Genomic DNA, 288358 nt, shown 5'->3' with positions numbered 1-288358 from the left:
TGTGCTCATCACAGAGGAGAGCTGTTCTTGGACACTGGGGAGGTCAGTAAACTCAGACACTGATAGAGCGTAACTAGGGTCATATGATATCTTCCTCAGCTGTCCACTGTCAGAGTTCCTTGTTCCAATACCAAGCACAATGATGCCCTGCTGTTTGAGAGCAGAGGCTGGGGTGTCTACATTGTCAAAAGACCTTCCACCATTTAGCAGGATCAACATCTGTGGAACACCCTGCAGGCGCCTACTCCCGGAGGAGTTTGTAAAGACATATTCTCTGACGTATTGGAGGGCAGCCCCGGTGTTGAGGGGTCTGCCTCCTTTGTGTCTCAACCCTCTAACCGAATCAACAATATCCTCTTTTGTGCTGTATGTTTTCAAGTAGAAATGGACCTCTGCATCTTTGCTGTACTGTACTACAGAGACACGGTCTCTGTTCTCTCCCACATTGAGTTTCTCCACCACCCTCTCAACAAAATCACGCATGGCAGGGAAGCCATTCCTTGTGCTATCAGAGCCATCCAGAAGGAACACAATGTCCTTTTTGGCAGTGTCAACTGAGAAAAGACAGGAAGACAAAATATGAAAACATTTACAATAATATGTGCATGGAATAGTTCTCAAGATGTGGACTATCTTTTTGAAAGCACCTAGCAATGACTACTTTAATTTTAAAATGTGAAAAGAAAACCGGCACCCTCTCTATTTAAAAGTGCAATGTAGGTCAAATAAGTCAGGTAGGCTTCAGGCCAACAAGAGGACATGCTTGTTAACATACCAAGTACAGTTGGGGTTTGTGGGGTGACGTCTATAACCACAGCCTCCACCGAGGACTGAAGTTGCTGTTGGATACTGGGAAGGTCATTGAAATCAGACACAGATAGAACAAAATTGGGACCGTGGGATATCTTTTCCAGTTCTCTGCTATCAGAGCTCCTGGTTCCAATCGCGAAGGTCAAGACACCCAGCTGTTTGAGATCAGAGGCTGGTGCATCAACACTGTCAAAAGACTTTCCGCCACTTAGCAATAACAGGATCTGTGGAACTCCTTCTAGGTGCCTGCTTCCAGCAGAGGCTGTAAAGACATTATCCCTCAAGTACTGGAGAGCTGCTCCAGTGTTGAGGGGTCTTCCACCTTTGTGTTTCAAACCTCTGACTGTGTCAAGGATTTCTCCTTTTGTCGTGTATGTGTTCAGATAGAAATTGACAGCTGGATCTCTGCTGTACTGCACCACTGAGACACGGTCTTTGTTGTCGTCCACACTGAGTTTCTCTACTACTCTTTGGACAAAGTCTCGCATGGCTGGGAATCCACTTCTTGTACTATCAGTTCCATCCAACAAGAACACAACATCTCTTCCTGGTTGTTGTCTCTCCACTAGGGAACATAGAATTTGAGAGATGTTTAGGTTTGTTGTCAAGAGTCATATGATGAAAACGAACCGAAGTTTTAACAGCAATTCTGATGGCGCAACTGTTTTTTTCAAAGCTGAATTTAGTGATATACACTTGAATACAGTTCAAATTGCATCCTACCATGATTTTGGAATGTAAGTAAGTCACTTTCTTACCAGTTTCTGTTGGTGTTACCGGCGTAGCTCTCACTAGCACTGTGCTCATCACAGAGGAGAGCTGTTCTTGGACACTGGGGAGGTCAGTAAACTCAGACACTGATAGAGCGTAACTAGGGTCATATGATATCTTCCTCAGCTCTCCACTGTCAGAGTTCCTTGTTCCAATACCAAGCACAATGATGCCCTGCTGTTTGAGAGCAGAGGCTGGGGTGTCTACATTGTCAAAAGACCTTCCACCATTTAGCAGGATCAACATCTGTGGAACACCCTGCAGGCGCCTACTCCCGGAGGAGTTTGTAAAGACATATTCTCTGACGTATTGGAGGGCAGCCCCGGTGTTGAGGGGTCTGCCTCCTTTGTGTCTCAACCCTCTAACCGAATCAACAATATCCTCTTTTGTGCTGTATGTTTTCAAGTAGAAATGGACCTCTGCATCTTTGCTGTACTGTACTACAGAGACACGGTCTCTGTTCTCTCCCACATTGAGTTTCTCCACCACCCTCTCAACAAAATCACGCATGGCAGGGAAGCCATTCCTTGTGCTATCAGAGCCATCCAGAAGGAACACAATGTCCTTTTTGGCAGTGTCAACTGAGAAAAGACAGGAAGACAAAATATTAAAACCTTTGCAATAATATGTGCATGGAATAGTTCTCAAGATGTGGACTATCTTTTTGAAAGCACCTAGCAATGATTACTTTAATTTTAAATAGTGAAAAGAAAACTGGCACCCTCTCTATTTAAAAGTACAATGTAGGTCAAATAAGTCAGGTAGGCTTCAGGCCAACAAGAGGACATGCTTGTTAACATACCAAGTACAGTTGGGGTTTGTGGGGTGACGTCTATAACCACAGCCTCCACCTGAGGACTGAAGTTGCTGTTGGATACTGGGAAGGTCATTGAAATCAGACACAGATAGAACAAAATTGGGACCGTGGGATATCTTTTCCAGTTCTCTGCTATCAGAGCTCCTGGTTCCAATCGCGAAGGTCAAGACACCCAGCTGTTTGAGATCAGAGGCTGGTGCATCAACACTGTCAAAAGACTTTCCGCCACTTAGCAATAACAGGATCTGTGGAACTCCTTCTAGGCTGCCTGCTTCCAGCAGAGGCTGTAAAGACATTATCCCTCAAGTACTGGAGAGCTGCTCCAGTGTTGAGGGGTCTTCCACCTTTGTGTTTCAAACCTCTGACTGTGTCAAGGATTTCTCCTTTTGTCGTGTATGTGTTCAGATAGAAATTGACAGCTGGATCTCTGCTGTACTGCACCACTGAGACACGGTCTTTGTTGTCGTCCACACTGAGTTTCTCTACTACTCTTTGGACAAAGTCTCGCATGGCTGGGAATCCACTTCTTGTACTATCAGTTCCATCCAACAAGAACACAACATCTCTTCCTGGTTGTTGTCTCTCCACTAGGGAACATAGAATTTGAGAGATGTTTAGGTTTGTTGTCAAGAGTCATATGATGAAAACGAACCGAAGTTTTAACAGCAATTCTGATGGCGCAACTGTTTTTTTCAAAGCTGAATTTAGTGATATACACTTGAATACAGTTCAAATTGCATCCTACCATGATTTTGGAATGTAAGTAAGTCACTTTCTTACCAGTTTCTGTTGGTGTTACCGGCGTAGCTCTAACTAGCACTGTGCTCATCACAGAGGAGAGCTGTTCTTGGACACTGGGGAGGTCAGTAAACTCAGACACTGATAGAGCGTAACTAGGGTCATATGATATCTTCCTCAGCTCTCCACTGTCAGAGTTCCTTGTTCCAATACCAAGCACAATGATGCCCTGCTGTTTGAGAGCAGAGGCTGGGGTGTCTACATTGTCAAAAGACCTTCCACCATTTAGCAGGATCAACATCTGTGGAACACCCTGCAGGCGCCTACTCCCGGAGGAGTTTGTAAAGACATATTCTCTGACGTATTGGAGGGCAGCCCCGGTGTTGAGGGGTCTGCCTCCTTTGTGTCTCAACCCTCTAACCGAATCGAACAATATCCTCTTTTGTGCTGTATGTTGTCAAGTAGAAATGGACCTCTGCATCTTTGCTGTACTGTACTACAGAGACACGGTCTCTGTTCTCTCCCACATTGAGTTTCTCCACCACCCTCTCAACAAAATCACGCATGGCAGGGAAGCCATTCCTTGTGCTATCAGAGCCATCCAGAAGGAACACAATGTCCTTTTTGGCAGTGTCAACTGAGAAAAGACAGGAAGACAAAATATTAAAACCTTTGCAATAATATGTGCATGGAATAGTTCTCAAGATGTGGACTATCTTTTTGAAAGCACCTAGCAATGATTACTTTAATTTTAAATAGTGAAAAGAAAACTGGCACCCTCTCTATTTAAAAGTACAATGTAGGTCAAATAAGTCAGGTAGGCTTCAGGCCAACAAGAGGACATGCTTGTTAACATACCAAGTACAGTTGGGGTTTGTGGGGTGACGTCTATAACCACAGCCTCCACCGAGGACTGAAGTTGCTGTTGGATACTGGGAAGGTCATTGAAATCAGACACAGATAGAACAAAATTGGGACCGTGGGATATCTTTTCCAGTTCTCTGCTATCAGAGCTCCTGGTTCCAATCGCGAAGGTCAAGACACCCAGCTGTTTGAGATCAGAGGCTGGTGCATCAACACTGTCAAAAGACTTTCCGCCACTTAGCAATAACAGGATCTGTGGAACTCCTTCTAGGCGCCTGCTTCCAGCAGAGGCTGTAAAGACATTATCCCTCAAGTACTGGAGAGCTGCTCCAGTGTTGAGGGGTCTTCCACCTTTGTGTTTCAAACCTCTGACTGTGTCAAGGATTTCTCCTTTTGTCGTGTATGTGTTCAGATAGAAATTGACAGCTGGATCTCTGCTGTACTGCACCACTGAGACACGGTCTTTGTTGTCGTCCACACTGAGTTTCTCTACTACTCTTTGGACAAAGTCTCGCATGGCTGGGAATCCACTTCTTGTACTATCAGTTCCATCCAACAAGAACACAACATCTCTTCCTGGTTGTTGTCTCTCCACTAGGGAACATATAATTTGAGAGATGTTTAGGTTTGTTGTCAAGAGTCATATGATGAAAACGAACCAAAGTTTTAACAGCAATTCTGATGGCGCAACTGTTTTTTTCAAAGCTGAATTTAGTGATATACACTTGAATACAGTTCAAATTGCATCCTACCATGATTTTGGAATGTAAGTAAGTCACTTTCTTACCAGTTTCTGTTGGTGTTACCGGCGTAGCTCTAACTAGCACTGTGCTCATCACAGAGGAGAGCTGTTCTTGGACACTGGGGAGGTCAGTAAACTCAGACACTGATAGAGCGTAACTAGGGTCATATGATATCTTCCTCAGCTCTCCACTGTCAGAGTTCCTTGTTCCAATACCAAGCACAATGATGCCCTGCTGTTTGAGAGCAGAGGCTGGGGTGTCTACATTGTCAAAAGACCTTCCACCATTTAGCAGGATCAACATCTGTGGAACACCCTGCAGGCGCCTACTCCCGGAGGAGTTTGTAAAGACATATTCTCTGACGTATTGGAGGGCAGCCCCGGTGTTGAGGGGTCTGCCTCCTTTGTGTCTCAACCCTCTAACCGAATCGACAATATCCTCTTTTGTGCTGTATGTTTTCAAGTAGAAATGGACCTCTGCATCTTTGCTGTACTGTACTACAGAGACACGGTCTCTGTTCTCTCCCACATTGAGTTTCTCCACCACCCTCTCAACAAAATCACGCATGGCAGGGAAGCCATTCCTTGTGCTATCAGAGCCATCCAGAAGGAACACAATGTCCTTTTTGGCAGTGTCAACTGAGAAAAGACAGGAAGACAAAATATTAAAACCTTTGCAATAATATGTGCATGGAATAGTTCTCAAGATGTGGACTATCTTTTTGAAAGCACCTCGCAATGATTACTTTAATTTTAAATAGTGAAAAGAAAACTGGCACCCTCTCTATTTAAAAGTACAAAGTAGGTCAAATAAGTCAGGTAGGCTTCAGGCCAACAAGAGGACATGCTTGTTAACATACCAAGTACAGTTGGGGTTTGTGGGGTGACGTCTATAACCACAGCCTCCACCGAGGACTGAAGTTGCTGTTGGATACTGGGAAGGTCATTGAAATCAGACACAGATAGAACAAAATTGGGACCGTGGGATATCTTTTCCAGTTCTCTGCTATCAGAGCTCCTGGTTCCAATCGCGAAGGTCAAGACACCCAGCTGTTTGAGATCAGAGGCTGGTGCATCAACACTGTCAAAAGACTTTCCGCCACTTAGCAATAACAGGATCTGTGGAACTCCTTCTAGGCGCCTGCTTCCAGCAGAGGCTGTAAAGACATTATCCCTCAAGTACTGGAGAGCTGCTCCAGTGTTGAGGGGTCTTCCACCTTTGTGTTTCAAACCTCTGACTGTGTCAAGGATTTCTCCTTTTGTCGTGTATGTGTTCAGATAGAAATTGACAGCTGGATCTCTGCTGTACTGCACCACTGAGACACGGTCTTTGTTGTCGTCCACACTGAGTTTCTCTACTACTCTTTGGACAAAGTCTTGCATGGCTGGGAATCCACTTCTTGTACTATCAGTTCCATCCAACAAGAACACAACATCTCTTCCTGGTTGTTGTCTCTCCACTAGGGAACATATAATTTGAGAGATGTTTAGGTTTGTTGTCAAGAGTCATATGATGAAAACGAACCAAAGTTTTAACAGCAATTCTGATGGCGCAACTGTTTTTTTCAAAGCTGAATTTAGTGATATACACTTGAATACAGTTCAAATTGCATCCTACCATGATTTTGGAATGTAAGTAAGTCACTTTCTTACCAGTTTCTGTTGGTGTTACCGGCGTAGCTCTCACTAGCACTGTGCTCATCACAGAGGAGAGCTGTTCTTGGACACTGGGGAGGTCAGTAAACTCAGACACTGATAGAGCGTAACTAGGGTCATATGATATCTTCCTCAGCTCTCCACTGTCAGAGTTCCTTGTTCCAATACCAAGCACAATGATGCCCTGCTGTTTGAGAGCAGAGGCTGGGGTGTCTACATTGTCAAAAGACCTTCCACCATTTAGCAGGATCAACATCTGTGGAACACCCTGCAGGCGCCTACTCCCGGAGGAGTTTGTAAAGACATATTCTCTGACGTATTGGAGGGCAGCCCCGGTGTTGAGGGGTCTGCCTCCTTTGTGTCTCAACCCTCTAACCGAATCAACAATATCCTCTTTTGTGCTGTATGTTTTCAAGTAGAAATGGACCTCTGCATCTTTGCTGTACTGTACTACAGAGACACGGTCTCTGTTCTCTCCCACATTGAGTTTCTCCACCACCCTCTCAACAAAATCACGCATGGCAGGGAAGCCATTCCTTGTGCTATCAGAGCCATCCAGAAGGAACACAATGTCCTTTTTGGCAGTGTCAACTGAGAAAAGACAGGAAGACAAAATATTAAAACCTTTGCAATAATATGTGCATGGAATAGTTCTCAAGATGTGGACTATCTTTTTGAAAGCACCTCGCAATGATTACTTTAATTTTAAATAGTGAAAAGAAAACCGGCACCCTCTCTATTTAAAAGTACAAAGTAGGTCAAATAAGTCAGGTAGGCTTCAGGCCAACAAGAGGACATGCTTGTTAACATACCAAGTACAGTTGGGGTTTGTGGGGTGACGTCTATAACCACAGCCTCCACTGAGGACTGAAGTTGCTGTTGGATACTGGGAAGGTCATTGAAATCAGACACAGATAGAACAAAATTGGGACCGTGGGATATCTTTTCCAGTTCTCTGCTATCAGAGCTCCTGGTTCCAATTGCGAAGGTCAAGACACCCAGCTGTTTGAGATCAGAGGCTGGTGCATCAACACTGTCAAAAGACTTTCCGCCACTTAGCAATAACAGGATCTGTGGAACTCCTTCTAGGCGCCTGCTTCCAGCAGAGGCTGTAAAGACATTATCCCTCAAGTACTGGAGAGCTGCTCCAGTGTTGAGGGGTCTTCCACCTTTGTGTTTCAAACCTCTGACTGTGTCAAGGATTTCTCCTTTTGTCGTGTATGTGTTCAGATAGAAATTGACAGCTGGATCGCTGCTGTACTGCACCACTGAGACACGGTCTTTGTTGTCGTCCACACTGAGTTTCTCTACTACTCTTTGGACAAAGTCTTGCATGGCTGGGAATCCACTTCTTGTACTATCAGTTCCATCCAACAAGAACACAACATCTCTTCCTGGTTGTTGTCTCTCCACTAGGGAACATATAATTTGAGAGATGTTTAGGTTTGTTGTCAAGAGTCATATGATGAAAACGAACCAAAGTTTTAACAGCAATTCTGATGGCGCAACTGTTTTTTTCAAAGCTGAATTTAGTGATATACACTTGAATACAGTTCAAATTGCATCCTACCATGATTTTGGAATGTAAGTAAGTCACTTTCTTACCAGTTTCTGTTGGTGTTACCGGCGTAGCTCTCACTAGCACTGTGCTCATCACAGAGGAGAGCTGTTCTTGGACACTGGGGAGGTCAGTAAACTCAGACACTGATAGAGCGTAACTAGGGTCATATGATATCTTCCTCAGCTCTCCACTGTCAGAGTTCCTTGTTCCAATACCAAGCACAATGATGCCCTGCTGTTTGAGAGCAGAGGCTGGGGTGTCTACATTGTCAAAAGACCTTCCACCATTTAGCAGGATCAACATCTGTGGAACACCCTGCAGGCGCCTACTCCCGGAGGAGTTTGTAAAGACATATTCTCTGACGTATTGGAGGGCAGCCCCGGTGTTGAGGGGTCTGCCTCCTTTGTGTCTCAACCCTCTAACCGAATCGACAATATCCTCTTTTGTGCTGTATGTTTTCAAGTAGAAATGGACCTCTGCATCTTTGCTGTACTGTACTACAGAGACACGGTCTCTGTTCTCTCCCACATTGAGTTTCTCCACCACCCTCTCAACAAAATCACGCATGGCAGGGAAGCCATTCCTTGTGCTATCAGAGCCATCCAGAAGGAACACAATGTCCTTTTTGGCAGTGTCAACTGAGAAAAGACAGGAAGACAAAATATTAAAACCTTTGCAATAATATGTGCATGGAATAGTTCTCAAGATGTGGACTATCTTTTTGAAAGCACCTAGCAATGATTACTTTAATTTTAAATAGTGAAAAGAAAACTGGCACCCTCTCTATTTAAAAGTACAATGTAGGTCAAATAAGTCAGGTAGGCTTCAGGCCAACAAGAGGACATGCTTGTTAAACATACCAAGTACAGTTGGGGTTTGTGGGGTGACGTCTATAACCACAGCCTCCACTGAGGACTGAAGTTGCTGTTGGATACTGGGAAGGTCATTGAAATCAGACACAGATAGAACAAAATTGGGACCGTGGGATATCTTTTCCAGTTCTCTGCTATCAGAGCTCCTGGTTCCAATCGCGAAGGTCAAGACACCCAGCTGTTTGAGATCAGAGGCTGGTGCATCAACACTGTCAAAAGACTTTCCGCCACTTAGCAATAACAGGATCTGTGGAACTCCTTCTAGGTGCCTGCTTCCATGCAGAGGCTGTAAAGACATTATCCCTCAAGTACTGGAGAGCTGCTCCAGTGTTGAGGGGTCTTCCACCTTTGTGTTTCAAACCTCTGACTGTGTCAAGGATTTCTCCTTTTGTCGTGTATGTGTTCAGATAGAAATTGACAGCTGGATCGCTGCTGTACTGCACCACTGAGACACGGTCTTTGTTGTCGTCCACACTGAGTTTCTCTACTACTCTTTGGACAAAGTCTTGCATGGCTGGGAATCCACTTCTTGTACTATCAGTTCCATCCAACAAGAACACAACATCTCTTCCTGGTTGTTGTCTCTCCACTAGGGAACATATAATTTGAGAGATGTTTAGGTTTGTTGTCAAGAGTCATATGATGAAAACGAACCAAAGTTTTAACAGCAATTCTGATGGCGCAACTGTTTTTTTCAAAGCTGAATTTAGTGATATACACTTGAATACAGTTCAAATTGCATCCTACCATGATTTTGGAATGTAAGTAAGTCACTTTCTTACCAGTTTCTGTTGGTGTTACCGGCGTAGCTCTCACTAGCACTGTGCTCATCACAGAGGAGAGCTGTTCTTGGACACTGGGGAGGTCAGTAAACTCAGACACTGATAGAGCGTAACTAGGGTCATATGATATCTTCCTCAGCTCTCCACTGTCAGAGTTCCTTGTTCCAATACCAAGCACAATGATGCCCTGCTGTTTGAGAGCAGAGGCTGGGGTGTCTACATTGTCAAAAGACCTTCCACCATTTAGCAGGATCAACATCTGTGGAACACCCTGCAGGCGCCTACTCCCGGAGGAGTTTGTAAAGACATATTCTCTGACGTATTGGAGGGCAGCCCCGGTGTTGAGGGGTCTGCCTCCTTTGTGTCTCAACCCTCTAACCGAATCGACAATATCCTCTTTTGTGCTGTATGTTTTCAAGTAGAAATGGACCTCTGCATCTTTGCTGTACTGTACTACAGAGACACGGTCTCTGTTCTCTCCCACATTGAGTTTCTCCACCACCCTCTCAACAAAATCACGCATGGCAGGGAAGCCATTCCTTGTGCTATCAGAGCCATCCAGAAGGAACACAATGTCCTTTTTGGCAGTGTCAACTGAGAAAAGACAGGAAGACAAAATATTAAAACCTTTGCAATAATATGTGCATGGAATAGTTCTCAAGATGTGGACTATCTTTTTGAAAGCACCTAGCAATGATTACTTTAATTTTAAATAGTGAAAAGAAAACTGGCACCCTCTCTATTTAAAAGTACAATGTAGGTCAAATAAGTCAGGTAGGCTTCAGGCCAACAAGAGGACATGCTTGTAAACATACCAAGTACAGTTGGGGTTTGTGGGGTGACGTCTATAACCACAGCCTCCACCGAGGACTGAAGTTGCTGTTGGATACTGGGAAGGTCATTGAAATCAGACACAGATAGAACAAAATTGGGACCGTGGGATATCTTTTCCAGTTCTCTGCTATCAGAGCTCCTGGTTCCAATCGCGAAGGTCAAGACACCCAGCTGTTTGAGATCAGAGGCTGGTGCATCAACACTGTCAAAAGACTTTCCGCCACTTAGCAATAACAGGATCTGTGGAACTCCTTCTAGGTGCCTGCTTCCTGCAGAGGCTGTAAAGACATTATCCCTCAAGTACTGGAGAGCTGCTCCAGTGTTGAGGGGTCTTCCACCTTTGTGTTTCAAACCTCTGACTGTGTCAAGGATTTCTCCTTTTGTCGTGTATGTGTTCAGATAGAAATTGACAGCTGGATCTCTGCTGTACTGCACCACTGAGACACGGTCTTTGTTGTCGTCCACACTGAGTTTCTCTACTACTCTTTGGACAAAGTCTTGCATGGCTGGGAATCCACTTCTTGTACTATCAGTTCCATCCAACAAGAACACAACATCTCTTCCTGGTTGTTGTCTCTCCACTAGGGAACATAGAATTTGAGAGATGTTTAGGTTTGTTGTCAAGAGTCATATGATGAAAACGAACCAAAGTTTTAACAGCAATTCTGATGGCGCAACTGTTTTTTTCAAAGCTGAATTTAGTGATATACACTTGAATACAGTTCAAATTGCATCCTACCATGATTTTGGAATGTAAGTAAGTCACTTTCTTACCAGTTTCTGTTGGTGTTACCGGCGTAGCTCTCACTAGCACTGTGCTCATCACAGAGGAGAGCTGTTCTTGGACACTGGGGAGGTCAGTAAACTCAGACACTGATAGAGCGTAACTAGGGTCATATGATATCTTCCTCAGCTCTCCACTGTCAGAGTTCCTTGTTCCAATACCAAGCACAATGATGCCCTGCTGTTTGAGAGCAGAGGCTGGGGTGTCTACATTGTCAAAAGACCTTCCACCATTTAGCAGGATCAACATCTGTGGAACACCCTGCAGGCGCCTACTCCCGGAGGAGTTTGTAAAGACATATTCTCTGACGTATTGGAGGGCAGCCCCGGTGTTGAGGGGTCTGCCTCCTTTGTGTCTCAACCCTCTAACCGAATCGACAATATCCTCTTTTGTGCTGTATGTTTTCAAGTAGAAATGGACCTCTGCATCTTTGCTGTACTGTACTACAGAGACACGGTCTCTGTTCTCTCCCACATTGAGTTTCTCCACCACCCTCTCAACAAAATCACGCATGGCAGGGAAGCCATTCCTTGTGCTATTAGAGCCATCTAGAAGGAACACAATGTCCTTTTTGGCAGTGTCAACTGAGAAAAGACAGGAAGACAAAATATTAAAACCTTTGCAATAATATGTGCATGGAATAGTTCTCAAGATGTGGACTATCTTTTTGAAAGCACCTCGCAATGATTACTTTAATTTTAAATAGTGAAAAGAAAACTGGCACCCTCTCTATTTAAAAGTACAATGTAGGTCAAATAAGTCAGGTAGGCTTCAGGCCAACAAGAGGACATGCTTGTTAACATACCAAGTACAGTTGGGGTTTGTGGGGTGACGTCTATAACCACAGCCTCCACTGAGGACTGAAGTTGCTGTTGGATACTGGGAAGGTCATTGAAATCAGACACAGATAGAACAAAATTGGGACCGTGGGATATCTTTTCCAGTTCTCTGCTATCAGAGCTCCTGGTTCCAATCGCGAAGGTCAAGACACCCAGCTGTTTGAGATCAGAGGCTGGTGCATCAACACTGTCAAAAGACTTTCCGCCACTTAGCAATAACAGGATCTGTGGAACTCCTTCTAGGCGCCTGCTTCCAGCAGAGGCTGTAAAGACATTATCCCTCAAGTACTGGAGAGCTGCTCCAGTGTTGAGGGGTCTTCCACCTTTGTGTTTCAAACCTCTGACTGTGTCAAGGATTTCTCCTTTTGTCGTGTATGTGTTCAGATAGAAATTGACAGCTGGATCTCTGCTGTACTGCACCACTGAGACACGGTCTTTGTTGTCGTCCACACTGAGTTTCTCTACTACTCTTTGGACAAAGTCTTGCATGGCTGGGAATCCACTTCTTGTACTATCAGTTCCATCCAACAAGAACACAACATCTCTTCCTGGTTGTTGTCTCTCCACTAGGGAACATAGAATTTGAGAGATGTTTAGGTTTGTTGTCAAGAGTCATATGATGAAAACGAACCAAAGTTTTAACAGCAATTCTGATGGCGCAACTGTTTTTTTCAAAGCTGAATTTAGTGATATACACTTGAATACAGTTCAAATTGCATCCTACCATGATTTTGGAATGTAAGTAAGTCACTTTCTTACCAGTTTCTGTTGGTGTTACCGGCGTAGCTCTCACTAGCACTGTGCTCATCACAGAGGAGAGCTGTTCTTGGACACTGGGGAGGTCAGTAAACTCAGACACTGATAGAGCGTAACTAGGGTCATATGATATCTTCCTCAGCTCTCCACTGTCAGAGTTCCTTGTTCCAATACCAAGCACAATGATGCCCTGCTGTTTGAGAGCAGAGGCTGGGGTGTCTACATTGTCAAAAGACCTTCCACCATTTAGCAGGATCAACATCTGTGGAACACCCTGCAGGCGCCTACTCCCGGAGGAGTTTGTAAAGACATATTCTCTGACGTATTGGAGGGCAGCCCCGGTGTTGAGGGGTCTGCCTCCTTTGTGTCTCAACCCTCTAACCGAATCAACAATATCCTCTTTTGTGCTGTATGTTTTCAAGTAGAAATGGACCTCTGCATCTTTGCTGTACTGTACTACAGAGACACGGTCTCTGTTCTCTCCCACATTGAGTTTCTCCACCACCCTCTCAACAAAATCACGCATGGCAGGGAAGCCATTCCTTGTGCTATCAGAGCCATCCAGAAGGAACACAATGTCCTTTTTGGCAGTGTCAACTGAGAAAAGACAGGAAGACAAAATATTAAAACCTTTGCAATAATATGTGCATGGAATAGTTCTGAAGATGTGGACTATCTTTTTGAAAGCACCTCGCAATGATTACTTTAATTTTAAATAGTGAAAAGAAAACTGGCACCCTCTCTATTTAAAAGTACAATGTAGGTCAAATAAGTCAGGTAGGCTTCAGGCCAACAAGAGGACATGCTTGTTAACATACCAAGTACAGTTGGGGTTTGTGGGGTGACGTCTATAACCACAGCCTCCACTGAGGACTGAAGTTGCTGTTGGATACTGGGAAGGTCATTGAAATCAGACACAGATAGAACAAAATTGGGACCGTGGGATATCTTTTCCAGTTCTCTGCTATCAGAGCTCCTGGTTCCAATCGCGAAGGTCAAGACACCCAGCTGTTTGAGATCAGAGGCTGGTGCATCAACACTGTCAAAAGACTTTCCGCCACTTAGCAATAACAGGATCTGTGGAACTCCTTCTAGGCGCCTGCTTCCAGCAGAGGCTGTAAAGACATTATCCCTCAAGTACTGGAGAGCTGCTCCAGTGTTGAGGGGTCTTCCACCTTTGTGTTTCAAACCTCTGACTGTGTCAAGGATTTCTCCTTTTGTCGTGTATGTGTTCAGATAGAAATTGACAGCTGGATCTCTGCTGTACTGCACCACTGAGACACGGTCTTTGTTGTCGTCCACACTGAGTTTCTCTACTACTCTTTGGACAAAGTCTTGCATGGCTGGGAATCCACTTCTTGTACTATCAGTTCCATCCAACAAGAACACAACATCTCTTCCTGGTTGTTGTCTCTCCACTAGGGAACATAGAATTTGAGAGATGTTTAGGTTTGTTGTCAAGAGTCATATGATGAAAACGAACCAAAGTTTTAACAGCAATTCTGATGGCGCAACTGTTTTTTTCAAAGCTGAATTTAGTGATATACACTTGAATACAGTTCAAATTGCATCCTACCATGATTTTGGAATGTAAGTAAGTCACTTTCTTACCAGTTTCTGTTGGTGTTACCGGCGTAGCTCTCACTAGCACTGTGCTCATCACAGAGGAGAGCTGTTCTTGGACACTGGGGAGGTCAGTAAACTCAGACACTGATAGAGCGTAACTAGGGTCATATGATATCTTCCTCAGCTCTCCACTGTCAGAGTTCCTTGTTCCAATACCAAGCACAATGATGCCCTGCTGTTTGAGAGCAGAGGCTGGGGTGTCTACATTGTCAAAAGACCTTCCACCATTTAGCAGGATCAACATCTGTGGAACACCCTGCAGGCGCCTACTCCCGGAGGAGTTTGTAAAGACATATTCTCTGACGTATTGGAGGGCAGCCCCGGTGTTGAGGGGTCTGCCTCCTTTGTGTCTCAACCCTCTAACCGAATCAACAATATCCTCTTTTGTGCTGTATGTTTTCAAGTAGAAATGGACCTCTGCATCTTTGCTGTACTGTACTACAGAGACACGGTCTCTGTTCTCTCCCACATTGAGTTTCTCCACCACCCTCTCAACAAAATCACGCATGGCAGGGAAGCCATTCCTTGTGCTATCAGAGCCATCCAGAAGGAACACAATGTCCTTTTTGGCAGTGTCAACTGAGAAAAGACAGGAAGACAAAATATTAAAACCTTTGCAATAATATGTGCATGGAATAGTTCTGAAGATGTGGACTATCTTTTTGAAAGCACCTCGCAATGATTACTTTAATTTTAAATAGTGAAAAGAAAACTGGCACCCTCTCTATTTAAAAGTACAATGTAGGTCAAATAAGTCAGGTAGGCTTCAGGCCAACAAGAGGACATGCTTGTTAACATACCAAGTACAGTTGGGGTTTGTGGGGTGACGTCTATAACCACAGCCTCCACCGAGGACTGAAGTTGCTGTTGGATACTGGGAAGGTCATTGAAATCAGACACAGATAGAACAAAATTGGGACCGTGGGATATCTTTTCCAGTTCTCTGCTATCAGAGCTCCTGGTTCCAATCGCGAAGGTCAAGACACCCAGCTGTTTGAGATCAGAGGCTGGTGCATCAACACTGTCAAAAGACTTTCCGCCACTTAGCAATAACAGGATCTGTGGAACTCCTTCTAGGCGCCTGCTTCCAGCAGAGGCTGTAAAGACATTATCCCTCAAGTACTGGAGAGCTGCTCCAGTGTTGAGGGGTCTTCCACCTTTGTGTTTCAAACCTCTGACTGTGTCAAGGATTTCTCCTTTTGTCGTGTATGTGTTCAGATAGAAATTGACAGCTGGATCTCTGCTGTACTGCACCACTGAGACACGGTCTTTGTTGTTGTCCACACTGAGTTTCTCTACTACTCTTTGGACAAAGTCTCGCATGGCTGGGAATCCACTTCTTGTACTATCAGTTCCATCCAACAAGAACACAACATCTCTTCCTGGTTGTTGTCTCTCCACTAGGGAACATAGAATTTGAGAGATGTTTAGGTTTGTTGTCAAGAGTCATATGATGAAAGCTAACCTCAATTTTTACAGCCTTTCTTGATTTAAATTGTTCTTCAATAAAGGGTATCAATGCAATTATTCTTACCAATGACTTCAGTTTTTGGAACTTCACTTCTCAATTTTTCTTCCATAATTGTACCAACAACTTGCTCTTGTATATTTGTAAGTTCAGCTTCATCAGAAACAGAAAAAGTGTAACTTGAAGCATGAGATAGTTTCTCCATTTCTTTAGGGTCAGCGTATTTTGTTCCAATGGTTAATATTGTGACATTGCTTTCTTTTAGAGAAGCAGAAGGCAAATCCACACTGTCATTTGATGGCCCACCACTTAAAACAACAAGAGTTTGTGGCACATGTGCAGTGTATCTGCTACCTGAGGCAGTTGTGAATACATTTTCTTTGACATATGTGAGAGCTGCACCCATTTTCAGAGGTCTTCCACCTTTGTGTGAGAGCCTTCTGACAGCTGTCAGGACAGCTTCCTTCTTCATAAAGGAATTTAAAAAGAAATTGGGTCGTGCCACATTGCTGAATTGAATAACAGCAACTCTGTGTTCATTTGGTCCGATGTTTAACCTTTCTATTACTTTGTACAGGAAATCTTGAATTGCTGAAAATCCATTCCTGGTGTTATCAGATCCATCCAAAAGAAAAACTATGTCTCTTCCATTTTCAATATGTTTGTCTGTTAACAAAAGTAGAGTTGAATTATGTTAATCACAATCATTATATATGTATCACCAACGGAAGATTTGTTTGAATACATTTTCAAATAATCTAAATTCTTACCTGCTTTAGTTTCATCCTCAGCCCCCATTTGAGTGAGATGACTCATTAAACTTTGTTGAATACGAGGGAGATTTACAAAGTCAGGGACTGAGTAGGCATAATTTGGGTCAGAGGAAATTACTTGCATCTCAGCGGAATTTGTCATTCTTGATCCAATTGAAAATGTGACAACCCCTTCAGCCTTCAGCTTACTTGCAGGGCCTCGTGGAGAATCTCTAGACCTTCCACTAGCCAATATGACGAGTATCTGCTTGGTACCTTCCTGATGCTGACCTCCAGCATTTGAAATAAAGACGTTATCCTTCACAAACTGCAATGCTGCTCCAATATACTGAGGTCTTCCACCTTTTGGTTTTAAACTTGCAACATGCTTAAGAACATCTTCTTTTGTTTTGTAGGTATTTAAATTGAAATTGAGTTCAGCATTGTTGCTATACTGCACAACAGCTACTTTATCTTTTCCTTGGTTCAGGTCTAAGCCGTCAACAATCTTTGCAACAAATTCACGTAAAGCAGGGAATCGACTCCTGACATCATCAGATCCATCAATGAGAAAGACAATATTTCTCCTTATACTGGTGCTTGAACCTAGAAAAGTCCAGAGTCATATAAGTCGGTTAACAAAAGAAATCTGAAAACTGTGGATGAAAGTAAAATACATGCAGTATACAGGGTTTGAATTGTTGTACATTATAAAGATAGTGTTCCATGTATCTATTAATTAAAGATAAAGTAAAGTCAAATCAATGTCACTCACCTACACCAGGGCTGTCAGTGTCTTTATGAGATGCAATGTCTGACAGCAACTGTTCTCTCACAAGAGGAAAGTCAGAAATGCCCTTGATTAAATACTTCGCTTTAGGGCTGTGTGCTATTTGCTCCATCTCCAGTCCTTCTGCATCAATCATGCCAACACTGAAAATTACAATTCCAGTCTTTCTCATTCTTTCCACTGGACCTAAGACATCATCTTCTGACTTTCTCCCACTTAAGAGAATCAGTATCTGTGGAACTCCCTGCTGGGCTCTGCTCCCAGATGAAGCACTGAACACATTGTTCTTCACGTAATCAAGGGCCAGACCAGTATTCACACTGAACCCTCCTTTTAGTTTGACATTGCTCAAATGACCGATGACATCGTCTTTAAGTGAGTGCGTGTTCAAGAAAAACTCAGAAGTGGGCTCTGTGCTGTACTGAATCAGAGCCACTTGCACCTTGCTTGGCCCAATTTCTGTTTGCTTAACAAACTCTCTGACAAAATCAAAAATGTGTCTTTCACTTGCTCGCATTTCATCTGATCCATCAAGAAGAAAAACAACATCGGCACTCAGCAGCTTTAATTCTGAAATTGTGGAAGTGTCTGAAATCGATAAAAACAAACATTTTACAAAACCAACATCTTTACCTTAGACGGAAAATTTTTTAGTATACCCATGGTATACAATCATACAACTTGTATGTCCATCTAGCACAGTGGTTCCCAACCTGGGGGGCTATTGCAGGGGGGGCGCGTGGAGCTTGGGAAGAAGTTGTAAACAAACATTGTTTGCTTGTAAAATCAATAACATTGACACATTTTTAATACAACCGGCAGTTAAAAGAAAAGTTGACGAGCCCACGACGAGCCTTTCAGCTATAATGCCCAAATCAACAAAGTATGATGAGGCATACATATCCCTTGACATCTAACGTGTTCGGTGCGGAGATATCTCTCTCTCTCTCTCTCTCTTTCCAACATAGCGTTCAAAAGTGACAATGAGAGATGTGGTCAATGCTCGTTTGCCATAAGTATTTTCGCGGAAACACGAGCAATCTGTCCAGCTGGCCAAAAGGCATCATATTCATACGGAGAAATGCACCGTTTTCAACTTCCTTAACTCTGAGTTCTGTTGCCCCAATTACGTGTAAGGAGGGAGAAGTACTCAGATCAAGTACTTAAGTAAAAGTAGTATACTGCAGGGTAGCTTGTGAATTTACTCCAGGTGTAACTAAAGTCTGATTTAAGACTTGATTATATTTCACATCATTCATCCAGATCTGTAAAGTAACTAGAGGTATTAAATACATGCAGTAAAAGTACATAATTTATCTCTGGACTGTAGTGGAGCAGAATTACAAAGAAGCAAAAGTGGAAATACTTAAGTACCTCAATATAAGTACAGTACTTGAGTAAATCTACTTACTACCACCACTGCAGGTATTTTATGTGTGCTAGCAGCCCATCACCCACACTATACATAACATTAATCAATGTGAATTCTGTTTCTAATTTGTTTGGTTTTTCCCATGAAAAATAACCTATAAAAATACTGTTAAAGAACCGGATCGATAAAACGTATTTGTAATTGTTTCAATCAGGCCTCATTATTTCACAGTGGCACAGGATCATCTGCCAATACAAGCACTTTTGTTCATGTTCAATCCATAATAAAATATAAAATTAGAGTTGGATCTTTTTGTCTTGTTATTATTAGCAGAGAAAATGTAATGTTTGTACAACTATATACAAATAATTCTACCAATCTCTGTGTGAACCGGATTAGGGGGGGCTCGGAAATATTTCCAATTACACAAGATGGGCCTGACTGAAAAAGGTGGGGAACCACTGATCTAGCAGATCTTCATGTACAAATTATGACTATTGCTCTAAATCTTACCAATTGCAGTTGGCATTTCTGTTGTTTCTTGAACACCCCTCAATGTGGCTTCTACAGATGGAGGTATGCTTTGCAGATTGTTAAAGTTTGTGACATGAAAATAATGTGCTGGAGTGAAAGAGATGGTTTGCATTTCCAATGTATCAGCATTCTTTGTTCCAATAGTAAAAGTATTTATGCCATTTTCTTTGAGTGATTGTGCTGGTCCTCTGACATCATCCCCTGACCTCCCACCACTAAAAACATACAAATATTGAGGGATTGATTCTGCACTTCTGCCTCCAACTGAGTCAGCAAAGACATTGTCTTTGACAAACTCAAGTGCTTTGCCAATGTTAAGAGGTCTGCCCAACTTATGTCTTATTGTTCTTATGGAATTGAGCACATCGTTCTTGGTTGAATAGGAATTCAGGTAGAAATTGGCTGTGGCATCACGGCTGAATTGAACAATAGCCACTTGGTCTCTGTTCTCATCAAGATTTAAACTTTCAACCATTTTTTCAACAAAGCCTCGTATCTTTTCAAAGCTGTTTCGTGAGTCATGTGATCCATCAATAAGAAATACTACATCTTTTTTCTCTGAATCTGCAACAAAGACAAAAGACTTAGAAACAAATATGAAGTTAACAGGTAATTTAAAACGCTTCAGTGAATATGTCAGTTATAGCAATAATCTCTAATCTATTTTAGCGCATTGCCTTATTCTTTTTGCTAAAAGGTTGTAGCCAAAAGATTTAAACATCACATCTTACCAAAACCTTTTGGGGAAGCGGTTTGCTCTGGACGTTGAGAAGCATCTCTTAACAATGACAACACATCCTGCTTAGCTGTCGGAAGTTCCTCATAATCAGTAATAGAGACTGCATAATTGGGTTCATGAGAAATGGTTTGCAGCTGTAGGGTGTCAGCGTCAGTTGTTCCAATGGCAATTGTAATGACACCGGTGTCTTTCAGCATTCGGACCGGGGTCCTTATGTCATCTTCAGATCTTCCACCACTTAGTAGTATAAGTATCTGTGGAACTCCCTCAAGGAGTCTACTTCCTAATTCAGGAGTAAATACATGGTCCTTTACATACTGGAGAGCTGCTCCAATGTTGTGAGGATAACCTCCTTTGTGACTGAGGCCTCTTACTGCATCAAGAACATCATCCTGTGTTGAGTAACGTCTCAAGTCAAAATCAATCTCTGCCACGTTACTGTACTGGAGCACAGCCACACGATCTCTGTTTGCATCAATATTCAGGTCCGCCACTATTCTCTGCACAAAATCTTTGATATCTGGGAATCTTCGCTGAGAATCATCAGAACCATCAAGCAAAAAAACAACATCTCTTCTGTTGGGATCTGTAATCATACAGGCAGTAAAACAAATGTTTGATGATGAAATGTGTGATGAAAAATGTTAAGTTCCTGCAAGTATTAAGTTACCCCATGACTTAAGTTCTATGCCAATCTGAAGTTGTGCACAAGGTTAAAGCATAAAGTCATAACAGTCATTTTTTCTTACCATATAATGTGTGTTTGACAGCAGGGGTTTCATTGTTCATGATTTCAGAAAATATTTGCTGTTCAATGCCTGACAGATTACTGGAGTCTGCTGCAAAGAAAGCATGACTGGCTTCCTGTGAAATAGACTGTATCTCAAGGGCATCTGCATTCTTTATTCCAACCACATATACCATCGCACCGAATCCTCTCAAGTTTTTTACAGCATTTCTGACATCATCACTGGATCGTCCGCCAGTTAAAAGAACCAAAATCTGAGGGACACCCTGTTGGTTCCTACTTCCAGAAGAGGCAGTGAAAACATTATCCTTGATGTACTGAAGGGCTGCACCAGAATTTAGGGGTCTGCCTCCTTTATGCCTCAGAATGCGCACGTTGTCAGCAACATCCTTCTGTGTTTTGTGTGTGTTCAGAAAGAAATCAACAGAGGGTTCTCTGCTGTACTGCACCACTGAAACACGATCTTTGTTTTCATCCACATTGAATTTGTCCACCATTCTCTCAACAAAGCCAGTCATTGCCTTAAAGTCATTTTGCATTTCGTCTGAACAATCCAGTAAAAATACAATATCGTGTTGAATGGACTCAGTTGGATCTGTAGAAACTTTAACAGACAGAAGGATGGTGCTCAATTAGTTAAAAATGTATTATCATAGATAGATAGATAGATAGATAGATAGATAGATAGATAGATAGATAGATAGATAGATAGATAGATAGATAGATAGATAGATAGATAGATAGATAGATGATAAGCCTTACCTAATGCATTTTGTGGTTTTAGCCGTGACTGCTGTCGAGGCACTCTTTTCACAAATGCGGCAAGTTGTTGATGGATGCTCCCAATATCATCAAACCCGAGCACAGAGAAGGCATAGGAAGGGTTATGTGCAATCATTTGGAGCTCGATTATGTCTGAAGTTCTTGTTCCTACACAGAATGGAACAACTTTGTCCTGTTTTAGAGCCGCAGCAGAAATTGCAACATCATCTTGAGATCTTCCCCCACTCAACAAAATCAATATTTGAGGGACACCGTCCTGATGCCGACTTCCAGAAGAATCAGCAAAAGCATTTTTCCTCACGTAGTCGAGAGCCGCCCCAGTGTTAAGGGGTCTGCCTCCTTTGTGGTTCAACTGCTGGACTGCAGCAAGGACATTTTGTTTTTCATTGTAGGTGTTCAAACTGAAATGTGTCTGTGGATCCCTGCTATACTGGACCACAGACACACGGTCTTTGTTTTCACCAACACTGAGTGTTTCTACCACTTTTTGGACAAAGCTTTTCATAGCTGGGAAGCCATTCCTTGTGTCATCTGACCCATCAATTAGAAACACTATGTCTCTTTGAGGGGACTCTAATTCAACTAGAAAAAGAAATTGGAAAACCTTGTTTAACAATTAAACATGTACTGCACAAGCTCAAATATATTATGGTGCAATAATTACACATTAGATAGTTGGAGAGGTCATAACAGCTGGTATTTACTATGATAAGCAAGGTGTTAGATCTAATAAAAATGTATAGAAATGGTAGATGAAGAATGTATTCAGATACTTGAAACTAACTACAAGATAAGAAGAATCATATTCCTCTTTCAGAAATGAAAGAAGTAAAAGTTTAAAAGAAAGATTTAAATATTCTCTAGCTCTAAATTAGTTGGTCAATGATGTGATATCATTGGCTCAAGGTAGAGCTTAAGAATAGAAAGAAAGGAGATGTTCTGATTGGCTGTCAAGAAAAGACTTGAAGGGAAAAAGGACGAGAGCCAATCAAGAAACAGTACTTCAAGGAAGTTGACTCGCCAGTGAAATCCAGTGAAAGATCTTTGAGAAACATGAAACTGATCAGCTGACATTCTTCAGAAGGTGATGCAGTTTCATTGCAATTCAAACTATGGAAAATAAAGTGCACTAAACCAGCGGAAGGTCGCTTCAACTCTCAAATGCAAATATGGGACACGTCTTACCTATAACAGTGGGGGGCTCAATTTGTATTTCAGCCTTGACAAATGCAGAAATCTCCGGCTGAATAGACAAAAGTTCACCAAAGACAGGAAGGTTGAAAAGAAATCTGGAGGAGAAGGCAATTCTTTGAAGCTCCTCCAGCTTAGTGTTTTTCATTCCAATGGCGAAAGATAGAACACCGATTTGTTTTAGGTCTAATGCCGCTTGTGAGACATCGTCATTGGACTTGCCACCGGTCAGTAAAAATAGAATCTGAGGGACTCCCTCCAGGCGTCTGCTCCCAGATGAAGGTGTAAATACATGGTCTCGCACAAACTGTAGAGCATTTCCAGTGTTCCGAGGTCTTCCTCCTTTATGCCGGAGACTTCTGACAGCGTGGATTATTGCTTTTTTTGATCTGTGAGTTTTAAGGTTGAAGTAAACTGTGTTGTCATTACTATACTGTACGACCGACACCCGAATCTTATCTTCAGCAATTTCCAGGTCTTGCATCATTCTTCTGATGAACTCACGAATAGCTGGCAGGCCATTTCTGGACTCATCTGACCCATCAAGGAGAAACACTAAGTCCCTCTTATTGCTGCCTGTGTTAACAAGGTGATACATGGATAGAAAGAAAAAGGATTCATCGATTGACGATCAAGATTTTCTAAGCCTCAAGTAGATTCATCAGCAAGAAAGAAGCTCAGAGGAATACACTGAGCCCAGAAAGAAAGAAGAGCCACTGCTCTGAAAGTCTTATTTCAAGCTGCAAAGAACCATCTTTTTATCAGAAAGATGTATGATAGAATTTGCCAGTAACATTTATGTCAACTTTTTGAAAGACATTTGAAAGAGTTTCACATTCTGGAAAAGCCTGTGAAAGTTGCTTTTTCATAAAATGTCAGAAACTTGTCAGAAATGTGCCAAAACATTTGTAGTCGTTCATCATCTTTAAATGAGTAATTTGACTAAGAATTTAATTTAAATATTAATGATAGATATTAAGGAGTATTAGAGAGAGTAAATCATTTTATTCTGAAGACAAAGAACATATCGTACTCCAAATGTAGGCATGTAATTAAACATGGAATTCTTACCTAATAAATCAGAGATTCCAGTCATGGTTTCCCCAGTCTCTTTGGTTATGTTCAGTATAGCAACAAGTTGTGATTGTGCTGAGGGCAACTCAGAGAAATCCGTGACTTTGTATGTGAAACCAGGTTTGTAGGCAATCATTTCCAACTCAGAAAGATTTGCATCTCCCACTCCAACCCCCACTGACACAATGTCATGCTCTTTAAGGGCAGACGCTGAGCTTCTCACATTATCACTGGATGGTTTTGTAATTAGAACAATCAAAATCTGGGGCACTCCTTCTAGTCTTCTACTGCCCGTGGAAGAAGTGAAGACACTGTGCCTCACAAACTGGAGAGCTCCCCCTATATTCAGGCGTCTCCCACCCTTGTGTCTTAACTTATCTATAGCATTTAGCATGTCATTCTTTGTCTTGTGAGAATTCAGATAAAAGTTGACATCAGGGTTAGCAGCGAACTGAACCACAGACACTCTGTCATGGCTCTCACTGACAGAGAGGCTCTCCACTATGCTCTTAACAAAGAGCTTTATCTCTGGGAATCCATTTCTTGTGTTATCAGAGCCATCCAGTAGGAACACAATATCTCTTTTTGCAGCATTGCTTTGCACTAAGACACAACAAATAATATTTAGTTATCCTGATAAAACATCAGTGGAAGATACATTTTTCATACAGAAGATGTTGCATACAGAAGAACTCAGAAAAACATTTAGCTTACCTTGCTGTAGAACCAGGGTCAGCTGTTCCCTTGGAAGGCTCACGTAGTTGTTGAGCTTTTGTGGTACAGTGCTAAGCTCACTGAATTCCCTCAAATTGAAGGCAAAGGAAGGGTTGTGCGAAATGGCCGCAATCTGCCTCGGGTCTGCATCTCTGACACCAACACCAAATGGTACGACCCCGTCTGTTTTCAGCGCTCCTGCAGGATCCTTCACATTGTCCCTAGATCTGCCTCCAGTCAAAACGATGAGAAACTGAGGGACATTTTGTAAGGAACGGCTACCATGCCTTTCAGACAAGATGGTATCCTTCATGAATCTAAGGGCAGTTCCTGTGTTTAAGGCTCGTCCACCAATCAGAGTCATTCCATTGACAGCTCTCATTACCTCATCTTTGGTTTGATACGTGTTAAGGTAGAAAGTTGGTGTTGGCCTCTCACTGTGTTGAACTACTGACACTCGCACTTTGTCAATCCCGATGTCAAGTGGTTCAATGACTTTAATGATAAAATCCCTGATGTATTCAAAATCTCCACGAACACTTTCTGTGCCATCAATGAGAAAGGCAACATCCCTTTCCCCTCCAGCAGCTGAGGGAAGAAACAAATCAGTCAACTTTTTATGTATGTCACATTTAATCATTAATATCAACAGAAAGATTAAAAACTCACCAGGTTCATCAGGGAATACGGATGTCACTGTATCTGTATCACCAACCACTGTTATCAACTTTGACATGATTACTTCAGCTAGAGCTGGTAAACTAGAGAAGCTTGCTTCATGGTAAGCCAAATCTGGAACAAAGGCAACATTCCTCATTAGCGCTTCATCTGCTTGCCCAGAGCTGACTGTGAAGGTCAAAACACCAGCCAAAGCCAATTTATCGGCTACAGATTTGACCTGATCCTGGGCTGGACCACCGGTGATCAGAACCAACACCTGCTGGACTCCCTGCCTCCTGCGTGAGCCAGTTGATACCCTGAACATGTTTTCAAGGGCATAATCCATAGCAGCTCCTGTATTCAGAACTGAGCCTCCGGAGAGTCTGAGTTGAGAGATTTTATCCACAACATCTTGCCTGTTGCTGTGACTGTTCAGATAAAATTCAGTTTTCGGACGGTCAGCAAACTGCAGGAGACCAATCTGGACTCTTTCAGGACCTACATCCAGCTGGTTGACCACGTTGATAATGAAGTCTCTCATGAAAGGAAAGTTACTGCTGCCAATGTAGGTTGAGCCATCCACAAGGAAGACAATGTCTCTGACCACTTTTTGAGTGTGCACTGTTGTTATCTCCACCACTAAGAAAAAGCACAAAAACAAAACAAATTATCCTCTTTGTGATACCACTTACATATACTTTCAGGCTTTTGAAGATGTAAAACAATTAGTGAAACACTAATAATTAAGACCAGTACCAAAATGTAGATTACAAAGCAATCCGTAACACTTTTATATTTTCATTCTGCTTATTGTTTGCCTAAGTACACAAGGCTAACCGTACTCCACAGACCATACGTTTTCCCCCTAAACTATGTTTTACCAAAAGGTGTTTGCTCTCGCCCATCCATTCCTCTATCTTTCGCCCAACCAATATTCTGCTCACACACAGTATGCGGTCACTTGTGATTTATATTCAGTATCTCAATCAATCGTGTACAAGGTCAACAACTATTTTAACAATTTTTATATTTTCAAAACGCATTTGCTTTAAAATCATTTGAAAGTTGAGGAGTGATGGTGGCATTTTAGGCAACTGAATGCTTCCATAACAAGATCAGTATCAAATGAAGTACTAAAAAAAGGTATCAAACTAAGTCATCTGTATTGCTTACACAGGTACAGTTATCTTTTTTTTTTAAAACAATACTTATTTCTTTATGTACTCAAGTTGATTCTCTGCTGAAGTTGATTTATGTGTAAGTATTAACTTGTTTTGATCATGTAAAACATGGTGCAAGTCATCACTTAGTTACATTAACATTATTTACTCAAATTATGTTCAGCATTTCAACTTTCAACACATTTTGTGCAATTCTCAGAGCTATTAATGGTCAGAATCCATTCTTTGTGAATATGCCCATCAAAGTGGTGCACTCATGGAAGGATTTTAAGCTTCATTACATCTGAAGCCAAAATAATTGCGTTAAAAAAATCCTGTTTCCTCCTTGTTCTCTTCAAAACATGGCCTTAAAATTGCTTACATTTAATTAATTTCTCATGTTTCATGGAACAATTTTTTTTCCAAAAGACTTACTTTTTTTAGATTTTCTGATCGCGGCTGAATTTGTTGTCAACATAACATTCTAAAATGTCCCATATGTATTGTCACACAACCAAAGGCAAGTAAGATTTCAATGGACTACTTTTATCATGCAGCGCACTTTAACGTTCAAAGCATCTGCGTTCATTGTGTCCACTTACAGTATCTATTCAAGGTTATACTTTAATATGTCAATTGTTATATTTCAAATGGACTTATTTTGTTCATTTAATTATTATTAAAAACGTACCTGGCTCAGTGGGTTGTTCAGTCACCACCACCCCAGCTAGAGTGGAGAGCGCATTAATTATGGCCTTTGGGTTGCGAATCAATTGCCGGAAGTCCCTCATATAGAATGCAACGCTGTCAGCAAAGGCTATCTGCCGCAGCTCCGGCTCCTCAGCCGTTTTGGAGCCTGCAGCTAGAGTCAACACGCCCAGTCTCTGCAGGGCCAAAGCTGGTGCTTCCACACTGTCACTGGACTTTTTACTGGTCATCAGCAGTAAAACCTGGGGTATCCCCTGGTTAATACGACTGCCCTTCTCAGGCCGCAGCATATTTGTCCGCACAAAGTCCAAGGCTGCTCCAATGTTAACGGTCTGTCCAGGTCTTGGTTTGATAGAGCTCAAAGCCGCAGTTAATTCCTCCCTGGATCCATAGGAGTTGAGATCCATCTCAAGTCGAGGGGCATTGCCGAACTGGGCCACGCCCACTTGAACTTGGTCTGGACCAATCGGCATGATTTCCACAAACCGCTTGATGAATTCACGCACAGAATTGATGATCGTTGCACCCATTGTACTATCGATTAGGAAAATGATGTCTCTTTTTCCAACTGTCACAACTGAAAAGAAAAGAAAATATATTAATAAGAGAATACTGGTTCATTTCCAACATGTTATAAATAATACATATTTTAGGTCTGAAGTATAATAAAAGCCTAACAAGTACAGTCTGTTAACTAACATTGAGAAGAAGAAAAAAAGCTGTGTATTTTCATAAATATGAATTAAGATTTGAAATCAAAATCAAACAAGAGCGTTTTTTTATTTGATGTTTTGACCACTGCCGATGGACAAGATGTGTTTTATAGAAAGCATAAATCAAGCTTAGAATACAAAAGGTGGTTTTAAGTCTTATTATGGATTAATTAATACAATTAAATTAAAACATACATATATATTGGTGATAGCCGATTTTGATGTCTTTGTCGTTTAGACTGTCCACACAATTTTACAAAGCCTAATATACATGGGACATTTACTTGAACGTGTTTTTTCTCACTATTGTCATATTGCTGGAAATGTCTCTTTGTTATTGTAAATCAACAACAACGGTATTAAGCAGGAAGCATTTTGCACACATCATTATTTACTTAATGAATCCCTTTTTATTGCAGAAACGTATAACTTCAAACTGTTTAAGCTCTATCGAATAATATTTGTTTAGGCTAGTGTAAGGTCAAAACCTATTCTTAAAGTCCATCCAGCTTTATTTTTTAAACATTGTCTTGGTTCTCTTTACAATTGGTTAAATTAACTTTGTGGATCTAGACATTTGCTGTAGCTTAGTGACATTTTGAAGACAGAAATTTAGATAAGCTTCAATGTATTACTTTTAATGTGTTTTTACCATCTATGTATATCTTACCTTGCACTTTGTATTACATTTATTGTGAACTCGACAGGGTTTTTTGTATTATGTACCCTTCCAAAACCCCAATGCCTCGCCAACATTTACAGAGAAGTTACATACCTTCTGTGAACTCATTCTGAACTATAATGGTGCGCTGGACCACCCCGTTAATGTACGGGAGCAGCTGGTCACCCATGCTGGCCACTGCTCTGAAATCAGGAGCTGACAGGACAAAACTGTTATCTGTAGCAACTGTTTCCAGATCAGCAGAAGCCGTGTCCCCAACCGAAGCGCCGAATGTGATAACACCGGCCCTCTTAAGGGCCCGGTCCCCGGCACCAGTATCATCTGTGGATGGCCCAGCACTGATAACGATCAACATCTGGGGCACACTCTCGTCTGCCCTGCCCCCAGCTGATTGGCTCAAAAGGCTCTCGGCCACTTCCTCCAGGGCGGCCCCCAAGTTAGACTCATCACCCCCTGAGTAGGCAAGGCCCTTCACCGCTTCCACGACTGATGACTTGCTGTCATAACTATTTAGATAGAACTTTATATCTGGGTTGACGCTGTACAGGACCAAAGCAACCCGAATAGTGTCCCTGCCCACATCGAGGCGCTCAATGATTCTCAAAGCCAAATCACGCACATAGGGGAAGTTTGCTGCTCCAACGTTCTCTGATCCATCAATTAAGAGTATTAGGTCAGCTGAATCTTGTGCTTTAAGGAGAGAGAGAGAACACAAAACAAAATGGAACTTGTGAAGGTGTTAACATGGTGAGACAGGGACAAAGAATCCAACAAAAGAAGTGTTGCTAGCATTTGTCAAGTAACATTTAGAGTGAACAAATCAATCAAACATTGCAAAAACATCATACTGCATGTAGGCTGAACCAAGGAGACCCCCCCCCCCCTTACTTTGTCATTATCAAACCAGTGGTATAGGATGAATTTATTTAATTCTTCACATTCTGTATGTGGCTAAAAACTTCTTTTTTTTAATATATATCATATATATAGCTGATTTGCTATATATAGCAAATCAGCAGCAATTACAGTTTAAGAGACATCTGATTTTCTTGAATAAAGTACAACTAAATGGTCCGTTGCTAGTGAAGCTCAAATTGTCAAAAAACACATATGATAAACTCATCACCAATATCGTTTGACCGTTACTCAATTTAATCCCCAGTACTTGTTATAAGCAGTTTTAGGTTGGGAGGTTTTAATTTAAAGTTCTGGTGGTTTTATTCTGTACCCAGGTCATGATTCCTGACTTCTGGAAAAGAAGCTTTGCTGCTCAGTCTTTTATTGGCACTTTGAGCAATGGCCAAATGCCATCTAGTTCCATTATTTTAGAGAAAAGTCTTTCATATGGCTGATAACTCCAACACTGGGCAACTAAAAAAAATCTAGATTGAGAAATAAAAAAATATGTAATTTTGACGTGTAGGATTGTTAAGTTAATGATTAAATGTAACTTTTATGATCATTTTTGATTATAAAAAATTGCAAAGGGACAAGAACCAAAACATCTATAAATGGTCAGACATTTTTTGGAAGTCAGAACAAAATAAATTAAGAATCGAAGGGTAGTATTACAACCTCATGTCTAAAGGAGGAGGATATTTTGTGTGATGTGTCCCTTCTATTATCTCCATTGTGTTCAGCCATCCCATGCAGACTCTTGTTATGGACCTCAGATAAAGTGACCAGTCATGACCCTGTGGCATATCCTTGGTGCCTACAAGTTTACAGTACTTGAGAATATTGTACATGATTTAATTTAAATGAGTATACATTTGTATATAAGAGATGTTTTCAATTGATTTTATTAGGAATCATGTATGATTGTCAGTATGGTTATTTATTGTTACATATTGCGTATAATTTCTACCTAACACATATTCTCAAAGTACTTCTGCAGGTCAAGGATGAGTCCGAGCAGGTTCATCTCTGTTTAAAATACACAACATGAACATATCTTACACAGATAGTCATTGTGACTGATAAAAACAAACATAAGGCAGGACACATAAGCAGTGGTGCATGGTTAGCTATTGTTAAAAGCTCATTGGTTGATTTTGAGATGTGATGTCATCCTGGAGTCAATTTTCTTCAACGGTTTTTCTGGGCAGCAAAAGGTCTGAGGTGTCAGTATTTAAATTTAACAATTTTATTTCCTACTCTTTGTATTGTGTCCCTTACCCCAAAACTGTGTTGAGGGACAAAACAAAAAGGCTTTATCTTAAAAAAGGTGTTTGATGCCAACACATAACATATAACATATAACATAAATATATACCAGGTTTTAAAGCACCTGGAAAGATTTTTCTCTTTGCTTACATGTATATATATATTTCTCAATCCATGCTCATTATGTCTTTGCACAGGCATATGTATGAATCAGTTTACACTCCAATTGAAGATGCTGTAGGAATATCAATCACATGCGGTTCTTATTGTGATTCTTAAAGCATTAGGGACATATTAAGTGTGGTAAGACAAAACAAGTGTTGTTAATTCCGCAGTCGGATGGTGAAAGGTTATTGTGGTTAAACATATTGATTGTGTTAATAATCAAATCCAGTCACGGTCACATATGCAGCAGCTTCGTCCTGCACATGTAGACATATTAGTAATGGTAGTGACACTGGTCCCATTTCATTACCTGTACCTCCTCCAGCCAAGGGGTCCTCGTTTGCCACAGGACCCCCCCCCCCCCCCGAGCGTGTCACTGCGTCACAAAGCCCTACTACTAAATCTTGAATTATATTTCGTAAAGTCATAAAAGTGTCTACACTGAATACATGAGTGTTGTGGGGCTGGCTCCTCATCTCCCTGAGCTCCGAGTCAACCGCATCCTGAACTCCAACCGCCAACACCTCCACGCCGGCCAGCCGCAGCACCTGGGCCGGCTGTGCTACGTAATCCTAGGACAGGCCGTCTGTCAACACCACCACCACCTGGGCAGCACCATTGGCTGCGCGGCTGCCAGAAGCGCTGGTCAACTGTGTGCGGATCAGATAATCCGGTCCGGGTGCCCTCCCCACGGTACGGCATGGCCTTGACGTGTGCCAGGACTTCCCGTATTGTTTGGTAGCTGTTGAGCTGGAACTCAGTCTGAGGCTTATTACTGTACGTCACCAGGGCAAATTTAAACCTGTCCCCTCCAACCTGGTGCACTGATTGTATCAAGCTGTACACAAATTGTCTGACATGCCCAAAGTTCTCTTCTCCAATACTCCAAGAGGAATCCACTAGAAAGTACAAATCGGCTTCCAACCCTTGTCCACAATCTTCAGGAGTATGTTTGGAGGACAAAAGTGAAGACCAGTGAAAAGATGCTTGGTGTGTGGTACCAACATATTGTTTTGGTGCTTAACACTTTCTAAATCTGACAGCATCATTCTGCTTTGTTTATCAAAGGCATCTAACTGGAATTCTAACACCCATGATGCCTCTAAATGTTGTACAATATTGAGAAACACATTTTGAATTCAGATTTATTTAATTCTAACAATGATCAATATTTAGAAAACAACGCTCATTAGAAAAGTGTTGTCAACAACATTCATGGGTTTTTCTGAAGCAATTCATTTCGGAATATATGAACTGGTGCAGATTATTTATTTTTAGATGAGCAAACATGACAATAACCAAGCAGGCAGATGATCTGACTGCGGCTGAGATGATTTACATGGACTTACCTTCCTGAGCCTCAAGGTTGGGGAGGAGTCCTGCAAACAGGACGCCCAGGAGGACACAGAGCGGGACCACCTGATGCCCCCTCATCTTCTAGCACCTAAACAGCAAAGGGGACGCCTGGGAAATCAGAAGCAAACATGATATGAATCTTAAACAATAGCCACAAAAACGTCCCACTTTAAATGAGTCTGCTTTTGTAAATTATTATTATAATATTATTTTCACTGCTTTTTTTCAGCCCACGTTTATTAAGCATTATGAACTCAAACTGCTTTTAGCACTGTATGATTAGTTAGAAGCAATCATACTTATTCAGAATGCTTTAAAACAAAAGATTACTTTTTTTAATTACTTCAGTGTTATAGTGTCATACTTATTTCTGGCTAACCGACATTTTCGTTGCAAGCACATGTCTATAATGCTTTATGAAAAAAGACTACTTATAATGCTTTGTAATAGTATGCTGCATATCTTAAATGATTATAAAGCGTTTTGTGGCGTTGTGAAATTGTATATTGTGTTACAACTATGGGAATGATAGTACACTTTGATCCTCAGTGAGTGACAAGTAATTATGAAGCATTAGGATATCTGACCTTTTTTTTCAAATGCTTTATGATGTGTTGATTTTATTTATGTAGCAATATCGGTATTAATTAGTGCTTATAACTATAACTGTACAGGGCTGTAAGCATATTACAACGCATATTTATCCATAGGTTTGTTTAAAACGAATCCGTCATAAAAACTAAGCTTCCCTTTCATACTTTCACATACTTCTGGAGTGGTTTGGTGTCACGGCTTTGGGATAGGGGTATGCTACTAAAAAAGTTGTGCTTTTTGATACACTGCTTCTCGAAAAATAACACACAACATTAAGTAACATTTTTGGCCTGGAGTGCAACATCTAATCTTGACACACCACACATCTCCTGTCGGTATTTGCAAGACTATGAGATCTCCTCATCTTATTACAGTATGCTAGTGTTACCATGTCCTTATTGAGTCACTCTGTGATAAGCTTTTTTCACTTTAACAGGCAAGCATGTCCATCCTACAAAAGTTTGAAAACATGGTATAAAGTGCGCTTTTTGGTTATGGTTTGTAAGTGAGGGAGCTGAAGCATGTGATGGCGTATCAGAAAGCTGTGGTGATAAAAAAAACACCTGTTAAAGCTACCAGCCAATGTGCTTTAGTTATTAACTTTGCTTGGCAAAGACTTGATTTTCCAACTCACAAAATAAACTGTTTTTAAGAGGGGTGTTGGACTGGAAAGTCCAGTTTTACAGCCGGGGTGTGTGTTTGCTTTTCACTCAGATTTTCCCTCATTGTGATGTTAAGCATTGTCACAGGAAATGAAGGGAAGGTCCCAAATGGATCGCCATTGAGAAAGTATGCATACCTGTGCATGTGTGTGACGTTGAGAGGAGATAGAGAAATGTTTCAGTTTTTTGTACATAATTATTTAGCCATGAATATTTCAAACATCTAATCTATCTCTTACCCAAATAGGATTCATTTTTATGTAACCGTCAATTTCAAGTTGCAAACAAAAAAGACCTCATCAGACATCTGCTTTAAAAAAACAAACACACACACACACACACACACACACACACACACACACACACACACACACACACACACACACACACACACACACACTCATAATTTCCTAGTTATAAAATCCGATCTCCCAAAGATAGATATGGTGATTCACATTTTGACACTATGTACTTAAAGACTCTGACTTTCTGAACTTTCCCCAAGTTAACACGATCACTCTAACCCTAACCCTAATCAATACCCTTGCCACAAACAGCCATTTTAGAAGTAAGGATATACTTCCTCCATCACTAGGTCAAAACCTCATGCTGGTCCTCACAAAGATAGAAAGCCAAGAGGACACAGACACACATACACACCTATTACATTTCCCACCACCCTGAGGTGATAATGTGTGTCGCGGCACAAGAGCAGCCAGAGAAATTACATTTTAATTACACTGAAGTAAACTTAAAACTGCAAAACGCTGATCTCAGAATACCAAAAGCCACTTAAATGAACCCAAACACAAAGTGAGTGGTTGACTCACCCCTTCTCTCTGACATTTGGAAAGATTTACTCCCAAGCATGTTAAGAATTAGATATAACATAAAATGGGGGAGGGGGGTTAGGGTTAGGGAGGTAAGCAGCCCAGAGGAGCCTCTCTAAAGCCTCTTAAAGCCTCTACACACCAAACTGACACCAAAGAACACCAAAGAACACCAAAGAACACGTCCCGACGGAACCGTGTCGCCCTACTCAGATTGGTGTACTGCACCGTTGTGCACCTTCGTGTCTTTTCGGCCGTGCCGACACCTTCCGCCGCCGATTCGACATGTTGAATCAGGGGCAGTCGGCCAAAGAAATCACTCTGATTGGCTGTTCAGCTAGCGAATCAGTGCATGAGAAGCGAAACGGAAGTGAGGGACCCAAACAAATTATTAAGAAGGCAAATCTGAGATTTCATTTAACTCCAGCTCTCGACACAGGTTCGGAAAGCCCCATGAGCTTCTCGCTGTAGAGTGAAAATGGAACGCACACGCTATTTGTTGTTTGTTTATATCACGCAGTCTGTTCTTCTTCTCTCGGTGTATCACGCAGTCTGTCTTCTGGTTGTTGCCTCTTTTGAATGACGAATACACACTACCCGCCGCCTGCTGGTAAGGAGAGTTATTGCCACTCACGCATGCGCAGTTCGTACGTGCTTCTTGGCCGTCGGCTGAAGTCTTTGCGGTGTGTTCCAGTGCGACACATGGCCAAGACGCAGGAGACGTGAGGCGACGTTCCGTCGGGATGTGTTCTTTGGTGTTCTTTGGTGTCAGTTTGGTGTGTAGAGGTTTTAACAGGTAGTGTGCCTGCTGGAGGTCACACAGTGGAGCCTCAGCACTAATGAGTGCACAGTAAAAGAAGGGGAATTTAGGTAGTTTACTATACCTCTACTTTATTGGCATTAAAACAGTGCATGTATTATGAAAGAAGATGGTATCATGGCGGCTCAACTGTGACAACACGGGGGGAAATGCCCTCTAGTGGAAATTGCAGGTACACACATGTTTTCTTCTATCTTGAATCATGAGCTTATTTCATGGAATATGACTAAACCACAAAGCTAAAGCAATGTTGAAAGGATACCCATGTATTTGTGTGAGAGAAAACTGGGGAGAGGAAAGTAGGATTCTTGTTCTTATTTCAATTATATCCCTCATAATTTGTGCTTTCTCTGATGAAACCCAGCAATAATTTAAAAAGAAATATGCTGTCTATGGTGAGTTTTAACCTCTTATGACAAGCTGTAGGCAGACAACACACATATGGTCAAGAATGCTCAAGGGTACCCCCCCACCCAGATTTATCCTGCAGGTCCAGGGATCTGGAACACTGTTTTCCTAAACTGTAAGTTTCCTCCAACATTGCCCCAGAGAATACCAGGAGAAACGTTGCCAGTAATATAAACACAACAAAATGAAGTCTGGCACAAAGTTAGCTACTGCACATTTGGCTAATCACTGCAGCAATTTAAAATATAAACTAAGAGAGAGGAAATTCTGACGAGCAATACAAATACATAAGGCCAAATAACACAAGACCAAGGCTGCACAGGTTTTAGAAGGAAAAAAAGATCATGCTAAACTGATAATTCTTACTTTGCCTTGTGTCTGATTCTTTATCTGGGCCAACAATACATACCAATATCACTAACTCTCAGTTGTGAAAATGTCCCTGTCTCCTGTGGATTATGTATCTTGCCAAATACACACTTCAATCCAATTTAAATTAAAATACTTTTTGCTGTGGAGTCAAAGAGACCCTTTCACGGGGTTAAGATCAGCAAGGCTTGATTCCAAGCAATCCACAGCAGTAATGAATTATAAACACATGGCTGTCATATTTAATGCAACAAAGCAGACGTTGAGTTTGTTGGAGTCGCTGTGTTTACACTTGCTGCGTCTGCTGCTTATGCACGCAGCACTTTGCAGATGCCAAATAAACTCCAAACTGGGAGGAACCAAACAGTAACATGCATGCTCACTTTATGCCTGAGAAGATTGTGAGGATTCCACATAAGACAAACATGTTAAGTGCTTGGAGAATATTGTAGTGTAAAAAAAGCTGCAGAGATATCCCTTCAGTCCCCCATTGCGGTCACTATCCAGACAGAAGACCTAAAAAAGTTCCTTTATTTCAAGGAAATGTAAGCTCTCTTGGACACTGCAGCAGATGTTTGTGTTCTCCACTCATGGTCATGTGATTTCAGGTCACTCAAAAGCCACTGCAGAGAGTGCCAGGCCTGGCCAGAGTGTCAACACCAAGGCTTCCCCTCAGCGCCGCAGAGGAAAACACAGCAGCACAGAGGAGTCCTGTTCTCTCTGATACCAGCAGCCAACACAATGACAGCATGGAACTTACACATAATGTGACACAATCATTTATTATTACCATTTGGGACTCTAAAGTTCTTATGGCAAAATGTTACCGAACAGCAATATTATGGCATCCTTTTTTATCTTCACCAACTCCTGAACATCTGTCTCTTTAGCTGTGTCAGCTGTTTGTGATTTATCAGACGTCTTCACCAGTGTTGGAAGAAGTACTCAGATCTTTTACAAATGCTATGGTCTTAAAATACTCCACTAAGCAAACGTTGTGATTTTAAAACTCTACTTCAGTATAAGTAAAAAAAAAAGATGTCATCAAAATATACTTAAAGTACAAAAAGTTAAACTACTCATTCTACACAATGACCCGTTTCAGAATAATATAAAGTACTGAAGTATTATCACATACATGTACTTCAGGTATGAACAATGAAAATACTCGTTATGCAGAAAGTGTCTTTTCACAGTATTATATTATCATGGTTATTATATCATTCTGTTTTGGTAAGAGCCTTTCAGTGTAGTAGTTTAAGATAATGTACATACTGTGTAGGTCAGTAGTACAGTATGGCATTATATCATATCAGCATACAGTATATGTGTTATTATGTGTACAAAGTAACTAGTAACTGTGAGTATTCAAATAAATGTAGTAGAATAAATAGTACGAAATACACACCGCTGAAATGTAGTGGAGTAGAAGAATAATGTAGCGGTAAATGGAAATAGTTAATTATTCCATTGTTAATAAACAACATGTGTGAACAAACTCACACGTTGTACAAAAAAACACTAAAGTAATTTCATCTGAAAGGCAGAGTGAGGTAGATTATCCAAACAAATAAATGGATAGACTCATACAAAAACAATCCCTCTCACCAGAAGTGTGTACTTGGATTACTAATGTTGCTGTGTTGGAGACGTTTCTAGGCCACAACCTCTATAAAAACATGGTCACCAGGTGCCAGACCGTAAGCAAGCATCCAAGAGGAAGCTACAAAAATGTGCAAAATAGGGCCTAAGCACCAAATGTGGACAACACTCATTCCAAGATGAGAGGAAATCTGAGGTTATCTTTCCTCGCTGAGGGGTAGGGGCCTACTTTGTATGTTGTTATGCACCGATTCCGAACTGCCATCCTTACAAACTTTAATCCATATCTTTGAAATTATTAGGTAAGGTTTTTGTTTGTAAAAGAATGAAACTGACAGTAGTAACAAGTACTGTACCAGTCTTTTCTAAATGTGTGCCTTTTTATGCTGAGTCATCATTGAATCTTTTTGTGTAATCCAGTCACTCAAAGTGACATGTGTTTAAGTAGTGAGCAGTGAACGTTATACAGTAAGGACATCATACTGCTCTGTATACATAACACAACATCTTCAGTGGTTTTATTTACAGTTACAGCTGTCAGTTTGCAAGACAGACTCTGCGTGAGCACAGCAGTGTGCAGCTGGACCTCACACACTCATTTATAGCAAAGACCACACATACATACAGTACACACAAACACACACACACTCATAAACATGCGTATACATAAACACACTCACACTAGCTCACAGTGTGGCGCGGCACAACATTCCATCAGCATCCAGGACAGATACCAGTGTCATTATGTGTGTGTTTCACCAGTTACAGCGAGCAGACCTGCTAGGATAGGAAATGAGGCGTGGCTCAGTCACCTAACATGTCCATGTGCACAATGTGGTGCTGCCATTGGCTTAAATGACCAGTGTGTAGCATTCAGGTGTACACATTTGCAGAAATATAAAATGGGTTTTGTCAGTGTCTATTTGTATTCTGTTTATACTAATTACCCCTTGTTTTCTATTTGGTTTAGCTAAGCCACTTTAAATGTCCCCTTTTGCATGATTATGGGAGGTTAGTTTGTTCATTTATTTTCTATTGTGATATTATTTATGAATGATGTTACAAATCAAGCTTACGCATGCAAATGACTGTAATGCACAGTTTACATCAAGCAATTGGAATTTGTTTCATAAAAGCCTAATGTGAAATCACACATTACGCTCTGCTCAGTAATACTGTCTGATTGGCTCAACTTCAGCAGCTACTTTATTACAGACTGAAATCTTGTACATATCAATTATAATGTCAACAACTGCTATATAGGCCATTATGTATAAATCAATTCCAAATACATGTTTTTATTATGCATGACATCTCTTTGCAAACTTTAACAAATGTTAAGTCGAGAAATCATTGAAGTAAGTCACATGGGGATCAAACCTTAGGCTGGGGGGGCCTGCACACCCAATCCGCGCTTCAACTGACCGATGTGACGTGACATGTGTGGCACAGATGAGAGGAGGATCAATGACTAAGTTAAAGAGGGGGGGGGGGGCTGTGGGCAGTCCCACACAGCTGGAGTGCATTAGTCCGTCTGACACCTAGCAGATGTGTGTTCTAGCCCCAGGGCCAAGATACTGTAATCCTGCAGGCCCAGTTCAAGGATTTAATGTCCTGCTCTTGAACTCATTTCCAAAACCTATTCCCTATAATACACGTTAGCCAACTTGGGTCATATCACCTTCACCAATCAACACTCTAAAATGACAAAATGCATCACAGTGTGAATGGTAACTCATCCCGTATATCTCTTGCAATTATAGGCGGTTGTTTCCTAAATAAAGAACATTGAAGCAGTATTTACTGAGATAAGACCTTTCTGAAAAAGGTTCCAACCTTCCAGACATCTGCCTGCATTCTGGAGAAAAAACACAGCTGAAGAGAGTGCAGTAGTCATGAAACACACTAATGCTGATTTATATATTTCTATCCAAAAATCCTTCTTAAGAATCCTCCCGGTGCAGCTCTGCCAATAATATATCAGATACTAGCTTCCAACTGCCGCATTGTCGTAACACTGATAGTAAATTATGTGAAAATATTTCAAACAAATCAAACGACTTCTGGAGCGCACACAAGTTTCCAAGTTTGGATTATGAACCATTACCAAGATCCTCTCTGTCTCACAGCAACGGGCCACATGCAAACACAAAACTGTGTGAAGGTGGGAGCTCATGAGAGTTAATCCCAATGTCATTTCATTATACTGTGACCTGGAAGCGTCAAATCCCACATGCACACAATGCAGTGAATCCACAGCTGAACTCCGCTGAGCCTGCTTGGACAGTGATGTAGGGGAAGATTGATGGCTCCACCTGGTTGGTTTAACAGTGCAGCCCACCACCAACCCCGCCCCACCCATTCTGTCCAATGGAAGAAACATTCCTCATGGTTCTCCTGGTTCTTCTGGCCCGTATTGTGGAAAACAGTCTCTTCACACTTTTCCACCGCTGCACTGGTTTCAGCGAGGGTGTGGTTTTAGGCTACAGCTGCAGTGGAAACATGTAACAATCCAACGGCTCCTCTTTACAGCTCACATGTGGATGTGGACATCTTTAACATTTTCAAGAGATTCCCTAATAAGACTTAATGAAAGGACCAAACGATAATTTCATAATAATGAGAAAGTGCTCAAATGTAAAGATAATTAATTAAATGTCTCTTCACATAAAATACAGCTTTTTTGTCAGCTGTCTGTTGCATTACGCCATGCTTCCAAGCACAAATCTGCATTCTACAATAGAAAGCGCATCATACATTGACACTACTCATATCTCTAAAACTGATCTGGGATCACAGTCAGGACTTTAGATGTAGCACATTAAAGATTTAAACTACTTTTTTTTAACCTTTTTTAGTAGATTAGGCTTTCCTCAACCCAAGACCTTCAGAAGAAGAGAACGATGTCCAGATTTCTGAAGAGAAAAAGAGTATACGCTCTGCTCTGCTCACATGCGTCACATCACATTGCGGAAGTCTCCTGCTTCCCCCCTAATTGTGGCTCACCTCTTGCCCTTGCAGCACCCTCACCACTAAAGTATAGGGTTCAGAAATGCTGCTAAACGCACGCTGTCTGATATTTATGACCTATAAGCCAAAGATTCAGTGCATGACACCAACTATGAGCTACATGTTATGACTAGAAACTTTGCTGTGGTCAATAAACTATTTCTATTCAACAAAGAGTGCAAACAAGGTCAATCCTTACAGAAATAAAGCAAGCATGCATTTCTGAAAAGGAAAGCCGGAACCTTGTTCTGCAAAAGGAATGATCTTGCAAATCACATATTTAAAACTTACCCTGAGCTGAAGCTGTACTCCACTGTATTTGTTTTTGAAGAAAAATGAAAATCAGTTATATAAAATGACTGCAAGCTGGACTTTTGGTCATTATCCTCCTGGAGAATTCCCCTTTGCTGGCTTTTCCAGCAGCTCCCAGAGGAAGGTGGCTGAGCAAAGCTGTGATAAGGTCACTGATAAGAGATGAGCAGAGAGAGGGTCCTGAGTGAAGGGAGGAAATGTCAGAGACAGAAAGAGACAGACACTCTCCCGGCTGCAAACCAGAGGAACTGTGCTGCTGAGATCAAGGCTGGGATGGGACAAACTTTCAAACTTTTGGAGTTCTGCCACCTCTTTCTTCCTCCTCCCACTTAAAGAGAAAAAAGAAAAAGAGGAAGGAGGGAAGAGGAGAGGGTGAGCGGGAGGGAGAAAGAAGTAAATGAAAACCAGACACATAGCCCTGTTTGGTCTGGATGTGAGCACTGGGTAGGATGATGTCACTAATCTGTAGCAGGATTTTCTTCTTACCTTTCCCTACATTCTGCATGTATCCCCCTCTGCGTCTTTGGGGTCCTTTTTCGAACATTCCAGCTATTTGGATGTACATTGCTAAAAAAAAGACGTTAAGTAAAACAGTATGGTGTCAAACATGATGGAAAGATATCTCACCAAATCAAAGAAATGTACACACACACATCTCACAAAGGAATGTGTAAGGCAGTGTCCTGGCTAAGGTTGAACATGTGAATGCATTAGAGGAAGAGTGATGACAAAGTGCAATGAATGTAGTTTTTTGTAGTGTGACAAATCCACACGTTACAGATTTCCTTTTCTGTTTTTAGATGTATCTCATAAGCATAGGAGTTTATGAGAGTGTAGCATCCAAACTGCATGCTATACATGAACCTTGTTTGAAAGATGTAGAGTGTTCAAGCTAGGGAAAATGACCACAGGAAGGATACTTTGAAACTACAGCATTCATTCTCAAATGTGGTGCTGATGTGTTGTCAGAGCAGCTCAGTATGCAAAATAAGACATCATATATACAAGGGACTTGTTAAAGATGGTCCTCGCAGTGATGAACCTAGTAGTGAGCACCTATGAGTACTTTGCTGAATCCTGCAGACCCCTCAGCTCAAAGGAGCGTTTTAGACCCTTAAAGCACATTGATTTGAGAATGGCTTTAAAGTCTGTAAATCTTGTGTTTCTGTTCATTCTAAGAACAGCAGCAGGCAGCTGTTTCCACAGAGAAATCCTCTGGCAAACCAACCTGTTCTCATCCTGACTCGTCATGCATGGTGTCACCTTTTGAGGCTCTGAGTAGCTCTCTGTGTTAAACTCTGATGCTCTACCACACCCACAGTTTTTGACATTTGCAGAACTTTTTTTAATTCAAAAATAACCCAACACTTATGGTCCCCATGATCTAAGATGTTATATGACCCACACAACCACCTGGACCTCCTCCATGGACCCACTGTAGACCACCTGCTGGCACCAAACGGCAGACAGACACAGCAAGTAGCTCTTTAACACAAAAGAGCACTTAACAGCTCATTTATCTCAGGAATCCAAACCAGAGTTCAAAGGAAAGTGAATACATATGAGAACAATGCCATGTTGGCTTTCTCTGTTTTATATGTAAATAGGAAATTGATTCATGTTAACATCTTGAAATGTCTTTATGATCATATTTTAAAGGTCTCCTATTATACTGTTTTTTATCAATATATTATAGGTCTCAGATATATACAAAACATGTCTCTGAAGTGATTGGCTGAAACACCAAACAGATCATTGCAGCATCCCATAATCCCCTGTTTCAAAAAGTGCTGATTCTCTGTCTGTTACTTTAGATGAAAATAAGGAGCCACTCCCCACGCCCCTCTGAGAGAGATTTGGTTAAAAAGAACACAATGGTGCTCTAGTACCTCATTCACACCAACCAACCAGCGGAGCAGCCTCTTAGCTCCGGAATCCGGTTCGTTTCAAGCACCAAAAAATTGTCCGGCTAGAGCAAAAGCACCGCATACGCCACGCTTACATCGAGGCGGGGGCAGGGGCGGGATCAACTCCTGAACAACAACAAAAAGCCTGCGTTTTATCCAGTTTGTACACAACGATGGAGAAACTTAACAAGCAGCAGTGGTCCACTGAAGAGACCAGCTACCTACTGGGAATCTGGTCTTCCGAAGACGTACAGAGGAAGCTGGAGCACGGTTACGTCATGACGCAAACGATGACGCAATGACGCAGCACCAGTTGGACTCTGGGCGGTGTGAAAAGAGCCGGAGCTAAACCGAAGAACCGGTTCTGAACCTGAAAAGCTCTAGCACGGAGCTTGAACCGGAGTTGCGTTGGTGTGAATGAGGTATAGGAGGAGATTCAGGTGATAAGGTGTGGGGGGGGGGGGGGGTCCCTTGGTTGGTGATTGGCTAATGGTTACACAAGCCAAAGAATCGCCATGACATCATAAAGTGGCCAAAATCTGATCAGCTCATTTTCAGACAGGTTTTTATATAAATGGATCAGGACAAAAAGAGAGAGAATCTTTGTTCCTGAAACTTTCAGAATGTCTTTACACAGAGGGGACATAAGTTGATGTAGAAGAGACATGAAGAAGTGGATTTTGCATAATAGGTGACCTTTAAAAGACTGTGATGTGAGGGGTTGCTGCAGTTTCCTTCTACTCAACAAAACCTTTTAGCATCTTTGAGCTTGTTTCCGGTCCCTCTGGGGTGCCAGCACCAAACTGCAAGCAGACGAAGTTAGCAACTGGCTGGTGAACATAGTAATAGCCAAAAGAAGAATAAAAACGTTGCCGTTTGAACTGTACCTGTTTAGGTGTACAGAGAAACAATCCTAATCCGATGCTTATGTGGCACTGTGTGTCGTCAAAAAGCAATAAAGTACAAAATGTATTTATAGTATGGAATGCTTTATAATGAATAAAGTGAACGACACAATGTCAAGCGGAAGGAACAATCAGCAGCACTCTGCTGCTCAGGTTCAGGCCAAAGAAAGGGAGGACTGCAGCAGCATTTTTCTGTCAGTGAGCTAAAACAGACTTGGTTCCCAGAGGTCAGTATGCTGTAAAATATACTCCCTCATATCTGTGTGAATACAAGTTTAAATGTAAGCTTTAACAGCAGTTGATTATCAGGCTGTGTAACTTATGTTACCCCACAGAACCATCTCTGCATGAATACTGTATTCCTTAAATGCTTGAAGGGGGCTCCAGAATGCACCACATGGAAGTGTTTAAAACACTGGCCAACTGCATTCATGTTCCTTCGTCTGTAGGTTATTACTCACACCAACCAATATTTCCTGCAAAGCATTGCACTGTTGTGGCGGTGCTAGGCAACCACTGTTGTTATAGTCATTGAGTTGCAAACTGTTATATGTTCTGAGAGAACACGTGGGCCGCAGCTAGATTGAGGTCCATTTCACGAAATGACTGAAAAGCTTCTTTGATGATAATTGGTGACTAAAGTTGTCCTTTTTTAGTGATGATTGGGGAACAATTCTAACAGAATATTAATCTATGTTCATGATCAAAGCAGGAAGTGTGCAGATGAACTAGATCCAAATATTCCCTCATCATGCAGGAAACATGTCGTACAAATATTCCCTTGTGGTTGAGCACTAACCCAACACAGAGGTTTCAAAATCAAAACCTTTCACACAGTGTGACACAAACCAAAAATGATATTATTGATGATCTCAATGTCTCGATGTCTCGCTAACAGCTTTTAACAATTAGCCTGAGATGTGAAGGAGAGGTAGAGCTGACATCTGCACTACAGACATCCTTTGATGCTGCCACCAAGGTGACTTCATGTGGGAGGAAACCAGTCAGACTGTTTCCTGTGACGCTCTGCCCGGACTCGTGTTTCTTTCATTAATAACAGTCAGCTTTCATTACACACACAGGTATGCCCAACCCAGACAACAACAACAAATGTGTGATAGCTAAGGTGGTCCACAGGGAAAAACATATTAGTTTCACAAAAACGCCTCTCACATAGTCACATTATTTTCCTGTTCATTTTTCATGGCCAGTGTCCATGTCACGTGATCGTCAACATTCCCTGCGTTAAAACAAAAAACACTGGATTTATTTTAGTTGATGATCTGGCATTTTGGGATAGTTTCTCCATTATAAGGCTTTTTGTTTACATTTCTGGCGAGAAATGTAAACACCTTACCTTCAGAATCTACGTTCAGTGGATGTGTAGGATCTATGGTTTGATAGATATTACGAGATAATTTCAGGTCTCCCCAGGAATACAATCCCCTCCAAAACTACTGGCCAATTGCTTTATTTTTGCTGTACACTGAAAACAATTAGGTTTGACATCAAAAGATGAATATGAGACAAAAGGTCAGTATTTCAGCTTTTAATTCCAGGTATTTACATCTAGATGTAAATGTGTTTACATTGACTGTATGTGTTAATCTGTGAGAGAAGAATATCACTCAACTTTTGATAATTTAAAGATACAAAAATTGACATTTTCTTCAAACTTCAGATGATGTTTTGGGTATAGCTGCAGCATCACACGGTTCCTATAGTAGAGGAAACTATGAATAGCACAGTAAATGTGTCCTGAAGCTCTATAAAACTGTGAATACAAACCTTGTTTATTGTATTCTTTAATAAGAGCATGACACTACCCTCCGTATAACTGGAGTATTCAATCTGGTCTCTGGAAGTGGCTTTCCTTGCCTGTGAAGACGTTACCATTAGGAACAAACTGTTCACTGGTTTGATGAAAATGCACATGTTGATTCCACTAACACACGTGTTTCCATCGCAGCATCGGCAAATAAATGGGTGGAGATTGGTCTTACGTCAGTCCACCCACGTGATGAGGAAAGTATTAATACTCACAGTAACGGTAGATGGTAAACAGAAGGAGGTGCAAACAGGGTGAATAACACTGAGCACTTTTACCTTGTTAAAGCCTTCAAGCTTCAGCCATACACAAGCCTGTCTCTCAATAGAAATCGATTGTGCACCTGAGGATTGCTGCAACAAGTCCTCCAACTCATACGACCAAATAGGTTGATTGTTCAAGCGCTTATTACGACCTATAAATCACGTTTTAACGTTTTCGACCTCTAGTGCTCCCGTTGAATGCAAACGCTACGGAGGGTCGTATATTCACAAATAACCCTCTCTGTAAAATCCTAAATTGTAGGATAGTTTGGCCATTAAAATGCTTTTTGATTAGATTTCTAGCGATAAATGTATATTGTACTTTTAGAATCCACGTCCAGTTGATAGATATTACAAAGATGATTTGAGGTCTCGCCAGGAGAACGTGTATATGCGGCAGCATCCATGTAAAGTTAGCGTCAACTATGTAAATTGTGTGAAAACATGAATAAACCCGTTCGAGTCCAGTTTTGGATAGTCTGCCGTGGTTACATTCCTTTTCAAAGAGCTGTTTGACGCTCGGCGTAACCTTGTTGCACTGCCACTCCAACATCATTTGACAGCGAGGGGAATACTTCCGGTTTTATTATGAACACTTCGAGACCGGAAATACTGTTTTCACCCCGTGAGGGTTGACGCCAACTTTACATGGACGCTGCGGAAGTATACTACACGTTCTCCTGGCGAGACCTCAAATCATCTTCGTAATATCTATCAAACTATAGATCCTATACATCCACTGGACTAAAAGTACAATATACACTTCTCGCTAGAAATCTAATCAAAAAGCATTTTAATGGCCAAACTATTCCACAATTTAGGATTTTGCAGAGGGTTATTTGTGAATAAACGACCCTCCGGAGCGTTTGCAATCAACGGGAGCATGTTGTTTCTTACACGACCACTAGAGGTGCTACACTTTAAAACGTGACTATGGGTCGTAATAAGCTGCTGAACAATCGACCGGTCGTTTTTTGTAGGAGGACAGGCTGGATTAATGATATTTGACCATAAAACACAAAGTGTGAGGCGCGCCTCCCCGGGGGGCACCAGAGAGCTTCAAGGGAGGCGCAGCGTGAGAAAAAAATAACGAGGAACAGTAAAATCTAGCTAGTTAACTTCAGCTAACTTTATGCGAGCGGCAACATGGATCGATTTTTTGTGAAATTACCTAAAGTGAGAGAGGAGACAGCGTCTGGCAGAAAACGTGTGTCACTTGCACACTTTTGGCTGTCTGTGGAGACCGAGTTCCCCCACCTCGCCAAAAAGGCTGTAAAAGTGCTCATTCCCTTCACCTCCACCCAGGGGAGGACTGGCCCTCTGTAGAATCTGGAGAATCACAGAACGGCCGGTCGTCAAGGGCCGTTAACGGCCGGCTCGGTTCGCTGACGGCCGGCACCGCCCTTAATTTGTTATGTTTTTAAACGAAGTTGCCCCCCCCCCCCCCAGTTGTCAATTCACTATAATTGGGAGGGGGGGGCGCGGCTGTTATTATGTTCTCTGAGGGGAGGCTCACCTTCCCACACTTTGAAAACCAACCTGGTCTCACCAGAATGCGTGACTCCACCACGACTCCTTAACACCGCAGTGCGTGGTGGAGTCACGAACTTTGCTACATTTACGTAACGGCACCACGCAAACAACCCCAATGTAAAGTGAATGAGGCTCCTTTGTCGTGGTGCACACACGCATTTCTACAACGTCCAACATTGAGCTTTTATTCTATAAAACGTTTTTAAAATCTACTTTATAGCTTGTAGTAACTCACGGGAGGCTTCTTTTATTTTATTTGTATTCATAATAATTTTTATTTTTCGTCAGAATGTATTATGGTGCATTAGTTACCAATGTTTGTTCTCAAAAAACAGTGCATTGTGTGTAATACAACTGTGATTTTTATTAAATGAGTTAGTTTTTAAGGAAGGCCAGAGCTTCAGCTGTGTCAAATAGATTGTTCCCTTTAGTTAACGTTATTTAAAAGATAATTATATTCCTATTTGATCATGTCCCCTTTATTGTATTACGGACGCAGAGAGCAATGTGAGCGTCCATTCCCATTGGATAACGGAGGATTTTACACCCGGAAGTAAGTATTCCCCTTACTGTCGATTGATTTTACAGTGATATCTGCACTACTCATCAACTCAAAAACACCAGATTATCCTTGTTAATTACACAACATTGATTGGTTTAAATTGTGGACAATGCTTTTGTATTTTCCTCTTTCGATTCGGAGAAACAAATATTTGTTCTGAGTTTTTGGATGGCAGAAGACACTACACTACCCAGAATCCTCAGCTATGGGACTACACCCTGTGCTTAGAACGTGTCCTAGAACGTTCTCTACTAATAGTTAATTAAAAACTGTATATAATGGCTATTTTGCACATCCCTTTCAAGATTTCAAGATTTTCTAAGGTTTATTGACATATAGTTATAGTATATATATATAGTTATGCAATGAATGAAAAACTTGGGTCACAGGTTCCTCAACAGTGCATTACAAGACATCTATCAATATCTGTGTACCTCCACCATTAAACATATTCTGCACATTTCTTATACTATCTACATACATCTTATAAGAGTATAATTAATATGTATAATATCAGTTAAAATAAGTGCTTCAACATAGTTAACATTGCAGGAAAGTTGATTGTCAAGTTCCAAAACAAACCATGCAATATATTAGACGTTAAGTACTTTGTCAGGCTTAATATCTGTAGATACCCCCAAAGCTTTTTTCTTATTTAAAAGAAGACCTTAACCTAAAGTATTCTTTAATGTTTAAATAAAGCCTTATTAGTTTGTCTGTTTTGCACATCCTCCTATCAGGCACTAAACTGTTTTATGGTAGAGATCACTTACAGTATCTTCTTGATATTTTCTATTCTATATTATTTATATCATTGACCTTCCACTTTCCCACTATATTAAGAGTATGTACTCTTAATATTTAAATGTTTTCATCAAATATAACACATTCAAAATGCTTTACAAAAATGAAAGACATTAAGAAAAAGGCATTTTAAAACAGTCATTAAAAAGCAACACAATCTACCTGCATTGCAATTACTCTAAACGTGTAATAACGTGCTTTAACCAGTAGGAGGTGCGGGTTAAAAAGCTGTCAAGTTTCAGTGTTAACAAAATAAAATATACTGCTGTTTCTGGTTTAGTTTACGACAGATATATTCTGTTATTGTTTTGATATTTGTAACACAAAAGCGATGTAAAAAACCCACAGCAACACAGAAAAGATGGTCTTAACATGACCCAGCGGTCTAGTAGTTAATAAAAAACAATAATATCAAAACAAATTATTACTACTAACTTTATTGTGAAATTAAAACAGAACGGTAAAAGAATAGTTTCCGGTCTATTCTGAGGCCCGATCTTTGTAGATAAATAAAGAACTATGACAGATGTGTAATATTTAATGCAGCCAAACCATTCATTACAATGCATTCATGTGATGACTTTCAAAGAGTAAAGCAAGCACTGCTGAATAAAGTATGATTTTATCTTTTACGAAACGTTTTTTTCCATATGGAATGCAGTTGGAGGTCAACCAATCACAGAGCTTGAGGCAAAGCGGAACAATAGCTGAGGATTCTGGGTAGTGTAGTGCCTTCTGCCATCCTAAACTCTGAACAAATATTTGTTTCTCCGAATCGAAGGGGAAAATTACAAAAGCATTGCACACAATTTAAACCAATCAATGTTGTGTAATTAACAAGGATAATCTGGTGTTTTTGAGTTGATGAGTAGTGCTGATATCACTGTAAAATCAATCGACAGTAAGGAGAATACTTACTTCCGGGTGTAAAATCCTCCGTTATCCAATGGGAATGGACGCTCAGCTCTTTGGGTCCGTAATACAATAAAGGGGACATGATCAAATAGGAATATAATTATCTTTTAAATAACGTTAACTAAAGGGAACAATCTATTTGACACAGCTGAAGCTCTGGCCTTCCTTAAACACTAACTAATTTAATAAAAATCACAGTTGTATTACACACAATGCACTGTTTTTTGAGAACAAACATTGGTAACTAATGCACCATAATACATTCTGACGAAAAATAAAAATTATTATGAATACAAATAAAATAAAAGAAGCCTCCCGTGAGTTACTACAAGCTATAAAGTAGATTTTAAAAACGTTTTATAGAATAAAAGCTCACTGCGGGACGTTGTAGAAATGCGTGTGTGCACCACGACAAAGGAGCCTCATTCACTTTACATTGGGGTTGTTTGCGTGGTGCCGTTACGTAAATGTAGCAGAGAGCGTGACTCCACCACGCACTGCGGTGTTAAGGAGTCGTGGTGGAGTCACGCATTCTGGTGAGACCAGGTTGGTTTTCAAAGTGTGGGAAGGTGAGCCTCCCCTCAGAGAACATAATAACAGCCGCGCCCCCCCTCCCAATTATAGTGAATTGACAACTGGGGGGGGCAACTTCGTTTAAAAACATAACAAATTAAGGGCGGTGCCGGCCGTCAGCGAACCAAGCCGGCCGTTAACGGCCCTTGACGACCGGCCGTTCTGTGATTCTCCAGATTCTACAGAGGGCCAGTCCTCCCCTGGGTGGAGGTGAAGGGAATGAGCACTTTTACAGCCTTTTTGGCGAGGTGGGGGAACTCGGTCTCCACAGACAGCCAAAAGTGGTGAGACCAGGTTGTTGAAAACCCCTGATCTAGAGGATGCGCGCCCCTTGGCTACCAGAGAAATCCAGACTATAACAGTCCTTCTTTCTTGCCTTCAACTGCTGGATCCAGGAAGAACACCAGATTCTGCAGCTGGGGAATCAGCTTTCTCAGTAAATATAGCACACGCTGAGGAATGTACTGCTTCAATAGACCATATTTATCATCATAACTCAATTGAAACCAAGGCAGTCAAATGTTTTAAACAGAGTTCAGGGTTGAAGGTCAGATGCCAAATATTCAGATTTAGACAGGCCTTGTTCAAAAGTACACCAGAGGCCTGCAGAGACTTTAAATCAAAGCCTGGTGAGGTGATGTGCTTTTATTTCAAGCAGGAACATGTACTGTCCAGTGGTGGAAGAAGTACTCAGATTTGTTACTTAAGTAAAAGTAGCAATACTTAATTTTAAAAGTACAAGTAGAAGTCCTGCATTCCAAATCTTACCAAAAGTAAAAGTGCTCATAATTAGGGCTGTCAAAGGAACTAATTTAGTTAAGGTTCAAGGTTCAAGGTTCTTTATTGTCAATCTGACATAGCTACAGAGTAATTATGTAGTTGAAAATCTTATGTCACAGGCTTCTCCAACAATGCAACATAATAACATAATAACAATAAGAGCAAGAGCAATACAAAAAGAAAAATAGTTATAAAAATAAAGTGATGATGTGGAATAGTGCAGTACGAGTCTATATACAAGTTATTGGAATGATATATATATATATATATATTAGGTATTAGATACATACTACTGAGTAGCAGATGAATGTTTGAAGTTGTTTCAACAGTTCAATTTTTTAACAGTCTCACTGCCCGCGGGAAGCAACTGTCTCCGAATCTTCTTGTCCTTGCCAGGATGCTGCGGTAACGTCTGCCAGACGGCAACAGAAAGAACAGTTTGTGGCTGGGGTGATGGGGGTCTTTGATAATCCGTAGTGATTTCTTCCTGAGCCGCTGGGAGTAAAGGTCCTCCATGGATGGCAGCTCCGTCCTGGTGATGTGCTGTGCAGTTTTCACCACCCTCTGTAAAGCCTTACGATCGAGGTCGGTGCAGCTGCCGTACCAGGCCGTCATGCCAAATGTTATATTCATAACTACAAAAGGTTAATTCTATATAAAAGTGCAGATAAACAAAACAATATAATTAGTAAATGTTAAGGTTAATAAACTGATGCTAAATTGTAAATAAAAAACAACGATTGGATTTCTATTGCCCCCTTATTCGAAGCTTTACTGATGTGTCACAATAATCTAATGAAATATGTTCATTTGGAAACAGATATTAATCAGCATTTCATGTAGTTATATTTAAGGTGTGTGATTGACAGCCCTAATATTGATGTGTGTATTATGCCCTGGTACGTACTTTCAATTTTAGTCTTGTGAAAGACCTTTCAGTGTAGAATTACGGTGATTAATATTTGTATAAATAACATCCATAAACACTGAGGGGAAATGATTGCCCCACAAACAACAAGAAGCCCGGCCTCCTCGCCCTGCTGAGTAAACTGAGAGCCATTACTCAGCATTTACCCTGAACCATTGAGGCCCATAATGTGGCCTCTTATTCCAGTCAGGTCTCAGCAGAATTATCTTTAGATAAGTTCCATATTTAGACTGATGCCTCGGCCTGTATATGTCCAGATGGGATGGATACATCCCACTGCAGGAAATAAACAGTAGCCTGGGGTTAGGATATGGCCACCTGTTGGAAGCACACAAAAGTAACTCAAAGTACCACCCTCTCTGCTGGCTTACAGTGCATATTTGAAGTCACCTCTAAGACACTAGAAATCACATGATATTTTGAAAACCTTTATTGTACATTATGTGCAGTAATTCTACAGTCAATTGTAGGAGGGTAAAACAACAGAAACGGTAAATATTATCATGAGTCATTGGGTGGTACTGAGTCAAAGTCATTCAGAAAGTGGAAAGTACAGGACATGTGCCAGTCAGCATTTCACCATTTGAGTGAATATGAAAACCACAGAAAAGATTCAAGCATGTTCCTTCATTTTATGGAACACAACAGAGCAGTTATAATGATCCAGTGATTAGAAGCACTGGACTATAGGGGGGGTGGGGGGAGACTTGGAGCTGCAGTGGCTGATGCTATTCATGGGGGACAGTACCAGTGATAAATAGTAACAAAGTACATTTACTCAAGTACTGCACTTCAATACAATTCTGAGGAACTTGTACATAACCTGAGTATTCTCAGTTTATGCTACTTTACATTTCTACTCCACTACATTTGACAAATTTTTATTCACTACATTTATTTGACAGCTTTTGTTAATATTTATTTTTTAGGTTTAGATTATTAGCTAATATATACATCTTAATACCAAAATCATAATCCATTATTAAATAAACTTTGAAATATATTTATAGGTTAAGATATCCAGCAGCAGTATATAAAGTTATTCTAATTAGCTCCACATTTTAGTAACACAGTACCTTAATATACAGTATACAGTATACGATTCTGAAATGGGCCATTACGCATATTAGTTGTTTTTGTTATTTTGTTCTGCAACATTTGTACAAGAAACAATTCACTACAGGAGCTACAATTCTCAGACCAGATTGGGGGGGTTAGGGTGGGGAGCCATACTCGACCCCCCTGAGAGGAAACAGAAACTTATCTCTTGTTTTATAATAGTTTCCTCTGTTCCTGTGTGCTCATGTTTTGCTCCTCTTGTCTAAACCAATTGGATTTTAAGATAGCTAAGACAACAACATTTTTGTCAAGTGAGCTCATTTTGGCCAGACTGGGTCTTGGCTTTAGGGTTGAAAATAGAATTATGATAAAACTTTGTTACTTATTTAGGTCAACAGTAGCACTTTCATTACAATATCAAAACTCTGAATTTGATTTGATACAAAGAGTTAATATGTATTTTGTTCAAACTAAATCTACCAAGTTTCCAGTCTTGTGCTAAGCTAAGCTAACCAGCTACAGTACTCTCATTAGATTCAGAGTCACTGTTAATGCACATTCGGGGAAAAAGCAATTCAGTTATTTCCCGAAATGTCCAACCATTCCTTCAGGGACAGACAGTTATGGTCCTCACAAGTATAGTGTACAGTAGTGTCTGTTTGTAAATGTTTATGTGTGTTTTTACATTCTCATGACTGTTTTGGTCCAACCCAGTCTCACGGCATTTCGTGTTATAGTCACGAAATTAATTTAATCTATTGATTCGTGTCACACAGTACAATTTGAAAAGCAATGTATTTCTATTGGTAGTATGTTTCGTGCCTGCACCACGTCTTTTTGTCCAGTCGGGTCTTGGCAGACCGGAAGCTGTGTGGTTCATAAAAACATTTTCTTACTCAATATCTTACCCTAAGCCTAACCCTTTTATTTTAAATAGTATAATGTCGGAGTTTTTTTGCCGTCCACGAGGAAAAGAAATGGCTCAGAGCCTCAGAATACTGAAATCTGTATTTTTTGTCATCTCTTTTTCCTTCTAATTTGTTATTATTTGGTGCAGGCACGAAACATACTACCAATAGAATTGCTTCTAAAATTGTTCTGTGTCAGAATACTGAAATCTGTACTTTTTTAAATCTCTTTTTCCTTCTAATTTGTTATTATTTACATTGCTTTTAAAATCGTTCTGTGTGACACGAAAAAATGGGGAAATCGTGTTGGTGAACACGAATCAATAGATTAATTTCATGACTATAACACGAAATGCCGTGAGACTGTGTTGTTTGGTCAGTTTATCTCTGTGTGTTGCTAAGGGACAGAAACAAGGCCAAAAAGTATTTTTACAGGCTGTTTCCTCTGCTGGGATGGCCCCAGACCCTTAAATCTGCCAAAAGACTTGACATTCTGTTAAAGTTACTCTTCAAACTGTGCATGTGTTCAATCTCAAGTCATATGAAGCCTGTGTTTTATCTACATTATTATATTTGTAGTTCTTTAGATCAACAGAGAGGCTTTGGCTGGTCTTTTGTTTCTGTTTTGTCATCTTCAAAGCTCAGCGTTTCAACATGTGAGGTTATAATCATCACTATGACAGGCAGAGGGTAGATCTTTATTTAGATATTCAGTGCAGTGGGAGGCTCTAACCTCTGTTTTTTTAGCTTTCAAGTATTTCATTTGGCCATGTTGTTTTGTTTATGAAACAAACAATGGCAACCATAACTCGAAAAACATGAATCTGTTTGGATTGAAGTTAATAATGTACTCTTTCAAAAACCTGTAAAATCACTTCTTCAGTTTCAGACATGCAGACAGTGAAGGAACGCACACTGAAAATATGTTTCAGAGAATCAAAAACATTTGAGTATGATTAACAAAGACTAATGATTGGGGTCAGTGAGAACTTTTTTTTGTCAAGAAACACTGAATAGGAAGCAGATAGGCCTTACTGCTGGCCAAGAGGGAAAAAAGCAAGTGAGCAATGCTTCAGGCCCATAAGGAGTTATAAAAGGGAAATGTGTTGCACACATGAGGAGCACAGCTGTGGAGCATCCCAGACTGATCCCATGTCCTTTCATTCCTCTACCCAACTCTTATCGGGATTAAATAGATATTTTAAAATGACACCAAAGCAGTCCAGATGATCCTCAGTGGTGGACAGAACGTGGTCTTTCAGTTCCTGACCCTTATACATCTGGCCAGTGGCATTTATGCACACACTCCCAGTCAAGTTCTACTAATTTACAGCGAAAGACTCAACTGTGTTTATTCAAACAAGGTTTTTATAAAGTGAAATAATAAAATGAAAATGAAAATAATCTGAACCCTGACCCCAAACACACTAAGACCATGAATAAAACAGAAACATCAAAGCAATGAAAAGGAGTTTTTAATGCAGTATTTTGTATATTGTTTGCTTTTTATGCTGAAATCTAAAACATAGTGTATGGAATTTAGCTGATGTTTTTAAAACGGGATTATCAAGTGTTTAGTATGTCTTCAGTATGAAGTAAATGTTGATGAAATAGCAATAGAAGAATCACTTTCCACGTTTTAAGAATTTCCATATGAGCTTGGCCTTCAATTGAACAAAAAATGCAATGACTTGACCCAAATGTGGCAGAAAAAAATGGCCTCATTACCCGAGAGCCATGTGTTAGATATATCTAACCGTGTGTTAGATATTTTTGGGACAAACTCCTATCTAATAAAATATATATTTCATATTAATACATATGATATTAGAATGTGCTTTTTATGTTATCTTCTGCCACTGCTAGGTCACAGCAGGCAGATTGTGACGTCAGTCTTAATCTTTAGGCCTTTCTGTTGTTAGATAGTTTAGATATGTTTGGACTACAGACAGATATGTTGATGGCCAGCCTAAGAGTCAGTTACATAAACTGAGCCAGAGAGAGTACTGCGGAATGTACAAACGAATACAGCATGAACATCTCTGTGTTCTGTTTTGTAATGAAAGTCGAATCCTATCCTAATCTTTAAATCTGTCAGGGTTGAGTAAGCAGGCAGGACCCAAATGCAGATTTCCAAGTATATTCCTTTAATCCAAGGTACGAAGTTGAACACAGAACACTACCCTGTGACACACAGTCAAATACAAACAATGAACCAACAATGACAGACAGAAAAACCAGAACTAAAATACACACAAGACCAATCACACAAACAAGACACAGGTGAGGAGGGAGGAGAAAACACAGGGGCACCAGGTGAACACAATCGGGCAATCAGGCAGGAGGGAACACAGACACAGGAAGAACACAGAGACAGGAAGCAACAGGCAAGACAGGGGTGAACACCTTTCAAAACAAAACAGGAAACCAAAGACAGAAAAAGACAAGACAAAACACAACACAGACAGATCGTGACAAAAACTCTTATTTAAAGTTTTGTAACAATGCATAATGTTCAACAGAACACAAAGTGTAGCCATTATCTAACTGAACTAAAATAGTTACATTTTATGTGTCTCTTGTACAGGCTTTTCTGGATGAGAGGATTACTAATGCCTTAGATTCTGAAAATTCAAGCCAGCCAAATGTGAAGGAACAAGCCATCTCTGTCCAAATGGCATTACTCTGTTATTTCTCTGTAAAGGGCTTTCACAAGACTCCATAGGATTTTTTTTAAAAGAAAGACAGCTCACTTGCACACACATTGCCATAACCATTTTGGGTTTGGAAAGCCATTCTGGAATATTCCTCTCTTAGTTTTCTCATGGCAAACCTCAGGCCACTTCTCTGTTCTTACAGGAAAACGATGTAGTAACTGACCACACCTTCTTCCCACACCACCCACTCAATCTCACTGGGAGGTAAGCTCAAACATAAGATCTGCTCTGGAAACAAGAAAACATCGCTATAGTTTATGTTCTAAAGTTACTGTTAACAAAAGTTTTCATTTCGGGAAAATGAAACGAGGGGTTACGTATGGTAACCCTTGTTATATAAGCACAGGCGGAGCCCTCTACTGGACTCTATGGGTACTAGCCCTTGATCATATCATACAAGCATTCATCCACTGAGACTTCTATAAACGTAGCCGGCCCCGGGGCGGGCCTACCTGAATGCGCGCGCATCTCACCGTATAAAAGGAGGCCTCGCCTCCTGACTGTCATCCTACACTTCTCTTCAGCGAGCGGCATAGGACCGACAGGGCCCCGAGTAGAGGGCTCCGCCTGTGCTTATATAATAAGGGTTACCATACATAGCCCCTCGTTATATCTCTCACCCCGATGTATACATGCGCTGTCGTCCAACAACACCGTTCCACCCCACTGCCCCTGACCGGCTTTCTGGTTAGCAGCAGCTGCGCCACACTCTCCTTTACCTCGGTTGTGACCGTGGAGAAGTCTGGGCCGCGGCTGACAGAGCACACTCCGACGCGCTTACCTCGCGAAAAGTGTGCTCGGAAAACAGTGCTGAGGGCTCCCCCCCCCCCCGCCCATAGGCAGACGGAGAGAGTCCCCAGCCCTGTATGGGCTCACTGTGCACCACCTCTCCCGAGTCCCTAAGGAGCATGGGGAGAGCGCAAGTGCCCCATGTCCCCCACACTCAGACACTGACCCCATGCAGAGTGTGTGTGGACTATAGTGTGGAGTGTGGCTCTCCCCTCCTGCCCCTAGGCAGGCGAGGAGAGCCCTCCAGCCCCGTATGGGCCCAGTGCACACTACGACCCCCGGGACCCCCAAGGGGCCCGGATAAAACCTAAGCGCATTACGTCCGGGGAGGGGGTCAGATGCCCACTGACCCACAGCCCCCCCCTCCTCACCAGTCCTGTGTTGCCCCAGCAAGCACAGACGATGAGAAAGAGCCAGACATGTCCAAGAGATAAAACTTTATGAAGGGGCCTGGCGTGGACCAAGACGCCGCCGTGCATATGTCCTCCACACTCACGCCGTTGAATAAGGCTGTTGACACAGCCACAGCTCGTGTAGAGTGTGCACGGACCCCCGCGGGGCAGGCTCTCCCCGTCTGTCCGTAGGCATGTGCAATGCACTCGCAGAGCCATCCTGCCAGGCGTTTCTTGGACAGAGCTTTCCCGGCCACCCCGCCCCCGAAGCACACAAACAGCTGTTCAGTGCGTCTAAAGGCAGCCGTGAGCTCCACATAACATGCTAGCGCACGCACCGGGCAAAGAAGGTGCAGTTTAGCTTCCCTGGCCCCACTATGGGGTGGAAGACTAAAGCCCCCTAACTGAATAGCCCTCAATCTGAACGCACTCCTTAGGCTCTTGGGTACAAAGGAGTTTAGTTTAGTTTATTTATTTATAGTGTTGTGGACAGTCCCCATCGATGAACTGTCACAAAAACAGTAAATGGAGCAGCTTTAGCCGACATGGCTAATTTCCAGCTGTTGTCCCCGGCCAGATGGTAATAGACAACTTTAAAATCACAATATATCAACAGCATTAGTTATAAAAAAAGATTACATTTAAAAAAAAGGATGAAAGACAAGTAGATACAGGTGAAAGGATAAGAGAGGATAAAAGAGAACAATAAACAACACACGTTACTACATACAGTACATGTCACATAGAGCACATCACAATCACATAACAGAAACGAGGGGCAACATCCATGATCACAACATGTAACACTCAACACAGACTAGTGTGTGCAGGTGTAGTTCTCAGTGAACCATGTTTTTAAGTGAGCTGTGAAGGTGGTATGTGTATGTATGTCTTTGATTTGAGTGGGTAGAGAGTTCCAGTTTTGTATTGCTGTGACCGAGAATGATGACTGACCAAAGTACTCTTCCTGAATGGGACTGATAGGTCGCCACGTGTGGAGCTTCTAGTGGTCAGTCTGGTGTTGTTACGTTGAGTAACCAATGAGTTAAGAGGTGGAGGGGCTGTTTTGTGCAGGATTTTGTACACCAGAACGATGTTCCTATACTTTATTAAATCTTCCCAACTCAGGATGTTATGCTTGTTGAGGATGGTACAGTGATGGGAGCGGTTAGGTTTCTGGTCCAGTACTTTGAGGGCTTGTTTGTACAGGGTTGCTAGTGGCTTCAGTGTGGAGCTGTTAGTTTGCCCCCAGCTTGTGAGACAGTATGTTAGATGTGACATGATCATGGCATTCATGTATAACTTGGCAGAATTCAATGTCATTGTGTTTCTTATGTATTTAAAATTTGCTAGGCTAAACTTTAATTCTTTGGGTCACTTTTTTGACTTGTGTTTTGAATGTTAAATTATAGTCAATAATGATTCCAAGGTACTTAAAGGTAGGGTAGGTAAGTTTGAGAAACCGGCTTGAGATCGCTAGAATTTGAAAATACACAACCGGAGAAAATCTCCCACTTCCTTATAGAGCCCCTCCTCCAACACACACGAACGTGCACATGACCAATGAGGGCACGAGATAAGTTTGTGCACAGATGGAAGGCTGACAGGCAGGTAGGCCATCCAGTTATTTTAGCTGGGCCGGCTAAAATGATTGGTCGTGCTTTTTACAGTATTACGGCTTCCACAGATGACATTTTTTTATGGAATTTTTGTCAAAGCACTTAAGATATTCATTGCTATCGGGATATTAAGAGCATTCCATGGAATATAACAAAAAGTGTATCTCGAGCCGGTTTCTCAAACTTACCTACCCTACCTTTAACCTGAGGCACAATATTAATATGTTCACCTGAGATGCTTATATTTGACACAATGTTGCATTTTCTTTTTGTGAAAAACATTCCTACCGTTTTGTTTACATTAAGCTGAAGACAGGAGCGGTGTAGCCCGCTAGTGATCAGCACTAAAGCTGAGGTCAGTTCATCAGCAGCCTTTTGCTTTGTATTGGCATGCACATATATCACAGTGTCATCGGCATATAGCTGTGTTTCCACATCAGGACAGACAGATGGCAGGTCAATAATATATAGGGTAAAACGAAGTGGACCAAGTATTGAACCTTGTGGTACTCCGGTGCAGTTAAAAGCCGACAGTTTGGACAGAAGGACCTTATGATTGACTGTATCAAAATATTTGCGTAGATTCAGGAATACTGCACCAACAACACCTCCTTTGTCAACCATTGCTTTGACCTTTTCTATAAAAAAGCAGTTGGCTGTTTCGGTTAAATAATTTGCCCTGAAGCCAAACTGCATGGGATGAAGTTGAAATGGACTGTTGTTTAAGAAGGAGACAAGCTGTTCCAACACCCACTTCTCAGCCACCTTGGATACTACAGGTAAGATGCTAATTGGGCAGTAGTTGTTGATGTTCAGAGGGTCACCTGACTTAAAAATGGGGGTTACAATTGCAGTCTTCCATGCACTTGGGAATGTCCCATGTAATACAGATGAATTGATGATTTGGGTAAGAGGGCAGACTAGGTAATCTTGCAGTGATTTAAGCATTGCAGAATCCATAGTGTATGTGTCCTTAGCTGACGAAGTTTTAAGAGAATTAGTAATTGCTTTGGTTTTTAAATCCGATATGGGTTGAATGCAAAAGGACATCTTACTTTCGTCGACTTTGATAATATGTTCTGCTCTCAAGGGAAAGTTCTGTGCAATCTCATCTACAGAGTTGATAACATATTTATTAAAAGCTATGGCAAGTTGTTCTGGGTCTTGCACTAGGTTACCATTCTCTTTTAGTTCTAGCTGCTTTTTTGGCCTGTGCTTGAGGGGTTCGGCCTGAGTTTCGCCCCGCTCTGGTCACCCCGGATCAACAAGCAACTTGGGTGCACCGATAGAGCGGTTAACTTGGACACTCTCTTGGCTGACGTTAAGGCAAGTAGCAATGCTGTCTTCCACGACAGTGCTTTCAGGGAGGAGAGCTCCAGAGGCTCAAATGGTTCTGTGACCAGAGCCTCGAGCACCAACGGCAGGTCCCACTGCGGGGCGGAGGCGCGCACTACTGGGCGCAGCCTCCTGACCCCCTGCAAAAACGACAACATCAGTGGCTGACTAAAGGCTGACCTGCCGCCTGCCCATCCTGTTCTGGATGCGTCCGTGAACACTGTGATATAGGAGGTCACCCGTCCCAGTGGAGACCCCCTCCGGAGGTGATCCGGGGACCCCAGAACCAGAGGTTGCCCTCCGGTGAGTAAGGGTTTGAAGTGCTGTAGGACCAGTACTACTGCGCGTAGCTTTAGAAGGTTGATGTGTCGAGTTTCTGTCAGAGGCCAGCCACCACCTATAGCTCTCTCTAGGCAGGTCCCCCTCCCATCCTGTCACGGATGCATCTGTGAACACCGTGACGTAGGAGGTCACCCGCCCCAGTGGAGTTCCCCTCCGCAGATGTTTTGGGGACCCCCAGTATCGGAGGTTGCCCTCCACTGAGGGGGGGGGGGGATGGTCACCAGATGTTGTGCCTCTTGGGATCTAAACGAAGGCTGGCAAACCACCTCTGCAGGCGACGCATATTTACGGCGGTACCACGAGGTGAGCAGCCACCATGAGACCCAGAGTCTGCATGATGGTCAAAGCTGTCACCGTTGCCCCCCGTCGCAGTCTGCAAACTCCTTGAAGCAGGGATGCCTGTCTGCTCTCTGACAGGGTGACCCGTAGTCTCCCTGCATTGAGCAAAATCCCCAGATACTCCACCTGCTGGTGAGGTATGGGACTGCTCTTCTTCCAATTGACCGCAAATCCCAACTTGGTTAGGTGTAGGATCAATTGGGCTGTGTGGAACATTGCCCATTCCCTGGACCTGGCCATGACAATGAGGTCGCCCGGCTGCACCGGTTCCAGTAATTGTTTTATGGTTAACATATGGAACTTTTTGCAGGCAATGTGCTGATTCCGGATGCGAAGATCCAGAATGGGTCTGAATTCTCCTGTCTTCTTGGAAACCAGGAAGTACATGGAGTAGAGCCCCTTTTCTCTGTCCTGAGAGTGCACAACAGACACAGCCTGTTTTTGCAACAGGGCCTGAATCTCTGATGAAAGGAAACCTATCTCCTCCTGGGATGATAGATTTGCCTCTCTTATGCCCGTGAATGGAGGAGGGACGCTGCAAAACTGGAGTGAGTAACCCAGTTTCAGTGTCCTGTCCATCCACTCTGTCAGTACACAGCTGAGCTTCCATTCCCCATAAAACTGTGTTAGGGGACATACAAGCAGCTGTGGAGCCGCAGCTAAGAAGCTGTGGTACTCTCTGGTGGCCCACTCCGCCGCCAAACCTTCCATAAAAGGAAGTTTGGCCCATGGGGGGCTGACACAGAAAGGGCCGATTTTCTACTGAGGTCCTTGAACGCACCGTGGCACGCTCTCGCGCCCGCCTTCACACAGACAGTGAAATGCATTAATCGGAGCTATTACACTAGACGAGGTGTGTTTTCTGACAACAACACGCCGGCCCTAATGTCCAGCGGGGCAGAGGTTCTCCGCCCAGCCTGCTGCCTGTGGGCTGCCAGGCTCTCTCATCAAGGGGGGGCACGCCGGGACACGCTGCGTCCGTGTGGCCCTGGACCCCCACCATACCAGCCACTGGAGCCTTCGCCTTCAGTGGGTATCGTCACGACGCCTCCACACACTGCCAGATATCTGGCAACGGGGGCGAAGCGAAGGCTGGCTGAGCCGGGCGGACCGGGCCGTAGAACCCCTGGCGGGGGCGGCTCACCGGTTTCGGCGGCAGTGGTGGGGGGAGCAGTAGCCCTACACGCTCCGCCGCCATGGTCATCACCAGGGGGAAGTCCTGGCGGACAGACCTGGGCGGTGGACTTCCATGGACGCCGGACCCGGAAGTGCCCGCCAACGAGAAGTCCTCATCAGTCCTCCTCGGCAAACAGAGCCATCCGGCCCGCTGGAATGGCGAACGTGAATGGCGAACGTGAATGGCGAACGTGAATGGCACCGCCTCGGCCATATCCTGGTCCCCCAAATACTCGAAGCAGAGGTGGTGGGGATCGGCACCCGCTATTAAGCCAGGGCACGAAGGACAGGCCCGGGTCTCTAGAAGTGGCGACTCCATGAAGGTATGATAACTTCTTTCTTCTTCTTTCAAACGTTTTACTTTTCTCTGTCAGATGTTGTCCTGCTCGCTGAAGAGAAAAGGATGACAGTCAGGAGGTGTAGCTGCCTTATATGCGCGTGCATTCAGGTAGGCTCGCCCTGATTGGCCGGCTACGTTTATACAACTTCAGTGTGTGAACCCTCGCGTATCATTGATGAGAGTAGTACCCATAGAGTCCAGTAGAGGGCGGAGCCTGTGTGAGATAGAACACCGCTGTCATCATCAGACTGGCAGGGGCTGTTACTTGCTCTGCTCAACCTCCCGCCGTCCAAATGTACTCAGTAGCGCCCCCTGCTGCTCTGGAGCATGTGTGTGTATGTGTACATTTGTGAGAAAATCCTCAACACACCCACGGAGGAATATTACTGCCAAAAGTCACGTGATTTACCTAAGCTGAATTTGTCTGAAACATGACTTATTCGAAAAATGTAATGTGTTTGTTTGATAGATACCAAACCACATTGTGTTTGTTAGTGAATCATAAAGCATTTGTAAAACTTGTTTAGTTTGTTCGTGAAGCTTGTTTTAACCACAGACCTTATTTCAGGTATCTAACCAAAAACATGTCCAAAACATTGTGACTTTAAGGCGAAGGAACCGGAAGCGGTAAAATGCTGACTAATTTTGAAGGACTCATTCCTGCACAACTCGATTCTGCAAAAAAAGTTGCTCTCGCTTCTTTGGCTCCCTCTTGTTCCCACAAAGAGAGGCACTGAATGTCTTTCCAGCACGTAACTGCTGCTATAGCCTGCTTCTGGTGTATCACATCTCCCTGCTGCCCTGCCAAGTGCAGCCGCACAGCCCCCACCCAATCACCACCCCCACCCCCCCCGCCTCCAGAGCTTCTCTGACTCACCAATCTGACTGAACAATGCCCACCATTGAACTCTCAATGGTTGTCTTTAATTGACAGCTGGAATCTATTAATGCTTTAGCCAGTAGCCATGGCTACTCCACAATAAATTACATACATACATCTTCTTTAATTTTCAGCCGGATTTAAGACAGAAACATGGTGGGCTCTGTCTCACAGTGTTGGCTTTCCTGAAAGAGCCCTTCAGAGTGGCACGTGTTTCGGCTGACTCACCATACCATCGCCTTTTCCACCTCTGGTCTATGAGTGTTATTTACCTCCTTGAGGAGTAATAATTTCCATGATTGGGATGAGTTGGCTTGCTTTACATCTGGGAGTCATTTTAGCTGGTCGGGCTTACAGTTTTCTTCTCTTATCTGTCTTAATGTAGAGGAGCTGACATTGTTTCTCATTTCTGAGGGGTTGAGTAGGGGGTGTGCTGACATTTTAGAAATGGATAGTCTTAAACATCTGAAGCTTTAGACTCCTTTAACATGCATGTGATTGTGTGCCCATTTTGTTATTTTTTAAACTATAATCAAATTGGAAGTAATATGGATAGTGAACCAGCTGTTTGCAACTGGACAAAGTTTGCAGCCAAACATGACGCATTTCAAAACTCTTTCCAAAAGGTATCTTCTGTACCAGGGGTAATACTAAAAAGCCTTAACTATATGTAGAGTGTACTGTGTGGCCGTTGGCATGCAGCCAAGTGTCTGACAGAGTGCAATAATGTTTAAGCCTATGGATGTTCTGCTCCACGGGGTCACTTGGGGGAGAAGTTATTACGTAATGGCAAGGGCATGACGAAAGTTACAACATGGGAGTAAAACAAACACAACTTTGAAAGGGAGTATTTCTATGTTCCATACATGTGTCTTTACACTCAGTGCTGTGCATACCAAAGAACAGCAAATTCATGAAAGTTGTTTGCTGCAGGTACAGTAAATTATTAACTAAATGGTTGTCCAATTGGAAATTAATGTAGCTGCTCAAAGGTATCTTAAAGGTCCCATGTCATGGCCATTTCCACTGATCATAATTCCATTGTTGAGGTATACTAAAATAGATTTATAGTGTGCAATTTTCCAAACTCACATTGGTTTCACATAAAGCATCTCTGTAAAGTATGTGTATTCACCGGTATTCACTCTCTGTCCTAAACGGCTGGTTGGAGCTCTTGCCCCCCCCCTCCCTGTGAGCCCAGTGTGCTCCGATTGGTCAGCTCGGCCACTCTGTTCTGATTAGTCAACCACCAGAGAGGCTCCGCCCATGTCTAACAGTGCTTTTTTCGGCTTGCATCAGTCTTATAATGGCGTCGGTACAGCCGTATATTTTATACGCTAACTAACCGAACTGTACCTACAACTGTTGAGTAAGTTATTTTTACCTGTAATGAACTACTACTGTTTGATGAGAAATCAAATCATGGTTTGCTATATATGAATGATGTGTTATAGGAGCAGCAAATAATTCAGGGAAGAAAGGATACTAAGTATTTCCATCAAACTTTATTTTTAGAAATGTACAAAATGAACATGTGTAAATATACATATATACACTGTATATCATCCATTCCTCCCCTTATAGGCGTTTTCGGCATCTTGCCTATTGCAGCTTTGCAAGCTGCTGCCGGGGCTTTTTAGGACGAGGCATCAGAGTGGTCATCCCGTGTGTGTGTTGTCTGCCCAATACGCCAGGAGTTTCCTGATCTGGCTGAACAAAATCAAATGCAAATCACAAAATATTAGAGAAACTTAGTTGTTTTAGATTCGTTAGTAGTAGTTGAGGTAGGAGTGTGTATCTATCTAATCTATCTATCTAATCAACACAGTTAGCTTGCCAGCTAATATGCTAACCTACGTTTGCTAGTTGTTCAGTGTAATATGCCAATCTACTATGAACAACAGCTAGTCTAGGCTAGCAAGAACATGTTTACAATTGCAATCTTATACGGGTAGTCTGCTACGTTCGGTCATTCATTGTAGCTGGCATGAAAACAATGTTTTCCCTAGCATGTCTAGCTGTAGGTAGCCTTCTTGTTTAGCTATGTAGCATACACGCTATGAACGATAGCTCGGTAGCATACACGCCAGGAACGCCAACTATAATGTACTGACCGTACGGTAAATCACCCGGAGTATACTGTCTATGAGTATTTCGTGTGTGATTGCAGACATTCTCCAGCTATGAGATACATGTAAGGCCATCTGCTAACATTGGAGTTGATATATGGAAACGCTAGCAACTTAGTTAGCCCAGTTAGCACTGCTCGCACACACACACTGCTGGAGGAGTAGACAGGCTTGGCGATACAGCTAGAACAAGCGAAACTCATCCTGAGCACACACAAACACTCACAGCTGAAGTAAAAACAATAAGTGTGGCTTGATATTGAGTAAGAAAAAGGTTTATAACGCTATGAGCATGGGTCTGCGGAGAGCATTTCAACGTAATAGTCCGAAAAACGTTTACCCATTTAAACAGTCGTGGTAGATACCTTGTTTGTTTTAAACATCATAAATACACAAACAACAATGAATACTTACAGGTTGTGTACCCGAATCTCCCGCTGGTCCAAACAAAGTAGGAACAGCATCATTCTTCAGTGCCCTACGCTGTACATATCCGGCATGAATGCTGAAAGGTTTTGGGAAGCTTTGTTACGTGAAAGGCTGGCAGAGGGTGCGGCCATAGCTCTGGGCGTGGCTACTGGGTATCGCTACGTAGTGATAACCAGGAAGTAAACAATGGAAAATGAGAAATCTCCAATGAGGCGTTTTGGGGAGGTATTTTCTGTGTTAGAGTTTTACTCGCTACAGGGTGTATTTTGAGGGTTTTTGACTCTGCAGACCTTTCACATGCATAAAAACCTTCATAACACAAAAGGGGACAGGTAATAACCGGAAAAGCATGACATGGGAACTTTAAGAATACTTTTCATTAGTTAATACCATACCCTAGACCGGATAAAACCAACTTTTCCCTCAAAGTATGCTTATACTTTGAGGGAAAAGTTGGTTTTATCCGGCATTTATTACAGTACAACGCTATCTTTGATTAAGCCAGTGGTTCCCAAACCTTTTCAGTCAGGCCCCCATTGGGTAATTGGAAATAGTTTCGAGCCCCCCTAACCGGCCTCCCACCTAGATTGGTAGGACTATTTGTACGTCATTGTACAATCATTACATTTTCTCTGCTATACAAGACAAAGATCCAACCATTATTTTATATTTCATTATGGATTGAAAACTAACAAAAGTGCTTGTATTGGCAAATGATCCTTTGCCACTGAAATAAGTAGGCCTACTTCCTTGAGTAGTAGATTTTTTATTTCATTTTTTTATGAAAATATATGAATCAACATTAGCTACTGTTTGTACCACAGGTTGCAAATAATCACATCACTATTCAATTCCTATTTCACACATAGCCTACCTATCAATGACTTGGGTGTGCTTGCTTTCGCTTGCAGATCTTCTCAAACCGGGGCTGTTTTTTTGTTTTCATAATATCTGCTGCTAAGGTTTTGAGACAGAGGACACAGTGTTCGCTCCTCCCCACCGACCACGTTAGATGTGAAGCCCCACAGTTTGAAAAGTGCCTTTTTGTAAGCAAAAGTGGTGGGGAATTATTTTGCAGATAAAAAAAAAACATTATTGCATTAAGCACTCCCTGCAAACAATACATACATATATACTGTACATGCTTACAATACTGTTTTTGACAACTAGTTCAGTGACTATGCTACGCTGCTACAAAGCTATTCTCTATTCAATTATTACTAATATTAAATCGCAGCTCCAAACTGCAGCACTTGGGTTTCCAGAAGTACACCCAGAAAGTGAGAACAGTCCTCCAGATTGTACATGTTCCCTTGTGCAACTTCTCAAAGTGTACAATTCTTTGTGCACGCTTTTTTCAGAACATTTTTAACAAATTATCCTAATGCAAAGTGGTGGGGACAAAATTAGCCATTTCCAAAAGTGGTGGTGACATGTCTCCAGCGTCCAGTATAAATCTATGCGCTGGGTTTAGCACTTGGTTTAATAATCCTGACTATCTCAGTAAGAATCAACACCCTAATTTACAAAGTTAAACCGTTACAGCATCATTCAGATCATTGTTTTGGGTATCAGAGTGAGGAGACCAAGATATTTTACTAAAAAGGGGGCTTCCCTGAAATTAAAAATGTTTACTTCATTAATGTTTATCTGTATCTGGCTGTTAGCCGTATGAAGACTCATTGCTCAGAGGTTGTTCTGGAGTCTTTCTGGCCAGGACAGAAAAGCAGAATACTTTAAGCCTAACAATAAATACTATGTTAAAGTTTACTTTGTAGTACTTAAGTAGGGGTTCCTCAAAAATATGTCTAAACTAAACGAGAAATAACATGTTTTGCACTTGCCCCCCGCACGCCCCTATTGTTAAATTAAATATAATTGTACAGTAATTTGTCAGCAAATTGAAATTGTTTTCTTTTCCAATGCTGCTATAGTTTAAGTTTGGTTAACTTTAGGAATGAAAAATATAAATTGTGTTATAGAACAATGGTGGTTATGGTAAGAAACAATAAGCTGTGGATTTCCATCTGAAAGTCAAGTTTTCTCTCCAGATGCACATCATAATTCCTGCAGCTGCTAGAGGGCTCTGCCATTTGAACAGAAACGTGTTCTGATTGGCCATGTGCTGATATGACTGATGCCTCAGAGCATTTAGACTTTAGAGTCTAAAGAGGATTTCCCTTTCCTTTGTCCACCAGTGTATTTCTCTTTTACACAGTAACTAAAGCAAAAACTCAAGAAAGACTAAAAGAGTGACGGTTTTCGTTTTTCCTCTATTTTGGGAACATGTGGCACGCTGTAACAGACTCATGTGTGCTGCAGCTCCAAAGCTGTCTTTACAATAAGCCTTTGTAATTTGGTCCAAACTGCTCTAAATCGGAAAAAAATGCATTAATGGCCAGCAGTGCCCAGCTGGATGTGTGAAAGGAAAAAACTCTAAGATTTTTTAATAGGGGATTCCCATAAAACCGTTGGCTCTATAATCCCATTGTACCACAAAGAAGCTTTGAACATACTGTCATACTGGTATCTCTGTAGTACGCGTATGATGTAAATTAAAAAAAATATCAGTGACCACAACACTACCACCAATTAATGAAAAAACATATTGGAAACAGTTTTATGACGAACCAAAACCTTTTCCAGCACTCAATATAAAAAGAACAGTGGAAAGGTATTTACTGTATGGAAAAGCTTTGCAAGATGGTTTGGCTCTCTTTGGTTTTTGGAGCCCGGGGGAATGTGACCATTTCCTGCTGTAATGGCTTCATCACAGCCCTGCAGTGGAAATAGGCATTCTTCCTGCTTTCAGATGAATACTTGGGAGGAGGGCCGAACAGCAACGATAGGACGATAAGCTATAAGAGATAATCATCAGAACTATATCAAAAGAATGTTTGACACAAAAGGAAAATCATGCTAGAGAAGAAGATTCCAAAACCACTAAATGGCCTCTTGTCAAGAGAAGATTTTATAACATAATTGAGACTGAGATTGTTTTACTTAAGGGGCTACGGCCACTATCGGTGCCGTGTGTTTGTTCTGATCAACCAGCTTGGTTTCCTGTACTGAAGACTCCCTATGGAGTTCCCAAAGAGTCACAGCGGGAATGTGTACGTCCTTGCATTCCTGCCCAATAACCTTAACCTCTTAAGCCCTGGGCCTATTTTTCAGGCCTCAGGCTGGAAAATGACATGCCCAGAATGAATGACTATATTTTCACAACTAAAAGGGGTAAATTAATAATCTTGTTATCAAAGCAATGATACACCTGTGAGTTGGCTGTAGAAGTGTCAGAATCAATATAGATGTTGCTGTGTCAGAGTAAATTCAGATGGAACATAGTAAAAAAATGTAAATTCTAATCTCCGCCTAAAAAAACACATTATGTATAGTGAAAATTAAATATTTTTTGGAAAATTCACCATGACCTCTATACCTTTTTTCACCACAAAGCGTAATGGTGCGCCAGCTGCCAGTCAGACCTATGCATTACGCATGGCCGTATCTCTGGAACCCATTGGTCAAATTGGGTGATTGACACCTTTTTAACCGTTAGAGCAAATGTAATCGAGGGGCTGTTCATAAATCCATGTAAACATTACCATTGGTCAGTTAAAATGACTCAGACACAGCATGCCCTAAAGCAGACGCCCCGACCTGCTCAACAATATACGCCGTTTATTACCAATAAATGTAATGATGGATTATCAGTAATCATTTCAAAGTGACACAGAGACATTGGATTAACCTTCAGCAGCATTCTTATGCCCTTGAACACAACTTTTGATCACAAAACAGCAAAGGTAAGACATATTTATATGTAAAGTGAAGTTGTTTGTTGCTCTTTCCTGGCTGCTAGTTCAGTGAGTTCTTTTCTTCTTCCATATGATATGTCGTTTGTGCAGATAGCATGAAGTAGAACAATCGATATCGCCACTTATGTGCGCTAGCACCGTTAGCATGTTTTCGTTAAGTGCTGATTTAGACGCTTGGTGTTGGAATTGTGTTTTGTTTAGGTAAAAATGGTTATTATCGTCTGTTAGCTGAGTTTCTTCCCGTTAAGTGGGTATGCCACATTAATAGGTTGTTAAATGTTAACAAGCCCTGGGATGCTGTTTCTTATAAGATGCTGCGTCTGCTCCCGGTACCGAGGCAACACACTCTCACTCCCTAAACGTCCAGGAGCGACGCTTGGTCAGGGTCCCGTGGCGTGCAGTTGGGACGCGCCGAGGCTCCTTGAGCTTCATAAACGGACGCAAAGAGCTTTCAACTGATTGCAATGTATTCCCATCGGCGGCGGTATTTGACGCTCATGGAAGCACCGCATCCGTTTATGTCGGCGGCTGTTTAAAGGCAATGTGAGCGTCCATTCCCATTGGATAACGGACGATTTTACACCCGGAAGTAATTATTCTCCTTACTGTCGATTGATTTTACAGTGATATCTGCACTACTCATCAACTCAAAAACACCAGATTATCCTTGTTAATTACACAACATTGATTGGTTTAAATTGTGTGCAATGCTTTTGTATTTTTCCCCTTCGATTCGGAGAAACAAATATTTTTTCGGAGTTTAAGATGGCAGAAGACACTACACTACCCAGAATCCTCAGCTATCGTTTAGGACTACACCATGTGCTTTGTTTGACAAACCCTGTGATTAGTTCTCAAGCTCTGTGATTGGTTGACCTCCAACTGCATTCCATATGAAAAAAAAACGTTTCGTAAAAGATAAAATCATACTTTATTCAGCAGTGCTTGCTTTACTCTTTGAAAGTCATCACATGAATGCATTGTAATAAATGGTTCGGCTGCATTAAATATTGCACATCTGTCGTAGTTCTTTATTTATCTACAGAGATCGGGCCTCAGAATAGACCGGAAACTATTCTTTTACCATTCTGTTTTAATTTCACAATAAAGTTAGTAGTAATATTTTGTTTTGATATTATTGTTTTTTATTAACCTCTTAAGCCCTGAGCCTGTTTTTCAGGTCTCAGGCTCGAAAATGACTTTCCCAGAACAAATGACCATAGCTTCCCTTCTAAAAGGGTTAAATTAATAATCTTTATTCTCAAAGTAATGATAAACCTGTGAGTTGGAAAAGTCAGAATCAATATAGATGTTTTTTATTTTAAAGAAAATTCAGATTTTACATAGTAAAAAACTGTAAATTATAGTGTCCGTCCAAAAATTATTTTTTACTTATAGTGAAAACTACCCTTTGATGATGGGTTAGTAGACTAAAAGCTTTAGGAATCCAAAGTACAACATATAATAAGTACCCTGTATCAAGATTGATGCAAAACAAGTGAAATTTGACCTTTTTAGAGAGATTTAGCACAAAAAAAAACACTTCTGGGGTCATTTGGGTGGATTTGACCTATCTCTGGCCGCCCTTGGTCGATTTTGATGAATGAAATATCTTTATAACCGCTAGAGCCAATGGAATCGAGGGAAAGTTCTATACACACCAAAACGTTAACAAATAAGGAGTGAGAGTGACGCGTGACCAAAACCGGAAGCTGCATACACTCTGGTGGCTACCATTAGCAGCTAACTTTTCTGCTCCGATTTTTACATGAAAATTGAATTATGGATTATAAATAATTTTTTCAAAGGCACAGGTACATTATTAACCTATGGATCAACAGTTGTAGCATTTTATTTTTTCGTTTTAATGCCATTGAACACGTCTTTTGATCTAATTGACAGCTACGGTGAGACGATCTGCCGTAAAGGCTCCGTAAAGGTACGTGTTGTGATGTCTGTGTTTGCATCCCCTGTCGCAAGTTCTATACCTAAATAATCTGTGGAGTCTCAGCTTTAATCGGATATATTGTATGTGCAGCTACGATAAGTAATAAGGGTATCTTTATCTTGAATTGTGTGCCAAAGTCAGTTTGCATTTTTTCGCTCAGGGGTCATTTAGACGCTTCTTATGAGACTTGTGTTTTGGTAAAAATGGTTCATATTTTCAGTTAGCTGAGATTCTTCCCGTTAATCTGGTGCTACACATTAATAGTTTCATAAATGTTAAGAAGCCCTGAGACATTGTCTCGAAAAAAAAACGGTGGGAGGGGTCCAATGGGGGGACTGTCGTCCTTAAGAGGTTAACTACTAGACCGCTGGGTCATGTTAAGACCATCTTTTCTGTGTTGCTGTGGGTTTTTTCCATCGCTTTTGTGTTCCAAATAACAAAACAATAACAAAATATATCTGTCGTAAACTAAACCGGAAACAGCAGTATATTTTATTTTGTCAACACTGTAAACTTGACAGCTTTTTAACCCAAACCACCTACTGGTTAAAGCACGTTATTACACGTTTAGAGTAATTGCAATGCAGGTAGATTGTGTTGCTTTTTAATGACTGTTTAAAATGCCTTTTTCTTAATGTCTTTCATTTTTGTAAAGCTCTTTTGAATGTGTTATATTTTATGAAAACATTTAAATATTAAGAGTATATACAAAATAGGAGGAAAGTAGAAGGTCAATGATAGAAATATAGAATAGAAAAATATCAAGAAGATACTGTAAATGGTATCTAGAATAAAACAGTTTAGTGCCGGATGTACAAAGATATTAATAGGAGGATGTGCAAAACAGACAAACTAATTAGGCTTTATTTAAACATTAAATAATACTTTAGGTTAAGGTCTTCTTTTAAATACATGTAAGCAAAAAGCTTTGGGGGTATCTATATTAAGCCTGACAAAGTACTTAAAAGTGGGGTAGGTACGTTTGAGAAACCGGCTCGAGATACACTTTTTGTTATATTCCATGGAATGCTCTTAACATCCCGATAGCAATGAATATCTTAACCTGTTAAGCACCAAGCCTGTTTTTCATGTTTCAGGCTCGAAAATGACATGCCCAAAACAAATGACTACAACTTAACTTCTAAAAGGGTTATATGAATAATTTCTTTTATCAAAGCAAGGTTACATCTGTGAGTTGGATGTAGAAGTGTCAGAATCAATATAGATGTTTTTTATTTTAAAGAAAATTCAGATTTTACATCGTAAAAAACTGTAAATTATAGTGTCCGTCCAAATATTATCTTTTACTTATAGTGAAAACTACCCTTGGATGATGGGTTAGTAGACTAAAAGCTTTAGGAATCCAAAGTACAACATATAATAAGTACCCTGTATCAAGATTGATGCAAAACAAGTGACATTTGACCTTTTTAGAGAGGTTTAGCCAAAACCACTCCACCTCTGAGGTGATTTGGGTGAAAATGTTTTTTTTTCCATATCTCTGGCCCCCCTTGGTCGATTTTGATGGTTTACACCTCTTTCTGACCGTTAGAGCCAATAGAATCGAAGGGGGAGTCCCCCACACACACACGTTGTGAAGAGAAGAGGTGGGGGCTTCGCGCATGTAATTTTGCACCAGAGTGGACCGATCTCTCGCTCTGACATTTGGAAAACGAAAAAGCAGTTTTATTGCTTATGGATTATCAGAAATAATTTCAAAGAGGGCACAGACACATTGGATTAACCTATGGATTAACTGCAGCATCGTTTTTTTATCGTTTTAATGCCATTGAAGACCAGTTTTGACCAAGGTAAGCCATGTTAGCGTTTCTAGCTACCTAGCTCCACATGCTCTTATAGCGTCGCAAATGTTTATCACTGAGTGTTGAGGTTTTTTACACAGATTCTGTGTCTCCAGGAGATGTTAATCGATGGGTTGGCTGTGCATCTAGAATAAGTAATAAGGGAGTTATGAGTGAGTTTAGCTGCAGTTTTAGGTTACATTTATTCGCACGTGGCTAATTCAGAGGCTGAGTGTTAGCATTGTGGGTTTCTTTGGAAAAAAAAATTAAAAAGATCAGTTAGCTGAGTTTCTTCCCGTTACATGGATATAAAACATTCATAGTTTATTAAATATTAAGATTCCTTAGACGTTGTTTCCTTCAAATGACGCGTTTATCCGCCCGGTACCGTGGGGGCGGTGCGTAACAGGTTAAGTGCTTTGACAAAAAATCCATAAAAAAATGTCATCTGTGGAAGCCGTAATACTGTAAAAAGCACAACCAATCATTTTAGCCGGCCCGGCTAAAATAACTGGATGGCCTACCTGCCTGTCAGCCTTCCATCTGTGCACAAACTTATCTCGTGCCCTCATTGGTCATGTGCGCGTTCGTGTGTGTTGGAGGAGGGGCTCTGTAAGGAAGTGGCAGATTTTCTCCGGTTGTGTATTTTCAAATTCTAGCGCACTCGAACTGGTTTCTCCAAAATTACCTACCCCACCTTTAACGTTTAATATATTGCATGGTTTGTTTTGGGACTTGACAATCAACTTTCCTGCAATGTTAACTATGTTGAAGCACTTATTTTAACTGATATTATACATATTTATTATACTCTTATAAGATGTATGTAGATAGAATAAGAAATGTGCAGAATATGACAGTTTAATGGTGGAGGTACACACATATTGATAGATCTCTTGTTGAGGAACCTATGACCCAAGTTTGTCATCATTGCATAACTACACCGTAGTTGTGTATATGATATTTCAATAAACCTTTGAAAATCTTGAAAGGGATGTGCAAAATAGCCATTATATACAGTTTTTGATGAACAATTAGAGAATAACGAGTAATGAATATGCTTTATAGGGATCTGCAGATACTTTTTTTGTCTTTTCAAGCACCCACTACCAAATATCTCGCCTGATTGTTTGCACTTGACAATCACCTTCACTGAATTTTACTCAGGTGTAACTAAAGTCTGATTTAAGGGTTGTTTATATTTCACATCATTAATCAGAATCTGTAAAGTAACTAAAATAAATGTATTAAAAATACCAGGTTAACCTTAAAGAAAGCCCTCAGGATTATAAAAGACCCCCATCACCCCAGCCACAAACTGTTCTGTCTGGCAGGCGGTACCGCAGCATCCGGACTAAAACCACCAGACTCAGGGACAGCTTCATCCCACAGGCCATAAGACTATTAAACACCTGAACTTTGAAACAACATCCATAACTCCAGGGAGACGCCTGGACAACAACAGCGATAGCTAAATGGGTGGCTACAGCTTAACATTGTGGAGGACGAGGGGCTGCGTTAGATAATTCGGATCGCATCACAACGCATTATTTTGACCCACAGTGGGAACTTCAGTCTCATGTTTTGACTGTTATGAAGACAGAGGAGTGGCATTTCACCGACAACTGTAAACAGGCTTGTCTGTTTGAGCAACTGGCTCAGTGCAAAGAAGTACACAGGGTTGGGAGAGAGTGTAAGAGAGAGAGAGAGGTTCCAGGTTGTTGTATTGAAAATATTCAGGAGAATATTTGTCATTGTTCAGATTGTAGTGATCACTGATTCATACACTGGGGTTACATAATTCAATCCGGGAACTACAGGTTGGGGGTATTGTTTCCGCCCGGACATATATGTTGACGGTACCTCCGGGGTACCTACTGTGTGTCCTCCTCTTTCACTTTCTCTTCTGTTCTCGTGCTGCGACACGACAGCATGTACATTTCTGCTGCTCAGTAAAGTACAGATTTGCACCTTCGATGCACCGCTTCCGACTCCCTTCTCTCGGCACTACATTGGTGACCCTGACATAAGTCTCGCGAAGGATCCGAGACTGACTCGAACACGGCAAGAAGCGCAGCTTCTCTCGAAATGCCGGAGATTCTTGGAGACGTCCGTGGCTGCCTCGTGCGCTCGGACTGAGGCTCGGTGCGCCCCACGGAATGGCTGGGAACGTCGCTCACCATTCCCGCTTCGTCTCGGCACTGCAGGGCAGCAAGCCTTCCTGCTACGAGGAGACGATGCGCGACCTGCTAGGTATGGAGGAACCCGACTTCTACCTCGTGGGGCTGTTTCTTCGGGACATGCGGCTGCATGTCCAGGCTGCGCTAGCTAACACGGCTAGTGTTGAGCCCCACGCTTTGGCCGAAGAAGCTTGCCGGTTCTTCCTGGCCGCCCGGCGATTTACCCCAATGGTGCTTGCCACTGCAAGCTGCAGCACCTTCCCTGGTGGGGGCACGCCGCCTAGCAGAGGCTCCGGGGCCGACGACGACGACAGCGACTACCGGCCGTCGAGAGCGGCTAGCCTCAACTGCTAACGACAGCTAGCCACGACAGCTAGCCACGACAGCTAACGGCTAGCTGCTACCAGCGGCTAGCGACGACTGCTAGCAACGGCTGACGATGTCTAGCAGCTACCGGCGGCTATCGACATCCGACTGTTTTTTTTTTGTTTTTGTTTTTTGTGGTGCCGGAGAGGAGGTTCGATCATGTCTGGTCGGCCTCGCGTGGATCCTCTCGCTATTTCGCCCACCTGTTTTTGTTCGTGGACGGGACGACCATTTTTGAGCTTTTTCTGGTGTCTGAGAGGAGGTTCGACCATGTCTGGTCGGCCTCGTGTGGACCCTCTCGCTGTTTTCACCACCTCGACGGCGGCTTCGGACGTCACACAGTGGCGCGCTTCTGGACCCCGTCTCGCCTCTTCCCTCGCCTCGGCGGTTCCGGACGTCGCCCATGCCTTCATCGGCCCGTGGGTGGCGCGCTTCGGGACCCTGCCTGGCCTCGCCTCTTCCCTCGCCTCGGCGGTTCCGGACGTCGCCCATGCCTTCATCGGCCCGTGGGTGGTGCGCTTCGGGGCCCTGCCTGGCCTCACCTCTAACCGCGGCTTTCTGCGGCCCCCTGACGACGGCCCGTTCCGGCCCGCCGCCCGCCCTCCGGTGGGGATGCCCTCGCCTTCGTTGGGGCCCCTACCCTCTCCTGCGGCCCCCTTCCGACGGCCCGTTCCATGGCCCGCCCTCCTCGGCCCCTGTGGTGCTTCCTCCCGACGCGAGGATTGTGTCCATGGTTGAATTCTGGGGGGGCTTGTGTAGTGATCACTGATTCATACACTGGGGTTACATAATTCAATCCGGGAACTACAGGTTGGGGGTATTGTTTCCGCCCGGACATATATGTTGACGGTACCTCCGGGGTACCTACTGTGTGTCCTCCTCTTTCACTTTCTCTTCTGTTCTCGTGCTGCGACACGACAGCATGTACATTTCTGCTGCTCAGTAAAGTACAGATTTGCACCTTCGATGCACCGCTTCCGACTCCCTTCTCTCGGCACTACAAGATGATAATAAACAAACATTTGCATAAAGCATATTTGTCCACTCATATGTTGATAAGAGTATTAAAAACTTGAAGAATATTCCTCTAAGGTACATTTAGAACAGATACAAAATGTGCGATTAATTTGCGATTAATCGCGATTAACTATTTTAATCGACTGACAGTCCTAGTCTTTTATACATAAATATGTGTCCCCGGTGTGTCAGTAGTACGGGGCCCCCTAGGGGACATGGAGAAGGAAAAACAATTGATTCATCTTTGACTTTAGACAGGGTTTTGCACACACACGGTGTGTGCAAAACCTTGTTGTAACAGGCATAAGCAGAAACGCTTGTTACATCAGGTGTGTGACACACCTGATGTAACAAACAAGGATGTTGTAGTGATCACTTATTAATACATAATTCACTCATGGAACTACAGGTTGGGGGTATTGTTCCGCATGGACACTTATGCTTACTGTACCTCCGGGGTATATACTGTGTCCTCCTTCCTTTCTCTTTCTCTTCTCTACTCGGACTGCAAGCCAGCAACATGTGCTTTCCTGCTCCTCAATAAAGTTAGCTTTTGCACCTTCGATGCATCGCCTCCGACTCCTATCTCTCTGCACTATACTGGTGACCCTGACATAAGTCTCGCAGAAGTTTCCGAGACTGGACCGAACATGGCTAGAGAGGCCGCTTTTCGCAAACTGCCGGAGATTTTTTTTGGAGACCTCCGTGGCTGCCACGTGCACACAGACTGAGGCTCGGTGCGCCCCTACGGAATGGCTGAGGACGTCGCTCGCCATTCCCGCATCGTTTCGGCACTGGGAGACAGCAAACCTTCCGGCCACATGGAAACGATACACGACCTGCTAGGTACGGAAGAATCCGACTTCTTTTTCATGGAACTGTTTCTTCGGGACATGCGGCTGCTTGTCCAGGCTGCGCTAGCTAACACGGCTAGTGTTGAGCCCCGCGCTTTAGCCGAAGAAGCTGACTGGTTCTTCCTGGCCGCCCGGCAATTTACCCCTGGGGTGCTGGCCTACACGCAGCGGCACCTTCCCTGGTGGGGGCACGCCGCCTAGCAGAGGCTCCGGGGCCGACGACATCGACTAACGACTACCGGCTTACAGCTAGCGGCCGTCGACACCGGCTAACAGCTAGCAGCTACCGACGGCTAACAGCTAACAGCTAACCACGACAGCTAACAGCTAGCAGCTACAGACGGCTAACAACGACAGCTAACGGCTAACAACGACACCTAACGGCTAACAACGGCTAACAGCTAACGACGACTGACAACTAACGGCTAGCAGCTAACGTGCGACTGCTTCCATGTGTTAACATCTGACTGTTAAAAAAATGTTGGTGGTGCCGGAGAGGAGGTTCGACCAAGCCTGGTTGACCTCGTGTGGATCCTCTCACAATTTCACCTACCTGTTTTTGTTAGTGGACAAGACGACCCTTTTGAGCTTTTTCCGGTGCCTGAGAAGAGGTTCGACCAGCCGGTTGACCTCGTGTGGACACTCTCGCTTTTTACCACCTCGACGGCGGTTCCGGACGTCGCCCACGTTTTCATCGGCGCCTGGGTGGCGCACTTCTGGACCCCGTCTCGCCTCGACAGTTTCGGACGTCGCCCATGCTTTCATCGGCCCATGGGTGGCGCGCTCCGGGACCCTGTCTGACTTCTTCCCTCGCCTCAGCAGCGGCTTCGGACGTCGCCCTCGCTTTCATCGGCGCCTGGGTGGCGCACTACTGGACCCTGCCTGGCCTCTCCTCTGTCCGTGGCTCCTTCCTCCCGGGGAGACTGCTCCTGCCTCCTGGGGATGCTGCTCCTTCCTCCCGAGGATTTCGTGCCTGCCGCCGCTGCGCGTTGCCTGCGGCCGGGCTGCGCTCCTCCCTGCTGGGGACCACCGGGATATTCATGCCGGTCCCCACGTCGCGGCTCAGCGATCCAGCTTTCTACGGCTGGCGGATGTGTTCTTCGTTCGCCTCAACGCCTACCGAGGCCCCCCTGCGGCCCCCTTACGACGGCCCGTTCCATGGCCCGGCCCTCACCTGCAACCCCACCCTCCTCGGCCCCTGTGGTGCTTCCTCCCGGACGCGAGGATTGTGCCATGTTTGAATTCTGGGGGGGCTTGTGTAGTGATCACTTATTAATACATAATTCACTCATGGAACTACAGGTTGGGGGTATTGTTTCGCACGGACACTTATGCTTACTGTACCTCCGGGGTATATACTGTGTCCTCCTTCCTTTCTCTTTCTCTTCTCTACTCGGTCTGCAAGCCAGCAACATGTGCTTTCCTGCTCCTCAATAAAGTTACCTTTTGCACCTTCGATGCACCGCCTCCGACTCCTATCTCTCGGCACTACAATGTGACGAATACCATGCATAGAAAGGAGAAAAGATAAAGGTTATCTGTCGTTTCTTTATTTGTATATCCCAAAATAACTCTTGAGATATGTCACAAAATAACTACCAAAAACACATCACATCATTTTAATTCTTAAGGAAGTTGAGTTTATTTACATTGACAGTACACCTTAACATTGATATATGTATATTTGCACTGAGATCAAACATACTAACCTGAATATCATGTTCGCTCCAGGATGTTAATGCACACTAGATGTTTGCACTGGGTGCTGTCCAAGATAAAAGGGGAGGAATTGAATCCACACACACACTGCAAGATAATGGCAGGAACTGACTGTGCTACAGCCAAATCTCTGTTATAGGTTTACCTCCCAATGGAATTCAAACTGTGAAGTACTAGGAGCTGATCAAGACGTCTTTGTAAGGTGCACCTTCAAATTAGATGTTCTATGTGTGAACCTTATGTACAAAAAGATAACAAATAATTGAAAGACAAGTTTCAAAAGATGTCAAAGGTTACTTCAGTAAGCAGGACCCTGCCCAGAGTACCAACCCATCCTTTATTGTGGCTGAATAAAATAACTACTGTACAGATTCACACACCAGAATTTAAAGAGTCCTCTCCTGCTGATGTTCAGGTGTATATCAGTATGTAGTGTCTCTACTTTAAAGAGTCCTCTCCTGCTGATGTTCAGGTGTATATCAGTATGTAGTGACTCTACTTTAAAGAGTCCTCTCCTGCTGATGTTCAGGTGTATATCAGTATGTAGTGTCTCTACTTTAAAGAGTCCTCTCCTGCTGATGTTCAGGTGTATATCAGTATGTAGTGTCTCTACTTTAAAGAGTCCTCTCCTGCTGATGTTCAGGTGTATATCAGTATGTAGTGACTCTACTTTAAAGAGTCCTCTCCTGCTGATGTTCAGGTGTATATCAGTATGTAGTGTCTCTACTTTAAAGAGTCCTCTCCTGCTGATGTTCAGGTGTATATCAGTATTTAGTGTCTCTACTTTAAAGAGTCCTCTCCTGCTGATGTTCAGGTGTATATCAGTATGTAGTTTCTCTACTTTAAAGAGTCCTCTCCTGCTGATGTTCAGGTGTATATCAGTATGTAGTGTCTCTACTTTAAAGAGTCCTCTCCTGCTGATGTTCAGGTGTATATCAGTATGTAGTGTCTCTACTTTAAAGAGTCCTCTCCTGCTGATGTTCAGGTGTATATCAGTATGTAGTGTCTCTACTGGGACATGTCTCCATGCTTTAATGTTCAAAAAGCTTTTTATTGTTCTCATACTGCCTGTGCTGCAGCACCTCTTTTCACCCTCTGTCTGAAACCAGAGCCCAGTCTGCTCTGATTGGTTAGCTGGCCAGCTCTGTTGTGATTAGAGATGTCCTGCCCCTTAGCCTATCACGTACAATGTGTTGGAGCGTTAGCCAATAGAAGCGCAAGTGTTACATAGTGATGTCACTATGTTCCAGAAGTACACAATGGAGTCCAATGGAGGCGTTTTAGGCGAGGGGGGGGGGGGGATTTCAGCCTTAGCAGACCAGTTATATTCATATAAGCCTATAGAACACACTACAGGAGAGGGAAAACCTCAAAAAGCATAGTAGGGCCTCCTAGATTAACACAAACGTAAAAGCAAAAAAAAAAACGGGGTGACTCATCCCTTCCAAAGACTGTTTTCATATTTATATAATCCACAGACATATGCCTGGCCTGGTGGAGCAAACAAGGACATTGAACTGCTGGACAGGTCACATGGCTTAAATCAACTTTTTTTTAGAGGGGAGGATATGGGATAACATCCTTTTGTTTATGAGAGGAGATAATTCAATGAACAAAGACAATTCAGTCATTTTGATGTCCACTTTCATTTTGATTCTTTCAAAGTTGCCCTAATCACATTCTGAGAGTATCTTTCTGTCACAATGGATTGGAAGTTTTCTTTGTGTAGACTCTGCACTCACATCACATTAAAGGAACTGTAATGGCTCAGCACATAGAAATAATCGCAACTTTGTTCTACAAGTTGTAATGTGTATCTATGGAACCTGATCCCTCTCTGAGAAATATGTTGACCCACCCAATGTGCAAATAACATTCTTAAAACTATATTATCCCACGTAGTACCCTTAAACCAACACTGCATTGATTATTAACAGAGATAGACATGCATTCCTATGCTGCTGCTTTAACATTACACATTAAAAGCTTTGCAATTGTTTTGCCCTACAAGAAATTAAAGTTGATATGAAGACTTTAGATTGTTACAATGTGATGCCTCAAAACTCTTCTATAACAAGATCCATGACATGTGACTGAGGACTAAAGCCCAATTGGCCTCCACATAACCTCATGACCACTGCACTCTTTAATACAGAGGACATGCCCGAAAGAATTGCATCCAAAGCAATTGATTTAGTATTTTTTTGTTTTTTCCAACATAATTCCATATTCAACACAATGTATTTAATACCACTCTCAATGAGCCCGGACCTTTGCAGTGAGTGGAGGAAGGCGGAGAGGAGGCTTGTGTCCCAGCCTTTCTCCCTCCTGGTTAACTAGACATGTGATTAGCATTGCTGTCTGCTACTTAGTTTGCCCTCCAGCCAGTGTGCTCTGCCTTCGGAGGAAAATACTGCCTGCAGCTACTCTCACAACACCAAGGTAAGACATATTTACACACATTGATCTCCCAATGTTGTTAGGTGAAAAACAATTGTATTATTGCCTACATGTGGTTGTTTCTCTGAGACATTTCAATTTACTTATTTTCTGCTTTTTGTTTCATTTTTTGGATTTCTACTTTGTTAACTGTCAATGTGCAACAATGTTCTCATTACATTATGTGACCAAACTATGTCTGAAAGTGGTCTGGTGTAAAATTAGAAAGACAAATAATGCATCGTTTTTGAAGAAAAGGCAAAAAAGGCCAAAAAGAAATGTTGTCAGTCTATCTGCAAAACTGCACATGGGAGCATGTAAGGTGGTCAGGACTAGAAGAAAAGTGTTTAGTCATCTATACTGTTCTTTTTTTAAACTATATAGTAAACCACATAGTAAACTGTGGCAGGTTTGTGTGTCTACACACCTGTTTAAAAGCCTAACCTTCCTTTTGCAAACAAAAGGAATTATTTCCTATGCGGACGTGTTATATATGTGTGCATCAAAATGTAATTTCATACACCATACTTCAGTAAACAGGCTATACACTTAGGATTTTTACACGCTGAGGAATAAAGACTAAAATAATGACATAGAAAATATTATATTATATATTATATATATAAGTGTTGTGTTGGGGGAGCATTATGAAAACATAGACAAAGATACCAAGTTGCTCACACCCGCTAAGCAAATACATGTCGAGCTTTCTGTATGCCTTGGGTATTCAAATATAAGGATTGAACGGTGGGAAAGTAGTAAGTACTATTTTATAAAGCTGGATGAGCACAATGTCCTTCTTGCAGTGTACCATTTAGATGTGAATGTTTCTCTGTTAAACTTGCATGCTTGTTTTTACCATTAGTGCCCAATTGCATAAGCAGAAATCTGATTATGCAATCACTCGTCCACTCCAGTATTTTAAGGCCTGTTGTAAACAAGACAATGCCTTTCCTGAGCATTCCATTGCTGATTATTGATTATGAAAAAGAGTGTTTAGCTGCCATTTGTGTATGAGGAGCATACATTGTGAAGCGGGACCATGTGAAATGATTTGGGCCTGCTCCAGTTAGCACAGACTGGATTAAAGTCCCTCAGCAGTGTGATGGTTGAACTGGGCCGAACCTTCCCAGATCCCAGGACTCATCTCGACCAACGCTCATAACAGATCCATGATCAAAACGGTTATTCTGGTCTGTTTTGTTTTGAGAAAACAGCAGCCTCAAAGACTCACAGCAGTTAATTGGAAAAAGTAAAATTAATTAATTGGATGTTTACTGACAGCTTGAGAATGACCTGCAAACACATAAGCTATTTTATACATAAAATAGTGTAATGTCTCGCACAGTGTTGTAGAGAGCAGGCCCAGCTGTGTCAGGTACTGTTAGCATAGCAAAACTGTAGACAGGGACATATTTACTGTTAACATTTGATAAGGTGTTGCTAAACCTTCTCTCTGCAATGTTAAACAGTTCAAAGGTAAAAAATGACAGCTAAGAAAGATAATTCCTCCTCTCTTGATCAGTGCAACAAATATATATTTCCAAACCCTTGTCACACAGAACCATGAACATTAGACGACTATCGCTGACCTACGAGTGATGATTGGTGTCAGTCTAATGATGCAACGATGCAAAAAAGGCAAAAAACTACATTTTTGGTGACCTATTTTTACAGTTTGTAGTGTTTTCACTATAAAAAAATCCTCATAAAAAATGAGGATTCATGCAAACTCATGTTCATGTTGCTTTCTCCTCACTTAACACTTTTACATTGTTCACATTTCCAAACAGCTTATTGCATTTCTATTATTGCCCACATGTAGCCCAGCACAGGCTGCCAGCTCCCAGGCTCAGCCTCACCATCATGCCTGGCACCACAGCAGGCAAGAAGCTGGATCTCTCCAAGCTCACAGACCAGGAGGCCAGACATGTTTGGGAAGTCGTCCAGCGAGATTTCGACTTGAGGAAGAAGGAGGAGGACAGACTGGGGTATGTTCTGAAATCACAGATATCTGCTCTCAACAAACCCACAGAGGGCATCCTGTGTGGTGTCTGCTGGCTTCAGGGCGCGCTCATGTGTCCCTTCACTTTTTGAGGGTCAGGCTGCATTGATCAAACTGATTTATTTTGGGATCGGAATTTATGAAACATAGTTAGTAACTTTTATAATGTTCAAAACTGTCTATACATTTAGATCTGTATATTGTTGTCCATTACTTGTATTTAATATATCCATAATATCCAGTGAAGACAAATAACAATAGATTATGTCGATTTAGAGACTTTATTTAGAGACAATAGATGTATACGGTCAGGTTTTTATTTTCCCTTCCAAATGTTAGCATCCTAGCATCCAAATTGGCAAGGGTTTGACATTGTTGTTGTTGATCATTTCATTTTGGAAGTTCAACCCTAACTTTGTAACATGTCTACAACTGCATCAATATTGCAAAATACAGACATCAAGACCCTTAAGGACAACAAATTCCATATTTTGACTGCCATTACAGCATAAACGTGTGCATTGTGTGTTTTATATTATATCAGACTTTCAGTCTACAGCCTGGGAACATTTTATTTGTTTCTATATTACACCAGATTATGCCGTGTTTTCTCAAGTTTGCCCTTTGGAGCAGATACATTCTATAAGGGGAATGTGCATGACAACACTTTAAAGTGATGTCATGCACGTGCAACTGTGACCAGAAATATGGGATGGGTACTATTAGCAACAGATCATAAGAGACCAAGGCTGCAGCAGAAAAACCCTGAATATATTGAATTGAAGTGATTTGATGAAATCAGCTTTTGAACTTTTAAAATACATTTACTGTAAAACAAGAAGAAAGTATAGTTGAAAAGGTATATTTCACAATATTTAAAAGCCCAACTGAATTGAAACACTATCCAGAAATGACCTACTTTAGTCTATTCCTGAAGGCTGGCATAACTTGGTTAAACTGAATGTCTCCAACAGATGATTCAGTCATTTGCTCCTGACTCACTGAGCTACTGACCAAATGTCTCCTCGGCTGTATTGGCAGATGGTTGGTTTAGATATCAGGCCATGGGAGGAAGAGCTCTAGAGGGGACTTCCTCCTATTGGGCGTGGGATGACCTCTGCACAGCAGCAGCAGCAGCTCTATAAGATATTAGGAATAGCAAGGATGTTCCACAAAATGAAGAATATTTGCAGTGGCACATTGTTAAAGAAACATTGTCACCATAGAAAGTGTTGAAGGGCCCATTGGTTTGTGGTCTTCAGTTTTGAAACCATATATTTGGCATTTTGACTGTTGCAATCTTGATTTTATAGAACCAACAGTGGCTCGAGGGCTCGGTGGAGAAACCGATGGCTGCTCAAGACTTTATCAAGGGGACCAAAATGTTAGAATGAACTTTCTTGAAATGAAAATACCTGTGTAAGATTTAAAATGCTAACACAAAAACACTTACCACACCCAAAGACTGACAAGACAGTGGTCTCGACCCGCCAGTCATTAGGTAGCCCTGGCCTATAGCATACCATGCTAACTGTCTGTGACTGTGGCTGTGAGGTAGAGTGGTCTTCTTACAAAAGGAAGGTTGTCAATGTGTTCTTGGGCAATAAACGTATGAATGTTAGTCTCCCTGAGTAGGTGAAAGAGCACCTTGTTAATTTTTAATTAACTGAAAATTACACTTAAACAAGGTTCAAAAGATATACATCAAACAGACCAGAACTCTCCCTTGTGTAAAACTCAAAGATCCAATAAACACCAACAGAAAACAAGATCTGAAATACATAGACTAATCACGAGAACAAGACACAGCTGGGGAGGGAAGGCAAAACACAAAGGCACCAGGTGAACACAATCAGGTGATCAAACAGGAGGGGAAACAGAGACAGGAAGTAAAAAAAAGTAGGGCTGTCAAGTTAACGCGTTAATAACGCGTTAACGCAATTAACGCCACAAATTATTTTAACGCGATTAACGCATGTGTATTTTTTGTCCTCGGCCGCCCCATAGTTTCAGAGCGCATAGAGTTTAAAATACCATCTACAAGCTGATGCTGACAGCCCCGCTCCTGCCGCCCGCTTGTGGCAGACCACACTTCCACGCTCACCGGCAGGCCCGGACTGGCCTTCGGGAGGACCGGGAGGGTGTGTGTATGTGTGGAGCGCGAGGCACACCTTACATGTTGTTGTTGTTAGCATCTGGTGCTAGCTAGCTGCGCTAACGGATATAAGGAGCTGTTTCAATGAAAACAGAGGAGCGACATTTCGCCGACAACTGCGCCGAGCACTTGACTTTAGACAGTGGGACATTGTACGAAAAGTCAGCACACTCAGCACAGATAGTGTGCGCAACATGATTGCAGCGTCCAGGCAGCTCCCGTTCGAGCATATATGCCTTGAGCTGCACATAGCTCCAACGATCCATCACAGTACACACACACACACACACACACACACACACACACACACACACACACACACACACACACACACACACACACACACACACACACATAATATTTAATACGCGAATATTTGTAATGTTCAGAGGTTGTTGTGTTTAATATTCATGAGAATATTTGTCATTGTTCAAATGATAATAAACAAACATATAAAGCATATTTGTCCACTCATATGTTGATAAGAGTATTAAAAACTTGAAAAATATCCCTCTAAGGTACATTTAGAACAGATAAAAAATGTGCGATTAATTTGCGATTAATCGCGATTAACTATGGACAATCATGCGATTAATCGCGATTAAATATTTTAATCGACTGACAGCCCTAAAAAAAAGACATAACACTTTAAAAATAAAACGATAGTTACATATGTCACTACGGTTCTATGAATCCTGGATGACCGCCAGAGGCAGTGCTTAGCACTGGATATCTTCTGTCTCGCGCATGCGCAGGTCGAATATTTATATCAACAAATTCACGTGTGACCTCGTATGACCCCGGAAGGCATAAGTTCCGGTGTTGTCAACGAGTTCAGTCCTATGGAATCTTCTTGCGGGAACACGAGATTCCAAGTCATCCAGGATTCATAGAACCGTAGTTACATACGTAACTATCGTTCTATTTCATCCTTACTGACCACCAGAGGCAGTGCTTAGTACTGGATGACTTATATCAACAAAGTCACGAGGAAGTCTGAGTACTTACCCAATAGGGATGGCCTAGGTGGACTCTGCAGGAGGATCACACCCAACGGGTGAGGGGCGGCAACATTCACTCTGTATGCCTGGGCAATGATGTCCACGATCCAGTGGGACAAGCGCTGCTTTGAGAGTGCACAGCCCCTTCTAGGACCACCGTAACACAGAAAGAGCTGTTCAGACTGACGTATGCCTGCGGTAGTCTGGACATAAGCTCTAAGGGCCCAGACAGGGATAAGAGTATTGACCTCTCTTCCCCCTCTCCTCATGGGGGGTCAAACCGAGCCAGGTGGATAGGCCGATTAAAATGAGAGCGTGCCAGCACCTTAGGGAGGAACGCTGTATTCGGCCATAAGGTGACACCTGAGCCATCTGAGTTCCACCTCAGACACAAGCTGTTCACGGACAAGGCCTGAAGCTCGCTTACTCGCTTTGCTGAGGTGATGGCAAGAAGGAAAGCAGTCTTGGCTGAGAGCCACCTCAGTTCTGCCTGTGACAAGGGTTCAAAGGGAGGCGAGCATAGGGCATCCAACACCAAGGGCATGTCCCATGTAGGAGCCCTTGGGACGTTCTGGGGGCGAAGCCTCAGAGCTCCCCTTAAGAAGACGGATACCAGCCTATGGCTCCCCACTGTGTTGTTGTCAACCCTTGCATGTTGAGCTGATATGTGCAACTTGGGGTCTAAGTGGAGGCCGTTCAGCTATCTCTGCAGGGGGCGCAGTGACAACAAGCCCAAGGGATGCAGCTGTCAGCTTGCCTAAGAGGCGGAGAAAAAAATGTATGGAAGGGACCTGCCCATTCGGAAGAGGGGAAGAAGCTGGAGGATGTCGTCCAGGTGCTGAGCAGATGAAGGTTAGGCTCTGAGAGGGGTTCAGACAACTCTTCTCCATGTTCACCTTGAGGCCTATCCGGGCGACATGAGAGAGAAGTTGAGCCGTGTCCTGGGTCGACTGCAACCGGGATGGTGCACAAATCAACCAGTCGTCTAAGTATGGCAGAATCTTCATACCCTGAGACTGCAAGGGTGAGAGGGCTGCCGCGACACACCTGGTGAACACCCTTGGGGAGAGGGAGAGTCCAAATGGGAGCACCCTGAACTGGAAATGCCGGCCTCTGAAGGCAAAGCGAATAAACTGCCTGTGATGAGGCACAATAGGCACATGAAAATAAGCATCCTTCAAGTCGACGGACGTGAACCATTCCCCCCTGGCAACGGTACGAAGAACGTCCGCTGTGCTCAGCATATGGAAAGGTAAAATCTTTAGGAACTTGTTGAGTCCCCTCAGATCGAGGATTGGGCGAAGTCCACCGCCTTTCTTCCTTACCAGGAAGTAGGTCGAGTAGAAGGCCTCGGGAGGCAGCGCGGAACCTCTAGGCCTACCGGGGGGGGGGGGGGGGGCATGTCTCTGCGAAGAGCTGAGAACTGTTAACTGGTCTGACTAGCTTGGACAGTCCGTTCGAGCTGAACCGAACAGCTCCCCCGGCTCCACTGGGACAGCACGGAGAGTCCTCCTACATGCCTCTGACAAGGGTGACTGTGCCTGCCAAACCTGGCGACGAGTCTGGACGAGAGTGGACATCAGGCGCCCAAGCTCTCTAGACATCAGAGCGAACGCTTGTAATGAGGCGTCACTGAGGCTGGTAGAGGAAGCGCTGAGAGCATCCTGCTGCAGGGAAGCTGAGAGGGCGAGCATGAGGTGAGAGAGGGAATTGCCTATACGGCCCATGCTCGCCACTGTATCATAAGCCTTAGTGAGCAGGTCATCAGTGACGCGACATTGGGGTCGAGGGCACCTGGCCTCCGACCTCAGAGCTTCGTCAGGGGAAACTATGAGGGAAGCAATGGTAGGCTCAACAGCCGGCATGTGGTCAAGGCCAACTCTTGCCGCATCCTGCATGGCTGCCAGGGCTCGGCCATCGGACGTAAGACGGGAAAGAGCCTTAGTGTCCCTCCAGCACGCATGTAACTCCCTCAGATACTCACCAGAGGGAGGAACAGTAAAGATGGCGGGTGCCAGAGTGCGCCTGAAGAACGCACTGGAAGGCGCTGTTTTTGGCTGCCGTACATCCAGCTGCAGGCGAGCCAGTGCCATGCGAATGATGAACACCCATGGAGCCGTCATCTGCCCCCTCCGAGGATCCACGAGCTGAGGGACAGGAGCCAGGCCCAGAAGCATGGGATGGGCCCTCCTCGTCATACTCATTAAAATGAGTGGCTGAAGCTGCCATCAAGAACACATCGTCATCTGGAACCAACGCCTAGGATGGGTAGGTTGGGCTGGAGTCGACTGTGCAGGGGGAAGGCCACTCTCAGCCAGTAGTTCTACCTCGGCCAGTCTAGCAGCTCTTACCGCACGAGGCATGATGGTTCACTTCATGCACGGGTCCTCCGAAAGGCCCTCAGATGCACGAGGCCAAGACAAGAGGGGCAAAGGTCATGGCCTTCCTCTGGTTGAAGAGGAGCCATACAGGTGTTACAGCCGTTAAACATAGCGACAGCACCAATGAAAACTCCACACTAATTGCTGCTGGCAGCTTAAGTCAGTCTGAGCGAGAGCACTCAGCTGACTGTAAATAACCAGGCCAGGAAACAATATATGCAGTGAGAGGGGGGTGAGGGCACTCCATTCACCAGCACAATAGTAGTTAGCGTTAGCGTTAGCGTGAGCGTGAGCGCTCTGCTAACTGAGGTAAGAAAAATGAAGTCAGTTTAACGGTATATATGCCGTGAGAGGAGAGCGGGGACACTCTCTCCACTAGCGCCGTAGCGAGTTAGCCTGAGCGAGAGCACTCTGCTAACTGGAGGATGGAACGGGTAATGAACCAATTGTGTGCCGTGAGAGGGGAGCGAGGACACTCTCTTCACTAGCGCCGTAACGAGTTAGCTTTGAGCGAGAGTACTCAGCTAACTGGAGGATGGAACAGGTAAGGAACCAAATGTGTGCAGTGAGAGGGGAGCGAAGACGCTCTCTTCACTAGCGCAGTAACAAGTTAGCTTGAGCGAGAGCACTCGGCTAACTTGGGGATGGAACAATTATCTAAGCTTGAGAATAGATAGCACAATCAGAAAGAAATGGCAGCGATCTCACCGAGTGACGTGCAGGAGCGTCCGCTCTTTACCGGTCCGGAGCTCCTGGGAGTCCGAGCGGCGAACACCGCGGTCCCCTCCCTTGGGAGTGGGACAGCTCGTCGCAGCCTTTAGAGGGCGAGCGTTTTAGCCCGCAGCTCCGATCGAGGCGATCACAAGGCTACAGGTAGCGATGAGCTAGAATAATCGAATTTTCAATAGGCTAGCTTGGCTTCTACTCATAAATTAGTAACCTGTGCAGCGAGAAGATGAAAAAGGACTGAACTCGTTGACAACACCGGAACTTATGCCTTCCGGGGTCATACGAGGTCACACGTGACTTTGTTGGTATAAATATTCGACCTGTGCATGCGCAAGACAGAAGATATCCAGTGCTAAGCACTGCCTCTGGCGATCAGTAAGGATTAAATAGAACAGGAAAGACAAACAGATGGTGACACTCAGTCTCTCTGTGAATGTCTGTGAATGGGTGGCTTGTATATGCAGAGTGCTTTGAGGGGGGGTAAAGACTGGAAAAAGCACTACACAAATGCAGTCCAGTCAGGGGCGGATCTAGCCACATATTCATGGGGTGGCAAGAGGGTGGCAGGAGATTTTGAGGGGTGGCATCCCCTGGCAGAAGTATATGCTGATTTAATCGCAGTCATATCAATCAATGTTAACTTGGAAAGCCACAATATTAATATTTTAATTCAATAACATAGGTGACATTATTGTGGCACATCAGTAAAGCCTTACATATAAATATATAAGGTGGCAGACATAATGTAATGAATTTTAACTGAACAATAACTGAATGAGTTTGTTTCACTCTTAGACCAGCAGGGGTACCAAATATATGCAGACTGTGCAATAAGTACATTAATTAACTGTCATCGATGTTTGTCTGAATGAATATGATACTATTAACAATCATATTATTCCTATCAGCTGTCAATCACTGTTATGATTCACATATTCATTTATTATTGAATAAACTATATTTTTTCTCAAGATGCTTGCTCATCCTCCTTCAAATTTGAAAGACAAGTAATTACTATCATGTATCAAAATTCAAAAGATCCAAAGGAACAGTTCAGCGCCCCACAACTTTACTGCAAACAGTTACAACCTTGACTTTACATCAGAAAGAACAAACATTAAAGAAGTGACAAACTGCATCAGTTAGGGTTAAAAAACGTGTATTCAGCTAAAACATATACATCGCTTCAGTTATTATCCAGTGGAAAGTCCTTACCTACTGGCCTAGTTAAATCAAAGTGGTTACTTTTTTTTGGCTGGGCAGTGTAGTTTTACACACCGTCTTATTTGACTTTCTCAGGACTTAAAACAGACCCCCACAAAGAAAGAAAATGTTATACACACGTAAGGTCATCATCTTAACAGTTTATTATGCTCATCGAGTCATCCGTGAGCAGAGCATCAAGTTGGCATGTCTATTACAGCTGAATGCAGCAATTACCATGTTGTTCAGCACAAACTTATTAAGATCAACAGCTTTAGTGCGTTTTGATTCAATGCTGAGTACAGCCAAACTTGACAGTCTCTTCTCTGTCATTGTAGACCGCAAATACCTCATTCCTTCCGTCTACTTGGATCTGAATGGTTCTCGTTATGCGCCGTCCCGTTCAAATGAAATCGCCGCCAATCATATTATTTCCAAGCTCGCGCCAGGGCCGGGGGAGGGGTTACAAGACTCGCGTCTTGTGCTGCATTCACTTGCACTCGGACATTAGAGATTTTCTCTCATAAATGTCCGATGAGCCACAACTTTTATTTCAAAACAAAGCTGCCAACTGGGGTGGCAGCTGGGGTGGCAAGGCTATTTTTTAGGGTGGCAGCTGCCACCCCGGTTGATCCGCCCCTGAGTCCAGTGGACATTTATACAATTGGAATTATTTTTCCATTGGCTTCACTTTTCAGGCCCAGAGATTGACACATGGCATATCTTCATTCTGTCCACAGAAGTAACTAGCTAACTAAGATGGTGACCCAACCTAACTTGCAGTTTAATACATTGTCTTCTTTTAAGCAACCCATATTCCCATCCCACCCAACTGGAGGTGTGAAAAAAGAAAGTTACACAAAAAACAAACAAATATGGACATCCAAACATGGACACAAACATGGATCACTCATAAGACATTTTTTCCTACGGTAGCTTTCTGAAACTATTGATTTCATGCTTATACAGTATTATCATCTCCAGGGGGGGGGAAATGTTTAAGATTAGACTTAACCTCTTAAGCCCTGAGCCTGTTTTTCAGGTTTCAGGCTCGAAAATGCCACTAACACAACAAAGACTAGATCTTCACTTCTAAAAGGGGTAAATTAATAATTAATCATTCTCAAAGCAAGGTTACATCTGTGAGTTGGCTGTAGAAGTGTCAGAATCAATATAGATGTTTTTATTTTAAAGTAAATTCATATGGAACATAGTAAAAACATGTAAATTCTAATCTCCGCCTAAAAAAAACATTACTTATAGTGAAAACCACCCTTGAATGATGGGTTAGTAGACTAAAAGCTTTAGAAATCCAAACTATAACATATAATAAGTACCCTGTATCAAGATTGATGCAAAACAAGTGAAATTTGACCTTTTTAGAGAGGTTTAGAAAAATAAAGTCCAGGCGGACTCACCTCTGGGTAATTTGGGAACCATCAGTTCCATTTGACCTTTTTCACTGTAAACATCATTTTATTACTTTGAATTATCACTATAGGTATTCATTCCATCCAAATACAACTGTTGTAAAAAAACAACAAGTCCCTTCTTCAGAGGTCCCTCTGTGCACAGAGGGACCTCTGAAGAAGGGACTTCACGCAGTGCCAAGGTGTCTTCACCCTCTTTTTGCCAGCATCATGGCAGTTCCTGCAGTACTTCCTGATACGGACATCTTTCCCATAAAACATGGGCCCGCATGTGAGTGGTGGGGGGGGTGGTGGAGGTGCAGAGCCTTCAGCATATTCCAACATTTCTGCAGCAAGCTGCTCCCTGAAAGTCTTCTGTGTGTGTGGCTTTGTCCTGCTGGGGTCACTCTTCATCTTGTACAGCTCCTTGTGGAGAAGGAAGCTGTTCACAACTGCAATGTCCATAAAATGGTAAAAAAAAGTCTTGTACCATTTCATCGTTTTGTGGAGAACGCTGTAGTACCCGATCAAAGCGTCAGACACATCCACGCCGCCCATGCTTTGGTTAGTCCAACACAGCGTCAGGAACGGGAACAGTCTTTGTCTGCCACACACCAGCCTGGAAGTTATATGGCCATTTCTTCCTCCAGTAGTCCGATCGGTTGTGAACGGTGACGAGGCCTGAGAAAATTATAATAAGTTGAGGAATGTGAGGGTGAGGCAGGTGTGGGCTGGGTGAAAGTAGACAATGCTGAAGCCATTTCATCCTCATCTCCATCACTATGAAAACAAATGTGGAAAAACAAAGAGATTAGATTAATTCCTGTAATTCCTGTTTCCTTGGCAGTAAAATGCCATTTTGAGTGTGTGAATGCAATACATTTAGTGACTATAGATGAACACTGGCCTATACTTTTAGTAGTGTACATTACATTACATTACATTTAGCAGACGCTTTTATTTACTATATGAATAATCGTACACCAAATAACTAAGTAATAGATAAAAACAGAGAGATTACATACCTTTCCCGTGGTGGAATTTCATCATCAGTCACAACGCTCCGGGTTCCGTTCTGGCTGCAGGAGATCCTCGTCGTCTGACTCAGAATCAACGGGTAACATATCTGCATCGCTGACAACATTAGTCACAATTTCTATTGCCTGTAAAGTAGTAAGCATCTCTTTCCTGCAAGCCATTATTTGACAAAAGTCAAAGTATAGAAAAAGTCCTAAACGCCAATCTTGTAATCTGCTCCGTTATCTGATGTCCGCTCTGTGCGCTCTGGGTCCTGCTGCAATTCCTGTTGTTTACGTACTAAACACGGCGTAGAGTCTACTGCGTAATGGGTCTGCTGCTGGCATTCATACTCTATACTTTACGCAGGACCATATAGAACCCATTGGTCGATTTGAGTGATTTACACCTTTTTCTTAACCATTAGATCCAATAGAATCCGATGGGCAGTTCCCAAATCCACGTAAACATTTTCATTGCGGATGTAATAGAGAAGCAAACGAAGCATATCTGAAAGTACAAGCCTTGACTGCAAAACTTTATACCCAGTTTATTGCCATAAATATGATGATGGATTATCAGTAAAAAATTCTACGTGACACGTGGATTAACCTTGAGCGGCGTTTTTATTCCGTTGAACACAACTTTTGATCACAAATCAAAAAAGGTAAGATATCATTATTGTAATATTTTTGAAACCGGATGTTGTTTACTTTCTCTTTTCTGGCTGAAAGCTCCGCAAATTCAACACACTCTCACTCCCTAAACGTCCAGGAGTGACGCTTGGTCAGGGTCCCGAGGCGTCCAGTTGTGACGCTCCTAGGCTCCTTCAGCTTCATAAAGGGACGCAAATAGCTTTCAACTGATTGCTATGTATTCCCATCTGCGGCGGGATTTGACGCTCATGGAAGCACGGCATTCGTTTGTGTCGGCGGCATTTAAAGGCAATGTGAGCGTCCATTCCCATTGGATAACGGAGAATTGTACACCCGGAAGTAAGTATTCCCCTTACTGTCGATTGATTTGACAGTGATATCTCCACTACTCATCAACTCAAAAACACCAGATTATCCTTGTTAATTAAACGACATTGATTGGTTTAAATTGTGTGCAATGCTTTTGTGTTTTTCCCCTTCGATTCGGAGAAACAAATCCTACCCTACCCAGAATCCCCAGCTATCGTTTAGGACTACACCATGTGCTCTGTTTGACAAACCCCGTGATTAGTTCTCAAGCTCTGTGATTGGTTGACCTCCAACTGCATTCCATATGGAAAAAAACGTTTCGTAAAAGATAAAATCATACTTTATTCAGCAGTGCTTGCTTTACTCTTTGAAAGTCATCACATGAATGCATTGTAATGAATGGTTTGGCTGCATTAAATATTACACATCTGTCGTAGTTCTTTATTTATCTACAGAGATCGGGCCTCAGAATAGACCGGAAACTATTCTTTTACCGTTCGGTTTTAATTTCACAATAAAGTTAGTAGTAATAATTTGTTTTGATATTATTGTTTTGTATTAACTACTAGACCGCTGGGTCATGTTAAGACCATCTTTTCTGTGTTGCTGTGGGTTTTTTACATCGCTTTTGTGTTACAAATATCAAAACAATAATTAAATATATCCGTCGTAAACTAAACCAGAAACAGCAGTATATTTTATTTTGTTAACACTGTAAACTTGACAGCTTTTTAACCCGCACCTCCTGCTGGTTAAAGCACGTTATTACACGTTTAGAGTAATTGCAATGCAGGAAGATTGTGTTGCTTTTTAATGACTGTTTTAAAATGCCTTTTTCTTAATGTATTTCATTTTTGTAAAGCACTTTTGAATGTGTTATATTTTATGAAAACATTTAAATATTAAGAGTATATACCAAATAGGAGGAAAGTCGAAGGTCAATGATAGAAATATAGAATAGAAAATATCAAGAAGATACTGTAAATGGTATCTAGAATAAAACAGTTTAGTGCCGGATGTACAAAGATATTAATAGGAGGATGTGCAAAACAGACAAACTAATTAGGCTTTATTTAAACATTAAAGTATCTTTATTAAGCCTGACAAAGTACTTAACGTTTAATATATTGCATGGTTTGTTTTGGGACTTGACAATCAACTTTCCTGCAAAGCTAACTATGTTGAAGCACTTATTTTAACCGATATTATACATATTTATTATACTCTTATAAGATGTATGTAGATAGTATAAGAAATGTGCAGAATATGACAGTTTAATGGTGGAGGTATACACATATTGATAGATCTCTTGTTGATGAACCTATGACCCAAGTTTGTCATCATTGCATAACTACACCGTAGTTGTGTATATGATATTTCAATAAACCTTTGAAAATCTTGAAATCTTGAAAGGGATGTGCAAAATAGCCATTATATACAATTTTTGATGAACAATTAGAGAATAACGAGTAATGAATATGCTTTATAGGGATCTGCAGATAAATATTTAGCCTTTTCAAGCACCCACTACCAAATATCTCCTGATTGTTGGCACTTGACAATCACCTTCACTGAATTTTACTCAGGTGTAACTAAAGTCTGATTTAAGGGTTGTTTATATTTCACATCATTAATCCAAATCTGTAAAGTAATTAAAATAAATGTAGTGGAGTAAAAATACCAGGTTAACCTTAAAGAAAGCCCTCAGGGTTATAAAAGACCCCCATCACCCCAGCCACAAACTGTTCTGTCTGCTGCCGTCTGGCAGGCGGTACCGCAGCATCCGGACTAAAACCACCAGACTCAGGGACAGCTTCATCCCACAGGCCATAAGACTATTAAACACCTGAACTTTGAAACAACATCCATAACATTCATCTGGCTGCTACTTAGAAATTATTTATCTGATATATCATATTCCAATCACTTGTATATAGACTCTTATTGCACTATTTCACTTTTTACTATTTTACTATTTTTCTTTTTGTATTTACTTGCACTATTTTTTCTGTGTATCTGTTTTTTTGTGTTGCACTGTTGGAGGAGCCTGTGACCTAAGGGGGGGGGGGGGGGGGGGTAGGACACGTTCGAGTCTTGATTTGGATAGTGTGCCGTCGATGGGTTTCATTCCATTTCAAAGTGCTGTTTGACGCGGTGTAAACTTTGCGCACTGCCACTCCAACATCCAATCACAGAGCTTGAGAACTAATCACGGGGTTTGTCAAACAGAGCACATGGTGTAGTCCTAAACGATAGCTGGGGATTCTGGGTAGTGTAGTGTCTTCTGCCATCCTAAACTCAGAAAAAAATGTTGTTTCTCCGAATCGAAGGGGAAAAATACGAAAGCATTGTACACAATTTAAACCAATCAATGTTGTGTAATTAACAAGGATAATCTGGTGTTTTTGAGTTGATGAGTAGTGCAGATATCACTGTCAAATCAATTGACAGTAAGGGGAATACTTACTTCCGGGTGTAAAATCCTCCGTTATCCAATGGGAATGGACGTTCACATTGCCTTTAAACAGCCGCCGACACAAACGATTGCCGTGCTTCCATGAGCGTCAAATCCAGCCGCAGATGGGAATACATTGCAATCAGTTGAAAGCTATTTGCGTCCCTTTATGAAGCTGAAGGAGCCTAGGAGCGCCCCAACTGCACGCCTCGGGACCCTGACCAAGCGTCGCTCCTGGACGTTTATGGAGTGAGAGTGTGTTGGCAAATTCGGGGTCGTACAGTGATGACACTACATGTATCGAATCTGTGGAGTCTCAGCTTTAATCGGATACGAGTGAGTGCTGTGCAAAAGTCCGTTAGCATTAGTTAGCATTTTTTCGCAAAATGCTAATTCAAATGCTTGGTATTACTCTTGTGTTTCTTTTAGCTAAAAATGGTTCATATCTTCAGTTAGCTGAGATTATTTCCGTTAATCTGGTGCTACACATTAATAGTTTCATAAATGTTAAGAAGCCCTGAGACATTGTCTAAAAAAAAACAGTGGGAGGGGTCCAAACCTCGTCTTAAATGTTCCAGACTGAGACTCTTTCTGAATTAATTCAAAAGATTTGTAGAACCTTATTCTTCTATTCTCTATTTAACAGGGCTTGAGTGCATGCAGGTGTCTTATAAAAGAGACCTTTTAATAGTTGTCTGGTATCCTGCCTGCAGTTCCCAAAGAGTCAGACTTTGGTTTTAAAGACCAGCTTTTATCCATCAATGTGCATTTTCATGCATGAAGTTTATTCTTTAAGATTCCCTACCCCAGAGGGAGGTTTTTTCCACATGGTGCCATGCAGGATTGTGCTTGTTTGTGAGCTCCCTTCACAAATAAAACACGTTCCTTCTTCAATCTCCTCCACTTAAGTTGCTCTCCCTGCCAGAGTTCTCCCTCAGCTATTTGTTTTTCATTCAAATGAGCAGTTGTTTGCTGCTGAAGCAACTTTTTTTCATTCATGGCCTCTGCAATCTTTAAATACATACAGATCTTCATGTGGTTTACATATAAAACTGTCACGTCTAAATCTCGTAAAACCAAATATGTTGGATTAAAGAATAAAGTTGTTTATGTTGGCGACGATTTTGTCTTTGTTTTGCTATAACCAGTCCACCAAAATAACAGGCATTGCATCACAGAAGTGTAGTACTAGATCATTGTGTGTTTGGTTTTTTTAAATCGTTGGAATTCAAAGATTTGGTTTATGTTAGAATTAAAATTGTTATTCATATTATAATATACTAATTAACTGAAATCTGCATTAGAAAGGGTCTGTCTTGGTATTTGTCATCCCCTGGATTATCTCCAAAAAATGTCATATCTTTATAATATAAAAAATGTCATACAACTATAACATATTTTTTTATAGCTTATTTCCACTGACCCCAATTGGCCTTAGCTTCCTGTGGAGAGATAGACAAATAACTTGTTTTCAATTTCTAAAACTAAATTAAGTTTAGCTGATACAGTAGTAGAACTGAATAATGTTTGCTTGACTGGATAAGGATAGGTCACAGTCATTATGAGGATAAATAGGTGTGTGTGTGTGTGTGTGTGTGTGTGTGTGTGTGTGTGTGTGTGTGTGTGTGTGTGTGTGTGTGTGTGTGTGTGTGTGTGTGTGTGTGTGTGTGTGTGTGTGTGTGTGTGTGTGTGTGTGTGTGTGTGTGTGTGTGTGTGTGTGTGTGTGTGTGTGTGTGTGTGTGTGTGTGTGTGTGTGTGTGTGTGTGTGTGTGTGTGTGTGTGTGTGTGTGTGTGTGTGTGTGTGTGTGTGTGTGTGTGTGTGTGTGTGTGTGTGTGTGTGTGTGTGTGTGTGTGTGTGTGTGTGTGTGTGTGTGTGTGTGTGTGTGTGTGTGTGTGTGTGTGTGTGTGTGTGTGTGTGTGTGTAAAATGACAGTTCCAGGTTAAGAGATCTGTTCATCTGAATAGAGAGCATTGATCTGTGTGGACTGACAGAGAGGATCACCATGTATGGAAACATTCAGCAGCTGCTCTGCTCTTCCAAGGTGTCTGTGTTTAAGTCTGGCTGCCGCTCCCGGATTCCTCTGCAGTAACTGTTTTTAATCAAATACTGAGGAAAAATAAGGATTTGGAGAACGTACTCAAGTGCGTAACGTGTAAAAACTGCTTTAAAAAAGGAATATAGTTACCTGTACTAATTATCAAGTAAAGCTTTTTTATGACCTTATTTTCAGAATAAAAACATTACAATAAAAAGAAAACAAAAGATCTTTCTTTAATGTTTTATTCCAGAATTATTTACATTAATGTTTTTTCTAGGGTGTTGTGGGTGAGTGTGAAATGAGTAGCATGACTTTATGCATGTGCACAGTTTGCACTTACAGTATAAGAAGTAGATGCATCGTTTCAAAGTTCTCAGTCTGGCATTTTGGCCGTCGCTATCTTGGCTAGCTAGCCAGTTTGGTTAGCAAGTTGCATCAATAAATCATGCTTGTTCTGATGTTAATTGGATTGCTCATTTTAGCGACTTCTCTTAGACTTCTATACAATCTTTTTGTTACTATTAGAATGAATGCAGGTTTAGGCACTTCCACCCTGCCTCAGACCCAGGGATTCCCACCGGTGCATGCTTGTGTGTCCTCATGTGGTGCATTAGAAATAACATTCACAGTAATTCTGAGAAAATATCATGTGCGGTGAGTATTATTTGTGCATTTTTCGTTTTCCAGCAGCAGTTGAGGTAGTAGCCAAAGCTAGAGCAACAGACCCATTGTCTTACACCTGTAACGAGCGGTTATCTTCATAGGTGCCACAAAAGTGAACAAGGAGATTGTAACTTTTCCATTAAACTAATATCCCTCAGGTGGCCATAAATACTACAAATACAAAGTGCTTTACAAAAATAAAAGACATTAAGAGCATTAAGAAACATATTATAAAATGATATCTAGAAACACTCATTTAAAAGCAAAAATAAAACATTTGCGGAGGGAGCCTCATCTGAAGCGCAAATGCGGCGCACCTACAGTGTAAGCATGCCACAGTGTTGCCGCTGCGAGGCTCCACTAGCACCCCCCCTGTGGCTAAATGTAAAATAAGATGGACCTTTATTAATCCCCGTGGGGAAATTCAGTAGTTCAAACAGCAACAGGGTAAGGGTGAAAAACAAGATAGCACAGATTCACACAGATTAATACAATCAAAAATAAGATCAAAGATAAAAATAATAATAATGTACTTGAAATTCTCCAGAGCTTTTACCCATTTTTGGGTCAAAAAGCCAAAAAGAACTCTGCAGCTAATCACATCAACTACTATAGAGTGCTGACACCACACCTCTGGTCTCTGATGTTGACCATGCTGGCCATGTTTCAGTGGCTGGAAGACTTACAGCACACATGTTATTGAGTCACTGTCCTGTGTAGACCTGGGGGTTTTAATGTTTCAGAGCAAGGCAGATTTGACAGATTTGACTTTTTAATCACATCGCTAATGGCCAGCAGATGGGGGTTATTGGATTCTCACAAAGTATACAATTCATCCTGTTGATCTGGACTATAATTTAAAAAGCATGGCCTAAAAAAATATTTAATAAACAATAAGCATCATCTCATCCTCACTGGGTGTTTTGCCAAACTCCACCCACGCTGTGTCACATTTGGCTTTTGTTATCTGAGTTTTCCTCTCCACTACCGTCAGCATCTTTCAGCACTGAGTCAGGCTGTTACTTTTCCAACCATCAGCAACAATGCTCCAAACTTTGCTAAAGAGAATGGTCTGACATTGAGCAATAGATCAAAACTCTCCTGTGAAGAGGTGCCAAGCCACTGAGAACAGGAAATATGATTTGGTTTGGAGTTATTGAGTAGAAGTCACAGGTTCTGTTAGCTGAAGATGAAGTATTTTTGTATCCATTGAGCACATTTTACTTAATATTAAAAGACATATTGAGGTTAGGATTTAAATAAAGAAAAACATGCAATTTCTCTGCTAACTCAGAGTGTGGCTACCAGAAAAAGTACTGATTTATATGGAGGTAGAAAAATGAAAGGCTAGGAAACGTTTTTTTGTTTTTTTGATATAATAACTTAATGTTCATGAACTAAGTAAAACTGTGACTGCAGACTGCGTGGGGCCTCACCTCGCGGAAGGGGCCTCATCTTGCGGAGGGTTCTTCACTTTGCGGAGGGAGCCTCATCTGAAGCGCAAATGCGGCGCACCTACAGTGTAAGCGTGCCACAGTTTCCCCACTGCGAGGCTCCACTAGCACCCCCCCCCCTGTGGCTAAATACACAGGCTACATTTAGAAATATATGCAGTCTGTAGGTAACAAGTAATTTATAGGAACAAACACATTTTTTCTGATCGAATGACGCAGGGAACAATAAACCAACCATTAGTGCACTCGTATATCCACTCAGACGCTCAATTTACCACGTCAACAAGGACAAATATTTAAGACAAGATACAAGGAAACAAACATTTAACAAACATCACGATCAACAGACATACGAAGACTCCTTCCAATTTGATAAGATACAGTATTATGAATGTTACAGCAATAAGTATCTAATATATCTTGATCATTTGTTCTCACATGTAACCGTAGAACTCCTTGTTCCTGGAGAAGCACCAGTTTGTAGACTTTTCCTTTGTGACAAGGCTGATAATAATGTTAACACAAAGCTGCCAAAATGAATATGTCCATGCTACCAAGCATAACATCAACTAATCAGAATTGTCGGCCAGCATTCTGACTCACCACATCTCTGTTTGATGGATTGGTTTATGGTTTGTTGAGCTGTAAACCTTTAAGGTGAGTAATGCGTTGGACATTTAGCTTTAAAATGTCCTCGGCTCAACAGTTGTTTGTTGAACATTTTGTGAAATGTGCTTTTTGGCTTTTGTTTCTGTGGGAATGATGAGTTGTGTAGGATATGGTATGGTTAGCTTAGCATAAATACTGGAATCAGGTAGAAACAGCCTGGCTTCATCCAATGTTACATCCACCAGCAACTCTGCTGCTTTTTTATGTACCAATATATAAACAGAAACATAAAAATGACCATTTAAGATGTTAGGAGGAGAAACGTATCAGAACAGTTTATCCATCTGCTCAGTATTTCTGCTGGTTGCCATATAAAGTGAGCCAATGCTCTGGTTTTGGTCTTTGAGCAGACTTGATACCACATTTGTCTGCATTTATTTATGAACAGTGTGCAAACCCTGTTTCAAGCCAGGCTCAATGTAGAACACAATTTTCCAATAAAGTGTCCTGTCCCAAGATGTACATTCAAAAAGTGCTTATTACTGCAGCAATATTAACTGTGATAGAAGATACCAATAGGCAGTAGAGCTCCAGTAATCAACCCTCCTTCAATGTCTAATACCACCCTTGGTCAAAAGCTATTGCACACAGTGCAGTGTTTGTTTAACTTGCCTAGCATACCAGATGGCCATATTGACACAAGGAAGCCATGGTATTGCAAAAAGTCCTATTATGTTGCTTGACAACACTGCTGCTGGAACAAAAATGTTCCCAATTTGGGATAAATAAAGTATCTATCTATCTATCTATCTATCTATCTATCTATACATACATACATACATACATACATACATACATACATACAGAACCATCTTCTGTGATGCTGTATGGACCCATACAGTAAAAAGTGGTTTTCACTTTCTTGTGGAGTTCTGTTTATTAACTACAATAATTGATCATGGACTCAAGGATACATTCAACAATGTTTCATCAAGAAACACACTCATCTCTTTCTTTGTATGTAGTCAACTGCTGTTTTTTTGTTTGTTACTTAGAGACCTAAAGACAAAGATTGAAAAAGAGGACACCAAGAGAAAGTTGTTGGGGAACCAGAGCAGTCTGAGTGAGTCTCACTGTATTCGCTGTCTGGAGCCCTTCAAGTTCCTGGTGAACAGCAGGCGTCAGTGTCTGGACTGCCAGCTGCACGTCTGCAAGTCCTGCAGCCTGTACAACAAGAAGGAGCACGGCTGGGTGTGTGACCCCTGCCGCATGGCCAGGTAGGAGAGGACAAACAACTAATTAAGCCAGTAGTTAGTATAAAAGGAAATTTGAGGAGTGCAGATCTGGATTCAGTACGTATGGGTGCTAATTTCATGATCTACTGTTCCACTGTGTACTAATAAAGTAATGGGGCCAATGATGGATGAAAGTGGAGCAAATGAGTTATCAGATTATAACGTTTTTATATTTGAAAAAGTTGTATCAACTGATACTAATGTTACACTAAATAATGTAAATAATGAAACGGTAACTGCTCTCATCTATAGCATGGGCCTTGTTCCACTGTATTTATTCACAACAAAACTATTTGGTAATTTATTTGCATAAACTGAACCCTAGTGTTATGCTTCAAAGTGGACACATACTTTGTTTGTTGTGCTTGGCAGCTCAACTAAGGTCTAAATATGTGTTAGAATGCAGTAACAATGCTGCAGCATGTATATACAGTATATAGTGTATACATACACGTTTTTTGGAAACATGATTCAATTCAACCATACCGCTGCAGCTCCATATGTTACTGTATCCTATAGTTTGCTCAGATGTGGCTGAGCTCTGCCAATGTCTGGTAAATATCATGCTATGCATCTCAGACTTAGACCAGCACTCACCATAGCAGCCAATAATGTCTTACATTTGACAAAAGAGACATATCCAGTCCCTGTGTGGGACATGTGTTTTCCCAGGTATTTTCAGTTGTATTTGTGACTGATCTGTGTTTAAGTCTTTAGTTCCTATTTCCTTTACCAGGGTCCTCAAGATCGGTACTTTGGAGTGGTACCACGAAAATGTGCGTGCCCGCTTCAAGCGCTTTGGCAGTGCAAAGGTGATGAGATCACTCTTCAAGAGGTTGAGCGGGGACCACAGTGGCTCTCAGAATGACTTAGAAGGTGAGTTTTTAGTATCAAGATGCCGTTGTCTGTGGTTTTCTGTACAGAAAATAACCGTGAAGTTGTGTTACTAAATTGGTTTCCAGGATTCTCCCAACCTAATGCGTGTGAGAAATGATTGAAATGCTTGTGTCTGGAATGCTTTAATCCTTGATCCATTTGTGCAAATCAGTATGTGGTACAAGTCCACGTGTTACACTTAATAAATGATGTCAGTGTGGCCCTTAAGCAAAGAGATTAACCCCCAGCTGATGAAGCTCAGCAGTCAAAAACTGGAGTTTGTCAGGGCAGCTGCCAAGTAGGAATGTCTATATAAATGAGAAGCGGGGCAAATCAAAGGTTACAAATGTGGTACAATGTCAGACCTAAGGTCAAGGTGACTTTAAAGGGGCAACCTTAACACATTCCCATCAGCTTCACTCATTTCTTTACGAGCCCTGTGGAGGTGCTGCAGGTCAGAAGTTGAGCTGCAGAGCATTGCTGGAAGTAGGCTCCAGCTTACCATAAGAAATCCCCCATAAATGAAAGGCTTCAAGGAGATTCAACAGCTGCATACTGCACCTCAACTGCATAGAGAATGTATAATAACCTGTTGAATTGCACATTGGCAAATCGTCGGCATAACAAGTGCATCACATGTTTGTGTCAGTTTACAAGCTAAAGACATGGACCTGTTAATGCATTTATTTTTTCGGAAATGCAGCATATTTTCCCAGTGGGCAACAGAATGCAGATTTGTCAAGTAAATGCGAGCAGCAAAGACTTCATTAGAATGAATGTTATAGCTTCTGCAGTCACTTGGGGCAAGGGGAGATTCTCATCTCACCTCATCATCATATAATATAACATTTTCATATTTTTGAAGGCCCTCAAGTTGCGCTCCACACATTTCGTGAATTTACTCCAGGTGGAACTAAAGTCATCCAAGATGGCAGCACGTCTCGTTCTGTGTCCGTATGTCTGTATGACTTGTGTGATTACTTCTAAGTTGTCTGGCGGACACTTTCAATTTTTCAACTGCTACATATCAAATCCTAATCGTAAATGTAGTATTGTGACTTACCGGCGGAAATACCGGCTACTTGGACTATTGGAGCCTGTTCAACTCGGCAACCGGACTACACATCGTTGATCTTGATGGGTCCAATTATTTTTCTCATCCTAAAGGGAAGTTCCTATCTTTTTGAATTGTGCACTGAACTGTATCTGACTGTTTTACGATCCCTACTGATCCAGTTTTTTTATTTTTAAACCAGCGATGCATCGGGTCGGGCTTCCTGTTTACATGTGACGTCACAACACGCATCGTCCCCAGCTGATCGGGTGGTTGAACATTTCCGGAACAGATTTATATGGGATTGACCCTGATTTCGTTCTGCACTAACTTGTCTTGTGGCGTGGAGCTCAAGAGTCTGCTGTTTTGGTTGGGTTCTCCACGTTTCGCGGGATTTTAATTGTGTCCCTGCTTTTGGCTGTTCTATCCCTTTCAATTTGGAGCAGCACTGGGGGAAGTCCCCACGGGACCGAAATATCCCGTCCATCACTCTCAACCCCGGTTTACCCAGGCCGGGGAACGTGCTCCTCTTGCAGTCCGCTGGGCACGATGTTGAGCCCCTTCCCTCTGATCCTCTCTCCCGCATCTGTCAAGTGCGGATCTGTGGACTTGGCCCGTCTGATTAGCCTCATGGCTCTACTAGACAACTTTATTATTTCTTCAAGCCATCTTCATGATTTTGTGTTAGGTTTAAACACTAAGAGAGAGCCGTCAAAAAGTCCACCTAGGCCTGTCTATAGGTGTCTAATTGTACTATTATTATTGTTGATTTCAGGAAATGTGCAACCTAACCCTGGACCAGATTCTTGAGTTAATTGTAACACCCCTGCAGATTTTAAATCTAGGTCTGGTCTTGGTCTCATTCATTTGAATGTGCGCAGTTTGATTGCTAAAATGGATATGATTCGTATTTGGGCACATTCAACCGATGCTGATATAATAGTGATATCTGAAACTTGGCTAACCAAATCAATTTCAAGCAAGGATATTTGCATTGACGGCTATAATAGGCGTCAATAGGACTGATCGACCTAAAAAGGGTGGAGGTGTTGCAGTCTATGTTAAATCGAAGTTTCATGTACAAATTATTCTCTCTACATCACTGACAAAACAATTTGAACTTTTGGCTCTTGACTTGGAAGTATCAAAAGCGCTCCATATTACTGTTGTTGGTTGCTACAGACCACCTTCAGCTGTCAGCGACGCTTTACTATCTTTAATGCAGCTTTTGTCCAGTCTTAACTATACTGAAATTGTCATTGTGGGTGACCTTAACTGGAACTGGCTGCTACCAGCATCTGATGATGTTAAAACATACTGCAATTCCTTAAATCTCTTTCAGATTGTTGGCAGTCCCACTAGACCCAATCTGAAATCTCCTGAAAAATCCTCCTTAATTGATCTAATCCTTACAAATGCTTCTCATAAATACACCCCTGCTTCTGCATTTGCAAATGACATCAGTGACCACTGTGTCATTGCCACGGTACGGAATACAAAAGTCCCTAAGACTAAAACCCTACACGAGCGCAATGTAGCATGGTCAAAAGCCAGGAGTACAGGTCTTGGACACTTCAGACAACCTAAATAATCCCCTTAAATTCTGGAAAACTATTAAATCATTAGGCTCTTTGTCAGCTCCAGAATACTTTTAACATTGTACAATCCAACATGAGTGATTTGAAACTTGTTTTAAATGCTGCCAAAACAAAGCTAATGATGTTCTCGAAAGCAAAACCCAAGGTCTTGAGCCTTCCTCCTATCACCACCTTGCAGGGGTCGGAGATTGAATCTGTGTTGCAGTATAAGTATCTTGGAATTATAATTGACAATTCGCTTTCTTTTAAACCACAGATTGTGGAACTCTTGAAAAAATTAAGAATAAAATTAGGTTGTTTTTTTAGAAACAAGTCCTGTTTTTCCTATGAGGCCAAAAAGAGACTAGTGTCTGCAACCTTTCTGTCTGGATTATGGAGATGTGGTTTATATGAATGCATCTTCTCAGTGCCTTCACTCGCTGGATACCGTCTACCACAGTGCACTGAGATTCATCACAAACCTCAAAACCTTGACGCACCACTGCAATCTATACACTTGTATTGGATGGTCTTCCCTGACCACGCGTAGACTGAAACATTGGCACATCCTATAAGGCTATTCTTGGTGCTTATCTAAGGATATACATAAACAGAAAATGCACAGGATCTTATCGGCTTCGCTCCAAGAACTTTTTCCTTTTAACTGTACCAAAGGTCCGTACTGAACTGGGGAAAAGGGCGTTCAGTTACGCTGCCCCTCAAGCTTGGAACCTGCTTCAAACTGAGCTGAAACTCAGAGAGCTGGTCTCATTAAACACACTCAAAGCAACTTTAACTGACCTTGAAGCAGGCCGCTGTGTCTGTAAATGCTTTGGCTAAACTTGGTGTATGACTGTGTTGTGATTGTGTGTTTTTTTTTTTTTAATTGTCTGTAACCATTCTTGGGCCAGGACTCTCTTGAGAAAGAGATTTTTAATCTCAATGAGACCTATCCTGGTTAAATAAAGGTAAAATAAAAATAAATAAAATAAAATCTCTAACGGGGATCCTTTCAGCTGTTCTGGTCGCTCACGTTTTCCTCTCCAAGAAACTTACTGTTGGTCTATTTCTTACATTTGTCCACCATCTGTCTATGAGAGCCAGTCATTTCCTTTCTCTGTCTCAGATAGTAAGCCGGAGGCTGCCAAATCTGTCACAGGCTTTAATCTCTCCCATCTTTTCTCTTTTTCCGGCTCTGGCTCTTCACAGCTTTGCCGAGTGTCACAGTCTTAGTTCCTGACAGAAGACCTCCAATGTCCTTAACTGACCAGTGTGTTGGGACATTAACAATGCAGCTGTACCTCTTCACACATTATTTCCTGAGATTTTAATGTGGTGAAAAGTCCTGTTTATGTTTGCTGCTTGTGTTTAAAGTCTGATGCAGTGACGGCATGAGGCTTTTTCAAAACCTTTCCGGCACTTATTCTCTCTTTTTTAAGTTGCTCACGTAGCATTGCCAATATCCTTTGGCCAAACCCAGAGCATATAAAACAAATGCTCTTGAAGCACACTTTATCAGCTTTACGAATGATTGTGCACAGCAGGGCTTCATGTGAGATCAGAGCATCAGGAGATCAATGAATTCTGAAGAGACAGGGCTCCTGGTAATGCTTTCGCTGAGTCACCCTGGAGGATTTTTGGACGGGGTATAAAAAATATAAAGTTGGTTTGCTGGCTTAGCCCAGAGGGCCTTGTGATCATCCAGTCACATGTGTCTCAATCTGCGCCTGGAATTGGAGGATTCAGTTGAGCAGAACGACGAGAATCAGACAGAAAGAGAGACAGTCTTCATGTAGAAACAGCGCACAGTGAGCACAGATGCATTGTGTTGTTGTTAGATACAGCTGAGAACATGTCAACAGATGCATCATGTTAAAAACCATCAGCCACTCATCACATGCAGACCTTCATGTGATCGCTTGGATTCAATTTCCCATGCATGACTGTACTCTCACTCACATTCTCTGGCTGTTCTGCTGTGGTCCGCCGGGCCCCACAGCTCGCATGGTGTCATTCTGTGTACAGTAGCTTTGTGCATGGGGAGATACAACACTGTTGCTAACAGCAGAGTCTTTGTTCACATGTGTTGCATAAAGGAGTTCAACTCGATTAGCCAGCTAACCTCAGCTCCTCTGATCATGGTGCTACATCTGCTTCTGCTTCTAATTATAGTTTTATGTGGAAAATAAGGACTACCTGAATTACTCCAATTCGCTGAGCTGTTTAGCATAGTTACTGAATTGCAAAATTGCAAACCTAACCTCATTCATTTTCATTTCAAAGTGTAAATAACACTAAATAGGTCATCCTTGTTTCATATTTTCTGTTTTTCAGACCCTCATGGATATGATACACAGAGCATACCTGAGGTCCACAGTAAGTAGACTGAACTAAATAACTATATTATCTTCTGACTTGATGTTTTAAAGTTTGGTGCTTTATGTGCCAAAGAAAACATACATTGGTCATTTTCTAAAATACTTTTCTTCTACTATAAAAATAAATAATGTCAACACTATTGTAAGCATTGGGGTGAGAGTTCATGTGTTTTGAGCATGCGCAGGCTGTCCTGAAGTTGTGGAGAGTGAAAGTGAAAAAGTAATAAACGGAGGCGCTGTTTGTGACGCTCCACAAGTACAAAGTTCCTGAGTTTTTGTGATACAGAATTATCTTTGAAGCCCTAACACCTCGGACGCTACACTATCACTGTTTGGATACAAATCTCCGTACACAGGAAAAACACAACTGAAGTGTATTTGTGACGCCTCGCACTGTGATGTTAAAAACAAAACAAAATACGTTTTTTACGTCAACACTGAAAATTGAGCTTCTGAAAAATCTCAACGTGAGTTTTACAAAAGCTCAGTTTGCAGTAACCTTAAACGCTGTTTGGCAGTGGAGAAAAAGGCCAAAAACATGTAGAAAGAGTTAGATTTTTTAATTCCTGTGCACATACTATCAAAGCAGTGCTTTGAGCTAACTGCTAACATCAACATGCTAACTTCCTCTCAATGGCAATGCTAAAATGCGGATGAAGCACTGCGGGTTAACCCTGTTCACAATCTTACTTTAGTGTGTTAGCATGCTAGCATTGGAAAATTAGCACTTTACAAGTCTTTTATTCATTTTACAGTTATAATGTTATGAAGTTTAAACATTGACTATGCTAGAGAAAAAAGTCAGACAATCGTCTGAATTATCGCGACTCTTCTTTTGAAAACTGTCACATTTTTCTAGAAGTACTACATCAAATTGTTTGATAGATATCTGTTGACCTAAATAATTGACAGACGGACCGGCTGAATTTTCCATCCCTGTTGCTAGCATTGCTTAAAATGCTATTAAAACATGTGTAACAACTATTTACCCCAATACCTGTGCACAGGACTGAGACTCTTGAGCTCATATGTAGCAAATCACAGTCAACATATTTTAAATCACAGTCCTGCTGTGTGCTATTCACATCATATGCAACGGTTCTCAGACATTTTGCAATCATTTTCAGTGAGTCTGGGTGGTCTAGACTGGATTAGCAACCAGGCACGTGGCACTATATGCATCATGGGTTTGTTGTAATCTGGCAATATCCAAAATGTTAAGGTTCCCCTTAATTTTTACCATTTGCTGTCATGGTGAGGGGCCCTTTATCAATAAATATGTGTTCCATCAAATTGCAACAAACAGGATTCAAAGACCACACATTTGATTCCCTCAGGGCCTTTGAGGCTTAGTCCAGCCAAGTGTGTGGTCTTCTTCAGATCCATTCAGGACTCACATGTGTTCAATACCTATGCTGCTGCATGGTTTAGTAAATAATATATATATGTTTTGCAATTGAGACTAATAAAGACAGGTTGAACGATTGATACATTGCTACTGTCAGTTGTGGGATGTAACTGAATACATTTACTCAAGTACTGTATGTAATGGCGCGTTTCCACTACAGCGCGCAGCCCGGTTTAAGAGGGCTGTGACGTCAGCGGCCCGTTTGTGGTTGCGTTTCCACTTGGCCTAGTACCGGCCGGCTGGTCCTAATTCTCAGTTTTTCTGGCCTCATAAAATCGTGGGGCCAGGGCCAGAGGCAACCGGGCTGTGTTTGTGACGTCAACGCTCTCGGCTGCTGATTGGTCGGAGAGAATCGTCACAATCTGCGCGCGAGATAATCCATTTTTACAAACAGCATTTTTGTTAACGGAGGAGCTACAACAATGGCAAAGAAAAGCACACCATGGTCGGTCGAGGAAGTGACGACGTCCATTATATTGCAGATGATAAGGTCCAGCGGGTGCTCGACGGGACAACTCGCAATATCAAAGTCTTTCAGGAGGTCTCTACACAGACACTGGACTCTCCAACGGCGTTACTGGAGTCTGCATGGTACGTTTTTGCTAACGCTGTGTTATTTGCTTGAAAGCTTTGTGTCCCTGCTTTGTGTCCCTATCTGTTTTAAAGCTCACTTCTAACAAATAAGTCTATTTTATCCTTACATTTATGTTCGACAACCCCGATGGAGCCCCGAAGGCTAGCTAGGCAGATAGCATTAGCGAGAGCTATTGTTTGCTAACACCATATGTGCCATTGTTTACGTTCAGTTTGTCTTTTCTATAGTTGTTGTTGCTATTTATAGTATTGTGCTGCAGTAGTTTGTGGAATTTACAAGTCATGTTTCTGTTCTAGATGATTACATTGGGACTAGCGAGGAGGAACAGTTCCGAACAACGTCCTCTGCATCAACAGCACAAACCGAGGAGGAGAGGATCTGGCCCTGCAGGAACGGCAACTGGCCCAGCAGAATCAATGCCATGTCTTATCTTATTGCTTGTTGATAAATAATTGCACCCACCAGCGATCGCACAGAAAGATGGCATCATCTAGGCGTCCCTCTGCAGTCAGAAATATCATAAACACCATCGTCCACAAAGCACTGTACAGGGGTTTATGGATTTAAGAGAATACTTATCACAGTGAAACCTTTATCATCTGTTGCAATTAAAGCAAATAAGAGAATAAATACTTGGTTAAATAATACATTTTAACTCTTTAGCAGGACAACTCTGCATACTGTTTGAAATTGAGTTTGCTAGCTTGAGGTCCTCCTCTAAAACATAACATTACATAATGGTATTAAGAATACATGATAAATACATGTAGAAAAATTACTCAATTGTAATACCCTCGTTGTGCTAGACTCAAACACATTGCTTATATATTTCAAAGAGAAGAGAACAAAAGAAAACACCTATACAAAGAGAGCGGTGCACAGCGCTTAATATTTACTTGCACTATATTTCTGTTGATCTGGGTTATTGTGTTGCACTGTTGGAGGAGCCTGTGACCTAAGATGTTCATTGTCATAACTACACTAGCTATGTTCGTATGACAAAATAAAAAACCTTGAACCTTGAGGCTGTGTCTTTCAGACAAACCATCATAATCATATTATTTTATGCTGTGGATACTTTAGCCTCCATCCATGTTAACAATTTTTTACACTTACATTTATGAATATAGTTCTGTTGTGTTTTACACTTTTGTATTTATGTTTATAGTTTGCTTTGATATTTGCTTAATTTATTAGATTATTATTATGGGGGCAGTACTGGTGCTTGAAATTCAAATATTTACTAAATAGTCAATTCTGATAACATTTTTTTGGTTTAAATAATTTGACAAACACATGTATGTGAAAAAGAAAAGATGTATTTATGTTCAATACAATACAATGAATATTTAGGTATTACACGTAGGTTTTCCTCAGGCATCCTGAAGTTCTCCACCCACTGAGTGTGTGAAAGATGGAACAATCACATTCCACCACTCGGTAGCTCGGTCGGTAACTTCTGAAATACACAAACAAAAGCATACATATTTTAATACGTAAAAGTGGTAGCTACAATTAATTAAATACTTGAAATACTTTGGTCGTATAGGGAGAGTGAGCCTAAACACATTGCTAGTTAGCGAACGTTAGCTTACCAAGTAGCATTGTAGTTAGTAGTGATTCGAGTCGTCCTGTAGTCTCTGCGGCGTAGGAGGACTGCCCGAACTCTCGCGTCAGCTTCTTCTATACCTCGTCTTGCTATACGTCGCCTCTTTCGAAACAACTCTTGTCTATTTCTTGTGATAATAAACCACACAGCAAAAAACAAGCAAACGATCGCTTTCACATCTCCATTGTTGTGTCGCATTGAAGATGACGTCACGGCAGTTTTAAGCAGCGTCGCTCCGCCTACACTGTTACTATAGATACTGACCCGGTTCCTAAACTGTAATGGAAACGCGCCACAAAGTGAGCTGGTCCTAACGAGGCCGGGCGCGGCCAAAGGAGGCCGAGCGGGGCCGAGCGAGGCTGTGTAGTGGAAACGCGGCATTAGTGAAATGGAGGTACTTTTACTCCAGTACATGTTGTAGGAAAATGTTGTACTTTATACTCCACTACATTTATTTTACATATTTGTTCCTAGTTACCTTGGCAATTCAGGTTACTAATACAAAATATGAATCAACATACCTTATATATTATTATAGGTTAAGCTACCCAGTAGTTTAAAAAGCAGTTCAAATCAACCCCACTTTGACCAATTGCATCCGAAGTGATGAACACATTGATAATTGAAATATATTTAAAAACATTATTAAAACATATCTGGTGCTTAAAATGGGCCATTCTGCTTGATGAGTACTGTTTTACTTTAACTTAAAGGGGACCTATCATGCAAAATGCACTTTTGTACATCTTTTATACATTAATATGTGTCCCCGGTGTGTCAGGGAACTCACCAAGTATCAGAAAACACAACCCTCTCTCTTTTCCTCCATACCCAAATCTCTAAAAACGGGGCTGCAACGGAGCTGATACAGATTTGAAATTGTTCTGACGTCAGAAACAGGGAGCTCCGCCTATATGGGCAACTCTCCACCTATCAGGGGAATGGGGGGTTGGGCCACGGCCACGGCCACGGCCATTGCCGCTCGAAAGCGCTGGAGACGCTGTAGTACATATGCCAGGCCTGTAAGTGGCGCTGTAGTCTGACACAAAAGCAGGGAAGAAGACTTCTCACAGAATCAGCCCTTGCAAAAACAGGACTGGAATAGAGCAAATAGAGCGAAATGAGGCATGGCTAAAATGCATGATCTGTTTGGTATTTTGAAAAAAAAACTTCACAGACATGTTTTATATAGGTATGGCCCTACAATATATTATTCAAATATAGCATGATAGGTCCACTTTAAGTACAATTTCGAAAGCAGGACTTTAACTTGTAACTGAGTACTTAACACTGCAATAGTGCTGCTTTAACTGTAAATAATTACTTACTTCTTCCACCTCTGACTACTGTAGTCTGGGAACATTCAGGGCTCGCCTGGATTGTGTTCACATTGACATATCGAGAGAGAGAGAGAGAGCAGAGCCGGGGAAGCTTTAGTCAGAGGGAGTTGACAAGGTTTCAAACAAGGGTGTTAACTGGGCATCTACCAATCAGAGGGTCGGTGGTTCCACCCAGCTGCTCCTAGTGCAGACAGTATTGAGGTGTGTGTGAGTCACTTTGGATAAAAGAGCCAGCTAAATGGCATGACATGTAATACAGTGATTCATGTTGGAAATGATAGAGAAGTCGTGCTGTAAGTGTAGGCCCACTGAGGCTGAGCTAATGTGACATGTTGTTCTGTGTGTGCTTTCAACTGTATCTGTGGAGCTCCCTTTGCTCCTTCTTCTGCTCCTCTCTGCAGTTTATGTTGTTGGCCAGTCTCTCCTTCCTCTCTTTCTGGAACTGGAACGTAGAAATGCAACTCTCTCATAAAGAGGGACTGAAAACACACCACGTTGCTTTTCAGTCCTTGTGCTGTAATTGTTCTACCAGATGGAAATAACATAGCATTTGAGTTGCTGCAGTATGTTGCACAACAATCTACATTAGTTGTACCTACTCTACTTTACTCTAGAGTTCTATTGAAGGAAGTGTAAATCTGTACTTAGGATGGTGAACTCACTCTGCATTGTGTGACTCTATGTTTGCTAAGAAATGCATGCGCACAGAGAAACGCCACATGATTCTCTTTAGAAAGCTCACTTTGTTGTGCAGTATATTTGTTCAACTCTGTTAAAGCTTACGGTGTTTTTTCTTTATCAGCAGATGGATATGAGGAGCACAGTATGGACGCTCCAGAATCACCGCGCTACAAGGAGGTACGCCAACTCTTTCTTATTATTCAGAGAGTATGTGCTTTAATATTTACTGCTTAACCTTTCTATGAGAATAAACTTAAAGGTGGGGTAGGTAAGTTTGAGAAACCGGCTTGAGATACACTTTTTGTTATATTCCATGGAATGCTCTTAACATCCCGATAGCAATGAATATCTGAAGTGCTTTGACAAAAAATCCATTAAAAAATATCATCTGTGGAAGCCGTAGTACTGTAAAAAGCACGACCAATCATTTAAGCCGGCCCGGCTAAAATAACTGGATGGCCTACCTGCCTGTCAGCCTTCCATCTGTGCACAAACTTATCTCGTGCCCTCATTGGTCATGTGCGCGTTCGTGTGTGTTGGAGGAGGGGCTCTATAAGGAAGTGGCAGATTTTTTCCGGTTGTGTATTTTCAAATTCTAGCGCACTCGAGCTGGTTTCTCCAAAATTACCTACCCCACCTTTAATAAACAGGCAACTTGCAGCTTTTTTGATGGGTTCCCACATTTGAGTGAGTTTGTGGCCAGCAGTAAGCTGGCAATGATATGCATCATTTAACAAGAAGCAGAAATCAATGTGTCCTCAGAAAGCTGAACATTACAGCTCTTCTGTTTTTCTCTGCAAATTGATATTGAGACAAAATAGAGCCTAACTCACAAGATAGGGGCTCTATTCTCCGCTCCTCACACCAATGCTGGAATCCTAGCCACTTTGGCCTGTAACAGGCTGTGGTGGATCCAGCTCTAGCTGCCTGGATAGACTGAACAACGCTGTCAGACAATCCACCCTGTCTCAGCCTGTCCCTCTCAGGAGCCAAGACTGGAGAGGACGGCCCAGAGTGGGTAATGCCCCGATTGCACTTGTCTCTTGAGAGATCGCCCCCCAGAACTGGGGGATTGCCCAGGGCAGCGATGGAAAGGCGTATAGCAGCTTCCTTGGCCATGGCTCGTGTGCAAACGCGTCCACCCCCAAGGGCGGGTCGTCGCTCAGGGCCATGGAGAACCACAGGGCACAGTGGCTGTTGCGCCGGCTGGCGAACAGATCCACTTCCGCTCTCCCGAACTGGGCCCAGATCTGCTTCACCACCTCCGGGTGAAGCGTCCATTTGCCTGGCAGGGGGCCGCCCCTCGACATGAGGTCGGCCCCCCTGTTCTCCAGTCCCGGGATATGGAGGGCTCTCAGAGATACTACTGTTTAACATTTTGGGTTACTTAATGTTACTTCATGTTAAGGCTAATAAAAATGACAAGGCTAAGGCTGTAATGCTAACTAACGTGCTTGCTACTAGCTACTGTAGGTAGCTAACTTGATCCAGCCACTCCTGGTCCTTTCATCAGACGGGAAGCGAAAGAACGAGCAAGACCCATTGCTGGTATGATAACAACCTGGTACTAAGCACACAGGCATCTTGTTAAAGTTATCTTATTTTAGCTATCTCTATTTTAGTGGAAGAAAACAATTGTGACATCAGTTATGAGTGACATCACTTACGCGACTCTGGGATTTGTAGTCTTTCTAGTTGCGTATTTTTCATAGTCTTATATTTCAACAGCTTTACGACAAACTGTGACTTTTTTGACATGGAAATGATTTTTTAAGATTGACAAACATCATATGTGTAATTCATGGCACAATTCAAACGGGCTCGAAAGATAAGTTTTCTCTCTCCATTGACTTCAATACATAATTTTTCCGAAATAAGGTCCCATGGACCGGAAGTAGATGGGCGTGACTTCGCCACTCTATATAAATCTCAGTAGGTGAATGCTTGCATAGAGGGTAGTACCTATAGAGTCCAGTAGAGGGCGGAGCCTGTGAGAGTTATAACTGAGATTATTGTTTTTGGAGCAAAGAAGGACCGATTAAAAGTAATCGCAGAGCTTCAGTCGGCAGACTACAAAAGAACTAATAAAGCTAGAAATCTGGGTGTAGTGATGGACTCAGACCTGAATTTTAACAGTCACATTACAACAATTATTAAGTCTACATACTATCACCTGAAGAACATATCTAGGATTAAAAAACTAATGTCACAACAGGATTTAGAAAAACTTGTCCATGCTTTTATCTTCAGTAGACTCGACTACTGTAATAGTGTATTCACAGGGCTCACAAAAAAATCTATCAGAAAGCTGCAGCTGATTCAGAACGCTGCTGCTCGAGTCCTCACTAACACTAAAAGAGTGGATCACATCAGTCCGGTTCTGAAATCTTTACACTGGCTTCCAGTCGGCCAAAGAATTGATTTTAAAGTACTATTGCTAGTTTTTAAATCACTAAATGGTTTAGGACCAAAGTATATTAACGATCTCCTACATAATTATGAACCATCAAGGTGTCTCAGGTCTTCTGGAACGGGTCTGCTCTCGGTTCCAAGAGTAAGAACAAAACATGGAAAAGCAGCGTTTAGCTATTATGCCTCGACAATCTGGAACAAACTGCCCGAATCATGCACGTCCGCAGAAACTCTTTTCAAATCGAGACTGAAAACATATATTTTTGCCGCTGCTTTTAATTGAGCAGTTCATATTCGCACTGCAGTATGCCATTTAAACATGTATTGTATACATGTTGTGTTTATTTGTATTATCTTTGCTTTTAAATGCCTGTTGTAAAATGCCATTATATAATGTGTTTTACTTGCCTTGCCTTGCCTTGCCTTGCCTTGCCTTGCCTTGCCTTGCCTTGACAGAGTTAACTAAGGTTAGGCACGGTCCAACCGGCACTGGCAGTGATGCATTATGGGTAAATACCAGGCTGTCATACGTAATCCTTACTTAAAAGAGCTGGGGCCGAGTAAAGAGAGCCTGTAGAGCATAATGAGATGGTAAACAGGGGCACTGGGTCCACTGGAATTGGTCATAAAAGTGAGACTTGCATTGTTTAGACCACAGGCTCTGGGTAATGAGAGAGCTAAACTTTGTTTATTTCCAATCACTGCAGCGGCTGCTCGGTACAGAAAACTGGCTCCTGGGCTCTGCTGGGTCCACAGAGCTTTGCCTGTGTTTCCAGTGTGACTACTGGTTCTGTTTATATCTAATATGATTGGACTTTTGATGGATGTTCAAAAAAGAGGCTTCCTGCATCTCTCGTTTGGTTTTCACTTAGACATAGTGCCCTCTACTGGTCCAAATATGCACTGGCTTCTGTAACCCTTCACTCAAGCTCGTTCCTGACAATTGCACCCACAATGCACTGCAGGGTGGTAGTAGGAGTCTGCAGGGTGCTGAGGATTATTCAGTAGAGAGGATCCTCTATCTACAGCACAGGGTTGAACATGTATGGGTCTTAAATAAGTTTCTGTCCTTCCAGGTTACAGAGCCCGTTTGTCCCTCACATGCAACAACATCAGTAACAGCAAAGCATCTGTTTTTTCTCAGCAACCCACTTACAACACTAACTGCTGTTCTGAAAAACTCAATAACAATCTGTCTGCTGGACCAAAAAAAAATCACTTTATATTATTCATCCAGAATGTTCGAATAGGCTTTGACACTAACAATAAATACAGAACAACAGTATGTTTTGTAAATGGTCCTACAGGTTGTTATCTCCAAATAACAGTATGATGGTTACATGTGCTTCATTTGGGTATTCTCAATCGATTTGCGTGGTGATTTCTGAATCCTTCCTCTCCTCTCTGGGCTCAGCACCTGTTCTCTTCTTTCTCTCCTCTGTACTCTCTACTCTATGCTGGTGATGGTGTTTCCCTGTCTGCTCTCCACAGATGAAAAAGGTTAAAAGGCGTCTTACTGTCGATCCTTTTGATTTTGAACTGGGCCTTGACTGCTTCATCGAGTCCAGAGGACGGCCACTTCAGGTAGCAGCTGCAGAACGTCTGTCAGCCAGACCACCAGCTCTATTGTCTGTTTCTGCTTAGCTTGTTTCTGTTTTTCTTCTTTGCCAAACAGTTTCTGGCAATATTACATTAGCGCTAAGCCATGTCATTATTCATTCTCGTATTTGGCTACAATACACTCATTGTGTATCCATATGTGCATACGTGTGTTTGTGCACAGACACTAAGACATCTTGTCAGCTCATTAACACAACGTTCAACAACATTTAAGCACATTTCAAGAGACTCAAGTGGCATGAAACCAAGTCACGGTGTCATCACTTAAAGATGAAATAGACTCTTCAATCTTCAGTTTTCATTCCTAAAAGAAATCTGATTAACTCTGAAGCAGTTTTTGGCCTTGACCAACATAAAGCCCACCACCACACTACAGCTGGCAAACTAGGTCAGACACCCTGAGTTATTTAACAAAAGAGTAAAGATAGATTTAGTCATTACATTTATCAATACGTGTATTTTACATAAATTAATGTTTTACCACAACTTGAACCAGCTTTACTCATTATTATGGTAGCCCATTGTACTTTCTAATCTTGTCAACATTATTTCTATTATAAATAAATAAATACAAAAAATGTTATTAGTATAAATAATAATATGTGCCACTTTTAATGATTTTACTGTACAGTAAGATAGGTCCACCTCCTAATTAATTTTTTTATATAATAAGGTATTTTTTGTATCTCAAATGTATTAATGTAGCTTGAAATTAATTTGAAGCAACAAGTCATTTAGTGATTTATTGATTGATATTATACCTTGCTCTTACTTTATCCAATCACCTATGTGACAACCGCAAAGCCTTCACACACCTCCTCCCTGATGCTAAGCTTTTAGCTAAACCTGACCAGCATCATCATCTCCACTGTGCTTCATCAGCACTCACCACTCTCCATCCTCTTCCTCAGGCCCCAGTCTCCCAGGATCTGATGGATGGGGGGGGGAGGGAGTCCATGCTTGCTGAGGCGGACATGGCGTCTGTTTTTCACCAGATTTTGGATGAGAAGCGCAAAGGTCTGGACCTGAGGATGGCTCCACAGCAAGGTAAAGAGAGGAGAAACACTTTCAACGATCATTAGTGCAGCATTTATACAGAGGAAGAGAAGTCACATCATGAACAGGTCACATGCACTATGATTCCTTTAGGCCTATAGGGTTTTTCTACACTATAAGAAATGCATTTTCAAAATGTATTTTGTAATCAACATAATGTCATGATCCGTCTTTGTGTTTCCTGTTTTACTTTGAAAACGTTTCCTTCCCCTGGGTTATGTCTGTTTTAACTTCCTGGCTTTTGGTTTCCCCGCCTTTTGTGATTGTTTGCCCCGCCCTCAGTCTTTCCACCTGTGTCCAATCACGTGCTGCCCTGCTGTCTTTACCTGCCCACTGTCTTGTCAGATGTGTCCTGTCTGTTTGCCTGTCTGTCTCTGTGTGTCTCTGTCAGTGTTTCTGATGCGGTCTCTCTGCATTTATGTGTCCATTGCTGATTTATTTTGTTACTCTTGTACCTTGTGCCATTCCGGTTTGTCTTCTTTCTTTTTCTTGATACAGTCTATGTTGTCCCCTCTTTGTTTGTGTGTTTTACAGTTTTTGTGATTAGCTTTAGTTAATTAAAGCTTGATTTGTTTTGTTTTTTATACCTGTCTGTTTCTATGTTTTAGTCTAATCTCCCTCCAAATGTGTTTTCTTCTTCAGCAGTTTGACTAACTTTGACCAAAATTGGCCGTTATTTATGTAGCTGCGGTAATAAATGAGTTCTACGCATGATATATGAATCAAGGGAACTGAATACAGCGTTCAGGCAGGGCCCATGTTCATTCCTCTGAAAGTTGCTCAGTGGCACATCTGAGTGTTGAGTGTTGCCTCAATGCCGGCATACTTCCTGAGGGCTGGGTTCTCCCAATGGTCAAGGTGACTGAACAGAATGGCTATTTGTTTTTCTATTTGTATTGTGTGACATTGATATAATACTCTAATTAAACCGTGAGATTGACAGAAATGTGGAACAGTTTTGAACTCCTGACCTCATATTTTCTCCAGATGACCTTGGGTACCCGGAGAGCCAAACTATTCCCTCTCGCTCCATGTCCCAGCTCAGCTACTCCTCGTGTGGCAGTGGCAGTGCATGGGGCCCTCAGGGCAGCTATCTGCCCGGCCCTGAAGACTCCGAGGAGGACGACCAGCTCTACCCCCTCTACCAGTCCCATCTGGGCCCCTGCAGCCACACCTCCCAGGAGAGCCTGAACACACCAAACGCCCCACCACAGGTTTTTAATATGATCCATATGAAATACTCATTAATACAGATTTAGCCCTCGTAAAAAAATGTATCATAAAACCGGTTGCCTGTTAATGATGCATTCAGCTCGTAAATCATGACACATTTTTCTCACCCACATAATAAGACATTAACTTGTAGCTTTATTATTTGGACAGAATGTCAAAACAAATGTTGTGGTATCGCCCACCACTATTCTGCACGTATTAACACAAACAGTACAAAATAATATATTTTTGGAATTCGGATTCGGAAAAGATTGGGTCATGTTTGGTGTGGGCTGAGTAAAGGAGTAAAGGTTGGGGAGTGGGTCAACTGCATGGTATGAACGACCCACACAGGAAATAATGTGGTCCGGGCTCAAGGTTGGGGCACTTCTTTAGTCTCTGAGTCTACATTACCCCCCAGGAAAATGTATCCAGTATATTTTAGATGTGTGGCCACCGTGCTATGCGTTGAGCAACGGTGCTATCTCTAACCCTAATCCTGCTGAAAGAATATAGAGAAGAATAGGGTCGGGGGGGGGGGGGGATTGTGAGAACTGAGACAAGCTCCAGAGAAAATGTTGGACACGCCTACAGGTCTGCAGGAGATTGGATCGTGAGAAGGGAGGCAATGTCTTCTTCCTGAAACTAAGCTGTAAAAACATTTTTAGAAATGTGACATTTATTCATCAAAATGTCCAACCTCCTTACACAATCCAGTCCTATCAATGCACAGATATTCTGTCTGATATCAATTAATTTTACTGATGATTTAACAATCCATATGGCTTTTATTGTTGTATTTTTTCTTGGCACATTTTAAAAGCCTCTAAAAAAGCATGTTAGACCAAGAGGCACTAAAAACCATTACAACTTTTCTTTTTATTTGACATGTGGTGTAATGGCATCCGGCAGTGGCTCAATCAGTAGGGGCTTGGACCTGGAGCCGTAGGGCCGCCGGTTCAAGTCCCCGAACAGTCTTAAAATATGGAGTGTGGACTGCTACTTGGAGAGGTCCCAGTTCACCTCCTGCCCTGCCGTGGTGCCCTTGAGCAAGGCACAGGACATCCCCCCACTCCCATTGTTCCCCGGGCGCTGTACAATAGCTGCCCACTGCTTCTAGTACTAGGATGGGTTAAATGCAGAGGCCAAATGTCACTGTGTGTGCTGTGCTCTGCATGCGTGACCATTAAAGAGGGTTTCATCCCTCCAATTAAAAATAATTATGCTGGCTATCCATTATATATTTTTTATTAGATATAAACTGCTTAACCAGATATATTCAGGGACAAAGTGAGAATTGCAATAAGCTAAATATGACCACATGATGTATGTATATGATGTCACTGTACAACTAACATGTGTTAGAGGGACATTTCTTTTTTCTTCAAATGAGCAATAAAGCGCAAGGTAAGATACTTAAACAGAACTATAGGTTTAGGAGTATATTTCTGAGTAAAAGATAAAAGAAAAATGAAAACTTCTCTTCATTTTGCAATTTGGTCTTTCTAGCTGCACATGTTGCTTTAGAACACACTCACAGACAAGAGTTCCTCAGACTGAGACGTTGAGTGACGTGGGGGGGATACAGCTGGTAGATGAGAGGACGTCTCGTACATTACATCAGTGTCTATTTATTTGATATACAACAAGTGTCTGGAAAGCATCAGGACACGTGGTGATGGGAGCAGATAGAAAACAGACTCTGCTTCCTACACGTCCTCATGCGCCCCTCAGACACACTGTGGAACCTCATGTTCACTTATTAGTGCTGCAATGTAACTAATACATTCACTCGAGAAGTACTGTATATTTAAGTTAAAATGTGAGATACTTTATATGACCCTAGATCAGCGAATACACAAAGCTGAAAACAACTGCTTTTCTGAGAACCTCAACAAGTTGGCATGTAGAGACACGTGGTTCTCACGGGACAAAGCTACAAACATATGAAGATCTTGAATGTGATGCATTGCTGTACACTAAACTACACAACAGTATATAAAGGAATTAAAATGAGCACAACCTTAAACTGCGTTTAATATGTGCTGTGTTTGACACTGTTGACCACAACATATTACTAGACCGACAGGAAAACTGGGTGGGACTTTCGGCAACAGTTCTAAATTGGTTTGAGTCCTACTTAAAGGACAGAAACAACTTTGTTTCTATAGGTAAATACACATCTGAGTTGACAAATATGACATGTGGGGTTCCTCAAGGCTCCATCTTGGGGCCTCTTCTCTTTAACATCTACATGCTACCAATGGCTCAGATAATGAATAACAACAACATAGGTTACCATAGCTATGCGGATGACACCCACATTTACATAACCATTTCACCAGGAGACTATGCTTCAATTCAAACACTGAGTAAGTGCATTGAACAAATCAATGACTGGATGTGTCAGAACTTTCTCCAATTAAACAAAGATAAAACTGAGGTAATGGTTTTTGGAGCCAAGGCAGAACGTATAAAAGTTAGCGTCATGGACTCTGACCTGAGTTTCAACAGTCACATTAAAACAGTTACTAAATCAGCCTACTATCACCTAAAGAATATATCTAGGATTAAAAGACTAATGTCACAACAGGATTTGGAAAAACTTGTCCATGCTTTTATCTTCAGTAGACTCGACTACTGTAATGGTGTCTTTACAGGTCTCACTAAAAAATCTATTAGAAAGCTGCAGCTAATTCAGAACGCCGCTGCTCGAGTCCTCACTAACACTAAGAAAGTGGATCACATCACTCCTGTTCTGAAATCTTTACACTGGCTTCCTGTGTGTCAAAGAATAGATTTCAAAATACTGCTGCTGGTTTATAAAGCTTTGAATGGTTTAGGCCCAAAATACATTTCTGATCTACTGCTAAATTATGAACCATCCAGATCTCTCAGGTCTTCAGGGACTGGTCAGCTTTCTGTCCCCAGAGTCAGAACTAAACATGGAGAAGCAGCGTTCAGTTATTATACTCCAAATATCTGGAACAAACTCTCAGAAACCTGCAGGTCCGCTGCAACTCTTACTACTTTTAAATCCAAGCTGAAGACTTTTCTTTTTGCTGCTGCTTTTAATTTATATATTCATATCTTAAACTGCACTGTAACTTTTATTATCTTTGCTTTTTATCTTTGCTTTTAAATGAGTGTTTTTAAATGTCATTTTATATCATTGCTTTTAAATGTGTGTTTCTAGATATCATTTTATAATATGTTTCTTAATGCTCTTATTGTCGTTCATTTTTGTAAAGCACTTTGAATGGCCTTGTGTTGAAAGGTGCTATATAAATAAACTTGCCTTGCCTTAAACATCTACAGCAGCTAAATACATTCACATGAATTCAGGGAACATTTTACTACACAACAAATACTTTTACTATTTAGTATGTATGTACATTTTTCTATTAACACTTACCTACATACTGTACCCTTTTACTTATGGAAGGTTTAGTATACAGTACTTTATACAAACTTTATATAAGGGTAATTTAACAATGTTTTTAAGTAATTCAATCGAAAACTTGGTCCACCACTGTTCATTTTGAGGGTGTAACACTGTCTTTCCGAATCAAAAGATGTTCTTTGAAAACAAAAACAAAGAAGAGGTGACGGCAGCCGTGACAACAGGAGGGCTGCTGTTATCAAACCCCCCCGCCCTTTGCTGATGGCCACCTTCGATGTCTGGTGTCATGGCAAATTTGTCTCACAGCTGGAAGACACAAACAGGAAACAGCAGAAATCCAAACATGTGTCTGTCAGACATCAGATGCAGCCTGACAGTTCCCATTGGCTGTTCAGACCCCTGCTCTTCCTGCGCACAGCTGTCGCTTTCCTTCCATTTGATTCTGATTTGAAAACAATTCAAGCTGCCAAGCAACACATATCCCGTTTAATTATGTTTGTCGAAAGACATCTTGATGAGTCAAAAATTGTTTACATGTTCATTATCCAGACAAATTACAATTTATAGGAGAATTCTGAATAAACGAGCAAGGAAACCCAACAAATCTGAAGTATTTAATGCAAAGCCCAATGAAGGGATATTTTCCAGATCCAGATCTCAACCCAACACCAGGAACTTAAATGTGTGTATGAATCTACTTGGCAATAAAGCTGATTCTGAATCTGAATCAGTATCACCTGACCTGATCTTTGACCTGAGGCCCCATTGTGCATTGTGGGCTTTGAAACGCCCCCATTGGACTCCTTTGTTTACTCCAGGGACATAGTGACATCACTATGTAACACGTGCGCTTCTCTTGGTTAGAGCTACAACCCACTGTAAGTGATATGCTGACCATCTTCAACAGACTGGGCTCTGGTTTCAGACAGAGGGTGAAAAGAGGTGCAGCACAGGCAGTATGAGACATTAAATATAGTTTAAACATGTGGCCACTGAACAAGCTGTCTCGTTTGACAGGTTTGAGTGAGAAGAGTCTGATGGAACAAATACACTTCTGTCTACACAGGGAGCCCAGCTTGCTTTAAGTCAGTGTTTCTCAAAGTGGGGACCCTGGGGGTCGCAGAGGCATGACAGAGGGGGCACGAGAGACCAGGAGGAAAAATTGTTATGACAAAAAAAAAAAATTGAAAAAGATTTTTTGAAAATAAATTTGTTATGACGTCGGCATGACCGGCGGAAGTTAAACTTAGAAACCTTAGAAACCTATGAGGGCGCTGTAGGACACAGGTGTGTAATGTACATGTTGAGGATGGAAGGTCAATAGGCGGCGTCAGGGGGGCGCTAGGGGGTGCTGCAGGTCCCCCTAGGATAGCCATAGCACCCTCTAAGCACCCCCAAGAAATGTATGTCTTTTTTATTTTTATATGTGATTCGAAAATAATATGCTACAGTACAGTACAAGTACGTCTGGGTCTCTGTGTTTCATTCAAGCTCGGCTCTGTGTGTGTGTGTGTGGAACGAGCCATTTTGTGTGCGTGCACGAGCGAGCGCGAGCGAGAGCGAGAGCGAGAGCGAGAGCGAGAGCGAGAGCGAGAGCGAGAGCGAGAGCGAGAGCGAGAGCGAGAGAGAGAGAGAGAGCGAGAGCGAGAGCGAGAGCGAGAGCGAGAGCGAGAGCGAGAGCGAGAGCGAGAGCGAGAGCGAGAGCGAGAGCGAGAGCGAGAGCGAGAGCGAGAGCGAGAGCGAGAGCGAGAGCGAGAGCGAGAGCGAGAGCGAGAGCGAGCGAGAGCGAGAAGCGAGAGCGAGAGCGAGAGAGAGAGAGCGAGAGCGAGAGCGAGAGCGAGAGCGAGAGCGAGAGCGAGAGCGAGAGCGAGAGCGAGAGCGAGAGCGAGAGCGAGAGCGAGAGCGAGAGAGAGAGAGAGAGAGAGAGAGAGAGCGAGAGCGAGAGCGAGAGCGAGAGCGAGAGCGAGAGCGAGAGCGAGAGCGAGAGCGAGAGAGAGAGAGAGAGAGAGAGAGAGAGAGAGACGAGAGAGAGAAAACTGGTACCGGAGATTGTTGTTGTTAGCTTTTTCAACAACAAGGTGGAGGGAGAACTCTCGCCTGTCAGACTGAGAAGCTCAGATAACCTCAGCTCAGTGAGGTAAAGGACTCTCTCAGTGTTTAGATTACCCACTGAGATTAGTTATCTCAGTGGGTCTCAAAACGGTTTGGTCACGATTAATGTAAACAATTATTTCCGAGGCATTTATATGATCATTATAGATATAAAAAAATAAGAGAATAAATGAAAAACAGGTATGAAATACTACATGACAGTAAAACAAGAATAAAGTTTGAAAGGGGAGTGATTTGTAAAATATCCATAAAGAAATAGTAAATCTGTTTACAGTTCTGTTTCATATGGGTGTTGAGAGATGTATCCATAGATCTCTTCATGTTGCTCTCAAAGTGCCAGATTGATGCTTTTAACTTCAATATTAAAAAACAAATCTTCCCGGGGGAAGGGACCCCTAGAGGATGTGAGGTCCACACACCACCTATAAAAATAGCACTTTACCCCTGCTTACACCTATATGCCGTGAGCTGATTATCGAGCCTTCATTGTAACAGTCATGGGTACACTGTGTATGTGCGTGGGGAATGTTGCAGTACAAAATTCAACTGAACCGACCGGTACATTAATGGGAAACCCTAAATGTTTGAGCACCCTCTATGAAACGTCAAGCTACCCCACAGCACCCCCAAAAAAAGATTGCACAATTGTATTTATTTTTTTGAGCACACAGACTTATGGAGCATTGTTTTATTATCACTGTTCTAGCAAAGTGATTTTTTTATTTTTTGAAAGGAATGCTCACGTTCATATTGATGTATTTTAATAAATGTTAACTTGGCCCATTACGTGACTATTTGTGTTGGGGGGGGCCCGACCTTTTTTTTTCTCCAAAGGGGGGGCCTGACAGAAAAAGTTTGAGAACCACTGCTTTAAGTAGATCCTCATGATTAGGTAACCGCTGGTTAGGGTCAGAATGAGGGTCATGGTTTATGTCTGAGAATGAGGACAGGAGGCATGATTTCAACACAGTCTGAGAGGAACTGTTGTCTGAGAGCTCACTTTGAACATGTGTCTTATGAGTGTCTGTTCTGTACTTTCTGATTAGACTATTCCTGAACCCAGGGACCCAATAGGGAAAGATATCATTGCATCGACCCATTATCCAAGTACAACTTGTTTTATTTCCTTAAACTACAGAAAGCCTTAGACACATGTGGGTAAAAATACCTGCTGATTCATTTCTTGTTTATTCTTCTTTGTTTATGACTTGTGGGTCTGAAAAAAGTTGTGCCAAGTGAGTGTTCATTCTTTTAATACCCATTTCAAGAGGCTGGGTGACCCTCTACTCCATGTTCAAATTGGACTCAAATTCATATTTTGAGTTTTATTCCTTTTTGGTTTTTCTTTTAGCTCAAATCTTTTAATTTTCCATATTTTCTAGACAAAAAAATGCTACCGAAAAGAAAAAAAACCTAAAACTGCTTCTCAAAAGTAATTTTAGAGCGGACTCTTTCAATTACAGTGAAATTAGAAATTAGAGGTGATTGGATCAGCCCATAGCCGCTGATGATGTCTTATTTGTTCACTCTGAGTGAAATTAATATCATATGACATGAAGATTTCAACAGTATCATGTTAGCTCTAAAATCTTGTTTTTAAGGAACTATTAATACGTCTGGGTTAACTTTTCTAAGTTTTCCAATTTATGTTCATTGATAAAATAATTGGTCTATGCTTCTGAAATCCTGCTAAAGTTTCTGTCTTCATCATATCTTGTGTTCATCATCTGTCTGTGTCTGACACACTGTCTCTCTGCAGATCACTGACCTGAACAGACGTGTGTCAGCCATTGAGAACCTCTTAAACCACTTAGAGCAGAATGTCACCTCCACATACGATGAGGTAAGTCCATTAAATAGCTCACCATGGTTGCCAAATTCTCATCATATTCGTCGTCAGACCCTTTGTTTGCAGTAATTATTCAAAACTGCAGACACGTTAGGGCAGGATACATGTGCATCATAATCTGCTCGCTAATCTGTCTCTAGTTGTGCTTGTTCCTGCTGTTAGCGTAAAAGTAAAGAGAGATCTGTGATTTTTCTTCGTATAGTTGTCGGCTACGTACGATGATTATTGGTTTTTGTATCTTTAAAGGGATGGGTTCGTTTTTTGAAGTTGTGTTGTATTGGATACTTATCTGTTGTTGGTGTATTGCACATTGCTTAATTTAGCTTTCCTGCTGGGTCACCTGTAGGTTTTCTCTCTATTTACTGCAGGCAATACACTCATTATGAATGAGTAAGTGGGTTCATTTATGTGATCAATTCGTTATATTTTGAAATATTTATATTTGCTCCGAATATTTTATCTCAGTGCTTAGGCCCTCTGATGATGAAGAGGGGCAGACTTTCCATTCTCCTCTCAACAGTGATTACTATGTCTGTTTTGTCATCAGAGAATGAGCAAACCCACAAAATCAGCAAACTGTAAGCTCAACTGAAGCGAAGCTTGGCTGGTATTAAGTGGCTATTCTGCTACAAATGCTAGATTTAATAGACTGATATCTTTCTTCTCGCTTGTGGTAAAGCACAGCTTTAATAAATGTGCATATAGCACATTGAGCAGGTGTTCTCAGAGCAGACTGCACGCAACACGTCCGTGTGAGTGTCCATCTGATAGTTTAAAGAGGTCTCATGCTTTCATACATTCATGGACCATATTATAAATGTACCTCTCCTATAGAGCTGCTCCTGTTTCAGCTAACAGCCCTGTCAGTGGAGGACGAACCTCGGCCAGAAAGCATGGCAACACAGCCAGTCTAGTCAACAGTCTGTCATATGCAGTTTTTTGTGATGACAGTGGCTTTTACCAATTTGAAAATTATAGCAACTGTTGTAAAAACTAAAACAAAGACAAACAAAATCAGACTTCTCCTTTTAGCCAATGACCCAGGCTCACCCCTCCCTACACGCAGATTACGCAGACTGCGTGGGGCCTCACCTTGCGGAGGGGGCCTCATCTTGCAGAGGGGGCCTCGACATATGCGCAAATGTGGCGCAATTAATCTTATGCGCCAATGCGGTGCTACTATGCACGCCACAGTTTCCCCGCTGCGAGGCTCCAGTGCTAAGACCGGACCCGGAGGGGCCTCTTCACACAATGTTGCGTGGGGCCACAACTTGGCCAGGGGGCAGCCCTGCAATGACCTATAATTGTATCAGCTTTAAACCTGCTTTCTCTTCAATGGCCATTAGGGGGCCACTCTAAGGACACCAAATACATTAAAGGTGGGGTATGTAATTTTAGAGAAACCAGCTCGAGTGCGCTAGAATTTGAAAGTACACAACCGGTAAAAATCTGCCACTTCCTTCAGACTTCCTTACAGAGCCCCTCCTCCAACACACACGAATGCGCACATGACCAATGAGGGCACGAGATAAGTTTGTGCACAGATGGAAGGCTGACAGGCAGGTAGGCCATCCAGTTATTTTAACCGGGCCGGCTCAAATGATTGGTCGTGCTTTTTACAGTACTACAGCTTCCACAGATGACATTTTGAATGTATTTATTGTCAAAGCATTTAATATATTCATTGCTATCGGGATGTTAAGAGCATTCCATGGAATATAACAAAAAGTGTTTCTGAAATAAATTATATACCCCACCTTTAAGTTTAGAATTTAGAAAATGCATTAAAAGTCTTCTTTAAGACAACATACTGTTCATTTTTCTAAATTATGGTAGATAACAAAGCCGGGTATTCACAGTGTGTACAAATATAATTGTAACATTTTGATCGCATAAGATACTTTGTTCAGCGTTTCGTTGTTCTTTGCTTCCCACTTCAAAACTTTTGCCCACAAACGTATGTGTGACATCAAGATGATTACCTTCACTTCCTGTACCCATAGGCTGAAATGATAACTCTTGATAGCAGATTTTATAATCTGTAGCTGGCTAGCTAAGTAACGCTAACCCTGAGGTTATGTTAATTAGTAATACCTCAGTCTACAGCTCAGATTTAAATGTTTAAAAATATAATTCAAAAAGATCCTCTATGATAGGCACATGGTGATACATGCTATGTTTTAACCCTTGTGCCCTCTTCGAATTGTCATCCTTTCGACACCTTCGTGGCAAAAATGTACCCGCCCCAAAAAACTGCTATTAAATCATCATACATCAATATTTTTTTCTACTTTTTTTTTCATGAATCACTTAAACAACTTCTAACGTGCTCAAAACTACCAAACATTTTAAAAGAAAATCTGGATTTTAACCCTTTAAATGCCTGTTTCATTATTTGAATTATCTAATTATTTATGACAAAAAAACTCAAAAAATGAACTTTGGTGGTTATTAGAGTCTTGGATATGTCAAAGATTAGCAACAAAATTGATTTGACTGCATTATTATTGTTTACGCAGTATCAGATACTACCTCTGAGGCCTGTACTACGAATCCAGTTCAACATACCCTGGATATGTTTGAGTTACCCGGTTTACCTAATCCAAAACAAACGCGCTCTCGCTAAACGGTCCTACGACGCTGGTTATCAACTCGGTAACTCAAGCCAGGGTTTCTCTGTCCGGCTGAGTGCGCGTTCACATGAAAGGGGCGGGGCTAGCAACATTTGACCAATCACAAACATGGAGAAGCGTACTGACAGCGCAGCGTCATACTTCCTGAATGAAAAGTAAAGTATAATATTAGACAAATATGAAGAAGTTAAACTTTAAACATCCATGACTTAAACACTTTATCCAGGATCAAAGCCACATAGCTGCACCTGCAAGGTGAATACAGCTGGTAAAAGAAAAAGTGTTTGAATGCGTACATTAACAGGTTTATGAAATCACTGCCCCGTCCAAGACACGAGTGGATCTGACTTTAATTACATTTGACTCGAGTGTTTCGTCAACTTAATGTGTTGCTTAAAATAATACTTCTGCATACAGTATGTGACACTGTGAGTGTTGCACGGCCAGATACGGCTCAAGAAGCTGACTCAGATAAGGAAATATATGATACATTATGATGTGATATGAATGATAATGGGACACATCGACGTCTGCACTCACAGTGCCGCGGTGTGTGTGTGTGTGTGTGTGTGTGTGTGTGTGTGTGTGTGTGTGTGTGTGTGTGTGTGTGTGTGTGTGTGTGTGTGTGTGTGTGTTGTGTGTGTGTGTGTGTGTGTGTGTGTGTGTGTGTGTGTGTGTGTGTGTGTGTGTGTGTGTGTGTGTGTGTGTGTGTGTGATGTGTGTGTGTGTGTGTGTGTGTGTGTGTGTGTGTGTGTTGTGTGTGTGTGTGTGTGTGTGTGTGTGTGTGTGTGTGTGTGTGTGTGTGTGTGTGTGTGTGTGTGTGTGTGTGTGTGTGTGTGTCTCGGGGCCCCCTGATAGTCACACGGCTCCATAATATAACCGGCAGAAATGTAAGAATTTCATGCATCGGCCTACTGTGGGAAAATGGTTGAATCTGGTGGAATAGAGTAGAAATATCAAATACTGTATCACTACTTTTCTTCTAAATGAAATGCTGACATTACAAAATGCATGGTTTATACTGCAATGGCAGTGAGATCAACAAATGTGGTTTGAATGGAGGTCAATGAGGCATTTTTGGCCACGAAGGTGTCCAGAGGTAGTATCTGACACTACGTAAAAAATAATAATGCAGTCAAATCTATTTTGTTGCTAATCTTTGACATATCCAAGACTCTAATAACCACCAAAGTTCCATCCCCCTACTAATTATTATACACATATATATGCTATTTTGTCATAATTAATTAGATAATTCAAATAATGAAACAGGTATTTAAAGGGTTAAAATCCAGATTTTATTTTTTTTGTTTGGTAGTTTTGAGCACGTTAGAAGTTGTTTAAGTGATTCATGAAAAAAAAAAAGTAGAACAAAATATTGATGTATGATGATTTAATAGCAGTTTTTTGGGGCGTGTACATTTTTGCCACGAAGGTGTCCCGAGGGTGCAAAATGCATCACGACAGTATACAAAACATGTAAGAGTAAACGACAATGGATTTAAAAAATGTGACTCAAAAGAAGACTTCTTATAAAATTCCATGCCAAAAGCTGGAACACAGCTGAAATGATCACCAAATCAAAAAAAAAAGTCAGGAAAAATGTACAAAAATGCCAGAGGAGGGCTCAAACAAAGGGATACAACTTCCTCCACCAGCCAAAGTCAGCATCCTTTGAGATTCTGATCCTAAGAAAGGACATGCAGCGTAAATAGGAGCGTCACTGTTCAAAGGGTGGGACCCCTGCCAGGAGGGATGTGTTTTTGGTTCAGTTAGTTAGTTAGTTTATCATTTACACATGTGCATTAAAACGTACAGATCACAGTGTGTCTATAAAGTCTCAATATTCCATATAATGCTTGGATAAGATCTGGAAATGATTTTACATTCCTTTCCACATCTGTGTAGTAATCCTGACCACCTGAACTGACACACCACTGTACAAACTTTTTTGTGCAGTTCTCTGTAATTTTACACTTTGCAAGTCATCCTGTGGGCCGGATTGGACCCTCTGGCGGGCAGGATCTGGCCTGCAGGCCGTATGTTTGACTCCCTTGGCACAGATGTGTCTCTCAACATCATATTCCCTGCTCTCTCCGACAGGCGAGCGAGGGTCCTCAGACTCCGAGCAGCTCCTCTCCTCCTCCTCAGTGTGAGGACGTGGACCTGGAGGAGCAGCAGCTGAGGCTGAAGCTGCACCAGATGACGGACAACATCAGCGACCACAGCCTGAGCTCTGACGAAGACGAGCCCAGCAGGCCACTGTCCTCCCAGGACATCCCAGCATGGAGGAGCCACGAGGCGGACACCAAGCCCACCAGAATACCTACCAGACCCCCGTCCAGAAGCAGCATCATCCTGTGCAGACTGGAGGAGGAGCAGCCTCAGCTCACCGATTCTCAGAAGGTACAAATGTCTATAAAAAAAAGTGCAACATCAGCCTAGAAAATGACGAACACACACAAGCATTTAATGCTATCTTGGTCATACACATACATAATGTAGTGCACATGTGGATTTTTGCATATACTGTAATATAAGAAAACAGCCTAGCTCATGAAATTCCATTTGCAGGAATCCACTCTAAGCACACACTGGAGTCATAAATCTAGTCACTCAGCCTGAGTGTTTATTGTTCTGTGCAACCATTACTCCCAGATTTTCTGAAACAAAGATAGGATTAGAAGAATAACTCACTCTTAGTCGATGTGTTAAGTTGCCTGAACTGTTTGAACTGGCATCTCTTTCCCTTTCAAAGTCACACAGCTACACTGAGTAATGATTTAGTGTTTTCTATTTATCATTTTACACAGAAAGGTTCAAACTGCATGGCCTCTCTTCAGGATTTAAAGTATCACATAACATAAGCGTTTACAGCAGGAAACCTCCTCTGAAGTCAGAAGCTGATAAGGCCCAGGCTTGTGAAGCTTTTACAGAGTGACTGAAGGGGGCAAAGGTCAGCTGAACCTCTGATCTCCCAGCAGCCCTTGTGCACTGCTTATTGTCAGACCAAATCGTTTTTCCTGCTTTACAGAATATGATGCTAAGGGAAGATGTTTTCCTATAAACATACTGAGATCTGTTCCCTGCTAGAGAGGATGGTATATGCTGTTCCAATGGAATTGTATTGCTTGACAACAGCTTTGCTCCATTACTACTTCCTGTCAGCTCATGTGATTGCAACAGTAACAAAACTGGGACACATTTAGAATGATTACAATTGTGAGATGGTCTACAGGTCCGATTCATCATTTCAGACATGGCTGATCTGGACTATTTCGCAGATATATAGGTGATAAAGAGATCTGGAATTAGAGTTCAAGGTGGACTATTGCTCCATAACAGGTCATCCTAAACAACAAGCTAGGTTCTTTGGTCATTACCTTCCAAATTAATTCACAAAAGTATTTTTGCTGATCCGAAATAGTTGACAGGACTACAAATAATCACATGACTGCCTTGCAATCTGCCATATCTTTTGTTGAGTGTAGGCACTACAACCAAGTCCCCAGAACGAAAGCCATTTTGAAAGAGTGGTTAAATTGTGTAATTACAGACTCAGGGTGCAGCATGTGATGCCATTAGGTCCAAAAAGACGGTCTATAGATTAACAAGGAAAAACAAACACCTGTAAATCAATTTTATAATGTTTGTTGATAACCTAATGTTACTGGAGTCTAGAAGAACTGCAATATTATATTATTTTAGCCCCTTTTACATTTTCTGGCTTAGCTGGCAGATGTCTCTAGTGCCATGGCTCTATGGGCCCCTTGGAACTGAAGATCATCGGTTGCTTTTATTCCTGAAAGTGAAACTTTTTAGGCTCCATGTGTGAGGCAACATCTGCCACACTGTCAGTGTAATTAATGTGCTCCACCTTGAACACTGATTCCAGATCTCTTTATCTCCTCTATATCTGCAATGATCTAATAATGGCTGAGATATTGGCCTGTAATAACGTGAAAAAGCACATAAGCACACTGTTACACTTTTGCATGTTAATGAAGGCTACTCTCTTGAGTTGCCTAAAACATGTCAGTGTCCCCCGTGTTCAAGGTTTCTTTAATGAATGCATACCATGTCCCACCAACCCCACAGCTACTTACTACCACTATTTATGTTTTATTATTTCCTCCCATTTCTCTTGTAGACCCCCCCCCTGGAGAACGGGTCCCAGACGGGCTTCAGAGGCTCCACAGCCCTCCTGGTTGAGCTGGAGGACAAAGTAGCTCAGGCAGCTGCCAACGTGCAGAACGCTCAGAGCGAGGTGAGGAACAACTGAGGCTGAGATCAGATTAGCGGCCATGTTGGATCTGTTGGATGATAATGTGTGTTGCGTGAGACATTATATTCAGCAGAAGTCTCCACGTTTGCAGTCAACCAAAGTAGTTTGTAAGCATCATCTTACTAGTTGTAACGGACAGAAAAAACACACGACCACACTGAGTTTGGCCTGGAGAACTGACCGTTTATTGCATCTGCGCATGCTCATTAGCATCACCACGTTTCTTTCACACTCAGGCACATTCTGATGATGTCATATACACATGAACTGAAACATGACTTTGTTCTTATACAAATATGCTTAACAGTGTGCACTCTCTCCTCTTTCCAGGTCTCCTACATAGAGAACAGGATCGCTGCCCTGAACGCTGCCGGCATGCCCGTGGACAAAAGAAGACGGGTAAACACATTTCTTTTATTTGAGTCTAAGCTGTTTAAAACCATTATGTTTTCATGTATAAGATGCATAAGGGAGTTCTTTTTGGAAGCAGGGCAGCTTTAATTCTATTGGTCAACACTATAGGCTTGTTTGAGATGAGCCACAACAAGAATGTGCAGGACTGAGATTCAGCATTGGAAAGTGTCGTCAAATCCACATATTGTAGATGCTCATTAATGTTATTATTACCCTTGGATGATGGGTTAGTAGACTAAAAGCTTTAGGAATCCAAAGTACAACATATAATAAGTACCCTGTATCAAGATTGATGCAAAACAAGTTACATTTGACCTTTTTAGAGAGATTTAGCAACAAAAAAACACTTCTGGGGTCATTTGGGTGGATTTGACCTATCTCTGGCCCCCTTGGTCGATTTTGCTGATTGACATCTCTTTTTAACCGCTAGAGCCTATAGCCGCGTTCACACCAAGTACTTTCCTGTACTTAGTTCCGGCACTAAGAGCCCTGGCGCTTTTAACCCCAGGGTACTTAGTACAGATCGCGTTCACACCGGAGTACTTTTCCCTGAGGGAAGATTACAAGTACAGTAGGTGGCGGTAAGCACCTTAAAGTTGTTTGCAACCCGCTACAAAACAAGAGAAGAAGAAAAACTGATACAGGATCTGTTTAATCGCCATGTCGGTTTTCTTTATTGCACTCTCAAGACATAACATTAAATAGAAATATTTTAAATGTAACTAAAGTGTCAGTTGTACATGTCAGTAAACATTGTCAATATAAAATAAAGTGTCAGTTGTACTATATAATAACAGTAATAACAATATAAAATAAACTCCCAGCTGTAGGGAGTCTCAGCAGCAAACCCACCTTTATTATATATCTTCCTGAGACCCACTGCATCCGTCTGCCATAAACACTATGCAAACATACATGTTAGTTTTGGCCCATAGTGGACTCCATGTTGTGTTGTGTGAAATGGGGGGGAATTAAAAGTTTAGGTCAAATAATATTTAAAATGATATAAATTATCATATTTGTGTATGTGCCCCTGCCATTCCCCCACAAGGTTGCAACATTGATGATAAATAAATGACAAATAAAGCTTTGCCAGTTTATAACCGATGAAACATGATGGTATCAGAATAATCACTTACATGTGATGTATAGGATGCTACACAGGTCACAAAAGATAAAGTGTCAGGAGAAATAAGCTTAATCGCCATGTCGGTTTTCTTTATTGCACTCAAGACATAACATTAAATAGAACAATTTTAAATGTAAATAAAGTGTCAGTTGTACATGTCAGTAAACATTATATATAAAATAAAGTCATAACAGTAATAACAATATAAAATAAACTGTCCCAGGTGTAGGGATATTCTCAGCAGCATGCACACCTTAGTGCAACGTTGTGTGTCGTGTGTCAGTATTTACAAAAACTATACCAAATAAACTGTTATTAAATGCAGTTTGTCGCTCATCCTGCCGCTGCGCCGACGCTTCCTCATAGCGCAGCGCCCACACTTCATCCTGGTGCTGCGGGCTCCATCTGCTGCTTGAACACTTCTGCCTGGCGCTCCATCGAGGTGAGCATCTTGTCCTCCGTTTCCTGGGCCTTGGTGAACAGCACCATCTGATCTCCACGCAGCGACTCATTCACCACGGCACGCCGGTCCTCCAACGCCTGGGCGGTGTCAAAGAAATTCGCATCCCGTGTCCGCTTTCCTAAGAGGGGAAAATAAGCAATATACAATATACAAGTTTAGTCGCCATGTAGTTTTACAACATACTAGGAATGTGTTTTTTGTATTTTCACAAATAGAATTAAGGTTTCACAAATCTGAAACTGTGTTATAAAGAATCTTTTGACTCTCTGGGATAATCCAGTCCAGATAAATCGGCTATGCAGCGATTTAAGAGGTTCAAACACGGAGGATTGTTCCTTTTTGAAGAGTGCTTCATGTATGCTTGAACTTTGTTTAATGTTGTTGAGGCAAGTTAAACATAAAATATGATGAATATTATGAAATAAACATGATTGTGAACATCAGTTCGATGCGTAACGTTCTTTCAAGACAAAGTTACAGTGTGTGTGTACTGTGTGCTCGGGGCCGGTGTTAGCCTATTATGGCTAGCATGGCTAGCTTGATCTACTGAGCAAATAAAAGTACATCTGAGACCATTATTGTGCAGATTAAAACCCCAGTGCATGTAGTTGATTTTACCTTCGTCGTGGTCGTCATCGTTGGCCACTGAATCCGCCGTTTGTAGTCCTGCCCGAGTTTCTTTATTTTTAGCCGGTGTGCCGTGGGGCTGTGCACATTCCCAGGTCGAGTGAAAGCTACTGAACTGGCTTCAGTGCATTCCCTGGGTCGCGTCCTCTGCGTAGATCTCCAGAAGCGCCGACACCTCCTCATCATTTCTTGATGCTTGCCATAACTGCTTTCAAAAACAAACACAACGCACGGAGCGTTGTGTTTTTGTAGCGAGGAAAAACAATGGCGGCTCTACACAACATTTTCAGAGTTGTACGGGCGTGGTTTGCAATTCGCCCAGCCAATCAGCACTGGGGCACTTTTGGAGAACTTTTCACCCACAGAAAAGTACGCTCTCTGAGTTGGCTCTAAAAATGGGGGTAAAAGTACCCGAGATTAAGTACGATTTTTGGTGTGAACGCGACTCACGGAACTAAAACGCGAAAAGTACGGTGAAAGTACTCCGGTGTGAACGCGGCTATGGAATCGAGGGAAAGTTCCACATACACACACAGGTTACCAAATAAGGAGTGAGAGTGATGCGTAGAAAAACCGGAAGCTGCGCTAACCTATGGTGGCTACCATTAGCAGCTAATTTTTATTCTCCGATTTTTGCATACAAATTGAATTATGGATTATCAATAATTTTTTCCGGGTGCGTTTCAGAAGCATTTCAGAAGCGGAGCGTCTTGCCTGCCGGCTCGCAGTTTTTGTTGATTTGGGCATATTTCCTGGACAGGCTACTTTGTACAGACAAAGTTAAGCTAAAATCCGGCTCATTTACATTTGGAAACATTATTTTGTTTAAAATGTTCATTAATGTGCACTGTCCCGGTTCAAATAAACAATTAAATAATAATTGTAATATCCCAGTTATAAACGACATGAATCAAAGACGTGTTGCTGTATTTTAGTGGTAAAAAAATGCATTCATCATCATAATTATTCTATATATATAATTTACACAGTGCCTGTAAACCGGAGGAGAACGCTGGCATTTCTCCTCCTACTTGAAAGACTACGGAGGGATAGGGTCTGCAACATTAGTTTATTTTGGGGATGGGCCGGATGCTCTGACCGGTCCACTTCCTGCCCGGCGCCTCTGCAACGCCTCGCGTCTATTTTGAGCGGAGCCCAGCGCCGAGACGCTTCTGTATGGGCATAGATATGTCTCATAATTATTTGTGTGAACAGAAAAATAATTTGTGTGTAAATATGTGATTTGTAAATGTAAAACACCATCCACAAATGCATTTAAAAGATTTGCAAACTCACAAATAAATTTGCAAATGTAAAACGGATCTGCAAATAGGCTAAATATTTTCACAAATAAAAAAAAGATCTGTGAATATCTCTTTAACATTGACAACTTTCGATCAGGCATTTGTGAATCCATGTTGTATTTGTCAACCAAAAATGCGCTTGCAGATCTCAAATCTCTACTTGTGGATCTCAAATCTCTGCTTGTGGATCTCAAATCTCTGCTTGTGGATCGTCTTTTTACACACACGGAATTTTGAGACATACTTTCCGCCGGTCTCGGCAAAAAATCCACTCGTGTCACTCGGTTATTTTCGGAAACCACGTGATGGCCTGCTGATGACGACATTTCCGCATGATTTCAAAGTAAGAGCATGATGGTTTGTTTAATACTCTGTTTTTGTATTATAATGAACAGCGGAACGTTAGATGCATTCTTCATCACCATCATCATGTTATAGTGATACAGTTAGTTTGTGTTACAGTTAGTTTGTGTTAGTTTATTGGTTCAATACAGCATATATCGAGCACATTCGTATGCATTGATGTTGAAGTACAGGCTATGCCACTTTCGGGTCCCGGGGGAGCAGCTGGCAGCGAAGCAGCCCAGAGGAAACTCTTTCTTCATTGTTTTTTGTGTATTCAGTCAAGTGGGTCAAAGTTACAAAGCACTTCACATCTTATTAATCGGCCTAGTTTTACCTTACCAGTGCAGATAAGGTAATCTGTAGAAAAGCACCGTATTTAGGTTAGCCTTCATACTGTAGTATAGCTACATTAAATGTTATAATATTCATTGTGTCCTTTCTACTGTATATGCATATATTCCTGTCTATTGCTTTCATTTGTATTTCATGTTATTATGTTTATACTTGTTTCCACACATTTCACAATTTGGGATGAATGAAGTATCCTATCTATATGTCTGTCCGTTTTTTTTATATATGTGAAATTCGTAATTTGAAAAATGATTGTGTTAGGATGCGTGGAAGGGTAGGACCCAAATGCAGACTATCAAAAAAGGTAAAAGGTCTCGAAACAAAAAGCGAGCTTTATTTTAAAAGCTGAACAAAAACATGGCAAGAAACAAATAGGTTGTACAAAAACTGACCGTGACCACATGGAGGGAGACAGGAGAGACAACCGTGACTGACATGGAGGGAGACAGGAAAAACCAACAATGAACCGACAGGGGAACAAAGGACGAGACAAGACTAAATACAGGGAGAGGTAATCACAAGACAAGACACAGCTGGGGTAAGGGAGGCAGAAACACAAGGGCAACAGGTGAACACAATCAGACAAACCAGGGAAACTAACGACAGGAAGGCAAACACAGGAAGAAGGAACAGAGAAGACGCAAGGAGGAAACATTTCAAAACAAAGGTGGAAAAAAGAAAACATAAATACAAAACCCTAACAGAACCCCCCCCCTCAAGGGACGGATTCCAGACGTCCCAAGAAAACCCCCAAAAGTCCAAAACCTCTAGAAGGGTGGGCGGAGGGGGCCCGGAGGAGGGACGCACAACCAGGACCAACAGGGTGGGTGGAGGGGGTCCGGAAGGGGTCCCGGGCGGACGGCCCGGGGGCAAGGCAGAGTCCAAAAAGGGGCGAAGGCCACAGCGGGCGAACTCAGGGGCCCGGGCATGAGAGCGAAGGCAGTGGTTGGAAGAGTCAGGAGGCCGGGCTCGAGGGCGAAGACCACGGCTGGGGAACTCAGGAGACCGGGCTCGAGGGCGAAGACCACGGCACTCAGGGAGCCGGGCTCGAAGGTCAAGACGGGACAGCTCCGGAGGACGAGCAGAAAGGCGCCGACGGGACAGCTCCGGAGGCCGGGCAGGAAAGCGCCGACGGGACAGCTCCGGAGGCCGGGCAGGAAAGCGCCGACGGGACAGCTCCGGAGGCCGGGCAGGAAGGCGTCGACAGGACAGCTCCGGAGGCCGGGCAGGAAGGCGTCGACAGGACAGCTCCGGAGGCCGGGCAGGAAGGCGCCGAAGGGACAGCTCCGGAGGACGGGCAGGACCCAGTATCGACCGGACAGGAACCGGAGCCGACCAGACAGGCGCAGACGGGACCCCGGACAAGACATGGGCTGGTGTCAATGGAACCCCGGATGTAGCAAGGGCTGGTGTCGACTGGACCCCCAACGGAACAGGACACAGAGTTGGCAGGACCCCCGGCGGGACAGGTGTCGGCGGGACCCCCAACAGAACAGGACACAGAGCTGGCAGAACCCCCGGCGGGACAGGTGTCGGCGGAACCCCCAACAGAACAGGATCTGGTGTTGGCAGGACCCCCGGCGGGACAGGTGTCGGCGGGACCCCCAACAGGACAGGATCTGGTGTTGGCAGGAAACCCGGCGGAGCAGTAGTCGGCGGGACCCCCAACGGGACAGGACAAGGGGTTGGCAGGACCCACAGCGGAACAGGTGTCGGCAGGACCCCCAACGATACTGGACGTGGAGTTGGCAGGACCCTCAGCGAAACCCCCAACGGCACAGGACATAGGGTTGGCAAGACCCCCGGCAGAAGAGTAGTCGGTGGGACCTCCAACAGCACTGGACATAGGGTTGGCAGGACCCCCGGCAGAAGAGTAGTCGGCGGGACCCCCAACGGGACAGGACATAGGATTGGCAAGACCCCCGGCAGAAGAGTAGTCGGCGGGACCTCCAACGGGACAGGACATGGAGTTGGCAAGACCCCCGGCAGGAGAGTAGTCGGCGGGACCTCCAACGGCACAGGACATAGGGTTGGCAGGACCCCCGGCAGAAGAGTAGTCGGCGGGACCTCCAACGGGACAGGACATAGGATTGGCAGGACCCCCGGCAGAAGAGTAGTCGGCGGGACCCCCAATGGGACAGGACATGGAGTTGGCAAGACCCCCAGCAGGAGAGTATTCAGCAGGACCTCCAACGGCACAGGACATAGGGTTGGCAGGACCCCCGGCAGAAGAGTAGTCGGCGGGACCTCCAACGGGACAGGACATAGGGTTGGAGTGGAATCCACAGGTGGATTGGAGGAGGCAGGAAATGCAGCAGAAGACATCAAAGTTGAGACCTGAGCAGCGAGGTTTGAGATGTGTAGAGCCAAGGACTGCTGGCTTTCAACTAAGGCTCGCATCATCTGCTCATGTTGGCCCAGAAGATTTCCCTGATGAGAAATGGCGTGCTGGACCGGAACAGAGGCCGGAACCATGGCTGCTGGGGCCAGAACTGGGGCTGGAACCATGGCTGTATGGGCCGGTTCTGGAGCCGGAACCATGGCTGTGTGGGCCGGTTCTGGAGCCGGAACCATGGCTGCTGGGGCCAGAACTGGGGCTGAAACCATGGCTGCTGGGGCCAGAACTGGGGCTGGAACCATGGCTGCTGGGGCCAGAACTGGGGCTGGAACCATGGCTGTATGGGCCGGTTCTGGAGCCGGAACCATGGCTGTTGGGGCCACGGCTGGAATCCTGGCCTTGCGTCTCCTAGAGACCCTTTGGAGGCTCCGTGGACCTCCTAAGGCAAGGCGGGATCCCGAGAAGGGGTTTGAGGCTTGAGGCTGGCACTCAGGGCTACGCGAAAAAACTCTGAGAAATTCAGGCAAAGAGCTCCACAGCCATGGCACGTTATCCACCTCCATTTGAGCTCTTTTGAGGACAGCCTCTTTCTCCCTGCTAGTCGAGGTTCTACTCCACACAGCATAAAGACATCGAAGGGAGTAATCCAGAGAAAGCAATTCAGAATCAAAATCAAAAACATAATCCGCTGGGTCCATAATTGGTCGGTTCATTATGTTAGGATGCGTGGAAGGGTAGGACCCAAATGCAGACTATCAAAAAAGGTAAAAGGTCTCGAAACAAAAAGCGAGCTTTATTTTAAAAGCTGAACAAAAACATGGCAAGAAACAAATAGGTTGTACAAAAACTGACCGTGACCACATGGAGGGAGACAGGAGAGACAACCGTGACTGACATGGAGGGAGACAGGAAAAACCAACAATGAACCGACAGGGGAACAAAGGAAGAGACAAGACTAAATACAGGGAGAGGTAATCACAAGACAAGACACAGCTGGGGTAAGGGAGGCAGAAACACAAGGGCAACAGGTGAACACAATCAGACAAACCAGGGAAACTAACGACAGGAAGGCAAACACAGGAAGAAGGAACAGAGAAGACGCAAGGAGGAAACATTTCAAAACAAAGGTGGAAAAAAGAAAACATAAATACAAAACCCTAACAGATTGATTCGAAAATGATATGCTGCTACAGTACAGTACAAGTAGCCTACTTCTGGGTGTTTCATTCAAGCTCGGCTCCGTGTGTGTCTGTGTGGCACGAGTGAGCGAGCGAGAGAGAGAGAGAGAGAGAGAGAGAGAGATTGTTGTTGCTGCGCTAACCGATATTAGAAGCTTCTACAACTAAGTGAAAGGAAAGTCCTCTCCTGTCAGATAACGTCAGCTCAGTGAGGTAAAGGAGTCTCAGTGTTTAGATAGTTAACTTTAGTCTAAGTTATCTCAGTGGGTCTCAAAACAGTTTGATTACCATTTATGTAAACAAGTATTTCCGAGGCACACTTCATATGATCATTATAGGTAGGCTATAAAACAATAAGAGAATAAATGAAAAACATGTATGAAATAGCCTACTATATGACAGTAAAACAAGAATACAGTTTAAAAAGGGGAGTGATTAGTAAAATATCCATAAAGAAAAAGTACATCTGTTTACAGTTCTGTTTCGTATATGACGAAACAGAACTGTAAACAGATGTACTTTTTCATACTGTGCGGCTCGCTCACTCGTGCCACACAGACACACACGGAGCCGAGCTTGAATGAAACACCCAGAAGTAGGCTACTGTACTGTACTGTAGCAGCATATCATTTTCGAATCAATCATTTTTCAAATTACGAATTTCACATACGGACAGACAGACAGACAGACAGACAGACAGACAGACAGACAGACAGACATATAGATAGATAGATAGGCTACTTCATTCATCCCAAATTGTGAAATGTGTGGAAACAAGTATAAACATAATAACATGAAATACAAATGAAAGCAATAGACAGGAATATATGCATATACAGTAGAAAGGACACAATGAATATTATAACATTTAATGTAGCTATACTACAGTATGAAGGCTAACCTAAATACGGTGCTTTTTTACAGATTACCTTATCTGCACTGGTAAGGTAAAACTAGGCCGATTAATAAGATGTGAAGTGCTTTGTAACTTTGACCCACTTGACTGAATACACAAAAAACAATGAAGAAAGAGTTTCCTCTGGGCTGCTTCGCTGCCAGCTGCTCCCCCGGGACCCGAAAGTGGCATAGCCTGTACTTAAGTATGCATTGATGTTGATCAACATCAATGCATACGAATGTGCTCGATATATGCTGTATTGAACCAATAAACTAACACAAACTAACTGTATCACTATAACATGATGATGATGGTGATGAAGAATGCATCTAACGTTCCGCTGTTCATTATAATACAAAAACAGAGTATTAAACAAACCATCATGCTCTTACTTTGAAATCATGCGGAAATGTCGTCATCAGCACAGCAGGCCATCACGTGGTTTCCGAAAATAACCGAGTGACACGAGTAGATTTTTTGACGAGACCGGCGGAAAGTATGTCTCAAAATTCCGTGTGTGTAATAAGACGATCCACAAGCAGAGATTTGAGATCCACAAGTAGAGATTTGAGATCCACGAGCAGAGATTTGAGATCCGCAAGTAGAGATTTGAGATCTGCAAGCGCATTTTTGGTTGACAAATACAACATGGATTCACAAATGCCTGATTGAAAGTTGTCAATGTTAAAGAGATATTCACAGATCTTTTTTTTATTTGTGAAAATATTTAGCGTATTTGCAGATCCGTTTTACATTTGCAAATTTATTTGTGAGTTTGCAAATCTTTTAAATGCATTTGTGGATGGTGTTTTACATTTACAAATCACATATTTACACACAAATTATTTTTCTGTTCACACAAATAATTATGAGACATATCTATGCCCATACTTCTGGGACGCTTCTGAGCCGTAACGCGCCGCGTCTGGTGGAATAGCACCCATTGACTAGAGTGGCCGCGATCGCTGTCAACGCCGCGGCGCAGCCGTAACGTGGCTGTAACGTGACGCAGATGGACCCGGTGGAATCTAGGGGTCAGTCAGTCGTTCTCATAACTGTAAGTGTTTGTCAGTATATCTGAAATGACTAGGTTTGCTAGGTTAGCTAGCTAGCTTACACCTGACCTGCAGTAACATCAGAAGGAGTCATGTGATCACATTGTTGAAATAAGACCATACATTTTTTTAGGGAAGTTTCCAACAACAGAGACAGTTGTCCAGCTTTATAATCCTGAACATCATCAAGCGCTCCGGTCCCAGCTGTGTGCGTCACTTTTTAGTGTCCCCTAGTGATGTGATGTTCGCGAACGATCCGATTATTTTGAACGGCTCTTTGGTACGAACTTACGAACAAAGGGAACCGAGTCCTACTTGGTGAGAGCCGTTCTTTTTATCGTTGGTTCACTGCCTGCCACAAATCCACTCGCCTTTAAAGGAACTTGCTTTCCTGAATGAAAATGTTCCATAGATGATGGCATAACGCATGCTGCTTGAGAAGTAGTTTGGCTGGCGAGATGTAGCAAGTTATACATTTTCTGTGAGTAAAAGTAGATTTCTGGCAATACAGTCAATCATTATCCTGATGATTATTTCGCAGATAACCCTATTAACCCCGCCCCATTAAAAAAAACGGCTCTTTTGAAAGGCTCTCGGAAAGGAACGGAGCCATAAGATCCGGCTCCCTTCAAAGAGCCGTAATTCCCATTACTAGTGTCCCCTGGTCTCCCAGCTGTGTGCGTCACACTTTAGTGTCCCCTGGTCTCCCAGTTGTGTGCGTCACTCTTTAGTGTCCCCTGGTCTCCCAGCTGTGTGCGTCACTTTTTAGTGTCCCCCTCGTCTCCGTTTGTATTTGCAGCATTTGGTTTATGCAGCTTTTAGTAAACGCTGCGCATGTTTCCTCAAGTTGACGAAGATGTTTCTTAATTTGCGTGTTTTTGGCACATTAGTGTTTTTATATTTGCATTGTTTTTTAAAGTGCAGCGCGTTTCTCCTTATGGAAATGTTTTGAGCCGTTATAGACTGTTTGTACCTGTAATAGAGTCAATTGTTCTTGCACATTAAAGTTATTTATAACGTATTACATTTATTAAGTATTCAGTCAGGAAATGGTGTCACACTTAAATGTATACTGATAGCTAAGAGCGCTGTTAATCATGTTCATCTCAGCGGTGGGATTTCTTCTGCACACAATGTTACAGATACTCTGCCTTCACACGTCAGGTCACACACCTGATTGCAATTTGCTACTTTTGTTTACTTTGAGGCAAGCTGCAGCCTATATCAAACAAGCCTAATAAGTGAACTTGAGTATGGCTCCCATCTGTGGCCCCACCCTTATAGATTCAAATCGACCAATAAAATAATCTGTCTTTGATAATGTTTCTCCCCTCCAAGGGGCCAAACTGAATGATAGGCCATATATTTCCCACATTCTGACTTTAGATCTCTTCTTTTTGTTTCCCTCTTTGTGTCTTCTAGTCTGCTATCCCGGTCCAAGTGAGAAGACTTTCCCACCATGTTCCCACAAGTAAGAACGCTGGAGCATGATCCCCAGGGCCGCCTGACTCCAAACATCTTAACCTTGTTAAACTCACAGAACACGATGATCTATTTTGCAAGCTGATAAACACTGTGTCCTATTGTACTGCAGTTTTAATGTTCCCAGCTGTATGTCACATAGTCAACTTCTACACATGCAGAATTCCCACAGACATGTTATAATGGAAGTATGTGTGGAGATAGAATAGCGGTTGTATAAAACACGTGTTATATTATAGTAAGCGTTTGCTACTGGGAAGCTGTACTTGGACATTTGGAAAGTATTGATGTTGAGATGAGACTGAATGCCTCAAATTCACATTCAAAATGATGCCTTTCCAATAATGTCTTGCTCATCTGTTATCTTGTAGTTTCAGGTTTGTCGCAAAATGACATAGAAAACCACAATGTAGCTTTGTAACTGTGCTAGCAGTAGATTGTGGATGTACATGTAGTTGCTGTGTGTCTCCAGGCCAGGTGGAGAGGTTTGTGAGGAACTCCCTCTACAGGGGCTCCCTGACACAGAGGAACCCCGTGGCTAAGCCCCAAACCAAGGCTACCTGTGCGGTATGGCCCCCCCATATGGTGCAGTGAAGAGTTCAGTTCCAACATTATATAGCTATATAAATCATCTATACTGACAAAAGTATTTATAACAACAACAAAAAAGTGTAACATTTCTTTTAAAGAGATATTGATCATTCAAGGTTGGACTTTTTGGGCAAATGATCTTACTCACGTTCTTGCCAAGAGTAAGACGAGAAGATGAATCAACTGTCATGTCTGTATGTTAATTAGATAGCTACTGTAGAGCCAGGAAGCAATTAGCTCAGCGGAGCATAGAGACTCCGGAGACAGCATCTAACAGCTCGTCTGGCTTCTCCTGAAGGTTAACCCTCTGCACACCAGCCCTTAAGAAGTTGTTAAATAAACAAATAGCTAAGCTAACTGGCTGCTAGCTGTATCCTTATGTTTAGCAGACAAACAAACGTAACAGTGTATTGATCTTTTCTCTTGCCAAAAAGGCACATAGGTGTATTTCCAAAAAATGTCCGCTATCCTAATAGATCTTGTTCTTCCCAAATGGATTTATAGTTGGAAACGAACTCTTCATTTACTGGTTAAACTGGGCTTTGACTTCTACTGGTGGATTATCTGGTGTTTGGTTTCTAATCAGGCTCTCTGATAGTTTTAATTAATTGCATTTTCTTCTGTTGTTGATTCCTCTGTCTTAATCAAACTTACAAATTCTGTGCAATTCTCACATTACAGTAAAGGTATGATCACTGTGCCAACTCTATTCTGGATGTTTTCTTTTAAAGATCTCTTTTATTATTGTTATTTATTACCTATAGGTATGATTTCATGCATTGCATGAATAATGCCAAAACATTTAACAACCATCACAGATCGTAGATTAGGGGGGAAACAATGAGTATGACCCTCGTGTTTTTATGATTATTTAAAACACATGTTGCATCCCACAGATCTGTCTGATCTGTCATGGTTGGGACCGCCAAGATTTCTGAAAACTGCCAAGAAATAACAATGAACACCTGAATGACAGCATGCATTATAAATATCAGGTGTATCCTGTTCAAAACAATTCTTTAACTATTATTTAATACGTTTGCGGGAGCCAAATGCAATAATTAATTAAAGCTGGACAAATACATAGCTATAGTTCACTTTTAAATGAGGGTTTTAATTTAATTTGAACTCATTCTCACTCCCAACTCAAAACGGCATCTTGGTCATTGACATGTCAAACTATGCACACTGAAGTGCCGACCCCTCTATTGGCCTTGCAAGCTGCATCCTGTGGCCGTCACATGTATGATTGGAGTAAAGGAAGCCAGATGACAGTATAACGAGCGACAAAGTTTAAACTTGACCAAGTAGTTTTGTTTTAATTCACAACATTAACCACGCTTTGAAGTCATCAGAAATACCCTGTAAGTTGAAAAGTGACATCAAGGGGTCCCGATCAAGAATCAGTGACATGCTTGAAGTGATTGACATTGACTGAAGCTATTAGCTCAGAATCAAAGCTCCACAGCCCTCTCTGCACATTCGAGTTATTTTAATATGAGACAATAGATGGGGTTGATTACCCCTGTAATGTGATCTTATAGGTAGGGTAGGTAAGAATGGAGAGACCAGCTCGAGTGCGCTAGAATTTGAAAGTACGCAGCCGAAAAAAATCTGCCCCTTCCTTCAGACTTCCTTACAGAGGCCCTCCTCCAACACACACGAACGCGCACATGACCAATGAGGGCACGAGATAAATTTGTGCACAGATGGAAGGCTGACAGGCAGGTAGGCCATCCAATCATCTGCCGCGGTCCGAGGCAGATGATTGGTCGTGCTTTTTACAGCGCCACGGCTTCCACAGATGAAATATTTGTATATATTTATAGTCAAAGCATTTAATGTATTCATTGCTATCGGGATGTTAAGAGCATTCCATGGAATATAACAAAAAGTGTTTCTGAAGTGAATTACCTACCCTACCTTTAATATCATTTCCTGTTAGTTTCTTTTCTTCAGCCTGAGTAACCGTTCACAACCCTCACATTTCACACAATGATTCAGAGGTCGTCAACAGGTTTCTAATGCTTTGTAGTTTTCTGTTGTATTTGTATCTCAGTTTCTCTGAATCATGTTATGGCTAATAATAATACATTCATTAACCCAATCAAAGCAGGAATGATTGAGAATGCAATTATCAAACAGCCAATCAACTTCTCCCTGGTCTCTCTCTGTTTGCAGAAACCAGTGATGACACAGGGACAATGAGGAGGAGGCTGAGCATCATGTGACCACATATATATATATATTTAAAATGTTTCCTTGTGATATTGTTGTTTTATCTTACTGTGATATACTGTATCCATACCATATTTATAGTAAACTGTTAGTATGTGCACGTCTTTGGCTGGACTTTGATTTGTACGCACATTAATGCATTCAACTGTGCTGTTTTAATCTCAAATCTAGATATGAGTTATGTGTTTACATGAAAACATACACAAATATATTTATACATACATAAAATAAACATTTTAAATGGTGTTGTTTGCAGAAGGTCCAAAAAATGTGCAATACCAAACTACAAATCTAGTTTGAGATTGTTTTTCAGTTTTTACATTTTGTGATGTTTTCATACAAAGTAGCTTGTTTCTTATTATTAGGAGTAAGGTTATTACAGTTATTGTGGTGTATATCAATCCAATACTTATTGTGCTTTATGCACTTCCTACTGTGCATTGTGACAAGATCTAAAAGGAATTCATTGTATGTTTTCTGTTCTCTATACAGTATATGGATGCCAGATTAAATGGACGTTAACTACTTCTATATGATCAGTAGTTTTATATGAGCCTGCATGTCGTCTCTCTCCACTTTATCTTATTTATGTCCTTCACAAAAAATATTCTAAAATTGGGATTTATTTTTGTTCTTGTTTATAATTTAACAATGTTTTTCTGATATTTAGTGAAATAAAAATGCAAACAACAAGCAAAGAACTATATAAAATCAGTAACACATAGTATACACATTTGACATAAATAAATCATACATTATTTTCTTTACACTGTTTGAACATAGAGATTGGTGACAAAAATATATAAAATAGTACTTTAATTTTTTTCATTTCATTTTTTTGTTAAAACATCACTCTAATTATATGTGTAAATCTAGTAACACTGTTTGTCTCACTAGTCTTATTAAATTGTTTACAAACTAAACTGTCATCTTTTTCGTCCTGTTCAATGGCATTTGTATTGTTTGAGAACACTGATGTGATATCACACACAATATTCTGTTCCTTAGTGCAGTTCTCTTTTCTTGGTTGCCTCCTCACAGCAGAACTGATGTCTTTGTTCACCAGTGTTACCTTCAGACCTGCGTGTTTGGTTCCTGTGGGATCATCACACATTCCTCTCCTTTGGTTTGACTTGTTAGCAGTCCTGCCTTTACATGACCGAGCAGCCTCCATGGTTCTTTAAACTCACAGGGAGGACTCATTATTGTCTTTTAGGACATATGCATTTCAGAGAGGCTATGTTCCAATACGGAAATATTAAAGTAAAAATACACAGCATTTTCACAACGTAAACAGACTCACTTTACAGTATATCACTGTGTTTATAATCTTTGCTTTTGTTGTTTCTACTGGTTTAAATACTTGGCAGGAAGTAAAACAGCTCATAAACTGATCCTGTGTCTCAATTCTGACACTTTCCTTAGAACACTGCCATGTTGTACAGCGTGGACACTCGCAGCGCATGGATTTTGATCGTGTATTAGTGATTAAAAACACGCACGGCAGCTTTGGCCCTCAGAGGAAGTGACAATGGCCCCTGTTAGCTAGTTAGCTAGCAACAATAAGGGCAAACAAACAGACTACCAAATCATCTTGGACAGGTCCATCCCAATGAAATGAGCAGTGGCTTCAGCGTTCCACACATTATACCAAACCAAGCATTGGGCTGCACTTCTGCACTCAAAACAGCACATGTAAGTACAGAAGAAGGCGATTTGAGACACAGCATGACACTTTAAAGCACCCATTTTGAATATTATCCACTAATAAACGACCATTTATCATTTTCATTATTCTGCTTCAGACAGGGCTAACTGCAACCTGCACACTGGGATGTGGAAAACTTAAAAAAAAGTTAACTTTATGTTTAGGAAAGGATCATATTTTTGGTTTCGATCATTACGTTCATATCTTAAGTTGTGTACAGAAGTAAATCAAGTTAAATAGGTTGAGTATGTGTATTTAGTTTGGCCCAAAATTTAAATTCGCACTGCACTAAATTTGCTTTTGTTTTCACACGGGACACGAACAGTGGTCTGCTGGATCAAAGTTCTGTGTCTGTTTGATTATTATCCTACGTCACCTGACTTCCACCTTAAATCTCTTATTATTTCTATGGCCACTAGCAACTAACAGTTTTGGGCCAAGCGGTCATCCATCTTCCATTAGATCTCGGATGATAACAGTGAGCTAATGCTCCAGGTCATAAGTGATAACAGTAATGTATTGGGCTGGTAACATTCAAACTGGTGCTGTAAAGTTGGACTTTGTTTAATCATCCAAAATAATCTCCCATTTAATTGGGAACTTTTTGATGTGGTCGTGCTACATTATGGTGCACCACCAACTACTGACATTCTCCAGGGAAAGCCAGGTGATGCACACATTGGCCAGCTCCGATGGAAAATATTGTGTTGTATATATAGTTCTTATGATGTTGGTGACATCAGCATATCCACACATGTCTGCCCCCTCCTGCTGGAATATAAAGAGATGATGGAACAGCTGATAAGAGATACCACAACCTCAACGCCACTCTCTCTGTGGTTCAGTCTCCCTGCAGTCAGGGTCCACTCTCTGCGATCCACAGCTCCAGGGAGAGAAGGCTCTGCCATCAGCCCTGCACCTGTAGGCTCCTGGGCTTCTCTCTGGGAGAAAGTGAAGCTGCCAGTCAAGGTTGGTTTGGAAACTCCGGCAAGAAATCTTCCCAAAGGTAAATCTTTATATTTCTTCAATTCCTGCAAATTGAACAATCCGGTCAGATATGTTTTGGATTTGAAGTCAAAGACATTTAAAACAATCAATTTAAAACAGTCTACTGAGGTTAAGGATAAATAGAATACTGCTTAAGTTGAAAAAGTGATTTTAAAAAGAGTGAAGTAAAACAGGCAACTCTCCAATTAAGTTCCTGGTATTTGCAGTTGCTGAAACATTGATATCTGCAAAGTGTGGTATTCTGCTCTAGAATTCAAAATGACATTTTGCATGTAATGTTCTTTATCAGAGAACATGGATCGTCCAGTCATTGTCTTCATGTTGAGTCACTTTGATGGTCCTCCATCAGCGGCAGACTGCCATGTTGTGTCCTCAGATGTGTGTGTGTCCTCAGATGTGTCTGTGTGTCCTCAGATGTGTGTGTGTCCTCAGATGTGTGTGTGTCCTCAGATGTGTCTGTGTGTCCTCAGATGTGTGTTTGTCCTCAGATGTGTGTTTGTGTGTCTGCCAGGTGGAGCTGTCATGAGGCTGTGTGCGCTGCTCTGTGCTCTCCTTCTGTTCCTGACTCAGACTCAAAGTGGATCTCTTCGGGACCGTTCCATGAATATCAGGAGTAAGGCATCAGATTACACTCGCACATGACTCAAATTGTACAGAAAACTAAAGTGTTCAAAATCAATATAATTGAGACATAATGAAATAATAATTAACATTTCAAAACTCAATTTATTCAAATGAAATATGTTTTTATTCAGTTTCTTTCTACAATAATAGATTTCTTTGAGTTGATATTGTTATTCCAGTTTTACTGAGAAGCAGTGCAGTGCACACTGCACTGCACTGCCCTCAATGTGGGCGGAGCTCAACAGATGAGGCGTTGCAGTCTGCAGCACGGGTAGTAATTCTGTTCTCTCCATGCTACCCTAACCCTAACCCTATTAACCCCTAACCACTAACCCCAACCCTAAACCTAAACCTAACCAAACGCGGGAGTCGGGATGTCACAAAGGTTGAGCTCCGCCCACGTTGAGCTCTGCCCATGTTGAGGCATTGCGCACTGCATTGAGGGGTACTTGGTTTCACCGGCTGTCAGCCCACCAACCACACATCTTTGCTGCCTTACAATTTTTGTCATCAAGTATAAGACGATTGGATGGTGGAATAAAATTAGAATGATGCACATTGAATAAAAATGTGTGTAATCATTTAAATACAAATAAATTAAATATGACTTAATATGAATTGCCCAGGGTTTAAGGAGGTCATCTTTCAGGATATAATGGCTTTATTCTACTTTTGTGTATTTCTTTAACATTTTAATATATTTTTTTAAATGCACTATTTATTGTTTTATTTAAAAGATCTTGGGTCATCATACATTTAACTGTATTCTTTTTGGTTTGCTTTGTATACAAGAACAAGTATGGCTCTACCTAGGAGTTGCATGACAAATGTGTGCTAAGCTTCACAGGGTTAATAATGATGAGTGTTTGTTGGTTTGTGTTTTTGTTTTTGTAATTTGGGGGAACTGAACCTTTTAACAAATTCCTCTGCGGCTATCATTCCTCTTCCAATAGCCTAGGATCCTTCTCGTTAGCTTATACTCAATTAGGACACATTGTATGACAATTTGTAATTATGACATGTTATAAGTCAGTATTTTTTCATCATGTTTTAGGCAGGAAAACCATGGTCGGCTGGTAAAATACAGCCAATTGCTGAGATTTATACATGATGAAAGCTGTTTTTGATCCAGATCCAGACATCGATGCCTCCTGGTACACGGGCCGGGGGATCAGGCCCGTGGGGAGGTTTGGCCGGAAAGTCCCAAGAAGAAAAGATCATCTGGCTTTCATCAGAGCCAGAGTGTACACACCAGCAGCTGACCCTGACGCTAATGTTTGGATTACACAGTAAAACCCTACGCATGATTGAGTATCTACTGTGTCCTCGTGTGTTCATTTGGAATGTAGGTTCTGTACTTTTGAATAAATTGCATAAGTCATTTTCTGTAAACTTTTTGTAAGTACATTTTCCCCCCAAATAAAAGATAATATGGTTTGTGTCTTACTCCAAAATGTATAACTTCCATTAATGCAAACGGAATATGTATACAACTATTAAATCAGATTTCGAACGACTATTACATGAACAATTGACTGTTTACTCAGAGTTGACCTTAACACACCATTTTATAACTTTACAGTCAAAAGTAAAAAATAAGAAAAACTTTAACTGAATCAATGAAACATTGGTCCTTCAAATAATTCTTCACTGTTTCATACTTCAGCTTTCACGGGTTTATTTTCACTGTAATTTATTGAGAAACAGATTGAAATGAATCAAAGCTTTTCTGAGGGGTTTGCAAAACATCTGCTAAATCTGAAACAGCAGTTCTGAAGCTTTTTATTCACAAGATTGATACACTTAAAGACAACCAAATCATTTCACTGCATTTGATCTCGTCGGGGGGGGGGGGTCTACGCCATATGTTACGCTGATATCAACAGAGGTAGAAGAAGTACTCAGATATTTGACTTAACTTGAAGTAGAACTACGACAGTGTACTCTGTTGCAAGTAAAAAGTCCTGCATTTAAAATCTTATTTAAGTAAAAGTACATAAAAGTATCGGCATCAAAACATATTTAAAGTAACACAAGTAAACGTACTCCTTGTGCTTTGTAGCTCCATTCAGAATCATATACTGTATATTTAATACCTGGTTATGATTATTGAGGCATTCATTTGTTCATCATAGCTGGTAAAGGTGGAGCTATATATTTTCTATTAGCCAATAATCTGGATCTGTAAAGTAACTGGTAACTATTTTTGTCCGATAAATGTAGTGAACTAAAAAGTAAAATATTTGCTTACAAAATGTAGTGGAGTAAAGTAGCGTAACATAAAAATACTCAAGTAAAGAACAAATACCCCAAAGTCATACTTATATACAATACTTGAGTAAATGTACTTCAATACATCACACCACTGGATACTAACAACCTTTATTCAGAGTCTCCTGCCTGTGATCAAACTGAGCTTTACAGTTCAGTGTGCTTTCCAACGCCCTTTTTACACAACAGAAACCTTGTTAAGGAAAGCAAAGAAAAACTAAATAAAACTAGAAAAGTATATTGAGTGTGCAACAATGTGCTCCACTCTGTGGGTCTGGAGTTTGAAATGATTGAATTGTTGTACCGAATTGTACTGTAACTGATACATGAGTGAACGTTGAATGGTAAAGAAAAAACTGCAAATGTTTTATATTATCCGTCGGTCTTCTTCCTGTTGGGCTAGGTTAGTTCTGTCCCTCGTGGTTAACAGTGAGATTATAAAGACATGTTTAGGTGAATATGCCCATTTGCTTTCTGGCCCAGAGTGAGATGAGACATGTCATACAAATGTTTCTTGTCTATGCATTAAGTTTATACGTATATTTAGATGACCTGGTTCTACAGAGTCACTGCCCACATCGTGGATTTGGTGAGCAATTAAAGCAGCATTAGTAAATACATCTGCTAATCTGTAGCCTAGCTAATCATAAAAAGCAACAAACCATATCTAAATATAATTATTTCTGCTTTTGTACGGATTGCATAAGAGATATGGCTTGTGCTTTAGTGATCTTAAAGGCCCGAACACACCAAGCAGTCACCAGAGAACTCGCCGACGCCGACTGTTGCGTCACCCTGTTCTCCTGCGTCTTGGCCATGTGTCGCACTGGAACACACCGCAAAGACTTCAGCCGAGCACGTACGAACTGCGCATGCGTGAGTGGCAATAACTCTCCTTACCAGCAGGCGGCGGTAGTGTGTATTCGTCATTCAAAAGAGGCAACAACCGGAAGACAGAAGAAGAACAGACTGCGTGATCTAAACAAACAACAAATAGCGTGTGCGTTCCATTTTCACTCTCGTCCATCGAAAACATGTTTGGTGCGGTACTGGAGCTATCAGCCATTGGAGTGTTGCTTGTGGAAGACATTCAAAAGCAACCGTTTCGCTTCTCATGCACTGATTCGCTAGCTGAACAGCCAATCAGAGTGATTTCTTTGTCCGACTGCCTGTGGCCGACGCACGGCCGATTCAACATGTTGAATCGGCCGTGCGTCGGCCATGAAAGGCCAAATAAGGCGTGTCACGGCCGACAGTGCGGGACACACCAAATTGAGTTTGGGCGACAGGGCACGCTTCGTTGTCCGACTAACGAAAACGGCCGATTTCGGCCTGGTGTGTCAGGGCCTTTACATGAGTTGGTTTCAATCAGCATAACAAAGCCTTGTTTCAGAGTCCATTAATTATCACACATTTCAGCATTGTTTTAAATCACAATGCAGTATTCCAAATTCGTAACAGTAAAAAGTCCACATTCGGAGCCCTCCTGCAGAGAACAACTGTTGGAGAAAACATGAGAGAATCTTTCTGACAGAGTGCAGGGAAGAGAAGCTTCAGCTGACCAAAGCAAACGGAAACACCATTTGACCTGTAGTCAGTCTCTAAAATCATGGTGTCACTCAAGCATTTTTCTATTTTTTATGATTGTTAATCCAAACATTTAAAAAATGTGCATCACACCTCTAAAATCATTTTGACAGAACAAACATGTAATAACAACACTTCCTGGACTATGAAATACTGACAGGAGAAATTGTGCAGGTGTGACATATATATTTAGTTATATATTTGGGAAAAGCCTGTATTTCTTCTTGAGAGCTAGAAGATTTATATCAATCTAATGTGTGTCATGTATAGCAGAAATATTTGCTGTTAGTTTAGCGTAGCATAAAGCCTATACAAATACCTTAAAGGTCACCTATTATGCAAACTCCACTTGTTCATGTCTTTTATACATCAACATGTGTCCCCTCTGTGTAAAGACATTCTGAAAGTTTCAGGAACAAAGATTCTCTCTCTTTTTGTCCTGATCCATTTATATAAAAACCTGTCTGAAAATGAGCTGATCAGATTTTGGCCACTTTATGATAATGATTTTTTGTCTTGTGTAACCATTAGCCAATCACCAACCAAGGTAACCCCCCCCCCCCCACCATATCACCTGAATCTCCTCCTAGAGCACCATTGAGTTCTTTGTAACCAAATCTCTCTCAGAGGGGCGTGGGGAGGGGCTCCTTATTTTCATCTAAAGTAACAGACACAGAATCAGCACTTTGGAAACAGGGATTATGGGTAATGCTGCAATGATCTGTTTGGTGTTTGGAGCCAAACACTTTAGAGACATGTTTTGTATCTGAGACCTATAATATATTGATGAAAAACAGTATAATAGGGGACCTCTAATACATCCAAAATAAATCAAATAAAAAAAGACCCGTCTCTCTAAAGGCCCGGACACACCAAGCCGATTTTGGCCGTCGATGGGCGTCAGGCCGACGATGAGCGTCGACACGCCCTACTCAGATTGGTGTGTCCCGCACCGTCATGTTCAACATGTCGAATCGGTGGGCAGTCGGCCAAAGGCTGTCGGCAAAAGAAATCACTCTGATTGGCTGTTCAGCTTAGCGAATCAGTGCATGAGAAGCGAAACGGAAGTGAGGGACCCAAACAAACTATTAAGAAGGCAAATCTGAGATTTCATTTAACTCCAGCTCTCGACACAGGTTGGGGAAAGCCCCATGAGCTTCTCGCTGTAGAGTGAAAATGGAACGCACACGCTATTTGTTGTTTGTTTATATCACGCAGTCTGTTCTTCTCTCGGTTATCACGCAGTCTGTCTTCCGGTTGTTGCCTCTTTTGAATGACGAATACACACTACCGCTGCCTGCTGGTAAGGAGAGTTATTGCCACTCACGCATGCGCAGTTCGTACGTGCTTCTTGGCCGTCGGCTGAAGTCTTTGCGGTGTGTTCCAGTGCGAAACATGGCCAAGACGCAGGAGACGTGAGGCGACACAACAGTCGGGGGTCCGTCTGTGTCAGTTCTTTGGTGTCAGCTTGGTGTGTTCGGGCCTTTAAGATCACTAAAGCACAAGCCATATCTCTTATGCAATCCGTACAAAAGCAGAAATAATTATATTTAGATATGGTTTGTTGCTTTTTATGATTAGCTAGGCTACAGATTAGCAGATGTATTTACTAATGCTGCTTTAATTGCTCACCAAATCCACGATGTGGGCAGTGACTCTGTAGAACCAGGTCATCTAAATATACGTATAAACTTAATGCATAGACAAGAAACATTTGTATGACATGTCTCATCTCACTCTGGGCCAGAAAGCAAATGGGCATATTCACCTAAACATGTCTTTATAATCTCACTGTTAACCACGAGGGACAGAACTAACCTAGCCCAACAGGAAGAAGACCGACGGATAATATAAAACATTTGCAGTTTTTTCTTTACCATTCAACGTTCACTCATGTATCAGTTACAGTACAATTCGGTACAACAATTCAATCATTTCAAACTCCAGACCCACAGAGTGGAGCACATTGTTGCACACTCAATATACTTTTCTAGTTTTATTTAGTTTTTCTTTGCTTTCCTTAACAAGGTTTCTGTTGTGTAAAAAGGGCGTTGGAAAGCACACTGAACTGTAAAGCTCAGTTTGATCACAGGCAGGAGACTCTGAATAAAGGTTGTTAGTATCCAGTGGTGTGATGTATTGAAGTACATTTACTCAAGTATTGTATATAAGTATGACTTTGGGGTATTTGTTCTTTACTTGAGTATTTTTATGTTACGCTACTTTACTCCACTACATTTTGTAAGCAAATATTTTACTTTTTAGTTCACTACATTTATCGGACAAAAATAGTTACCAGTTACTTTACAGATCCAGATTATTGGCTAATAGAAAATATATAGCTCCACCTTTACCAGCTATGATGAACAAATGAATGCCTCAATAATCATAACCAGGTATTAAATATACAGTATATGATTCTGAATGGAGCTACAAAGCACAAGGAGTACGTTTACTTGTGTTACTTTAAATATGTTTTGATGCCGATACTTTTATGTACTTTTACTTAAATAAGATTTTAAATGCAGGACTTTTTACTTGCAACAGAGTACACTGTCGTAGTTCTACTTCAAGTTAAGTCAAATATCTGAGTACTTCTTCTACCTCTGTTGATATCAGCGTAACATATGGCATAGACTGAGGAGGTGATCCTTAACCCTCTGAGGGAAATCATCACAACAAATGGTTGAATTCTGCACAATCCAGTGTTTTTTTACAATTCTTTATTTGAGATGTTGTGATGTACACCAGGTGCCCATGTGTTACCCGGTGCAGCTTTAAAACAGAGACCAGCAGTACAACAACCAACAGAGTTAGAGGTCAGGGTCCCACTTTGCAGCAGGATGCAAAAGGATTGAATGTGTTTCTGTGGCACAAATCCACATGAGGCGTCTCCTTCCACTCTGACAGCGCCCCCTGCTGCGCTCCAACACACTCGCACACCCTGTGGGCTGAATCAGAGCTATGTTACAACAACACATGCTAACACATGCAAAATAAAACCAGCACCTGAGAGGAAGACAAACAACGATACAGTACGGCTGTAAAGTTTGTAAATGTTTGTAGCTACTGCTCTCTAGTGGTAGATGAGTCTGTTAACCTGTTGCCCTCGGGTCAAATCTGACCTGTTTCTTAATATTTCTGTATGATAAGAGATTTATGATCAAACCTTATATTTAATTATGTGTGTTTTATTCAAATGTATAGCATCTGGTGTGATGCGATTCATTTGTTTCTAACGGTTTTGAAACAGAATCTTTACTAAACTTTGATGTATGCGATAATGCTGTGACAATCGATCAAGGTTCCTGTGATCTTAACTATGATAAAAATAATTCCAATTGTTGGCCTTTTGTTAACTCAAAATTGGGTTAAACATTTTTATTTTCTTTGACCATAAATGCAAAAAAAGATAAGTAAAACTATTAGTTATACTATATGCTGTAAAAACAATCAAACAAAGAACAAAAATGCACAAGGGGAAGACAACAATAAGTTAAGACAGGCTTAACAGGATACTTTGCATTGTTTGAAGTGGGGATGTTTAACTTGTCCATAGTCAGTGTGCTACCTACAGTAGATGCCGTTTGGAAAGACAGAAAAGAATACCAGCAGGAAGCTCAACAATATATTGCTGTGGACGAGCAGCAGCAACACGTATTTAACCTCCCCAAAGAAAGATTTCTCGGTTTAAATGTGAACTATGTGCAATACTTTCATTGCTTTTGCTCGCCATCAGAAAGCCCTTTCCAACAAACAGTTTAAAACACAGAAGTCACACAATAAGACCAAGCAGCTAATCGATCAGGGCAGCTGCTCCTCTGTTCTGCTAGGTAGATTCATTGTTTGTGTGAATGGAGTCTGGTCATTTTTAAAAGAGCATAGATAAAGGCTGTGGTTGCGGATATTGAGTTTTTAGTTGTCTCAAACTCGTTTTGCTGCCGCACCTGTCCGCAGTGCTATAGTTTAGCTCCCTGCTGGTATTCTTGTTGGTCATTTACTGTTTGTGATACACTGATGGTGAATTGACTGTACCTCATACAACACCTCTTCAAAAAATCCAAACTATCCCTTTGCCCTCAAACTCTCTTAGTATTTTAAGGCACCTGAAGGATGGACGTTTGCTCGGGCAAAACACAGCCTAGCAGCAAAGCTGTGTTGCTAAGTCCAGGCAATAATAGTCTCTATGAACATGTTTGTTGCATTCCCTCCGACACCTTTAGCCTTCTTACCTACATCCAGCAGCAGCTGCTCCACCTGATCCCCTGACAGGGCTGATGTCTCTGTGAAGAATAACCCTCTGTCATTGGCCAGACTCTGTCCTTCCTGTAGGACCAATCAGAATCAGCGGGGAAAAGTGCAGTGTTACAGCGTATAGCAGTGGCATATTTACTGTGGCTGACAGGCAAACGCACCAAAACACTTCAATTAGGAGAAACGGACTGTTTCAAACACAGTTATGAAACAGACTACCCCTGCCAACAGAGACAGTTGTCCAACTTTAATATCCCTGAATGCCTATAGAGAGCCGAAGTCCCTCCCTTTCCGGTAGACCTCCATGGGACCTTATTTCGGAAAAATTATGTATTGAAGTCAATGGCGAGAGAGAAATTATCTTTCGATCTCGTTTGAATTGTGCCATGAATTACACATATGATGTTTGCCAATCTTAAACATTAATTTCCAAGTAAAAAAAGTCACAGTTTGTCGTAAAACTGTTGAAATATAAGACTATGAAAAATACACAACTAGAAAGACTACAAATCGCGTAAGTGATGTCATAATTGTTTTCCTCCACTAAATAAGAGATAGCTAAGATAAGATAAGTTTAACAAGATGCCTGTGTGCTTAGTACCAGGTTGTTATCATACCAGCAATGGGTCTTGCTCGTTCTTTCGCTTCCCGTCTGATGAAAGGACCAGGAGTGGCTGGATCAAGTTAGCTACCTAGCTAGTAGCAAGCACGTTAGTTAGCATTACAGCCTTAGCCTTGTCATTTGTATTAGCCTTAACATGAAGTAACATTAAGTAACCCAAAATGTTAAACAGTAAGAGTAGTAGTCATATTTCGTGAACCCTTTGAAGAGTACTGTCACACCGGTGTGATCATTCTATAATACACCATTTAAGCCCGGATGCCCCCGGGGGAGAAATGCTAACGCTAACGGTACATTAGCATCGGCGATCTTTTCTACTTCATGCTATCTGCACAAATGGTTAACATTGAACATTAACAAGATCAGGCAGTTCAGAGAGAATCAAAGGAAGGCAGGCAGGCAGCTTTGCATGACATTCTTCTGGACGTGTTTCATTGTGGTGATAGTGAGGGTAGTTAATCCCTTGTTTGGCAAGACAGCAGTGACGGCCATCTTGGTGACGTGTGTTGTGCGAGACCAGAGATGTAGTTCATTGAACGGTTTCACACAAAAAAAGTGTTACTTCACTAATTTTGTTACTTGCAAAATGATCTTTTAAATTGACAAACATCATATGTGTAATTCGTGGCACAATTCAAACCGGATCGAAAGATAACTTTTCTCTCGCCATTGTATACAATACATCATTTTTCCGAAATAAGGGCCGTTTCTCAATGTCGAGTAAAGCAGCTGCAGAGCCACTATATCAAGTATACTACGTCATCGAGTGGCGCCGAAGGACTGTTTAAATGCCAGAAACAGAAACGTTGACCTTAATTAAATGTATTATGTCAACAAAATGTCAGATGAAAGCAATAATATTAAGTTGAACATATATATTTTTTTCTTTTAACTTAATGTTATTGCTTTCATCTAACCTAATACAGTAATGTGAAATCTGTTGACATAATACATTTAATTAAAGTCAACGTTTCAGTTTTTTCAGTGTATGGTAGCATTTTAAAGACTGATTGACTGTGATAAAAGGAGTTATTCCGTGTGTGTACCTGCACTGACACTTGTCGATGCTGTTCCAGGTCGCCCTTGTTGCCCACCAGCCACAGGGAGGTGGATCCTGAGACGTACTGCTTCTCCAGCTCTCTGAGCCACACTTGAGCTCTGATAAATGTGTCCTTTATTGACACAAACACACAAAGATACACAACGTAATGAGCACCAGCCCAAAACAATGAGAGTTGATGAGTTATTTTAGTGGTCAGATGTCTGTTCCGTTACCCTTTTGCTGATATCATAGACCAGCAGTGCAGCGTGGGCTCCTCTGTAGTAAAGGGGGGTGACACTGTGGTACTTTTCCTCCCCAGCCGTGTCCCAAATCTCAAAGCGAAGAGTGACTTCCCGCAGATACACCACCTGGGTGAGGTATGCACCTGAGGGGGAGGGGGGGGGGACAGACAGCACAATGACATCATCCGGGACTCATTTGTTCACAGATCAGCAACGTTTAGCGTGTCATGTTGACGCATTTTAAAGGGGACTTATCGTGCAAAATGCACTTTTTATGTCTTTTATACATAAATATGTGCGTGTGTGTCAGGAAACTCACAAAGTGTCAGAAAATAAAACCCTCTCTCTTTTCCTCCATGCGCAAATCTCTAAAAACGGGGTTACAACGGAGCTGATCCAGATTTGGACCCACGGCCCTATCAGAAACGTCGCTATCAGAAACTATGCCCGACGTGTTTTGGAAGTAATTTGGTCTGTGTTTACATTAGCAAGCATCGCTAACACTCAGAGCTAACTCTGGAGAGAATATGTGTAAAGAAGCAGGATATAAAAGGTACTGTCCTTGTGGTAAACCCGCGAGAGAGAAAGCGTTTGAGCTCCATACTGTTTCAGAAATAATCCTTGATGTGGTTTGGAACATGATATGGTGTTTCATCACCGCAGCATTTAGACAGTGGGTGTTTCTCAATGTCGAGGAAAGCTGCTCCAGAGCCACTATTTCAAGGATACTACGTCATCAAGTGCCGCCGAAGGACTGTTCCAATGTCCAGGATACTTGGAATTCAACCAAGGCCGGTGTACTTCGTTGCGGGAAATTTCGAGGCTGCACATGTGTAGACTCCGCGGTCTTAAAATCCCCACAATGCTTTGCGCAAAGAATCTTTACACTCTCTGGGATAATCCAGTCCAGATTTGATGAGTCCAGGTATAGTGGTTTTAGATCAGGACCTGGTCTAATGTGGTCTAGATGTAGAAAAAGCAGCAAAATCTTCCTTTTTTTATTTTCACAAATAGAATTAAGGTTTCACAAATCTCAAACTGTGTTATAAAGAATGTTTAGCCTCTCTGGGATAATCCAGTCCAGATTTGATGAGTCTAGGTATAGTGGTTTTAGATCAGGACCTGGTCTAATGTGGTCTAGATGCGAAAAAAGCACTGTTACTGTTCGACATGAAGCTAGAAGCTACCTTAAGGCTTACAGTACACAGTTGATCCTGAGTCCTGTCAGTTAAAGTGTTTCATAGTTAGCTTAGCTAAGCATCAACCTAGCACTGAAATACATGGATGTTATGTGACAGTATTTCTGAGAAAAAGTCAGCTGAAATGATGGCATAGTTGCCACTGCTTTACGTGTCGACAGCATGTTTGAACGTATTTGCAGCAGTAAATGTGGCTGTTTGGCCACTGACGTTGCCATAACAACACCTGCATTTAAATGTGCAACCTCTTTTTGTGACAGATTTTTGCATGAAATTATAATTCTTCTGAATGATATTCCTGTTGACAGCTAGTTTCTATGTGAACATTATGAGATGGACAGCCAGAGAGAATAAATGAAAAACAGTTATGAAATACTATATGACAAAACAAGAATACTTTTTAAAAGGGGAGTGATTTGTAAAATATCCATAAAGAAAAATGTGTTTACAGTTCTGTTTGATGGGTGTTGAGAGATGTATCCATAGATCTCTTCATTTTGCTCTCAAAGTGCACCAGATTGATGCTTTTAACTTCAATATTTTAGAAAGAATCTTCCCGGGGGAACATGCCCCTGGACCCCCCTAGAGGAGGTTAGGTCCACGGTGTTTACATGCTTATTTATACAATATGTGTGCTTATGCTAACATCATAACACAAAAGTTGATTCCGTGTTGTGTGTAGTGAGTCATCTCAGTGGGTCTCAAACGTTTTGATCACAATTTATGTAAACACATATTTCCAAGGCACTCCTTTATAATTATTGGGATAAACAGGTTTGAAATCATTTCAATGTACACTATAGGACAGTAACCAAAAATATCGTTTAAAACTGGAGAAATAAAAATGTGCATTAATAAATAAATGTTAACTAGGTAAAATAAGATATGAATGAACAACAAAAATAAAATAAGTTACATTTATTCGTTATTGGCTATGGTAGGTTATTGGAAATGTTCACATACTTATTTGATTATTAAAATGCAAACAGATCTTTTTCATATGAGTGTTTTAGAGTTGTACCCCCTAGATTTAGTCTCTAGTAATTGTGTGCTCAAAGTGCACCATATTGAAGCATTTTACTTTAAAATGTTCAAACATTTCTTCCCGGGGGGGCAGACCCCCGGACCCCCCTAGAGGATGTGACGTCCACCCCCCAATTCAAATGCATTTATAATGTACAGCAAACCAAAGCACAAGAGCGGCGCTCAAAAGAGAAAGGACAAGAGAGAGTGTATGTCCGTGCCGTGCGTGTGTGAGCGCATCAGCGTGCGCTTATGTTTGGGGCGATGGGGGGGGGGCCCCAAAACAATATTTGCACCGGGGCCAATCACAACCTTGTTACGCCACTGCTAGGAGGTATTCTTGCCTCACTTCTGAAGGAACTCACTCAGAGGTACATGTAACACCCAGTATCTGCCGGGTCCCGCATGAGCAGGCATAAGCTCCGCCCTCTCTTTTTTTTAAGCTTTATACCCAGAATCAGCAATTTAGTAACAGGGCTGAAATAGAGGGGTATGATGCATGGCTAGAATGGGTGATCTGTTTGGTATTTTGAGAAAAACACTTCATAGACATGTTTTTTATATATTTTTATATATCTATGCTATTGCCTAAAAATAGCATGATAGGTGACCTTTAAAGGTCCCCTATTATACTGTTTATCATCAATATAGGTCTCGGATATATACAAACATGTCTCTGAAGTGTTTGGCTCGAAATACCAAACAGATCACCCATTGTAGCATCCCATAACTCTGTTTCAGCCCTTCAAAAGTGCTGATTCTCTGTCTGTTACTTTAGATGAAAATAAGGTGCACCTCCCAACGCCCCTCTTAGAGATATTTGGTCAAAAAGAACACAATGGTGCTAGAGGAGGGGATTCAGGTGATAAAGTGGCCAAAAAATCGTCATGACATCATAAAGTGGCCAAAATCTCATCAGCTCATTTTCAGACAGGTTTTTATATAAATGGATCAGGACAAAAAGTGAGTGAATCTTTTTTCCTGAAACGTTCAGAATGTCTTTACACAGAGGGGACACATGTTTATGTATAAAAGACATGAAAAAGGGGATTTTGCATAACAGGTGACCTTTAAGCTATTAACGCAACATTCTGTCTCATTTGTGGAAGCACCGTCACAGCTTTCAATCTAAATAAGACTCGAAAAGACAAAAAAACGGTGTGTATTTTGTTTGGTGATTCTATGTTGAAAATCGCAAATATAAGAGCCATGCCAAACTATTAAATTATACAACTATATAATTATGATAAATATTTAAGTTGACATTTTGGGAAATAAGTTCATTAACTAGAGAAAGAATACAAAATTGAGATCTTTATCAATTATTTAGATCTATGAAGCGATAGCCAGGCTTAGCATCAAAACTGGATACACTTTTTACAACCAGTCTGGCTTTTTCCAGGAAAAAAATATGCCTTCAAGCTCCAATGAAGTTAGTTAACAAATACTCTTGTTTGTTTAGTCCGTACAAAAACTGAGGTTTAAAAGAGAAGTTGTGGTTTCTCCAGGAAGTTAATGTTTCTCGCTGAGAAATATTCTAACACATAAGTTACAGAGAGACCACAACTGGATGTTGTTTTTGAACTGTACACAGATTTTGGAATAGGTTAAACCTTTAACAACAACATTAAGAATTTGTTTCTACTTCAGCTACAGCCATGTTAGCTGTTTCCACTGCTTCCAGGCTGAATGTTAAGCCATTAAGGAATCATGAGTATAGTTAAGATCTTTGAATCCAACCTTCACCAGAAGGCAAATAACAACTTTCACAACATCACAAAATATATATTTTAATTATTTTCAGAATAAACACGTTTTTCCCCAATATATCATTGAAGTGTCATGAACTCACAGCCTACAGTAGGTGATGTCCTCCTGAACTCATTCTTGCAGAACCGCAGGGCCAGGCTGGACTTTCCCACACCAGAGCCCCCCAGAAGAACCATCTTAACCCTGAGGGTCCGCACCGGTCTGCTCAAAGTGTCACTGCGGAGCTCGGGGTCTCCTGGCACCTTTGGGAGCTTTTCCCCCATCAAAAGTTCACTTCGTTTCAAAAGAGTGATAAAATACAGAAGGACAAGATAGTAAAAAGTCCCAGAAGGTCCTCAAGTCCTGATTCAGCAGTCCTCCGTCTCCTGTAACAACAACTACTCCAAACTCTGTCAGAGATGTAATAATGTCTTCTCTGCCGTGTCTGACACTGTGCAAGCTTTAACTGGTTTTACAGAAAATAAAAGTAAAACCAAAGTCCAGTCTTAACTTGTAAAAGGCTGACACCATAATTTCACTTCCTTTTAGACACCCACAACAGAGCTATAACACATTTGAGGCCATTGTAAGCTAAACATCACATGCACTCACGCTTAACATGCTCATTAGACATAACACAGGACAACAGTGACAAACCAATGGTCATGTTTTTGGTAAATTACACTGGGGAGTTTTTGATGGGGGCAAACTGGATGAGAAATGGGGTCTTCTTCCAATGTTCAGTGTTATTTCCATCAGATGCCAGATGTCTTTTTATTGAAGTTATGTATTCATTCAGTTCATTAACAACATTTAATGAAGGAAAACTTTATTTTTGTATGGTGTTACATACAGCATGTTTTAATATGAATTTCCTATTACATGATATATTGCTTAGTTGCATGGTGAAATAACTTAGGTTAAGTCATTCAAAATTGGACACAAACATTTCGTGTTTTTCCTGTATCTCTTTGCAAGGCACTGATTCAACACAAGAGGGAGTCATTGCATTATCACAGCCCAGTGGTAATGATAAAGTGTCATGCTCACAGTCATTCCAGACATTACAGTTATCAATACCATGGTAACATAATTCGAACATGATGGTCTGCGAACCACTTTGTCATAAAAGAACCTTTAGGCAAATGTATTCAGTTGCTTAAATGCAAGTGTCTCATCGATTAAATACTTTGAAGGAACCTTCACTATGCATTCTAACTCTCTTTTTTTACTGCTAAAATATGATAACATCAAGACCTTTTTACCAGTAAGCCTTTAAACCTTTCAAAAATCAAATGTAAAGTTGTGCCTACGCAAAACAAAGTACTTAATGTGGCAACTGTGAATACATAACAAATACAACGTTGATGAAGAGTGTACAAATATCCAGAGGTGGGAGAAGTACTCATATCTTGCACTTAAATAAAAGTACCAGAGTGTAGGAATACTCTGTTACATTAAAAGTCCTGCATTCAAAATGTTACTCAAGTAAAAGTAGAAAAAGTATTAGCATCAAAATATAGTTAAAGTACCAAAAGTAAAAGTAGTCATTGTGCAGATTGTCCATTTCAGAATAAAGTATTTTATATGTTTTATAATTATTGATGCATTAAAGTGGTTTACTCCAGGTGTAACTACAGTCTGATTTAAGAGTTGATTATATTTCACATCAATGTATCCAAATCTGTAAAGTAACTAAAGGTAGCCTACTAAATAAATGTAGTGAAGTAAAAGTAAAAATAAGTATAATTAAACTTAAGTACAGTATTTGAGTACATCTACTTAGTTACTTTACACCGCTGAAAATATCACACAGGTTTCTCTATATTATATGAGTTACAAATGATTCAACAGTGTTAAGGGTTACCACAGGATATACAAAGTATGAAGTAAAGTCACTATCAACTCACTATTGAATATATCACACACATTATAGTGGACCATTACATAACGAGTGAGGGATCTACCTGGTTCTTATTCAAACTGAGCTATTGTCTGGCTCTTTAAGAAACCCAACACTGTTTTTAGAGTTCGCTCGTCATTAAAAATAGCAGAGGGGGTGTGAGAGAGTGGAGCTGGGATATCTGCCTGAAAGTGAAGCCCTGAACATGTAGTCCCCTCCAGAGGTTCGAGCTGCTTTCATGGACTCACCGTATACCGGGCACCGATAGACACACATAAAGTGCTTTAATTAGGGCCTACACCGTTATTCTTCTCGCTTTTTATAGATGTGTTTTTAATCTAATGCTAACGTTTTAAGAGTATATAGAAAGTTATGTTATGTTAGTAAGCCTAGTCGAGTTTTAATTATTTGAATGTTTGTAGACTACTCTCCCCTTCTTTACAATTACCAAACACACAGTAGGCTACACAAACCCACACCTACCATCTGTTGTATTCATTCATGTGTTTCACTCGCCAAAAGATGTCGAGGGTGTCCAAGTCAAGCAAGTACAATAATTTAAAATGAAATTTAGAGAGATTTAATCAGTTGGCTTTTCCTATTAGTAGTATTAATACACTGTTACCGTAGTTAATCGTATTTAGGTCTACAATGTCTGCTTAACCAGTGTGGTTTGTTGACAAAATGACGTTTCTATTGCAACCTATAATATCCGACCTCACGTGAAGGCAGCTTGATCGAGGACATGCTTTGAAGTTCGTCAGAGTGACAGGTTCGAGTCCCCTGCTGAGAATCCGTCAGGTGGTGGAGTCACACTGCTGCTAGATAAACACGAGGCCAAACACACCACAATACCGGTGTTTTAGCTACAGCTTACTTTAGTATTTAATTGTCCGCGTTTGTTTTAAGTGAATAAATGTGAGACAGAAACAGACAAGGTTTAAAGCTACAGTGAACGCTTTCTTTGACTGAGTTTGCTAGGTAAACGCATCAGAAGCGCACGTGGGGCAGATGCTGCCAGTCCCGTCAGTGTGAAGCAGAGCTGAGTGTAGTTCGAGACAGAAACACAGGAAGGAGTGAGAAACGGATGTGTGACAATGACCCACGCTGTAAGCGCTGCTACACACGGTCGGTTTGATCTGCTCGCCTTTAACTCGATATTTTAGCGACTCATGAGAACCCCCAACTAGCTGTTTGGATTATTCTGCGCTTTCTCTGGAGTGTGACTTTATCTACAGTGAGTGGAGAAGTTTGAGACAACATGGGGACTCAGGGCGCAGGACGGAAAAGGTCCACCAAGAAGGACAAGTCGACGGCGGAGGACGATGCCCTGAACCTCATAGCGAGAGAGGTGAGTGGATATCCTGCTGAACAAACTGCTCCTGCCGGCTCTGAAACCACACACATTGGTCCCTGTACTGCGTCTAACGCCCTCCATGAGATATGACCAGAGGTTGGAGAAGTACTCAGATCGTTTACTTGAGTAAAGTAGGAGTACCAGAGTGTAGGAATACTCAGTTACAGTAATACTCTGCATTCAAAATGTTACTCAAGTAAAAGTAGAAAAGTATTAGCTTAAAAATATAGTTAAAGTACCACAATTATTGTGCAGATTGGTCCATTTCAGAATAATATATATGATATGTTTTATAATGATTGATCATGAAAGTGTTCTCAAAGCTGGTAAAGGTGCAGCTAGTTTGAATGACTTTGTATACTGCAGGGTAGCTTGTTAATTTACTCCAGGTGGAACTAAAGTCTGATTTAAGACTTGATTATATTTCACATCATTCATCCACATCTGTAAAGTAACTAAAGGTATTACACTATTTACCTTTGAATAATAGTGGGGTAGAAGCTAAACATTTAAATCAAGTAAGTAAATTACAAGTCTCTCAAAATTGTACTTGAGTACATTTACTTAACCTTCCCTGCATACTAACACATGTGTTTCAGTATAAGTCTTGGTGTGTCTGCTGTTAAAGCAGCTGACATTTGGTGATACCCAACCGAATGATATGACCCCAGACACTTCATGTCCAAAATCACAATGTATCCTGAATTTTTCCCCTCAAACAATTGAGGCCCTAAACTGAAACTATCCACTGACAAAGACAGCCTTCCACTGTACCCATTTAAGCTCTCTATATGTCATCACTGCCTATCTACAGATAGTCACTTTAAAGGCAACAGTGTGTTGATGCTTGAATGGACTTTACTTTTCACTACAGTATGCAGATGAACCTGTAGGGACTTGAAACAAGCTTTATTACAGTAGGTGACATTAGGTATTGCCTGCTTGGTAACATACTTGCTGGCAGGTGTGTTTCTATGAACTGTTCTTTGGTTGGTCTATCCAATTCAAGTCGTGACAGTTTGTGTAGCAAACATTTTGTTCACAGTCTGATTTAGGAAAGGTTTACCTGTGCATGTGTATGTCCATGAGACAATGGCATAGGTTAAACATGACATTAGGATTTAACTGCAGGTTTTATAGCTTCAATGATGTTTGATGATTCAACTGTACAATATTGACTTGTATATAATGTTTAACTGATGTAGTTAGTGAACCAACAATATGTAAAGGTGTCCGCACAATAATGTATTTATGCTATTGGACATAAACTAATGGTTGTGGTAATTATTGGAAACAATCTAGCTGTACCCTAGACTACATCTGTTCTTCTCTTTTGTCTTGACCCGCAGCTAAAATCAATGGTTGAATGTTCTTTAGGGGAAAGTCTCATGTGCTAACCTGCAGGACGTGTTGTGCTATCCCTCAATAATGCAAGACTGAAGTTGGCAGCAGTAACAGTTGTGTCTGACAGCTGCTGAAGTCATGTTGTGACAGGTTTGATGGTGTCTAATCTGTTTATTACGATGAGTCTAGTGCAGGATAAATGAATGTTTTGTGTTAGGAATAATGTTTAGTGTGTCTTTAGGACTTAAGTCAGCCTATTTGAAGTGTGTTAACCGGAGAGCCTCTGTCTACACCTGTGCCCTTGAGCTGTGAAACTCAGACAGCAAATCAATATTTGGCTCCAATATCAAACCTAAATACCAACCGTGTACAGACAACAAAGCAGAGCCTGACAGTTATTGTAAGGGCTTCACCATTAATCGGTGATAAATCGCAATATGGACAAGTGAAATATCCAAATCACAGTAAGGGGATTATTTGGTTAAAAAGCCAAACGTGAAAATATCTGAATAAAGTATTTTGGTGCTGCAGAGAAGTCCCGGCTATTATTTTTAATGACAATGTAATTGTTTCAAAAACTAATCTTCCCTCTGAGATCACAAACCTTATCACAATTGCAATATTAGTCAAAATAATCAGAATTAGTTGTACTTTTTCAAAATGATGCAAACCTATCATGCATCTATGTTAACCTTTTACTTTGAAACTTGATGGGAGGATGCTAATCGCAGTGCAGATGTTGTTGAGATGGTATTTATTAAGGTTTGTGAAATACATTGCAAGAAACATAGGGTGTGCCTTTTGTGAGTTTTTCTCACCATGAGATGGTGAGCATAAAGACTTCTCCATCTTAGCCCTCAGCCTGATGCAGGGCAGCTTTGACACGCTCTCTTCAGTTGGGAGGAAGTTGGGTCTGTGCTAACCTAACCCGGATGTTTCATAACATTTGCATGTCACTCTTAACTGACACACAATGGCTGTAGTACGAATATCCAACAGAAGATTCTCTTTCATGAAGGAATCCTCATCTGTTCTTGCGGTAGTGACTTACACTACACTAAAATCGTGATTTTGGCCAATGTTCTGTCACATCTATACAGTTAAGAGAAAGTCTGGGCCTTTAAGTGTCAGCCCCTTTCTGGCAGTCCTCTGACAGGATGGTATGTCAGCCCTGATGAGTTGGCCTGTTCTGCCAAAGAGTTTTAAAAATAGACGCTCCTGAAAGATCAGCTGTTGCTGCACCCCCGTTTTAGATTGGGTTGGTGGGGGATGGGGATGGAGGAGGAGGGATGTGGCTCACCAACTGGCCATCCCACCAACATGGAGACAGTTGCTGTGTGGATTTGTTAGGCTATGGAAGTGTTCCATCAGTGTCATGTTGCTCTACGTTTTCCCACTTCCCCTTGAACCACAGGGTTTAAAGACACCATAAGTTATTTACCTGGCTAACGGTAGACCAAATGTGAGAAGACCACACAGCAGGAAAGAATGTCGGTACAGAACACCACAGCGTCAGTAATTCTGTACTTTAGGGAGTTGCTTTCATACCAATGTCAAACTTTGTAAACACTCATTTGAAGCAGGGAGTTAACATAGCTGACCTTCACTGCTCTCAGATTGTTTGTAGTGTGAATTTGTCATGCAGGCTAAACAACGAAAAATGTAATCTCACTCAAAAGGAGAAATACTGTTGTTCATGCTTCACACAGTCAGCTGTATGAGCAGACTAACTGCAGCTTTTGGTTTGGGTGCTTTACCAAGCAGTTCATCACAAAGCTCAGAGGACAATTTGTTAAAAGGGATTCATCAAATCTCCACATGCTTCATCTTGCTGTTAGGGATGTCAGCTTCTTTATGCACTGCTGTCCATCAGTCCATCACTGCTACATGTGTACACTTCTAAAGTGGATTTGTCTGTAATTCAGGTGAACGATTTGGAAAAAAATCTCTTGTTACAATTAGTTTGACTGATATTGAGATATGATTCATGGCTTTTCAGGAAGTAATCATTTTTCATCATCATTGGAGATGTTTTTTTAAATAATTTGATCTGTACTTAAAAAACGTTTTTTCCCAAAGTCTGCATAATGTTATTTACAAGCACCATGGTCAGAATGGTTTCTGACATATATTTCACCTTGAACAAATACTGCTCCTGCTATTTCGTATATTGTTTTATGTTGTTTTATGTTTCATGTGGAACCTAATTGCTGCAGGTCTCCCTTGAAAAAGAGATCTATGATCTCAAGGGACAATCTGGATAAATAAAGGTTTGAAATGAAATGAAAATTGCTATTGTAATCCGAATCAGAAACACGTTTGTTGCTAAGAAGGTTAACACATACAAGGAATTTGCCATGGTGTATTTGGTGCTAACTTAAACACAGTCAAAGAAGATACATTGTAAGAAAAGGACAATACAATTAAACGAGGATACAAAACTATTTTAAGAAAACTATAATAACATAAAAATAAAGCAATATTTACATGGAATATGGATGAAATATAGATATACCTGTTCAAATGTGGATGTGGATCACCTTGTTCTCAAATGAGCGTTTCCCTCCAGTTGTATGTCAGATATTGATCTTCACAGTTCCTGGAATATGGCCTGAGGTAAACTCTCACTTCTTGAAAGCTTCTGGTAAAGCTTCAGTTCCCAGGTTGAATTACACCCAAAGATCACAACCGGCTTTATGTTTCATAATGACACATGATGTTTGTTTTTGAGCAACTCAAGAGTACTCTTGATAAATGTTGACTCGTAACTTAAGAGTTAATGTTCCCAAATGTCTCCCATGTGTTAATAAGCAAGAACATATTTCTTACAGCGAAGGTTATTTATTACTCTAACACAGATTTTCTAGATTTTAAAACTACCAATAGCACTGCAATATAATGTCAATGAGACATGTGTAAAAGTCTGAAATCTACAATCATGCTTTGATCCTAATAGAGCAGCTTCAGATTATATACAGTAACAGTGGCCCACATTGAAGTCATTACTGCACAGGCATGTCACATGACCGAGCATGGTTGAAGACGTAGGAAACACTGCAGTCAGCACTTTGAATGGATATGTCAGAGAGGGGCAGTACACTGAGGGTCCTGCTTTTGTCCTACGAGCGCAACCACAAGTGCCAAGTGGTCGGTGTCGGGTGCACAGACTGTGTGATCTACAAGAACACCTGCGGTTTGGTTCATATATGTTGCAACATTGCAAAGTGGAGAAGGCTGGTTGAAGTGTAATAGAGATAACCTGGTGTGTTGATTATTAAATCCACTCTCAGCCAGTCAGTTCACCTCTCTCATGTCTTTGGATCAGAGTAGGATGTGAACGCACTACACTCCACACCTGCTGCCAGAGGCTTCGATCAGATCAGGTTTATTTCTACTGTATCTTGTGTCATTACTGGTCAAGTTAAATAGTTAATTGTGGCACAGCAACATTGGTGTATATATTTCAAGAAAAAACATGAAATGCCATTAAGAACATTTAAAAAGTCAAAGTCTCCAACGTAACATAATACCAAACTAAAATGGAGTGTGTGGTTGCTCTGTAGCAGTCTGTTGTCAGCATGGGATTTGATGAAGGTAAACAAAGAGGACTGCAATACGCTGTGGCTTCACAAATCTACAGCTTTAAATCTGACCCTGAGCCGAGATCACTATCACCATCCTCAGCATCAGGTTTGGCCTTTATCATCTATTTCCCTCTAAAGAGGACCATCATTTAAAAAATGAACATCATGCTGTCCTGGAGAAGACTTGAAACTAGCAATTGACAACATAAAACCATGTCTACACTGTTTACTGAGGTTATGCACCAAGTGAGCAGTAGGTTAATTTTCTCATATACTTTTATACAAACATTCAATCAATCAGGAAACTAGTGGGGATGCCCCTCCCTCAAAAGAAAAAGGAGGGTTGCGGTCGAATTGTCACTTCAGCTTAGGAACCTTCCTAACGGAGTGAAATGACCCAGAAGTCCCTCAGTGGCAGCCATGATAAGTGCTGTTGGAATTCTCTAGATCAGCGGTTTTCAAAGTGTGAGGCGCGCCTCCCCTGGGGGGCGCCAGAGAGCTTCAGGGGAGGCGCAGCGTGAGAAAAAAAATAACGAGAAAAGATGAGAAAAGTGACACTTGCCCACTTTTGGCTGTCTGTGGAGACCGAGTTCCCCCACTTCGCCAAAAAGGCTGTAAAAGTGCTCATTCCCTTCATCTCCACCTACCTGTGTGAGTGCGGGTTTTCCGCATGGACTTTGATCAAAATCAAGTGCAGAGTATGATCTGCGTTTATTCCTGTGTGCATCAAAGACGCAGACTCATTGTTCCCACTAAAGTAGGGATGAGTGTAATAAGGAGGCAAAATTGACGTTCAGTGTATTGCCGGGAACATATAAGGATTTATCCACGATGTTGAAAATGTTGAAAATGTTAAAAATGTTTTAAAAATATGTGTTGAGAACACGGCGTGCGAAAATATACGGGTCGTGCTGCAGCTAGATTTGCCTGTCCTCTGTAAGAAGGTGTCGGCGACTGACATGCAAGGAAGAACGGCTGTCCACAGGCTGTTCCAACTTTAACAACTTTATTAACTTCCAGGGTAGTGAATTGAACATGCTATTGTAATTGGGTGTGTGGTATATTTTCATGCACGGACACGCATGTTCCACAACACACAAACTGAACAACACTCAATTGTCCGATCGCTACCACTGTCCTTGCGATCTTGTTATAACGATAACAACAAAGTGCACGTTATTACTGATGCAATATGGTTGAGACCATTTGGGCTTATTCTAGAGGGGTGCAAGGAATAGTCCAAGTAGTGGGGGAGTTGTATACAATATGTTTAAAACATAAAGATAAAAAGGTTTAAAAAAGTTATTGTTTAATGTTTTAAGGAGGTGACGCTACTCAGCCAATCAAATCGGTGCAGTCAGTGAGCCAGCACGATAGATTCAAACACACACACAGAGACGAGACAAGAGGAGAGAAACAGTCTTCATTTTATCTTACTGGACCTCTTTGAAATGCAATTGAATACCCCTGCATTATAGCAACAACAACAATGATAATAATAATAATAATAGCAATAATAATTGGGAGGGGGGGGGGCGCGGCTGTTCTTATGTTCTCTGAGGGGAGGCTCACCTTCCCACACTTTGAAAACCCCTGCTCTAGATGATGGAAAGGAGCTTGGAAACTTCCTTTATAACCTCCTTTAGCTTAGGAACCACTGGACCTCCCTTTACGAAAGGAGAGGAGAAAATGCTGTCCCACAATGCCTTGCGGCCGCAACATTTACCGTGACACAACATTCGTCCGTTCACGGAAACAACCGATCATGAAAGTTACGGTGCTTATTAAGCAATTTAACAATTGATTTGGTAACTTGCCAAAGTGCTTTGTTTTGAACGTTCAACACTATAATAATCAAAAGGAGAAATATGAACGTTACTTTTTTACTGAAATGATCAAATAAAGTCAACATTTCATAGTATTTACTCAGCTCAGTCAGCTGTGTGGGGTTTCTTAAACTTTTAAAAGATGTTTGAATGGTGATATACACAGTGGTATATGTTAAGGACTAACGTTTATAATAAATATATGTATTGATTTTAAGATCTTTTCATACAATCATACGTATTGGGATTCATCTGGATGTGGACGTATGGACCGGAGGGAGAGGGTGACAAGCATAAGTTTCACTTTCCTTTTTTATTAAAATTCCAACTTTGGTCATGAAGAATATGTTTCTCTGTTGTCCCCGTTCATAAAGCATAAAACAACAGCATCAGAGCACGGTGCAGAGTCTCTAGATGAGTTTACAGTAGTCCCTCGTTCTTATTAAAACTCCATGTTGTAGTCCGCTGTATAGAAAACTGTAGTTTCCCCACAGCAGCAGACGCACATTCATGATGTCCGCTGGCGCATCATAAATACATATATGGTGAAAGTGCAGTCGGATTCTCTAAAGTACCGCAGTCTCTTCTCCTAAGTCCTTTTGAATTCTCCTATCCACTATCCCTTAACCCCGTGACGTTTCACACAGAGGTCAAGGGATATTGGATAGGAAAAGACGATAGGAGCAGATTTTTGGACAATTCGACTGCAACCCAGGTTTTTGGCACTTTCTGCATTAGATTCACTTTCCACACCCAGGGGTCGCCTCTAGGGCTAGTATGTATGTATATATGTATGTGTATATATATGTATGTATGTATGTATGTATATATATATATGTATATCTGCATTTCAAGCCCCGATAAGGTGAATTCTTATCGGGGCTTGAAATGCAGGACATTTCAAGTGGTCCCTTTTTTAATAGGGTGTCCGTGCTGGAACCTGTTTGATCGTCATGACATTATCAGCCAGGTTGGCCTTTGACAGTAATGCTATCAGAATTTGCTCCAGATCAGAAGGTCACAATTATAATCTAAGGAGAGATCCTTGTGCTGTAAATTAATACTTCAGAATGAGGTGTCATTTTGAATTTTACTAACAAATAATCAATTGTATTTTAGATCAACTTCTGTGTTTACCCTCAATCATTTGTACTATACTATTTTCCTTCAGCTCAGCCCACAGTATTTACTCTCTAGATTTCTGTTGATCATTTTTTTTGTCTGCATGTGTTTAAGGAGCCGTCTAAACTGGGGATTAAGTTGCCAGGTTGGTGCTGGGTAATTGTCAGAAGCTCAGTGAAACGTGGAAGAGAATTGAGTATTTGGAGTGGATTAGTCTGAGGCTGGCAGGCGGGGAAGAGGAAGCCCACCACACAATCCCCTTTTCATTCTTACAGTCATCTGGGGAAGCTAGAGAGCCACAGTCCCCCGTGCAGCCGCAGCAAAGTTCATCTTTAATGCTGGAGACACATTCACACAATGACAGCCAACAGGAACATCCTCACTGAATAAATCAGGAAGTTTTGTAACTGAACCCTTGTCCAATCTTAGCACTCCATTTCATTAGGATGTTTAAATGTACTGAAGGCATTTTGAGTGTCCTGCTCTTGCATCAGTCAAACGGCAGTGCCACCCAGAATGTGGCTGGAGCACACTGACACTTTCCAGTGAACACCCATTATGCCATGAAGCACTTAACCAAACAATTATTTGTGTATTTCCTGATACGTGTGTATATACACACACACCGCTGGCTTCGGTCTGATCGGCTGGCCTGACTCATGTCTCCTTAAAAGGAAGTGTGTTGGCTTCCTCTTGATGACATCATCACCAGCACAGCCCGTGCAGATTGTTATCTCAAACTCCTTCCTGTTTATTCACCACGGTGGAGTTTTTCCAAAGCTGAGGAAACGGAGGGGATTGGTGAGGGGCTGAGTTGAGGTATTACAATTGATCAAGTCAGGTACACACAAGGCAGGAATAAAGGTCTACAATTTGATGGCAAAGCTGACTGAGCCTCAGTGATGGTGCTACAAGGACCAAAATAAAGCAAATGGTCAAACACTGAAACATAGGGACCAGCACAGCAGTGGTGCAGTCATTCTTCACACTTAATAATAATAAATAGCAATATTTTTGAGAAAGGGTGACCCCCATTGATAATTATATTCATGCTATTCTGGGTTAGGGTCAGATAACCCTCACTAAACCTAACCCTAATTTAAATCTCTTTCAACTTGGCCTTGTTCAACCTGCTGCTATTGAATTTAAACTAACAAATGATAGCATGTTGGGTTTTAGATTGATGTATTATATTTTGGTAATATTAGCTACTCTTCCTTTCTCCCCTCCTGACCCTTAAGGCCCTGACACACCAAACTGACAAAGAACACGTCCCGACAGACCCGATTGTTGTGTCGCCTCACGTCTGCGTCTTGGCCAAAAAGTCGCACTGGAACACACCACAAAGACTTCAGCCGACGGCCAAGTAGCACGTGCAGGCACATGCGTGAGTGGCAATAACTCTCCTTACCAGCAAGCGGCGGTAGTGTGTATTCGGCATTCAAAAGAGGCAACAACCGGAAGACAGACTGCATGATATATACATACAACAAATAGCGTGCGTTCCATTTTCACTCTCGTCCATCACAGACTGTTTCACTTAACGACTTATCGAAAACATGTTTAGTGCGGTAATGGAAAATGAAAAATAATAGCCGTCTGTGTGTGCCTTCTTCACTTCCGTTTCGCTTCTCATGCACTGATTCGCTAAGCTGAACAGCCATTCAGAGTGATTTATTTTTGCCGACAGCCTCCCGATTCAACAAGTTGAAGGTGTCGTGTCTTGTCGGCACGGCCGAAAAGACACGACGGTGCTGGACACACCAATCTGAGTAGGGCGACAGGACGCTCATCGACGGCCAGACATCTATCGACGGCCGAAATCGGCCCGGTGTGTCCGGGCCTTTAGCTCTCTGACTTCTCAGCTTGAGGATGCTTTTGAGAATCAACACTTCAGAAGCAGTGCAGGCAGTGAGCTACTCCTCACAACTCCTTGCACTAAAAATACCGACATTTTGCCAGATTAACTCATGTAAAAGCTATTTCATCTGTATAGTTTATTTGATTAAGAAAGACTTGAAGAAACACATTCTAATCTGATAAGCCTCTTACAGTTTTGTTTATAATCACATGCCATAGAACATTATCTGCCACCAACCACACACACATACATAAGGAATGATAATGTACATATTCCTATTTATACCAAGGTCCATTATATTGCATACCATTCATTTGGTGCTCTTGTTAAAAAAGCAACTTAAAATATTTGCATTCAAGCACATTAGCAAGAAGAGCTCATTGTATAAATGCTATGTTTATTATAAATCCCAAATAGAAAAGAGATGGAAGTGCTAGCGTGGTGTGCAGTCTGAAAAGACAAGTTGGGCAGACTTCTGTGGAGAGTTGATTCCATCATCATCATTAGCGGCTTGAACATTAAAGAGGCTCGGCTTTATACACAGTTTTTAGAGTAGGGTGCTTCTCCTTCAATGCCCTTAAGGTCAGCACAGGCTCCTCAACCTAATATGAGGTCAACAGAGAAAATAAGTGGTGTAAATATCCTTCTCTATTAACATTTAGAAAGCCATGGCATAATCTGTGTGACTAAATAAACATGATGTGCACAAAATGGGTGGATCCCTGAAGTCACAGCCAGTCAGTCTCTTCTACTAACCCCATCAGTGAGTAAGACATGTAACCCCCCACGTTGTGTCTTCTCCTAGAGGTGAGGAGTAAACAGTATTTGTTTAAATGTGTGTGACCCCATGACAATCTAAATCATCTTTTGAAAATAAACATGTCACAGAAAATGTCCTTCTGCCACTGCTCTCCTGCTATTCACGCCACTTGCTTACTCCCATCATGCTTTAGTTGTAGTGAAATCTGCACTGTAAACTGTTGCTGCCTGAAGCACCACGTTACGGCTTCACGAAATCTCCTATTACTCCGACAAGGAAAAACAAAGAGGCCTCCACAGTGTGCCGCCATTTAAACAAGTGAGAAACATCTACCAAAATATCTCAAAGAATGCCCGTATACAGTATGCCACCCTCACTGTAGTAAGTATCTCTGGAAGAAAGGTGAGGGGATTGTGTATTTAACATAATTCACTGCTTTGATAAGAAGTCACTTTAATCTGGGCAAGAAACACTCTGTTTTGAATGTCAAGAAAATGAGGGAAAACTATTTTTTTAACAAAGTCTTCACTGTTTTAACCCAGCTAATCCATTGACTTCTATTTTTAGAGATCTCTGATGCATACCACTTGTTTTATTCCTGAGCCCACACACTTTCTAAGCAGTGTGTTTGCAGAGCTCAGAGCTGTGCCGCTGCTCTGTGTTTGTGGACCAGCCTGAGGTTTAGTTCCATGGCTCAGTGAGTGCAGGCAGGCAGGACTTTTTCCTTGAGGGAGCAGCAGTTAAAGGGTTTTAATGCAGAAGCAGGGCAAGAGTCATGCCACAAACGTTGCTGTCTCATGACTAAATATTCTAAATATTCTGTAGGCCTATAATTCATACAAATGTGAGTTGCTTTTGTGAATGTGAAGTCTTAACTATAGGCAGCACAACCAGAATAATCTTATAATTGTAGTTGAATAAGCCTTATTAAGGATGAATGGTTGGTGCCTTTTGGTGTGCAGTCATCCCTTTGGAAAGGAAGAATAAACTAAATGATTACATATTTAGTTTAGGCTTTATAGTTTGAAATTGAAGAGAAGAATGTGGGGAAGAACAACACTTAAATGCTTCATATCACTGACAGGATGATACTGCTACTACCAGCATGACAAAACAGCATCTCCTTATCAACTGAGCAAACTGATAAAGACCATGTGGAAAAGCAAACTAAACAAGAACAAACGTGATGCTTGAACGGAGTGGTCATTATCAATCATTAAAGCTAGAATACAAATGAAGGAGAAGTGAAAGAATATATTTCAGGTTTTGGCCTATCATGAAATATTGTCAATTGTATCTGCCCAAAAAAATCCAGTTTACATTGGTTGTATGCTTAATCACTTCACAAAGGCTGCTAAACTGTTTCCTTCAGTTTTTAAAGTGTTAGGGTTCATGCTGAATCATTTGGAAACAAATCTTAATTGATCCATTTCTGCTCCTTTTGATAGAAAGTTGTCCCCGGTTGACTCATGTCTGTGGCTTTAGTGTGCGGAAAGCGTTTGAGCAGCCACTCCCTTTGAGGCAACTATTTTAGCTTTATAAGGTTTGTTAAGAGGAAAGTAGCCTTTTTCCACGATGTCATCATAAACTTCCACTGCAGTCTTTGTGAATCCACCTAATGGTCCCTCCTCTTTTCAAATGCAGTCAAATCTCAAGCTGCTCAGAAATCACAGTTATTTCTGTTTGCTCTCTTTGTCCAGCCTGTCAGCGCTTGCGCTCATTAAAATTCCCAGAACATTTGGGCGGTTGAAGGCGGGTTCAGGGCGTGGGAATCCAGCCGACTGCAGACCGTCACCCAGGCTGGCATTTAGTTCTGAGGGAGGCCTTACAGTCAGTCTTTTTTGCTTTTTACTTATGTTTTGGACCTGTCTTTTCTTTTTTTTCAAAAAGGTTCGGGTTCTTTTATTTATTTATTTATTTTCTCCATTAAAAAAACCTGTTCTAACTGTTAACCGACACAAAATGAATCATCATATGTCTATTAGTTGTAATATTTAAACAGAGGGTCAGTAGTTATATTTTGTTGTATACCTCTCCTATCTCTGCCTTCTAGTCTCAAAAATATGAACTTGTATTCTGTTTCTCCTTTTTCCCATTTCATACGTTTTGATTTGAAAGATCCTTCCAATTAGATAGAGTTCATTAAGTTATTATGTTTGAACCAATTCCTTGTAACTGTAATAAAGAATGAAACTTTGAAGTATTTGTTTTAAAATCATTAAAATACATTTTAGCAGCATTAGGGGTGTAACGGTTCACAAACATTTCGGTTCGGTACGTACCTCGGTTTTTAGGTCACGGTTCGGTACGTTTTCGGTACAGCAGAAAAAATGATCACAAAACATAAAATATTTTTTAGGGTTTTTTAATTATTATTAAACTGTGAATAATGTATTCACTCAAATAAATACAAAATATAATCAAATAAACATTAAGGTGTAGCATTTCGATGAACTGAAATAATCTGTATTTTAACTACTGTACTAGTACCTAAGCAGCCAGCTTGACATTAGCACTTGCTTGCTTGTCATTGTATTTTCATGTTTTTTTTTAAGAAAAATGAACTTGTCCACATTGCTTGCCGAAAGGGCAGATCTGCTGGCACTAACAATGTCTCCTGCTGTGGAGAACACCCTCTCTCTCGGGACAGAGGTAGCAGATACAGCCAGCTAGCGCTTTGCTAACATGGCAACATAAGGATATTTGGCGTTTGTAATAGCTTTGGCTCGGTCTGAACTTTTTGCGAGTGGTGGAGGCTTAAATGCTAGTGGGAGTTGGGTTTGCACTTCAGTCATTTTTCTTTTGGTACCGGTGATATTCACGTTCGGGTGATGCCTTTTCAAATGAGTGTGCAAGTTTGATGTATTGCCAGTAGGGCTGCAACAAACGACTAATTTGATAATCGATTTAATCTATCGATTAATGAAACGATTAATCGACTATTCGGACTATTAAGCCTTGCACAATTTCTCAAACGCTCTTATTTAGCCATCAACTTTTAGATTTAGCTTGAGGTTGTTTTAGGCATGTGGAAACTAACAATGAAGACAATAAAGATGAATACTTGATTCAAAAATACTGATATTATTAAATTAACTAAACAAATTGTGAACAAAATTAACATTGCTTTTTATTTAAATTAAATAAATAATATTTCACATAAAAAGAAACCACAATGTTTTAACAAATCGTATTAAATAATGTGATAAAAGAAATGTAAACTAGGGATGTGCATCTCCATCACTGAGGCCGATACGATGCGCATCTCGATACGCTACCAACGATACGATACATTAACGATACCTTTGAAACACCAGGCGATGCGATACGATACGATTCACCCCTGTTGCGATACAGTTCGATACGATTTGATTCAACATTATGCGATACGGGACGATACGATGTGATTCAACACAATGCTAAATAATGATACAATTCAATATGGTACGACAGAGGATTTTGTTTTATTCCTTATATGCAGCAAATCATACATTAACAAAAAAGTGCTTCACATATTTGCTTCTCTCTACTAGTACTGCATATCCCATCATGCTGTTTCTTTTTTAACTTAAAAAACAAACACTTGGACCTTTCACAAACTGGCCTTTTCACAAGTGTAGTAGTGTTCTCTGTCTCCAGAGTACAGTTCAATGTTATAACACCTCACAGTTAAACAATTTAAGGATGCCCATGATTAACAATGTGCAAATAACAACTACCATAGTGCAATGCACATACAACTGCCAGCCTGATGTGCTTAACACTCATAGGCTAACTCACCAGTGAGCAGAAAGCAGTGGTTTCTATAGGAACAATAAAGAAAATAACCTTTCACAAACAGGTATTTCATAACTGCTTACAATTGTAAGGAAGACATTTAAACTATTATTGGCAGTCACAGTCTGTTGTAAACTAAACACCACTCTCTCTGACAGAACACCTCACTGAGTGATTGAACTCATATGTCTTACTTTCAGGTTTCTCTTTTCAGACGCAGACCCCATGTTGCCTCTATGTGCGTCGCTAAGTTCCTCGTACTACTTGTGTACTTTAAAGTGGCACGGCATCGTTTACAATTTGCGAGCGATTTTTCAAGTTGACCGTCTTTCTTGAAAAATTCGAAGTGTTGCCAAACGTTTGATTTGTAGGTATTTTTCGGTGCGCTGTGCTTCTCTTTCTCCTCGACTTCCATGTGTGTTGATAACTGAGACTCTCGGCCTCCGTAGTGGCGAAGCAAAGATCAAAGATCATCTCTGCTGAGTGCTGACAAGATGAGAGGATATTATATGAATGAATCATTTTTTTACCGATGCAAAGACGCTACAATCGATGCATCGCGAGTTCAACCCAAACTGTAGCCGATGTGCACTCTTTCAACCGGTGCACTCGCATCTTGAACGTTTATGCCGGTGCACCGATGCGAATCGGTGAATCTTAACATCCCTACTGTAAACAGAATAGCTGAAACTTTAACAAAATCAATAACTCAGTTACCTCTAATCATTAACAGAGACAGCTTCATCCCGCAGGCAATAAGACTGTTAAACAACTGAACTGCTGAAACAATTTCATAACATTCATCTGCTACTTAGTATTATTTATCTATTATCTAATATATCATTCCAATAACTTGTATAGAGACTCGTATTGCACTATTCCACTTTTTTCTTTTTGTATTACTAAAAGTAATACAAAAAGAAAAAAGTGGAATAGTGCAATAGTATATTTTAATAGTATATTTTAATATTGTTTTAATATTGTCTGCTTATCTGTATTATTGTGTTGCATTGTTGGAGAAGCCTGTGACCTAAGATTTTCAACGACATAATTACTCCGTAGCTTAGTTTGACAATAAAGAACCTTGAACCTTGAACCTTAACCCATGTTTGTATAATTTTGTTAACTCCGTGTGTTGCTAACGTGGAAGTTATTCGTGGATGGGGCTACAGCGCTACTAGAAAGACAGTCGAACCCAGTGCATTTCTCCGTTTGAATGTGGTGCACTTTTACAAGATGTTTAGACAAATTGCTCGTGTTACCGCCCTTACATGCTAAACTCTTATTGCACTATTGGCAACTAGCATTGTCCACCTCAAGACGGGTAACATTTAACCACACCTTGGAGCGCTTCTCTCCGCCATCCCCACAGTGTGTTGCATGCATGTAGCAGCCGCGTGTGTGTAAACTGCCCCGCCCCCTCGCACACAGACGGGGGAGAGAGAGATCTCGTCTGGATTGGAAAGATCGAAAATACATCATAGACGCATTTTTTTGTCTTTTTACATATTAGAAACAAGTTGGCAAAACTAAGACTGCGATATAATGTTTATGTAGCAATAATACATATGACATATTTTTTAAATGTCTCCAGTACCGATAAAAAGACCGTTAACGTTGGAGCTTCAGTGTTTCCCCTACCATTGTCTTGGAGGGGCGCTGCGCCCCGCCAATGGAGCCCCGCCAACGGAGCCCCGCCAAAGGAGCCCGGCCAACGGAGCCCCGCGCCACCCCTGAAATTCAAGGTGTTTAAAAAAAAAAACCCTAAGCCTTATATCTTTTTTTTTTTTTTTTATATATATATAGCACCAAATTGCAACTAATCTATATCTACTGTCACTTTTCACATTGAACATGTGCTCTTTTATTAAATAAACTAAACGCTTTCATTTGAAGTTGTGAGTTTAGTGTTTTTGACCCTAAGAAACACTGATGCATTAATCGATAACAATAATGCACAGCTCCTCTCTCTGCTCCAGAGGACTTCAAAAATATATATCAAATGCCAATTTGAACGCATCCCTGTGACCAGCTCTCATAGTATGCCTCTCGTCCAATGAAATGACTTGGTCGCTCTATGGCGCGTTGAACCCAATGGGAGCAAATTACACTGAATGCTGCGACGCAGCACCTGAGATTACTTCCAAAAAGTTGTTCACGTTCTCAATTGTTTACGTTTAACGTTATATTCGTTCGGTACACCGAAGGGCCCATACCGAATATTTTCGGTACGAATATGTATACCGTTACACCCCTAAGCAGCATTCGTTTACGACCATCTTGAAAATGGGACCTGTCATCTGGCTTCATAGCATAGCTCTCGCTTTATAAAACTGCAAGTCAGCGTTAGGAGGAAGGAGAACATACAGTATATTACGTAACACACGTATGTTTGAAATCGGCCGTCTTTTATGCTGTGAACGTTTTTCTTATTTTGTCAGCATTTAAACGATTTCAAAAGTGATTTCTGCATGAACTGGCTCAGCTCTCAGGAGAACCGGCACCCTGTTGAAACTGGGCTGAATTGGAAGAGTTTTATAGAACCTGAGACCATGTAGGTCAGTATAAATAGCAGCAGAGGAGGAGGGAAGGCTGTGTGATATTGGCCCATTTAGGTGCATCTTTCTGACTAAAGGTAGCTACGGTAGACCATGGGATGTTTAGGATTTTCATCACTTAGAGAAACTGACATAGAGGTGAATTTTGACTGAAAGAAGGTACTTTTCCAAAGTACACATGTTCTTTAAAACGGCCAACTTTTATTTATTGAAGTGACATGATGTTTGGACAGTATACTTCTTGGCGTTTGTTTTAACTTCTTTAGTAAAGCAGGTCGGAGTTTTATCCATCAAGTCAACTCAGGTGGTAAGTGATCAACCTCAGAAAATAATGCTGACATATCGTTACATGATGGAAGTAGTATAGCATTGGTCCCCAGGTGTGCAGATTCCTGTTGTTGAATACGCAGTCTCCCTGAAAAATAAATGACTGTTTGTACGAGTTCTGTTGTTTTCAGAGAAAAACATCAATTTTTCTGTAAGCCTATTTTTAAAATAGCCTGGATTTAAAAAAACGTGTTGTAGAATTTGACCCAACGTGAGTGTGTTTACAGCATACAACAGTACCACCCAGTAAAAAGGAATGCAGAAATGTGAAGGTGATGCAATAATTCACATTGCTCTGCTTTAAGTTAGGCAGGGCTTCTATGCTCGACATAAAGAACTAAAATGACTTACTGAGGCTACAATTTCAAAAATCAAATACTAATAATTAACAATCATTTTATCTAATACAACCTTGTACAAGAAAACATTTTCAAGTAATAGTAAATGCTCACTTTGCAGCCTTAACTAGCTTCACTTTTTATTGTCCACCTGTGTGGCACCAGTGCTTGTGACCAATATCCTGTAATAGCTTTGCAAACTAGTCAAGTAAATAATAATAATAATAATAATAATAATTAAAACTGCGGTCGCAGAAGTGCGCGCAGTGATGAGCGGGCCCTCGCGTCCGTGCGCCTGTCGGGGAGGGCAACTGGTCGTCCCGGCGTCAAGCAGACGCGTGCGAGTCCTCCGAAATGAGCCGTTTGTCATTTCTATAATTTTCACGTCCCAGAATCCCAGGTCCTCCGGCAGCGACCCGGAAACGGCGCGACGTGTCGAAGGAAAACAAATTTCTCTAAAGGCTCGTCGAGGATCGATTATCGAGCAGGCTGTCTGGAGGAGCCGTAACCGAGGATACACTGATTTAGAGGAGAGAGGAGTGTCTTTGGAGGAGCTATAACCGAGGGTACACTGATGTAGAGGAGAGAGGAGTGTCTCTGGAGGAGCTATAACCGAGGGTACACTGATGTATTCTCCGGAGTCGATTTCAGCCAACAGTGATGTTTAAAAGACGCGTGACGCATGGCTGGACTTATGTCAACGAAGCACAGCTCTGCAAACTGTTCCCGTTGTGATTATAAGTTATTTAAGATGATCAAATGTGCATCAGACTTTCTGCCCTTTACCGTTTGTTTACTCACTAATCACATCTCCCCTGGATGTTAGGCTATTTATTAGTTTCATACAACTGCTTTCATTGTGACGCGATGTTTACTGTGAGAACAGCTGCTGAGGTCAGTGCAGAAAGCAGAACAGTGTGTATAATATATATCGCTCAATAATATATGTAACAGGCCTACATTTCACACTTTATTTGTAGGCTTTAGGAGGTATCTACAAATAAACAGTAGGGTTAGGGTTATGGAGTGTATAGGTGTCTGTTGTAATGAATATGCCGCCAGCAAAGGGCGTTGTTGGACAAACAGTAGGTGAGTGTTTGTGTGTCTGTTTGTGTGTGTGTGTGTGAGAGTTGATGTGCCGGGCAGACAGGCGGGTCTCAGTAGGTTAAGGTAGTATCTGGCATATAAATGGTCAAAAATGGTACGAGCTCCTTGTTCAAGCGAGGGACTATTCCTTCGCAATGTAGCATCACATTGGATATGCGCTTAAGTTGCCCTAGATTGGAATTTTTCCGATCATTTCCCTATGACGAATTAGCAAAAATGTGCTTAAAATGCATGAAAAACGCAGATTTTTCAAAATGGCCGACTTTCTGGGGGGCGGGGCTAATGAAAAGCAATTTGAAATATGTGTGCAATCATAATAGCAATGTGTATACAGCGTTTCGTGAATATGGGAAAAACTATATGCGAGCAGTTTGGAGCAATTTGCGACATGTAAATCATCAAAAATGGTGTATTCGCTGTTAGCTTACGACCTCCACGAGTGATTTTTCAAAAATGTGCTCCGCAATTAAGTATCATATTGGATAGGGGCTGAACTTGTCCTGGACTGGAATTTTTCCGATCATTCCCCTAGGAGGAGTTCGCAAGAATGTGCTTAAAATGCATTAAAAAAAAGCACATTATTCAAAATGGCCGACTTTCTCGGGGGCGGGGCTAATGGAAGCAAATTAGTAATATGTCCGCAATTCCATGAGGAATGTGTGTGCCAAAATTCGTGAAGTTCTGAGAAACTATGTGACTACCACAAAATAGGGGGCGCTAGTGAGCAGTTTTTTTGAGAAATTAGGTTGTTTTTTTTTCATTCTCGAAAAGGTTGTGGGCTTTGACGTGTGTCCCAAGTTTTGCGTTCCGAAGCACATTTTAGCACATCGCCATGAAAAAAAAAGTACAGGCCACGCCCACATTTGTCATTCGTTGCAACACTTTAAATATAAGTTCATACTCACCCCCAGAGTATGTCTAAAAAATTAAAAAATTATTTCGTCCATCAATTCTTGAGTTATACATTTGTCATGTTTTTGGCGCCCCCTATAGTCCAAAAAGAAAATTACTTTTTGTGCCTATTCCCCAATACAGAATGAACCTTACCACTGAAATGTGCGTTTTTTGGATACATTGTTGATGAGTTATGAGCATTTCTATCTAAGCCCCGCCTTTTTGCGAGTACGTTTTGATTCATGGCGGCAATATTTATTGTGTTAACATGCTCATTTTCTACGGTAATGTGTCTGACCCTCCAACGATGCTGTATACTAAGTTTGGTGTTGAAAAACAAAAAATTGAAATTTAAGTGAATATTTAACTGTTTTTAAAATTATGCTAATTAAAAATAAGTGTGCAAAATGTCAGGTCATTTGGAGTTACGGTGCGACTTTGTACATCTTTCCAAAAATGGAAATGGCCATAGGTGGCGCTAGAGAGCATGTTGGACAATTTGAACACATTGACTCCAAAATATTGAATTTTTCACCGATCCTGGAATCCGTGCAAAATTATACAACTTTTGAAGCATCCTAAAGCCCTCAAAAACAGGATACCGAAATGGAATAATAAGAATAATACCTAGGATAACAATAGGTTCCTCGCACTTCGTGCTAGGACGCCGTTGGGTCCTAGTGCTCCGTGCTCGGGCCCTAATAATTAGTGCTGGCCTAAGATTACACATTTTTCTGCGATTTAATTATTCAATAATAAATTCCAAAGTAGTGTATTGCATTTTTATTTTAAAGGACACCTATCATGCTATATCTAAATGATATATTGTAGGGCCATACCTATATAAGGTATATTTATACGTTTCTGTTTTCAAAATACCAAACAGATCATGCATTTTAGCCATGCCTCATTTCGCTCTATGTGCTGCTATGTCTACGGGGCTGATTCTGTGAGCTGCAGCTGACCACGCCCCCCTGCAGGAGAGGGGGAGCTGTGCTCTGATCAAGTCAAGAGGGGAAGAAAAAAAGATCTCCGTCCTCTGTGTTTTATTATATTATTATTATAGGCCTATAGACAGGGGTGCACATAACTGGTACGCAGGTGGCAACAATCTGAAATGCGTACTGTCACTTGTGTCACAAAGCGCATTTGCGTACCGACGTAAATGTGAAACTTTTCCAGAAGGCGGTTAGTTCACCGGACGACAGAGTCGGTCTCCGTGTGCACAGACAGGGCTGCTGTTAACGTCGGGCTGTACAGCAGCCCTGTGCTAAAACAGCTGATCACAAAGTTCACAAAGTTCACACGCTCCGCGGTCACAAAGCTCTGTACTCTACTACCACCACCCCCCACCCACCCCCCCCGTTGACATTCGCGAAGTGCTGTACTCCACTGACGCTACGGTTCCAAATAACTCAACTCCTCCGTCTGAAGAGATGTCAAATGTCCATGTCAGAGTTCTGTACCTTCCTCCATGTTTCTGGCCCCGCCACTTCTTTCTGTTTCCGTTCATGTGAGTGCTGCAGCAGTCTTAGACCCGCCCCAAATGCTCTCATTGGTTGAGACGCGTGATGACGCCAATCCTGATCAACGTCCCGCCCCTCCTGTGACCCATGGTCTGTTTGTATGTGTATTCAGAGCCAGTGAGGAACGACGATTAAATGATTCTCGGCGTTAATTAATTAATGCGTTAACATGATAATAACGCGTTAACTTGCCCAGCCCTAATAATAATAATATGTTACCCATTCTTAAACATAATCTATATGTTGGGATATACTGTATGTCTTATGTCTTATGTGAGATTGATCATTCGACCTCACTAAACCAACCTGAGTCAAGTTGCTCTCCATTAAATGATATACAATATTTCTGTTGCGTAGTGTCTGCCAGTGTTGGGTCTGAACGGAAATATTTGAAATGCCATCGTAATAAGAATATTACTTGCGCTTAATAAACATATGAAAGTGTGTTCAGTTTGACCTTTCCACTCTACTTTCTACTGTAAAAAATGTAAAACCTTTAAAAATCAAAGATTGTGTTTAAATTCAATATGACTGGCTTGTGTTTGTGTGCTTGCACTTTTTGCACTGTATTGTGTGGCCTTGTATGTGCTACTGTAATACGTACCCATTGGCCACCTAAATTAAAAACGACAGTACAAATATTTGCCAATTACTTCCACCCCAAATTGGTGTATCGACTAAACATTTTTTTAAATATCAAATGTTTTCTCTTTCCTTTTATATGAAGCAAGTCAAAAAGGTATTGTATAAGTGAATGTGAACCCTTGAAAATGTAAAAGAGTAAAAGCTCTTGACCTCTGAACTTGTTGAATTGCGTCAGTGAGAATCAGTCCTCCATCGTCGTCAGAGCAAAGTAGCCATGGGAGCTTTCCAAGAGCTGTATTTTTTGCTGCTGGAGGCCAAAACACTGATGTCATGTGGCTGCACTCACTGCTGCTTTGTCACTCAGAGGGTCATAAAAGATACAATGTGTTTTAAGAGAGAGACCCTCAGTGCAGATGCGTAGGATCAGCAAAAGCATCAGATTTAAAGAGCTTTTCTTGTGTTTGCCTGAAAGCCCTGGGTACAAATGTTAAGAATTCCAAGGAAAATGGGCAATCATTGACTGACTGACTGAGAGGAAATGCCATTTAAGGAGTCAGTGAGTGAGCCACGGGGAACAGCAATCAGTAAGAGCTATTTCTAGAGAACCTCCTTCATCTCTGGACTGTTTCAAAGAGCTTTGTGTGACTTTTTATTTTAAGGAATAGTTTAAGGATTGATAAGTTAAGTGTTTACTGAGGACAACATTCTCTTTTTTATGGATTTCCTCCTGCTACAAATAGATAGAATTGGAGGGATGTAACCCTCTTTAATGGTCACACATGCAGAGCACACAGCACATACATTGAAATGTGTTCTCTGCATTTAACCCATCCTAGTACCAGAAGCAGTGGGCAGCTATTGTACAGCGCCCGGGGAGCTATGGGGGTGGGGGGGTGTCCGGTGCCTTGCTCAAGGGCATCACGGCAGGGCCCATGAGGGGAACTGGGCGCATTTCCACCATGGCGCGGTTTAAGCGTGCCGTGTCGTGCCGGGCCCGTTTTTGGTTGCGTTTCCACTATGCCTAGTTCCGGCCCGGGGCTACTTTTTCACCTTTTTTCTGGCCCGACAAAATCGTGATTCTATCGGGGCCAACAAACAGGCTGAGTCAGGCTGAGTTTGCTAGAGAGAGAATCGCTGGCAAGGGGGCTACAACTACAACAAGATGAACATATTTGACCGTGATTTAATTGTAATACACGTTTCAAAATGATGCCGAAGTAACAACATACTGATAAAGTAATGTTAGTAAAAACCATGAATTAATGCTTTGACAAGTCTGCAGGCGAAAAACCTTTTAAAATGCGCGTTGTCTAAATGGAGATCGGCTAAGCTAATGCAATATATGCTCCGACCGTCCACACTCACAACAACGGCCTATACAGACATAAATAAACCAGCGACTGTATTCGCCATGACACAGACAGTCTGTGGTTTGTACTTGTTTAACTTTTGTCTAGTTTCTGACCTGTCAGTGGCACATACACCACAAATAACTTAAGTGATCATACCATGAGGTGCACCTGGTCTCATGATTCGGCTTAGGTTGCATGGATTGGTCAGTAACATACAGTATACTCAGACTTTGTGGTAATAAAGGAGGGCAGCACGTCTCCACATTACCAGGACTGCCCGCCAAACATAATATGACATAAAACACACAAACATGTCAAATGTGAACGTAGGAACATTTTGATAAGTATGGCAATATGGCAATATATATATGCTGAATGATATAGGGGAAACACTGTGTATATATGCATACAAGGTTATTTTCTAAAGTGACAACTGTTATAGCTCTTCTTTGATGTAGTCTTTACCCAGTCATTGTATCAACATTACTGATAATATTCATCAAAAAAGTTATTTTCTCCAGATCTAACATGGAGAATTAATTATCTCCAACAGCAATTTGTATTAAGTGAACAAATACCAAGAGTAAAATTAAACATTGATCTTTGGTGGGTTTTTTGTCTTCTTTGGTTTCTTGAGCAGGAAATGTTCCCTTTTATTTTTTATATTTCCTGACAAAGCTGTTAATTAGTTAATAAGTTATTTGAATGGTGGGTTTTTGTGCCTGTGAACATTCTTTCCTTTGAAACGGACTCCTTCTTTTCTTTGTCAGTGTTTTCCTGTGACGTGGTCATGGTGAGTGACATTGGGGAAATGCATTAGTGCGAGGGTGGGAGGGATTACAGAGACCCGGCCTAGAGGACAACACACTGCACCCACACAGTGTGTACCACAAAGCTGAGGAAGGAAATGCTTACACACACAGTCTGCAGCACACACTCACACAGCACATGCTCTGAGAGGTCCTTTTAAGGGAAAGGCCCAGGCTCATGAACGAGCGCTGAGTGGAGCACAGGGAACGCCTTTAAATACAGAAATATAAATACATATGCACATTTACACATTGTTGTATCTGCACGTCTACATGGGTCTTCTACTAATAAATACAGTCGTCCACCACATCTGTTCACTGTTTATAGGACACTTCGAAGAATTGGAGGATGAAACCCTCTTTAATGGTCACACCTACATGCACACAGCACACACAGTGACATTTGACCTCTGCATTTAACCCATCCTAGTACTAGGAGCAGTGAACTTGATATTCTGTGTTTATAGACTTGTCCTATTACTCATTTGAACATGCTATGTTTACTGTAAAACCTGCACCTATTGGTTTAAGGGTACATGTAGTCTGCCGGATAGTAACTGATGTATGGTGCCCTTACTTTACAGCAATTAACCGCTAAATGTTTTCTATGAATCCTGTCGAGGAACTTGACTTCTGCTCTCACGCACGTTCAGCATTTCCACATGTTTGAGACTTAGGTCCAGCTAAATTGGAAACTGTCTCACATCTCTATTTTCTCCCTCTCTGTTCCATCTCTTTCTCTATCTGCTCCTCAGGCCGAGGCCAGGCTGGCAGCGAAGAGGGCGGCCCGGGCAGAGGCCAGAGAGATCCGCATGAAGGAGCTGGAGAGACAACAGAAAGAGGTACAGGTCCAGAAGTCACATTTAGAATACAGGAGACCAGTATGTCTACCTGCAGAAGGCATCAGTCATTTAGCTGAGTAGCATATGTTGGCATGAGTTGTATCCATCTATCACTCCATGTCTGGAAGAGTTTTCTATGTGTCTGGATATTACAGCTTAACATTGAGGGAGGGCCGTTGATCGTGTGTGTGTGTGTGTGTGTGTGTGTGTGTGTGTGTGTGTGTGTGTGTGTGTGTGTGTGTGTGTGTGTGTGTGGTGTGTGTGTGTGTGTGTGTGTGTGTGTGTGTGTGTGTGTGTGTGTGTGTGTGTGTGTGTGTGTGTGTGTGTGTGTGTGTGTGTGTGTGTGTGTGTGTGTGTGTGTGTGTGTGTGTGTGTGTGTGTGTGTGTGTGTGTGTGTGTGTGGTGTGTGTGTTGTGTGTGTGTGTGTGTGTGTGTGTGTGGTGTGTGTGTGTGTGTGTGTGTGTGTGTGTGTGTGTGTGTGTGTGTGTGTGTGTGTGTGTGTGTGTGTGTGTGTTTTGGGGGGAAGTGTGTGTGTGTTTTGGGGGGGAAGTGTGTGTGTGTGTGTTTTGGGGGGAAGTGTGTGTGTGTGTGTTTTGGGGGGAAGTGAAGTGTGTGTGTGTGTGTTTTGGGGGGAAGTGAAGTGTGTGTGTGTTGGGGGAGTAAAGCTTTTTCTAGCTCACTTTTCTTAGCCTTTGGTAATCCCCCCCTCTCCCATCTGACATGTTGACCTGTCTCAATTGAATCCTTAAAGGTTACTTATTGCTGAGTCCAGAGATGATTTGGAAGTAAAGTCCCCTGCAACTGTGATCACATGTCACCCTTTTGGGCCTTGAACTTAAATGACCTTGAAACTTCCTAAAGGTTGTCTTGTTGAAGACTCAATTAAGATATAGTTAGTAGATAAGATGGCTATAACCAAAAACAATCCTAAAACAGCCAAACCCTTTAATATCAAGGTACTTCATTGCATTATTTCAAAATACTGCCGTTGGATGTACAGCATTGCTCACAATGGCAGAATGCAAACATAGACATGACATATCTGCGATTTCATAAAATGTTTTCTCACCAGCCCATCCCTGTTCCCTCGTTCCTTAAAGATCACTGCTTTACGTGTCGTTATAGCAAACCCCTTTTCCCATTAAGCTATTCTGGGATATTCATTACTCCAGCAGCACTCAATTATTCAGCAATCAAAACACAGGTGGGGAGCCAACAACATTCTTCACGCGCACACAGACACAGACAACACGTGCACACACAAATACACCATCATACGCACAGGATTAGGGCTCACTGTTAAGTAGAGTCTGGTCAGGGTCAGTGTGTGTGTGCGCGTGTATGTGCTTTAAACCTTTTAGCCGGGTTCTAAAGTAGCTTAGCAGGTTGTCCTCCTCAGTCCAGCCTACAGCGAGACGTTGTTGTTGCCGTGCTGTTTCCATGAGCGATGGGTTGCTGCACTCACATCCACCTTCAGGACTTTAGGATGTCTTCTCCCATGCTGAAGACTGCTAACGGTGGATTATTGGCTGTATAGCAGCAAACAAGAGCCGTGTGGTTCCCTCCATTGTGCTGCTCAAACCTTTATGCATGGCCGTGGTGTTACCTGCTGACTGCTGAAGGATGCAACCTTTCCTTATACCCTGAAGGCAGCAGGACGGCTGGGCGTCGGCTGGCAGGGAGGGGGCTTAGGGCCGCCCTCAGCGGGCGCCCAGGGACCCCTCCCTTCACTAAGGGCAGCTCGGTGAGTGTAAAGGAAAGGGTGCAAACTGAGTAACTTGTGAAGGTGCCCTGGCTCTCCTGCTAATTGGTCGTCCAGACATGTAATTGGAGAAAAGTAAGCAGACAAGAGCCCTCCAGTCATTTATTGATCTGTTCTCACTGTGCAATGTTTTTGACACATTATGCCGTTTTACATTTTCATTGTCACATTTTAAATTGTCATTAGAAGTGGAAAACAACAAATGTAGATTTCGGATTATGGCATCTTTTCTAGGTCAAAGGTCATAACGGAGTCAGAGCCGATGTTGCACCGATCGTAGCCATGAATTTGTATGTGTTTACTGCTAGTGCACAGATAGTTTGTGGCTTTAATAATGCAACATTAAGGATATCGTAAGCAGAAATAATGTGAATCTGGTGCACCACAGCGCTCATTGTAGGTTATTTTAAATAAGTCTGTCCTCTACAACTCGTGAACTCTGCCTGGAAGATGACGGGGTATGGCATATTATTTGAGTGTGCTGCATTGCAGTGGGCACCAGTGCCAGCTAGGCCTGTCACGATAATTAATTTTGTTGGACGATGACTTTTCCCGGAAATTATTGCGATAAACGATAATATTGTCAGTACCTTTGTAAGACCATTTTAGACCACTGACATAATGATAATATATAATAATAATTCAAGTACATCCTTTTTTATTGAACATTCAACATTACAAATGAAATGTGAAATAATATTTAAATATATAAATTATATATAATAAATAAAACAAATAAATTAAATTATAAAAAATGTATTGAATAAATCATACACAACCAAAACAATAAATTAAATAGACTCAGGCTGGAAAACAGAGCTCTCTTGTGGCCAAAACACGCAATTGCATTTGTCAAAATGCAGTAGTAAAAAATGTTTTTTAAAAATAAAGTAAGTCGGGAAGGTGGGCCTCTCCATCTCCAGCTGCCTTGTTTGCTCCCAGCTGGGAAAACGGAATGGGGTGGTTGTGTTCCAGGTGCAGTTTAAGGTTGGTCGTATTGCTAGCTTTTGTTGCTACCTTTTTAAAACAAATGCGACACATCGCCCGGCTCATTCAAGTCCGTAGGTTCGCCTCGTTGATTTGGCTTAAATGCAAAATATTCCCACACCGGAGATGTGGAGTTAGGTTTTGCAACCAATTCCATTTAACTTCAAATTCCCCTCGAGTAAGTCACACGTTGTCTCCTGCTTGTCTCTATATTATTCATTTGGCTGCTACACTGTTGCACGCAGAGTGTCCTGACCTGGCTGTGTGTGAGCCCCGCCCCTCACAGCGCGGCCGGGCCGGTAGAGTGGTCTCTGCCGGCCCGGCACGCTGTGTCTGGCTAAAATGCTGGTCACATCCTTATGTAAACAAACACGCATCTAAACGGCAATTTATCGAGGTCAGAACAGTTATCGAGTTCCTTTTTATTTATCGTACGATAAGTCAATTAATTGCGTATCGCGACAGGCCAGCTGAGTTCATGCACTCTCATCTCCACTGAAGTCTACAGGTGGGCAGCAGGCCGTCCTCACACTGATTATCTAGGAGTTGTGTTGTTCCCAAAGTGATGCAGTGGACGCAGAGGGCAGTGTGGGTCGATTTTTGGAAGACAGAATTACACGGCAGGCAATCCGTGCTTTGGGCAAGCTTACAAGGGAGACAGTGGTAGTAAATCTGGATTAGAGTACTGAACCCATGTGATGGAAAGTGCAGCAGTAGGCTGGGGTGTGTTGGATCTGCTCGGCGGAGGTATCAGGACAAGGTCAAAGAGACGTTGCCCTTTTTCTAAATAAACAGGGTTGTGTTTTGTCATCAGCGTAAGGAGCTGTGGCACATTTCTACTGCTCAGTCAGACAGTGATTTGAATATGAAGTGCAAACATTACAGCTGAAGGGCAGAGGTGTTCACAGTGTGGACATTTATATCGACATTTTTCTCGTAAACAATGTTTCCATGTCTGTTAACAGCATGAGTAGGATTAACTGTATGACAACGACTATGGTGAATAACATTCTGTATACAAATAAATATAGCACATCCCCACATGAGACAGCTACGTGTTGACTTGCTGACTCGGAGTGATACACTGTCCTCCCTGGGTCCAGTCCACAGACCTCTCCTTACAGCTAAAACTGTGGTGATTGGAGTTTAGAATCACCGCTCAATTTTACACGCAGTACTGATGCGGAAATGTTTAGAATAATACACAAGAAGAATAGAATTGCAAATTTGATGTAATGTTGGAATGAAAATGTCTCTTTGAATCTGAATATTTCACGCAATACAATTGTGCTCTAGCTCTGCATCTGTAAAGTAAATGCAAAGAGTAGTCGAGTGCTTGGTGACCACAAAGTGCCCAACCAAGAAATACTCCGGCTCATAAGCCGTCCCTCTGCTGAGCTAACTGGCTGCGCGTCATACTGCTCAGTAGGATTCATTTTCCCGGTATATATATGTTCTGTCTTTTAGAATCAGCACGACATCCAGGGAAATCCTGTCAAATGTACTTTAAGTTATAGCTTTAGACACAGTCAAAACACATTGGTCGTGAAGCAACACTAAATGCATCAACCTATGGCATCGTCATTTTATTTAAAATAAGACTTCATACTCTGTTAGCGTTCTGTCTGCTGGTGCGAGCCTTTCGTAATAGTATCATAATGTTGGATATATAATAATGATGTCCTAATTAACAGAACTTTTCTGATTTGATCATTTCCAACATTGTGCTACATGGGTAAAAGCCAATACAGTCGGTTTAATATAGAACCATCCCAGCAGCCTCTGTGGCATGCTTAATTTGCAAACTGCAAAATAACCCATGTTTAAGATCAGGCCGACCTACACTGACGGTATAATAGTTGAATATGTGGGCCAAGCGCTAGTTCATGCGGAAAGCATATGCATATTTCTGTAGAGACATAAAATAACTTTTTGTAAAGAACTCCATACTTCTGTCAGGATTATGTTGTACCTGTTAGTCTATTTGGTTTACACTGACAACATAACTTGTTTTTCCAGTTTTCTCGTTCATATTTTTCTTGGGAAACGGAAAGTAGTTTGAATGTGTGTTCTTGGGAATTTGATTCACTGCACTGACATGAGTGCTATCAAACCTGTCATCTAATGGCGCATTTCCACTGCAGGGCCTCGCACGGCTTAGTACGGTATAGTTAGGCCTTGGTAGGCCAGGCTCCCTTTATGCTGCGTTTCTATTACAGTTTAGGAACTGGGGTAGTAACTATAGTAACGCAGTGTAGGCGGAGCCGTGACGTCATCTTCAATGCGAAACACAAAACCAACATCAGCCGTTAGCTGTTAGCCCTCAGAGCTCACAGCTCCTCATATCTGTTCAGAAACTAGACAAAAGTTAAACAAGTACAAACCACAGACTGTCTGTGTCATGGTGAATACAGTCGCTGCTTTATTTATGTCTGTATAGGCCGTTGTTGTGAGTGTGGACGGTCGGAGCATATACTGCGTTAGCTTAGCCGATCTCCATTCAGAAAACATGCATTTTAAAAGGTTTTTCGCCTGCCGTCTGTCTGCAGACTTGTCAAAGCATTAATTCATGGCTTTTACTAACTGGTATCAGTATGTTGTTACTTCGGCATCATTTTGAAACGTGTATTACAATTAAATCACGGTCAAATATGTTCATCTTGTTGTAGTTGCCAGCGATTCTCTCACTAGTTTAGCATACTCAGCCCGGTTGTTGGCCCGGAAAGAACCTCGATTTTGGAGAGCCAGAAAACTGTGAAAAAGTACCCGCTAGCCGGAACTACGCCAAGTGGAAACGCAACCAAAAACGGGCTGGGCACGGCACGCTTAAACCGTGCTCCGCGCTGTAGTGGAAATGTGCCATAACACTCTGCAGCAAAGGCAATCGGTGTATTACCCAACAATTAAAAACATGTTTTGGTTGGCAAGTTTGGGCTTCCTCTGGATATTGTTCACTTTGTCTGAATGTAAGCTCAGCTCACCTCCTTATTCTGTTCTGCATTTCCTGGCACTGCTTTCTGCCACTGATTCACACCTAAAGAACCATGGGAAACGCCTGGTGACCCAGTCTGCAGATCTCTAGTGAACTCCATGTGTTCTGGGGTCACTTTCTGTTGGTCCTGATGTGCAGTGGGGTACTGAACATTCCTGAGCTCCTCTCATTAGCAGAACACTTCCTCTGTACTTGTCATGCATGCCGTCTGTCTTTATCCGTCACATATTGCAGCTGCCTGCTTTTTGTTTAGATTTCATATCTTTCTTCATCAAATATTATTTCTAAAGCTGATTTATCATTTCTTTCCCCTTTTTTCATGTTTGATATCCTCCGATCTTTCTCCTCTACATCTCGTCGGTGTGTAGATCTTTCAGGTGCAGAAGGTAGGCCTCCTCTTGCTCAGTCCCACCTCGGACATCATTGTGGCGTGTGCTTCAGATCCTGCCGAAGTAAAGGAAGTGTGTTACCTGTGTTCTGTTTTCTGAGCTGTCCTCCCTCATGTCCTGTCTCTCAGAAATATTATGGCTTGAACACCAAAGTAGACGACCGATCGGACAGCAAATGGGGAGATATTGAACAATGGATGGTACAGTTACTGTGCGCTGATGACATCACTAAAACCTAACACTACGCATGTTTTCTTTATTTTTGCCTGCCTGTCTGACGGAGGCTTTTGTAGTGTGCAGTCTGCAGCTGAATTTCAGATCATTCCTGTTGAGCCTTTTTACAAAATATGGGATTATAAAGAGTCAAAGCTTGGCCATTAATGATAATCCACTTATTCAAAGAAGCGGGGTGCCTGTGTGGCTCAGAGTCAGTCTGACCATCTGCCCCTCTGCTGTGACACTGCATGGGATTTACTGAGTTCAATGACCACTTTAGACACTGTCCCAGACCCTCAGAGGTTTAAACACTGTAGAGTGTGACCTGTAGGCTCACTAACTGCATTGTGTGGACTTGTTGTTGTCGTTTACTAAAGAAACTCACTGAGTGCATGTTGCAATGGGAGGTTTGTTTCTGAATGACTGGCTCAGTGAGGGTTTCAGGGATGTGCACGTCTGATTATGTGTGCTCCATTATCAAGTAAAAAGTGATCTTGATTTGTTTAATGCAGGAATTGTGCAAATCTGTTGAAATGAACAAAAAGCAGGTGATGTATGCTAGTGTTTGCTAACATTGATTTGTTTAGTATGGTCTGCAATGCTGGAGACACATATATTAGGGCTGTATTAAGCAGCTAAAAAGCTTTTCTCATAATGTTGACATTTTAAATCAACATGTCTATGCTGCAATGTTTTTTTTCTTTTTTGCAGATACATTAGGTTACACTAATATTATTAAAATATATATTATTATATTAAGTTATGCTTATTAAAGGAAGTAGTTTCACTGAAAACATTGATTTGATCTGAAGAATCCCTTAATTCAAATTGAGATAGTTTTTTACTTTTTGGGGAAATCTTCAATAGAAGCTGAACAAATTTAAAAAAGGACATGCAGTTCAGCCCACCAAATCTTCATTCTATCTGAGGAATGAAGAATCATCTGGGCCATAATAAACCCACTGTCATAACATCAGGGTCCTAAATGAAATGTTTAAGCAATGTTTGGGCTGGTTGAAATCATGCTACTTTTTGATGGAGTGAACTCTGGACCTGACTGACCTCAGAGTCATGGACCCTCCTTCATCGGTCTCATTGATCTCTGACATCTCTCTCCTCTTCTTCACCCTTCATCTCCTCTCTTCTCCACCTACCCCCCCCCCCCCCTACCTCGTCCAGGAGGACAGTGAGAGATGCTCACGTTCTTCACGGATACACACGGTTTGTAGCACTCCCTCTCCCTTTCCATCTCCTCATGCTTTTCCCTTGCAATGTGTCCTCCACCACTCGGAAAACGTTACATTGAAATATTAATCCTGAAGACCATAGGCAGGATCTAATGTGGCCTCAGTTTAATCCATGTATGGTGTGTGTATGTGCACACACCATACATACTCGTATAATGGCTGTGAGTAGAAATAGTAGAGTTGAAATATTTTTGTTAACAAGAGAAACTATGCTGAAAAAAGAGAAGGAGATAACTGTGCTGTATTAACAGGTACAGACTCAACAATTCTCTGTTATACAGCTTTTATTTGAAAATGAGCTGTATTCAAGCCTTGAGGTATGTTATAGTCATTTTTTAGATTCAATGATTCATGTTTTCCTTAAAAGACTTTTTTTATTTGGTTTTGTGAGAATTTTGTAAATTACGAAGTTACCACTGTTATTTGAACCATTTGTCATTGCAGCAGGAGACGTCCTGTCATAATCCACTCATCACTCTCACCTAATGTTGACCCTGACATGGGGACCCTTTTCCTGAACCCTAACCCTCCTCTCATTGTGTCCCCTCTCACAGCTGTCTGACGACGATGAGCGGATGTCAGTGGGGAGCCGGAGCAGTGTCAGGGTCAGTATCACTCAAACTGCATTTAGATCCAAATACTTTATTTAAATATCTGTCTGTACTATGTAACTTTACATGAAACTGTCAGTGTGGGTGGCACCGTATACTGATCCTGACGTTGTGTCTTCTGCACAGTCGGATCTTGATTCAGTTGGGGCTTATGGTGGAGGGGTAAGGGTTGATGGCCTTGGATGAGTTTTTTAACCCACTACCTGAGGATTCGTTGTGTTGATGAGTCGCTGTAGGACTAACAGTTTATTTGAAGAACTCAAAGCATGGAGTACATGTGTGTTGTCCTTGTGAAGAGACATGGGGTTCACATAAAAGGAGTGAGTCAGCATTGTCTTTTTTATGATGAAGGCATGTTTGAGATGCATGCTTTCTTTGTTGTACAAATTAAATGGATTTGAATTGAGGTTTATATTCTGTCCGTTGTATGCAGGATGAAAGTGTGTGGACTGGATTGTGTATATATTAAAGGAAACGATACATGCATGTGTTTTTGCTGTTGTGAAGGAACATTTTGGAGTCAGATTTGATTTTGACAAAAGAACACTGTTGTTCAGATATCAGGCTCCAACCAAAACACAGGCCACACTATTTTAGGCTTGGTTAAGTCTTAGGGTCATTTCTTCTCTGCTATGTCATTTATTATTCATTTTCCTGAGCAAACAACAGCCAGGATGTTTGGTTCAGTGAGTGTTGGCTGAATCAGTTCGTCATATAACTTCATGTTAATACATGGTGGCTGTTGTTATGCTTCTGCTGTCTGTCGGGTCAGTGTCAAGACTTCATTGTGCATGTATGTGTTGGGTGTTTGTGTTTTTTATTAGTTAAAGATGACAACATTTAAAAATACCCATGACAAAATACGCATTTTTCTACCGACGCGTCATGCCTAAACTGAAAATGTGTAAAGCTCACAGCAAACTAGCTATCATCAAGCACCCTATTTCTTCCCTGATGCTATAGTGAACAACAAATTCAACCCTGTTGAAATTGGCAGGAGATGACCATGGTAACATTAGCTATTAGCTGTTAGCTAGCGGTGGGAAACAGTTCTGCTAGCTTCAGGTTTCATTTAGTTACATTCCGATGCATTCAATCTTGATTTAGTAAAGATTAATATTATATCTGTTCAAATGTTACTTGAATACATACAGTTGTCAAGGCAATATTAAATAGATTTAACCTGTTAAGCCCTGAGCCTGGCTCTCAGGCTCGAAAATGACATTCCCAGAACAAATGACCATATCTTCCCTTCTAAAAGGGTTAAATTAATAATCTTTTTTCTCAAAGTAATGATAAACCTGTGAGTTGGATGTAGAAAAGTCAGAATCAATATAGATGTTTTTTATTTTAAAGAAAATTCAGATTTTACACAGTAAAAAACTGTAAATTATAGTGTCCGTCCAAAGATTATTTTGTACTTATAGTGAAAACTACCCTTGGATGATGGTAAGGTAGACTAAAAGCTTTAGGAATCCAAAGTACAACATATAATAAGTACCCTGTATCAAGATTGATGCAAAACAAGTGACATTTGACCTTTTTAGAGAGATTTAGCAAAAAGAAACCACTTCTGGGGTGATTTGGGTGGATTTTCCTTATCTCTGGCCCCCCTTGGTCGATTTTGATGGTTGACACCTCTTTCTGACCGTTAGAGCCAATATAATCGAAGGGGGAGTCCCCCACACACACTCATTGTGAAAAGAAAAGGTGGGGGCTTCGCGCATGTCATTTTTCATCAGTGAACCTATCTCTAGCTTTGACATCTGGAAACGGAAAAGCAGTTTTATTGCTTATGGATTATCAGAAATCATTTCAAAGGGACACAGACACATTAGATTAACCTATGGATTAACTTCAGCAGCGTTTTTATCGTTTTAATCGTTTTAATGCCATTGAGGACCACTTTGGAGAGACTACAGAGCCAAGGTAAAAATGTTAGCATTTTTAGCTACCTAGCGTCACCTGTTTTGATGTCCGTTTTTGCTTATAACGTCGCCATTTCGTATAATTCAGTGATAATGTGGGTGTCCATCGATTCTGTGTCACCTCACGATGTGAAACGATGTCATGGATGTAGAGAAGAGATAAATAATAAGGTTTTGTGAGTGATTTTCGGTGCAGTAAGGTGTTAGCATTTTTCGCTCATTGCTAATTCAGAGGCTCAGTGTTAGCATTGTGGGTTTTCTTTTTAAAAAAAAAAAAGATCAGTTAGATGAGTTTCTTCCCGTTACATGGATATAAAACATTCATAGTTTATTAAATGAACATGCCCTCAGACACTGTTTCCTGCAAGATGTTGCGGCAGTGCCGGGGTCTCTCGGGCTTAACAGGTTGGAGAGGAAATAATGACCCGTTTAACCTCCTAACAAAAAGTGTTTGCTAACAATAATAAATGGTGTTTAGGAACATGGTATATTGGCATATTATTTTATTTTAGTTTCTCATCGGGGTATCGAATTGGTATTGATAATAGTGGATTGTCACCAGTTATGGTATGCTTCATTTGATTTATGGTGACATCCCTGGTTCAGATGCTTCCCCTCCACTGTGCTCACTCTCTTCTCTCACTCTAAGGACTCCTCCTCACTAACGAAGTCAAAGAAAAAGAAGAAACATAAGCACAAAGACAGAGACGTAGGTAGAAGCTCAGTGTCCTGTAAATCCCACACAGACATGACTCCAGTGTTTCTCACTCGTGTTCTGTGTTCACAGAGGAACGGGCCTGATGATGATCACAGTCTCCTGTCCAGCAGGGTCAGTAGCTGTGTGTGTGTGTGTGCAACTGATGGTTCAGACGTCTGGTCTGTTGTAGCTTTCTAGACAATGTGAGCATGTCCTCATGCTGCTCCTGTGTCCTGCTGTCAGAGCTCCAGACTGAGTGATGAGAGCAGAGTGTCCCGCTCCTCCAGGCTGGACCTCACGGTGCGTGTTGGTCCTCTTGTCTTAATCGCTGAACAGCGGTACAGTGATTGCACAAAACATTTAATATGTTAACGTTGGTATATTTGAACCTGGACCCTATTTTCCTTTGTTTTTGTATCTAATTGAGCAATAGGGAGAAGCATTTTGAAACTGGTCTAGTCTGGTTCTGTAGACAGAAGCCACAAAAACAGCTGTAATTTAATCTAGTAATTCTGTTCTTGTCTAACCTGGTTCTTTGATGTGGCATAAATATTTCTACATCTGACGTATTTATTTAACTGCACATCCACAAAGGAGGATTTTTTTAGTTTTTTTTGTTATTGAACTAAATCACAATCATACTTACTATTACCCTTTTATAACTATTATTAAAAACAAAGACCATGAAAGTCAGATTTGTATTCTAGATGTATGTTATTGGTTAACTGAAGGATTGAAAGTAATGACATTATAACTTAACGGCATGTTCTGTGTGAGATGTATGGAGAAGGGCCTTTAGTTTTTGAGGTGTCGGTGTTTGATGCTTACTGTGACCCCCCCCCCCCCCCCAAACCGCAGAGCTCCAGACTGAGTGATGACCCCCGGGGGTCTCGGGGCTCCAGATTAGACCTGCAGCCGGTGGGTGGCTCTGCACTCAGACTGTTTGTCACAACACTAATGGCTTTGGGTGCACACTGTCTGAAATCCTATTCATTAACACTTGCTTAAGACCTGGGAACGTTTTCATTGTTTTTATTAAAGTATCGTATTTATTGAGGCCTGTAGTGCACTTCTAAACATCTTCTCATCAATCCATGGTAAGAACACATCTGGGTGCATGTGTTGCATCTGTGGAGTGTGTGTGCTGTATATCCCAGAGACTCAGGACTGTCACTGCTTTTGGAATACTTTTGTGTTTAACTGTTAGCAAAGTACTTTTCTTTGTCAGTTCAGCCATTTGTCAAGCATGTGGATTCCTTTTCTTTGCTTTCTATTAAAAGCAGCAGAATGTCGGGAGCATGGTGTCCGGCAGTGGCTCAGTCAGTAGGGGCTTGGACTGTGAGCCGTAGGGTCGCCGGTTCAAGTCCCCGACCAGACCTAAATATGGAGTGTGGACTGCTACTTGGAGAGGTCCCAGTTCACCTCCTGGGCCCTGCCGTGGTGCTCTTGAGCAAGGCACCGGACAACCCCCCACCCCCCACTCCCATAGCTCCCTGGGCGCTGTACAATAGCTGCCCTTGGCTTCTAGTACTAGGATGGGTTAAAAGCAGAGAACAAATGTCACTGTGTGTGCTGTGTGCTCTGCATGTGTGACCATTAAAGAGGGGTTCATCCCTCCCATTCTATCTGTTACACTTTGTTAAGAATTGGATATGTTTAAAAATATGTTTCTGAACTTCCTGTCTGTTTTCCCCACTCCCTTCTGCCTCCTTCTGTTGGCTCGCTTCTTCCTCTTTCCTCATTTCAGACTTCTTACTCTTCCTCTGACCTGTACAGCTACAATGGTCTGTCCTCTGCCAGAAACCCCGGCTCCACTTACAATGGTTACCAGGTCTGTAGACAGTGAGAAATACAGTTGTTGCTGCTCTGTGGCTGCTAGCTGACCTTCCACCTCTCTGTGGGGGGGAAGAATAAATCACTTGAGTCATGTTTCATACTTGAGCTATCACAACCCGTTTCAAGCCTTTCAGACCTGAACCTCGTCTCTGTTGCAGTTAGCATTCCCTCACCAGCGTGCTTAAGAACACATGAAACTAAGCTTGTTTTAATTCAGAACAGGATGTAATGAATCGGTCTGAGCTTTTTCACATTTTAAATGCACTGCGTGTTGATGTCCCTCACTTTGAGAGTATCCTGGCGGGCTGTGGAGTGTAAGAGTGTGTGATCACACTGTGCAGCATGACCCCTCACTGTGTGTGTGCAGAGCTCCCTGTATGAAGACAGTGGGTTGCAGCGCGGCAACAGCTCCTGCTCACTCGTAAGATTCTCTGAGGATCGTGGCCTTGTTGTTTTGTGTGAGGAGTGTCAACCGTCACAAGAACAGTGCATATAACCAGGGCCGGCCCTTGGCATAGGCGGTCGCCTATGCCTAATTTTCTGCCCTTGATGTAATACATTAATAATTGAATAAAGTAAACACCCTTTGGACCCCGTCTAGGACCGGCCCTGCATATAACTCAGTGTGGAGGTGACTCTAGTGTGGAATAATAAACCAGGCCATGTGTGAAACATTCTTCCTTTTCTCACATGAGCAAGACCTTCACAGTATTTTGAGTTATTTGTTTCAGATTTTTTTTTATTTGTTGCTGCTGCATGGGAGTTGGAATTTAAGGTTAAATAAATACTTCCCCATCATAATGACCTTTTTTTATATCAATTTAGCACCACATGTTCTTTTTGTATATAACTCCACTGTGAACAAAGAAGACAACGCTGCATTTATAAAAGCCAAACTATATGAAATCTTTGTAAAACTGTCAGTAGGTAAATGTGTTCGTACAGTAGTGAGAATACGGCTGGATAAATACTATTTGAATCACACTGCATGAGTTGTGAGACTTTGTAAACTGATGGGTTGATATAGTTTTGCTTTTGTTAGAAGCAGCCTCATTTATATTCATTCATCAAGGCTTCTCTTTTTTATGATTCTCTGTTCGCCGTTTGAGGCACTTGACAAAGAAAAGTTTTTGTTCAAATGTCAAGGTAACTCGGGGTGAGTAATCGATAAAGGGTTATTTTGTGGGTAGAGTGTTGATTTTTCAGTGACTTGATGAAATGGTATGTAGATTTGACATTGAGTGGATGGTGTTCAGTACTCTGCAGCATGGTTCTGGTTCTGTGGGGGTCTGTGCATGTGTGTGTGTGTTTCCTACGGCTGTACACAGGAACATAACGCTGTGTTCTCTCTCAGCCTGTAGAGTACAGTAGTTGTCGCAGCTCCGGCTCCAGGGTCTCCTCCAGGGCCGGGTCAGCCCGCACCAGCCCAGTGGTGAGGCCCCCCCCCCGACACCCTGGTAGCAACAAGAGTCTACTTAGCATCAGCGCTTTGTTACCACATGGTCTATGACCAGCTTAAAGAAACAGTTCCACATAGGAACATGATATACTGTACCACAAACAGATCAGTTGAGTGCAACATGTGATGGTGCTATATACATTTTAAACATTAATATAAAGTAGAACAAATACATAACAAATATTACAATACAAATGGCAATAATATTATAAGAAATATGTACAATATATCTTATCTAAAGAGCTTTGCACATAAAGAAGTTGTGGTGTTTTGCAGAATGTTCAAATTGTCTGACCTTAGAGGATTCACAGCCATTATTTGACTATTCTTTGAGGATGTTACACTGACTCAGACGAGGCATGGTTTCCACAATTTGGAAATGTGCATTTATTGTTCTGTGCCCCCTGGTGGACGTTTGCAGGACCACTGCGGCTCTGTGGCCAGTTATCTGAGGAGTGCAGCGGGCGGCAGCGGCCTCCCCCGAGACCTGGATGATGTCACTATTCCTGACCTTTCTGATGTGCGTGGCTTTGCCCCCGCAGGAGGCCGCCGCCGTGATGTGAGCTGACTTCCTGCTTCGTTGCTTTTTCTGCAACCGTCTTCCATCCTTGTGCACTTTGCCCTGCAAGGAAGGCTAATTGTGTCTGTGTCCCAGGTTAATCTGCGTGTTGACTGTGTGGCTGTGGCAGGGAGCCAACCTGAAGATGAGCTGTGTTTGAAACACATGATCTGTTGTTGAAAGGGACACTGTCAGACTCAGACATTTGGTGATTGGATGATATCTGACAGAGTTTTGTCTCCTCCTGTACTAATACAATGCATGGTGTTGTTTATACAAGTGAACTTGTCTTTTCTGGAAATGCAAGTGAAAGAGCAGATTGTAGAGGTATTGTTCGGTTTATTTTACGAGATGTCCAGGTGAATGGTATTCCTGCAGGGAGCATTGTCTGACTTCTTTTTGTCTCCACAGGTGGAGGACAGAGATTATCTTGAGAAGGTGAGTAGATCACATGACCTATCTCTGTTTTTTTACTAAGGATACATAAAGTTACATCAGATGAAGAAGAATAATGATGGGGGGTCTTGTAATGTGTTTGGATTGTATTTGTTCTTTCTAGATTATTTTTGCTCTTATCATTCTGATCAATCCTAATAGAAGCTCTCCTGAAAGGTTCATTTTGTGAAATTACATTTTTAGAATTCTGAGATTATAATCTTTGGAAAAACAGTTAATATGTTTTTTCTCAAGTGCATCTATGATGCTGCTGTAATTTTTAGATAGATTTTCATTTTTTAAGCATTTTTTTTCCCCCTCTTTTTCAGGGATCTCGAGCAGCTTCCGCCCTGACAGCAGCCACCCTCACCTCGTTAGGCGGGACTTCCTCTCGCAGAGGAAGTGGTGAGACGGCTATAACTGTAGATGCAGAGACGTCTATACGGGAAATTAAGGTAAAGTCAAATAGAGCGGGCCAGATGACGCTTACAAATGTCAATACATCTACTGTGTGTATTGCATAGGAAATGAAATATTATAATAACATTTCAAACAGTTTCACGTTGAACAATACTTATTTGTTAATTCCTTATTGGACCAAACATAATTAAAACCTTATTGAAGACTTCCAACATTTGGAATTGTGGTCCTGTTTTGATAATAGAAACGTTTCTGCTGTTGTCAGAGTTTGTTCTCAGCTTTTCAAATATGGAGATGTCCTGCTTTGTGTATGTTTAGGGTTTATACTGACAAAACGAGACTTTTCTGGGATGGGCATTTTCACTATTTTCTGCCATTTAATAACCAAACCATCATTTTAAAAGATTGTGAAGTAAATGGGGAAATTAATTGCTTATGTAAATAATTGTAAATTGCAGCTCTTACTGTCAAACTGATACTGAAACTGTCACTGTAGAGAGCAATAGTAATGTCTCCCCCCAGACCAGAAGACATAAGGGGCATGTGTCCACACTGGGTGTTTCAATTTCATATTGAAAGGGATTTGCAACTCACACACACTCACTTTCATTTTCTCTGATGTAAAAAGTTCTTCCATAAAGTTCCCAGCTGTCATGCTTTTCCCATTCTCCCTGCAAACACTGGTGCTGATGTTCTGTCCTCCTCTCTGCTGCCCCCCTCTGGACTCTGTCCTCCTCTCTGCTGCCCCCCTCTGGACTCTGTCCTCCTCTCTGCTGCCCCCCTCTGGACTCTGTCCTCCTCTCTGCTGCCCCCCTCTGGACTCTGTCCTCCTCTCTGCTGCCCCCCTCTGGACTCTGTCCTCCTCTCTGCTGCCCCCCTCTGGACTCTGTCCTCCTCTCTGCTGCCCCCCTCTGGACTCTGTCCTCCTCTCTGCTGCCCCCTTCTGGACTCTGTTCTCCTCTCTGCTGCCCCCCTCTGGACTCTGTCCTCCTCTCTGCTGCCCCCCTCTGGACTCTGTCCTCCTCTCTGCTGCCCCCCTCTGGACTCTGTCCTCCTCTCTGCTGCCCCCCTCTGGACTCTGTCCTCCTCTCTGCTGCCCCCCTCTGGACTCTGTCCTCCTCTCTGCTGCCCCCCTCTGGACTCTGTCCTCCTCTCTGCTGCCCCCCTCTGGACTCTGTCCTCCTCTCTGCTGCCCCCCTCTGGACTCTGTCCTCCTCTCTGCTGTCCTCCTCTCTGCTGCCCCCCTCTGGACTCTGTCCTCCTCTCTGCTGCCCCCCTCTGGACTCTGTCCTCCTCTCTGCTGCCCCCCTCTGGACTCTGTCCTCCTCTCTGCTGCCCCCCTCTGGACTCTGCTGCCCCCCTCTGGACTCTGTCCTCCTCTCTGCTGCCCCCCTCTGGACTCTGTCCTCCTCTCTGCTGCCCCCCTCTGGACTCTGTTCTCCTCTCTGCTGCCCCCCTCTGGACTCTGTTCTCCTCTCTGCTGCCCCCCTCTGGACTCTGTTCTCCTCTCTGCTGTCACTCATCCTCGCTCACTGCTGCAATACACCAGGAGATCCATGAACTCAAGGATCAGATTCAAGATGTGGAGACCAAGTACATGCAGAACCTGAAAGAAGTCAAGGTATCAGCCTGTGACACCCCTACCCCAACCCCACTCACTATTAACTGAGCCGTTGATGTCCTAACTCCCACTGATCATTTTAGACGTGCTGTGATATGTGCAACCAAATGACTGTTATATGACCCATGACCTTTTCATCTGCCAACATTTTAATAAAAAAGCTGAAGGCTCTTGAAGTTGAAACAAATAGTATTTTAGTGAAGGGGTAATTTAGGAACAATATTCATGCTCTACAACAGGACTGTGACCATATGAAAGCTTCATGTCACCATTTTCCTTGTGATTCATGATTTGATCCCAATAATCATTAGAACATTAATACTCTCAAAACGGCACGAAGACATACTGAAATCACTTAACCTAGCATGTTGTAAGAAACTCGTAGGTTTTATTGAGTCACATTTAGGACAATTAATTTGAGCGGAAACTCTTATCAATGAAAAACAAACAATATGAGAGTAGGTCATCATAAAGCTACAGCCCCCCTGCAGACATTGCTCAGTTTTTCTAACGTGTGCTTTGAGCTGCTAACTGTTGATTTAACTGGCAACGTTACTTCTGAATGTTGCATGTCTTTCATGTGTGTGTTTGTGTTTGCCTGTACTTCTTCACGAGTGGTTGACAGTTGTGAGATAAAGATAAGTATACAGCTTATAGGCTATTCCGTTTTCTGTTTGTATTTAACTCAAATCAAAGGTACGTCTCTTATTACATGTTCTATGTGTTGCTTTCGGGCAGTGCTCAACGGTGGGCTAGAACTTTGAAAACAATAGAAATCAATTTAAAAAATGTCTATTAACCTCTTGATCTAACTATATTTAAACAAACTTGACCTAAGTTAGACATAAACATTTTATTTTACTAAAGATAAAACAATTCACTTCAGGAAATTCAACTCTGTAATTGTTATAACTCTAATTAAGCAAAACAGTCAATAAAAAGCCTATTTTAAATGTTATATTTGACATAGAAGTTGGTCTCAAAGAAGGGAAGAGAAAAAGGCCATTTTAAGGCCAGCATGTGTAATATTCTCCTGTTGTCTATATGTCATTAGGATGCATTAGTAGGAGTGGAGGAGAAGTACCGTAAGGCCATGGTGTCCAACGCTCAGCTGGACAATGAGAAGAACAACTTGATGTACCAGGTGGACACGCTGAAGGACTCGCTCATGGAGCTGGAGGAGCTGCTGTCTGAGTCCCGCCGCGGCTTCGAGGACAAAGTCAAGGTACGGCAGGCACGCTTAAAACTGACAACGTTCTACAAATAAGCCTGCTTTTCTCTAACATAAAGTACATGTGACAATAGTGGGATACCTCCTTTCTTCCTCAATGGAAACTAGCACAGACTTGACCAAGACCCTGACCATCAGTGAGAAATATTGTGTGATTCAGTTCTGCTGCACACTTTTAACTTTATGTTCTTCCATGGTCCATGGTTTTCTCTTCCTCCTCGTTTCATGAAAACATGGCCTGACAGTTTTCAGTATTCCTGCTGACAGACAAACCTGAAAGCAAAACCTCCTTTGCGGTGTCGTTAATATGGTGAAGCTGTACTCAGTATACAGGAGTGTTATTTTTGATGGAATTACAGTGGTGGAAGAAGTACTAGGATCCTAAAGTTTAGTCAAAGTAATAATACTGCAGTGTAGAAATACTCAGTTAAAAGTAAAAGGTCTGCATTCAGAAATCTCCATCCATAACAGTACATTTAAGTGTATTCATGTTTTTTATTTTCGTATTAATAAATGTTACCTGCAAAAGTAACTAGTAACACATTTTTTCAAATAAATGTAGTGAGTAGAAAGGTACAATATTTGCTTGTAAAATGTAGTGGAATAGAAATATGAAGTAGCATAAATATGTAGACTACAGTACTCAAGTAAATGTACTTGGTTACTTTCCACCAGTGGAATTACAGCAGAGCAGAGCTTACTCAAGATGTAGCTGACTCAGCTCATTGTGGATCAAACAGTTACTGCTTCATTGGTATGAAATGTGCTATACATCATAACGCAGCTCTCAGCACACTCGACAGTGATTAAACATCTCCCCTGTCAGGTTTTAGGGCTTCATGTGTTTCTGTGTATCAGATGGATTCTCTTCTCTTCTTCCTCACAGGAATGTGAGCGAGAGAAACATGCCCACACTGTGCTCCAGTTCCAGTTCAATGAAATGAAAGAGACGCTAAAACAAAGTGAAGAGCTGCTCAATGTGAGTATCTGTGTGTCACTAAGACAAGTGAAATGGAGCCTTCCATTGGGTCAAAAAGACAGAAAAGAGAACGGCTGTCTTTTACTCCATTAGTCCCGTAGAACGGCTGCACGTGGAACATTTCACATCTTTTTTCCCACACTGTATATGCATGAATCCTTTTTCAGCTTTCTCTCTCTGCATCTGAAACCTGATTTCCTTTCCCTGCTGTTTAGGACATCCGTCAGCTGCATATCAAACAGGAAGGTTTGAATAGAGAAATATGTGACCTGCAGGAGACAGTGGAGTGGAAGGATAAAAAGATTGGGGTACGGCCTATGAGCCCTGGTCTAGCAGCTCTGTGTTTGATTTCATTACATTCAGCATTTATCTCTGCCAACATGAATTCAGCATTTCCTTTGCATTAAACTTAATGTCAGCTTTTACTTTCACTTCTTTCCACCTCTTGTGCACTTTTCCCTCTTCACTTTCTTTGACACTCTGCCACCTGGCGCTCCGCTCAGGCCTTAGAGCGACAGAAAGAATACACAGATGCAATCCGGATGGAGCGGGATGAGCTCAGAGAGGAGGTGGTGAACCTGAAAGACATTCTGAAGGTACTCGGTGTGAGAGGGCTTATTCCGCTTCATGTGTCCACATTCTGGGAAGCACATTTCAAAACTCTTTTGAAACATTTTGTCGTTGTTGTTGCAGAAACTAAAGGTTTAAATGTTGTTCATTCAAGGTAGAAAATAATCACAAGTGCAGATGTGTTGAAGGTGTCACTCCGCTCAGGCTGAAGGTGTGTAATGTACGGAGCTCATGTTTGACTTTTCCTTTTTTCTAGAAACATGGTATAGTATTGGGACCTGATCTAAGCATCAATGGAGAAGTTGGTGAGACAGAAGCTGACGGGACCCCCGGTGCAGACCCTGCTTCCCCCCTGGCTCAGGATCTTCAGACCCCCCTGACAGAGGGGAACAGCATGCTCGGTAAAACACACTACCCAATAAAAACTGCTCACTGCATGGCACGGCACAAAACTGTCTGAAGAGTTTCATTTCTAAATGCTTTTCAGAGCAGTGATGAAAAACAATAATGAAACAATGAATACCAAGATGACACAATTTATATCTGAATACTTGTCTAATTTTGGAGTGAGCTCTTCAGGTACAGTGCTGTGCTGCTGGAATGTCAAGTGCTTTAACTCTCATTTGCTATGTCCTGAAAGGAGACGTCTGGTAATGTTCTGTGTTTTTCTTTCTTCACATGAACCTGAAAAAAGACGTATAAGAAAGTCTCACCTCCAATTCAACTCTGTTCTGAAACTTGTAGTCTCAACTATTGCTACACTATTGCTCAGAACAATAGAGATGTGTTTCCATCTACAATGGAAGAAGTCTGCTGAGAAAGTGTTACTTCTGAACTACTAAACGGACATTGTTTTTGTCATTGTAAATACCAGATCAGCAACGACTTGATCCTACTGGACTGTGTGTCAGCCTGATATATCTCCTACCTCAAATATTCAAAACCATCAATGAGTCATTCCTGAACATGTAAATACTTAGTAGAGCACCAAATGTGTATGAGTCTGCAGCTGAAAATAGTACTATTGGGTCCAGTGTGAGTATATTTGAGTTGCTAAACACTACAGAGACTGGCCGTATTAGAACATCATTGTGCTTGGTATGTCTCTAAGGAGCCATTGGCCTTGTAAGCAGTGAGAGATGGACTCATTGATTATTTAACTTGATATAGTCTGTTTATCAAGACAACATTTATAGAGAATTGCCAGACGTACCCTTCACACATCATCTATCTGCCCTCATGCTTTCCTGTACAAACTAACCTTCCACTCACTAACTTTGCAACACCCTGTTTTGTCATCATTACTAATGTCTTTGCTTTTAATCCTTTCTGCTGCACCTTCTTATTTTCTCAGCTAATGCATATTCTTCTGAATCACAACTCATCTGTTAGTGCAGGTGGTGTAGGTGTGTCATTTCTGCAAGGACTAAAGGGCTGATGGTCGAAATCAGAGCTCTTTTTAGCAAAAAGTATATGTGAGGAACATACTTCTGTATCTGCTGTACTGTGTTCCCTGATCTGTTGGCTTCAGACTTCTTTTCTTGTCGCATTGATGTGCTGGGGATCAAGACCTTCATTTCGGTGTTCCTCCTGCCTCTTCTCTTCTCTGCTCCTCTTGGCCACCTTGGCTCCGTGCTTCTCTTCTTGAATCAATCAGGCGTTCTGCCTTACATTGACTTCTGCTCATGCACTTCCTCATGAAGATTACATTTCAAAAATAATGTTTTACTTCACCGTATACTCTTCATTAACTCTCAGGCAACACAGAGGAGACACTGTTGAGAAGTAGCGAGGAGGAAGAGGTGGATCCAGAGCAGCAACAAGAACATTTTGAGGAAGCCAAAGAGAATCTCTTTAGCTCTGAAGCACTCTGTAATGTTTCTGGTGTGTGCACTACGGAAGCATCTGAGGAGGAACAGCCAACACGAGGACAACAGAATGCCACAGAAGAAGATGGTGTTGAAGAACCTGGCCTTAGGAAGGACTTGAATGTTGACATGAATGACCAGTCGGTCACAGAGTCCAAAGATATAATCATTTGTAGCCCTGAACTTCAGGGCATTGTCACAAGTTCTGAGGAAAGTGTCACAGAAACAGTAATGCCTGAGGGCAAAGAGTTAGGATGGACCAATAACCTAGATTCAGGGGAGACAGGAAGCCAAATCAATAGTGTAGACACACAAAGTGATGACATTAGAGAGGAAGATCATCTGAGAAACACAGAATCATGTCCTGAGCAAGAGGTTGGGACAGAGAGCTTACCTGAGAAGTCCGTACCAGCTGAGTCAAAGACAGAAGCTCAACCAGAGCCTGAGAACTCTGAAGAGGCAGAGCACATGGAAACTGAGGAAATATCAGGTAACGCTCAGCCTCAGGGCGCTGCTGCTGCTCCAGGGAAAAAGAAGAAGAGGAAGAGGAAAGGTAAAAAGAAAGGGGGGACGCAAGAAGATGGGAACCAACAAAGGGATGGAGCAAATAAAGAAAAGGGCAAAACAGAGGTGAAAATTGAATTGGCTACAAAAGATAATGAGCTAACGGCAGAACCTGAAATTCTTAGTTCTGTCGCTGAAGCCCTCGAAGAACCAGGGATGCATCAAGTAAAGAATGTGCAGGACAGGCACACAGTAGAAGAAGTGGAACCTATTGAAACCCTTTCTCCCAATGACTCTCAAAGAGATTCAAGAAGGGATCATGTTACAGATGAGCGTGACAAGGAACACACTTTAGAAATGGAGAAGGTAGAAGAAGCAGAAGCAACTACTGAAACATGTTCTCACGTCACAACCCCTGCAGAAGTGAGGCTGGATCATGTTAAAGATGAACAGAACAAGGAACAGTGCTTGGAAACCGTAAAAGCAGCAGAGGCAGTGGCACCCGCTGAAACCTTTTCTCACCTTGAAACTCTCAAGGAATCCAGAACAGATCCCATCTCCAAGGACGAGCAGGAACAACCTTTAGAAACACAGAGAGTAGAAGAAGTGGGATCTGTCCCAGAGACCAACCTCAGTACTGAGAGCCCCGATGATCTTAACAAAGAGTGCACTTCCTGCCTAGATGCCTCTAAAAGTGACATCTCAACTAATGACAGTGTCATCCAGGCCGAGTCAGAAATGATTAATAGTGCGGAGAATAGGGTTAGGCCTATTGACGAGATGAAATCAGAATGCACACCTAATATCCCAGAAAACACGTTTGAAAGCATCGTCAAGGAAAACGCAGAAGCTGGATCGCAGAATCCAATCAATGGTGACATGGCTGCTGAGGAATCTAAACCCACAAGCAAAGCTGAGAGTAATGATAAAACATCTGTGTCCCCATCTTCTACCAATGGCTTTACTGACTCTCTCAGGAGCTCGTCTGGCTTCGAGCTGTCTGCAGGCGTGAACTCGGCCAGCGTGGACAAGGTCTCTGATGGAGGTCCAGGAGACGTTATTGAGACAAGCAAAGATGATGAGGATCCAGGAATACAGACTGAACAAGACAAACCACAAGCATCTCCCAGTGTCCTGTTTCCCAGTAATGATGAGGCAGAGCTAACAGCAGACACAACAGAGAAGGAGGAGCTGAACAGAGGCTTGAGCGAATCTGAAGGTTTAGTCCAAACAGACCTATTACATGACCAAAAGAAAGAAAGTCTAAACAGTCCATCATTTGTAACAAACATGGATGTAATCAACACTGTTCAGAGTCTGTTGGAGACTGTAGTGCAAGCAGAACAGCTGGATGATGTAGAAATCCAGACAGCACAGTGTGAGGTTCACGTTGACAAATCCAATGCTGACCTGACCCCTGAATCAGAGATCCATACCACTGAGACAGTAAATGCACCAGATTTTCCAAAAGAAGCTCCTGAACATGGGTCGACTATGGAGCAGGATCACAGATCTGAAGAATTCACCATGGCAGAAGATCCAGAACATAATAACAATCCAAATGATCAGCAAAGCGAGACACAGCAACTGCATGAACCCATGGAAGACATTCCATCTCAGCTAACACTGCAGGTGTGCGATGAAGAGGACGGCGAAGGTCATTCTTTTGATTTTGATGACATGGATTTGGAGCCGGCTGAAGGTGAAAGTCTCCCTAGGAATCCCCAACCGGAAGAAGTGGAGGAGGGAGTTGAAGTTGTTCCAGATGAAGTCGGCAGCTCAGGCGTCCAGACTCCGCCACAAAACTGTTCAGCTCAGGAGGATGGCGCTTTGGAAAAGGGGGAATATTTGTTGGAAAAGGGGGAATATTTGTTGGAAAAGGGGGAATATTTGTTGGAAAAGGAGGAAGTAGGTGTAGCAAACGAGCCCAGGGGCATTGCAGAGGAAGCAAAGGTTCAGAGTGTTGGAGAGGTGGGGGGTGTTGCAGAGGACGTTCACCGGGCGGTGTCCCTGCCTGTAGAGGAAGGGTTAGAAGCCATTGAGCAGGTCCAGGGGGAACATGAGGATTTACCAAAGAGTTCAGAACAAGTGGGCAGCAATACAGAGCCCCAGCAGGCAGGGAAGGATGTGAGGAAGAACAGCAAGAAAGGCAAAGGCAAGGGCAAAGAGGAGTGCAAGATGTCTTAGCTTATAGATGGTATGTATTATGAAAATGTACCATGGATCTGCCCTATAGTAGTCTCTGCTTAGCTGTTTACAAAGTGGTCAAGTACATGTTTGCAGAACATTACAGCATTTTGTCTCTTTTCCAAACAAATATTGTAAGTTTTATTTTTAATTAAACAGACCAACGTTTTCTTTGAGGTCATGTGTGCAAAAGAAAGTGTGTGGAGAGGTGAGACTGTAAACTGCTTTGTAACCGTAGATCTACTGTCGGTAAATACTGCACTTGATACATCAGGTAACATTATTTAGTTATTAACAGTTATCATGCTGCTTGTTATGTGTAATGGTTAATGTTGCTGTGCCCCTGTATCACACATCACTTCATCCGGTACTGTTCCAGAAACTCAAGCATGTCTTCATTCCATAGGTGAACAATAAAAACACAGATGTTAGCTGGTCATTTTAGGAAAGTGTCTTATGGATGGTCACACTTTAACTGTGTCCCCCTGTTCTGTTCTTAGGGATTAATACAACTTGAAGACAGCTATTTCCATCTACATGAATGAACAATGTATCATAAATATGTTTGCAATGTGTTGCACTAAATGGAGAAGATGAATGCCCTTACTGATATGCCAATAAATACCCTGCTGTTACCAATTTAAAACGGTGATTTGTATGCATTTTGTAGGAAAATGACTTTACTGACATTATGAAAAATATTAGTAACTATACTTGGATGTCCATTTTGTATTTTATCTTATAATGTGCTCATAGTGTGACTGTGGCCATCTGTGTGCTGTTGCATTGACCCTCTACTCCACAGTATGTGCATGATAACCCCCCCACACACTCGCTCCGTCACTCCCCCATGGATGCTGCACTGTTGCATGCATCAACCTCTCACCCTGACCCAGCCCCCCCCCCCCCCCCCCCCCCCATCTCCTTGGCTCCTCCCACCCCTGGTATGTTGACTTCCTTTGTTTTCTGAAGATGGATCCTAACAGTTGATATTGTGATGTTGTAGTCTGGCTCTGTGACACTAACGTTCCATTTGAAATAAAAGATGTGTAATCCATGTTTTGATATGAAATCTTCAACATGTCTTCCGTTGCAGAGATCCGCCTGAGGAAGCTGGTGGATGAGCGTGAGAAGATGATCGAGCAGGTGGGTCTGTGGCAGCGCTGTGGCTCTTCATGTTTCTCCTGTTTGAACTTAGTTTCAATGGGAACGCTTTTTTTTAAACCAGAAGCAAAAAACCAAGTCCCTCACTCAAAGAAGAAGATCCACCTCGAACAGACCACCTACAACAGGGATGCCCACTGTTTTTCAGCTTGGGAGCTACTTTTAAAATAACTAAGTCACGGTGATCTACCTACATTAAAAATGCTAAACATATATTTATTTATATTTATACTGACTATACCTTATCTTGGTGTACCTTGCATAACTGCATGAACCCGTATGGCACAATACAACTCAGTACATGTTTGGTCATTACCTTACTCTGATAACCTGCCCTGGCAGGAATCTGCCAGGGCATCTTCCAGAACTGCTGTCCATGAGCCCTGGCCTTCAGCTGAATGTCAGCTTGTAGTGTCAATATCTAAATCCTCCACTCCAGACGAGTTCAGGTGAAACAGTGTTGCAATTTTTGATGCGAGTGAATCGACCTCAACATCTTCCCGAAATGGGTAGCACATAAATGTAGCGACTAGCTCGAGCAAAGCAAAGTCTTGAAAGCGTCTGTTGAACTCTGACACAATTGTCCCAATCTGCTCTGTGTAACGTGCAATGTCCAGTTGCGCACAAGCCTTCCTTTGCGTCTCCAGCTCTGACGCGAGGTTTTGGAAGTTCCCCAAATCATGGCGCTGCAGCTTTGAGGACAAATGTTGCAATTTTCGTTTGAACGCATTAACTGAGCTTATCATATTGACCACGGTTTTGTCTTTTCCTTGCAGCTCTAAATTAAGGTCATTCAACATGTTGGTCAGATCGGTTAAAAATGCCAAGTCTAGCAGCCACTGATCGTCGTTTAGTTGTTTGTATTCCGCACGTTTAGTGACAACGAGAAACTCTTTTATCTCCGGACAGAGCTCTCGAAATCTCTGCAGGAATGTCCCCCTACTAAGCCATCTCACATCAGTGTGCAGCAACAACTCAGAATGGTCGCAGTCAGCCTTCTCCAGATGCGAACGGAACAGTCGTCTTTGAAGAGATCTGGCTGGAATAGAACAGGCGATCTTCATTGCCACATCCATTATCTCTTTCATATTAAGCATTTTTGCGCATAATGCTTGTTGGTGTATTATGCAGTGATAATTGAGGAAGTCGGGGAAAGCATCGTCCTCCCTGCACTTGGCAATAAATCCATTCGAGCGGCCAACCATTGCGGGTGCACTGTCCGTGGTGATTGACACCAATTTGCACAGAGGGAGCTGGGTCTTCTCGATGAAGTTTTTGAAAGACTGAAAAATGTCCTCTCCCCGCGTGTGTTCTTTCATGGGCAGTATTGTTAACATCTCCTCTTTTGCAGTCATATCTGTAAATACCATCCGAATAAAAATGCACAACTGAGCTGTATCACTTACGTCTGTAGACTCGTCAAATTGCAGTGAGAAACAATCGCAGTCCGCGATGTCCTTCTGAAGCTGCTGTGTCAAATCCTCGGCCATGACTTCACAGTAACTACTTCTTGATAGCTGGAGAGCTTTGATTGAAGATAATATTTCTGGTTTGTTTTTAAAGTCCCGAAACAACGTGTGAGCTGCTTCAACGAATGCCTCTTTTATCATCTCTCCATCTTGGAAGGACTTCTTGTGCTTAATGATGGCGTGACTCACCCTGAACGATGCTTCGGTGGCTGCCTTTGATTTTGAAGTCACCTTTGTGAAAAATGCCTGCTGTCCGGACAACTGTGATTTCAGTTCCTTCACCTTTCTCTTTCTCAGCTCGCTTTTTGGAGGGAAGTCAGTGTCGTACGTTCTGTGAACGGTCCGAAAATGCCGCTCCAAATTTCCCTTCTTCGAAATAGCGATTGCAGATTTGCAGATCAAACAAACGCACTTCGAATATGACATCGTGAAAAAATAGTCCTCCTCCCATTCTGGATGGAAGTTGTACGTTTTTTGTTTCTTACTTGGTCCAGCTTCCCCACTCATTTTGATATCCTTTCTTTAGTAGAATTGTATTATTATAATACAATTACCCGCTCTATCGAAATCAGTCGGAAGTCGCAACGGCTCATTTCAAAATAAACGTGGATTTGCGTAAAAAAATAGTTTTTCGGGGTTTGGGTGTTTTGTTTGATTTTAAATAAACAAAGTCTTGGCTTTCAGAATATGAAACATTTATTTCCAAAATCACACGATAAATACATTTTTGAAGCTTGTAAAGGGAAGATGACAGGCACCTCTCACTCGCAATCTGCTCTTCCGTAGCGCAGCTCCCCCTCCCTCCGGCTGAAATTATGAATGCAAGGCGTAGTAATCATAGATAACACGACAGGGTCCGTTACAGTTTGTTTTCATCTGATTTCAAATAAACAAAGTCTTGGCTTTCAGAATATTAAACTTGTTTCGGCAAATTTAGATGATAAATACAACTTTGAAGCTTGTAACGGCATAATTACAAGCGGAGAACTGAGTAACGTAACGTCACAGCAGGCATAACAACAGCCGGTGTTTCTTGTGAGTGTTTTCCCCGGGAAACAAACACAATACACACAAAGGCAAAAATACACAAACACACACACACTTAAATGCCATAGTAAGGAAACTTGTTTTTCTCTTTTCGATCGCGATCAACGTAATGGGCACCCCTGGCCTACAATAATAAATAATAACCAGAGATGGAGGAAGTACTTATTTGCTTAAGTAAAAAGTAGCAATACTACATAGTAAAAGTGCCTAAATACAAGTAAAAGTATTACATGCTAAATGTACTTAAGTAAAAGTGCATGTATAAGCATCACATTGTACTTTAAGTACCGAAAGTAAAAGTATTCATTATGAGGAATGGGCAATTTAAGCAGTAAGTTAAAGGAATTTAGTTATGGGTTTATTCAAATTAGTTTATATACTACTGGGTAACTTAATAATATTAAATAATGCATTTGTTGTTTTATTTTGTATTAATGATCTAAATATGCAAAGTAGTAAGTAACTATTATGGTTAAATGTAGTGAGAAAATAATTCAGCATGTTCCTACATAATGTAGTGGAGTAAAAGTATAAAGTAGCATAATGTACAAATACTTGATTAAATAACAAGTACCTACATTTTTTACTTAAGTACAGTACTTGAGTTAATGTACTTAGTTACATTTCACGACTGATAATAACAATTATACATTTTATTTGTAAGCGTCTTTCAGGACACCCAAGGACATGTTACAATTCATCAAATAAATACTTGAACGGATAAAAGCAAAAAAGGGACATTTGGAAGCAGACGCATGAGGATAAGAGCAGCAACCTTCACAGAATGATTGGCAGTACAGGCTGCTCACCAGGAGCCAGGGGAAGGAGGAAGATGAATAACAGGAGTGGACCCAGTACTGACCCCTGGGGCACCCGAAAAACTACAGTAGATTAAAGTCTCTACAAATAGTTCAAAGACAGCGGCAACATTTTGGTCCCATTGAAATGCGTACAGTATAACATTTATTTGCGAAACAGATTTTTTTGTGTGAGATCTGCAAATTCCTTCTTAGAAATGTTCTCATCAACAAATCAAATCACATCAATGAGCTCAAAACCAACAAGGAACTGATTCTACTTACACACAGGCCGTTTCTCAATCGCGAGGATGCTGGCTTGGTAGCACAGCCGAGCCGAGCATCTTGCTTCAGAAGCAAGGCAAGAATACTTCCTGGCATTCGGAAAACGAAGAGTGGAACAGGCTAGCAAGTGTGCAGGTGTGCGTCATATGAGAGGCCCCGCCTTACATCTTCTGCCACAGATTTGGGGAAATTGGTCCATGCGCAAAGCATTGTGGGGATTTTAAGGACGCGAAGTCTACCCATGTGCAGCCTCGAAATTTCCCCCAAACCAAGGACGCGGCCTCGGTGGAATTCCAAGTATGCTGGAGATTGGAACAGTCTTTCGGCAGCACTCGATGACGTAGCATCCTTGAAATATTGGCTTGGAAGCCAATATCCTCGCGATTGAGAAACGGCCTTGGTGTGTGTGTCTGTTTCCTGTCTGTTTCCTTTCTGCCATAGAGCACCATTGTTGTCCATTAACACATCAATGCACCACATGCTCCGTCATTGCCATAAACAGATGGGCTTTTATGTTGATTTGATCCCATATACACTGTCCTGCTGATGGACATATACATAAGCACACCAAATGTACACCCTGAGAGAAAGTAGTATGACAATATGATAGTGACCAACTAAAAGGGGTTAGGTGGCCGGCATTACAGTGTTGACAGTCTAGTAGACTCAGAAACTGACAGCTGGTAAGTGTGGGTCTTGTGTCATGCATCAGCTGATGAGTGTGTCTCCTCTGCAGGTGAAGAAGCTGAAGGCCCAGCTGGAGCAGAAGACCCCGAGGAACGGCACTGAGAACACTCTGAGCCCGGACGGAGAAATACTTGAAAACGGCAACGACCCAAACATAATGGAGCTGCAGCGTGAGTACACATGTGCATGAAAACACAATATTGCTATTTATTCCCTCTCCAACCACTCATACATATCTGTTTAATCCTTCCAGGAGATTCAAACAGGCAAATAAGCGACTTCAAGTTCAAACTGGTGAAGGCAGAGCAGGAAGTCACCGCTTTAGAACAGAATGTAAGCTGAGAAGAACGATGACCTCGGAGCATACCTGATACATGAATATTCTCTCCAACAAGGCTATGTTTTTCTCCAGGTGACCAGGCTGGAGGGTCAGGTGACGCGCTACAAGTCTGCATCAGAGAACGCAGAGAAGGTGGAGGATGAGCTGAAGGCAGAGAAGAGGAAACTCCAGAGAGAGGTACAGAGGGCTTAAAGGGCCAGTGTGGAGCATTTAGCATCAAGGGGGATATATTATCAGAAATAGAATCAAGTGTTCATAGCTGTGTTTTCATTAGTGTAAAGTCACCCAAAAGTCTTTAGTCTGCTGAGATGCACCACCATGTTTCTACACTAGCCCGGACCAACCAAACTCTGTCTCCAGAGTTCTCTCCCTCTTCTGTTACCTGAAGGTCACTCTAGTTATTTGTCTGCTAGCTATCAGCTGCTGCCTGAATTCATTGCTCCTATGGATGGCCTGAAAGACACCACAGCCTTAGCATATTTCATTTAGAACATGTTTTAAAGAGCTTTTTATTTCTTAAAACTTGGAGAAAGTGGATACTTTGCCAGTTTGACAGTATTTTCTGATTTATGAACTGATACAAAGAGATCCAAAATCCCCTCTGTAAAAACATTAGACTTTAACACGTCAACATATTTAACATGTAATCAAAGTTGTAAAACAAAAAATGATAATTTCCCCCCCCCCCCCCCCTGCGTTTACAGCTGCGCTCAGCACTGGACAAGGTGGATGAAGTGGAGTCCAACAACAGCCACCTGTCTAAACGCCTGGAGAAGATGAAGTCTACTCGTGGCATGGCACAGACTCCATAGAACACATCCACCTCCTCCATGTTGGAGAAGAGTCACCCTGCATCCTGTCATCTGCCTGGTAGCAACCTTTAAGAACAAGAACCAAAACAAATCTTAGTTATCTTACTCCCAGAATAGAAACACCAACCAGCTATGTGCCATTTCTTTGTCTGTCTTGTGTGTGATGAGAACTCTTTGTAGTGTTGCACACACTCACACAGAACATGAGGACTTGGACAGACCCTCTATGATGTCCAGTGGAGCGAGAGACTAAAGCTGCCCTGACTATAGATGCTCTCTTTCTCTCAGAGTGTCCAGGATCTGCCTGCGGAGAGACACGAGTGCTTTGCGTGTGTCGTGAATGAAAGAGCAACTTTAAGTGTATTTTTCCTCATTTGCATCCAAAGCCAAACTATTTTTAAAGATGTAAATGTTTAGGTGTGTTTGTCACTTGTGATAACATGGATGAAACGGTTTGAAAAGAAAATGTTTATAACCCCCACGCTCAGAAATGTTTCAGTTGTAGTTCTTTGTGTAGGCACTCACTGCTGGTGTGTGTGAGACCCAGCCCCCCCTCCTCTCTGCTTCACAGCTGCTCACTGCTTGGCCTCCGTCACACACTTTTGAGACTATGTGAGGAAGTGTGACCCGGGGGCTGAAGGCGGGGTTACCAGGAGGCCCTGAACACATCGGGGAGACAGACGCTGCTTCACTGTTTACAAAGCTTTCAAATGTTTGTAAGGAAACATAAAGAACTGTAATCTTTGTGCAATAAAGGTTCAAACCATATTGGTATCTGCACACGTGCATTTAAGTCCTGGACTTCTCCTTTGTACTGTGGTTGTTTCAGCCTGAGCAAAGCTAACACTTTATTCTGGACCTTTGAGAATGCAGTAGCTCAGGAACGAGAGAGAAACCCTGAGCTGACTCTCAGGCTGTTTGCCTTTCCTTTACACAGTCAGAGTACAGCAGCGTGTCGCTGACTCTGTGTAAAGGAAACATATTCGCTCACTTTCTCAAGTCACAAATAAGTTTGAGAGCATTTGAATGTTAGAACAAGAGGTTTCACATATGACACATTTCCAAAAACTGCTAGATATCAAGTGATCCGTTTATACAGAAAATAGTTTGCAACAACAAAAACTTACTACAATGAAAGGCATCAAAATCTCGCAGTAGTAATGCTATAGACATGGAAAAACTAAATCACACTTTAAAATGAACTTTATTTTATTTTTGAAAAGATGGTTTGAATGTCTTGTGATTCATGGTTTCCCACTCACTGGGCGGATCCATTTTTAGAGTCCTTACAAAGAGCCTCGGAAGCACCTCTGGTCAGAGAGGGGGGGGGGGGGGGGCAGCATCTGGGTAATAAAGATTGGCAAATGGCCGAAGACGTATGCAACATGAACCGCATGAAACACTTCCTGTTTTACCAATAGACTATAGTTTCAACTTTTATTATCATCATTTGTGGTTTTGATATGTTTTCATTGCATTATTAAACATGATCTATTGTCATTATTATGGGCTTTTGTTTTTGTTTTGCTATATAATCTATTAGTGTTCTTAATGTTTTATCATTTATGTTCAATGGGTTTTTATATCAATCATATGATATGCATTTTATATATTCTGTGTTTTTCAAACTTTACTTTTATTGTTGTCATTTTATTTTCCATCTTATTTTTCATTCATGGTATTCTATCCAGGCTTTTTATGTTCATTCAATGTATTGTCCCATGTTGAGCACTACTGTCCTTCAGTCACTTTCTCCAGGATCTGGGAGCTACTATTCCCTGGACTTGGTTTGAAAGGTAAAAGAAACGTCCTGCCAGTGGGATGGAAGTTGACTAACATGTCTGCTTAATGTGAACAGTGTTCCTGCTCTTCCTCACCGGGGATGAAGAGCAGGTCTCCGGGCTCCAGCACACACTCGTGTTTCTGTGCCTTCACAAAGTCAGGGAAGCGGTTCAGGTCGGGGGAGTCGATGTCCAGGGCTGCGTCTCACTTCGGTTATTTTTCATTTCCTCGCTCCTCTCGGTATCACCGGAAGTTGATTTGTATGCGCCATCCCAGTGACCTTATTTTTGCCGGAGGACCGAGGATCGAGGAGTGATAACGGAGGAGCGATAACCGAGGAACCACCAGACCATCCTCCGGTGAAATCCTCAGACACTCGCCCCGCCCCCTTACTGTGTATCGCTCACTGATTGGACGATGCAGCGCATGCACTGATCTGTTGCTTCTTGACATGAGAGCAGTTTCCCAGCGGAGTGAAGAAAATAGAGTGGCGAAGTCCCTCCCACTTACTTCCGGGGTATGGGACCTTATTTCGGAAAAATTATGCATTGAAGTCAATGGGGAGAGAAAACTTATCTTTCGATCCCGTTTGAATTGTGCCATGAATTACACATATGATGTTTGTCAATCTTAAAAAATCATTTCCATGTCAAAAAAGTCACGGTTTGTCGTAAAACTGTTGAAATATAAGACTATGAAAAATACGTAACTAGAAAGACTACAAATCCCAGAGTCGCGTAAGTGATGTCACAATTGTTTACCTCCACCATTCAGATACCTAAGATCAGCGCAATATAGATATAATCTATCTATATGGCGCTGGCTAAGATAAGATAACTTTAACAAGATGCCTGTGTGCTTAGTACCAGGTTGTTATTATACCAGCAATGGGTCTTGCTCGTTCTTTCGCTTCCCGTCTGATGAAACGACCAGGAGTGGCTTGATCAAGTTAGCTTGGGGGGACTTCGCCACTCTATAGAGTGGCGAAGTCCCTCCCCTTCCGGTGGACCTCCATGGGACCTTATTTCGGAAAAATTATGTATTGAAGTCAATGGAGAGAGAAAGATTATCTTTCGATCCCGTTTGAATTGTGCCACGAATTACACATATGATGTGTGTCAATTTAAAAGATAATTTTGCAAGTCAAAAAAAATAAAATGTGTCGTAAAACTGTGAAGTAACACATTTGTTTGTGTGAAACGCTCAATGAACTACATCTCTGGTCAACAACACACGTCACCAAGATGGCCGTCACTACTGTCAACAAAACGATTGACTACCCTCACTATCGCCACAATGAAACACGTCCTGAAGAATGTCATGCAAAGCTGCCTGCCTTCCTTTGATTCTCCCTGAACTGCCTGGTCGTTTTAATGTTTAATGTCAACCATTTGTGCAGATAGCATGAAGTAGAGAAGATCGTCAATGCTAGCGTTAGCGTTAGCATTTCTCCCCCGGGCTTAAATTGTGTATTATAGAATGATCACACCAGTGACAGTACTCTTCAAAGGGTTCACGAAATATGACTACTACTCTTATGGCGCGTTTCCACTACAGCGCGCAGCCCGGTTTAAGAGGGCTGTGACGTCAGCGGCCCGTTTGTGGTTGCGTTTCCACTTGGCCTAGTACCGGCCGGCTGGTCCTAATTCTCAGTTTTTCTGGCCTCATAAAATCGTGGGGCCAGGGCCAAAGACAACCGGGCTGTGTTTGTGACGTCAACGCTCTCGGCTGCTGATTGGTCGGAGAGAATCGTCACAATCTGCGCGCGAGATAATCCATTTTTACAAACAGCATTTTTGTTAACGGAGGAGCTACAACAATGGCAAAGAAAAGCACACCATGGTCGGTCGAGGAAGTGACGACGTCCATTATATTGCAGATGATAAGGTCCAGCGGGTGCTCGACGGGACAACTCGCAATATCAAAGTCTTTCAGGAGGTCTCTACACAGACACTGGACTCTCCAACGGCGTTACTGGAGTCTGCATGGTACGTTTTTGCTAACGCTGTGTTATTTGCTTGAAAGCTTTGTGTCCCTGCTTTGTGTCCCTATCTGTTTTAAAGCTCACTTCTAACAAATAAGTCTATTTTATCCTTACATTTATGTTCGACAACCCCGATGGAGCCCCGAAGGCTAGCTAGGCAGATAGCATTAGCGAGAGCTATTGTTTGCTAACACCATATGTGCCATTGTTTACGTTCAGTTTGTCTTTTCTATAGTTGTTGTTGCTATTTATAGTATTGTGCTGCAGTAGTTTGTGGAATTTACAAGTCATGTTTCTGTTCTAGATGATTACATTGGGACTAGCGAGGAGGAACAGTTCCGAACAACGTCCTCTGCATCAACAGCACAAACCGAGGAGGAGACGATCTGGCCCTGCAGGAACGGCAACTGGCCCAGCAGAATCAATGCCATGTCTTATCTTATTGCTTGTTGATAAATAATTGCACCCACCAGCGATCGCACAGAAAGATGGCATCATCTAGGCGTCCCTCTGCAGTCAGAAATATCATAAACACCATCGTCCACAAAGCACTGTACAGGGGTTTATGGATTTAAGAGAATACTTATCACAGTGAAACCTTTATCATCTGTTGCAATTAAAGCAAATAAGAGAATAAATACTTGGTTAAATAATACATTTTAACTCTTTAGCAGGACAACTCTGCATACTGTTTGAAATTGAGTTTGCTAGCTTGAGGTCCTCCTCTAAAACATAACATTACATAATGGTATTAAGAATACATGATAAATACATGTAGAAAAATTACTCAATTGTAATACCCTCGTTGTGCTAGACTCAAACACATTGCTTATATATTTCAAAGAGAAGAGAACAAAAGAAAACACCTATACAAAGAGAGCGGTGCACAGCGCTTAATATTTACTTGCACTATATTTCTGTTGATCTGGGTTATTGTGTTGCACTGTTGGAGGAGCCTGTGACCTAAGATGTTCATTGTCATAACTACACTAGCTATGTTCGTATGACAAAATAAAAAACCTTGAACCTTGAGGCTGTGTCTTTCAGACAAACCATCATAATCATATTATTTTATGCTGTGGATACTTTAGCCTCCATCCATGTTAACAATTTTTTACACTTGCATTTATGAATATAGTTCTGTTGTGTTTTACACTTTTGTATTTATGTTTATAGTTTGCTTTGATATTTGCTTAATTTATTAGATTATTATTATGGGGGCAGTACTGGTGCTTGAAATTCAAATATTTACTAAATAGTCAATTCTGATAACATTTTTTTGGTTTAAATAATTTGACAAACACATGTATGTGAAAAAGAAAAGATGTATTTATGTTCAATACAATACAATGAATATTTAGGTATTACACGTAGGTTTTCCTCAGGCATCCTGAAGTTCTCCACCCACTGAGTGTGTGAAAGATGGAACAATCACATTCCACCACTCGGTAGCTCGGTCGGTAACTTCTGAAATACACAAACAAAAGCATACATATTTTAATACGTAAAAGTGGTAGCTACAATTAATTAAATACTTGAAATACTTTGGTCGTATAGGGAGAGTGAGCCTAAACACATTGCTAGTTAGCGAACGTTAGCTTACCAAGTAGCATTGTAGTTAGTAGTGATTCGAGTCGTCCTGTAGTCTCTGCGGCGTAGGAGGACTGCCCGAACTCTCGCGTCAGCTTCTTCTATACCTCGTCTTGCTATACGTCGCCTCTTTCGAAACAACTCTTGTCTATTTCTTGTGATAATAAACCACACAGCAAAAAACAAGCAAACGATCGCTTTCACATCTCCATTGTTGTGTCGCATTGAAGATGACGTCACGGCAGTTTTAAGCAGCGTCGCTCCGCCTACACTGTTACTATAGATACTGACCCGGTTCCTAAACTGTAATGGAAACGCGCCACAAAGTGAGCTGGTCCTAACGAGGCCGGGCGCGGCCAAAGGAGGCCGAGCGGGGCCGAGCGAGGCTGTGTATACTGTTTAACATTTTGGGTTACTTAATGTTACTTCATGTTAAGGCTAATAAAAATGACAAGGCTGTAATGCTAACTAACGTGCTAGCTACTAGCTAGCTTGATCCAGACACTGCTGGTCCTTTCATCAGACGGGAAGCGAAAGAACGAGCAAGACCCATTGCTGGTATAATAACAACCTGGTACTAAGCACACAGGCATCTTGTTAAAGTTATCTTATCTTAGCCAGCGCCATATAGATAGATTATATCTATATGGCGCTGATCTTAGCTATCTCTTAGTGGAGGAAAACAATTGTGACATCACTTACGCGACTCTGGGATTTGTAGTCTTTCTAGTTACGTATTTTTCATAGTCTTATATTTCAACAGTTTTACGACAAACTGTGACTTTTTTGACATGGAAATTATTTTTTTAAGATTGACAAACATATGTGTAATTCATGGCACAATTCAAACGGGATCGAAAGATAAGTTTTCTCTCTCCATTGACTTCAATACATTATTTTTCCGAAATAAGGTCCCATGGGGCGGAAGTAGATGGGCGTGACTTTGCCACTCTATACATGAAACTCACGGGACTCACTCCTCAGTTTATACTGTGTTTTGTTTCAATTAACAACATATCATTTAGTTACAAATATGTGATATATCTGAACAACAAAGTGGTCAAAAATCATTTTATTCATTTATTGGAAACATTTTCATGATCGCTTTTTTCGTTTTACATTTTCATTTATTGTCATTTCCATTCAGTCAGTCATTAAGTGTTATTTAACATGTTCATTTGCTACATATCCACACAAACAAACAAAGTGTGCAATCCAATGAATGTTAATCTAACTGGGTTTTGATAGATAACATATCTCTTTTTCTTCTCTCAATTATTTTATTTCTATTGTGCACTCTAATCAATATTAATCTAACTATTGTTCGTTTATACATTTTAAGAATGGTGTTTATCTTTTCTGAGAATGAGTTCTTATTTAATTTTATTTATTTGGGTCTACAACAGATGATACAAATGTTTGTGTCAGTAAATGTGTACTAACAGAGGCGGGGGTGTTTGTGAAAATAACGGGGACAGAGCTGGGTTGCGTTCGAATACTCCAAAAAAACAGCTCCTAAATTCTAACCCTATCGTCTATTCCTTGACCTCGGAGTGAAACGTCATGGGGTTAAGGGATAGTGGATAGGAGAATTCAAAAGGATTTAGGAGAAGAGACTGCGGCACTTTAGAGAATCCGACTGCACTTTCACTATCCGACGTGTTTATGATGCGCCAGCGGAGGTCATAAATGTGCGCCTGCTGCTGCTGTGGGGAAACTATGGAAACTACAGTTTTCTATACAGCGGACTACAACATGGATGTTTAATAAGAACGAGGGACTACTGTAAACTCATCTAGAGACTCTGCACCGTGCTCTGATGCTGTTGTTTTATGCTTTATGAACGGGGACAACAGAGAAACATATTCTTCATGACCAAAGTTGGAATTGAAATAAAAAAGGAAAGTGAAACTTATGCTCGTCACCCTCTCCCTCCGGTCCACATTAATACAAATGATCCCAATACGTATGATTGTATGAAAAGATCTTAAAATCAATACAAATGTATTTATTATAAACGTTAGTCCTTAACATCTATCACTGTGTATATCACCATTCAAACATCTTTTAAAAGTTGAACAAACCCCACACAGCTCAGTAAAGACTGTGAAATGTTGACTTTATTTGATCATTTCAGTAAAAACTAACGTTCATATTTCTCTTTTTGATTATAATACTGATGAACGTTCAAAACAAAGCACTTTGGCAATTTACCACATACGTTTTAAAATGCTTAATAAGCACCGTAACTTTCATGATATCATTTCTCGTTCATAATCGGTTGTTTCCGTGAACAGCCGACTGTTGTGTGACGGCAAATGCTGCGGCCGCAAGGCATTGTGGGGCAGCATTTTCTCCTCTCCTTTCGGTTAGGGAGGTCCAGTGGTTCCTAGGCTAAAGGAGGTTATAAAGGAAGTTTGAAACCTCCTTTCCTTTTAATTTAGAGAATTCGAACGGCACTTATCATGGCTGCCACTGAGGGACTTCCGGGTCATTTCACTCCGTTAGGAAGGTTCCTAAGCTAAATGGACTATTCGAACGCAACCCTGCTGTCAGACGATCAGCTGGGCGGCGTCATCACAAACGGACGTCGCTTCACGTGACGCTCCGGAGGAAAGGACGTCCCATTGCTCTTAAAACTCATTTCCCTGCTTTTCGTGGTTACCTTGGCTGCGTTTCACTTCTCTTATTTTTCATTTCCTCGCTCCTCGGTCTCGGTCTCACCGGAAGTTGATTTGTCTGCGCCATCTTGAGTAGCGTCCCAATGGCCTTATTTTTGACGGAGGACCGAGGAGCGAGGAGCGATAATAGAGGAGCTATAATCGAGGAACCACCAGACCATCCTTCGATGAAATCCTCAGACACTCGCCCCGCCCCCTTACTGTGTATCGCTCACTGATTGGACGATGCAGCACATGCACTGATCTGATGCTTCTTGACATGAAAGCAGTTTCCCAGCGGAGTGAAGAAAACACATGAAACTCACGGGACTCACTCCTCAGTTTATACTGTGTTTTGTTTCAATTTATGTATAATTTAGTTACAAATATGTGATATATCTGAACAACAAAGTGGTCAAAAATAATTTTATTAATTTATTGGAAACATTTTCATGATCGCTTTTTCGTTTATACATTTTCATTTATTGTCATTTCCATTCAGTCAGTCATTAAGTGCTATTTAAAATGTTAATTTGCTACATATCCACACAAACAAACAAAGTGTGCAATCCAATGAATGTTAATCTAACTGGGTTTTGATAGATAACATATCTCTTTTTCTTCTCTCAATTATTTTATTTCTATTGTGCACTCTAATCAATATTAATCCAACTATTGTTCGTTTATACATTTTAAGAATGGCGTTTATCTTTTTTGAGAATGAGTTCTTATTTTATTTTATTTATTTGGGTCTACAACAGATGATACAAATGTTTGTGTCAGTAAATGTGTACTAACAGAGGCGGGGGTGTTTGTGAAAATAACGGGGACAGAGCTGGCTGCTGTCAAACGATCAGCTGTGCGGTGTCATCACAAACGGACGTTGCTTCACGTGACGCTCCGGAGGAAAGGACGTCCCATTGCTCTTAAAACTCATTTCCCTGCTTCTCGTGGTTTCCTTGCGTCTCTCCATGCTTCCCTGGTGGGAGGGACTAGTCGCAGGGAAACGACGCAAGTGAGGGACGCAAGGAATCCATTTAACCGAAGTGAAACGCACCCCAGGACTTCTGATTTATCACCTGATGTGATTGAAATGATATAAGGCATTTGAATCACACTTAGCTAATTACATCTCTAACAAAAAATCATACTTCAATACAATCAAATACCAGATGAAATTGATGCAGATAATTGTGAGCGTTTAAACTCGGTTTAAACAGTTTGCCTTCCTTAGCCACTTACCTGACGGGTACAGGTGCAATGCATCCTGGGGGCTGTAGAGCACAACCCTCTTCTTCCCTGGCCCTTTCTCATTTCACTAATTTCCCCTCCTCGACTCCTCGAATCCTCGGTCCTCCGGTAGTGACTGAAGGAAGAAGATATGATTCTACACTGTATTGAAGTAAACATGTATTGTTTGAACGGGTTTTGATAATCACTTAGAAAAAGAATGTTATTCTCACTTTTAAACTCACTGATCCAGAGATTCTGTGTTTCACACACCAACATTGGCTGTTATCATCTCTAAGAGCCAGATGCTGTTTCTAAGTCGTTAAAGACATCGTAAAATAGGAAAAGATCCCCTGGGAAAGGAATGTAGAGTAAGATAAGGTAAAGATAAACATTGACTTTTGACCTGGGGTGGCTTGGGATCTCACATGCTGGGCAGACCTCTGATTGAACCCGGCCAGAAGCGAATCCAGCCAATCAGGACACTTGGGGGAGGTTAGCAGTTTAAACAGCTCCTCCCCAGGGGTTCTCTAATTCGCTTGGGAGAAAAGTGGGAAGGAAGAATCGACAAATCTCCGCCCCAAAGACAGATAGAAATACTGACGTTTGTGTGTGTAAAATTGCTTTTGGGTTTGGTGAGTGGTTGACTCCGTTAAACTGTGTCCGCATCGCATCATTGACAGAAGGCACTCTCTTCTCGTTCGATGGGTGGTTTGATCCCGATACATTTTAGCCGCATCGCATCACGAATCTAAAAGCCCGGAGTACTCGAGTACTCTGTATAACTTGTATATGTGTTTGGTTTCCTACTAGAAGTAAACTCAGATAATTTGTTATAACTTTGATTCCGGTGTTTTCAATTCCTTTCTTAATTTAATAGAGATCCAGCCTCATCCAACGAACGGCGCGTAGCAGAGGTATTCTACTCCAACAAGTGGTGACTCCCGACGTTTGTGAGCTGATCTCTAGAAAGGAACACCGATAGCCGGGGGACATAATCCAGTCCAGGGGGAGGACACAGAGATACTGGTGACAACTAAACCAATGGCCATATACAAAAGGTGAGCAGACGCCTGTTTTGACTATCGAAAATCTGTGATTGATTATACTAAAAATTTAGAGTTGTCAGCAGCGTTCTCAGTGTTCTTAGTCACGGTGGGAAATACAATACATATTCTAGTTAAATTAGATTATTAATGCTTAGAGAAGGGTATTCAGTCCTGGATCTAGAGCAAAAATAGTGTTTGAGTGTGGCGGGTAGATCCCAGCCCTTCACTCACTAAATACGAAGGCTGCAAGGCTAGAAAAAGAGGGTTAAATTCCCCGCAGATCATGATAAGATTGATTAATGCGGTTACCTTGCAAGCGCTTTAATTAAAGACTATACGAAGGTGTCAAAATAGGGTTAAATTCCCCGTAGGTCAATATGACATTGATGAATACGGTTACCTTACAGTGCTTTCATTAAAGACTGTAAGGCTGTAAAAGAAGGGTTACATTCCCCGCAGGTCATGATCAGATTGATTAATGCGGTTACCTTTCGTGGTGCTTTAAATGTATAAAAATGTCTGTAATTGTAATATGGTGGGTGATAGAGGAGGAGAGAGACGCGACCTCCAACTAATTATTTGGAACGACCGTATCTCATCACAAAACTGTTGTGGGGATAATCAGGCTCATTAAACGTGACGATAAAGAGATTTTGTTGACTGAGTTTTTAACTCTTGACCTGAAGTCGCAATCACCGTGAGGAGATTGTAGAAGCCTACTTCTGGAAGTCACGCTATCTGTTGAAATAAACATCGCACAATAAAAATTTGCCTGAATGTGATATGATAAGGTATGAAAAGCTCTGTGTGATTTTTTTAAAGTCAAATCTGTGTAATACTTGAGAGACAGAGAGCAACGAGAAGGTGGTATAATGTCTGAGACCCTACCTCCACCCTAAGGAGATAAGGGCTCACAAATGCCACTTATGAGTATCCCATCTAATACTCCTAAAGGAAAACACATTGTTAGACCTGATATTCAGGGATAAGGAATGTTGGAAATAGTAATGGAAGATATTGAAAATCTTAAACTGGATCAACCAACCATGTTAGTGAACCCTGCTAATATGGAGCTAATACATGTAGAAAGAGTAGCAGCAGCTCTGGCAAAGACAATAGGTCCTAGCATGCAAGCACAGAGCGATAATATGATAAGGGCTATTAAACTGACCCTTTTTGGAAATGGGATTTTCCGTTACATAACGTAAGACTCAATTCAGGCCTTAAAGAACGCTTTACAAACAAGTCAGGGAGTGTTAAATGTGGAGCTATGTTGCTCAAAAGGAAGCTTGCACTTTTGGGAAGAGATCTCCACTTTCTCTGTCCTGAGGTGCTGCAGATTCAAAGCAGCATACAGGGTCAAAGACAGGCGTGACCTCTGGAGAGGAAGAAAGTCTAAATCTGAACAGACCACAGAGCCCATTAAAAGGTTTTATGGCCTCTACACTGAGAGGAAGATCTGGAGATTGTAAGGAACTCTCCCTAAATATCCACCCCCACACCATTGAGGGGAAGAGTGTGCCTCTCACCAATAAACAAATCATCTCTTAACCAAGTCAGATTTCAAAGTAGCCATAGCTCCAGTTGTTAAGAAAAGAGGGAGATTCAAAAGGTTATCAATAAATTGCCCAGTATATTAAATAAATACAAACAGACACGTATCAATATAAGTCAGATAATGTAGACGAGGTCAATCATGGAAGAAGGCTGACATTTAATGCCTGATATATAAGTAATAGTAATAATAAATATATAGCTGATATTAAATAACTGATGTATAAGGCTCGATATTTCTGAAAATGGGAACACCGTTAACGGCGTTCTGTTTCAGTAAAAGGGGGAAAAGGATAGGATATACATCAGACAATATGTATGTGAGATTATTACGTTTTTAGGAGAAATTTATCAATTTAAAAATACTAGTTATGGTATTTTTTGTTTTGTTTTATTTGTTGCTTTTAAGAGAAATTGATACAGTTAAAATAATCTAACTTTGGTTATTTTTTGTTTTGTTAGTTTGTTCCTTTTTGTTTTATTTTTTATTTTTGTTCTATTTTTTAATTTTATTTTTTATTTTTTATTTTTTATTTTTTATTTTAATTTTTAATTTTTAATTTTTGTTTATTATTTTCTGCATAGTCTCTTGTCCACACTCCAGTCTAGTTGGTGCCGCCAATAAACACTAAAGAAGTAGAAAAGATGATTTCAAAACCATATTTCCAGCAACTTAAGGGCTTGGTATGAGACTTCTCCACACAGGCTGCTGACGTCAAAAGGGGGACCCGAGAAACACAAGGCCAACACAGCAGATTACGTCTGGTTGGAGGGGACCTCCCATGCCGTTCGCCTAGATGGAAAGGGAGACAACTGGTACCACTGGAGCCAGTGTGCGGTCGGGAAAAACACCTGCGAGGACCCTAGACGACATCAGGAAAGAGTTGGCCCTCGTCGCAAGGACCCTAGACGACATCAGAACAGATCTGGCTCTCGTCAAGGCAGTCGACCCAGGAGGCGCCATCAGCAGGCCGGAGGAGGAGGATCAGGACATCTCTCCAGCATCGACCCGGGTGCCGCCATCAGCGGGCCGGGGAAGGACAATCCGGACACATCTCTCTAGAAGGCAGCCCAGAAGCCGCCGTCAGCGGGCTGGGGGGACGAAGATATGGCAAACCAAGACGGCACAGGGAACTCCATTTCCCGCTGAAACAGGTTGATATAGCCGGTGTGGAACTTTGTCTGAACAATCCATTTTTTTTGAGGAACTTTCAACTTTATTTTTATATCCCATAATGTAAGGGATTTGTATTTTTTTATTCTACAGAACTATGTGTTACCAAAAGAGGGAAAAGTATGATAATGTCTTTTCTGATTTCTGTGGCTACTTTTATTGCCATTTTGGTGACATGTGGTTGTTGTTGTGTGCCTTGTATCTGCTCATTGTGTGTTAAGACTCATCAGTTCCACCATTGAGGGAAGAGTAAAGATGACTCAGCTGACAAGGACTTTGCTTTTTAGACATATTTTATTCTCCCTCCACTGTCATAATAAGTTGTTGTTGTGGACTGTTCCTAAAGGTTTAAAGTGCTCTATATCCCAACTTCTGATGGGTTTATATAAATGTTGGGACAGACACAGTAAGAAGAAAATTGACAGTGGTAATGTTTCAAATGCTATATGTTGATCTCGTGAGGTGAGATCAAAAGAGGGATTGAAGGAAGAAGATATGATTCTACACTGTATTGAAGTAAACATGTATTGTTTGAACGGGTTTTGATAATCACTTAGAAAAAGAATGTTATTCTCACTTTTAAACTCACTGATCCAGAGATTCTGTGTTTCACACACCAACATTGGCTGTTATCATCTCTAAGAGCCAGATGCTGTTTCTAAGTCGTTAAAGACATCGTAAAATAGGAAAAGATCCCCTGGGAAAGGAATGTAGAGTAAGATAAGGTAAAGATAAACATTGACTTTTGACCTGGGGTGGCTTGGGATCTCACATGCTGGGCAGACCTCTGATTGAACCCGGCCAGAAGCGAATCCAGCCAATCAGGACACTTGGGGGAGGTTAGCAGTTTAAACAGCTCCTCCCCAGGGGTTCTCTAATTCGCTTGGGAGAAAAGTGGGAAGGAAGAATCGACAAATCTCCGCCCCAAAGACAGATAGAAATACTGACGTTTGTGTGTGTAAAATTGCTTTTGGGTTTGGTGAGTGGTTGACTCCGTTAAACTGTGTCCGCATCGCATCATTGACAGAAGGCACTCTCTTCTCGTTCGATGGGTGGTTTGATCCCGATACATTTTAGCCGCATCGCATCACGAATCTAAAAGCCCGGAGTACTCGAGTACTCTGTATAACTTGTATATGTGTTTGGTTTCCTACTAGAAGTAAACTCAGATAATTTGTTATAACTTTGATTCCGGTGTTTTCAATTCCTTTCTTAATTTAATAGAGATCCAGCCTCATCCAACGAACGGCGCGTAGCAGAGGTATTCTACTCCAACATGACCCGGAAATGAATTTCAGCGTGCCATGTTGAAGGACATCTAATTTCTCTAAATGCACTTCGAGGACCGAGGATCGAGCGTCGAGGAGGCTCTCTGGAGGCAAGGGCGCCGGAAGCAGGGGGGCCAGGGGGCCATTGGCCCCCCCGCTTTACAGCCCTACCCCACATATTCGCAGCAGCGGATGCCGCGGAACACTGTACACATTCCGTTTCAATAATTCCCCTCTACTCTAAAGTCGCATCTAAAAAGAACGTGATCTGATCTAGCTGTGTATATTTTGTTATTTTTGATTGTTATATTCAATCTCATTAGCAACAGGCATTTTTGAAGCTTGTAAAGGGAAGCTGACAGCTCTCACTCGCCACTCTGCTCTTCCACAGCGCCGCTCCCTCTCCTTCCCGCTGAAATTATGAATGTAAGGCGGTGTAGTGCCGAGAGACGGGAGTCGGAGGCGGGGTATCAAAGGTACAAGCAAGACTTTTATTTAGCATCAGAACAACATGAAAACAGCTTCACGCCCGGGAAACGAAGACCGGGGTAAACAGGAAGTACGGTTAACTCAAATGTCCGTGCGGAACAATACCCCAACCCATAGGTCCGTGGGTGAATAATGTAAATCACCACACAAGCCCCCCCCAGAATTCACCCATAGTCAAAATCCTCGCGCCTGGGAGGAAGTACCACCCGACCCCGGCGTGTACGGACCACAGGGGCCGAGGAGGGCGGGGCCGCAGGCGAGGGCAGGGGCGCCAACGAGGGCGAGGGCATTCCCACAGGGGGCGGGGGGCGGGACATGGGAGGGCGGCCCCGACGTGGGGGCAGAGCCAACTCCAACGGCCTGGAAACGTCCACGTGAGCAGGCTTAATCCGATCGACGGACACAGTCTCAGGCCTGCCACCAACGTCCACCACCAGGCTCTTGTCCCCGTGACGTATGACCCTGAACGGACCGTCGTAAGGGGGCCGCAGAGGACCGCGGTGGGCGTCGTGGCGAATAAAAACGAAATCCGCCGACCGCAACGTGGGGACGGGCGTGAATGTCCCGGCGGTCTCCAGCAGGGAGGAGCGTTGCCCGGCCGCAGACCAGGGCACAGTGGCGGTGGGAATGAATTCCCCGGGGACCCGTAGCGTCTGGCCATAGACGAGCTCCGCCGACGAGGACTGCAGGTCTTCTTTGGGGGCACACCTGAGGCCGAGCATAACCCACGGGAGCTTATCCACCCAGTTGCCGTCTGTCAAGCTGGCACACAGTGGCGCCTTCATGGATCGGTGAAACCGCTCACACAATCCGTTAGCCTGGGGGTGATATGCGGTGGTGCGGTGCAGCTTGACCCCCAAACCCACAGCAACAGCGTTCCACAACTCCGAGGTGAACTGAGAACCGCGGTCAGAGGAGAGGTCAGACGGGGTCCTGAAGCGCGCCACCCACATGCCGATGAAAGCACGGGCGACGTCGGAAGCTGACGTTGAGGTGAGGCGAACGGCCTCAGGCCAGCGGGTCGTCCTGTCCACCATCGTAAACAGGTAGGTGAAACCGTGAGAGGGGGGAAGTGGACCTACGAGGTCGACATTGACATGGTCAAACCTCCTCTCAGGAACCGCAAAAAGTTCAAAAGGGGCCCTAGTATGGCGGTGGACTTTAGCCCGTTGACAGGCCACGCATGAGTCGACCCAGGACTTCACGTCCTTCTTAAGCCCCTGCCACACCAACTTCTGCGACACCAACTTCACGGACGGTTTCCTACCGGGGTGGGAAAGATTGTGAACCGCCTCAAATACGGGTCGGCGCCAGTCCGCAGGGACTAGCGGTCGAGGCTGGCCCGTGGAGATGTCACACCACAGCTTCGCGCCCGAGTCACCGACCGTGACCTCCTCCAGTCGTAATCCCGTGACCGAGGCCTTGAGGGTCTGGACCCCATGGTCAGAGGCCTGGTCAGCGCCCATGCGGAGGTAATCGAGGCCCAGCTGCACAGCTCTGATGACCGCTCTGGAGAGGCAGTCCGCGACTACGTTAGCCTTGCCAGCGATGTGTTGCATGTCCGTGGTGTACTCGGAGACCAAGGAATTCCCTGTCGAAAGCGCTGTACTTGCGCTCCCTGGGAGTCAACTGGCGGCTGAAAAAGGCGAGCGGTTGCCAGGCGCCGTCGACCCATTGTTCATGCACCGCGCCCACAGTGTAGTCAGACGCGTCGGTGGTGATAGCGATGGGGGCCCTGTGTGACGGGTGAGCCAACATGGCGGCTTCGCTCAGGGCGGTGGCATCGAAAGCGGCCTCCCTTTCAGCCGTCCAGTCTATGGCCTGGCCGGGGGACTTGTCCTTGAGGGCCTCGTACAACGGGCGCATGGTGTGGGCCGCCCGGCGGATGAACCGGTGATAAAATGTCACCATCGCGAGGAACTCTCGGAGCGCCCGAGCTGTAGGCGGTCGTGGAAAGGCGGACACGGCCTCCACTTTCGACGGGAGGGGGGCGGCTCCATCTTTGCTGATGAGATGCCCGAGGAAGTGGATGGAGGACAACCCGAACTGGCACTTTGCCGGGTTGATAATCAGGCTGTGTTGGTTGAGCCTCGCGAAAAGGACACGGAGATGTGCCTGGTGCTCCTCAGAGGAGGAGCTGGCGACAAGGATGTCGTCTAAATAGACGAAAATGAATGGCATGTCCCTGAGCGCCGAATCCATCAGTCGCTGAAAGGACTGAGCTGCGTTCTTAAGTCCAAACGGCATACGCAGGAACTCGAAAAGCCCGAACGGCGTAATCACCGCAGTTTTGGGGACGTCCGAGGGGTGCACCGGAACCTGGTGGTAGCCCCGCACCAGATCCACCTTGGAGAAGACCAGCTTGCCCGCCAGGTGTGCAGAGAAGTCCTGGATGTGAGGGACCGGGTAGCGGTCTGGCGTAGTGGCGTCGTTAAGGCGGCGGTAGTCACCACACGGTCGCCAGCCACCGGCTGATTTAGGGACCATGTGGAGCGGCGAAGCCGCCGCTGTCCGAGCGGCGGATGATGCCCAGACGCTCCATGTTGACGAACTCCGACTTGGCGACCGCCAGCATGTCAGGGTTGAGCCGCCGGGCCCTAACGTAGACTGGGGGGCCTTCAGTGTTAATGTGGTGCTCTACCCCGTGTTTGGTAGTGGCAGCGGAAAAGGTGGGCTGCGTCAAGTCGGGAAACTCACTGAGAAGGTGCTGAAACTTGTCACCCTGTGAGAGTGAGCTGGAGAGCCCGCTGAATGACGCCTCGCCGCGGGTACATGCGAATGAGGCAAACGTCAGTGCGTCCACCAGGCGGCTGTTCTTGACGTCCACCAGCAGTCCGTGAGCGCACAGGAAGTCTGCGCCGAGGAGGGCGAAGGAGATGTCAGCCGTGACGAAATCCCACTTAAACCGCTGACCCTCGAAACACAGGTCCACTGTCTTTGTGCCATAGGTGCGGATAGGGGTGTCGTTAGCGGACGTTAAAGGTGGGCCGTGGCCCCCACCGGCGGCGTCCTCCACCGTAGCCGGCAGGACGCTCCGCTGGGCTCCTCTGTCACAAAGGAGTCTGCGACCAGAGAGGGTGTCCCTGATGAACAGGAGTCGGTTGGATGTGCCCAACGCTCGCGGCCACTACCGAGCGCAGGCCTTGGCGTTTCCCGTTGCCTTGTAGGTGCAGGGGGGATGGCACATCCTCGCTTTCGCCCCGTAGCGTGCATGGTAATGACACAGGCCAGGGCTGGAGTCGCTGACGTCGGCCCCGGAGCTTCTGCTAGGTGGCATGCCTCTACCAGAGAAGGTGCCGCTGCGTGTCGGAGCCAGCACCTCAGGGGTAAAACGATGGGTGGCCAGGAAGAACCGGTCAGCTTCTTTGGCTAAAGCGCGGGGCTCAGTAATAGCCGTGTTAGCGAGCGCTGTTTGCACATGCGGCGGCATGTGCCGAAGAAACAGTTCTATGAACAAAAAATTGGGTTCTTCCGTACCTAGCAGGCTGAGCATCATTTCCATGTGGTCGGAAGGCTTGCTGTCTCCCAGGCTATGAATAGCGAGCAGGCGTCGGGCCCGTTCCGACCGTGACAGCTCGAAAGTCTTTAGCAGGAAAGCCTTGAATGCTGCATATTTATCCTGGGCAGGGGGAGATGTAATAAAGCCCACCATCCGGGTCGCAGTGGAGCTTCCCAGTGCCGAAACGACGTGGGAATAGCGTGCTGCGTCATCAGTTACTCCGCGGAGGGCGAACTGAGCCTCCGTCTGTGCGAACCATGCAGCCGCAGATGTCTCCCAAAACTCAGTTTGAAAAAAACTGCGTTATTTGCCATGCTCGGTTCAGTCTCGGATCCTTCTACGAGACTTATGTCGGGGTCACCAATGTAGTGCCGAGAGACGGGAGTCGGAGGCGGGGTATCAAAGGTACAAGCTATACTTTTATTTAGTATCAGAACAACATGTAAACAGCAACCTGTTCCACTCTGAGCCTGTTTTTCAGGTCTCAGGCTCGAAAATGACATTCCCAGAACAAATGACCATATCTTCCCTTCTAAAAGGGTTAAATTAATAATCTTTTCTCAAAGTAATGATAAACCTGTGAGTTGGATGTAGAAGTGTCAGAATCAATATAAATGTTTTTTATTTTAAAGAAAATTCTGATTTTACATAGTAAAAAACTGTAAATTATAGTGTCCGTCCAAAAATTATTTTTTACAGATAGTGAAAACTACCCTTGGATGATGGGTTAGTAGACTAAAAGCTTTAGGAATCCAAAGTACAACATATAATAAGTACCCTGTATCAAGATTGATGCAAAACAAGTGAAATTTGACCTTTTTAGAGAGATTTAGCCAAAAACTGGGCCATCTGGGGTCATTTGGGTGGATTTGACCTATCTCTGGCCCCCCTTGCTCGATCTGGTTGGTTGACATACCCTTGTGACCGTTAGAGCCAATAGAATCGAAGGAGGAGACTCACATAGACACACATTGTAAAGAAAAAAATGTTGCCGCTTCGCGTGTGGAAAGCGAAACTAAACTGGAGGAATGTCTCCTTCTGGAGTTTGGAAACTAAAACGCAGTTGTATTGCTTATGGATTATCAGAAATAATTTCAAAGAAGGCACAGACACATAGGATGAACCTATGGATTAACTGCAGCATCGTTTTTTTATCGTTTTAATGCCATTGAAGACCACTTTTGACCAAGGTAAGCCATATTTACATGTTTAGCTTCTTGGCTCCACATGTGATGATGTACGCTTTTGTTGATAGCGTCGCGAATGTTTATCACTGAGTGTTGAGGTGGGCACCGTTAGATTCAGTGTCTCCAGGACACCAAAAAAGAGTGTTTGGTTGTGCATCTAGGATAAGTAATAAGGGAGTTCTGAGTGAGTTTATGTGCCTTTGTCGGTCCCGTTTTTTCGATCGAGGCTAATTCAGAGGCTGAGTGCTAGCATTGTGGGTTTTTTTTTGAAAAAAAAAATTAAAAAGATCAGTTAGCTGAGTTTCTTCCCGTTACATGGATATAACACATTCATAGTTTTATTCAATATTAAGATTCCTTAGACGTTGTTTCCTGCAAATGACGCGTTTATCCGCCCGGTACCGGGGGGAAGGCGTGAAACAGGTTAAAACCCGGGAATCGAAGACCGAGGTAAACAGGAAGTACGGTTAACTCAAATGTCCGTGCGGAACAATACCCCAACCCATAGGTCCGTGGGTGAATAATGTCAATCACCACAGCGTATAGTAATCATACAGTAGATAACACGGCAGGGTCCGTTACAGTTTGTTTTCGTCTGATTTAAAATAAACAAAGTCTTGGCTTTCAGAATATTAAACTTGTTTCGGCAAATTCAGATGATAAATACAACTTTGAAGCTTGTAACGGCATAATTACAAGCGGAGAACGGAGTAACTTAAAGGGCCCATGTCATGGCCATTTCCACTGATCATAATTACATTGTTGAGGTATACTAAAATAGATTTATACTGTGTAATTTTCCAAACTCACATTGGTTTCGCATACAGCATCTCTGTCAAGCATGTGTATTCAGCAGTATTCACTTTCTCCACTAAACGACTCGTTGGAGCTCTTGCCCCCCCCTCCCTGTGAGCCTAGTGTGCTCCGATTGGTCAGCTCGGCCACTCTGTTCTGATTAGTCAACCACCAGAGAGGCTGCGCCCATGTCTAACAGTGCTTTTCCCGGCTGCTCTCAGCGGAACATCAGTCTTATCATGGCGTCGGTACAGCCGTATATTTTATATACATATATATTTTTAACTGTTGTTATAGAAGAGTGTGACGGCCCCAGGGCCTTTGTCTTACGATGGGGTGGAGCTGAAGAGGCTAATCAGCACGATCACGGACACCTCCGGAGCCGAGGTGCTATTAAGCCCAGCTGCCCGGAGTCACACGACGGCCCCTGTCTCTCTCCAAAGCGGCTGCAGGAAGACTAACTCTGCGATCCTCTCAACCACCTATCTCTGCATTTACCACAATAAATGTGCCGTGGTTTTGTAAACTCGTGTATGTCTCCTTGTCTTTCCGTTGTGGCCTACGAGCCGCTCATAACAAAGAGTAAGTTATTTTTACCCGTTATAAACTACTACTGTTTGATGAGAAATCAAATCATGGTTTGCTATATATGAATTCAGGGAAGAAAGGATAGGCCTACTAAGTATTTCCATTAAACTTTATTTTTAGAAATGTACAAAATGAACATAAATATACATATATACACACGGTATATCATCCATTCCTCCTCGCATCTTGCCTGCGCACAGCCGGTGCGGTGCCTTTTAGCACGAGGCCTCAGTAGTAGTAGAAGTCCCGTCCCCGTCATGGATTGTCCGCCAGGATCTGGCTGGACGAAATCAAATGCAAATCACAAAATATTAGAGAAACTTAGTTGTTTTAGATTCGTTAGTAGTAGTTGTGTAATGAACAGCTTGCCTGCTAATATGCTAACCTAGCTTCGTTTACCTTGGTAGCTAACACGATATGAACGTTAGCTTGGAGGAAAGGCAACTATAATGCAGTGTAATAAAACTACTATGAACAAAAGCTAGTGGTTCATATTAGGCTAGCAATAACGTGTTTATAATTGCAATCGTATACGGGTATTCTGCTACCATACAATGTAACTTGCATGAATACATTGTTTTGCGCTAGCATACAGCTAGCCTCGTTAGCTACATGCAGTATATGTACTGTCACAATGTACGGTAAATCACCCGGAGTATACTGTATGAGTATTCCGTGTGTGTGACTGCAGACATTCTCCTGCCATGACAAACATGTAAGGCCATCTGCTGACATTGTAGTTGATATATTTAAACACTAGCAACGTAGCATCACAAAAATGTTTTTCCGACCAAAACTAGCTCTAGCTCCGTGTGTTAGATCGGTTGCATACACGCTACGCCAGCTATAATGTAATTACGTTTCGCGACTGACCGCACGGCAAATCACCCGGAGTATACTGTCAATAGGTATTTTGTGTGTGAATGCAGACATTCTCCTGCTATGAGATACATGTATGCAAGGCCATCTGCTGATATTAGAGTTGATATATGGAAACTCTAGCAACTTAGTTAGCACAGTTAGCACTGTGTCAATGGCTTAGCAGTCCAACACAGTTTACACATTTAAACAGTCTTGTTTGATAAATACAGAAATAACAATGCAAACTTACAGGTTGTATACCCAGATCTTCCCCTGCTCCAAACGGTCCAAACAAGCTGTGCATATCCGGCCTCAAACTGGGCAATGTTTTGGAAGCTTTCGTCTGTGAAATGCCGGTTCTTCGAACCTCTGGAGGAGGAACACGCCGCTGCTGGTGTGGCCATAGCTCTTCGGGATTGGTCCATTTCGTTCCGGGTATCGCATGACATCAGGCGGTACCCGGAAGAATCAAATGGGCAGTGACGTATCTCCAACGAGGCGTTTTGGGGAGGTATTTTCTGTGTTAGAGTTTTACTCGCTACAGGGTGTACTTTGAGGGTTTTGACTCTGCACACCGTTTACATGCATAAAAACCTTCATAACACACAAGGGGACGGGTAATAACTGGAAAAGCATGACATGGGAGCTTTAACGTCACAGCAGGCATAACAACAGCCAGTGTTTCTCGTGAGTGTTTTCCCCGGGAAACAAACACAATACACACAAACGCAAAAATACACAAACACACACACGTATACACACACACACACACACACTCGCGAGCTCCCCCCAGACCAGCAATCCAAACGAACATATTTTCCCTCCTTTACTTTGATCATTTGCTCCGCTAATAATCAATCAGATCGATGGATTCCAGACAAGAGGAAACTTTGAAGGCCCTTTTCTCAAAATGATGACTCGCTGACAGTCATTATATAATGTGACATATTTTGCTTAATATTTGGAGTACAAAAACAATCCTGATCAGTGGCGACCGGCCCATAGGGGCGCTAGGGGCGCCGCCCACCCTCTTCCTACATGTTTGATTGTCATTAAAAAATAAAAATAAAGAAAGAAATATATAAAAAAAAAAAAAAAAAATTATTTTTAATAAACAAGGTAAATATTATATAGTTGGTATCAGTAAAATGTATAATCTACAATAAAGTCTCGTTTAAAATTGTGTTACGATGTCTAAAGTTACTGATAAGTCACATGTTTCCTGGCTGGCCGCAGAAATCATTACCCTCTCTCGTCTGGGCACTATGAAAGGAGCCCAAGTAAGTGCAGCAGCAGCCAAGCTGACTGTTGCTATCTGTAAACTATGCCACCGAAACATAATTCCAGCCAATCCGCGTCGTCAGATCTGATGGTCATAGGGCACCCATTTCAGCGCCCGATGCAGTCTGTGAGTTGTTTGGAATCGTATCCAAGGTGACGCTACAGTATATGAGGATGGCTGCGTGTGCAGGTGGAGACTCCGGACCTCGGTCCCCGCCCAATTCCGTCCAAGCACTGTTATCAAATCCTTTCGAAAAGAGAAGTTTGGGAGAGAAATTGTTGGTTAAAGACCTTGGACCGGACCAACCCGATTTGTTTATTTAATTTATTTCCTTATTTTCCTCCAGATGTTGTAGTTCTCTAACTGGCCTGTTGAGGGGACACACACACACACACACACACACACACACACACACACACACACACACACACACACACACACACACACACACACACACACACACACACACACACACACACACACACACACACACACACACACACACACACACACACACACACACACACACACACACACACACACACACACACACACACACACACACACACACACACACACACACACACACACACACACACACACACACACACACACACACACACACACACACACACACACAGTTCGTATTTAGTCTCCTGATTTTAAATGGGAATTAAATCATTTGAGTGAGCCCCGGTGTTCTGCAGTTTGTGTGGGCCTACTGTACTGTTGCACAGTTTATACCGTTGAAACTATGTCCAGGACAAGGTATTTGGAAGTTTTGGAAGATATAGCTAATCACACTGAAGATTATGGAGGTATTGATCAGTCTTCTCATATTTTTAAGCCTCAATTTGTCCTCCCCCCCCCCCCCCCCCCCCCCCCCCCCCCCCCCCCCCCTAACATCACCAGAAGTCATAATTTAAGGGGTCATTTCTCAACATTTTCTTCTGGGGGAGCATCACCCCGGACCCCCCTAGTATGGTTTGGTCAACATTTCCACAGCCCCACCTAAAATATTTTCCACCAGCCGCCAATGATCCTGATATCATTAGAAAGCTAGGAATCTCCTCTTTCCAACAGTGTATACAACTCAAAATGTGTCTTCGGGTCAATGCGACTGATTTCGATGGAGCAGGTCACAATCAAATAGGACATTGTCACACCATTCAAATGTATCCATGTACATTACAACCAATAAAAAAGCTTAGATTTGTTTATTTGTTACGTTGTTTACGTTATGTGTTACGTTGTTCTGTGTGTGTCAGCCGTTAACCTAGATAGATAAACTTGCAAACATGTCAGAATGTCACATCCCTGACATCCACAACTCCGGATCGAGCTAGCCATGCTATCTGAACTGACTAACACTGTTAGCAGGCCGACTCCAAGCTGGCTAACAACATCTATCTAGCTAGCTATTCTCAGCCGCTATGAAAACGTTTTGACTTGTGAATAAGTGTGCAATGTTCTGTAATTTGCTTCACTAACTCATGGCACTAATCGTGTGTTTCAGGCGAGGTGTTTCTCTCTGGATTGGAAACTAGTGAGCTTTCCCCTCCGGGATAAAACGAGATATAACGTTAGCAATTAGCATGCTAGCTGGACATAATGTTACCTCTGTGGCTACACTGAATGAATAGAGAGGTAAAAAATAACTTACATGGTAGTTGCTATAATTTCATGTGTCATTTGCAACATTCATTCTACATGTTAATGGTAAAAGCTTAAACAGTTGATTACCTGCATGCCACAAAGACTGATGTTCTAATATTTTGCACATTTAAGTAAAAATGTAATTGAAATTCAATTTATTTTTCCTTTTTTTTATTGATTGTTATAATTGTACTCAGCCATGTTATGTTAGATGTCAATCCACTTACACTGTAACTACTCTGGCCTTGAAAGAAGGTTACGCATCGAACTGATGTCCACTAATCCCTATAAAACAAAGTTTAAACATTGTTCAGACCTTGGTAAAGAGGCTTTCTTCAGATTTTAACATTAACTAGAGTGCGTGATGTCACAGCTAGAGGGTAGGAAATCTTGAAATTTGCCTTCATATTCTTTTTTAAAACTGCCATAATTCCCAAACCCTACATTCGTGAGACATAATTTGTCATGACAAACGTAGGAAAACATCTCGTAGCTTGAAGAATGACAAATAATTAAGCAAAATAATTAAACAAAATGCCTCTTGAGGGCATGAAGTGACAAAAACTTTCAACATGTCTCCATTAAAACCCATTGTAATTTCAGGCTGATATTTCCTCACAGCAGCAGCCGCACACCTTTAGTTAAACTGACAAAAAGGCCACATTATTAACCCGAAAGTACACAAATATTACACTTCAGATACTCAACTTCCTTGACATGCTTCACCTTTTGAAATTTCACAGATATCTGTTATGGTTCTTCCACAAAACGTTCACATGAGAGGTTTATCTCTCATTCAGAACAATGCAAACCTTTGATCTCTACAGAGCTCGTTAGCTCAACTATAAACACCTGTGTAATGGAACACGATGATGTCATCACTCCAACTGACAGCAGTCAGTTCTAACTGTTCACTCTCTCTCTCTCTCTCTCTCTCTCTCTCTCTCTCTCTCTCTCTCTCTCTCTCTCTCTCTCTCTCTCTCTCTCTCTCTCTCTCTCTCTCTCTCTCTCTCTCTCTCTCTCTTCTCTCTCTCTCTCTCACAGGTTTTGTAACGATGCAGCCATCAACGCATCTAAGCGTATTATGGGGTGTCATCAACTCCAATGAAAATGTTCAAAAAGTGCTCAAAATTCACATGTGTGCTAACAGTCCAGCCGTGAAGACATCTACGAGACAGTTTTGAGATTTCTTCTGGCAACACAATGCTCACCATGAAACACGGTTTGCTCATAACTTCAGTGAAAATGCTTCAAACGGCCCAAAACTTCACAGGCTTGGTAACGATGCAGCCATCAACGCATCTAAGCGTATTATGGGGTGTCATCAAATGCCGTTGCCATGGCGACAGACCACTCGCCATGAAGCACGATGTCGCTGTAAGTTTCATTTAATTTAATTTCAAACCTTTATTTATCCAGGTTGTATCCCATTGAGATCATTGATCTCTTTTTCAAGGGAGACCTGCAAGTCCAATGGAAACGGTCCTGTAGCCATCAGGCTGCACAACAAGGGGTCAACAATGTTACTGGACATAAATACACACTGTTTCCATACATCCATGCAAATATATGTAATATGTATGACCCAATATGTATATATATGTTCATTTTAATTTTAATTAATTTCTTACTTCATAATTTATATGACCCAATGTGTAGCTATATATGCTTATTTTTATTTTTATTTTTTATTCATTTCTTATTTCATAGTTTTTCATCATTTTTATTTTTATCTTTGATTTTATTAATCTGTGTGAATCTGTGCTGTCCTGTTTTTCATTCTTACCCTGTTGCTGTTTGAACTACTGAATTTCCCCACAGGGATTAATAAAGGTCCATCTTATCTTAAAGGGGACCTATCATGCAAAATGCACTTTTGTAGTCTTTTATGGAAATGGTCCGATCGTCCCCCAAACTTCCAGCCCTCAACAGCTCTACGTCAATTATGGGGTTTCTTCAAATGCTCGCCATGAAACACGGTTTTCTCATAACTTCAGTGAAAATTTTCCAAACGGCCCAAAACTTCACAGGTTTGGTAACGATGTAGCCATCAGCGCATCTAAGCGTATTATGGGGTGTCATCAAATGCCGTTGCCATGGCGACAGATCATTCACCATCAAGTTAGTTCAAAAGTTTGCAGTTCAAATATTCTGCTGCTTTTCCAAGCCTTTTTACTTTTTTTTCTTCACTCATCACACATTCAAGCCCCCAGTGTTCATGTATCATTTCAATCTAAATTCTTCACTTTCTTCTTACACATTACATTTCAGCATAGCAGTTTAGCGTCAGCTTTTCAGCATAAAGCATTCCCACTAGCAATTTCTTCAGGAATTGCATTCTCTAGTTTGATTCTGAAATTGTATATATTTATATAAATATATGTGTGTGTATATGTCCGCATCTGTAGCCTGTTATTGTCTCATTATACCGCACTGTGAATGAATTAAAAGTAAATATATAAGTTGTCATGAACACAGTTCTGTCCATCGGACAGAGTGCTGCTGTGCCTCCTGTCATCATTAATGGACGTCTCTTTAAAATGACCGCTCAGAGGAGAGGAGTTCTCATTTCTCTAACCGCCTGCTGCTTCCACTCCTCTCTCCTCGGTTCCCCTCCTCGACTCCTCCGCTCGCATCTCCTGTGGGCGGCACTAAGACACGAGGATAGGAGTCGAGGAGGGGAGTCGAGGAGGGGAGTCGAGGAGGGGAATTAGAGAAATGAGAAAGGGCCCCTGTCACCTGAGCCAGCAGGTTATCCATCACCTGGGGAAGGAAGCTATGCTTTGCCATTGCCCTGGACAAGGCTGGATTTTCAAAATAAAAGCTCTTAGATGGTAATGATAAAACTATATGTTTACCTTACAGTTCTTGCAATGAATGGTAATCATCTTCAAAATGTCTTCAAATACTCAAAAAATATAAATGAAAAACAATGAAGCTAAAAAATGAACGAAGTGTCTTAAATGACAAAGAATGTTCCTTGGTAAATGCATTCATTGACAGTCCATTGAGCTATCTGGTAACGCACATAATGCTACGTGAACTGCAATTCATAAAATACACATTTAGTTGCTTTAGAATATTTAAACATTTTGTCTCCAAAAAACAATCTTGATATGAATTGGTTGGTGGTGTAAATGTCCTGTAATGTCATGTTTGTTTTACTTGTATTCTTATACACAAGGATAAACAATAGCAATAAAGTGTATTATAAGTAGATTAGATTGGTTTTTGATATACTTTATTAATCACAATTTCCAAAAGCAGGAAGTAGATAAGACATTGCACAGGAATTAAAAGTAAAATAAAGTAGAACATTTAAAACTCCATATCCATATCAATATTTATTGAAGGATATCTATATGTATCCATTGAATACACTATATAATATACAAATAGGCAGTGTACATTATGGTAGGCCATTGTAAAATGTAAACATTGAATACAATATACAATGTTACAATACAATATTGTGTTAGCAGAATAATTACAGTGTAAAATCATCTAGGGACCATCTGAGAACAATAGGTGTATTCAATATAGGCCTACTCTATAGATAAATAAATATACTTCAATATTGATATGTTTATATTCACTTTTTTGTTTGATATCTCTTGTGTTTTTTAATTGTATTTCACTTTTAATTAATGTGAAATGTCTTGTCTTCATATTGCTGTGACGGATGTGATGCTAACATGTAGCAGAGGCAGCGGTCAGGTGCCTTCTTCCCGTTGCCATGGAGACCTTGGTTGCGGTCTTTATATATACAGTCTATGGTTGCGGTCGAATAGTCCATTTAGCTTAGGAACCTTCCTAACGGAGTGAAATGACCCGGAAGTCCCTCAGTGGCAGCCATGATAAGTGCCGTTCGAATTCTCTAAATGAAAGGAAAGGAGGTTTCAGACTTCCTTTATAACCTCCTTTAGCTTAGGAACCACTGGACCTCCCTAACCTAAAGGAGAGGAGAAAATGCTGCCCCACAATGCCTTGCGGCCGCGGCATTTGCCGTCACACAACAGTCGGCCGTTCACGGAAACAACCGATTATGAACGAGAAATGATAACATGAAAGTTACGGTGCTTATTAAGCATTTTAAAACGTATGTGGTAAGTTGCCAAAGTGCTTTGTTTTGAACATTCATCAGTATTATAATCAAAAAGAGAAATATGAACGTTAGTTTTTACTGAAATGATCAAATAAAGTCAACATTTCACAGTCTTTACTGAGCTGTGTGGGGTTTGTTCAACTTTTAAAAGATGTTTGAATGGTGATATACACAGTGATAGATGTTAAGGACGAGCATAAGTTTCACTTTCCTTTTTTATTTCAATTCCAACTTTGGTCATGAAGAATATGTTTCTCTGTTGTCCCCGTTCATAAAGCATAAAACAACAGCATCAGAGCACGGTGCAGAGTCTCTAGATGAGTTTACAGTAGTCCCTCGTTCTTATTAAACATCCATGTTGTAGTCCGCTGTATAGAAAACTGTAGTTTCCATAGTTTCCCCACAGCAGCAGACGCACATTTATGACCTCCGCTGGCGCATCATAAACACGTCGGATAGTGAACGTGCAGTCGGATTCTCTAAAGTACCGCAGTCTCTTCTCCTAAATCCTTTTGAATTCTCCTATCCACTATCCCTTAACCCCGTGACGTTTCACTCAGAGGTCAAGGAATAGACGATAGGGTTAGAATTTAGGAGCTGATTTTTGGACTATTCGACCGCAACCCTGCTGCAGAGCCACTATTTCAAGACTGTTTAAATGCATGTTAAATGCCCAGCATTCGGCGCCACTCGATGACGTAGTATACTTGAAATAGTAGGCTTGTTTGAGACAAGCGAGACCTGCGCAATTGCGATCAACGTCTTGCTAGTGCGTTGCATTAGTCATTTTGTCCGACTTGCTCTGGAGGCTCGCCTACATGAGACGTTGAAATCTCGCGGGACAAAGACACCCGCAGACTTGAGAGCGAGGCGCGGCGAGGCGGCGCAGTTTCTCTCCACGGGCTGCGGAAGCGAAATGCTTGATGGGAAACGATTCGCTGGTATCTCGAGCTGAGCGCTCATTGGTGGTTTTTACCCCGTGCTGGGGATGAAACTCTCCATTGGCTCGGCAAAAGTGTGTTGTTGTTTTGTGTCAGTTTTACGTCGCCACTTCCATTCACATTTTTCATCATTGTTGCACAATGTGTATCATCATTAAATTAATATCTATATATTTGTATACTATACTTGCACTGCTTACCGTTGTCATACTTTATATATCTTAGCATATTCATACAACACACTGTTCATACTAGGCTAGGCTACTGTGTATATAGTGTATTCATACCCCTCACTGTTTATTCATCATTCAATTCATTCTATATTTTATTCTGTAGATTGTGTACATTACTTTTCACTTTACTGCTTTATGCACTCCTGGTTAGAAGCTAAACTGCATTTCGTTGTCTCAGTACCTGTAATCTGTGCAATAACAATAAAGTTGAATCTAATCTTGAGCAGGAACAAATGTATTTACTTAGTACATATCTGACATTAACGATTAAACACATTTGTCCATTCTTTATCATGATCATAACACCAGAGGGAGCTCCACAAATCATGTAAAACCCAGATTTGGCACAAAAAAAGGGGAATACACGTTTCGCAATTATGCCACATCAAGGTGGAACGCTCTTCCCACAACTGTAAAGGAAAGTAAAACTATACTTACCTTCAAAACCTCTCTTAAAGAGCACCTTCGGGGGAAAGCATTGCAAAACTGGCCCCGGTAATGGTACAAATCTCAACCTGTCGTACAATGGACAGCTTCCCCCCCCCATCTATGTATATACTCGCATTTTAGACTCTGTTACTAACTGTATATCTGTAGACTTGGTATGTCTTAAATGTCCGGTTAGGATGTATTAGAACGAAATCTAAAATGAAAATTGTAAATAAGCCATCTGTATGTAAAAAACCACCTGTATGTAAATTGTAAATAAGCCATCTGTATGTCAAATATGTCTTATATGTCTTAAATGATATGATGAATTGGAAATGGGGGACCCTGATGTAAACAAGACGAAAGTCTTTCTCTGGTCTGCATCCCCTTAACAATTGTATGTTTTGAGCTGTACTGTACTGTACCCAATATACAAGCTGTTAATAAACTTTTCAATCAATCAATCAATCAATCAATCAATGTTTATTTATATAGCCCAATATCACAAATGTTACATTTGTCTCAGTGGACTTCACAGTTTGTACAGAATATCAGTATGACAATACGACCCCCTCTGTCCTTACGTTTCACATCATACAAGGACAAACTTCCAGAGAAAAACCCACAGTTTAAAGGGGAAATGGGAGAACCCTCACTGAGAGCAACAGAGGAGGGATCCCTCTCCCAGGACGGACAGACGTGCAATAGATGCCGTGTGCATTTATAAATGCAAACCGAGTAAAGCCGACTCCGGAAGTGGCGGTATGCACCTTAAAGTTGTTTGAAATCCGCCAAAAAACAAGCCTAGTGGCTCTGCAGCAGGTATACTCAACATTGAGAAACGTCCAGAAACACGTCCCTGTCCACTCCTGAAAACTCCGGCACGGACACTGTTTCCTGCAGCTCCATCTCACAGGAGCCCACAGCTGCCGGAAGTAAACAGCTCCCGGAGGGAAGCGGTGTCACTTCGTTACTCTTCCCCAAAGAAACCAAACATGACTAAAGAGTTGATTCCAAAAACAAACAATATGACATCATACATACATAAAACAAGGTGTTTGTTCTGCAAATAGTGAACATCGTAGGATATTATCAGAATTTGGGTTTTATTATTATCTGTATTTTTTATATTGGCAATTTGTTCCTCACCGGAAGATGCAAGGGCACGGACAAGAAGGCTCCCGGGGGCACAAAGATGGCGCTGCCCGTGCTGAGAGGGTGTCACAGGGTTTCATCAACACTGAAAATTACTCGTCTGTTTTTAAATGAGAGTCCCGTCCTGAACCGGGGTGGGAGACCGCGGCTGCCCCCCCCTCCCGCGCTGCGGCCGTTCAGCTCGGCCGCCGGCGGGCAGCAGAACCAGAACCAGAAGGTGGTGGTGTTCGGCATCCCGAACCCCTTCATCTGGGTCCGAACCCGGATGTACTACTTCCTGATCCGAGTCTACTTTGATAAAGAGTTCAGGATCGAAGAGTTCTCAGAGGGAGCCAAGCAGGTAAACCCGTGAGAAGAGATGGGGCTGAAGTAATGAAATCCATTTGAGATGATCCTTTTACAATCAGTGGTGTAAAGTAACTAAGTACATTCACTCAAGTACTGCACTTCAGTATTTCCATGTTGTGCTACTTTGTACTTCTACTTCACTGCACATTAGAGAAAAATGGTGTACATTAATTTCACTACATTTATTTAATACCTTTAGTTACTTTACAGATCTGGATGAATGATGTGAAATATAATCAAGTCTTAAATCAGACTTTAGTTCCACGTGGAGTAAATTCACAAGCTACCCTGCAGTATACAAAGTCATTCAAACTAGCTGCACCTTTACCAGCTTTGAGAACACTTTAAAGGTCCCATGTCATGGCCATTTCTACTGATCATAATTCCATTGTTGAGGTCTACTAAAATAGATTTATATTGTTCAATGTTCCAAAATCACATTGGTTTCTCATACAGCATCTCTGTATGTGTTCACTCTCTGTCCTAAACGGCTTGTTGGAGCTCCTGCACCCCCCCTACTTTTACTCAAGTACAAGATCTGAGTACTTCTCCCACCTCTGCATAAAATACATGCAGCTTGAAAGCCTTTACCATAAGCAAAATAAATTAACCTAGATTTTCACACTTAAAAAAAGACTGCATGCACTAAAGAGTTCCAGGCTTGTATCAAGAAAGTCACAGCTAGTTAAAGTCCAAAAATGAAGATGTAAGTTTAAGCTTTCTTTTTCAATAACAATATGTATCAAAGTGGTTTCCCAGGTATCTGTCCGTAGTGTGTTTTATAAATCTGTGTGATGATTGCGGCTGTTTCTCAAGGCCTCACAGAGCACATGATCACAGCTGTAGTGTTTTGAATGGGCTGACGAAGTGAAGGCAGGAACCGGTTTTTCAGCATCTTTTGATTTCCTAAATGTCTTTGTTTACTCTTGCAGGCCTTCTCACATGTTTCCAGACTGCTGTCCAAGTGCCAGCTGGATGCTCTGGAAGGACTGGTGGCTAAAGACGTGAGTCTCAAACGTTCTGATCCTCTCCTTACTCAATGTCTGAGTCTGATGCACTCTTCTGTACTACATGCATTTGTATACAACATGCCTGCACTCTTACGGCCCGTCCACACGGCGGCGTGCGTTGAAGCTTCAACGCTTCTTCCCATTCACTTTGAATGGGGTGACGTCACGCTTTGCCGAACTGCATTGTGGTTCCGTCGCTTCACTTTGCTCACGTTGCTCGCTTCAAAAGTAGAGCAATGTTCTACTTTTGAAGCTTCGACGGAAGCGTCAGCCAATCGAATCATATGCCAGTACAAGCTCTAGCCAATCAAACCGCGTCCTTGTGTGCCGGGGCGGGAGATTCATGTGATTGGTTGTTGGTCGAGTTTCAGACACGCCCACCGGCAAGCTTCAACGCACGCCGCCGTGTGGACGCTGCGTTACTGTGTGAACTTTTCTGCATGAATCTAAATAAGAGTTGTAATGGTGGTATTTATAATGTTTCATATAATTCCCTAATTGATTCTCATTTTTTGGCAACAGCATCTATTTCCCTTGTGCATTAGATTGTGTGACGGTAGTGTGCATGGTGTAAGGATTCTGTACATTATCATGCAGCTCAAACATTGATCACTTATTTGTCATAACATGTTCTGGCTCTGGTCCAGGGCATTTCCTTCTTTCCGCCGTGCTTTGAACCGCATTCAGAGTTTCAGAAATGCTCAGATGCAGTTTATTATGAGGGGTTGTAAGTAAGAATAACAAAAAAAAAATTTGAATTTCAAATTAATTGATCACACAAAAAGATATCATAACATAATCAAGACTTCTTGTATCAAAGATAGACTTGCAGTATTCCTATCTAATGTTCTGTGTCTGCAGCTGATTGGGAAGCTGGAGGAGAAGCTGAACCTAATGCCATCCAACTATAAGAAGGCTCTGTCTGTGGAGCCGGAGGAGATCATGTACACCACTCCTGGAGACGTGAGGATCTACTACCATGATGACGGTCAGCAGCAAGTCTACTTCCTCACTCTCTTTTGAAAGGATAAGGCCGAGTGCTATCTTTGTGCTCCTTCTTCTTGTCAGTTAGTCCCATGAAAACCAACAATGAATTTATTTTATAAACAAGTATTTTCTATAAAGGCCTAAAAACCTTTCTTTAAAAAAAAGCCTTTGATTCAACTTTTTTTTCTTTTGTTTGTTTTTAAAATGCCTCCTGCTTTTAGCAATGAAAGGTGCTTTACAACTCAAATGTAGTATTATTATTATTATTAAAGAAAACACCTGATAATATATTTTTCTCTGTGCCAATAATCCATCTCTTCAAGGAGCTCTGGGTGACATGTTCTTTTATTACTATGAACGCACTTCCTGTAGGTTATTCAGATTGAATCTCACATACTCTGTCCTGCTTCTGGAAATACACAAAATGTCCGCTGTTTTGGCCCATTTGTGAGTCTTCTCTTTCTAGATGAATCCTCCGCAGAAAGGCCTCGGGTGTGTCAAGAGGTCGAATGGGATGAAGTGACGGACTGATGCATTGTAGATTTTGTTCTTTGTATTGAATTTGTGGAGAGAAAAATACAGATAAAAGCCAGACTTATATTGCAGATGTAAACAATGTTCAGGTGTCTTTGCTGATTTCGTATATATGAATTGGTAGGGCTGTTTTGAATAGTTAAAAGATTTATTCAAAACTTTGACTTCTCTAAATTCTAAATTAAAATCAACATTCTAATATATATATATGTTATTCTTTCACATGTCTTTTTACATTGTGTCTGAAGCTGAATCAAACCTTACCAGTAACTCCAGAGTTCAAATTCAGTATTTATTGAAACCAAAAAGTTCACAAGATGTTTCATCTGAGCAAATAGTCTGCTTCATTCTAGATTCTAGAAAAGAAAAGGCTTATTTTAGGGTGAAATTGATATTTTATGATTTATCTCAATAAAAGCTTTGAATGTGAAAAAAAGACATTCTGTAAAGATCTGCATTCATTTGTATGGAACTTGTTTTTTATGTTGCCCAATATCACCAATCACAAATTAGCCTAACAATCTGTTCAGTATTCATGTACATACATATCACCCTGATATGTATGTACATATCAGGGTGATATGTATGTACATATGTGTACATGTTGAACCGTTGGAAAAGGAAAAGCCCAGATTATGCATTGATCATCGGTGTACGTTCTTTCTTTTCAGGGAGAACATTTGTCAGCATTCTGATGCGTTTCTGGTATCTGACAAGCGCACGTCTCCCTGAGGACACCATGGAGGGAACGCGGGTGTTCCAGGTGGCGCTCGGTGAGGAGGGAAAAGCAGAAACTAAGAGACTCCTGAGTGCAAACTATGAGTGAGTCCTGCCCGGAGTGTAACCACTTGGAAATGTAAATGTTGAAATTCTCTTGTGTGACTTTGACTTCTGCTCTGACTTTCTGACAGATTCCAAAGGGAGTTCACTAAAGGAGTGGCTCCAGCCTGGACTATTACAGGGATAGAGCACTCCAAGCTTTTGGATTAAGATGCTTTTGATTTGACGCAGTGTTGCTGATTGAAGACATTAACCCCCTCAGTATTTGCCTTCAAATTGAGTTTTTACTTTTGAATCGCACAGAGCAAATGATGATGCTTCTCCTCACAGGGGTGTCAGAGGAAAGCACCAGGACAAAGGTGGAGTCAGACACTGTTCACTGTAGAGAAGACACATGGCAACCCCCCCCCCCCCCCAAAAAAAAACATCAGAACTTGTCTGGTTTTGTATATTTAAGAGTGTGGCCAGATTCATGTATACGTTATTTTCAAATAATTTGTAAATGTAAACTATGATGTTACCATATGGAGGGGCTTGTTCTTGAAAACTCTCATCTTGTTTTCTATTTTTGAAGATTTGTTTCCATAAAACAATGTCTTTCTTTTTTTCAACACAACCCATTACAGTCAACTGATTCATACATATATGCATGTACATGTACAGGTGTATATATACTGTATGTACCTTGTGTATACATGTGTTTGCAAAGATTAAGGCAGCTTGATAAAGCTGCAGCAGACCTTTGATTGTTTTATTAAAGATTTGAGAAATGAAAAATGTGCCATTTATTCCACTCACATTTTAAACATGTTTTGCATTAAAAAAAAATCTTATATAAATCTAGACAGTGCACAGAGCATAGTACCAGTTGTCGCAATTGTTTGTGTTTGAAGAATTACAGTTAATAGGTATTTTTATTTATTTGTATCTTATAAGCTAAGGTGTAGTAAAAGCATAGAAGATTCAAAGTAATGATTATCAAATGCACAATAGATAGAGCATAGTTGTTAGAAATTTAAAAAATGTAGGGGCGGCTCCATCTTTGCTGATGAGATGCCCGAGGAAGTGGATGGAGGACAACCCGAACTGACACTTTGCCGGGTTGATAATCAGGCTGTGTTGGTTGAGCCTCGCGAAAAGGACACGGAGATGTGCCTGGTGCTCTTCAGAGGAGGAGCTGGCGACAAGGATGTCGTCTAAATAGACGAAAATTTAAAAAATGTAGTCGCAACAGTGCAGTGGATCTACTTAAGACATGCAGTAAAAAGTGAAAAGAAATAGTGGACGTGACTCAATGGTGCAATTAAAATTCAGGAATAAGCAATAGGCTATATTGTGTATATGTAAAATAAAGTAAGATGAAACGGAATATAAAATAAAATACTGCTTATTGTATAAATATGTGGACTGTAAACAGATGAATATGATATTAACAAATACATCTTAAAAGAAAAGTAGAAATGAAACGGAAAATTCCCTGAAAGAAAATACATTTAGCAGCTAAATTTAGCAATCCGTATGTGTAATTGTGTCACTCGCTCTCTGCTCTTCCATTGGTCTATTTTCACATATCTCTCCTCCCATTGGCCGAAAAACCTGCCAATCACTAGCTTTTCTGTAGTGTGTGGTTCCTATTGTGAAGTGAGCGGTGGGTCTGACAGCCTGTGGTGTTACGGCGAGGAGGAGTCGGGAGGAGTCCACAGAATGGAAATGAAAAGATGGAGGTGAAACACCTGTAGTATCTGAAACCCAGAGGCACAACTGAACCATGAAACTCGCCACTGTGGCCTTTTACGGGTTTGCTCTGGGGCTACTGGCGGTCGGCCTGCGAGAGTTGCTGACTGGCTTCGAGGAGAACAGATGCAGCATGACCTACATGTTTGAATACCCGGAGTACCGGGTGAGTAGCCATCCAATTATTATCCCCCCAACTCCCAGCATGACGTTCCCCTTACATTAGCTAGTAGCGAAGTGTGCCTCATTCCTGGCCAAGGCTAAATAAACCCTAGCTTGCTAAATGTTTTCATTTCAATACCGCGAAAATAGTGTTTGCATAGAAATGATTCACGTAGAGCTTCTTTAAGCTATTTCCTAAAACATGCTAATGTTACCTAGCAGAACAAGTCAACGCCAGGTGTAGTGCTGTGATGCCTTCTATTTCCTCAATGGGACACACACACACACACACACACACACACACACACACACACACTTCAAGATCCATTGTCAAATACTGTAAGAAGAAACAGATTAGAAATAAAATAATGCAAGATTAGTAATGTAGAAGAAGTGAACAATATACATGTCAAATCAAATAGAAAGCTACATGTTGCAGAGACCAGCCTGGTTGCTTAGAAGTTTGTTGGGGATTTGGATTAGCCACAATTAGCTATGTTCTAAAAGCATACATCAGTTGCTGATCCTACACTCTGAGCCTTTAAGCTTAAAACAGGCTTCAAGTCAGCTACTGTTCGTTTTAGTAATGCAATGGAGCTCTTTTTCTACTGCTTTTTGCCCAATGTGTTCATCTGTCCAGATGTGCAGCACAGCTGGGACAAACTAAGCTATAATCATAAACTCCACACAGGACTGTAGGCTTTTTGTTCTAAGAGAGGTAAATACATGAAAACATCTGTTTGCTGCTTGTGATGATCACGGGCAGAGGGAAAGCTATTCAAATGTAGTACATATTGTTTGAATAAGTAGGCTAATGCTGAGGTGAAAAGCATAGGTTGCTCTGACATCAGTGTGAAACTACATCTGAAATCACTTATTTTGACTTATAAATAATTTAGGAAAAAAAGCATTCTGAAAATGTATTGCTCGTGCTCTCGCATACATTATCTTCAAGATTCTTGTTTTGTTCAAACAACAGTTAAAACCCCTCAAATACTCAATGTTCAATGATAATGAAATGATAAAGCAGTAAGTAGGCCTACTCATATTATATAGGCTGGACATTTTCTTTAATTTAAATGATAGATTATTATAGAAAAGTATTAAAATAGTTGAAGATCCACTTTCTCCTTCAGTTTCCCCCCTTATTAACCTTATCTGTTCATACATGTAATCAGTATTGCCATCCCCAGATGTAGTCTCACACTTGTACAGTATCTGTACCGAACAAAGTACTTTATACTATGGTAATAATAGTCTGGACATCTCTTGTACACATAAAGGGTCAGTTAAACCTGAATGTTCCATTACTACTCACGTAAAAGCAGAGTTTAGACTCTGCAGGTGGCCAGCAGTCTGCTGTGTGTACAGTAGCTGACAAAGGTTAATGCCCAGAGTTAGCTGTGTGGGACTTCCCCTCCTGCTCTGTGTGATTGTGTGTGTCTGTGTGTGTTGTGTTTGCAGCGTGTGTCTCTGCCTCGTCGCGTGGCCAGACTGTACCCAGCGTACGGCCTCTACCTGTACGGAGAGGGTGTGTACGCCCAGGAGACCCGAGCGCTCAAACTCACCGGGGCCCCTGTGCTCTTCCTGCCAGGAAATGCAGGCAGCTACAAACAAGGTAAGTGCAGGAAATAAATGAGCGGTCAACGAGAGTGAGAAAAAAAAGGCAAGGGTTTTGGTTTGGAGAGCAAAGGCTTTCAGATGCAGAAGAAGGAGGTCATTTCTTTTCAATCAGTGGCTGAGGATGTTTGAGGACCTGAGCATAGCTTCATGCTTTATGTCGATGTGACTGACTGGCATGCACACAAGCTTTTCCTTTGGTTAACACGGTGGATGTTACAGTTATGCCAGGTGGGTGGTTTTTGGAATCTATGCATCCTAAAAAACTGGCTTTTACACTAATCACCCAAAAGTGTGTTGTGTTTTCTTTTGCATTTTTTGTTTTGATAAGGTGCTTTTATCATTTGAAAGCAGTATAGATAACCTTTCCACCTTGGTGTTTCCTAAAAGAGTTGTTGGATTATTGTTGTGTTTTTCTCAGAGCACAAGACACTGCATTTGTTTCCTAAATAACTGTGCAACAGAGACTTTGATAACATGCTTACTGTCATTATTCTACAGCCATTACTTTCATGATGTGTTGCCAGTTTGAAGACATTGGTGTACACCCCTTTCCCACCGAACCAGTTCCAGGGCCGGTTCGGAGCTAGTGCCTGATTAGGAACCGGTTCTTCCTGTTCCACGGCAGCCGGCCGGCTCTTATCTGGCACCAAAACACTGCTCTAAGGAACACAGGGCAGGAAAGCCATAAGACAATAGAGTGAAACATTGTCCTTTTGCTCTACTCATCAGATTTGTTAAAAATTAGAACATTATAAATTAATTATATTGTATATGAAATAAAACCTCTTGGGGAATGAAGCCATCAACATAATGTTTTGTCTGAATACTAACTGAGTTATGCTCTCAGGGATGGAAGTCTTCCTGAGATGATGGCGGCCCTGTGTTCTTGCTATCAGTTGTGTGTAGGAGGGGAACACCCACGCTTTGATTTGTGTGAATACAAACACATTCTGCTGTTTGTGATGCTGGTCCATGCTCTCTCTGCTCTTCAACATTTCTGCCTAACATTAAGAGTCTTTGAGCTAATGTATTTTGAACAACAGCTGTTGGTTTGAGAAGCTTCCTAAGTTCACAAGTGAAACAGCTTGATGGAGCACCGGTGTTCAGTAAGATCGGGGTGTTGCTTGGTGTGTCTTCATACAGGGAAGTAGTCCAGACGGTTAGTATCTAACGAGCTTTATTAGCAGTAAAGAGGTCACACAAAGCTGCCCTGAGGATCTTAGGAAGTGATGACTCTTCAATAATCAATCATTCAAACGAAATAAAACAATACTTGGCATATAACAATCATTGCTGCATATATGTTGGTTCATTCATTTATATATTTTATTCTCTCACCCTACCTCATAACATTTCAATTTCAATGTAAAACTGCACATGAATAAGTAGTATCTTTAGTATCCCATGTTTATCTTTTGTACATTGTATAATTGTACTAACTTATCCTCTATATTTATACTATGTATTCGATAGAGATAGAGATACTCTATAGAGATATATGTTTTTACTGTTGATATTTGTATATATTTACAGTTAATGTTTATTTTCTCGGTCATGTTTGAACTCATGCAGGGCCTTTTGTACATCCTGCTTTAACATGGAATGCTGGAAGTCCTATTCTGATGAAATCTAAAGGCACAGTCGTCCACAATCACTGCTAACCTTCATCCGCCAACAAGTCATAATAATAATAATAATAACTTCAATGTATATAGCGCCTTTCAGGGGACCCAGTAAGTAAGCATGAGCCTGGAGTCCATGAGCCAATGCACACCTCTTTCTGCGCAGTGATACGAAGAAAGCAAGAAAGTTAGTTGTACATGAAACTGCTCACAGCACGTCTGTGGATTTTCTTGATAAACAGGTCATGATTTAGTTTCATGAAGGGAACTTGCTGTTCAGTTTTTCAGATATATATTTCTGGTCTAGTGCTATCTAGTTGCATTATATTTGAGAGAGTAGATATCTCCAACACTCTGCAACTCACAACTAAACTAATGACATGAATAAATAGCTGTACAGGTAATAGGGGAACAAATGGTTGAACCGTTTAAGCTGAGCATAGTGTGATAGTTACTTGACTTGAATCTGCTTGATTTCTCAACATGTCTGTAAAAGTCCCAGCCTGGTTGCAGCGTTTGACACCATCAATGTGTTCTTCTCTCTAAAGCTCGCTCCCTGGGCTCTGTGGCCCTGAGGAAGGCTGAGGACATGGAGGGAGGTCTCCACTTCAACGTGTTCACCGTGGACTTCAACGAGGAGCTGGTGGCCCTTTACGGCGGCAGTTTGTTGAGGCAGACACACTTCCTGCACGAGAGCATCAAAGCCATCCTCAGGCTATACAAGGTCAGGCCTCAAATATCATCGAGTCGTCACACGGGGTCACTTACTTAGTGACAGACAGTGCTGGGGTTGAGTGTGAGGGTGCATATCTCCTTTCATCACACTCTACATTTAGACTTTATAATTAACCCATCTGACTAGCACATATCACAGTAGTACAAAAAACATGGCATAATGTCAATTAAAAGAAGCATTAGACAGAAAACACACCTGTCCAAAAACACTTAATTTATGAAGTCTCTAAAGATCATAACAATGTTAACCAAATACAAAGTGACCCTTCAGAGAAACACAAGTGACAGCTTAAACAAAGAGGATAATAAGAAATATAGATAGATGTGTTGTCTACTGCACTATCGAATGGAAATACTGAACCTTTCTAACACTACTATTTAATAACAATCCTCGACCCAGAGTTTTAGTAAAGTGATTGTAGTAATTACATAAACCTCAAGTTTCAACACTCAGTATTCTCCTTTTCTCTGCCTGCCAGCACCTGAAGACCCCCCCTCAGAGTGTGGTTCTCGTTGGTCACTCCATGGGGGGGGTGGTGGCCCGGGCGCTGTTCACCCTGCCCCGCTTCAACACCAATCTGGTGAGCCTCATCATCACACAGGCCTCCCCCCACCTGGCTCCAGTGCTGGCCCTGGACCCCTACCTGCTGGGTGAGGACCCCTCAGGCTGTCTGCAGTCGTCCCGTGCTTTCACTGCAACACAACCACTGCTGCTTAAACTGATTATCTGAGTAGCTTTATCCAAAGGAGCACTGTGTTGTTCAGCTGCTATGAAAAGTTGCATTTGTATGACATTGGACCTTAAACTGAACTCTTTACTTACCATCAAAAACAGCCAACCAAGTACTAGGGTTGAGTGCTTAACAATGGCTTCCCTTCAGCTGTTAATAATATAAAAAAACAATCATTCTATCACAGCTTTGACTCTACCTTATCTGGAAACTTAGTCAAGATTCAAATGCAAGCTGTCGGATTCGTACTTTACATTTGACAGTGACTTATTTGGGTTTGTAAACATTTTCAGAACCTTTCAATACCATTTATGTACTATGAAATATCAAAATGAGGATAACTAAACTTGTCTTTGTCCCTGCTCTATGTAGATTTCTACTCTGCAGTGAGACAGAAGTGGGTGAACCAGGCCAAAAAGCTCAGGAACGTCACAGTTTTGTCTGTTGGGGGTGGTTACCGTGACTACCAGGTCCGCTCCGGCCTCACATCCCTCCCTTGTCCCCCAGGAGACCCGAATAAGTTGTCACTGGTGGTAAGTGCTGTTATAATGATATCATGTGTTCTGTCTGTCCAGAGCAGTGTTTCGTCAGCCGCTATTTATCGTACCAGGAAAATCTGTTGGAGTCCGACTAATTCAAATCTTTACTACATTTTACTTAACTTTATCTCAAGACATAATGTCCAGTAAAAATAATTCCATCTAAGCACAATTTTACATTTTTAAAGGGTTTTCAAGGATGAGTCAGCACAAGCTGCTCTCATCGTTGCCACAAGCTGCGAGGACAGACTCTGGTTATGGAGATCATATTTTCTCGGCCTGCTACGTCCTCATTAATGATGGCCAAAGTAGCCTGTGAACCCAGTACCAGCGTGCCGGTGGAGAGAATTCTCTCTGCAGAAGTTGCAGAACAGAATTAAACAGACCCTGATAAAAGCAAAGATTTTATTAAACCTTCATTGACAGCTGAGCTGACTCCTCACTCCTCTTAACTGCTTCTGTAGCAAAAGGCTAAAAACAAGCATGTTTGCCTTTAAAGGTCCCATGTCATGGCCATTTCTACTGATCATAATTCCATTGTTGAGGTCTACTAGAATAGATTTATATTGTGCAATGTTCCAAACTCACATTGGTTTCTCATACAGCATCTCTGTATAGTATGTGTATTCACTCTGTCCTACACGGCTTGTTGGAGCTCCTGCCCCCCCCTCCCTATGAGCCCAGTGGCCGTCTGCGAGACAGCGAGACACAGCGAAACCCAGCCCGAACACACACACACACACCCGCAGCCTGGCTGGGAGTTTGTGTGTGTGCTCACACACCGACTCACAGCCTCGCCGCGTCCCGCCGTCTCAGGGAGGAGAAATCGGCGGAGCTGCAGCTGAGAAAAGATTGAGTGTGTGTGAGGAAGTCCTTAAAGTAACGGCTCCACTAATTGGTCCATTTGGGTATGGGCACGTCACTGTACCCAGGAAGAAAATAATGGAAAAAGAGAAATGTCCAACGAGGCGTTCTGGGGCAGCATAGACAGGTCTTCTCTGTGTTAGAGTTTTACTCGCTACAGGGTGTACTTTGAGGGTTTGTGACTCTGCAGACCGGTTACATGCAGAAAAAGCTACATAACACACAAGGGGACGGGTAATAACCGGAAAAGCATGACATGGGACCTTTAACTAACATCCATAGAAAGGTTTGGTCTGATTTTGAGCTCGAGCATCTACAGATTAATTCCATAACTGATGTTAAAAAAGTTAAAGAGCCTTGTGATGAAAAAAGATGCAATAAGTAAGTATAATGACAAAATCTCACAAATTAATGAGTAAGTGTTTAAAAACTATGAGAAAGCATCTACAGGTGAAGTGACTGGGTCGAAATGTAGTTCCTGCTTCAGAGGTGTTATCTTCTGCCTTATGAGCCCTTATGAGACAATAACTCAAATACTATTGTTTTGATCTTGTGTCACTCTGACTTTTCATGTCATCTTGTTTTTGTCAAGGCAACTGCAGTTCCCAGGACCTGGGTGTCTACTGACCACCTGTCCATCGTTTGGTAAAAGACATGACCTTATGTTTGCTAGACTTTGCATGTCTTTAGAACTATATTTAAATAGTATGCAGATGATATAAGTATATATGCCCTTGTGTTCCAGGTGCAAAGAGCTTGTTCTTGCTACTGTCAGGGCATTATTCGACCTCATCGATCCTGAAACCAGACAGGTTGGTACAGGAAACCTTAATACTAGGGATGCACCGATTTAAAAAATGGTTTGCCGACTAACAATTTTGCAGATGTTTTACTGTAAATACTGTAATAGTAGCATAATGCAGACAAGGACAGCCTATCCCTTTAAGAGAGAAAGAGGGGGATATGTGTGTGGTGTGTGCATGTGTAGAGCGAGATAGAGAGCGAGAGCGAGAGAGAGCGAGCGAGCGAGAGCGAGAGCGAGAGCGAGAGCGAGAGCGAGAGCGAGAGCGAGAGAGAGAGAGATATTCTGGAAGTTAACGGGAGAACAGTATAACAAAGTCACAAATATAAACAATGGCAGAGAACATTGAATGTTGGATTTCATTTACCTCACAGAGGAGAGGAGACTGTACTGTACTAGAGACATTATATTTATTTTTGATAAGAATGCTTCTTCCCATCTGTCTCCAAGCTTACGTGTTTGTTCTTATTAGTTCTCAGTAAACCCAGAGAAGAAAATGGCTGTCCTGAACCATCACTTCATCAGACACCCTGTCAGGATGCTGGAAGAAACTCAAGAAACCTCCGTCTCCATCTCAGGTTAGAGGGACACACCTCACCCTGGAGAGCCGAGGAAACAGACGTGCCAGTACTCTTCAGAAGTCTAGTGTTTACAGCACATTCATGTCCATGTGCTTTTAGAACCATATTTCTGCATACAGTATGCATTCATTTTCTCTATAAAGCAAAGTGAATGAATGAAGATTTGACTGAGTGGCATTATTCATGAATCACTTCTTTCTGTGTCTTTTTTTTCCAGATTTTCCTGAAGCATGGAGTGAAGTTAACACACTGCGTCTGGCTTACAGCACACCAAAGGTATCAGACGTTGTTATTTATATATATATTTGAGAAAACAAAAGCCCTGATACTGTCACAAAATGAATAGGCTGGTTGTCTTCATTGTTGCTCTGTGTCTACAGGAAGGACAAGTCAAATACTTTCTGTTTGCCCTGTCGAGCCGCAGGAAAGCCTACAGCCATTTCTACTGCCGGAGCAACAACCTGGTGAGAGTTGGCCGCACTGGGCTAATGCTGGGCTAATGCTGGGCTAATGCTGGGCTAATGCTGGGCTAATGCTGGGCTAATGCTGGGCTAATGCTGGGCTAATGCTGGCCTCCCCTCTGTGTTTAACTCACTCACACATGCTCCCCCCTAAACACCTCATATCATCAAATAATTACTTGCTTTGCCAAAAAAATCACTTAGTATTGCAAAACAATGGCTTAGTATCTAAAATAATGAATCACACACGGCTATGATTTCATCTAATCTTTTTTCTTTTACAGACAGGTATGAACTTTTATAGATGACTCTTGTTTATGCTTGAATATGTCTTTTACACAAAATACATTTGTGGAAATGGGCTTCCAAAGTCATCTGTACTAATTCTGATTGTGATTATTGTTGTTGTCCTACAGGAGATGAGTAGCTGGGTGTACGGCTGTGTGAACGGTTCTTCATGGTGAGAATCTGATAATAGTGTTATCTCTTTCCTACTGTATATTCTCCATCAGCATCTGGATAGTTGAACTGTCCTATTTGTTCTGCACTTTATTACAACGAACAGATCATATGATGTCATTTGTGGTTATATTACAGCAGATGATGTTTCCAAAATGTTTCATTTTTGCTCTTTTATATTTGACAGTGTGCATACAGTGGATCTGTCCACAGGAACTGAGCTCCTGCCACCCTACAAGGTAACTGTCCTCTGAAGAGACACCCTCCAGTCTGAGCTGGTGTTGGTTACTCATGGTTACTGTTCTCCTCCTCAGGTCCTCGTTCTGAGTCTCAGCAACTTGTCTTCAGTTACTCATCTGCTTGTTTCTGCCTCCAACCTCAATGGCAAACAGGTACATTCATGCTATGAGGCCTGAGACAGCCCAGCAACAGTAGCCAGAACAGACAGAATAAAAAGTCCGTAACAACCTGGTTTAGAATTATGACTAATGTTCATTTACAGTATAGAAATGTCATAACAAAGTGTGTCTGGTCCACAGTTTACAGTGGAGTGCGAGTGGCAGAGACAAGAATCTCAGACTCTGTCTGTCCCAGCACCACATGTCCTGTCCTTTGGTGAGTAATGTTTCTAGGTTCATTTCCATCTACTGGTGTTTTGCTTTTTCAAATTTAGCATACAAAACTTGAGTGGAATTTTGAACAAAATCTTTAAATATAACTCATGTTTGGCTGAGGTGGAAAAGTTGGTGTATGGATGAAAGCAAAATGTGACAATGTGCAATCGAGGCAGATTTAGAAATGAACCCCGTCGTCTATTGATGCAGATGTTCTTAGATAGATGGATAGATATATACTAGGAGGGAAAAGACACATTACTTTCAGTAACTGTTGGTTGTTCCAGGTCTGACTGCCAGCGATGTTTCTGTCAACTCCTCTGGACTTCTTCACATCATCCAGCTGCAGCACTTCCACCAGGTAGATCTGTGTTCGCTAATGCTCGCGGCCTCTATCACTGATCTTCCTGTCTAACTGCATTCTAAACCCTCTGTGTCTTTAGGTCTATCAGGCTCTGAGGATTAATGTGGCAAGCCAGTGCAAAGTACACAAAGGTAAGTTCTTGTTGTGATACATAGGCAGACACATTGGCCCATCTTCAAATGTAATAATGACCATTTGACATGTGCCTGCAGATAGACTGCCCAACGTGTACAGAATACATGTCCCGTGGTTTGGAGAGGACTCTTTAACCACCGCCAGGTCAGTGTGTCTCTGAGCTCTTTCTGCTGGCACTCACACGTCATATTCACTGATTCTGACACTTGATGTTGTCTGTTTGCCAGTGTGCCGTCAGTGACTGAGATCTCAGGGATGCTACACACAAGTCGTCCAGACAACAGCTCAGGTGTCTTCCTTCTGCTCCACACTGCCCCCAACTGCCAATATAAGGTACTACTCCTCAGGCGTGGGAAGTACTCAGACCACCATTCATCATGGCAAATGTTTTCTCTAATCACCGATAAGAAGGTTAGAACATGATGTGAAATATATGGTTCTCCCCCTCAGGTATCAGTAAGGACTTCATTACCCCGGGTGTTGGGACAGGTAGAACTTTCTAGTATTTTATTTTCAGTTTGTTTGTTTCAGTTTCATTTAAATCACTTCAACATTTATTGTTCCCCCAGGTCTGATCGGATCTGTTCTCTCTTATTTTGCAGATACTGCGGTTCTGTGGTCCTATGGTGCCTGTGTACACAGCTGTTACCCTGCTCCTGGCCTGTAGGGGGCAGCTGTGCTCCATCCTGAAGTCCAGGCGCTCTGCAGACATGAGCCAGGTGGTGGGCAAAGGCCTGCAGCCCCATCAAGTCAATCTGCCTGTTTATATTCTGCACATGTTACTGAGGTGAGGCTTTGGAAGTTGAATTTAAGTGGAGATGGGAGAAGTACTCAGATCTGGTACTTAAGTAAAAGTAGTAAGTACCAGAGTATAGGAATACTCCGTTACAAAAATCCTGCAATCAAAATGTTACTCAAGTAAAAGTAGAAAAGTATTTGCATCAAAATATAGTTAAAGTACCAAGAGTAGTCATTATGCAGATTGGTCCATTTCAGAATAATATATATGATATGTTTTATAATGATTGATCATGAAAGTGTTCTCAAAGCTGGTAAAGGTGCAGCTAGTTAGAATGACTTTGTAGACTGCAGGGTAGCTTGTGCATTTACTCCAGGTGGAGCCAGTGGCGACTCGTCATTAGGGGCAGGCTGGCACAGCCCCACCTAGTGTCAGCAGAAAGTAATGCAAATAATAATTCCCCAAATATGCAAAAAAAATATATGTTAAAATATATTTTAAGATCATGTTTAGTCCTCTGATTCGTCTGTACATTGCTGTTTTAGTCTGTGTTCTTCTAATTAGTGTCTACAGTGTGCCTATTGAGCGATGTGGGGCAAGTCCCTCTCTCTGCTGTTAAAATGAATGGGTGCTGTAAAAACTACACTGTTTAGGCTATTGCTCTGCTGGATCGATTGATATTGTGACCTTGGTGATGAGTGTCTACAGCTATTTGTTTACGTGTTTAAAAAAAGCACCAGAAGCTTATATATACACATCTAAGTTGTTCGTGCCCCACCACTTTTGTACATATCAAAACGCCACTGGGTGTAACTAAAGTCTGATTTAACACTTGATTATATTTCACATCATTCATCCAAATCTGCAAAGTAACTAAAGGTATTAAATACATGTAGTGGAGTAAAAGTACACAATTTACCTCTGAATTGTAGTGGAGTAGAAGTACAAAGTAATAACATTGAAATACTATAAAAAAAAGTAGTCTAACAAAAAGTATACTTACTCAAGGTACTTGCTTCTCCCCCCTCCGATCAGCTGTAGCTGGTTTCAAGATGTCTGGTTTGTAGACAAACGTCTGAATGTCTGAATTGTAGTGGAGTAGAAGTACAAAGTAATAACATTGAAATACTATAAAAAAAAGTAGTCTAACAAAAAGTATACTTACTCAAGGTACTTGCTTCTCCCCCCTCCGATCAGCTGTAGCTGGTTTCAAGATGTCTGGTCAGTTCTCTACCTCCCCCCCATGGATGCCCTCCCCTCAACCACACCTGACATGACATTCCATGAGGGTGGGGTACCAGTTGAAGAATGGCCCCACCCCCTGTCCCCTCTGTTTTACATCTGGGGGGCCGCTGTGGCGTTCTGGGGAAGTGCACTGCTGCGTCTCATCGTGAGGCTGATCTCTCTAATACTGGCTCCACTGCACAGGTCGGGTTGGACATTTAAACATCAGGATATGTGAATTCAAACTATTTGGATGGTCTGTAAGCATTTCAGTACGTATGTTTCTGCATGGCAAATAGGAAGCTTACACTCAGCTAGGCCTTGTGTGTCTGATCTGTATTTCAAGCTTAATCAGGAGGGTGTTTATCTTTTCCATTTATTTTTGCCATATTTAAGGTTTTGTTTTTCCATGGTTTAGAAATGTGCGAATACCCTGATGGAAAGGATGCATTATTAAATATGAGCTGATATGCATGCATTTCTGAAACTTGGAAATGTAAACATTAGATAAAGCCATATTTAATATTCTTGGTTCATTTGCTTGACTTATTAGAGTAACTCACAAGCTGTCAATATGTGTTATGTTTTAAGGAATGTTATATAAATCAAGCTACAAATGATATATGACCAAACCCAATTTAACAAGTGGAGATTTCTGGCAAATTTCAGACTTTAGAAATATTTAGTTCAAAAATCCATATTCAAATCCAAACCTCCTCTTCTTTGCAGACCATCCGTCTCTAGAGACTGCGGCACTCTGCCACGGCGGACCCTGCTCCTCATCACTCTGAGTCTGACTGTTATGGGGGGGGTGTCCTGCGGGGCGTTGTCTATCTTTGCTGCCTTTCTGCTCCATCTTTACAGAGTGAGTCTCAGCACATGGTCATACAGATGTCTTTATACACAGTAGCATTCATTATTAAACCGATAAACTACAACATTGACTCTGCTCCCCCGACTGTCTCCGTTTGCATGTGCAGGTGCTGAGGCTTCAGATGACAGAAAGATCCTTGAGTCACATGTTAAATCTGGTAAGATTTCCAGCACCAGATGATCACTTTGGTGCAGTTTGAGGTTGCATTGGATGTAAATGCAGAGGCAGGGTTTAGCAGCTATTCCAATTGCATGTTGTCATAGTGTTTCCCACCATCTGTCCAGGCCCCCCGGCAGCACAAGGAAGCAGAGAACGGCTCGGTGGAGGGAGACTCTCAGAGCAGGTCTACAGAATGTAATGGCGCCCCCCTGCTGTCTGAGTGCGCCCTGCAGGAGGTGCGGGATGACTTACAGCTTCACCTCTGCCTGTCGGCGCTCTTCACGCTGCCTGTCATGCTGATCGCACCCTCACTCATCCACTGGATCCGCAACCTGAGGTAATGTAAATGAGTGTGAGAGACAAAGCGCCTGCTGGTGGGGTCACCACGGCTGTGTTTATTAGAATGTCTGCTAATTGCAACTACATCATTAAGAGTGCTAATAAGTGCTATGTATCTGTTTAAGAAAAATACAAATGTCAACATAAAAAAAATGGAACGACCACACCAATTTCCAGCCACAATCACACCTGCAGCAGCGCTACATTGGGCCCAGTCTATAAGGGAAGTAGTATGTCCTATCCTATCACTTCCTGTGCCCTCACTCAGACCACACTAATCGCCAAACAACATTTTTTTTAAGTCTTTCTCCACTCCCCTACATTTACAGACATATATTGGCACATTGTTTTGCAAGCTGATCCATTACTGGATCCTTCACTTTTTTGATGAGAGCAGCTGTTGAATCTTTACCCGCTCCAGAGGTGCTGTGTGTCTAATCTGACCTGTGATCTGTCTGTGGAACAGAGCGGAAAAGAGGACTCTCCCAACAAGCGACATACTGCTTCGCTTTCATGAATGATGTCCTTGGTTTTAAGTGTATTTCAGTCATTTGCATGATATGGCTGATACCAATATCACTTCATTTAAGTGATTATTTTCACAGTAACTTTTATAGCAAGCGTATGCTCAATTGCATACAGTAATAATTGTTGTTTGACACAATGTCGTGGGTGTGTACATGGTGAATGAAAAACAAATGTGTGCTGTGATCCTCTGCAGGTATTCCCCCCAGTTGGACCCTGACCCTTGTTGGCCGCTCTCGGTGCCTCTAATTATTGTGTACATGCTGCTTATAAACTGCAACACTTTAAAACTCAGCAACAGGTAAGCACATTGTCACCAACACATTCACTAAGACTCTGAATGAACCTAAACAAAGTAGAGTCACACATTTAAGAGAGAAACATTTGGGGAAATAGCTGGGGGGTTTTCATCAAGGAGCTACACCACCACATTGTGCAAATTGATCCACCTCATCACACCACTAGACACTACCAGTAAACAGGGAATGCCTGCTGTCACCGTCAGTGAAAAAAACATATTTTCTTGGAATATCCTCATCCCACGGCTTTACGTTTTAAATTGGAGGTGTTTTACTTCCAATGGCTGTTATAGTCCACTGTATAAATGTTTTTCACGATCCATCTTTTTCTTCATCTCTTTCAGTAAACTCCTGCCTCTGACATCCTGCATCCCGCTCCCTATGTCCATCGCCATGGTGACCTTCTCTCCACTCCACCTCTACAGAGTCAGCTACTTCCTGTTGGCGGCGCTGGTCCCTCTGGCCTCGTGTGTTCTGCTCTGACGGTATCTGTCTGCTTTCAGTCCACATCTCCACCATAACAAGCCTTTCTCTGGATTACAGCCCGCCTCCCTGCTGCTGCTCCGGACCCATCTGTTCTGGAAACACGCGCTCTATCTAGCTGCCGTGGAGCAGAGCCATAGACATACATAGCTTGGGGAACTGTCCGCTCGATGTTAGCACTAAAAGCCCCATGGAAATTACTCAATGTTTTAGAATGGGAGGATGTAATGACCCTGGAGCATTTGGTGCGAATATGGCTCCAAACGAAGGATTGACCTGAAACCAAGTTTGCCTTACTCTGTATTTCTATAGCTCTGCCTTCAAGGAGCACTAACTCCACTACCAGTGAAGCTACTGATACTAGAGAATCTCAACAGGGTGTTACTGTTCAAATATGTTGTTGTGTTTGTGTGGTTTCTACGGTCTACAGTGGCATAGTTCACTGTGGGCCCTACACTGTACACTGCTTCACTGCCTACTGCTTAGCGATGACTTGTGTTCTCTTTACCTAACGACTGTCCTAGCACTGCCACCAAACCTGTGTACGCGCTCCATAGGAAAATCCAAAGTAATCATGTTTACATCCCCCCCATATCCACCTCTCTGGTGCAGAACAATGACAGCCAATGGAAGTTGTGCACTGGAGAAGGCTTTGGTGCATGTGCAGGTTCTGATGTGCCTCTCTTTGTGTAAACATGTAATTGGCACCGCTGCAGGGCTTGATCCGGAGACCTCCGTGTGAGACCGCCTGCAGTCTGTTTTAAAGTGCCACACTTGCACAAATTAGGATTAGGCCAGGAGTGAATAGGGGAATTGGGAGATAAAGATTCTAAACAGACAAATGATCAACTGGGGCTGGGACAAATGATTCATATTTATTGAGTGTTTATGTCAGAGACACACAGTTACATGGTTAAATACAGACGGTGCGTCACTGAGATTATATTTATGTAAAATCATGATATGGTCCTTGGTGTTTTGATACGATGCAGCTGAAGCTGTATGTTGTTTTTGATGAAGTTTAAAAAGCAGCTTACTTACTTCCTCTAAGCCTCGGATTTATGTTCATTGGAGGATTATGGGATGTCTGTTCAGTATTGCAGCTGATGTACAGTATGATTGGAGCTTCAAACTGCACTTGGGGGTTACTGAGAGAAGTGAGTTGTATGTCATGGTTACTGTTCATCCACTCTCCCAGTGGCAGGTGGACCGATGAAAACTAAAGACCAAGGAAACCACCACCTTTCTGTCTTACTTTTTTATTTTGTTTTAAATACCTTTTTCCGAATCGCAAAACTACCTGTCTATGTTTCTATCTTCTGTTTTGAAATGCTTTTACTTAATGTGTAAGAACACTTGGAATTCTTTTGACGATTTTTAGGAGCAATTGAGAGGCTAGAGTTATTCTTTATCTTTGTTATTGTCAACAACCCGTTTAATAGTCAACCTCAAGCCCATTGCTCCCTCCTGATGACATCATTACAGGCTTGGTTATTTCTTTCAAAAGCTGCCCACTGTAGTTTATAGTAACCATAAAGCATCCTGGTGGAAATAGTGCATTTGTTGGGGACTATTTTCAATGGTGGATGAATCCACATTTGTTAGCATGATGGTGTACTATGTGTGTGCGATGATGGTAATTCAGGACTAAGGTCAGCCATTGCAACAGTGAACTCTATGGCACAGTATCAGGCTGTTACACACACAATCCATTGAGTTGCTCTTGCTCTTCAAAAGGGATTGTTGACAGCAGGAGAAACAATGGGAAATAATCTGACTATTTCTCTTTGACTAGTTTTAGTAAGTCTTTTTAGGGAATGATGTTAAAGGATGTCACACGCTTTTGGATTTATTTTGCCACGATTGCTTCACAACCTCATTATGATCAGTGTCTTAGGCCTATCATTTGTTTCTTTATGGTATGTGGGTCACATGACGGTGATTGATCTACTACAGCTGAACTACAGTTGGATTTCACATTGTGTGTATGTAATGCCTCTGTGTTCAGGTATTGTGTGTTTCTGCTTTGTTTTAAGGGAGACACTACAGGTGAATAGGGTGGACATTTTAACATGTCCATAATAGGGACATTTTATTTTTTCAAATGTGCAAATGAGGCATTTTCTCATTCAGCACGTTCTAATTTGAATACATTTCCGGAACAGAAGTGTGACATTAGATAAAGCCAGGTTTAAAATCGATTGATTGATTTGACATGTAATAGAGTTGTGTAGGGTGTATCTTTGTGTCACTCCATAAGTCAGAAAATACTCAACCAGTACATCAAATAATCCATTTTGACCTTGACAGGAATGACACTATGACATTTGGTGTATGTAGATCAGAGCATGAGAAATAACGTATTTTTAAGAAACAGTTTTTAAGATATCGTATTGTACATTTCCAGCGCCTACATTTTGCAACACAGTACAGGCGATAGTGTAACAAATAGATGTTCACCATAACACTTCTACAGATGATCACCTACATGAATACATTTGCTTTGTTTAACTATAAACAAGGCATTATCTAAAGCAACATTTTGGGTAATTTAGGAGAAATCTACAGAAACAAATGGACAAAGTTAGTCAAAAAAAAAGTGTATTTTGTGGATGTTTTCTTGCCACTAGTCTGAAAGAAGACATGTAAAGTAGCTGAAAGTGATTTCCTGTAGTGTCTCCTGCTGCTGCTCAGCTCTCATGTTGCTGAGCAGCTGCTGTGCCTTCCTGCTGCTGAATGCAGCGCTGCGTCTGTCCCACCGTCACGCCTCAGCAGCAGTGTCTTAGTGAAATGATAAAGGTCTACAGTGAATGTGTTTACTCACTAAAACATGACTTCAATATGGCAGTATGATTTCACATTTGTGTGGCTCTATAAAAAAACTAAAGAGAACTTCATCAGGGACCGATCCCTCTTGCCCCTGCAGTAAGCACAGTCACGAGTCAGCGTTCTCCGCTGCTGTCCCCGATGAGAATGTCCCTGCACAGAATGTCTTTGCGTGTCTATGGATTGATTACTGGTGGCGTAAGTGGTCAGCTTTTCTGTGCACGTGTGTGTTTGGTGCAGTTTTAGTGCTTTGAGACGCACATGGTCGGCCTCTTTGTAAATTGGTGGTATACACTACTAGAAGAAATGAGTTGAGATTAGATGTGTTTTTATATCAATATAAATGTGATTATATCGGTGTTCACTGTGACATGATGTTTCACATTTTTTACATGAGGGTCTTGATTCTAAACTGATATACTATGACTTTGGCATTTTCTTTTTTATATTCCATCAGAAGAAAATAATCTTTCTTACTCACAAGATCCTTTTTTAACCTTATTGTCACTGACAATTAGTCAATTATTTTCACAATTAAATTCCTTTCTTTAACTTTATTTTCACTGAAAATGTGTCAATTATTCTCTTGATTTATGACAAGGAAGTCAAGAGTAAATGATTGTCCAATAAGTCTTTACAGTATGATACCTCAGGCAGGCATCTTGTTACTTTATCATCTTGTCAATAAAATCTACATTATACAACGTACAGTATGTTTAAAAAAACATTTCCTACAGACCAAGTTCAGACTGAGATTTGTCCCGGCTTTGTGTCAAATCACAGTTTAACTTACTGCAAAAGAATGACTCAGTCAAACCAAATCCCTTTTTAGAACAGAACATTTTAACGGATACAATTTCCCTTATGAAATGTATTCCAGTGTGGAATCAGTCATAAGCATGCTCTGGTGTTCTCAGCACAAACATCCTGATTTAAGACTGTAGTACAATACCACAATAAGACATACTCACGATAATGACAGCCAACGATGAATCTGTCATTTTCTTTACCAAGTAACCTAGCTGATGGTTTATCTAGTACTATGGGAGTCAAAGTAATATTGTTCTGTTACTACCGTTTCTAAGTGCTTTAAAGTCCAGTAACCCTATCATGTTTCTTTATTCAGCTTCTGCCTACAGTGACTTCAAACCTGTAACCTCCTGCCAGCTCGTCCTTGTTGTGCACAATAAAGTGTCCTCTGACCTTAATAATAACCTGGCAGATGAAGGAAGTGAAAATGTACCATATCTGAGGGAAGGTTTCTTTTTTGTGTTGAGGCTTTGGTGTGAGAGAATGTTCTTCTCAGGTTTAAGCATTATTGTGTCAAAAGTGACTGCTTTGATGTTTTTATATTTCTCACATTTTTATCTGATGTCATTGTAAACGGTCAAACTGTGCAATTTCTGGCACTATTGTTGTTGCAATAAAACAAAAAATATGTAATTGTTGTCTTGTTACCGTGGTATTAGTATTGTTGTTGTTGTTAGTAAAGAAATGTTATTGAAAGAGCCTTACATTTCGATTATATATTAAGTGGAGCTGCTTTGAATAATAAAGATGTTAAATAGTCCTGCCCTAACAATGAAGTGAGTGAGATGTCAATCAAACATTAGGCGCTCACAATGAAGTGAACCACAATTTTACATTTGAATCAGTATGGAGAAGATGGGTGTTTCTCAATGTCGAGGAAGGCTCCTCCAGAGCCACTATTTCAAGGATGCTACGTCATCGAGTCCCGCGGAAGGACTGTTCCAATGTCCAGGATCCTTGGAATTCTACCGAGGACTGAATCCTTCGTTGCGGGAAATTTCGAGGCTGCACATGTGTATCCTCCGCGGTCTTAAAATCCCCACAATGCTTTGCGCACGGACCAATTTCCAAAATCTTTGCCGGAAATCGCGCTCCATTTAAGGCAGGGCCTCGCATATGACGCACACCTGTTAGCCTATTCCACCATTCTTCGTTTTCCGAGGCTAAGAAGGATTCTTGCCTCGCTTCTGAAGGACCTGACTCGGAAGACATGTCCTACCAAGGAAGCGTCCTCGACATTGAGAAACACCCGATAGAGAGGCGAAGTCCTTCCCTTTCCGGTGGACCTCCATGGGACCTTATTTCGGAAAAATTATGTATTGAAGTCAATGGAGAGAGAAAGATTATTTCGATTCCGTTTTAATTGTGCCATGAATTACACATATGATGTTTGTCAATTTAAAAGATAATTTTGCAAGTCAAAAAAATTAAAATGTGTCGTAAAACTGTGAAGTAACACATTGAATCGTGTGAAACGCTCAATGAACTACATCTCTGGTCTCGCACACGTCACCATCACCAAGATGGCCGTCACGTTGGCACATTTCACTTCTTTCTTTCAGAATGAGGCAAAAAGTATTAAAAGAGGTGAAAATCACTCCAAGTCTGGGCATGTTGAGAGCTGTACATACACACAAGGGGAGTTAGTCGGTTCCGTAAAAGCCAGCATGCGGGACCGGCTTTACAAGGTTTCGGTGAGTAACACGAGTGTAATGTGTAACGTTAATGACATCACTTACGCGACTCTGGGATTTGTAGTCTTTCTAGTTGCGTATTTTTCATAGTCTTATTTCAACAGTTTTACGACAAACTGTGACTTTTTTGACATGGAAATTATTTTTTAAGATTGACAAACATCATTCATATGTGTAATTCATGGCACAATTCAAACGGGATCGAAAGATAATCTTTCTCTCTCTGCGTGGAGGAAGATGAGGGCCAGGCTGGACATGGAGGTCTTCACCGCTTTAGTCTATCCAGGACCGGGCCCCTCTCTTTAATCCCTCCATCAGATCTGCTCGATGTGTCCACACCACATTCAAAGGGAATGCATACGTTCCTTAAATAAAAGAATGCCAAAACAGCACAAAGTAATGTCAAAGTGAGTTTAAAGGCAGATATCTCTGCCACCATCTTCAAAATTAGTAAGACTGACCGGACCGGATCTCTTTGAAAGGAGAGACATATTTATCTGAGATAATATCGTAACATTTTGTTTCATATTTGAACTTAGTTAAACAAAGGTCACTTTCTTTATTTGCAATTGTTCCACTGGATGGCAGCCATTCCTTTGGTACCATATGGCGATCATTTGTGTCAATTCTCAGCCTATAATAAAAAAAAAAATGTAATTGTAGAAATCCAGTAAATTATAGTTTGTTTCCGCCATTGTTTGTGTTCTTTTTATTCCACATTCAAAAATAAGACATTGATCTGTCTTCCTATAATAACGACTAAAGACCATTTAGTTAAGTGTCATTTTGAATAGCCTATTCTTGGCTAGATGCTGCTGCAGACTTTTGTCCCACACATTACAAAAGAAGAATGAGAAAGGAAGTGTATTGTCAACGCTTACAGGCATATGTACCTACACACATGCTTTCAACAGTTTTAGCTTTCAACACTCAACTTAAAAATATGAGTAGCTCAAAATGTCAAAATAGGAAAAATGATTAGTGATGAATGCAGTGGATAGAGAAGGCCATTGAGAGAAATAGACCAGGCATTTTTATAGAACATACATAATACAGAATTCAAATGATTAAAAGGGAATGAAAGGGCAGATACAGATATAATAAATATACTCTTTTATTTATATTGTAAATGCTCGCCCATCTGATCCAAACTCTTTACCAGTTGGTGACAGTAATGCCCCAATACTGTGCCTATTGCCAATAAACCTCTAGAAAGAATAAAGAAGAAGAGTTGTGGTGTTCTTTGTCAAACTATTAACCACCAATGCCGGTTAAAATATATTTGACCTGACCGAGGCAATAATAATGTTAACGGACAAGTGAATGTATGAAAGGATTCTTTCATTCTATGACAGGAGGCCTGGTATGTTCTGACCCTCATGACTAACATTTGACTTCACATTAGGCCCATTCATTTGACATGCAGAAGACTCCAGAAGGGGATTTAAGTCATGCAGTCTTCAAACCAGTAGAATGTAATATTGCAAAACAGTTTGTTTTTGCTTGTGAATTAATTCATTTATGAGGTATGTTTTGTTATTTCATTAGGACTTTCAAGGGGCATGAAATAAGTGAAGGAGATTACAACTCGCTTTCTGCTGATATCACCACAAAGACAATGTTGGCAGCTGCTCACAGTACAGCTAACTTCAGCCTACATACCCTGCAACAAAAAGCTAAAACTGGCCAAAAGGGAAGGGGCATCAACACATGGGTGGAGAGCGGGAGCAGTCAGGGTGAGAACAGCTGTGGCTGTGATTATCGGAGGGTCAGTGATGGATATCTGGTCAACCCTTTAAAGTGTCCTTGGGCAGGTTACTGAGCCCCAAAATGCATCCGATGACATGACTAACCATAGCTTCATCGAACAAGGACCAGGCATAAGAATACATTCATCTCAAAAAGAGAAGATCGAGATGCCAGATTATAGCTAAAAGCAAGTACTGCCTTTCACACCAACAATTTAAACAGATCAAAATACAGATGTGTGAAATAAAATACTAGTACATTTGTCATTATAACTATAATTTTACAATTCATTTCTCAAATTACATTACAATTAATGTTTGCAGGACTGGTTGCCCAAAATCAATTCTTTTGATACAATATTGGAGATGTGAGTAATAATGGTATATGTACAGTATATTAAAGGTTCTGCTGCCTCTCTGTCCATGATGGTCACACAGGCTCGCTGCAGCGGTAAGAGGGTGCTAAGCGCCACTTTAGTTGAGGTCTATTAGCAGAGGGAAGTAAAACTACTTTTAGAGAACGTTAGTGTAAGGATAGGTGTTTATGCTTAGTTACAATGCATATATGTTACCACTAGGCGGCAGTATAACATCTATGGACATAGATGTTAGCAGAACAAGATGTGAGTTGGTACTGCATGGGTGTTTCTCAATCTCGAGTAAAGCTGCTCCAGAGCCACACTGTTCCAATGTCCAGCATACTTGGAATTCTACCGAGCCCCGCGTACTTCGTTTGGAGAAATATCGAGGCTGCACATGTGTAGACTCCGCGGTCTTAAAATCCCCACAATGCTTTGCGCACGGACCAATTTCCCCAAATCTGTGGCGGAAAATGTAAGACGGGGCCTCTCATATGACGCACACCTGCACACTTGCTCGCCTGTTCCACTCTTCGTTTTCCGAATGCCAGGAAGTATTCTTGCCTCGCTTCTGAAGCAAGATGCTCGGCAGACATGTGCTACCAAGCAAGCGTACTCGAGATTGAGAAACACCCCATGGCTGCGTCTCACTTCGACTGCATCTCCAGTCGGTTATTTTCATTTCCTCGCTCCTCGGTCTCTGTATCACCGGAAGTTGATTTGTCTGCGCCATCTTGAGTAGCGTCCCATGGCGCTTATATCTACCGGAGGAGCGAGGAGCGAGGAGCGAGGAGCGATAATGGAGGAGCTATAACCGAGGAAACACCAGACCATCCTCCAATGAAATCCTCAGATACTCGCCCCGCCCCCTTACTGTGTATCGCTCACTGATTGGACGATGCAGCGCATGCACTGATCTGTTGCTTCTTGACATGAGAGCAGTTTCCCAGCGGAGTGAAGAAAACACATGAAACTCACGGGACTCACTCCTCAGTTTATACTGTGTTTTGTTTCAATGAATGCATCATTCAGTTACAAATATGTGATATATCTGAACAACAAAGTGGTCAAAAATCATTTTATTCATTTATTTGAGACATTTTCATGATCGCTTTTTTCGTTTTACATTTTCATTTATTGTCATTTCCATTCAGTCAGTCATTAAGTGCTATTTAAAATGTTAATTTGCTACATATCCACACAAACAAACAAAGTGTGCAAAGACGCTCCGGAGGAAAGGACGTCCCATTGCTCTTAAAACTCATTTCCCTGCTTCTCGTGGTTTCCTTGCGTCTCTCCATGCTTCCCTGGTGGGAGGGACTAAACGCAGGGAAACGACGCAAGTGAGGGACGCAAGGATTTCATTTAACCGAAGTGAGATGCAGCCTGCCACAGACAGAAGCAAGCAGCAGCGGTGAGTGGCAGAGCCATACATCTGTTTCGAAGGTAAGTCAGTTGAAAGCCGAAGTTCAATTAACATCCCAATCCTCTATGCTGAAGTTGCAAAAACACCACGATTTTATGATCCAATTTTATCAGTTTCCCAGTTACACTGAAAATGCCCGAATAATGCACTTCGTTGCAGTTAGTTAATACGAGATTGATGCATAGCCAGCGAAGCCAGCGGTCGACTGAAATCTAAACAATATAAACATGTTACAAAAAAAGATACACATGTCTCACAAATTAAAATGAGTCCTATCAGTTCATGAGAGAAACTAGCTTCATAAGAAATGCTGCTGGAAGCTCCCTGCACTTCTTGTTTTAAGATGTTGAAAAGTTAATTAAACATATGCTTAAAGGCATTTCAACGAAGTTGTGTTGGAGTTTGTGTTATTCTACATTTTGACACCAAGATTTTCTGATTTTACTGCAAATGTATATCGGTTCCAAATATCGGTTATCGGTCTCCTTGATTACTAATAACCTGTATCGGTATCGGCCTTGAAAAAGCCATATCGGTCGATCCCTAGTATATATACATACATACATACAGTAGATGTAGCCTACCACCTTTAATCCCCCTACCTGCGCATGGCCACTGAGGACAGATTGAGAGGTGGAAGAGTATTCAGATGTGTTGAATTGCAGAGCCCCCCCTCATTAATGATGTGTTTTGTAAATATATGCTCATCTACAACTAGCTCTGAAACCACTGACATAGTATCAGTAGCTCGGTGGCTTTACATTGCACCCTGCTGTAAATTAATTTATGGATGAATCAGTGGAGTTATACAGGTCTCTCTCTCTCCCCCCCCTCTCTATCTCTTTCTCTCTCTCTCTCCCCCCCCCCCCCCCCCCCCCCCCCCCCCCCTCTCTCTGGTCTCCTGTCACCTCCCAGTCCACATTGATATGCACTGTGTGTGTTTTAGTATATGAAATGCGCTGAAAAACTACATCTCAGTTACTCAGCCACGACATTCGTGTGAATAAATCCCTCCGCGCCCCCCAGCGAAGAAGAGCGCTCCGCCGCAAACATCCTCACACGACGCCATCCTCCGGCAGGGACTGACAGCAGTACATGCTCAGCCCATCACATCCAGACCGTCTGCTGGGAGGAGGCGGCCAGGACTGCAGCTGCATTGCGATGCAGGGATGGAGAGTCTGAGGGAGAGGTGCGCGTGAGCCGCACGGCTGAAGCACGCAGAGTGCAGGAAGCTGCTGTCTGCAGGGGGGGAAGCTGCTGTCTGCAGGGGGGGAGGCTGCTGTCTGCAGGACCTGCGCACACCTCTGGAAGCTGCCGCCGTGCAGGGCCGAGGATCTCCGCAGCGCCGCAGCGTTTCACAGGGAAACCGTCTCCATACGTGACTCGGAGCCCAACGCTGCCCTGGCTCGGGATCTGAGAGGGAGGGGGGACCTAACGCGGCACCCCGCCCGTCCCGCCTCATTTGGACTGCAGGGATAACGACCTAAACTGTGCTCAGATATCCCCGCGCAGAAAGCAGCGAGCAGGTGTCGGTGGCACGGCTGTCCTCTCCTCCATCCCGCACCTCTGCGCCAAAGGTAAGCTCCGCCAGCAGTGCGCCGTCAGGAATGGAGGCAGCGTATATGTGTCTTTCAGC

The 288358-nt window shown here is 42.0% G+C and overlaps 7 protein-coding genes across 20 annotated transcripts in view; 5 read left to right on the top strand and 2 right to left on the bottom strand.

The window, feature by feature from the left end:
* Window positions 1-41117, bottom strand: part of col6a3 (collagen, type VI, alpha 3) — a 70701-nt gene extending 29584 nt beyond the window's left edge. Inside the window, 32 exon segments of the mRNA XM_034134551.1 lie at window positions 1-554; window positions 776-1375; window positions 1569-2162; window positions 2384-2458; window positions 2758-2985; window positions 3179-3368; window positions 3610-3773; window positions 3995-4594; window positions 4788-5381; window positions 5603-6202; window positions 6396-6989; window positions 7211-7810; window positions 8004-8597; window positions 8820-9117; window positions 9200-9420; window positions 9614-10207; window positions 10429-11028; window positions 11222-11815; window positions 12037-12636; window positions 12830-13423; window positions 13645-14244; window positions 14438-15031; window positions 15253-15889; window positions 20482-20640; window positions 23269-23405; window positions 24387-24506; window positions 24618-25205; window positions 25287-25916; window positions 27129-27722; window positions 28634-29230; window positions 32221-32335; window positions 40813-41117. The exon segment at window positions 1-554 is cut by the window's left edge and continues 40 nt beyond it. Coding sequence (XP_033990442.1) covers window positions 1-554; window positions 776-1375; window positions 1569-2162; window positions 2384-2458; window positions 2758-2985; window positions 3179-3368; window positions 3610-3773; window positions 3995-4594; window positions 4788-5381; window positions 5603-6202; window positions 6396-6989; window positions 7211-7810; window positions 8004-8597; window positions 8820-9117; window positions 9200-9420; window positions 9614-10207; window positions 10429-11028; window positions 11222-11815; window positions 12037-12636; window positions 12830-13423; window positions 13645-14244; window positions 14438-15031; window positions 15253-15889; window positions 20482-20640; window positions 23269-23405; window positions 24387-24506; window positions 24618-25205; window positions 25287-25916; window positions 27129-27722; window positions 28634-29230; window positions 32221-32305 — 14229 coding nt within the window. The 5' untranslated portion in view covers window positions 32306-32335; window positions 40813-41117.
* Window positions 41118-82257: 41140 nt separating this feature from the next.
* mlphb (melanophilin b) lies at window positions 82258-151238 on the top strand. 5 transcript variants are annotated; one of them, XM_034134721.1, is made up of 15 exons: window positions 82258-82431; window positions 84254-84419; window positions 103569-103790; window positions 104545-104684; window positions 109650-109691; window positions 115451-115503; window positions 120270-120405; window positions 121402-121628; window positions 128901-128984; window positions 133727-134029; window positions 135774-135890; window positions 136239-136307; window positions 147433-147481; window positions 147965-148059; window positions 150265-151238. In XM_034134721.1, the coding sequence occupies exons 2-15, from the start codon at window positions 84295-84297 to the stop codon at window positions 150289-150291; spliced, it is 1689 nt and encodes a 562-aa protein (XP_033990612.1). In that variant the 5' UTR covers window positions 82258-82431; window positions 84254-84294; the 3' UTR covers window positions 150292-151238. The 5 variants fall into 5 exon arrangements, with proteins under 5 accessions (XP_033990612.1, XP_033990611.1, XP_033990613.1 ...); XM_034134720.1 differs by having other exon boundaries at window positions 115448-115503; window positions 147965-148089; window positions 150265-150306; XM_034134718.1 differs by having other exon boundaries at window positions 82259-82431; window positions 115448-115503.
* A 1580-nt stretch (window positions 151239-152818) lies between these two features.
* Window positions 152819-155091, top strand: prlh (prolactin releasing hormone). The gene is made up of 3 exons (XM_034134550.1): window positions 152819-153035; window positions 153549-153650; window positions 154794-155091. Exons 1-3 carry the CDS (start codon window positions 152819-152821, stop codon window positions 154952-154954), a joined length of 480 nt encoding a protein of 159 aa, XP_033990441.1. The 3' UTR covers window positions 154955-155091.
* Window positions 155092-160225: 5134 nt separating this feature from the next.
* On the bottom strand, window positions 160226-168131 carry LOC117485736 (ras-related protein Rab-17-like). Of its 2 annotated transcripts, none has more exons than XM_034134405.1 (5): window positions 167754-168131; window positions 163671-163822; window positions 163442-163567; window positions 161752-161845; window positions 160226-160470 (listed from the first exon to the last, which is right to left on the bottom strand). In XM_034134405.1, the coding sequence occupies exons 1-5, from the start codon at window positions 167932-167934 to the stop codon at window positions 160340-160342; spliced, it is 684 nt and encodes a 227-aa protein (XP_033990296.1). In that variant the 5' UTR covers window positions 167935-168131; the 3' UTR covers window positions 160226-160339. The 2 variants fall into 2 exon arrangements, with proteins under 2 accessions (XP_033990296.1, XP_033990295.1); XM_034134404.1 differs by having other exon boundaries at window positions 161756-161845.
* A 1668-nt stretch (window positions 168132-169799) lies between these two features.
* On the top strand, window positions 169800-227409 carry lrrfip1a (leucine rich repeat (in FLII) interacting protein 1a). Of its 9 annotated transcripts, XM_034134159.1 has the most exons (26): window positions 169800-170904; window positions 195436-195522; window positions 201632-201649; window positions 201781-201852; window positions 203048-203089; window positions 203670-203720; window positions 203853-203888; window positions 206304-206363; window positions 206442-206483; window positions 206595-206651; window positions 207210-207269; window positions 208099-208182; window positions 209542-209619; window positions 210068-210205; window positions 210617-210643; window positions 210970-211095; window positions 213736-213906; window positions 214799-214891; window positions 215107-215199; window positions 215395-215487; window positions 215718-215862; window positions 221117-221166; window positions 225519-225639; window positions 225723-225802; window positions 225882-225986; window positions 226514-227409. In XM_034134159.1, exons 1-26 carry the CDS (start codon window positions 170815-170817, stop codon window positions 226619-226621), a joined length of 2127 nt encoding a protein of 708 aa, XP_033990050.1. In that variant the 5' UTR covers window positions 169800-170814; the 3' UTR covers window positions 226622-227409. The 9 variants fall into 9 exon arrangements, with proteins under 9 accessions (XP_033990050.1, XP_033990042.1, XP_033990043.1 ...); XM_034134151.1 differs by lacking the exons at window positions 201632-201649; window positions 201781-201852; window positions 221117-221166; ... (2 more) ...; window positions 225882-225986; window positions 226514-227409 and adding an exon at window positions 217220-220666 and having other exon boundaries at window positions 170188-170904; XM_034134152.1 differs by lacking the exons at window positions 201632-201649; window positions 201781-201852; window positions 203048-203089; ... (3 more) ...; window positions 225882-225986; window positions 226514-227409 and adding an exon at window positions 217220-220666 and having other exon boundaries at window positions 170190-170904.
* Window positions 227410-258150: 30741 nt separating this feature from the next.
* Window positions 258151-262568, top strand: maip1 (matrix AAA peptidase interacting protein 1). The gene is made up of 5 exons (XM_034134681.1): window positions 258151-258472; window positions 259413-259484; window positions 260352-260478; window positions 261683-261833; window positions 261923-262568. The coding sequence occupies exons 1-5, from the start codon at window positions 258173-258175 to the stop codon at window positions 261999-262001; spliced, it is 729 nt and encodes a 242-aa protein (XP_033990572.1). The 5' UTR covers window positions 258151-258172; the 3' UTR covers window positions 262002-262568.
* Window positions 262569-263432: 864 nt separating this feature from the next.
* Window positions 263433-282128, top strand: pgap1 (post-GPI attachment to proteins inositol deacylase 1). Its single transcript, XM_034134271.1, has 26 exons — window positions 263433-263691; window positions 265152-265305; window positions 267481-267656; window positions 268147-268318; window positions 268771-268931; window positions 270394-270446; window positions 270547-270613; window positions 271076-271181; window positions 271402-271460; window positions 271565-271648; window positions 272062-272105; window positions 272292-272343; window positions 272419-272496; window positions 272644-272719; window positions 273006-273079; window positions 273162-273213; window positions 273295-273361; window positions 273445-273550; window positions 273668-273706; window positions 273820-274004; window positions 275154-275384; window positions 275910-276045; window positions 276161-276211; window positions 276339-276550; window positions 277274-277378; window positions 277721-282128. The coding sequence occupies exons 1-26, from the start codon at window positions 263560-263562 to the stop codon at window positions 277857-277859; spliced, it is 2811 nt and encodes a 936-aa protein (XP_033990162.1). The 5' UTR covers window positions 263433-263559; the 3' UTR covers window positions 277860-282128.
* The last annotated feature ends 6230 nt before the right edge of the window (window positions 282129-288358 follow it).

This window comes from Trematomus bernacchii, unplaced genomic scaffold, assembly GCF_902827165.1.
Source record: "Trematomus bernacchii unplaced genomic scaffold, fTreBer1.1, whole genome shotgun sequence".
Lineage (NCBI taxonomy): Eukaryota > Metazoa > Chordata > Actinopteri > Perciformes > Nototheniidae > Trematomus > Trematomus bernacchii.
This window is presented reverse-complemented; position numbering and strand designations above follow the sequence as displayed.

What these genes read in the sequence shown, in the direction of transcription:
- mlphb (XM_034134718.1), top strand. Translation starts at nt 84,295, where the DNA reads ATGCCTGGCACCACAGCAGGCAAGAAGCTGGATCTCTCCAAGCTCACA. An exon ending in GAGGATGGCTCCACAGCAAG is followed by an intron (nt 120,406 to 121,401) that starts GTAAAGAGAGGA and finishes TATTTTCTCCAG; the next exon opens with ATGACCTTGGGTACCCGGAG. An exon ending in TCACCTCCACATACGATGAG is followed by an intron (nt 128,985 to 133,726) that starts GTAAGTCCATTA and finishes TCTCTCCGACAG; the next exon opens with GCGAGCGAGGGTCCTCAGAC.
- prlh (XM_034134550.1), top strand. Translation starts at nt 152,819, where the DNA reads ATGGAACAGCTGATAAGAGATACCACAACCTCAACGCCACTCTCTCTG. An exon ending in GGCAAGAAATCTTCCCAAAG is followed by an intron (nt 153,036 to 153,548) that starts GTAAATCTTTAT and finishes TGTGTCTGCCAG; the next exon opens with GTGGAGCTGTCATGAGGCTG. An exon ending in CCGTTCCATGAATATCAGGA is followed by an intron (nt 153,651 to 154,793) that starts GTAAGGCATCAG and finishes TTTTTGATCCAG; the next exon opens with ATCCAGACATCGATGCCTCC.
- LOC117485736 (XM_034134404.1), bottom strand. Translation starts at nt 167,934, where the DNA reads ATGGGGGAAAAGCTCCCAAAGGTGCCAGGAGACCCCGAGCTCCGCAGT. An exon ending in ATCGACAAGTGTCAGTGCAG is followed by an intron (nt 161,846 to 163,441) that starts GTACACACACGG and finishes TTGGTCCTACAG; the next exon opens with GAAGGACAGAGTCTGGCCAA. An exon ending in TGGAGCAGCTGCTGCTGGAT is followed by an intron (nt 160,471 to 161,755) that starts GTAGGTAAGAAG and finishes GCTCTGATTCAG; the next exon opens with CCCACAGGGTGTGCGAGTGT.
- lrrfip1a (XM_034134151.1), top strand. Translation starts at nt 170,815, where the DNA reads ATGGGGACTCAGGGCGCAGGACGGAAAAGGTCCACCAAGAAGGACAAG. An exon ending in GTTCTTCACGGATACACACG is followed by an intron (nt 203,090 to 203,669) that starts GTTTGTAGCACT and finishes CCCCTCTCACAG; the next exon opens with CTGTCTGACGACGATGAGCG. An exon ending in CCACTTACAATGGTTACCAG is followed by an intron (nt 208,183 to 209,541) that starts GTCTGTAGACAG and finishes GTTCTCTCTCAG; the next exon opens with CCTGTAGAGTACAGTAGTTG.
- maip1 (XM_034134681.1), top strand. Translation starts at nt 258,173, where the DNA reads ATGGCGCTGCCCGTGCTGAGAGGGTGTCACAGGGTTTCATCAACACTG. An exon ending in TCTCAGAGGGAGCCAAGCAG is followed by an intron (nt 258,473 to 259,412) that starts GTAAACCCGTGA and finishes TTACTCTTGCAG; the next exon opens with GCCTTCTCACATGTTTCCAG. An exon ending in GATCTACTACCATGATGACG is followed by an intron (nt 260,479 to 261,682) that starts GTCAGCAGCAAG and finishes CTTTCTTTTCAG; the next exon opens with GGAGAACATTTGTCAGCATT.
- pgap1 (XM_034134271.1), top strand. Translation starts at nt 263,560, where the DNA reads ATGAAACTCGCCACTGTGGCCTTTTACGGGTTTGCTCTGGGGCTACTG. An exon ending in GACTCTTTAACCACCGCCAG is followed by an intron (nt 273,362 to 273,444) that starts GTCAGTGTGTCT and finishes TCTGTTTGCCAG; the next exon opens with TGTGCCGTCAGTGACTGAGA. An exon ending in CCCCCAACTGCCAATATAAG is followed by an intron (nt 273,551 to 273,667) that starts GTACTACTCCTC and finishes TCTCCCCCTCAG; the next exon opens with GTATCAGTAAGGACTTCATT.